We start from the raw sequence: 212,478 nt of genomic DNA on the forward strand, positions 1-212,478 counted from the left end.
CTGCTCTCCCCGCCTCCTGCAGAACTCCAGTCCCCGCCTGCATCCCTTCCCTCCCTGCTGATTGGAGGGAAGGGACGGGGGCAGGGACCGGAGCTATGCAGGAGGCGGGGGAGCAGCTGAGACTGACACTACAGATGTAAACACAGCCTCACAGCATGGCTGTGATTTATGAGGGATTGCAGAGTGCAGGGGGACCTTAGGGGGGTTTGGGATAGCAACAGAGGCTGGGCTGTATAGGCAGATCCAGCCTCTGTATGCAGATAACATTCTTTAAACACACCTCTGGTTCTCTTTAAGAGTTCTAACTTGTAATACTGGATGCCTATCTATGTGTACAGACCACTCTGCTTCAACACGCCTGAGCATTTGTTACATAACAATTCATACAACACAACAAGACCTGCCAAGGACATGCACAGTGTGAGAGGTGTGAGCAGAGAAGGGGAACAGTTTGTTATTGATTACCACTATTCAAAGCATCTTTACAAGTGATCATTACTAGCATAGCACCATTGAAAAGCTAATACTGTGGTTGATGGAGGGCCCCTAGTGGGCCCCTCTGGTCCAAGGGCCCTGGATCGGCTGCAACCTCTGCATCCCCTATTGCTACGCCCCTGCTCAATGGAACCTTGCTCTTTAATACGAAAACGATTAGTCCTGGAAACAGGAAATTGGGGGTGGCAATAAAAGCAAGTAGATTCTAAAGGTGATCATACATCAGGCGACTTGGCGGCCAATTGACCATCTGATTCGATTAATATAATTTAATCAGATGAAAATTGATGTTTCCAAGTGCTGGCCTGACCGACAATGCAACGAATTTCGGTCCCGAAATTGGTCACAAAGTCAATCGCGCATGCTGTAAGATGTTGGGCCGACTTGCTCGATTGGGTGCACGGCGGTAATGGCGTGCAATTTTGGAATGATCCTACGATGAAACCCCTGGTGCTGTCCCTCTCTATAGTTAAATTGTGCCCCCCGGTGCCCAGTGCAAGTAATACTGTACGCTTGTCCTCTGCTGCTTCCGGGATTCCTCTGTTCTGCATACACATGCCCCCTTACTAGGCAACCACGTGGGGTGTGCATGTATTGAGAATGTCAGAAGCAGTGGAGGACAAGTAGAGGCCGTGGACAGGTAATGTATCCCTTGCACTGGGCACAGGGGGACATTGAACATTTGGGGACAGTGTCAGGGCGGCGAGGCAGCGGATGCAGCGTCACAAGGCCGATTCCAGATTGATTTCATGCTGAAATCAATCAGGAATCATCCTGTGGTGTATAGGCAGCTGACAGATCTCTCTCTAATCAGATTCCATTAAGAGAGAGATTTTGTCTCTTGGTCGAATGCCCATTTTTGCTAGATGTATGGCTACCTTAACTCTTTCTCACTCTACATATTTTATTTGTAACTGTCTTTGTTACTCTAAGGGTCCATTTCCACTAGAAGCGGTGCGATGCAGCTACGTAGCCGCATCGCGCCGCGGGTGTCCTGAACCCAATGCATGGCAATGGAACAATTTCCATTGCGTACATTGCATGCAGAGCGGTGCGGAGTGATCAGAGAATGTGCAGAATGCTGCAGATTCTCGCATGTCCGGATCCGCCCGAAGTCCCCTCCATACACATCTGCATCGGGAGATGCGGAAGTGACGCGGACGCCAGCGTAAGTGATGCGATGCGGCTAAGTAGCTGCACTCGCATTACTTGTTAGTGGAAATGGGCCCTCTAGACAGGAAATGATGGAAATTGACAAATGACAAGAAAAAAAGGACAGGAATAAAATTCTGAAGGAAGTTTTAAACCCGTTATTAAATTATCCAAAACAGATAAAATAAAACAAAAAATCTCAAAAAGGTCATTAAAAAAAGGCTAAAATAAATTCTTAGCTTAAGGGGAAACTTCGCTAGTGTCCTTAAGCAGTGTGGGTAGAGGTGAGGGCAGGTAGGCATGCCATGCATGACTGCTGCCGCTGGATATGGGAGCTTCAAAATATGTTATCCTGGCTGTTACACCCACCCCTGAGGTGCTCCTGGTTTGCAGACTCTGGTACACACTTCTTTCAAAGTCTATAATGTTCCAATTACATAAGATTTGTTTGTAAAATATTCCCCTCACTTCCCCAGAATCTTTCCGTTGTTCCTTCTTTGAGAAAAATCAAGCAGGTCTAAACCAGTGGAAGCAGGAATCAACATGAATTGATTTCTTACAGTGTAGGAAACTGAAGACAGATTTGTAGTAAGGAAAGCGAAACTTCACCTGAGGTAAAACAGAAACTGAGCGTTGGTGGATGCGGGCTTCAGTAGTGGTGGTTAACTCACCTTGATTGATGCCTCTTGTGCCAGTGCTTCATGCCCCTCAACATCGTCCCGATACTTCCTGTTTTCTAGCCCGAAGCAGGAAGTATCAGTAGTGGAAGAAGAAAGTATCAGGAAAAAGTAGAAGAGCATGGAGTGCTGGCCCTAGAGGAGGCAACCAAGGTGAGTTAATGCCCACTGTTGTGGCCTGCCTCATCTAATGCTCAGTTTCAATCACTTTCACCTCAGGCGAAACCTAGTTTGGCTTTTCCCTGCTCATCTTTAATTTGTGCCATGATAAAATCTCAGAAGCACTTACCTACATTCTCCTGAACCACGGCTGGCCTGTAAACATCAACTGGTAACCTATCCTTACAACTTTGGCAGATTGCACCACTGTGTCCTCCTCCTCTTAGCGTAGAGGAAACTGATAGCTGCCAGAGTTATCTGAGCCGAAAAGTCCATCAGGCTGAGAGGATAGAAGACACAGTGTTGCCGGTGATTTAGTTCAATTGGCCTTTCCCATTGAAAAAGTGATGGAAAGTTGCCGAGGCAAAGAGAGGGATATTAGACAAACCACATTGCCTCATGTGATTGAGACATTAATTATAATTGTATAGTCAATTCATGAAGAAACAAATTACTTTTTATGTGTTAAATGTTGCTTAATTTCAGTTGAAGCGGAGAAGTAACCGCAAATCATGGGACTTTTATAGGAACCCCAAAAATAGTCATGACTAACCCATTTTGCCTCAGAGTCTGGTCCGTGCTGTCAGTGTGTCCCCAGGCTGTCAGGAGATATATGGGTTCTCCAGGCAAGCACGCATTTCCACATTAAGAGTTGTATGCAATGTGCATGTGCCTCCGTTTTCCACGGTCATAAATATGATTGTAACTGTGCTTGCGATAGGTTACACCCTCCTTGCAAATCTATGTAAGGCTTCCTCAGACTACAGGACAGTGCGGTATCCTCTGCAGCTTGGTGAGAGTCCTTACCAGTCTTGAGCTAGAGCCACTTATCGTTTGTCTTCCTGTTATGACCCGGCTAGTCTTTAGCCTTGTTTCTGAACTCCCAACCTTAACTTGTGTACCCAATTACAATCCTTGCAGACTGTCATAGATCTTATTCACCATCTCTGTTGCCTGCCACCAGTCCTGACCCTTGCCAGTCAGAAACAGTCCTGACTGTGCTCCCATCAGACATCGGCCCGTATGCCAGCCAGTCACGACCTTTGGAATTCTGTGTTTCTGTCTACTGTTGGGCCATCCCAGGGGCTGTGATTTGGTGACTATCAGGCAGCAAAGTAGTTCCTCACACTCTAAGGGTGGTGACCCATCACGTTCTTCACACTCAAAGGGTGGTGGCCCATCATCCTTTGCATGGTCTTCTGGTGCTTAACACAATCAAAAACCCCTATCCTTTGGCGATCAAGGCAGCCTGGGGGACAATCTGCCAGGAATCATATAATTATGACCACCGTGACCCCACCTTCCCCTCCATAACAGTGCCACCACTGTGACTTCCTCCACCCAAAATAAGTGTGGACATAGTAACACCTGCTGCATTGAAAGGAGGAAGTGTAAGGCCTACATACAGTAGCTGCATGCCTCTCTGAAGCTGTGAGAGTGCTCTGCCAGTAGCAACCGTATACCTCTGAGTTCAAGGATGCTGTGGGTACAAGCACCAGCTCAATCACCATGTTTTTCAACTCCTGGATCCAGCAGCAATCATCTGAGATGTATGACACACATTCTGCACCAATCTCCGCTGACACTGCTGAATGGTATTGGGTGGAGTTCTCTTTTTACCTCATGATTTTACAGTAAACCTTGAGTGAGGAAACTCACTACAGAATAGTTACCTATGTAGAGGGAAAGCACTGGATTCCATAGAGCCTTCTTGGTCCTCTCTCCTTGACCTCAAACCACCACTGTCTTCGGATGAATTTACACACCTTTGGGAGTCTTTGGCAGGCTTTAGACAGGTGCATTCGTGAGCCTGGACTAGTGGGTGTGCAGTAAGAATCCGCTTATCTTCGGAAATACTTGGGGATGCAAGTAGCCCCAGAGGCTGCCCGAGGAGGGCCAATGACAGGGTATATCGGTGGAACGAGGGCACAAAGAGTGGACTGGTAGCGTACTATAGGATCCAGAGCCTTCCCACTACATAGGAGTTTATTTTTATTTTTTTGTGTGTTGCTTCAGGTTTACTTTCAATAATACGTACAAAGCTCAGTTTGGTCCATGCAACATGCATCCTCTATACCAGTGGTCCTCAAACTAAGCCCTGCGGGCCGAATGCGGCCCGCCGAGGCTTTTTCACTGGCCCCCCAAACACTGGGGGTAATCAATACCCAGATTCAATGTAATGTTTTTCAACATCATTTTATGTGTGTTCCAGCCCCCCAGCAGTCTGAAGTATGTTGACCGAAAAAGTTTGGGGACCTCTGCTCTACACAGACATAAGGAAGCTACATTGTATGTAAACTCACTGAGGCACTTACTGTTCACGGAGAATGGCTTTCAGTAGTAGCACATGCTTTTCCCCTCGCTAGGCCTATACAAATACAACTATATCTCCAACATCCAGTCGCCATCATCGCTAGGTTGAACCAACGTCCTGAAACTACGGTCTGCCCCTGAGATAGAAAGAAGAGCTTGTTACTTCAGCTGCAGCTGGAGGTCTAGTGAGGAGGCGTCACTAGTTCCTGAAGAACTAACAAGCTGCATTCTCATAACTTCAAATTCACCTTCCGCTTTCCAAATGGTCATCACTTTCGGATTCATTTAAAGAGAACCAGAGACGTTGGGAAAAAGATTTTATACATACCTGGGGCTTCCTCCAGCCCCATAAGCCTGGATCGCTCCCACGCCGCCGTCCTCTGCTGCCTCTATCCGCCGGTACCGGGTCACGTACTTTCGGCCAGTCTAGCCAGTCGACGCAAGCACAGTGCGTCACTGCCGGCAGACGCGGCCAATTTTCCGCATGCACAGGGGCTCCCTCCATATCTTTACGCATGCGTCTCCATACTACGCAGGTATGGAGGGAGCCCCTTTGCATGCAGAAAATTGGCCGCGTCCGCCAGAAGTGACAGGACCCCGGTAGCGGCGATAGAGGCAGCGGAGGACGGCGGCGTGGGAGCGATCCAGGCTTATGGGGCTGGAGGAAGCCCCAGGTATGTATAACATCTTTTACTATTTTTTCATTAGCTTCATCTCTGGTTCCCTTTAAAGTGTCCCCAAGGTGTATGAATACAAAAAAGCTAGATACTTACCTAGGTAGTAGGAAGCCTCTGGATAGTCCAGAGGCTTCTTGCGTCCTCCTCACTCCTACCGTTGCCACGCGTGCACCATTAGAACATAAAAAAAGAGTTTGTCGGACATGTTATTGTGACACGGTCTCTACATGCACAAGTGCATAGTTTATAGTAAGAGATACAGTGTAGTAGCCAGATGTGCAGAGTCGTAGCTAGGGTTTTCAGCAATCGGGGACAAAGACCGTTTTTGTGCCCCCCCTTCTGGACAAAATGGGCAAGGACACATATCAGAATATGGTCATGGGTGGAGTCAAAAGATATTTAGATAGCTATATGTGCCCCCTTAAGCCATTCAGATAGCCAGATGTGCCCCCTTTAGTTAGCCAGATGTGCCCCCCTTTACCCTGTTTAGATAGCCAGATGTGCACCCTTTAGATAGCCTAATTCTGCTGCTGTTAACGCTTCTGCAGAGGCAGGGAGAAAAGCAGGGGCGCTTCGGGCAGCCAGCAAGCCACCTCTCATGTACGTGGGGGTGCAATGGCCGTGCTGAGTGCCCTCACAGTGCTGCGCCCGGGGACATATGTTCCTCCTTGCCCACCCATAGCTACGCCTCTGCAGATGTGCTCCTCCTTTCCTTTAGCCCCAGTATAGTAGTCAGATGGGCTCAACCCTTCCTCCCACCTCAGTATGGTAGTTAGATGAGCCCTGCTCTCTTACAGGAGTTGCAGTGGTACAGAGCGGTCATATGGCACCTCCAGCTCCTGAAACCTTTAAGAAGTGAGTGTTTGTGGGCTGCCTCCAATCTTCTCCGCTGTGCTCTATTCAGGAGGGCAACATCAGGGAGGACAAGTGAGCCCTTTCAGAAGCATGGACCCGGTCAAGGTGGCAACCGCTGCCCTTATGCCACTGCGGACAAGAACTTCCAGAGGGTCCCAGGCAGTGGCAATGGTCTGAAGAAGGGCGTTTGAAACTTCTGGATGAGCCAAGCTTACTTCTCCTTAGGTAAAGACTAACCAGCAAGCTCATGGTGACCCAGAACTCATTGGAGTGTGGACATCTCAAGCTCACTCCAACCTGAATTATTGCAAATTCTTTCTGTTTCAAGGAAGCAAACTTTTGTTTTTCTTAACATCTTAGTAAGAGGGCTTTTAGGACTATTGTAGTCCCTTACACACTCCAATGAGTTCTGGGTCACCATGAGCTTGCTGGTTAGTCTGTGCCTCTCGGTGTTAGAAGCCCTACTGCATAGAGCCAAATTAATCCATGCCATGCACTGATGAGGATCAAACAATCCGAAACAGTCTGTATGCATGTTGGATTATTATGGCTCTGTACAAATTAACAAGCTGACACATCATTGCATTCCAGCGGTTCTGGAGGTGTGTTTAGCTTCACAATGGTTAATTTGCATATATTCAGCAGTGTTGCACTGGGAGACATCTCAAGCTCACTCCAACCTGAATTATCGCAAATTCTTTCTGTTTCAAGAAAGCAAACTTTTGTTCTCCTTAGGTAAGTATCTAGTTTTTTTTTTATTCATATGCCTTGGGTTCTCTTTAAAGCACATCTTTCTGTAATACGAAGTCTTTCAGATAAATCACCAAATACAAAAAATACCAGAAAAACATTCTTTAAAGTTCTGTGCAAAGAAGATCAAATGGTACAGCCACTTCCTGTTCACATTAGTTCTGAGTTCTGACCTCTTCTCAAATGATGGGATAAAGATCTCCCATCTACGGACAAGGATTTGATAAGACAAGACTTCTCTTTGACTAGAATTACTTCAGACGACAAGGTGAGTTCGTTGTGCAGAGAAACAGAGAGAATTCACGGGACTTCACAAGCTGCTGTGCATAGTGCTAACATCACGAGCAAGATGGTGGCTTCCATGTAGGCAAGGAAAACAGGAAGCAGAAATCACCTGTGAGAAAGAAGTGATAGTTCATAAATACTGTAGTAAACAAATCTGGTAGTTCAAAATAGCAGTTTAGTGTAAATTTGCTTTAAAGGGAACCTGAACCGAGTAAAATTATTTAAAATAAACACGTGATGTACCTGCAAATAAATATTACTTACTTTCCTTGCAGTCAGTTCCTCTCAGAGCTCACCATTTTTCTTCTAACAATGCTTCCTTCCAGTTCTGACAAAATTTTGTCAGAACTGAGTCATATAATTTGATGTTAGTTATATATCAGTTGCTGTCAGTTATAACTGAAAGGACAACTGATGTGCAAGGTAATGTCCATATTTCCCTAAGGCTCAAGTGGGCGATATTACAGTTGAACAGTGTGCTGACCAGGAAGCTGTTAGGAGGTAATGGGCATTTTCAAAATGGAGGACGGAGAATTCCATTGATCACAGCAGACAAATGGGACGCAGGAGAGAAAAGAGTTTGAAGAGTAGACTACACGGGAGGTAAGTATGACTTGTGTATGTTTATTTTAACTTTTAATTTTCAGTTCAGGTTTGCTTTAAAGCCCAAATTTAGGAAAAGCTGTAAACATGCCATCTGTATATTAAGGCAAATAAAGCTGGACTCTGAGCAGGGGCTTAACTACAAATCATGCCCCCACCCACCAAAACTTTGGTGGGGCCCCCTTAAAGCATATCCGAGGGGACATGTGACATGATGAGATAGACATGTGTATGTACAGTGCCTAGCACACAAATAACTAGGCTGTGTTACTGTGTTCCTTTTTTTCTTTCTCTGTCTGAAAGAGTTAAACATCAGATATGCAAGTGGCAGTTCCTGTCTGAGTCAGGACTGGGTCAGACTACAGTGTGACCCTCACTGATAAGAAATTACAACTATAAAACACTTTCCTAGCAGAAAATGGCTTCTGAGAGCTGAAAAGAGATAAAAAGGGTCAATAGTTCGTAGATTTTAGCTCTGGCATTCTTCAGTGAATGCGTCATTAAGCAAAAACAATAAAACAGTAAAAACTTAAAAAGTAGATTTAAAGCGGAACTGTAAATTTGTTTACACCAAACAGTTTCACTTACCTGGGGCTTCCCCAAGCCCCCAGCAGCCGTCCTGTGCCCTCGCCGGTCCTGCCCGAGCTCCCATTCCCCCGCGGGAGCTACTTTCATTACCGCCGACTTGCAACTGCGCCTGCTCGCCCCGGGCAATGCGACGCTTTCTACGCGTTCCCGCCCACTATAGCTGCGAAGAAAGCGTCGCATTGCCTGGGGCGCACAGGCTCAGTTGCCGTCGACTTGTAAGTCGGCGGTAATGAAAGTTGCTCGCACAGGAGAACTGAGGCTCGGGCAGGACCGGCGAGGGCACAGGACGGCTGCTGGGGGCATGGGGAAGCCCAAGGTAAGTGAAACTGTTTGGTTTAAACAAATTTACAGTTCCGCTTTAAATACAGTGGCATGCGAAAGTTTGGGCAACCTTGTCATGATTTTCCTGTATAAATCATTGGTTGTTACGATAAAAAATGTCAGTTAAATATATCATATAGGAGACACACACAGTGATATTTGAGAAGTGAAATTAAGTTTATTGGGTTTACAGAAAGTGTGCAATAATTGTTTCAACAAAATTAGGCAGGTGCATACATTTGGGCACCACAAAAAAGAAATGAAATCAATATTTAAAGGGACTCCGAGCAGTGCAGAAACTATGGAAAGATGCATATCATTTTAAAGCTCTCTTTCTCCTCTTTCCAATGATATATAAACCGCTGCCCTACGCCTTTTAGTTTTCGCTATTTTTGCAATTGAAATTGCTGCGGCCGCGATTTCAATCACGAAAATAGAGAAAACTTAAAGACGTAGGGCGATGATTTAGGTGTCGCCAGAAAGAGGAGAAAGAGAGCTTTAAAATGATATCCATCTTTCCATAGTTACATTGTATTACACAGGGCGACTTTTTCCTAAAGTCAAGAAGTTTTAAATCAGGATGATACCATTTATTGGCTAACTACAAATGAATAAGAATAAACAAGCTTTCGGCCTTGCAGCCTTCGTCAGGCTTATATCCTGTTAGTTTGCAAGCTGGTGGTACAGACAGCTTATATACATGCAACATCAAAAGGGAAAACAGATATTTTTTTCAAGCATAAATACATCATTAAGATGCCTTAATACAAACAGACCATCTAAATGGGGTAAGATAAGGATCCTTGTTTACTTTATTGCTCACAGACCTGGTATTAGGATTGACCCAGAGGTATCGTAAATTCTTAGTTCACAAGTTCAGCTAGGGTGGCTGAGACAGTTCATATATCATCAATCTCATACCAATATAGAAAGTTGTTGTCCTTATTCAGACCCTTCTGCACAGCTTTGAAACAATTTATAAATTTTGTTTCTGCTATTAATCGGTCATTTGACGTTTTGAAGCCGCCCTTCAGGGCAGTGACACGAAGATTATCCATGCTGTGTCCGTTGGACCGAAAGTGTGTAGCAACTGGGAGTCCAGATTTGGTATCATTAATAGTGTGCCTGTGTCCATTCATACGTTTGCGCAGAGTTTGTCCAGTTTCTCCCACGTACATAACATTGGGGCATTTAGCACACATGATCAGATATACCAGATTGGTGGACCCACAAGAAAATTTACCTTGTATTCTGTACTCCTGTTGTGAACCTGGTATCGTTACCCTGTCAGTGGAGTAAATGTGTCTGCAGGTCCCACATATTTTTTGTCGGCAGGGTGATGTTCCGTTTTGTTGAGGCCTATTCAAAGAGCTCCTGACAATCATCTGTTTTAGATTGTGTGGTTGCCGATATGACAAGAGTGGAGGTTTAGGGAATATCGTTCTCAGTCTGTGATCCTTGTGTAAAATGGGATGAAGTTCCTTAGCAATCCTCCTTAAGATTTCCAGGTGTGGGTTGTAGGTGACAACCAAAGGGACACGTTCCTCTTTCTAGTTTTGCTTATATTTCAGGAGTTCAGTCCTGGGGATGTTGCTGGCTTTCCTGATTTGGGCCTCAGCCATGGGAGGACTGTAACCTTGTTTAATGAAAGTGTTCTTAAGGTGATCCAGGTGCTTGTCTCTGTCCATCCTGTCAGAACAAATCCGGTTGTACCTTATAGCTTGGCTGTAAATTATAGAGTTCTTAATGTGCTTGGGATGAAAACTGTCATATCTTAGGTATGTGGGACGGTCTGTAGGTTTGCGATACACAGAGGTTTGTATGTTGTTACCCCTGATGTATATGGTGGTGTCCAGAAAGTTAATCTCTGTGTGAGAGTAGGTAAGTTTCAATTTGATTGTAGGATGGAAGGCATTGAAGTTCCTGTGGAACTGGAGAAGATCATCCTCACTTGCGGACCAGATGATTAAAATATCATCAATGAAGCGGAAGTAGGCCAAGGGTTTTATGCCACATGCATTGAGGTATTCCTCTTCGATTTTGGCCATGAATAGATTTGCATACTGTGGAGCGAATCGCGAACCCATTTCCTAAAGTCAGCAGCTCCATTCTGCTGAATGGAGCTGCTGACACTGGGGAAAGTGTCGTCCTGTGTAATACAAGTAACTATGGAAAGATGGATATCATTTTAAAGCTCTCTTTCTCCTCTTTCTGGCGACACCTAAATTGTAGTCCTACGCCTTTTAGTTTTCTCTATTTTCGCGATTGAAATCGCGGCCGTGGCAATTTCAATCGCGAAAACAGCGAAAACTAATAGGCGCAGGGCGGCTGTTTATATATCATTGGAAAGAGAAGAAAGAGAGCTTTAAAATGATATGCATCTTTCCATAGTTTCTGCACTGCTCGGAGTCCCTTTAATAGATCCTCCTTTTTCAGAAATGATAGTATCTAAACGCTTCCTGTAGGTTCCAATGAGAGTCTGGATTCTGGTTGAAGGTATTTTGGACCATTCCTCTTACTCTAGTTCATTCAGGTTTGATGGCTTCCGAGCATGGACAGCTCTCTTTAACTCACACCACAGATTTTCAATTATATTCAGGTCTGGGCAGGGCTGCCATCAGAAATTTTGGGGCCCCTCACACATCATCAGGCCTGGGTCCCCCCTCCCTGGGCCCACCCACTAGTTGCTGTGCCTGCCCACTAGCCAACCCACCCCCCGTGTCCATGCACTGCTGCAAATAATGTGCATAGCTCAGACACTGAAGAAAGCGGCATGCAAAGTGTGATGCGGCAAAAAGTGGGAGTGGCCATGGCATGTTGTTGGTGGAGCCAAATACTAGCAAAATACAGGTAGTTCCCGGTTAATAAACGAGATAGGGACTTGTAGGTCCGTTCTTATCCTTTATCCGTTCTCTTTTGTCCCCCTCTTTTCTTCCTGTGCCTGTTTTGTCCCCCTCGGTCTCACCTCAGTTTGTGCCTCTTTTGTGTCCCTCTGTGTGACCTCATGTTCCCGTCTCATCTCTTTTCTCCCTGTGCCTCTTTTGTCCACCTCTGTTCCCCCTGTGCCTCTTTTATCCCCCTGTGTTACCTCGTGTCCCCTTCTGTCTCAGCTTGTCCCCCTGCCCTAGCCAGGTATAGGTACCCCCAGTATAGGTATCCAGGCATAGGTGCCCCCAGTATAGGTATCCAGGCATAGGTGCCCCCAGTATAGGTAGTCAGGTATAGGTTCCCCCAGTATAAGTAGCCAGCTATAGGTGGTGCCCCAGTATAGGTAATCTCTTGTAGATGCCCCCAGTATAGGTAGCCTGGTATAGCTAGTGCCCCAGTATAGACCAGCATGATACAGGTGCCCCAATATAGGTATTCAACTATAGGTGGTACCCAGATATAGGTAGCCTGATGTAATTGCCCCCAGTATAGCTAGCCTGGTATGGATGGTGCACCAGTATAGGTTAGCCAGTTACAGGTGCCCCCAGTATAGGTAGCAAGCTATATGCGCCCCAGTATAAGTAGCCAAGTATAGGTGGTGCCCCAGTATAGGTAGCCAGGTACAGGTGGTGCCCTCAGTAAAGGTAGCCAAGTATAGGTGGTGCCCCAGTATAGGTAGCTAGGTATAGGTGGTGCTCCAGTATAGGTAGCTAGGTATAGGTGGTTCCAGCCCCAGTATAGGTAGCCAGGTATAGGTGGTGGCCCAGTATAGGTAGCCTGTAGCCCAGGCATGGGCAAACTTGGCCCTTGGCTGTTAAGGAACTACAAGTCTCACAATGCTTTTGCCTTTATGAGTCATGACTGTGGCTGTAAGACTCCTGCAATGCATTGTGGGACTTGTAGTTCCTTAACAGCTGGAGGGCCAAGTTTGCCCATGCCTGCTGTAGCCAGATATAGGTGGTGCCACAGTATAGAAAGTCCGCTGTTGCAGGCTTACTCGTCTCTCAGTGCTGGAACATGGTGTGCTGGTTAGTGAGCCACAGGCCCGCAGCCAGCACATGTGGTCCTTCCAGCGCTTTGGGGGCCCAGGGCCCCCAGAAGCCCTGGGCCCCTCACTGCAGTGTCAGTTGTACCCCCCTGATGGCTGCCCTGGGTCTGGGGACTGGGATGGCCATTCCAGAATGTTGTACTTGTTCCTCTGCATGAATTCCTTAGTGGATTTTGAGCAGTGTTTAGGGTCATTGTCTTGTTGAAAGATCCAGCCCTGGTGTAGCATCAGCTTTGTCACGGATTCCTGGACATTAATCTCCAGAATCTGCTGACACTGAGTGGAATCCATGCGTCCCTCAACTTTGACAAGATTCCCAGTCCCTGCACTGGCCACACAGCCCGACAGCATGATGGAACCACCACCATATTTTACTGTAGGTAGCAGGTGTTTTTCTTGGAATCCTGTGTTCTTTTTCCTCCATGCATAATGTCCCTTGTTATGCCCAAATAACTCAATTTTAGTTTCATCAGTCCACATCATCTTATTCCAAAATGAAGCTGGCTTGTCCAAATGTGGTTTAGCATACCTCAAGCGGCTCTGTTTGTGCTGTGGGCTTCCTCTGCATCAGTCTCGCATACAAGATGCACAGTGATTCCATCTGCAGCAAGATGATGTTGTAAGTCTTTGGTGCTGATCTGTGGGTTGACTATGACTGTTCACACCATTCATCGCTTCTGTTTATCTTTTCTGCCACTTCGAGCCTTAACTTGAACTGAGCCTGTGGTCTTCCATTTCCTCAATATGTTCCTAACTGTGGTAACGGAAAGCCGAAATCTCTGAGACAGCTTTCTGTATCCTTCCCCTAAACCATGATGGTGAACAATCTTTGTCTTCAGGTCATTTGAGAGTTGTTTTGAGACCCCCATGTTGCTACTCTTCAGAGAAAATTAAAAGAGGATTCACATGTGTATGTAGGTCAGGGGTCACTGAGCTTACCAAGCCAATTTGAGTTCCAATAATTAGTTCTAAAGGTTTTAGAATCAATAAAATGACAACAGTGCCCACATTTATGCATTTGCCTAATTTTATTTAAACAACTATTGTGCACTTTCTGTAAATCCAATAAACTTCATTTCACTTCTCAAATATCACTGTGTGTATCTCCTATATGATATATTTAATAGACATTTTTTTATCGTAACAACCAACGATTTATACAGGAATCAAGACGATTAACAAGGTTACCCAAACTTTTGCATCCCACTGTATAAAATAAAACTGTGGAATATCTCAAAAAGTGACCAAAAAAAGAGTTGCAATATGATATAGTTAAAGCAAACCTGGACTAAAAATAAACTTATGAGATTTGTATCTATCCGTCTACTCCTAAATAGGGCTTTTTTTTAGAATGCTACAGTTTTATTTTGTATTTAAAAGCTTAAAGAGACACTGAAGCGAAAAAAAAAAGATGATATTATGATTTGTATGTGTAGCACAGCTAAGAAATAAAACATTAAGATCAGATACATCAGTGTAAAGCTGGCCATACACTGGCCCGATTTACCGCCGTTTCGACAGCAGATTCGATCACTGGGATCAAATCTGCTGCCAATCGTTCGCGCTACACGCCAAATTTCGATTCATTTCGTCCGATCCCGTCGATCGCGCCGTGCGGAAAATTACCGTCGATCGCCCGCGGGTAAAGAGCGCATCGCTAGCGGCGTTCGAGTGCCCGACGACCGACGCAATAGAGCCCGCATACATTACCTGCTCCGCCGGCGCGACTGCCCCCGCTCGTCTCCGCTCTTCTCCGCTCTGGTCTCCGGCATGCCTTCACTTATTCCTGCCCGGCAGGAAGTTTAAACAGTAGAGGGCACTCTACTGTTTAAACTTCCTGCCGGGCAGGAAGAAGTGAAGCATGCTGGAGCCGGAGACCAGAGTGGAGAAGAGCGGAGAGAGACCCGGGAGTCGCGCCGGCGGAGCAGGTAATGTATGCGGGCATGCGGGCGGGGGGAGCGGCGGCATCACCACCACCACCACAACAGATTGTGATCTGTTTCAGGCTGAAATCGGTTTACAATCTGTTTGCAGTAAAGGTAGCCATACGATCCCTCTCTGATCAGATTCGATCAGATAGGGATCTGTCTGTTGGTCGAATCTGATGGCAAATCGACCAGTGTATGGCCACCTTAATTGTTTCCAGTACCGGAAGAGTTGAGAAACTCCAGTTGTTATCTCTATGCAAACAAGCCATTAAGCTCTCCGACTAAGTGGAGAGGGCTGTTATCTGACTTTTATTATCTCAACTGTTCCTGGACTACTTACTTTTTCTCTGCTAGAGGAGAGGTCATTACTTCACAGACTGCTCTGAAAGACTCATTTTGAATGCTGAGTGTTGTGTAATCTGCACATATTATAGAATGATGCAATGTTAGAAAAAACACTATATACCTGAACATAAAAGTATGAGAATATTTTCTTTGCTGCTAATCTTCTAGTAATTATTTATAGTACACAACCAATTCACTATATCATATATTTTTTTCCGCTTCAGTGTCTCTTTAAAAAGTAGGTTTAATGTTTTTATTGTCTCAGCTGAATGACAGTCTTTTGGGGAGCTACAATCTATGAGCTATTGATCTTTTTATCTATCCCCTGCACTCAGAAGCTGTTCTCTGCCAGGCAAGCTTTATGGCTAGGAATTTATATGTGAATTAGCTATAGTCAGACTAGGTCAGAGAAGTGAGAAACTCATTTGCATGCCTGAATTCTTAACCCTCACAGTGAGTAAAATTTTTAAAAAAGGAACACGGCATAGTTCTATTCAGGAATGGCACTGTACATACACGTTTATATCATCATGTCACATGTCAGTTGAGGTACCATTTAAAGTGTACCAGAGATGATGTAATAAACCGCTTTTATACTTACCTGAGGCTTCCTCAAGCCCCATGCTGGGGGCTCCCATCACCGTTCTCCTGGGCCGATCTGTTCCTCCGCTGTGTCCCCCGGTATATAGCTCAGTCGCAGCCAATTATAGTTCACCACGCATGTGCAGCCTGGCCCCCCGTGCCCCTGTCACGCCCATGTGGCTCGGGCTGTTAGCATCTGCGGTAAACCATGCCTGCCCGTGATTGAGCTAAATACCGAGAGGCACAGCGGAGTAACGAAGGAGCCCTGGACAACGGTGGTGGAGCCCCTGGCCTGCACAGGGCTGGAGGAAGTCCCAGGTAAGTATACAAGCTGCTTATTTCACCATCTCTGCTTTCCTGTAAGTTTTGTCCCGTCTCCCAAGAAAATGTTCCATTAGTTTGCCTGAGCACGTTCCACACAGACATAAAAGTACAGATTTCCATATGTCACATTCCTTTACACGGTTCACATATACACACTGTCTGACTCTCTGTAACAGGCACGCCAACGCACAATTCATCTTTAAAAACAACTGGACAAATCCAGGAATACGGCCAACAATATCCCTTCAGATGTGTCTGCATAAAATGAAAACAGGAGACTCTGCTTTCAATTACAGGTCTTCATCTTACATTAGGTTGCAAGACTGTCTAACACAAAAACTACCTCTGATAACATGCACTGGCATACACTGACTGATACGTTGCACCAACTGCCACTTGTTACTAAGGACCCACTGCCATTTTGCAATTGCACACACAGATACTTGGCACTCAGAATTACTTGCCACCCAATGCAGATTAGCACCACTTCAGTCAGTGTTTGCTCATTGTTAAGTCTTTCCTATCCCAGATTTAAATTTGTTACTGCTTTACTGCTGGCAAGGTGCATTACTGAGGAATGTTAATTTATTGTGTGTTCTGAAGTCAGTAGAAACAACACCTGGTCTCCCAGAATGCTCTGGGAGGACAATTCTGCATAACTAAATAGCCGATTCTAAGCATACTGGGACGGAGGGGTTACATACCAATATCCAGAAATATTAGGCTTTAAGAAGTGCTTCTGATGCTGAAATCAGGTAATTAACTTAAAAATCGGTATCCTGAAAAATGTACAACATTCTACTATACGTCACTACAGTGACTCTTTAAGAGTATTCTGAAAAATCATCTCTTCAAACAAGTATATAATTTATACTAACAACTATCTGTATATATATTCACATACTACACCTACCTCCCCTTACATCAGCTGTCAATCAACCTGCTTGGCCCCCTCTCCTCTTATAGCCATAGAGTTGTCCCCATAAGTTCTACCTGCTCATGCAATGCATTGTTTAAAGGGAACCTTAAAGAGGAACTCCAGTGAAAATAATGTAGTAAAAAAAGTGCTTCATTTTTTACCATAATTATGTATAAATGATTTAGTCAGTGTTTGCTCATTGTAAAATCTTTCCTCTCCCCGATTTACATTCTGACATTTATTACATGGTGACATTTTTACTGTGGGCAGGTTATGTAGCTGCTCCTAGCTGTTTTGGCTGTTAGAGACAGCTGTAAACAGCTAATTCCTGTCTGTGAACATTGTTACATTGTGGCAGTTTGCCCAGAGTACCGCGGTACTCAGAGCCTCTTGTGGGAGGGGTTTCAGCACACAATCAGTCATACAGCGCCCCCTGATGGTCTGTTTGTGAAAAGCATTATATTTCTCATGTAAAAGGGGGTATCAGCTACTGATTGTGATAAAGTTCAATTCTAGGTTGGAGTTTCTCTTTAACTGAGAAGGATATGGATTCCTTTTAAAATAATACCAGTTGCCCGACTCTCCTGCTGATCCTGTGTCTCTAATGCTTGTAGCCACAGCCCCTCAACAAACATGCAGATCAGGTGCTCTGACTGAAGTCAGACTGGATTAGCTGCATGCTTGTTTCAGGTGTGTGATTCAGCCTCTACTGCAGCCAAAGAGATCAGCATGACTGCCAGGCAACTGGTATTGTTTGAAAGGAAACATCCATATGCCTCTCAGTTAAGGTTCCCTTTAAGTACACCTGAACTGAATGAGATATGGTGGCTGCCCTATTTATTTCCTTGTAAACAGTATGGCCAAGGGCCCACTACGTGCAGTTTCCCGATTTTGGAAACCACTCACTGCCAGGAAACAGAGGCAGAAAGCCCCGCCTCTTTCACACCTTACGTCAAACCCCAATTTTACATGCCATGCAACCCCTATCCTGGTGTCTAATGGTTCCCCTCCCTCTCTAATAAAGCTTCCCTGGTGTGTAGTGATTTCCCCAATCCCTGATAAAGCCTCTCTGATGGTCTAGTAGTCCCTCCCCTTCCTCCCCTTCCAATAAGGCTTCCCTGGTGGTCTAGGGGATCCCCACCCCCCACCCCCATAAAGATTTCTGGTGTCTAGGGCTTTCTCCCCTCCCTCTCTCCCTCCCCAATAAAGCTTCCCTGGTTTGTAGTTTTTTCCCCTCTCCCCAATAGAGCTGCACTGGTGTCTAGTGGTTTCCCCCTCCTTCCCCCCAATAAAGCTTCCCTGTGGTCTAGTCTAGTGGTGCCCCTTTCCCCGGTGGTGTGATTGGTTACACTTTATACCTTGCTATTAGCCGATACGTACAAGGCATCCATAGCTCAGTAGGAGAGCGCAGGTCACTGTGTGACAGTCGAGCTGGTCTGTGTTTTGTTCGTTGGTTTGGATACAGAGGAGACCTGGATGTTGTCTCTGCCTGTCCAGATCACCGACACCGCCGGGTTCTCCCCGGAAGTCTCCGACTGCGAGAAATGGATCCGCCACCCGCAGCAGCACTTCAGCTGCTTCACCTTCTGCCGGAAAGTCTTGCTGAACGCGTAGTAGATGAGCGGGTTGAAAGCGGTTGAGGACTTGGCAAAGAGGCAGGGAAGCAGAGAGACAAATGGAGGTATGCTTGCACTGGACTGGAACATGGACCAGAAGCTGACAATCGCATACGGGGTCCAGGCAAGCAGGAAACCACAGCTCACCAGTATGGCCATCTGTCAACAAAAGAGAGGAAAGCTATGAAGAGTTCATGCTGATAAAATACAAATAAGTAATACGAACAAAGGATAAGTCTAGTCCTACTCATAACTAGTGATGAGCGGAAATTTTGTGTTTTTGTAAAATTTCGCGTTTTGTAAATGTCGTAATTACAACACTAAATTGTAATTCCGAATTATCAGACCATTTGTAATTCATAATTTTGTAATTCGTAATTGTCTGCTAAATCGTAATTTCCTGTTTATTTTCATGTTACTCGTAATTTCGTAGTTTCTTGTAGAAAATTACACGAAATGACGCGTAGAACAAAATCGTAACTTCGTGATTTACATGAAGATTCGTCCCAGAAAATACTCGTAATTCCAGAAATTTGATCATCACTACTCATTACTTGTCTGAAGGCCCTTTGAAATAGCCATTGGAAACAGCAAGTCAAATACTGCTCCAATGTCCTGAATAGCAAATGCGCACGTTACCCCAGTGTAACGATCGGTGTCAGCACACAGAGAGAATCTGATTATTGGCGATCTGCAGTATCGCCAAGAATACAGATATATAACCGATTATTGGCGATCTGCAGAATCACCGATAATACGGATATATCGCTAACCTCTGGACACCCAGCAAAGGGAACACAATAAATACAGTAATATCACAAAAGTGTGAAAATATCCACCACACAGCAATTCCTCAGAGGTGTGGTTACCTCTGAATGGGAACCCCATGAGTGAGATCCTCTAGCCAGGCTGAGTGAGGAATCTCGACCCCTAGCAGTAATCGCCTGCTTGGGGGAGGCGTCTCGGAGAGGCAAGCCCAGTGGCGTCCCTACCATGGGGCGGCCAGGAGCGCTCCGCTCCGGGTGTCAGCTCCAGGGGGGGTGTCATCAAGGCCTCCCCAGAAGCCTTGATGACACAGGAGGGGAAGCAGCGCTGAAGGAGGGGTGGCAGCGTCGGCGGGGAGGGGGGAAATACCCCCCCACATCTCCCTCACCTGGGTCCCCTCCTTCTGCGCTTCCCCTCCACGGGCGCTGGCAACGGGCACTGACAGGGCGGCTGATAGCCGCCCTCAGTTTACCCGAGCAGGGCTATGGGAAGATGGCCGCTGAAGCCCGCACTGGAGACAAAATAGACGGCAAGATGGCCGCCGACGCCATCTTGCCGTCTATTTTTGTCTCCAGTGCGGGCTTCGGTGGCCATCTTCCCGTAGCCCTGCACTGATGACGCAGCAGGAGACGGCGCGGGACATTCAAGAGGAGCTGCGGAGGCTGCCTGGGATTCGGAAGAGAGGTTTCATCTGCAGGTAAGTGAATGGGGCTTTTTTCTTTTACAGGTGCACCGGCCCGGCCACCCACCGCTGCTTCCCACCACCTACCCACCGCTGCTGCCCACTACCTACCCACCACTGCTGCCCACCTACCCACCAGGCTACCCACCGCTGCTGCCCACCTACCCACCGCTGCTGCCCACCTACCCACCACTGCTGCCCACCTACCCACCAGGCTACCCACCGCTGCTGCTCACCTACCCACCGCTGCTGCCCACCTACCCACCACTGCTGCCCACCTACCCACCAGGCTACCCACCGCTGCTGCCCACCTGCCCACCACTGCTAGCAGGCTACCCACCACTGCTGCCCACCTACCCACCACTGCTGCCCACCTACCCACCAGGCTACCCACCGCTGCTGCCCACCTACCCACCACTGCTGCCCACCTACCCACCACTGCTGCCCACCTACCCAGCAGGCTACCCACCACTGCTGCCCACCTACCCACCACTGCTGCCCACCTACCCACCAGGCTACCCACCACTGCTGCCCACCTACCCACCACTGCTGCCCACCTACCCACCAGGCTACCCACCTACCCACCAGGCTACCCACCACTGCTGCCCACCTACCCACCGCTGCTGCCCACCTACCCACCGCTGCAGCCCACCTACCCACCACTGCTGCCCTCCTACCCACCAGGCTACCCAGTAGGCTGCCCATCTACCCACCAGGCTACCCACCACTGCTGCCCACCTACCCACCACTGCTGCCCACCTACCCACCACTGCTGCCCACCTACCCACCACTGCTGCCCACCTACCCACCAGGCTACCCAGCAAGCTGCCCACCTACCCACCAGGCTACCCAGCAGGCTGCCCACCTACCCACCACTGCTGCCCACCTACCCACCACTGCTACCCAGCAGGCTGCCCACCTACCCACCAGGCTACCCAGCAGGCTGCCCACCTACCCACCACTGCTGCCCACCTACCCACCACTGCTACCCAGCAGGCTGCCCACCTACCCACCACTGCTACCCAGCAGGCTGCCCACCTACCCACCACTGCTGCCCCCTACCCACCAGGCTACCCACCATGCTACCCACCTACCCACCACTGCTGCCCACCTACCCACCAGGCTACTCAGCAGGCTGCCCACCTACCCACCACTGCTGCCCCCCTACCCACCACTGCTACCCAGCAGGCTGCCCACCTACCCACTAGGCAATCAGGCTGCTCACCCTTAACCACCTACCCACCAGGCTATCAGCTTGCCAGTTGCCAACACTCAAATCTGCTACCGATATTGTGTATTTTGTGGTCAGATCTGCTACCGACATTGTGTATTTTGTGGTCAGATTAACTGCCGACATTGTGTATTTTGTGGTCAGTTTAACTACCGTCATTGTGTATTTTGTGGTCAGTTTAACTACCGTCATTGTGTATTTTGTGGTCAGTTTAACTACCGTCATTGTGTATTTTGTGGTCAGTTTAACTACCGTCGTGTATTTTGTGGTCAGTTTAACTACCGTCATTGTGTATTTTGTGGTCAGTTTAACTACCGATATTGTGTATTTTGTGGTGAAATCTGGTGCTGACATTGTGTATGTTCTGGTCAAATCTACCGCAAGATTGAATGATTTTTTTCTGGTCAAATCTGCCGACATGATTGAATGTATTTTCTTGTGAAATCTGCTCACATAACGTGTAATGTCTGGTGAAATGTTCTCGCATTACGTGTATTTTATGTTGAAAGCTTCTGACATTTTGTGTATTTTCTGGAGAAAAGCTGCGCAATGATGTGAATTTTCTGGAGAAAGGTTGACTAAAACTTGGGTGCACTTTTAAATTAGCTCCGCCCCATCCGGTCATAGCCACGCCCATTTTTTCGCCGCGGCGCGCTTCACGCGCCGCAGGTGGTGGACCGTGGGTGGGGGGGTGTCTTTCAATACCTAGCACCGGGTGTCAAATGCCCTAGGTACGCCACTGGGCAAGCCTCAAAGATAACCCTCCAGTGGGAGACGTTCCACTGAAGGGAGAAAGGTCAGACAGGCAAGGGTTCGGCAACAGAGATGACGGCAACAGTACAGGAGCGGAAGGCAGAAGAGTAATCGTTAATCAGGCAGAGGTCGGCAACAAGAATCAGATAGGCAGAGGTACAATAGCGTAGAGAGAGAGAGTAAAGGATAGCCGGAGTCAAAACACAGATACAATATCAAATACAATCCTAACTAAGGTGTGAAATCCTTAGTATCAACACCAGGGTACTGATCTAAGGTCTGAGCGCTAACACGAGTGTATTCACGACAGCAGACAACTTGCTACTGACAGGCAAGTTGTATTTGTAGCTAGAGAGCTACTCAGCGCCGCCCCCAGAGCCCAACCAATCAGGGACTCTCCTGATGCCAGCTGACAGGAGAATCAGCTGACCCTCCTACGTAGGAGGTAAGAGTCCTGTCTCCTTGCGCGCGTGTGTGTGACCCTCTGCCTCAGAACATCCGAGAGGCCAGGCCCCGAGTCCACGCGCGCCCGCGTCCCAAACCCTGCTGGCCGCACTGTGGGACCCGCCGCCGTGTCGCTAGTGGCGGCGGCGCCCGCCCTGCTCTGTGTCGGCGGTTCCGTGAGCTGAACGGAAACCGCCAGCTGGGATGCGGAGGCCGCCGCCACGCTGCCCTGCGCGGCGGCGGCTCCGCTATTATTTACACCCGGTAACAAGTGTGATGCTAATAGTGTAACAGATGCTGCTCCACTAGCATCAGTACTGGTAAAATTGCCACGTGCCGTCCCTGCATGGCAAATTTTCCAAACGCAGTGCAGCATCAGAGTGTTTGCTTAATCCTATTAACCTCAATGCATTTGACAAAATAATGTTTTTTCTTATGCCCATATAGTTTCACAAATATTTTAATCTGTGCGAAAATTACATACAGTGGCTTGCAAAATTATTTGTCCCCCTCGAAGTTTTCCACATTTTGTCACATTACTGCCACAAACATGAATCAATGTTACTGGAATTCCACGTGAAAGACCAATACAAAGTGGTGTACATGTGAGAAGTGGAACGAAAATCATACATGATTCCAAACATTTTTTACAAATAAATAACTGCAAAGTGGGATGTGCGTAATTATTCGGCCCCTTGAGTCAATACTTTGTAGAACCACCTTTTGCTGCAATTACAGCTGCCAGTCTTTTAGGGAATGTCTCTACCAGCTTTGCACATCTAGAGACTGAAATCCTTGCCTTTTCTTCTTTGCAAAACAGCTCCAGCTCAGTCAGATTAGATGGACAGCGTTTGTGAACAGGAGTTTTCAGATCTTGCCACAGATTCTCGATTGGATTTAGATCTGGACTTTAACTGGGCCATTCTAACACATGGATATGTTTTGTTTTAAACCATTCCATTGTTGCCCTGGATTTATGTTTAGGGTCGTTGTCTTGCTGGAAGGTGAACCTCCGCCCCAGTCTCAAGTCTTTTGCAGACTCCAAGAGGTTTTCTTCCAAGATTGCCCTGTATATGGCTCCATCCATCTTCCTATCAACTCTGACCAGCTCCCCTGTCCCTGCTGAAGAGAAGCACCCCAGAGCATGATGCTGCCACCACCATATTTGACAGTGGGGATGGTGTGTTCAGAGAGATGTGCAGTGTTCGTTTTTCGTCACACATACCGTTTTGCATTTTGGCCAAAACGTTCCATTTTGGTCTTATCTGACCAGAGCACCTTCTTCCACATGTTTGCTGTGTCCCCCACATGGCTTGTGGCCAACTGCAAACGGGACTTCTTATGCTCTTCTGTTAACAATGGCTTTCTTCTTGCCACTCTTCCATAAAGCCAACTTTGTGCAGTGCACGACTAATAGTTGTCCTATGGACAGATTCCCCCACCTGAGCTGTAGATCTCTGTAGCTCATCCAGAGTCACCATGGGCCTCTTGACTGCATTTCTGATCAGCGCTCTCCTTGTTCGGCCTGTAAGTTTAGGTGGATGGCCTTGTCTTGGTAGGTTTACAGTTGTGCCATACTCCTTCCATTTCTGAATGATCGCTTGAACAGTGTTCCGTGGGATTTTCAAGGCTTTGGAAATCTTTTTGTAGCCTAAGCCTGCTTTAAATTTCTCAATAACTTTATCCCTGACCTTTCTGGTGTGTTCTTTGGACTTCATGGTGTTGTTGCTCCCTATATTCTCTTAGACAATCTCTGAGGCCGTCACAGAGCAGCTGTATTTGTACTGACATTAGATTACACACAGGTGCACTCTATTTAGTCCTTAGCACTCATCAGGCAATGTCTATGGGCAACTGACTGCACTCAGGCCAAAAGGGGCTGAATAATTAAGCACACCCCGCTTTGCAGTTATTTATTTGTAAAAAATGTTTGGAATCATGTATGATTTTCGTTCCACTTCTCACATGTACACCACTTTGTATTGGTCTTTCATATGGAATTCCAATAACATTGATTCATGTTTGTGGCAGTTATGTGACAAAATGTGGAAAATTTCAAGGGGGCCGAATACTTTTGCAACCCACTGTATATATAAAAAAGAAAGATAACTGGAAATTCAATCAGATTTCCACTGTATTTTCACAAACATTATGGTGACAGTGATAATAGACTCAGTAGACACGTGGCACCCTGACTACAAACAGACTAGCAAAATCAAGATTACTAATGAGATCCTAATTATGATCAAAATTGTAAAAATTGCACGAAAATTCAGAAATGCAAAATGACCCATTACGATCCACACTAATCCCTATTTTGTGGACATCCTGTAAACTCCTCTCTGAGCTCTTCCACTGGAATTAAGTACAAGTGCCTGGTGGATATAGCCGTGGGTAATAAAAAGGGCAATTAAGGCTAGGCTTGTTTGGTCTTGCTTTATAAATGGTGTGAGTGGGTTGTGTGATTGATGCGTGATAATCGATCCTCGTTAAAGAGGAACTCCAGTGAAAATAATGTAATAAAAAAAGTGCTTCATTTTTACAATAATGATGTATAAATGATTTAGTCAGCGTTTGCCCATTGTAAAATCTTTTAAATCCCTGATTTACATTCTGACATTTATTACATCATTACATGGTGACATTTTTACTGTTGGCAGGTGATGTAGCTGCTGCATGCTTTTTTGGCAGTTGAAAGCAGCTGTAAACAGCTATTTCCCACAATGCAGCAAGGTTCACAGACAGGAAACTGCCAGGAGTACCACGGTCCTCAGAGTTTCTTGTCGGAGGGGTTTCACCACAATATCAGTCATACAGCGCCCCCTGATGGTCTGTTTGTGAAAAGGAATAGATTTCTCATGTAAAAGGGGGTATCAGCTACTGATTGGGATAAAGTTCAATTCTTGGTCGGAGTTTCTCTTTAACCTCCTGAGCGTTCTGGACGAGCTGAGCTCGTCCAGAGACGCCGGAGGGTACCGCTCAGGCCCTGCTGGGCCGATTTTTACGAAATAAAAAGGAGCACACGCAGCCGGCACTTTGCCAGCCGTGTGTGCTACCTGATCGCCGTGCAGCGGCGAAAGAGCGTCCCCCCAGCCGCCCGAGCCCAGCACAGCTGGACCAAACAGTTCCGGCCAGCGCTAAGGGCTGGATCGGAGGCGGCTGACATCAGGACGTCGGCTGGCGTCTATGACGTCACTCCGCTCGTCGCCATGGCGACGAGGAAAGCAAAACAAATTACGGCGATCAGAAGTACGGATTAGGAGCGCCCTCTAGTGGGCTTTCATGCAGCCAACTTTCAGTTGGCTGCATGAAATAGTTTTTTTTTAATTAAAAAATAACCGTCCGGTCGTCAGCCTGGCGATCTTAATAGAACGCCAGGCAGGTTAAGGACCGTACACACATGCAACTTTTCCGCCCATGTGAATGCGAAACAAATGACTAGATGAGTGACTAATAACAGGCGCTTTGCTCGATCCAACAGGCGGTTTGACTCACTCGACTGTTGGGCTTATACTGTGCAGTGTCTACAAGTTGTTTGATCGACTTGCACTTATTTCGAATGCGGCCATATCATGCAGTCCATTGTTCTCCTGCCAGCACAGTATGCAATTAAGTTGATTGCTCAGTTGGTTGATGTGTGGAAAAGTCGTGCAATCGCTTGGTCACGCGGTCGATCATGTCGTCAGGTCGATCATACGGAAAAGTTGCTCGAGTGTACGAACCTTAGAGATTTGGAGCCTGAGGCCCTCTCTTAGTAACTAATGAGAAGGGAGGGGACAGTGGCATAGCTAGATATTGTGGAGCCCCAAAGCAAAACTTTCACAGGGCCCTCAGATCTAGGCACTCTTGAGCAATGCTACCTGCGCCTATCCTATGGATATGAGTTAATTGTACAATTTACATTCTCATGCAATCTAGTAAAGTCCATGGGCACTGAGACTAGTGATGAGCACCATTTTCGCATAATTGTAATTTCACATTAAATTATGATGCAAAATCATAATGTGAAATTTCAGGGAAAACTTAATTTCATATGTAAATATAATCAGGAACTGTAATTTCGCAATTTCACGTAATTTTTGAGTAATTTTGTGCCTACTTAAAGTGTAACTGTCGGGCATAAAATCAATTCATTATTTTTATCTGGTAAACAAGTAATACGGGTGCTAACCAGGCAATCCAAAAGGTTAAAATCTCTATTACTTTTCTTGTTTATAAATGATCATTCCCCAGTTTACCTGACTCTTATTTGGTACGTTGCCACAAAAAGGAAGTTGCATGGCATGCTGGGTTGTCTTTTTTTGCTTCTTTATTCCCCCCCAGACTTAACTAATGTAGAGAAGCAAAAAAGGACAACCCAGCATGCCCTGCAACTTCCTTTGTGCGGCAACGTACCGAATAAGAGTCAGGTAAACTGGGGAATGATCATTTATAAACAAGAAAAGTAATAGAGATTTTAACGTTTGGATTGCCTGATTAGCATCCGTATTACTTGTTTACCAGATAAAAATAAAGAATTGATTTTTGATTTTATGCCCGACAGTTACACTTTAAGGGGAAACTTCTATGATTAATAGCAAAGCCCTCATACATGCTATAGTCACCAAAATTGCTGGGTTATTTTTCAAAAAAGATCTTGTAGTTTTTGAGAAACTAGATTTTAAAAATGCAAAGGAAAAATGTTTTTTTCGGAGATTAATTTTTTTTCCTTTGCATTTTTAACCTCTTCAGGACCGTATGCTTACCCCCCCCCCCTCCCCCCAGTGACCAGGCTATTTTTTACAATTTAGGCCACTGCAGCTTTAAGGCCTTGCTGCAGGGCCGTACAACTCAGCACAGAAGTGATTTCCCCCCCCCCTTTTCTGCCCACCAACAGAGCTTACTGTTGGTGGGCTCTGATCCCTCCTGCCTTGTTTATTTATTGTTTTATTTGTGTGTTTTTTTTAATAAATATTACCGTAATTCTATTTTTTAAACCCCTCCCTTACCCCGCCAGCCAATCACAGCTATCAGCTCTCATTGACTTTAGCCTATGAGAGCCGATCGCTGTCTGAGTGTCCCAGAAGGACAGCCGAATGTCACAGCTGTCCCCAGTACAGCGCTGCCTTAGATCGCAGCGCTGTACACTGTAAATAGATGGCGGTTTTGCCATCTAACAGTCTGCTAGTGGCGATCGCCGCTGGGAGACTGATGATGGAGTTTCTTCACGCACGCAATCTCCTGCAAAACCCCGCCCCAGGATTTGAAGCCAATTGGTATTAGGCAATCCTGGGGCTGCCGCCGTGTTCACGCCAATTGGTGTTACGTGGTTGGGAGGGGGTTAAATCAATTTTCTCAAAAAAAAAAACCCTGTATTTTTTTGGGGGGGGGATGAGGTGATGGTAGCATGTGCGGGAGCTTAGTTATTAACAGCTACAGTCGGCAGGAAATTACGCGAAAATTATGTGAAATTATGAATAGATTATGGGAAATCATTGTCAAAATTGTAATTTCGTATGGCCGTTAGTGCAAACGTTTTTGAGAATTTTTGCGTAATTGTAATTAGCAGATTGCAATCATCACTAACTAAGACAACATCAGAGGGTAAATGAACACAGGTTAATAGCAAATACATCAATTACCATTAGGCCCCCTCTGCTCCAGGGCCGCATAGCAGCTGCTATGGCTGCTTTGGCTATTGCTCCGCCCCTGGGAGGTAGTGTTGACAGTATCTTTGTAGAATGAGGGGAAGTGGAGGGTGTGTGGGTTACGTTAAAATACTGCTGTGGTTATTTTAGTGGCTTCCTGGAACTGTAATGGATTAGTTGTAATTATTGTTCTAAGCATTTAATTGGTAAAGACATTTGCTTCAATTCATCAAGCATTAATGCATTTGGTAATGCTGAAAACAGCTGATTTTTTGGAGCATTTTGTAAAATGTCAATTCATCAAGGCTAGAGATGGCCCGAACCTCCAATTTTCGGTTCGGCAAACGTTCGATTCACGCAAACTTTCGCGAACCGCAGTAGACTTCAATGGGGAGGCGAACTTTGAAAACTAGAAACATTTATGCTGGCCACAAAAGTGATGGAAAAGATGTTTCAAGGGGTCTAACACCTGGAGGGGGCATGGCGGAGTGGGATAGACGCCAATAGTCCCGGGGAAAAATCCGGATTGGACGCAAAGCAGCGTTTTAGGGGCAGAAATCACATTGCATGCCAAATTGCAGGCCTTCTCCGCGATCGCGAACCCCTTGCTGTGACATCCACCCACGGATGGGAGCCACGGATGCATGTCATTTTTTGGGCAGCATTATCATGCTGTGGTACCACCATTATGTGCACCATTATGTGCTGCCGCTTTAGTCCTTATCCTGCTGCCGCCGATGTTCTATTTCACTACTAAAGTCTGCGTTCCCACCGACAGGGGCCATGGACAACTCTGCTGCCATGTCATTGCTATAGCTGCAAGGGAAAAAAAACACATTTACAAAAACCTCTCTGGGTGTTTTTGTGGCGTCAGCCACTCATCCTCCTCCAGATGTACCATCACCGCCAGGTGCCATTGGGACTCATCTTCACTAGTGTTGGGCGAACATCTAGATGTTCGGGTTCGGGCTGAACAGGCCGAACATGGCCGCGATGTTCGGGTGTTCGAGCCGAACTCCGAACATAATGGAAGTCAATGGGGACCCGAACTTTCATGTTTTGTAAAGCCTCCTTACATGCTACATACCCCAAATTTACAGGGTATGTGCACCTTGGGAGTGGGTACAAGAGGAAAAAAATTTAGCAAAAAGAGGTTATAGTTTTTGAGAAAATCGATTTTAAAGATTCAAAGGGAAAACTGTCTTTTAAATGCGGGAAATGTCTGTTTTGTTTGCACAGGTAACATGCTTTTTGTCGGCATGCAGTCATAAATGTAATACAGATAAGAGGTTCCAGGAAAAGGGACCGGTAACGCTAACCCAGCAGCAGCACACGTGATGGAACAGGAGGAGGGCGGCGCAGGAGGAGAAGGCCACGCTTTGAGACACAACAACCCAGGCCTTGCATGAGGACAAGAAGCGTGCGGATAGCAATTTGCATCTTGTCGCCATGCAGTCATAAATGTAATACAGATGAGAGGTTCAATAAACAATAAACAGTAATTGGTGTTGTCCAGAATGCGCACAATGCGTGGGTCGCGTTCAATGCAGTCCTAGGCCGAAGAGGTCATAGCCTAGGGTCACAAAAACCTGTTTATTTGGGCAATTTCAATGGTGGCGAGTCTGACGTACATAAATCGCAGCAATGGCCGTTAGCAACGTCTGAATCTCACGAAATGTCTCATGCAGGTAGAAGACATATTGTTAGACTTGGGCTCCAAAGATGGGTTCCCTACATCTCTGCAAACCAGAGTTACAGGGCTCCAAATTTGGTAAAATCCCCCATAGGTTTTCATTGGGCCTCCTATTTACAGTTCCAAAATCTCACATCTTTTCAAAGGGCAATTGCTCAGCAGTGGCAAATTTTCTAGCATTGTAGGGACCCTTAGGGGGAACATGACTGGTGAGTTTCGGGCCCCTAGGCCAAAGAGGTCATAGCCTAGGGTCACAAAAACCTGTTTATTTGGGCAATTTCAATGGTAGTTATGCTGACGTACATAAATCTCAGCCATGGCCGTTAGCAACGTCTGAATTTCACGAAATGTCTCATGCAGGTAGAAGATATATTGTTAGACTTGGATTCCAAAGATGGGGTCCCTACATCTCTGCAAACCAGAGTTACAGGGGTCCAAAATTGGTAAAATTCCCCATAGGCTTTCATTGCCTCCCTATTTCACTTTCCAAAATCTCACATCTTTTCAAAGGGCAATTGCTCAGCAGTGGCAAATTTTCTAGCATTGTAGGGACCCTTAGGGAGAACATGACTGGTGAGTTTCGGGCCCCTAGGCCAAAGAGGTCATAGCCTAGGGTCACAAAAACCTGTTTATTTGGACAATTTCAATGGTGGCGAGCAGGGGCGTAGCAATAGGGGGTGCAAAGGTAGCGACCGCATCGGGGCCTTTGGGCCAGAGGGGCCCCGAAGGGCCCTCCCTCAACTACCGTATTAGCTCTCTATTGGTCCTGTGCTCATAATAATCACTTCTGTAGATACTTTGAATAGTGGTAATCATTAACAAGCTGTTCCCCATCCCCTTCTTGCATCTCTGACACTGTATTTGCCATTGACAGGTTTTGGTGCGCCGTATCAATTGTCATGTATAGAGTGCTTGGGGGGCCCCATTGTAAAACTTGCATCGGGGCCCACAGCTCCTTAGCTACGCCACTGGTGGCGAGTCTGACGTACATAAATCGCAGCAATGGCCGTTAGCAACGTCTGAATCTCACGAAATGTCTCATGCAGGTAGAAGACATATTGTTAGACTTGGATTCCAAAGATGGGGTCTCTACATCTCTGCAAACCAGAGTTACAGGGCTCCAAAATTGGTAAAATCCCCCCTAGGCTTTCATTGGGCCTACTATTTACCGTTCCAAAATCTCACACCATTTCAAAGGGCAATGGCTGATGTCACAACTCTTTCCTAGTCGGTATTAAAACCGAGGGGGGGCGATCAGAGCTCACTCTGCTTCTGACTTTCCCACTAGATCTAAAGGCTGACTAGAACCTCTAAGTATGTTCTTCCTTTCTGTAATCTGATATAATGTATACTGTACATAGGTAGTTTAGTGGAACGTAGGTTAGGAAGAAGGTACCTGATTGACTTCAGCAGGAAGTCTAATCAAGAGCTTGTAACGCAACATGAAGATTGGCATGGCTAGGATATGATGAATGTATCTATCTGTATTTCTGTTTCCTGAATAAACTACGTAACCATTGAAGAAGCCTGAGAAAAGTCTATCTCCTGCTTGCTGTGTGGAGAGTAAAGTGATCTCACAGTCTGTGAGACGTAACTGTAAGAAGGTAATGGTGTCGAAGCAAGGTGATATAGAACTAATGGTCTCTAGACCAATCTTATTCAAACATTAGGGCTGTGTGGATGTTTCATAAGGATGCTGTGTAATCGGCTTTGACGATTGTCGGCTCGCATTTTAAGGATCGCTTTAAGGATCTTACTAATTGAATTTACCAGAATTCACCAGCAATCCAGCAGCATTAAGCAGTCAGTAAGGTATTTGCATTATTTACAACTTTAAACACTGCCAAACATCTCGGCCTACACAAACCATCTCTCCCTACTCTCAAACTCCATGACTCCTCCACCTTTCTGCACACCTCTTCCTCCACTATCTACATATCACAATATGCTCTTCCTCCACCTGCTCCTTCACCACCTAGTCCTCAATAAGGTCACCTTATGTAACTCTACCCTCCCATTTTACCCTCCAACCCCACGCAACTCCCATACCACTCCATCACTGACTCCATGCACACCCCACTCTAAACATGTCTCCACCCCCCTCACAGTTCCTTCCCGCACCCACACTCACTCCCTCTCCTCCCTCATTCCCATCCAGACCTCTCACAAGCACACCACCCCTCTCTCCTGCGCCCTCTGGAATGCTAGATCAGTCCGCAACAAACTCACTGAAATCCATGACCTTTTCCTCTCCAACTCCCTCACCCTCCTTGCCCTCACAGAGACATGGCTCACCCCCTCTGACTCTGCTGCAGCAACGGCCCTCTCCTATGGGGGACTTCACCTCAGTCACACCCCCAGACCAGAAAACAGGTCTGGGGGAGGGGTGGGTCTGCTCCTCTCCCCGTCCTGCACTTTCCGTGTCCTCACGCCACCCCCTTCTTTAAACTTTACATCCTTTGAGACACATGTTATCCGCCTCTACCATCCCCTTCCAGCAGTCATCGCAGTCCTTTACCGCCCCCCATCCACCTCCATTAAACAATTCCTGGACAACCTGGCCTCTTGGCTCCCACACATCCTCTCCTCTGACCTCCCCACAACCATACTTGGGGACTTCAACATACCCATGGACAGTCCTTACTCCCCTGAAGCCTCTCAACTGCTCTCCCTCACTACTTCCCTTGGCCTCTCCCAACACACCAATTCCCCCACCCACCGCGCTGGCCACACTCTCGACCTGATTCTCTCAAAATCCGCCACCCTCCCCAACCTGGACATCACACCCTTCCCCCTCTCCGACCATCACCTTCTCACTTTCTCCATCTCCCCATCATCCTCCCCCAACCCTCCTCCACCCTCAGGTCGTTGGCAGAGAGCTTTGCATAACCTAGACCCAACTGCACTAGCCAACCCCCTCCACTCCCTCTCATCCACCCTCCCTAACGTTACCTGCCCAAACCAAGCTGTGGCCAAATACAACCAGGCCCTTTCAGCAGCCCTAGACATTGCTGCACCCCCCACATTCCGCCCCAGCTGTCCCATCAACCCCCAGCCCTGGCACAATGCACACACTCGCAACCTCCAAAAACAGACACGCACCTACGAACGCAAATGGAGGAAATCCCGCAGCAACTCCGACTTCTTGGCGTACAAGGCCAACCTGCAGCTGTTCTATACCGCATTAACTGATGCTAAACAAAAATACTTTGCTGCCTTGATCGGATCCCAAGCCTCCAACCCTCGGCGCCTCTTCGCCACCTTCAACTCCCTCCTTAACCCCACCACTCCTCCCCCCACCTCCGCCCTCTCAGCCACTGATCTGTCCACCCACTTTACCGACAAAATAGCCAGCATCCGACGGGAAATCTCATGCCTCCACTCCACCACCTCTTCCTCCCCCACCAATACCTATTCCCCACCCCACCCTCCACTCACTGCCTTTACTCCTATCACAGAGGACCAAGTCAGCCGTCTCCTAGCCACTTCTCCTGCCACCTCCAGCCCCCTAGACCCTGTGCCATCCAAATGCCTCCGTCCTCACTTCCCTGTTCTGGCTCCTGTCCTCACCTCTCTGTTTAACCTCTCCCTCTCCACGGCCACCTTCCCCTCTGACTTCAAACAGGCCACTGTACTTCCCCTACTTAAAAAACCCTCACTAGACCCCTCACTTCCATCCAGCTACCGTCCTATCTCCTTACTCCCTTTTGCATCTAAACTCCTAGAGCGTTTAGTCCACCAACGCATGACCCATTACCTTGACTCCAACTCCCTATTTGATTCCCTACAATCAGGATTTCGGCCAGGTCACTCCACCGAGACTGCCCTCACCAAGGTCGTCAATGACCTCACGCTTGCCAAGGCCGAAGGAAAATACACTATCCTTCTCCTCCTAGACCTCTCATCAGCATTCGACACTGTTGATCACTCCCTGCTACTCCAGTCACTGCAATCTGTGGGTATCCAAGACCGTGCCCTAGCATGGTTTTCCTCCTACCTCTCAAATCGCTCCTTCAAGACCTCCTTCAATGGTTCCTCCTCAACCTCCTTCCCACTTTCAGTTGGGGTCCCCCAAGGCTCTGTTCTTGGTCCCCTGCTGTTCTCCATTTACACCGCCTCCATAGGAAAACTCATCTCCTCTCTGGGTTTCAACTATCACCTATATGCAGATGACACCCAGATTTACCTCCATACCACTGACCTCTCCACCACCACCATGGAGAAGGTATCCTCTGGTCTCTCAGCTATTTCATCGTGGATGTCTGCCAGGTTCCTAAAATTAAACCTGGATAAGACTGAGCTCCTAATCTTCCCGCCCCGTGCAGCTTCACCCCCCACTGACCTCTATGTCACTGTCAATGGCACAATCATTCATCCAACCACACAAGCCCGCTGCCTGGGTGTCACCCTAGACTCGGCCCTCTCCTTCACCTCCCACATCCAAACCGTAGCTAGAGCCTGCTATTTCCACTTACGCAACATCTCCAAGATCCGGCCTTTCCTGACCCCAGACACTTCCAAACTCCTTGTCCATGCCCTCATCATCTCCCGCCTGGACTACTGCAACTCCCTCTTGTCAGGCCTTCCTCAAAACCGCATCGCCCCCCTAAAATCCATCATGAACGCAGCAGCCAGACTCATCTACTCCTCCCACCGCTCTGTCTCCACAACTCCCCTACGCAAATCCCTTCATTGGCTTCCAATTCACTTCAGAATCAACTTCAAGATCCTATGTTTGGCATACAAATCCTTACACAAGTCCTGCCCAACCTACATCTCTGACCTGGTCAGCAGATATACACCTGGCCGCCCACTTCGCTCCTCCAATGACCTCCTCTTAACCACCCCACGCATCTCGCACTCCCATGCCAGACTGCAGGACTTCACTAGAGCTGCCCCTATCCTGTGGAACTCTCTCCCGCTGCCCATCAGGCTCGCTCCCACCTTCAACACCTTCAAAAAAGCACTCAAAACTCACTTCTTCAAGGAGGCCTACATCAACTCGACACTACCCTAATCCTTTCTGCCAATAACTTCTTGATGCACCCCCTCCTTTTGTGTCACCAGCCCCTCCCTCTAGATTGTAAGCCTTTGGCAGGGCCCTCTTCCCTTGTGTATCATACTTGACTGTGTGCACTTTACCCAGAATTTGGAACTGGTAATTTTTTACCACTACCATTCCAGTTTATGATCTGGCATTGTACTATTATCTGCATTGTGTTGTGTATCTTATTGCTATTACCTGTATTGTTGTATCTATGGTCCGTTACCTGTATTGTTCTGTCAACCCGGTTATCATTGTCTGTAACCCTTTTTATTGTACAGCGCTGCGTAATATGTTGGCGCTATATAAATCTAATAAATAATAATAATAATAATAATAATAGAACAGGTTCTAACAATAACCATAAGTAAAGCTGTGATGATCCGCTCAGCTGGCTGCACAGGCAGATAGCTGTTTGTCCATTCCTCTAGTCTGTGGGCTGCAGGTCTCTGGAACAGAGACCTGTCTTTCCATTGCAAGTTTCTGGTCTGTTCTCTTGCTTGGGAATTTGCATACATTCGTTATGCAAATCCCCTACCTGCCTTCTTTGATGACTGGCACTATAAGAGCTTTATGTTTCCCAGAAGGCTTTGCTGGTCATTTCCCTTCCATGGTCTGTTCCTGATGGACACTGCTGGAGTGTCAGCCATTGCTATCTAGTATAGTTAATTCCTGGGGGTTGCTTTAGGCTCCCCTTCTAGCCCAGTCAGGTTGTATTATCTGTTTGTTTGTTCTGTTGCCATTGTCCTGTCCCAACGGTGGTCGACAGGAAATGGTTCTGATCTCTGTTCTTGGAGTATAGCTGGTGCAGCGGTTGCTACCAGCTATCTCTTCTGGTCTGTCTCCTGGAATCGCGCTAGCCACTTTTCGCTAGCGCTGGGGATCCTTCTGTTCTGTCTCCTGCGATCGCGCTAGCTACTTTTCGCTAGTGCTGTGGATCCTATCTCTCGCTTGTCCCTGTTTTCGTGTGTCTGTCTTGTCTGCTACGCTTGCTGGAGGCTCGGTGAGGTAACCGTTAAGCAAGCGCTCGCGTCCTCTGTTTCATGTTTGTCTGTTAATGGTTAGTTAGGCGTGCTTGTCTCTATTGTGCTTATCACGTGGAGACCGCGCATAACCGCGCGCACTGTTGCGAATGAGTGCGGTGTTCGCGGTTAGCTAGCGTTTGTTATTTTCCGTATCTCCTTATTGTATTATTTGCTGTGCCTTTGCTACCCTCGTGCCCTGTTTTGCTCAGTCTTGTGTCTCTGTCGGCAATCGCCATTCTTGCGATTGCATTCCCACTTCGTTTCCGCCGTTGTGTGTTCACCGTCGCTGGGTGGTGACTAGTTTGGTGGACACACATTGGTTCTGTCCCTTTGCTCTGTTTCTTGTGGGCTATCCAGCCCTGCCTGATCGTACCTTGTCCTGGATCTGTACAATTCCCGTCTGGCATCTGTGGCTGTGCAGCGACTGTGTTCGCCTGCACTCCACAGCGCCATCTGCCGGAGGGAATTGCCCTCTGCGGGTGCATAGCACCTATCCTGGGTGTCCTCAAATATACGCTTGTGGAGGAAATCCGCCGCGTCAGCGCACGTCTGGTGCGCTGACCGCGAATACGATTCCACAATCGTTACAAAAGTACATTTATTACTCATTAGATCATTTATTACTTCCATTACTTCTGTTTTTGGCAAATCCATAAAAGAACAATCGTCATGTCGTGCCGACATTTGTACACTAGAGATGACCCGAACGGTTGGTCGGCGAACGATTCCAGGCGAACTTTGGGTGTTCGCGTTCGCATGCCATGCCCCCTGAGGAAACGAGCAGGAAGCTCGTGAAACATGTCGGGGCTGTAGGTGGCATCACCGTGTGTTTGCCCCACACCTTTGCTGCACGGACTGCCTGGACTCCCTCTACACGCCTCTACACGCCTGAGACATCCATCTTTGAGGGCCCTGCACAACAGGACTGCTTCATTGTCTGGGAGACGCTTGCGAACTTTCAAATCAACACAAGCATACAATAACTGTCTCTGGAGAGCCATACCTAAGGTACTCCTTGCTGAAAGACTGTCAGCTGCGGCTGGGGGCGTTAATGCTTGCACTGGAAGTATATAGCTATTGCTTGTTTATATACTGGCAGCGGTCTTTATGGGACATGTGATGCCTTGCTTTTGCTTGCTGTTTACATGGAGCTGTCTACTGTACACTGACCGTTTGGGAGGACAACTATGTTTTGCATGTGCTGCAACCAACTAACCCCAAACTTCCATCTCCAATGCTATGACTAACGCTGCTTTGCCACTAATCTGTGATGGTATTGTGCTTTTACATCTGCACGTGTAGCAAGAGCCGGTCGGAGTGGGCTTGTTGTTTCTCCCAACTTTCAAAAGAGTTTGGCACTTTAATTTTCAATTGGACTATGTGACATCAAATGATTTCTAGCGGGGAGTACAACATCCGACTAGATGATGTCAAGTGCTCTCTAGGTAGCAACATATGAAATACAATTCTAGATCCAATTTTTGGATATATTCAACAGTGCACTTTATCCAACGGGTTGCATGGTGTGTATGATTGGATGGATGTAGGGAGCTCCCGGGTAGTAATATAAGGCAGCAGAGTAATGTGTTCTGGGCAATTTTAAGTATTCTGTATATATAACTTTTTGCAATTCATTAAAGTATTTTTGATAAATCTATTTCTAGTGTATAGTTTTGGTGTGTATCGCCTGCCCTACGTTTCCTTCCTATTGAATTTCTTTTATTCGCGTTCGCATGCGATTGCGAACTTTCCCGGAAGTTCGATTCGACCCATAATGCTCCATTAGGGTCAACTTTGACACTCTACATCATAGTCAGCAGGCACATTGTAGCCAATCAGGCTACACTCACTCCTGGAGCCACTCCCCCCCCCCTTATATTAGGCAGGGAGCGCCGGCCATTATACTCACTCCTGTGCCTGCTATAGTGAGAGAAGGGCAAGCTGCTGCAGACTGTTTCTTCTAGGGAAAGATTAGTTAGGCTCTTGGCTTGTTAGCTTGCTCCTGACTGATTGCTTATTGCTAAAATAGCACCCAGCAACAGCTCTTTTGAGAGTTAATCTTGTTCTTATGATCTATTTTTTTTTTTTGTGTGTCCCACTGATCTAACTGACACTTGTGTTGCATAGACAGCTTTTGTAATTCATACTGTGTGTGTGCCACTGGCAGGCCCAGCACATTCAGTGACTACCTGTGTGTGTGACAGGGAGCTGCACATTGTAATACCCATTACTGCATATACCAAGCGGTTGTGTTGAGTGAACCCACCTCCTCACTGCATATACCTATCTTTTTTGTGTTGAGTGATCCCACCTCATCACTGCATATACCTAGCTGTTGTGCTGAGTGAACCCACCTCATCACTGCATATACCTACCTTTTGTGTTGAGTGAACCCACCTCATCACTGCATATACCTACCTGTTGTGTTCAGTATACCCATCTCATCATTGCATATACCTACCTGTTGTGTTCAGTGAACCCACCTCATCACTGCATATACCTAGCTGTGGTGTTCAGTGAACCCACCTCATCACTGCATATACCTAGCTGTGGTGTTCAGTGAACCCACCTCATCACTGCATATACTTACCTAGCTGTTGTGTTCAGTGAACTAACATCATCACTGCATATACCTACCTTTTGTGTTGAGTGAACCCACCTCATCACTACATATACCTAGCTTTTGTGTTAAGTGAACCCACCTCATCATAGCATATACCTAGCCTGTTGTGTTCAGTGAACCCACCTCATCACTGCATATACTTACCTACGTTTTGTGTTCAGTGAACCCACCTCATCACTACATATACCTAGCTGTTTTGTTGAGTGAACCCACCTCATCACTGCATATACCTAGCTTTTGTGTTAAGTGAACCCACCTCATCACTGCATATACTTACCTACCTTTTGTGTTTAGTGAACCCACCTCATCACTACATATACCTAGCTGTTGTGGCAAGAGGTGTCATCATTGTCCGCCATAACAGATTCTCGTTAAAGGATTTAAAGTTAATTCATTTCAAATACAGCAGGGCCTCGAAAGTCCTCCTCCTGTATTGTTATTTTTGGTCACTACCTCGGGACGTGCATGCTATGCCTGCTGCCTTCCTTGGATGTGTGTGGTGGTAGCCATTTCTTAGGCTCCAACTCCGGACCGAAATAGAACCAGGATTCCCCGGCCATTACCTGTGGTCACTCACAATGGCAGACTTGCCCTCCATAAAAGATTCTCGCCTCCTTGAGGAGGAGACCAACCTGGTGAATCAAAGTGAAGGCACCATCAGACTTGCCCTCCATAACAGATTATCGTTAAAGTATTTAAAGTTGATTCATTTCACATACACAGCAGGGCCTCGAAAGTCCTCCTCCTGTATTGTTATTTTTGGTCACTACCTCGGGACGTGCATGCCTGCCTGCTGCCTTCCTTGGATGTGTGGTGGTAGCCGTTTATTAGGCTCCAACTCCGGACCGGAATAGAACCAGGATTCCCCGGCCATTACCCGTGGTCACAATGGCAGACTTGCCCTCCATAATAGATTCTCGTTGCAGGTACTGAACCGCAAGCAGAAAACGTAATGTAAAAAAAATAGAAGGCCGCATTAGCAGCATAGGGGGAGATATTGTGGCTGGGAACACAAAGAATCACTCGCGTTCCCAGCCTGAAGGCCAGTGAAGGCAAAACCGGAAATAGCCGCTGCCGGGGACAGGGGGATCGGAGTGACTCTACGTGGGCACCGATCAGCTGCAGGGGGCTGAGGGAAGCCCCAGGTGAGTAAAACTCTTTTTTTTTTAGGCTTAAGGTTGACTTTAACAATGGTAGAGAAAGAACCATGCAAAGTTGATAAGGCAGTCAGGCATTACCTAACCTGACATCATTGAGTGAGGAAGAGCAATCTCGCCATGGTGCGCAGTAGTCCAGCACGGCCGTCACTACACAAACAGCTGTTTGCGGTGCGTTACACAGTAAGTTTGGTGAGTCAGTGTGAAGCAGTACACTAATTACACTACCTGATTGATGTATACACATGCAAGATGTTTTAAAGCACTTTTGCCCTGCAATTTAGCATTCAATGCTAAATTGAATCTTCTGCCCTTAAAACACTGCTTTGCGTCAAATCCAGATTTTTCCCTGGGACTTTTGGCATGTATCCCACTCCACCATGCCCCCCTCCAGGTGTTAGACCCCTTGAAACATCTTTTCCATCACTTTTCTGGCCAGCATAAGTGTTTCTAGTTTGCCAAGTTCGCCTCCCCATTGAAGTCTATTGCGGTTCGCGAAAGTTCGCGCAAACTGAACCTTTTGCGTACGTTTGCGAACCAAAATCAGAGGTTCGGGCCATCTCTATTGTACACGTGCAATTCTAGGAACAGTCATCACCAGAGTTGATCCATCAAGGCTGACCTCTTGCTTTGCAAGACCTTTGTCTGTAGTCGTTTAGTTTACACATTGTTGATACCTTTTTGATGACCTCCATCAGTATGGCTGTTTCTAAAGATTTGTATCTCATGTATAAACAGCTTTAGGTTAAAAGCAATTTGTGCTTTGTTATACGTCTGACTATTATCTAACCTTTGTAAAGCATTTACTGTCTTTTATCCATCTTCCTTGTTCTTTGCAATCTACGATCTTAAACATTTCTGAATGCTTTAGTAACGGAAAGACTTTGTGAATGAAGCACAATGTTGCCTATTCATAGTTACTGCACAATCAGATGACCTTAAGATACAATTATGGTTGGTATGGCAGATCCATGAATAGCTTAATCGAGAAGCTCTTCATACATGACATCCTTTTACAAGAAAAAAGCAAATTCACATCAGAAGATGGCCTTGCCGTGAAACTCTGACAGACAGCGCTGAGGTGCTAAATTGTATTTCTGATTGACCACAGGGAATGCTATTGAATTTAGTAGGATAAAATTGTTGGCCTTGTTGTTATGAAAAAACACAAGAGCAGATGCTTCAAAGTATGGGGCTGTGTGACTTACAATTTTACCGCTGTTACAACAATCATGTGAAGGTCCCCAATCAAGAGCTGGATAGCCATAACAGGATGTTTTAAAGCCCATTGATTTGGGTATGTCTGTATGAGCATTCCTGAGACGATATACCGCCATGCATCTGAAGGTTATTTTCTCCTATACTAGAGCAGTTTTCATGTTTTAATTTAAAGTGAACCTCCGGACTAAAAATCTACTCAGCAGCACTGAAAAGGCTTGGTGTTTCTTTAACCTGCTGAGCGGTCTGGACGAGCTCAGCTCGTCCAACACCGCCAGAGGCTGCAGCTCAGGCCCTGCTGGGCCGATTTGCACCAAATAAAAAGCAGCACACGCAGCCGGCACTTTGCCAGCCGCGTGTGCTGCCTGATCGCCGCTGCAGCGCGGCGATCCGCCGCGTGCAGCGGCGAAAGAGGGTCCCCCCAGCCGCCCGAGCCCAGCGTAGCCGGAACAAACAGTTCCGGCCAGCGCTAAGGGCTGGATCGGAGGCGGCTGACGTCAAGACGTCGGCTGACGTCAATGACGTCACTCCGCTCGTCGCCATGGCGACGAGGGAAGCGAAACACGGAGGGCCGCTCATTGCGGCCTTCCGTGTTATCTCTTGCCGCCGGAGGCGATCGGAAGATCGCCTCCGGAGCGCCCTCTAGTGGGCTTTCATGCAGCCAACTTTCAGTTGGCTGCATGAAATAGTTTTTTTTTTATCTAAAAAAAACCCTCCCGCAGCCACCCTGGCGATTTAATCAGAACGCCAGGGTGGTTAACAGTTTCACAGCATCAAAACTTTGTTTTTCTTACTAAAGTATCATTTTTAGCTTCATTTTTATCTAAGCTCCACCCATCAAAGTAAAAAATCCCGGGCTTTTTTTCCCTGATGCTGTGCAGAGCATGATGGGATTTCCTATGTTGTTATTCACGTTGCCTGGCAACTGGGAGAGGTGCTCAGGACACAAAACAGTTGGAACTGTGTCTCATGCTCCCTGTCACCTCCTTTCAACCAAAAAGATGGCTGCCATCATGAAATCAAACCTTTGCCTGTTCTTTTAAAACAGGGTGGGTAAGAGATTATATCACCTATCTATTTTAATTAACATAACTAATGTAAATTAATGACAGTATGTTTTGTTTAGGCTGGAGTTCCTCTTTAAGCTATATGCACTAGATTAAACTTGGCCGGGCTGGCCAATAAATACCACCTCAGGCAAGTATCAAGTGAGTATCTAGTTTATGTACAGCATCCACCCAATGTCACCAAAAGATCTAGCATTTTGGATTTTTAATGATCCGTGATGCCTAAGAGACCCTCAAACGCATTGTTCTCCCCACTCACCCCACTTACCGGAAGCCGCATCATCATGTGTCAAACATCTTCCACAGAAGAGATGGCCTCCTGGCCAACCACACAAGAGATGGTTTCCTGGCTGGCCACACAAGAAATAGCTTCCTAGATGACCACACAAGAGATGGCTTCCTGGTCGATCACACAAGAGATTGCTTCCTGGCCAACCACACAAGATATTGCTTCCTGGCCAACCACACAAGAGATAGATTCCTGGTTGACCACAGAAGAGATTGCTTCCTGGCCAACCACATACGAGATTGCTTCCTGGCCAACTACACAAGAGATGGCTTCCTGGCCAACCACACAAGAGATTGCTTCCTGGCCAACCACACGAGAGATAGATTCCTGGCTGATGACATAAGAGATTGCTTCTTGGCCAACCACACGAGAGATGGCTTCTTGGTTGACCACACAAGAGATGGATTCCTGGCCAACCACACAAGAGATGGATTCCTGGCCGATCACACAAGAGATGGATTCTTGGCCAACCACACAAGAGATGTATTTCTGGCCAACTATACTAGAGATGGATTTCTGGCCAATCACACATTAGATGGATTTCGACCACTCAAGAGATGGCTTCCTAACTAAACACAAGAGATGGACTCCTAGACAACCACACAAGAGATGTATTCTTGGCCAACTACACAAGAAGTGGATTGATGACTTGTAGTTCAGGGCTGAAAGCAGAAATCCAGAAATCAAGATGGTTGCTGAAACTTTGTTGAACAGGTCAGGTCTCTTATAGGGCCATAATGCCAGCAGCAGCAGTAAAAAAATGGTAGTGCTATTTGTATATGCAGTTGCAGTGGTAGCAGTGTGATAAGGGGGCCCTAGGTTTCCCACACACAATGGATGAAACTCAGTGGAAAGTGTGACAATTCATCAAAACCTTTGACTTATTTTTGGATACAATGAATAGTTTATCTTTGTGGATCTATTCAACTGATTTTTATTTATGTTAGAAAGTGTGTATAAGTATCGTTAGCTGACTAATGACCATTGACATGAGTGCGCACGCACGACTTTACTGCATACACTTTGAAGGAACATCTCCAGTCTGTTTCTCCACAGTCTGAGCAGTGTTGAGAGTGACTGTGTCATTTTAGTGTTTATGGAATCATTGCACATAACACTTCTTACCTCAAAACGGGAATTTCAGACCTACAGTACATGGTTTAAACAATGATGGTCCATTCCAGTGACCAGAGAGACACTTTGAAATAAACCAGTCATAAAAGAAAGCATACTTTGCATTGCACCACTGACTTGTTTCTTAAAGCAACAGGGACAGCCATACTATCCCAGAAAAACAAAACAAATGCAAATATATAAGTAGATAAGTACTACTTACATTAGAAATGTATTGTACTGTCCAAGTTTTAATTGTAATTAATTTTATATAGTAAATAAAGAGAACACTTTTTCAGGCAGTTTCCATCTTTAATAGATGTCCTCGTGATTTTATATGCATGTTACATTTTTTGCTTGTGAGTAGTGCTACATTGTAATATTTTATAATAAATGTTTTTTATGCTATGGGAGTTTCGCTTAGTTTATAGTGCCATAAAAGGCTGTGTATGGGAAAACAGAAGATCCCTCTTACAGGACTGTGCATACAAGCGCTGAGGGCTGTCTGTGAGACTGGGCAGCGTGTGTTGAATGGAGGTGAGCACGGTCCCTGGAGGTGAGGGGGTGCACCAGTGTAGGGTGACCCTCCAAGTCAGTGGTCCTCAAACTAAGGCCGAATGTGGCCCCCTGAGGCTTTTTTTACCGGCCGCCCAAAATACAAAATGTATTACTTATAGATGTGGTCAGCTACATCTTTAAATATTGTTGGTCAGCAAATAGAATAGCAGTGCTGGTACCACCCATCCACATGGAAGCCAGAAAGCAGCAATTTGCTGGTTTCCAATCAAATTTCACATCAGGTGACACTGCTGTCCAATAGGACTGCAGGTTGTCACCTGGGTATGCTTCACTGTCTGGCCCGCAAAGACTTCTACTTCATGTTATGTATATTCCGTTCCCCCCCCCCCCCCCTCCCCGTCTGAAGTATGTTCACCCGGCCCTCGTCCCAAAATGTTTGGGGACCCGCGCTCTAAGTGCACGGTGTGGTTTATGTACCACCAGGTGAAGGTGGATATCTTATAAGCTTACAGTCTGCGCTATGAAATTGATATTTTTTTTACATGCAAATGAGGCTAATTTAAGAGAAAATTCCGGAAGTGAAGTGCCAGTTATTGAGATCATATGCTGTTGGGGCTGTCTGTGGGTCTGGGCAACTACCATAGAAGGGGAGATCGGTATTATATGGTGTGGTGTTTCCAGATATGGTAGTGATGGTCCACGCAATGAAGTCTTTCAGCTTCTTTTGAGGTGGACTGAGTTGGAAGAAACGACTGCAAACGTTTTATCCAATGCGACACTGTGGACAATTTTACACATAGAGGACTATAATGCAGCTCATGGTTTTTCTGAGTATTCAGTTTCCATCTTTACTACCTCTGACTGAAGCCAATCCTGATTTAATTTCCTCCCTTACTCGTTTTTTCATATCTAGCTTACTTTATAAACACATGTGAGCACAGCATAGATCGTATTTCAACAGCTTCTGCAGAGGGGTAGGTGTATTTCCCTTCTCAGCCTCATGTCACACTGAACTGCCCTCAGCCAATCAGTGAGGAGCAGGAATGTGGGAGGGGTGGATAACAAGCTTCCCTCTACTCAGCAATGTACCAAATATAGCCAGGCTGACTAAGATAAGATTTATTACAGCAGAAACATTTATGATTATATTGGAATGCTTTCAATGCAGTGTCAGGTTGTAGACTGCATTATAAACACAGAGAAGTGGGTACCGTAAATGGAATTTGATTTTATGGCTGTCGATCCCACTTCAAAATACCAGTTGCCCGGCTGGAAAGGTGATCTTAGTATCTACTGGATGGAATGGCAGCAGTGGAAGCATCTTCACTAATTTAATGGCGGGTTTCTATTAAATGAATCAGCACATGCCTTACAAGGTTTAGCCATGGCGATAGACACCATCGTGCCTCTGGCCTCATATTAGCAAGCTTGTAAAAGCCTTTCAGGTCCGATTAAGCGATTTGACACATTTCACGCTTAATCAGTATTACGTTCGATAGACTTCAACGCTTGTTACATTTGCTGTTCTTTCGTTGGGTTAAGGCCGACCCCAGCCAGTCAATTAGTGTCTGACACCTCATAAGTCCTTATTGATGTTCATTATCCCCATCCTCATTTCATCCAGATCGCTGAGCCATGAAATGACTCCCTGCCGTCTCATTTACATACAGACTATTATTACGCTTCAGTATTACCGGCATCCGTGATCTCAGACAATAAAGAAGTAGAATACAAAATATCAGTTCCTAATTTAGACATTGTTAAAGATCAGGTTCAGACAGAGGCGGGACAAGGTTCTCCAGCACACAAGGCTGAGACACCAAAGTTCCCACCGAAGCTGTCACACACTGATTGCTATAAGGCTAAAGGCTGCCATACACTGGTCGATTGCTACCAGATCAACTAACAGATAGATCTCTCTCTGATCGAATCTGATCAGAGAGGGATCTATTGGCTGCCTATACTGCACACAGATTTTGAATCGATTTCAGCATGAAATCGATTCACAACCCGTGGAACTGCCACTGCCTCGCCGCCCCCTGCCAGCAGCAATACATCACCTGTCCGCTGGCGCAAGTCCCTGGGTCCCTGCAGTCTTTCACTTTTTTCACCGTCCTCCTCCATCTTCACTTCCTGTCCCCTGTGACAAGGAAGTTCATTCAGTAGAGCGCCCTCTACTGTTTGAAATTCACCTTCTTACAGGACAGGAAGTGAAAATGGAGGAGATGCCGGAAGAAGTGAGAGACTGCGGGGACCCGGGGACTTGCGCCGGCGGACAGGTGATGTATTGCTGCATCAGTCGCCGCCATATCGAACGCCGCGCTCCTGATCTGCCTGCAATCGAGCTAAATTTTCCGCCTGGACAGATCGACTGAATCAATCGATTTCGGGTGGAAATCGGTCAACATTTGCGTAATGATTTCACAGCAGATTCAATCACAGTGATCGAATCTGCTGTATTTCGATCAGGAAATCGTTTAAGTGTATGCACCTTAAGAGGTGCACCAAGGCCCCCAACACCTTAATCTCTAGTTATCTGGCTTGCAGTCACTGCCATGTATCCAGGGGCGTAACTAAGCCCCACCGGGCCCCCCTGCAAAATTTCAGAGCGGTTTTTGGGTGCTGGAGGGGTGGCAGCATGAGGGGAAAGCCTTGCCCACAGTCGGCGGGGAGAGGGGAAGTTCACCCCTCTCCCTCACCTCGGGGCTCTCCCCTCTGCGCTCCCCTCCAGCTAGTGAACCTGTGTGGGCAGCGAGCAGCAGCGGCGGCAGGATACATACCTTCTTCCTTGCGTTCCATCGCCGCCTTCTCGCTCTAGCGGCTGACGTCACTTCCGGAAGCGGAAGTGACGTCAGCCGCTAGAGCGAGAAGGCGCATGCGCAGGCGCTGCAGGGCCTATTGTTACGCCCCTGCATGTATCCCCTTGTCTTATTTCTCTCTGCTTCAAACACAATAGGAGAATGCTAGCTGAGTGAGTTGTGCGTCCCTCCTACACTGCACCCTGAGGCTGGAGCCTCTCTTGCCTCTACCTCGGCCCGGCCCTGGGTTCAGACATGGCTTTTTTTCATAACGCAAGATGTAGAACAATATTTTAATTCATTATGCAAAAAAGTTTGTTTCATAATACAATAGAACCTGCGCCTTGTAATATGCCTTGCCTTGCTACGGTACGCCTTGTACTATACATATTATGCCAACGCTAATGCTACCGCTTCCCACCCCGCCGTCAGATCTACTCTGACATGGGACAGGCAGTGGCGTCACTACAAATCATAGGGACCCCCTGCAAACCTTTTATGGGGCCTCCCGATGTTCACATCCTTTCCCTTGATGGCCCTCACAGCCTGGGGCCCATCTTGCAAAAGCCATAAAACAAGTGTGGACATCATAATCCTCACACCCATAATGAGTGTAACCACAAAAACACCTGATCTGAAGGATGGATCCCTGTATAGGAGCTATATATACAGTGTTGGACTGAGAGGAGGAAATCCACCTGCTGGCCAAGCAGCAGTAACCCTGCGTTATCACTCCAAGTAGATGCCTGCAGCAAGTCTTCACTGTGAGCAGCAACACCTGATTACTGCTGCTTGGCCAGCAAGTGGATTTCCTAAGCTTTTCCAGCTCCCAGTCCGACACTGGCTATATAGTAGTAGTGGGGGCTCCCTTACAGCTCTGGGCCCCCCAGCAGGCGACTAATGCAGGAGACTAATGTTGCTTGGGAATTTTTGCATGAAAAAATGTTGATTTCAAGAAACATTCTTGCTCACAAACTTGGTCATTGAGTAATTGTGTGTTAATATTATACATTCAAAATATTATATTATACATGCAAAATTCACCTATTAATTTTCAAGGGGAATATTTAATTTTTGCCATTCTTGCACTGTTAATGGCACAAGCCTCAAACCTTTTATAGTTGGTCATTGGGTGACTGGGGTTCAAATTCAGAAAGGGGGTGGAGCCACAGAAAATCAGATTTGTTTAATTTCAATGCAAATTATTGATGCCAAAGACCGCAAAGCTCACAAACTAGGTCATTGAGCAATTGTGTGTTAGGGTGAAGAAAAGTGGGCGGAGTGAACACCAGCCAAATACATACCCAGGCCATCAGATAGTATTATATATATATATATATATATATATATATATATATATATATATATATATATATATATATATATATATATATATATATATATATATACATATATATATATATATATATATTCACAGTGGCTTGCAAAAGTATTCGGCCCCCTTGAAGTTTTCCACATATTGTCACATTACTGCCACAAACATGAATCAATTTTATTAGAATTCCACGTGAAAGACCAACACAAAGTGATGTACACGTGAGAAGTGGAACAAAAATCACACATGATTCCAAACATTTTTTACAAATAAATAACTGCAAAGTGGGGTGTGCGTAATTATTCGGCCCCCTGAGTCAATACTTTGTAGAATCACCTTTTGCTGCAATTACAGCTGCCAGTCTTTTAGGGTATGTCTCTACCAGCTCTGCACATCTAGAGACTGAAATCCTTTCCAATTCCTCTTTGCAAAACAGCTCCAGCTCAGTCAGATTAGATTGGCAGAGTTTGTGAACAGCAGTTTTCAGATCTTGCCACAGATTCTCGATTGGATTTAGATCTGGACTTTGACTGGGCCATTCTAACACACAGATATGTTTTGTTTTAAACCATTCCATTGTTGCCCTGGCTTTATGTTTAGGGTCATTGTCCTGCTGGAAGGTGAACCTCCGCCCCATTCTCAAGTCTTTTGCAGTCTCCAAGAGGTTTTCTTCCAAGTTTGCCCTGTATTTGGCTCCATCCATCTTCCCATCAACTCTGACCAGCTTCCCAGTCCCTGCTGAAGAGATGCACCCCCCAAGCATGATGCTGCCCAGGGGCGTAGCAATAGGGGTTGCAGAGGTAGCGACCGCGTCAGGGCCCTTGGACCAAAGGGGCCCCGAAGGGCCCTTCCTCAACTACAGTATTAGCTCTCTATTGGCCCTGTGCTGGTTATAATCACTTCTATAGATGCTTTGAATAGTAACAAACTGTTCCCCATCCCCTTCTTGTACCTCTGACACTGTAGTTGCCATTGGCAGGTTTTGGTGCGCCGTATCACTTGTTATGTATAGCGTGCTTGTGGGGGCCCCAATGTAAAACTTGCATTGGGGCCCACAGCTCCTTAGCTACGCCACTGATGCTGCCACCACCATATTTGACAGTGGGGATGGTGTGTTCAGAGTGATCTGCAGTGTTAGTTTTTCGCCACACATACCGTTTTGCATTTTGGCCAAAAAGTTCCATTTTGGTCTCATCTGACCAGAGCACCTTCTTCCACATGTTTGCTGTGTCCCCCACATGGCTTGTGGCAAACTGCAAACGGGACTTCTTATGCTTTTCTGTTAACAATGGCTTTCTTCTTGCCACTCTTCCATAAAGGCTAATTTTGTGCAGTGCATGACTAATAGTTGTCCTATGGACAGATTCCCCCTCCTGAGCTGTAGATCTCTGCAGCTCGTCCAGAGTCACTATGGGCCTCTTGACTGCATTTCTGATCAGCGCTCTCCTTGTTTGGCCTATGAGTTTAGGTGGACGGCCTTGTCTTGGTAGGTTTACAGTTGTGCCATACTCCTTCCATTTCTGAATGATCGCTTGAACAGTGCTCCGTGGAATGTTCAAGGCTTTGGAAATCTTTTTGTAGCCTAAGCTTGCTTTAAATTTCTCAATAACTTTATCCCTGACCTGTCTGGTGTGTTCTTTGGACTTTATGGTGTTGTTGCTCCCAATATTCTCTTAGACAACCTCTGAGGCCGTCACAGAGCAGCTGTATTTGTACTGACATTAGATTACACACAGGTGCACTCTACTTAGTCATTAGCACTCATCAGGCAATGTCTATGGACAACTGACTGCACTCAGACCAAAGGGGGCTGAATAATAACGCACACCCCATTTTGCAGTTATTGATTTGTAAAACACGTTTGGAATCATGTATGTATTTCGTTCCACTTCTCACGTGTACACCACTTTGTATTGGTCTTACACGTGGAATTCCAATACAATTGATTCATGTTTATGGCAGTAATGTGAGAAAATGTGGAAAACTTCAAGGGGGCCGAATACTTTTGCAAGCCACTGTATATATATAGTAGTAAAAAGGTTGGTCAGCACACCAGCTTCTTCAATAAGCGAAATTTAATCAATCACATGTCAACACTCAGGTTAACAATTGTTTCGGGGCCACAAAGGGTCCCCTTCATCAGAACAGTGCAGACAAACAATTGTTAACCTGAGTGTTGACATGTGATTGATTAAATTTCGCTTATTGAAGAAGCTGGTGTGCTGACCAACCTTTTTACTACTGTGATACTACCCTGGATGTTGCTTAGCATCCTAGGTCATGCACCCGAAGTTACCACTGGGACAAGTGTGCCTCTCCGCATCCCCTTTACCTAACTGTATATATATATATATATATATATATATATATATATATATACATATATATATATATATATTTTTTTTTTTTTTTTCTTTCATCTTTTATTTATATTTATTCTGTTATTTACCTAATAAATATATATATATATATATATATATATATATATATATATATATATATATATATATATATATATATATATTATATTGCTGCTATAGTGCCCCTTTGAAGCCATTTTAAGAACTAGTTTTTACCTGTTATTTAGCTTAAAGGGAACCTGAACTGAGTAAAGTTATTTAAAATAAACACATGATGTAGCTGCAAATGAATATAACATACTTACCTGTCAGTTCCTCTCAAAAGCTCATCATTTTCTTCTTACAGTGATACCTTCCAGTTCCCAACTGAAATATACCAGTTGCTGTCAGTTATATCAGCTGCTGTCAGTTACAACTGAAAGTGTAGGGAAATGTCAATGTTTCCTTATGGCTCAAGTGGTTCATATTCCAGTTTAGTAGTGTGCTGACCAGGAAGCTGTTATGGGGTAATGGCCATTTTCAAAATGGAGGATGGAGAATTCCATTGATCACAGTGGACAAAGAGGAAGCAGGAGAGGAGAAAAAGATCCATGAGAAGGCTACACAGGAGGTAACTATGACGTGTGTATGTTTATTTTGACTTTTAATTTTCAGTTCATGTTATCTTTAAAGATGATGGTCAGTGCTAAAATGCTGCATTCCCACGGCAGAACGAGGGTTTTATAACCCCCAAAGCCCCAGGGCAAAAACCGGAGAGCGCTTCCTGGTAGAGGCAGAGCTTAGAGCTGTAGCTCTGCCTCTACTCGCGTCAATCTCCACTGATCACCGCCTCTCCCCGCCCCTCTCAGTTTTCATCCACTTAGAGTGGCAGGGAGAGGCGGAGATCCGCGGGCAGATTGACGCGAATGGAGGCAGAGCTACAGCACTAAGCTCTGCCTCCCTGGGCAGCAAAATCCACAACTTTGAAGCTCGTGGATTTTTGCCCTAGGATTTGGGGGTTATAAAACCCTCGTTCTGCCGCGTAAATGTGGCGTTTTAGCACTGACTATCATCCTAAATAACAGCTAAAAGCTAGTTTTTAAAATGGCTTCAGAGTCTCTTTAGGAATGTAAATCAGGGTGAAGAAATATCTGACTAGATAATATATAAATCAATATTGTATAAATAATAAGCACTTTAATTAAGTTATAGTCTGTAAAGTTCCTCTTAAAGTAGCTCCGTGAAAGAGACTTACCAGGGTGAGCTTCCTCTCCACTTTGGCAGCGTTGGGGATCTTGTCATAGTTCTGGATCTCCTGATAAGCCTTGTGGAGTCTCCAGGCTATCCTGCTGTAACAGGTGATGATGGTTGTGGCTGGGACGAGTGTGCACAGGACAAACATACTGATGATGAACGAGGATCCACTGGAGGAATTCTGGAACTCCGCCCAGGCGATGGTGCAAGAAATCCCGAATGGTTCCGGCCCATAGTGACCCCAACCAATCAATGGGAAAATTGCCCACATCAGGGAGTACAGCCATATGCCTGTTATCAGGATGTACACCAGCTTCTTCTTTATGGTGTTGCCTGGAAGAGAAGACTGAAAATTGTCAATTTAATTGGAACGTTTGTACTAAATAAAGCCAATGGCTAGGTTCACAGTGGGATGTTGCGTTGCATTACCCATGACAGCGGTGATGTAATGCAACAAATCGGGACAGCCGTGCCATACATTATTCAAGCTATGTGTGGGGTGCAGTGAAGCATTCAGTCAATGAAGAGTATGCTTCACTACATACAGTATGTTCTCACACTGCCACCCGTTATACTGCTCTGTGAACGTCGCATAGGCAGGGCATTGAAGTGTGATAAGCTGCGTTACAAAGTGACCATAACACCGCACTGCTATGCGCCACTGTAAATGGCGCCTGAATGTGGCCACATACAAACCAATAAAAAGATTACATTTTACTGCAATTACATAAAAACAATCAGTTGTACAGAAAAATCGAAAACCTAATTAATTCCAAACAAGAAATCTGATTGAATTTCCTGTTATCTTTCTTTTTTATATATATATAGAACTTGATCGGGAGTGGTGGAAATTTCTATACAGTCTTTCAGAGGATTGAATGGTGTAGCAAAGAGTGCCAATTTCTTGATTTATAGACCCGAGGCAATTTTTTCCAGGGTTTTTAATTATTTTATTTACTGTAATTGGGGGGAAAATTTTAACACGTGTGTGATACATTGGAAAGATTTTTAAAAACTTACATTCGTGCTTCTTAAATTGAGAACAGAGTAACCAAGCAGCTCAGGGTGACCCAAACCACTAGGAATGTATAAGGGGATAAAAGGGACCAAAAAGCCCTCCTACTAAAAAGCAATGCTTGGTGAAATTTGCCTTCTTAAAACAGAAGGAAATTTGCAATAATTCAGCTATAAGTGAACATTTGTGGTTACCCACAATTTACCACTACTGAATATGCAAATCCAGGTCCAAGCCCTATCCCATACAGCCATGTCAATCGCTGTCATGTACTGATGAGGGCCAAAAGTCCGAAATAGGCTGTCTACATGTGGGGTTGGTGTGGCTGTGTAATATTTAAAGCTATAGGCTTGCTATACACCAGCGGTTCTGGATGCTTGCCTTGTTTACAAGGGCAAAAAGGGATCATTTGCATATTCAGTAGTGGTGCATTGTGGGTAACCACAAATGTTCAATTATAGCTGAATTATTGCAAATTTTCTTCTGTTTTAAGGAGGCAAATTTCACCAAGCATTGCTAATTAGTAGGAGGGGTTTTTGGTCTCTTTTATCCCCCTATACATTCCTAGTGGTTTGGGTCACCCTGAGCTGCTTGGTTACTCTGTTGTACTGGTCCAAGCCCTATCTCATACAGCCATATCATCCCCTATCATGTATTGAGGAGGGTCAAAAGCCTGAAATAGGCTGTTTACATGTGGAGTTGGTGTGGCTGTGTAATATTTAAAGCTATAGGCTTGCTATACACCAGCAGTTCTGGATGCTTGCCTTGCTTACAAGGGTGAAAAGGGATAATTTGCATATTCAGTAGTGGAGCATTGCGGGTAACCACAAATGACATTAATAGCTGAATTATTGCAAATTTCCTTCTGTTTTAAGAAGGAAAATTTCAGCAAGCTTGAATTGAGAAGAAATATTTAAAAAATTGTATCGTGTGTGGCAAGCACAACTTTTTGATCTGATGAAACCGATCCAATTTCAGTTTAGTTGATTAAAAGTTTTGGATAAAGTTGTTGAGGTACCAAGATTGCAAACATTTTGTAAAAAGAAATAAAAAAATTGTACATGGTATTTCAAAAAAGTTGCTTGGATTGAAAAACTCAATAATTCATTTTTGATTTTTTTTTTATATCAATACCTTAATTGAATATGAATTTTTTTTAATGTAACAACTCTTTACATCTATCAATATCTCATGCCATCATCATATTACCACATTGCTATGTAAAACTTCATATATATTGTTTTTACATTACTTACCATTTTCTTTTCATCTTCTTCTTTTAGTATATAAATATAATGTATAGTATCTTTAGACACACACTCTTTCTTAAGACACTACTTTTTGTTGTTACAAACACTAACCAAAGTTTGGTATGTACTGAATGGTTCCATACAATATTATTCAGGCCGAATACTATTAGAAAATTTACCGCCCACTATGCAAAAAGTTGTTCTGAATTTTCCAACAAGTCCAATAAAAAAAAAATCGAAAAAAAATGAAATTCAATCAGACTTCTTGGTCAAATAAAAAATAATAATAAAAAAAAGCCTCTTTTGATTTTGCTGTATGTTTTAATCACATTGGTAAAAACCAAATAGAAAAATTGTAATGTGGGCCACATTAAGTATCTAATAGATTTTGCACAGACCAGGATTATACACAAGGCATCCTAGGCAGGTACCTGGGGCCTAGTGGGTGTCAAACGGCCCAGCAGCCAACTGCATTGACCTTTCTGCCATGTCAGCTTCCAGAATAGGGAACCAAACCTATTCACTTGCCTCAGGTCCCTTTTTATCATAATCCTTAACTGATTTTGAGTGAGTGCCAGGTCTTCTTTATCAACATGTTATTATCACAATGTTGACTGCATATATTGCCATGTTGTAAATATGCATACTTACGGTTACTGGTAGTCGTGCTGGTCACCAGATATCGGATCACTGCCATTGTTGTCAAGGTCATCATACTTGCTACTCCAAAGAAGAATCCCATCAGGGCATAATACAAGCAAGTAGGTTCCCCACCAATCCAGGCATGGTTCCAGGCAGAAGCAATAGCCAGGGGGTACATGGTGACTGCCATCCCCAAGTCCGTTACGGCTAAATTTACTGACAAGAGGTCAGGAGGCTTTAGATGGGAAGAACATTTCACCGCTGTTGCAAGCACGGCCAGATTCCCCACCATGCTCAGAATGGCTGTAGAGAGAGAACTTCCAGTTAGAAGGTGGTTTAGGAATTGCAATACACAATGAAAGGTTCAACTTCTACAACACTTTGGAAGTATCTACAACTAAGGCACAGTTTATTACTTGAAGGCAATCTATAACATTAAAATGTTTGGAGCTTGAGGATGGGTTGGCTCCTATCCCATACAGGGCTATCATTGGAGGCTGATTGCAAACTTTTCACCAATCTCCAAAAAACTGGGGTAGAAGCCAATCAAAATCTTTGTTACAGTTAGCTGTAATATGAAAGGTTAATCTGTGAAAGCACTCGACGTTTGGTCTAAGTGGCTACCTGTTTTCACCAGAGCATCCCACAAGGAATGATGGGCTGCTATCCTAGTGCGCAGTGGACTACTTTGCTGCCTGATAGTCACCAAGACACAACTCCACGATTGTCCCACCAGTGAGAAGAGAGAGCAGTAAATGATGTGATGCAAAGGTGTGTTCAGAGTACAGGCAGAGGTCAAGACAGGTGGTGATCAACATCAACAGGTCATAAGCCACAGTTGAGGGAAGGCAGGGTTCAAGCATAGTCAAGTCACAAGCTGGGGCTGGTGGATATCAGGCAAAAGGTCAATGGAAACTCAAAAAGATCAGACAAGCTAAAGACACTAGAATAACAGATTAGGCTAACCAAAGCTGACAGGTCAATCAGCACTGATTGCTGAGTGATGGAGGCTTTCATGGGCAAGGACAGAATGGTTTCAGTGCTGGCCAGGAATTGATAAACCTCGCCATCAGAGGGAGTGAATTGGGGAAGTCTGGTAGCTTGTGCCACCTCCCTGACTGCCTATTGTGGGTGATGATGAAATAGAGGTAGGAGTCTGGCCAATGGAATTGCATTACAATCTCAGCTAGAAATGAGACTAGAGGAGCAAGCCGAGGGCATCACTATGGTAGAGCAGCATCCGCAACTGCAGTGGGGCCCTGAGCAGTGAGGGGCACCAACTACTTACCCTCTCTTTGATACGGGGGTCCATTCACCAGATCAGGTGTTGTTGTGGCCACACTTGTTAGGTGAGGGAATCATGATGACCACACTTGTTATAGGAGCCCTGGCAGATGGGTTACCAAGAGGACAAGGTGGGCCGAACAAAGTTTTGCTAGGGGTGCTCTATGATTTTTAGTTACACCCCCTGGAGCCGGCAGACATATCATTTCAATATACTTATTGCAAAAATGCACATAAGCAATACACAAAACATTGTGTTTTACTTATTAACCCTTTCCAATCCTTTCTTCCTGATCCCCAACACCACCCCCACCCGCTAACACTTACGTTCTTCTGGTGTGTCGGGAGGGACATGGGTGATTGCGGAAAAGGATTGATGGCAGAGATACAGAGGATTCCTACCTCCTCGCACTACAGAGCGAGAAGGTGACCCAGAGTCAGTGGTGGTGGGCAGGGCCATTGCTGTAGCTCCACCTCCTGATACGAGCACCAGCTTAATTTCATTATGTGGTGCTCCATGCTGTTGGAGGAGATCAAAGTGTTGGACTTCAACTGACACTTTGATCCATATAGGAGGATCAGATCCATTAGCAGCGCCCCTATGATCAGACCAAATGCAGCGGAGCAAAGGGGGAGATGGCCAGCAGCAATCACTTTGATCTTTGATCACTGTGCCAGATTTAAACAGCATCATCTAGCAGCAGCCTCTTTTTCCTAAGTCGGATGGGTTCCATCACTGGCTCTGTAGAGGAAAAAGCCAGTGTTGGACATAGTCCAACATAGGGTTGAGAAGGGTTAAAACATATCAACATACAGTACTTTGCAATAAAAAACACAGGAGACGAAACTACGGCTTTCAATAAATCCAGTCCAGTTTATTGAATCTCAGAGGCACTCCACAGCTTACCATTATTCTCTAACCATTGCAGATCAGGGCCATTCTGCATAGCCAGCCATGGAATCCATACATTTAATAGCTCCAGATTCTAAACAGATGAGGTGTCACATATGCAGTGAAAATGTTTATCTCCCGGAGGCACCCGCAAGCACGCTTGTGCAAGATGTCAGAGAATTGTTTCGAACTGGTGAAGGCTTTGCTGATATTTTTTAGCTATTCTTCTCAAGGCCCTAGCTATTCTCCTTCATAGCATGTATTCATTGCTTTTACCCTATGTGTCATTGTCTGCATTCCAACATGTGGCCTTCGCTACCACCATCTCAGCTATCACAGTTCACCTACATTGCCTTGTGATGTTTAACCACTTCCCTACCACAGGTTTTTTCGGCTTTAAAACCACAGCAATTTTTACATCACGCTTTTCCCATTCATTCGCCAATAACTTTATCACTATTTATCACACCAAAATAATCTTTTTTTTTTCACCACAAATTAGGCTTTCTTTGGGTGGTACGCTTTGCTAAGCATTATTTTTTACAGGGGCATAGGTATTCGTAGCAGAAATGCGCACGTAATTAAAGCAGAGAAAGATGAAGCCTTTGTGTACCTGTGCTTATTTCCACTGCTGCAAAACATCTCTAGCTTATGTTACATGACGGGTGTATTTACACAATAATATGTTTAATCAACCCCATGTTTTCCCTGATCCACGTCTGGTTCTACCTAAAATGAAGTCCTGGAAAGAAATTAGCATGGGTGCCACCTGACCTACACAGAATAAGGTTCCGAGCACCTCCCATGACACATTAAAGTGAACCAAGCACCATTTTTAGCACCCAGGGCATCTCAATAGCACATGAAAAATGCATTCTAACAATATGTCTCATTAATTACCTCCCTAGCGGTAAGCCCGACCTCAGGATTCCTCAGGCCCTGCTGGGCCGATTTGCATAATTTGTTTTTTTGTACACGTAGCTAGCACTTTCCCTTGATGGAGGAAATAAAAGAAATAATTTTTTATGAATGGGAGAAGACTGTCAAAAAACCTCCCATAAAAAACAAACTTCAGAAGCTGTATCCCTTGTCTGAAGAAGATGAAGCTCTCCTTTCAGTTTCCCCAGTTGTGGATGCCTCTTTAATGAGAGTTGTACGGAATGTCCCTTTACCTCTTGAAGATTCAGTTGCCTTCAAAGACGTCATGGATAGGCAGATTGATAAAGATATAAAAAGAGCTTATTTGTCAGTAGGTGAAGCCGCCAGAGCAGAGGTTACTCTAACCTCATTAGCCAAAGCAATTAAAGTATGGATAGAATGTATTCAGAGGGATACTGATGCTTCATCTTGTTCAGAGCAAGTTCAGATTGCTTTGGATGGTATAAGACTTGCAGCTGATTTTTTAGGTTCAGCCAGTGTGGACATTATTAGATCTACTAGTAGAGCAATGTTATACTCAGTAATGGCTAAAAGAGCTCTGTGGCTCAAACCATGGGCCGCGGACTCTTCGTCCAAGCAAACATGGACCAAAAGTCCTTTCGACGGAAAAAATCTTTTTGGGTCCAAGATGGATAGTGCCATCACTAGAGTTACGGGAGGTAAATCTGGGCTCCTCCCTCAAGATCGAAGATTCTTTAAACAAAGATTTCCCCAAACTAGAAGGCAGGCAGGAGGTAGCATATATTATGAAGTAAAATCTTATATGCCTGGAAAGGCTTTCAGACGTAATTGGAAGATACCACAATCTTCTTTTCAAAAGTCGAACAGAGTTAGACCCTCTACCTCTATTCCAGAACCCACAAAACCTTTTTGAAGGATTGCTCGTCCAGACATTTCCAGTGGGCTCAAGACTCTATCACTTCAAGGAAGTTTGGGCGGGAAATATTTCAGACCAATGGGTAAAAAACACAATTTCTATGGGCCACAAGTGGCACTTCAGGCGAAGACCCCCAGATCGTTTTGTACAAACAAGAATTCCAAAAGAAAAAATCAAGTTGCAAGCAATGCTCGATTACGTGTCCAATCTGTTAAAACAAGGAGCAGTTGTACAGGTTCCTCTCTCCCAGCAGGATTCAGGTTTTTACTCTTCAATCTTTTTAGTAAAAAAGAAGACTGGAGATCTGAGACCTGTCCTAGACCTAAAAAGTCTGAACAAATTTATTTTTCTTCCCAAATTCAAAATGGAGACTCTTCAGTCCATTCTCCTAGCCGTTCAACCAGGAGATTGGATGTGTTCAGTGGACCTCAAGGACGCGTACTTCCATGTACCCGTGCATCCAGCGTTCCACAAATACTTACGGTTTGTGCTAGGAAATCTTCACCTTCAGTTCGTATGTCTCCCGTTCGGACTCTCCATGAGTCCCAGAACGTTTTCGAAGGTTCTCCTCGCAATTGTCGCTTTTGTACAGGTACAAAGGGTATGCGTCCTTCACTATCTGGACGATATGATCCTCTTAGCTTCCTCAGAAGAACTTCTTGTAAAACACACAAATCTTCTCATAAGTACTCTTCAAACCTTTGGCTGGATTATAAACTTCCAAAAAAGCCAGTTGTCTCCGACTCGTCAGATGATATTTCTGGGGGCATCTCTAGACACAGTCAGGGATACAGTATCACTTCCCCAAGAAAAAATTTTAGCTCTGCAAAGAAAAGTAAAGAGTATTCAGGAGGCAACATCAGTATCAGCAAGAGTCTGTATGCAGACACTAGGTCTAATGTCCTCAACATTTGCAATGGTAAAATGGGCTCACTGAAACATTCGCCCGTTTCAGATATCATTTCTAGGTCAGTGGGACAAAAAGAATTTAAATCAAATAATCCTCCTGTCGCAGTTTGTAAAAATATCCATGAATTGGTGGCTGTCGAGGGAAAACCTTTTGAATTGTCATTCCATTCAACAACCAGTGTGCAGAGGCGTAGCTAGGGCTTTCAGCGCCCAGGGACAAAGACTATTAATGCGCCCCCTGCGCGCGCCGCACCAAAAAAGGGGCGTGACTATATAATAAATGTGGGTGTGGTTATGGGTGGAGCCAAATGTACAGGAAGTTAGCAGGCTCACACTCACCCACCCTCCCTCAGTATGTACCTTCCAGCATGTTCCAAGACAAATTCAGCAATCATGAGCCCCCCCCATCAAGACAAATTCAGCAATCATGAGGCCCCCAACATGACCAACTCAGCAATCATGAGGCCCCCAACAAGACAAATTTAGCAATCATGAGGCCCCCAACAACACAAATTCAGCAATCATGAGGCCCCCAACAAGACAAATTCAGCGATCTTGAGGCCCCCAACAAATCATGAGGCCCCCAACAAGACAAATTCAGCGATCTTGAGGCCCCCAACAAGACAAATTCAGCGATCTTGAGGCCCCCAACAAATCATGAGGGCCCCAACAAGACAAATTCAGCAGTCATGAGGCACATAAATAGACAGCATTTCACATAAATAGGCAGAATGCCCCCTTAATATGGTAGACACCTCTCACCTGGCAGCAGTTCCCCAAAATACACTCAATCCAACAGCAGTGGTTCCCCAAAAATAGGTAGCCCCAGGTCTATAGGTGTCCCCAGAATAGGTGGCCAGCAGTATAGATGTCCCCAGAATAGGTGGCCAGCGGTATAGATGTCCCCAGAACAGGTAGCCAGGGGTAGAGATGTCCACAGAACAGGTAGCCAGGGGTATATGTGACCAGTATATGTAGCCAGGTGTATATGTGTCCAGTATATGTAGGCAGGGGGTATATGTCCCCAGTATATGTCCCCAGTATATGTAGGCAGGGGGTATATGTCCCCAGTATATGTAGGCAGGGGGTATATGTCCCCAGTATATGTAGGCAGGGGGTATATGTCCCCAGTATATGTAGCCAGGGGGGTATATGCGCCCAGTATATGTAGCCAGGGGGTATATGCGCCCAGTATATGTAGGCAGGGGGTATATGTCCCCAGTATATGTAGGCAGGGGGTATATGTCCCCAGTATATGTAGCCAGGGGGGTATATGCGCCCAGTATATGTAGCCAGGGGGTATATGCGCCCAGTATATGTAGGCAGGGGGTATATGTCCCCAGTATATGTAGGCAGGGGGTATATGTCCCCAGTATATGTAGCCAGGGGGTATATGCGCCCAGTATATGTAGCCAGGGGGTATATGCGCCCAGTATATGTAGGCAGGGGGTATATGTCCCCAGTATATGTAGGCAGGGGGTATATGTCCCCAGTATATGTAGGCAGGGGATATATGTCCCCAGTATATGTAGGCAGGGGGTATATGTCCCCAGTATATGTAGGCAGGGGGTATATGTCACCAGTATATGTAGGCAGGGGGTATATGTCCCCAGTATATGTATGTTTTTTGGGAGGGGAGCAGCACATAGAAGAGGGAGAGCTGTGAGCAGCGGTGGAGAAGGGGGGCCATCTCCCCCCTCCTTCTCTCACCTTAGGTGCTCTCCCTCCCTCGCTGTCCCCTCCACAACTAATGTCCGTCCGGGTGGCTGGCAGCGGCGAGCAGGACTTACCTGCGTCTCGTTGCAGCGCCGGATGGATCTGCCACTACTCTCTGGTCTAGTCCAGACCAGAGCAGCGGCTGCAGGACCCGAAGTTCCGGCGCTGGAGCGAGACGGAGGTAAGTCCCGCCCGCCGCTGCCAGCCACCCGGACATTAGGTATGGAGGGGACAGCGAGGGAGGGAGAGCACCTAAGGTGAGAGAAGGAGGGGGGAGATGGCCCCCCTTCTCCACCGCTGCTCACAGCTCTCGCTCTTCTATGCGCTGCTCCCCTCCCAAAAAAACAAAACAAAACTCTGCAGCTCAGCTGGGCGCCCTCGGGGGGACCCGGCGCCCCGGGGCACCTGTCCTACCCTGACCCCCCCTAGCTCCGCGTCTGCCAGTGTGGGAGATAATAACAACGGATGCCAGCATGACCGGATGGGGAGCGACGTATCAGCAGTTTTTCGCTCAGGGAGTTTGGGATTTCCCCATTCAGGGAGTGGTCTCAAACATTCTTGAGCTAAAAGCTGTCCACCTTGCTTTGTGTTATTTTCTTCCTCAACTAAAGGAAAAGTCAGTACTGTGCAGAGTGGACAACGTTTCAACAGTCTCGTACATCAAAAAGCAGGGAGGTACTCACAGCAGAACCCTATTGAATGTACTCTGTCCAATAATGCTTTTGGCTCAACGATACCTACAGAACTTATCAGCAGTCTATATTCCAGGAAACCAGAATCTCCAGGCAGACTACTTATCGAGAAATCAGATAGACAACAACGAATGGACACTCCATCCAAAAGCATTCAGTGTGATAGTGAGGACTTGGAGTGTTCCAGAGGTAGATCTGTTTGCCTCAGCAATCAATCACAAGCTACCCCTATACTTCTCAAGGTACAAGGATCACAAAGCAGTGGCAGTAGATGCCCTGATACAGCCATGGAACTACTCAATAGCGTATGCTTATCCTCCGGTCCCGCTGATTGCCAGATTCCTGCTCAAGTTGAGAACCCAGAAAATAATAGTTCTTGCAGTACTTCCCCACTTGCCAAAGAGGCCATGGTTTGCTCTTCTGTTACAGTTAAGCACTCAAGATCCTGTTCATCTGCCAAAGTTGCCAGATCTTCTATCTCAAGGGGGCATATCTCAACCAAATCCAATGCGTTTGAACCTGATGGCGTGGCGTTTGAAAGGTCTAGGCTTCTAGCCACTGGTTGTTCTACAGATGTAGTAGAGACTTTGCTTAAATCCAATAAACCTACCACTATGGCGTCATATAACAGAGTTTGGGAAGCATTTAAAACGTTTGTGGATCACTCAGGTTTCTCGATCATGAACTTCTCTGTATGTCACCTATTATCGTTCCTGCAAAAAGGCCTTGTGTTAGGCCTAGCCTATTCGATTTTAAAGAGACATGTATCAGCCATCTCTTCAGTTTCTGGTGTTCAATGGGCACTTGATCCTTTAATAAAACAATTCTTCAGAGCTACATTAAAGTTACTCCCTCCTATTAAGCCTCGTTTTCCTAAGTGGGACCTTCCTATTGTACTGGACTATATAGAAAAACATCTTGATTCTAATTCCAAGCAACTAAGCGTCTTCGACATAACCCTAAAGACGTTTTTTCTTGTAGCAGTTATGTCAGGGAGAAGAGTATCCGAAATCCATGCACTAAGTTTTTCAACTATACTGAAGGCTCCTACACCTCACTACACTATACCTGGCTAACTATACTGAAGGCACGTATACCTAGGTACCTAAATGTTGGTAGATCTCCTGGGCTCTGCAAATTTTAAAGTAGCTTGCGAGCCGAAAAAGTGTGGGCACCCCTGCAATAGAATAACAGATCAGGCTAACCAAAGCTGACAGGTCAATCAGCACTGATTGCTGAGTGATAGAGGCTTTCATGGGCAAGGACAGAATGGCTTCAGTGCTGGCCAGGAATTGATAATCCTCACCATCAGAGGGAGTGAGTGGGGGAAGTCTGGTAGCTTGTGCCACCTTCCTGACTGCCTATTGTGGGTGATGATGAAATAGAGGTAGGAGTCTGGCCAATGGAATTGCATTACAATCTCAGCTAGAAATTAGACTGTGATTGGTTGCTAGGGCTTCTGCTGGGAGCCCTCTGATTGGCTCCAGGACGTCATCACCTTAGTTACAGGATCCGGATATCCGCGGATATCCGGGTTATGCGGCCAAATATCCACAGATAGCTATTCGGATTTGGGCCCAGATATCCAGAATCCGAATCCGGTCGGATAGCTAAAAAAGTTCAGATATCCGGGTTACCCAGATATCCGGAATCCGGATGAGTAGCCCTGTGGTAGGAGCAGCATCCACAACTGCAGTGGGGCCCTGAGCAGTGAGGGGCACCAACTACTTACCCTCTCTTTGATACGGGGGTCCATTCTCAAGATCAGATGTTGTTGTGGCCACACTTGTTAGGTAAGGGGATCATGATGACCACACTTGTTATAGGAGCCCTGGCAGATGGGTTGCCAAGAGGACAAGGTGGGCCGAACAAAGTTTTGCTAGGGGTGCTCCATGATTTTTAGTTACACCCCCTGGGGCCGGCAGACATATCATTTCAATATACTTATTGCAAAAATGCACATAAGCAATACACAAAACATTGTGTTTTACTTATTAACCCTTTCCAATCCTTTCTTCCTGATCCCCAACACCACCCCCACCTGCTAACACTTACGTTCTGCTGGTGTGTCGGGAGGGACATGGGTGATTGCGGAAAAGGATTGACGGCAGAGATACAGAGGATTCCTACCTCCTCGCACTACAGAGCGAGAAGGTGACCCAGAGTCAGTGGTGGTGGGCAGGGCCATCGCTGTAGCTCCTCCCCCTGATACGAGCACCAGCTTAATTTCATTATGTGGTGCTCCATGCTGTTGGAGGATATCAAAGTGTTGCACTTCAACTGACACTTTGATCCATATAGCAGGATCAGATCCATTAGCAGCGCCCCTATGATCAGACCAAATGCAGTGGAGCAAAGAGGGAGATGACCGGGGTAGCAGCGGGGGAGATGGCCAGCGGCAATCACTTTTGATCTTTGATCACTATTCCAGATTTAAACAGCATCATCTAGCAACAGCCTCTTTTTCCTAAGTCGGATGATTTCCATCACTGGCTCTGTAGAGGAAAAAGCCAGTGTTGAACGTAGTCCAACATAGGGTTGAGAAGCATTAAAACATATCAACATAATTTGCAATTAAAAATGCAAGACTGAACTATGGCTTTCAATAAATCCAGTCCAGTTTATTGAATCTTCAAGAAGGCCCTCAAAACTCACCTTTTCACTCTGGCCTACTACCCCTCACAAGTGCTCTAAACCCACAGCTGAACTCTGGTCCCCTACCTCTCGTGTCCTTACCTCTCCCTTGAGATTGTAAGCCTTTGGGCAGGGTCCTCCTCTTTTTGTGTCCTACCTGATCATGCGCCTCCATTACTGTGAACCCATTCTATGCATCTGTGTGAACCTAACTTGCCTAATCTCCATGCTCCCCTCCAGTGGCTGACTAAGCATTACCTTCTGCTCATACTGTGCTGCGTGATCTGGTTTTTCTTGTATTCCTGTATAGTCATATTGCTGTATGTCACCCCTAAATATTGTCTGTAACCTAAACTAATGTCCAGCGCTGCGTAATATGTTGGCGCTTCATAAATACAATAAATAATAAATTGAATCTCAGAGGCTCTCCACAGCTTACCATTATTCTCTAACCATTGCAGATCAGGACCATTCTGCATAGCCAGCCATGGAATCCATACATTTAATAGCTCCAGATTCTAAACAGACGAGGTGGCACATATGCAGTGAAAATGTTTATCTCCCGGAGGCACCCGCAAGCACGCTTGTGCGAGATGTCAGAGAATTGTTTCGAACTGGTGAAGGCTTTGCTGATATTTTTTAGCTATTCTTCTCAAGGCCCTAGCTATTCTCCTTCATAGCATGTATTCATTGCTTTTACCCTATGTGTCATTGTCTGCATTCCAACATGTGGCCTTCGCTACCACCATCTCAGCTATCACAGTTCACCTACATTGCCTTGTGATGTTTAACCACTTCCCTACCACAGGTTTTTTCGGCTTTAAAACCACAGCAATTTTTACATCACGCTTTTCCCATTCATTCGCCAATAACTTTATCACTATTTATCACACCAAAATGATCTATTTTTTTTTCACCACAAATTAGGCTTTCTTTGGGTGGTACGCTTTGCTAGCTAAGTATTATTTTTTACAGGGGCAATAGGGATTCGTAGCAGAAATGCGCACGTAATTAAAGCAGAGAAAGATGAAGCCTTTGTGTACCTGTCCTTATTTCCACTGCTGCAAAACATCTCTAGCTTATGTTACATGACGGGTGTATTTACACTATAATATGTTTAATCAACCCCATGTTTCCCCTGATCCACGGCTGGTTCTACCTAAAATGAAGTCCTGGAAAGAAATTAGCATGGGTGCCACCTGACCTACACAGAATAAGATTCCGAGCACCTCCCATGCCACATTAAAGTGAACCAAGCACCATTTTTAGCACCCAGGGCATCTCAATAGCACATGAAAAATGCATTCCAACAATATGTCTCATTATTAACCTCCCTGGCGATAAGCCCGACCTCAGGATTCCTCAGGCCCTGCTGGGCCGATTTGCATAATTTGTTTTTTTGTACACGCAGCTAGCACTTTCCCTTGATGGAGGAAATAAAAGAAATAATTTTTTATGAATGGGAGAAGACTGTCAAAAAACCTCCCATAAAAAACAAACTTCAGAAGCTGTATCCCTTGTCTGAAGAAGATGAAGCTCTCCTTTCAGTTTCCCCAGTTGTGGATGCCTCTTTAATGAGAGTTGTACGGAATGTCCCTTTACCTCTTGAAGATTCAGTTGCCTTCAAAGACGTCATGGATAGGCTGATTGATCAAGATATGAAAAGAGCTTATTTGTCGTCAGGTGAAGCCGCCAGAGCAGCGGTTACTCTAACCTCATTAGCCAAAGCAATTAAAGTATGGATAGAATGTATTCAGAGGGATACTGATGCTTCATCTTGTTCAGAGCAAGTTCAGATTGCTTTGGATGGTATAAGACTTGCAGCTGATTTTTTAGGTTCAGCCAGTGTGGACATTATTAGATCTACTAGTAGAGCAATGTTATACTCAGTAATGGCTAAAAGAGCTTTGGCTCAAAACATGGGCCACGGACCCTACATCCAAGCAAACATGGACCAAAATTCCTTTCGACGGAAAAAATCTTTTTGGGTCCAAGATGGATAGTGCCATCACTAGAGTTATGGGAGGTAAATCTGGGCTCCTCCCTCAAGATCGAAGATTCTTTAAACAAAGATTTCCCCAAACTAGAAGGCAGGCAGGAGGTAGAAGATTTAATGAAGTAAAATCTTATATATATAGCCTGGAAAGGCTTTCAGACGTAATTGGAAGAGACCACAATCTTCTTTTCAAAAGTCAAACAGAGTTAGACCCTCTACCTCTATTCCAGGGGATCAGTGAATAATGGCGCACAGCGCCTATGCATAAAAATGGCGCCGCATTCAAAAAATACGCTTATCGCTATTTATCGTTAGTACTGCATAATAATGGCGCACAGGGAAAAAAGAAGAAAAACGGCACACACTAACGTTATTTATCAATAGTGGCACACACTAACGTTATTCATCAATAGTGGCACACACTAACGTTGTTTATCAATAGCGCCCTACATAAGCCAAACTGCAGACGTTATTTAACTGCAAAACGGTGAATGGATTTAATGTAACACTGTCAAGGTTAGGGTTAGGCACCACTGGGGTGGTCTTAGGGTTAGTCACCACCAGGGGGGTCTTAGGGTTAGGCACCACCAGGGGGGTCTTAGGGTTAGGCACCACCAAGGGAGTGGTTAGGGTTAGGCACCACCAGGGGGGTCTTAGGGTTAGGGATAGGTACAGGGAGGGTTCTGTGTGAGAGTAGGGTTAGGTATAGTTACAGTACAATATACACCACCAGGGGGGTGGTTAGTGTTAGGCACCACCAGGGGGGTGGTTAGGGTTAGGCACCACCAGAGGGGTGGTTATGGGTTAGGGATAGGTACAGAGAGGGTTCTGTGTATTAACGCTAAATAACGATAAGGCTTTAACGCTAAATAACAATAAGGCTTTAACGTTAAATAGCGATAAGCGGCAAATGGATTAGCGGCAACACTGTGCGCCATTATTCACAGGCGCCATTTTCAGATGGACGCCTATTCCAGAACCCACAAAACCTTTTTGAAGGATTGCTCATCCAGACATTTCCAGTGGACTCAAGACTCTATCACTTCAAGGAAGTTTGGGCGGGAAATATTTCAGACCAATGGGTAAAAAACACAATTTCTATGGGCCACAAGTGGCACTTCAGGCGAAGACCTCCAGATCGTTTTGTAAAAACAAGAATTCCAAAAGAAAAAATCAAGTTGCAAGCAATGCTCGATTACGTGTCCAATCTGTTAAAACAAGGAACAGTTGTACAGGTTCCTCTCTCCCAGCAGGATTCAGGTTTTTACTCTTCAATCTTTTTAGTAAAAAAGAAGACTGGAGATCTGAGACCTGTCCTAGACCTAAAAAGTCTGAACAAATTTATTTTTCTTCCCAAATTCAAAATGGAGACTCTTCAGTCCATTCTCCTAGCCATTCAACCAGGAGATTGGATGTGTTCAGTGGACCTCAAGGACGCGTACTTCCATGTACCCATGCATCCGACGTTCCACAAATACTTACGGTTTGTGCTAGGAAATCTTCACCTTCAGTTCGTATGTCTCCCGTTCGGACTCTCCATGAGTCCCAGAACGTTTTCAAAGGTTCTCCTCGTGGTTGTCGCTTTTGTACAGGTACAAGGGGTCCGCGTCCTTCACTATCTGCACGATATGATCCTCTTAGCTTCCTCAGAAGAACTTCTTGTAAAACACACAAATCTTCTCATAAGTACTCTTCAAACCTTTGGCTGGATTATAAACTTCCAAAAAAGCCAGTTGTCTCCGACTCGTCAGATGATATTTCTGGGAGCATCTCTAGACACAGTCAGGGATACAGTATCACTTCCCCAAGAAAAAATGTTAGCTCTGCAAAGAAAAGTAAAGAGTGTTCAGGAGGCAACATCAGTATCAGCAAGAGTCTGTATGCAGACACTAGGTCTAATGTCCTCAACATTTGCAATGGTAAAATGGGCTCACTGGAACATTCGCCCGTTTCAGATATCATTTCTAGGTCAGTGGGACAAAAAGAATTTAAATTAAATAATCCTCCTGTCGCAGTTTGTAAAAACATCCATGAATTGGTGGCTGTGGAGGGAAAACCTTTTGAATTGTCATTCCATTCAACAACCAGTGTGGGAGATAATAACAACGGATGCCAGCATGACCGGATGGGGAGCGACGTAACAGCAGTTTTTTGCTCAGGGAGTTTGGGATTTCCCCGTTTAGGGAGTGGTCTCAAACATTCTTGAGCTAAAAGCTGTCCACCTTGCTTTGTGTCATTTTCTTCCTCAACTAAAGGGAAAGTCAGTACTGTGCAGAGTGGACAACGTTTCAACAGTCTCGTACATCAAAAAGCAGGGAGGTACTCACAGCAGAACCCTATTGAATGTACTCTGTCCAATAATGCTTTTGGCTCAACGATACCTACAGAACTTATCGGCAGTCTATATTCCAGGAAAACAGAATCTCCAGGCAGACTACTTATCGAGAAATCAGATAGACAACAACGCATGGACACTCCATCCAAAAGCACTCAGTGTGATAGTGAGGACTTGGAGTGTTCCAGAGGTAGATCTGTTTGCCTCAGCAATCAATTGCAAGCTACCCCTATACTTCTCAAGGTACAAGGATCACAAAGCAGTGGCAGTAGATGCCCCGATACAGCCATGGAACTACTCAATGCTTATCCTCTGGTCCCGCTGATTGCCAGATTCCTGCTCAAGTTGAAAACCCAGAAAATAATAGTTCTTGCAGTACTTCCCTACTGGCCAAAGAGGCCATGGTTTCCTCTTCTGTTACAGTTAAGCACTCAAGATCCTGTTCATCTGCCAAAGTTGCCAGATCTTCTATCTCAAGGGGGCATATCTCATCCAAATCCAAAGCGTTTGAACCTGATGGCGTGGCATTTGAAAGGTCTAGGCTTCTAGCCACGGGTTGTTCTACAGATGTAGTAGAGACTTTGCTTAAATCCAAGAAACCTACCACTATGGCGTCATATAACAGAGTTTGGGAAGCATTTAAAACTTTTGCGGATCACTCAGGTTTCTCGATCATGAACTTCTCTGTATGTCACCTATTATCGTTCCTGAAAAAAGGCCTTGTGTTAAGCCTAGCCTATTCGACTTTAAAGAGACATGTATCAGCCATCTCTTCAGTTTCTGGTGTTCAATGGGCACTTGATCCTTTAATAAAACAATTCTTCAGAGCTACAATAAAGTTACGCCCTCCTATTAAGCCTCGTTTTCCTAAGTGGGACCTTCCTATTGTACTGGACTATATAGAAAAACATCTTGATTCTAATTCCAAGCAACTAAGCGTCTTCGACATAACCCTAAAGACGTTTTTTCTTGTCGCAGTTACGTCAGGGAGAAGAGTATCCGAAATCCATGCACTAAGTTTTAAAGAACTTTATATAACTTTTTTTGAGGATAGACTTGTTTTGTATCCGGTACAGTCCTTTTTACCAAAGGTCACTACGGAGTTTCACTTAAATCAGGAGTGGTCTCTTCCTACCTTCAAGAATAAAGATAATCCAGAATCTGCACATACTTTGGATCTTCCCTCTACTGTAAAACTATACCTACAGGTTACAGAATCATTTAGACAAACAGACAGTTTGTTCGTTATTCCGGCAGGATATCGCCGTGGAAAGCAAGCATCTACTAGAACAATTGCTAGATGGATTGTGATGTTGATTAAAAAAGCGTATAAAGCTAAAGGCTTTGAACCACCTCAGGACATTCTAGCCCACTCAACGAGGAGTATGTCCTCATCTTGGGCTTCCTTTGGAAAGGTGTCATTACTTAATGTGTGCAAAGCAGCCAATTGGGCTTCAGGGCATACCTTTCTTAGACATTACCAAGTAGACCCGGCAATATTATCATCTGTACAATTTGGGAAAACAGTAGTTTCCTCATGCACTACTTTTGCCGTTTAATTTGTTTTTGTATGCCTGTTTTTCGTTATTAAATTGTTTTTCTTGTATTCCCACCCGTTTGTCAATTGGCTAGTTATTGCCCATTAGTATGCTGACATGGAGTCACCAGGGAACTTGGAAAATTGTATACTTACCTTCGGTAATTTTCCTTTCCTGGTGTACTCCATGTCAGCATACGGCCCACCCCATGCTGTCGGCTCGTCCTAGTTACATAGAATGCTGTCACAGTATGGGGTTGGTCTATTTAAAACATCTAGGGACGTCCTATTGGGGGCACTGGGAGGCGGGATTGCCCCATTAGTATGCTGACATGGAGTACACCAGGAAAGGAAAATTACCGAAGGTAAGTATACAATTTTCCAAGGTCTGGTCACAGAGAAGAGGTGCCAGCGAGGATGTAGACAGAAGGACAAAGAGGTAGCTGAACAGGTGAGATCACTCCACTGTGAGTATTATGCAGGGACCCCAGTGTACCACTAACAATTGGCAGGAGACCTGTGGGAGGCCCTGGATAATTGCTTAGTTGTCCCCTATGGAAGGGACAGTCCTGCCCTGATCAATAAAGAGGCAAGAGTCTAGTATGTATGTATGGTTAGAATGGCGGAAGCCTGCTTGATTTGGGTTGCCTAAGGCATCTCCTTGGGTCACAAGTGTAACGCGAGGTGGTATCTGATATACTTATTTTTTTATAGATTTATATAAGTCTTGGGAACTATGTCTTATTGGCAATGTGGACTGTCACATTGGAACCAATGTATGATCCACTGTGTCCGTCCACTTCCGTTTTGGTATCCGTTGGTGTGTATCAAACACCAAGAGATACCATAGTGGACATGTCCATTTTGCGGTTAGGGATGATCGGAAATGCCAATTTCCGATTCCGCGGTAAATCCGCATTCCACCATTGCCAATTACCGCTACTGCTACCGATTCAGCTTTCCGCTACCAATTTCCACATTCCGATGCGGATTTTCGCCGGAAATTGCGGAAATTCCCCCCGACTCTAACATTGATTTTCTCAAAAACTATAAGGTCTTTTTTAAAACTGTTTTTTTTTTTTTTGCATCTTGTTCACAAGATTATGTTTAATACACCCTGAGCATTTGGTGTTTCTAGGACTTACAGGGGCAGAATGAATACGGCAATCGGAGAATGTGGAAATTTCTGCCTAAATCCCCATTCTCTGATTGGGTTATTCATTCTGAGTCTTCTGATTGGCTTAAAATTACTGCATATCGGATAATGATACGATCGGATACAGATGTTCTGCATTTTACATTACAGTAAAAATCCACCAACTTTAGTGGTTAATAGCAAAGCCCCCATAAGTCCTAGAAACACCAAATTTTCAGGGTTTATTAAACTGAATCGTGTGAACAAGATGCAAAAAGTTTTAAAAAAGACCTTATAGTTTTTGAGAAAATCGATGTTGAAGTCGGCAGAAATTTCCACGATTTGCGGCGGAAATCTGCGTAAATCCGCCTACCGCACTTGTATTACCGATTTCCGCATTCCAATGTGGAAATGCAATTTCCGATCGGAATTTCGGAAAATGCATATCCGCAGAATCCGAATGAGCATCCCTATTTGTGGTATCCATAGTAGTTGCAGCTATACAGTAAAACCTTGGATTGAGAGTAACTTGGTTTGAGAGCCCTTTACAATACAAGCAAAAATGTTTGTGAAATTTTGACTTGATATACAAGCAACGTCTTGATATGCAAGCAAAAAAAGTATACATGCTTCTCCCTTTGGCGCTGCAGGATTGTACGTAATTGTGCTTAATCTGAGTGTAGAGACTGTGCAAAGTCACATTTTCATGAAATCCTCAAAAATAACTGTCATTGGATGAGTTCCTTGTTAAAGTGAACCTAAAGCCGGTAAAAAAAAATGAGATTAACTCACCTGGGGCCTCCCTCAGCCCCCTGCAGCCGATCGGTGCCCTCGCAGCGGCCGCAATAGCAGCATAGGGGGCGATATACAGGCTGGGAACGCGAACAATCACTCGCGTTCCCATGCCTGTCGGCCGGTGACGGCCAAACCGGAAGTGCTTGCCGACGGGTCCTGGGACATCGGAGCGGAGCTGCGAGGGCACCGATCGGCTGCAGGGGGCTGAGGGAGGACCCAGGTGAGTTAATCTCATTTTTTTTACCGGCTTTAGGTTCACTTTAAAGCCACAAAAAAAAATGGTTGGGGCGAGTCAACAGATGGTAATGATGCTGTTATTGTGAAAGTCTTGTTTACATTTTTATTTTATATTATTTTACTATAACTGTTTTTGGATTGTGAAACAAATCAACTGGGTTTCTATTAATTCTTATTGGGAAATTTGCTTTTGATAGAAGAGTGCTTTGGATTACAGGCATATTTTCGGAACAAATTATGCTTGCAAACCAAGACTCCACTGTAGTTAACACAGGAATCATCAATATGTCTATCTATCCATTTGTCTCCTTAGAGAAAAAATGGTCCAATTTTGGCTTTAGTGTGAACCCTTCCTGAAGCGGTATATAAACACTAAGGCCCCGTTCACACTGCAGTCGTTTCCAGCCGCGTTTTTGAAACGCGTGCAGGTGGCCGACACGCACGACATCAGACATTGCATAGAGTGCAATGTCTGATGTTCACACTGCATGCGTTCCGGACCTGTGCGGTCCGGGAACGCATGCTGCACGCATTGTTTGTCAAAACACGTGGCTGTCCCATTCACTTTTCAGTGATGGGATCAGCCACGCAACGCACACAAACGCGGATGGCTTGCGTTCGTACGCGTTGCGTTCCGCACGCATAGCCATCCGCGTTTGTGATGTGAACGGGGCCTACGGCTTTGCTCACATTGCGTTCTGTCCACGTTGCCTGGTTTTTGAAGCTTTGTTTTTTTTTTTCGATTTCTCTGGATTGGACGGTTTTCTTGAGCTCTTTTCTAAGCGCTTTTGCAGAGCAATTGCGTTTTTTCACTTCCTGATATCAGTCAGGAAGTGAACTCTTTGATTCGGAAAAGAATAAATAAAATGTATTTATTATTAAAAACGCGAACGCAATCGCTGCACAAAGCGATTTTGTGAGCATTTTGCATTTTTCTACATCTTCCAAAGAGGCGGAATCGCTTCAAAAATGGCCCTAGCACCATTTATCTGAGCGGATGGGAAACGAACCGCTCAAATGTGAACTCTCTCATAGGGAACCATGGCACAAGCGCTTTTATGGCGATTTTGAAAATCGCCAGCGCTTAAAAATTGTCAAAAACACCCCTTGTGTCAACGAGCCCTTTATGACTGTATATGGTTACTTTGATTGAACATTCTGAATGTTTACAGGTGGATGCTTATGTTGGTGGACCCCACTTCTCTGATAGACCAAGCCTTCAAATTCCTTTGGCCAGTAAAAGTAGGGTATAGAGTCTTGTCACTAATATGTCCATTGTAGTCAAGAGCCAATTTTTGGGGAGAAGTGAATTAACTTATCTGTATGCAGAGCTGTATTAAGCCCATACATGGCCCAAGGCACAGCAGTAAATTTGGGCTCCCTCACCAGCCTACAAACGTATAATCGGGCAGGGTCCTTTATACAGTGAAGGGCCAAAACACAATCCTTTTTATCGGGCAGTCCACCTTGCCCACTTAGACATATGTTGCGTTAGAAAAGGACTAATGTTGAAAAAACTATGATGCAATCTTGTTTTACAAAAATGTTTTTGAAAACTTTATTGACACATATTGCAGAAAAAAATCTTAAAAACGGTTCTTCTAATTAATAAAGTCCGTCTTCATACATTGTATTGCCGCTAGCGTTGGTTGTTGGGCATTCGAACGCCGCTATCGACGCACTCCCGACCTGCCAGTGATCGAGTGAAATTTTCCGCGTGGACAGATCGACAAAATCGATCGATTTCGGACAGAGATCGGTCAATCGGTCAGTGTTTGCGCATCAATTTCACAGCAGATTCAATCACAGTGTTCAAATCTGCTGTGTATCGGCGGGAAATCGAGTAAGTGTATGGGCACCTTAAGGCTTTCATCTGCAGACTGCGCTACCGTTATCAGACAGCTATGTGGTCCACAGATACCAAAATCAAGAAGCTAAATCCCCTAGATAGCTGAATTTAATTGAATAACTAGAATTTACCACTATGTCCCCCAGAAACATAAATTGAGTAACCATGCCCCCTAGGTACAAGAATTAAGCAGTTACATGCCTCCTTATAAAAGAATGAGGTAGCCAAGTGTCTCCAGATTAAATAATTAAACTGCCAAGTGCCTCCAGATTAAATAACTAAGGAGCCAAGTGCCTCCAGATAAAATAATTAACCACTTGAGGCCCTTTTTCATTATATTGACCACTGTAGCTTTAAGGCCTTGCTGCAGGGCCTTACAACTCAGCACACAAGTGATCCCCCCCCCCTTTTCTCCCCACCAACAGAGCTCTCTGTTGGTGGGGTCTGATTCCCCCCCCCCCCCCCAATGTTTGTTTGTTTTATTAAATATTTATTTGATTATTTTTAACATTTATTTCCAGTACAGCGCTGCTGCAGATCGCAGCGCTGTACAAAGTAATTAGACGGCGATTTCGCCGTCTAACAGTCTCCCGAGCGGCGATTGCCGCTGGGAGACTGAAGGCGGAGCGGAGCTCCGCCTTCCAAGCAGGAGATGCGTGTGCAGCCTGCGCGCGATCTCCGGCTAGCCCCATAGACGGCTGTTAACGCCAATCGGCGTGCAGCGGTCCTGGGGCTGCCGCACTGCTCACACCCATAGGCGTGGAGCAGTCGGGCAGGGATGCTCAAATTCGGCTTCGGGAGATATCCGGATTTTTGCTATCCGGATATCTCCCAGTAATGCTGTGCGGGCTGGGCGGGGGGGTCAAGCTTACCTCTCTGACGTCTTCTTCGCTCGTCCCTCGGCGCCTCCCACGATGCGCTCCAAGCGGCGGTCACCTGATTACAAACACTTCCTCCTTCCGGGTTGAAGGAGGAAGTGTTTGTAATCACGTGACGCGCATGGAGCACATCGTGGGAGGCGCCGAGGGACGAGCGAAGAAGACGTCAGAGAGGTAAGCTTGACCCCCCCGCCCAGCCCGCACAGCATTACTGGGAGATATCCGGATAGCAAAAATCCGGATATCTCCCGAAGCCGAATTTGAGCATCCCTGCAGTCGGCAAGTAGTTAAGAAGCCAAGTGGTTCTAGATAAGAGAATTACCGGTAAGTAACCAAGTTCCTCCAGATAAATTAATTGGAACTAAGTGCCTCCAAGTAAAAGAATTAAAAATCCAAATGTCACCAGATAAAATAAGCAAGTAGCTAAATGTCTCCATATAAAAGAATTACTGTAAGTAACCAAATGCCTCCAGATAAAATAATTACGTAGGTAAGTATCTCCAGATAAAATACAGTAATTAAGTAGCCAAATGCCTCTAGCACAGCACTGTAGCTCAGCTTGTCTGCTATAGATGCAGACAGACAGTGAGGAGGCAGGAATGGGTTGGTGGGGGGCAAGGAGACTAGTCACTTTCAATAGACAAGTATTAGATCCCTAGCTATGAATTTTCTACAACCTTCTCGCTTACTCGTCTTCATTTGAGGAGACCTTTACATAATTGAGAGCTGGGTAGGGGGGGGGGGGGGGGGGTCTGTAGCGCAGCCAATTCTCACTGCACAGGAGCTCCAAAGGTATGATATATTTGAAAGCTATATTTTGCTGCAGGCATGGCGGTGGTTAACCTCCATAGGAGTGAATGGAAATGCCTGCCATTGCCAGTAAAACCACCAGGAGCCAGTCAATGCCTCTCATCAGCTATCAACACGTGTAAACTCAGCCAGCACCCATAAGGCATCAGTTAACACACCAGTCTGTGCCAAGCAGCTCCTGTTGAGGTGCCAGTCAGTGTCTGCCCCAAGCACACCTTCATGTATTTACATAGTTTTTCCTATTGCTGCTGGTTGTTCATTATCATTGATAGTATTGTGTATTTTTATATTGCTTTTATAATAATAATCTGAATATTTGTTTAGAGCTTTTCTCCTGTCTGACTCAAAGCGCTCACTGGGACACGCTCAAGAGGCCACCCTGCAATGTTAGGGAGTCTTGCCCGGGGACTCCTTACTGAATAGGTACTGACCCTATAGCCAGGATCCAAACCCTGGTCTCCCATGTCAAAGGCAGAGCCCTTCTCCATAGTCATCTCTCTAACTGTCCCTCAGAGGAGCTCAAATTCAAAGCCCTTCCACAGGCAGTCGTGGTTATGTGTGTAGTCTAAAGCTGGGTACACACAGTACAATTTTCCGTCAGATTGGAAAAATATGCCAGGAGCGGTATCCCCGAGCTGAACTCGTTGTAGCCGCCAGGAGGTTACTGCAGAGCAACGGGCGTTTTAACTCACCTCCTGGGGGGATTCTGACGTCAGCCGCCATTCTACTTCCTCTCCTCCGAGGCTCTGCTTCCCCCTGGGGAGACCGTCGTCTGTCATCATGGCGACAGCCAACAATCTCACTATAGGGTTACAGTGCCACCCGGAGGACAGAGGGAAAACTGCAGCGCTGGATCCCAAGGAGGGGAGCAGGGGCGTAACTAGGCCCCACCGGGCCCCCCTGCAGAATTTCAGAGTAGGCCCCCCCTCCCGGGGGGCCCACTCATGGCCGTTTTGTGGGGGCTGGAGGGGTGGCAGCATGAAGGAAAAGCCCTGGCCACAGTCGGTGGGGAGAGGGGAAGTTCCCCCCCCCCCTCTCCCTCACCTCGGGGCTCTCCCCTCTGCACCCCCCTCCAACTAGTTACAGTGTGGGTGGCGGGCAGATTCATACCTTCTTCCGTGCGTTCCACCGCATACTTCTCGCTCTAGCGGCTGATGTCACTTCCGGAAGTAACGTCAGCCGCTAGAGCCAGGAGTATGCGGTGGAACGCACGGAAGAAGGTATGTATCTGCCCGCCGCTGCCCGCTGCCCACACTGTAACTAGCTGGAGGGAAGCGCAGAGGGGAGAGCCCCGAGGTGAGGGAGAGGGGAGGGAACTTCCCCTCTCCCCGCCGACTGTGGCCAAAGCTTTCCCCTCATGCTGCCACCCCTCCAGCCCCCACAAAATGGCCACAAGCTGGCCCCAGGGAGGGCTCGGGCCCCCCCCCTCGCGGGAGCAGGGGCTGCAGGGCCTATTGTTACGCCAGTGGAGGGGAGTGATTGCTGAGCTGCTGCAGATGTCCCTGGCAGCATGATTTTTTCCAGGTTTTAGGATCTAAAAGCATGCAAACAAATTGCACCGCTTTTAGACCCTAAAATCCGGAAAGAATCATAACGCCAAGGGGGTTAAAGAGAGCCCGAGGTGGGCTCATATAATTAAAAAAAAAACCTATGCTACCTGATCCAGGGGGTTGGGCAGATCAGGCAGCCGCTCTCCTGCCGCTCTCCACCGCTCCTGAGGCCTTCTCACTTTTGTGACCTCTGGGTCATGACGCTGGAAGGAGAGCGATCTCTCTCTTCCCCAGCGTTCAGGGAGGTGGGGGAGCGGCAAGGGGCGTGGCCAGGGAGAGAGAGCTGCCCAATGACAGCTATGGAAAGCCTGCAGGAACGCCCCTAGTGGGCATTTGAGCAGGGAATCCCTCTCCTCCCATTACCCTCCGAGATAGCGTCAAATATTTTTGCTAATTTCAGGGGGCTGTAGCGCGGGGGAAGGGGGGGGGGGGGTTGGGGAGGGGGGGGGGGGGAGACGACACAGAGGCATGTCATGAGGCAGAGAACATGCTTCTGTCTCCCATCTGCGCCCCCCTTCCCCTCCCGCACTGCACTGTACTCATTCAGTTCTAATTAGGTAAACTCTGTACATAAGCTACATTATACATCTCCTGTGCATACGTTTCCCTAATTGATAGGAGATACCAAGAAGAAGAGACATGACTCACTTCAGAATATGATAAGAGGCTGTGATTTAATCATACTCACATTAAAGATTTCCGAAGTGGATTGTGTGTGCCGCAGCTTTTCTCGCTATTTATTTGTAATTAGGCCCATTTTATATTTTATAGACTAATTATCTAAAGCTTTAATGGGAATAATGACCCTTTACCGTTTACATACATCTCTCTAGATTCTTAACCTGCCTGGCGTTCTATTAAGATCGCCAGGGAGGCTGCGGGAGGGTTTTTTTTTAATAAAAAAAAACTTTCATGCAGCCAACTGAAAGTTGGCTGCATGAAAGCCCACTAGAGGGCGCTCCGGAGGCGTTCTTCCGATCGCCTCCGGCGGCCAGAAGTAACACGGAAGGCCGCAATGAGCGGCCTTCCGTGTTTCGCTTACCTCGTCGCCATGGCGACGAGCGGAGTGACGTCATGGACGTCAGCCGACGTCCTGACGTCAGCCGCCTCCGATCCAGCCCTTAGCGCTGGCCGGAACTTTTTGTTCTGGCTACGCTGGGCTCAGGCGGCTGGGGAGACCCTCTTTCGCCGCTGCACACGGCGGATCGCCGTGCTGCAGCGGCGATCAGGCAGCACACGCAGCTGGCAAAGTGCCGGCTGCGTGTGCTGCTTTTTATTTGAGCCAAATCGGCCCAGCAGGGCCTGAGCGGCAGGCTCCGGTGGTACTGGACGAGCTCAGCTCGTCCAGACCGCTCAGCAGGTTGATAGAAATACTAAATGGGGAAGGCGTGGCCCACTTCAGAACCACTTCTGCCAATCATAACAAACCTTCCAATTAAAGAGGAACTTTGAAGTGGACCTGAACTCTTGCACAGGACAGAAGGAAAACAGAGAGAAATGCACCCTGTATGTATTTAGAGAGTTGAGCCTGTCTAAGTTTGCCTCACCACTGTAATTTGATCTCTCAGCTGTGTCATCTGGCTGCCTCTGCAGGGCAGCTAATATGTAAACACAGGATGTTAACCCCATGTCTGCCTCCACGAAAGTCACACTGCAAATTTATTGCAGGATTTGTATCAGCTGTAACAAAGAAATGTTTTTTTTTTTCTTTAAAGGTTATTATGCTGTTGCTCATCTTTTAGAGCAGAGAGGAAGTTCTAAGTTCTCTTTAACCCAGGATTGAACGTCACCCCAAACAGTAGCTGATACCTCCTTTCCCACAAGAAATCTTTACCTTTTCTTGAATAGATCATCAGGGGGGGTCTGTGTAGCTGATATTGTGCTGAAACCCCTCCCACAGTGTGATGTCATGACCACGGTCCTGACAGCTTGCTGTCTGTGTAACCTCATTACATTGTGGGAAATAAAGGCCTTTTCCAGATGCCAAGCCAGTAATATCTCTAATAAATAAAACGATATTCTCCCTTAGAGAAGGTTGTGAATAGTGAGGAACATTTGGGGGGTGACAGGCATTATATACCCTTAGGGGCTGCTCCTTAGCCCCCCTGTATGTATGCACTCACTTATCTTCTCCAGCCAGACCCTCAGGTGCAGAGCCGGATCATCCACAAGGCAAACCTAGGCAGATGCCTGGGGCCTGGAGAAGGTCTAGGAGCCCAGTAGTTGCTAGGTAGAGATGTAGCAAACATAGAATTTCTGTTCGCAAACGGCGAATGTGAATTTCCTCAAAATGTGCAAACCGGCTCTTCGCAGCAGGCTCCATAGACTTATTTGGCAGGCGAACGGCCACCGACTTTCAAGGTTAATAGCAACGCCCCCTTATATGCTAGAAACACCAAATTTGCAGGGTATGTGAACAGGGACAGTGAGTACATTTTCAAAAAGCCCTTATAGTTTTTGAGAAAATCGATTTTAAAAAGTTTCATAGGAAAAAAGTATACATAAATGACAGATAATGAAGCAAACCTAACGGTAGTGTAAATTTACGTATATCAAAAGAAAGAGCAATGAATTTCATGACGTACGGACCCCCTGGAAACCCTCCGGAGCCGCAACACATTCGTCAGGGATCGCTATGCAGCCGCAATATGGCTGTATGGCTGTATGGTGTAGGGTGTAGCTGTGCTGCACATTTCCCAGCCGCCACAATGCATGCCAGGAGATGTATTCCTTGTGAGTACCTGGCCTAGAAAAATGACACTTGCAGCTAGTGCCATCCACACAGCCACTTTCTGCCATGCAGTTCGTTGTAAAAGGGGAACTGAAGAGAGAGGTATATGGAGGCTGTCATGTTGATTTCCTTTTAATCAATACCAGTTGCCTGGCAGCCCTGCTGATCTATTTCTCTGCAGTAGTATCTGATTAAAACCAGAAACAAGCATGCAGCTAGTCTTGTCAGATCTGACTTTAAAGTCTGAACCACTGAAACACCTGATCTGCTGCATGCTTGTTCAGGGGCTATGGCTAATAGTATTAGAGGCAGAGGATCAGCAGGGCTGCCAGGCAACTGGTATTGTCTAAAAGGAAATAAACATGATAGCCTCCATATACCTCTCTCTTCAGTTCCCCTTTAAAGACCAAACTTGGGCAGGTTTGTGGAGCTACATGCACCACACATGCAACGCACCGATTGTCAGAAACGGACAAGCTGTGTTATAGAATGCGGTTCCTTTATGGCAATAAAGAGCATATCTATGGTGATATCATAACATACAGCTGCCACAGGGCCCAGCAGTGGAAAGGACCCTGTACACTTACGTACTAACGCTAGATTATCCATTCAGTAGTATCAGAGGTGATCATTCTGGACCACAGTTTTAGGCTGCTTACACACTAAGACGTTACAGGTGCACGTTAGTGCAGCCTGTAACGCTCCCCCAACGCACAGCAATGTAACACAAGTGGGCTGTTCACACAGCCCACGTTGCGTTACATGTAACGCTGCACGTTCTTCAGAAAGTGCAGCATGCTACGGCGTTAGAGCGGCTTAAGCCGTGTTAGACTGTTTGCACATGCTCAGTCATGTTGGGGAGGAGCGGAGAGCGGCCAGGCACATGGCTAATTAATATTCACTGCACGTTGTGACGTGCAGTGTTTACTTCCTGGTGCGGCCGCTCTGTGCGGCGATTGGCTGGCGGGACCACGTGATGCCGCATGCGTCCAAGAGTACGCATCATGGCATCACGGACGCCAGAGTGAGCTGCACAACGCGGCTCACTCTGACGTCCACATCGAAGAGCATCAGGCCTTGCGTTAGGTGCACGTTATGCGACCTTAACGTAGCACCTAACGCAACGTCTTGGTGTGCAAGTAGCCTTAAGAGGGATTGCTGAGCAGCCCGGTCTGCAGTCTGGAGAGAACAGTGTTGCCAACTCATCCCTTTAATTACTGACACATATGAATTATACAGGTTTTGTGGCTAGGTAGATGCAGTTAAGGTACTGAGTAAGTGCAAATAGCCCCAGAACCTGTATAACTTAGATTTGTCAGTAATTAAAGGGATGAGTTGGCAACACTGGGAGAGAAGAGCAGGGGCAAGCCCAGGATTTTCAAGGGGGAGGGGGGGGGATTCCTGAAAGGTCTCCCTTTGCCACACGCAATACAGTATAATATTATGGTAGGACATTATACTGGGTACACATACTGCAATTTCCCATCCGACGGACTGACACAGGATCAATCAGGAGCGGTTTGGATACAGATAATAATGAGGACAGCCAATATTGGTAATGAAGGGGAAAGTGAAGCATTCACACAGCAGGGCACAGGGCTGTGCTCATACCCGACGTTGTGCTCTATTAAGTTCCCCACTGCTGCTCTGTGCTCTGTACATACACTGCTGTGCCGGGCTCTGCACACACATTGCTTCTCTGTGCTCTGTACACACGCTGCTGCTCCGTGCTCTGTACACACGCTGCTGCTCCATGCTCTGTACACACGCTTCTGTTCCATGTTCTGTACACACACTGCTGCTCCATGCTTTGTACACGCTGCTGCTCCATGCTCTGTACACACACTGCTGCTCCATGCTCTGTACAAACGCTGCTGCTCCATGCTGTGTACACACACGGCTGCTCCATGCTCTGTACACACGCTGCTGCTCCATGCTCTGTACACACGCTCCTGCTCCATGCTTTGTACACACACTGCTGCTCCATGCTCTGTACACATGCTGCTGCTCCATGCTCTGTACACATGCTGCTGCTCCATGCTCTGTACACACGCTGCTGCTCCATGCTCTGTACACACACGGCTGCTCCATGCTCTGTACACATGCTGCTGCTCCATGCTCTGTACACACACGGCTGCTCCATGCTCTGTACACATGCTGCTGCTCCATGCTCTGTACACACGCTCCTGCTCCGGGGGAGCAGACAAGGAGAATTCAAAACTAACAGTCAGATTATTTGTCATTTATCAAGTACACACTGTGAGCAAACTTTTCCAGTCACCAGCGAATGGCACAGCGATACAGCACTGTTAACCTATCAGGGTGTTCTCACTGCAGCACTTCGATTTTGACAAAATCCGTGGACCATTTTAAGAGCGATTTTTCACACTAGCTAACGTGTAAACGAAGCTGATTTCGTGCACGCGTTATGAATTACGGCATGCTGTTGGGAAGTTGTGGTTCGACACATATCTAACTCACCTCACGGGAAAAGGCTAGCGCCAGACGATCAAAAGCTCCCAGATGCGTTACAATGTAATGCTCTGGAACGCTTTGTCTAATGTGAAAGGTAACATGAAGTCCATAGAATTTCACATTACCTTCCTAACTGCATCCTAGGAGCAATCGGTCAAAACGGATGGAACAGGTCCTCGTGTGAAAGAGTCCTCAAGGATACCAGAGCCTAATACACGTAGAGAAACGAGGGGCGCAGGCATATACTATCACCTCTCCTGATGCCCACTGCTCCCCCCGCTTTCCTCTCTGCCCCCGCATCCTACCTAAATACCCCTCCGGCAGCCTCTTTCGGGTCGCCGGAGTCAGGCACCACTGCGCAGCCACAGGCCGGGCTGCACGTATCCTAGAGCGCACCCCCGTGGCCAGGAGCACACTGTGCATGCGTATGACGTAATGCGCGTGACGTCATAACATCATACACATGCGCAAAGAGCTCCCGGCCACGGGTGCGCGCTGTAGGACGAGTGCATCCCAGCCAGCGCATGCACAGTAGTGCCTGACTCTGGTGACCCAAAAGAGGCTGCCAGAGGGGCAATTCGGTAGGATGCAGGGGCAGAGAGGAGAACGTTTCTCTAGGTTTATTCGCCTCTGGTATCCTTTAAGGGAATGTGCAAAAATGCACATTCCTTTGAAAATCATTTTGAAAATTACTTTGCAAAATCGCAGTTGCTAAGTTCTTAGCAATCAGTTGCGTTCTGTGGTGTGAACTAGGCCGAACAGTTGAAATGTTGCCAGTTTTTGCGTGAGACGATTGTGAAAGATCTTTTGTATTGAAATGTCTAGCAGCTATACATACATCTATCCAGGCAATGTGCCATATGGCAGATTACACTACATGGAATTATTGTACATGCAAGCCACGCCTTCTGTTAAAATATTAAAAAAATGTTCTTTTTCATTGTTAGACTAGAATGACGAACGTTACAGCGTTGGATTTGAAGATGCCAGGGGTGCAAAATAACTCTGTCCTTGTTCTGTGGCTATGTCTTTGGATGTCAGGGCACAGTGGCCAGTATTGTACAAGCAGCTCTTTCTGTTGCTGTCAGTTGAGACAGAAACTGGATTTAAAGAACCACTATCTCGTAAATCATAAAATTTAAAATACATGTAAACACATACAGGCAAGAAGTATGTTTCTTCCAGTGTAAAATGAGCCATAAATGACTTTGTTGCTGTCACTTACAGTAGCTAGTAGTAGAAATCTGACGGATCCGACAGGTTTTGGACTAGCCCATCTCCTCATGGGGGATTCTCATGGTTTTGTTTCGTTTCATAAGCACTTAAAGAGGAACTCCAGTGAAAAGAACGTTATAAAAAAAGTGCTTCGTTTTTACAATAATTATGTATAAATGATTTAGTTAGTGTTTTCTCATTGTAAAATCTTTCTTCTCACAGATTTACATTCTGACATTTATCACATGGTGACATTTTTACTGTGGGCAGGTTATGTAGCTGCTGCTAGCTGTTTTGGCTGTTAGAGACAGCTGTAAACAGCTAATTCCTGTCTGTGAGCCTTGTTACATTGTAACAATCTGCCAAAAGTACCGCGGTACTCAGAGCTTCTTGTGGGAGGGGTTTCAGCACAAAATCAGTCATACAGCGCCCCCTGATGGTCTGTTTGTGAAAAGCAATATATTTCTCATGTAAAAGAGGGTATCAGCTACTGATTGGGATAAAGTTCAATTCTTGGTTGGAGTTTCTCTTTAAGCACTAAGTGAATGGCAGTTGATCTGTCCAACTGCCAAAAAAAAGTGTGCCGCGAGCAGGGAGGCTGGACAGCATCTTTGTATAAATCTTTTTCAGGGAGTGTCTGTATAAAGAATAAAAGCCTTGCTGAGAATTCCCCATGAAGAGATGGACTAGTTCAAAACCTGTCGGTTCTGTCAGATTTCTACTCCCTACTGTAAGTTACAGCAACATAGGAGAAAAGTCATTTATGGCTCATTTTACTTTGGAACAAACATACTTCTTATTTGTATGTGTTGATATGTAATTTAAATTTTACGATTTTTACCATAAAGGTCCTTTAAAGAAAACCTGTACTATCCCCCCAAAAAGTAGTTTCACTAAGGCCTCGTTCACACCAGGGCTGTTTCTGTGCGCTTTTTTTTTTTTTGCCCTGTGCGTTCTGCAAGGTATTGGTTTTCCAATGTAATTAAATGTGCCTGGTTCACATCTATGCGCTGCGCTGAGCTGCATTACAAAAACGTAGTGTTGCATGCATTTCTGTGCATTGAGCTGTAAAGCACACATCAATGCATCATTTACATATGAAAGCAAAGCTTTATTGACAACTGCTACAATAAGCAAAACATGCTTATAAAAGCACACTGCAACGCACTGAAACGAGCACTAAAGCATGCAAAGCGCATGCATTTTAAATCATGCGCTTTTACGCGTTTTTCAAAACACCCAATGTGAACCAGGGCTACCTGGGGCTTCTCCCAGCCCCCTGCAGGTGTCCTGTCCCATGCTGCTACTCAAAGATCCTCCGGTCCCCTGCCGCAGCTCACTTTCGTTACCGCAGACTTGTACGTTTATGGCCACTGCGCCTGCACGGCCCTGACAGTGTGCATCGGCTGGATCATCCTGCGCAGGCACAGTATCAGAAAACCGAGGGCTATGGGGGGAACGCGAACGAGGACGCTCACAGCCAGGGCTGTGCAGACGCAGTTGCTATCAACTTGCAGGGGATCGGAGGATCGTTCACAGACGGCGACGGCACAGGGAGGCTATAGGGGGCTGGCAGAAGCCCCAGGTAAGAAACTCTTTTTTGGGGGGGACATTACAGGTTTCCTTTAAAGTAAAACTGAAGTTAAAAAAAAGACGGATACTCACCAAGAAACGGATTAAGGTGAAATGAGGCCCTAGGCAAGGCAACAGTTCTGGCTCACAGGTTTTGAACATGGTCTTTTTGGTTGTCTGGGATGCGGCAGAAACTCAGTGTAGACAGTAGGCGGGCCTTGTGACATCCACAGGTCCCTCCCTAGTAGGCACTGGCCTAGGTTGTCTTGTGGATGACCCAGCTCTGTACTCACCTATGGAGAGAGAAGGCTCTGGATCCTAAAGAGCCTTACCATTCCTCACTCTGTCCCGATTCCAGTGCTGTCACCCCTGTCTTCCCAGTCCAGACCTCCCTTGGGCAACAGCCACCCAAGGCCAGGGCCTTTGTGGCCATTATAAAAGTCTAGCCCTGTACGTTGGTCCATCTTAACTTCAGAATGAAAGTCAAAACTTCATAGAACGCGAATCAATCCAGAAGTGAATAGTGTTGTTTCACTGAGAACGACAGTCCAACTTCAGCCTGACGTACACTTCCAAGGAGAGCAGCAGATATTGGCTAACTATTATGTTATAACCATTTAAAGTGGGCCTGCACAGGACAGAAGGAAAAAAACAGAGAGCAATGCACCCTGTATGTATTTAGATAGTTTAGCCTGTCTAATCCCCCCTCATTTGTGACTTATCACAAGTGTCATTTGATCTCTCAGCTGTGTCAGCTCAGGAACCTCCTCTGCCATGGCAGAGCAGCTAATTTGTAAACACGGGGTGTTAACAATATGGCTGCTTCCATGAAAGCAGGAAGTAGACACACTGTAGATTTATTGCAGGATTTGTAACAAAGCTGTAACAATGAATGTTTTTCTTTAAAGGTTATTATGCTGTTGGGTATCCTTTAGAGCAGGGGTGCCCAATAGGTCGATCACAATCTACCGGTAGATCGCGATCTGCCGGTAGATCACGACCGCCTATTTGGTAGATCGCGGCCGCGTCATGTAAAATTTTGCGGCCGGTAGCTGTCAGAATCTGCTGCCAGCCGCTGGCCAATCGGAACAGGCGGAGAGGAGAGGGGCAGTACAGCGGGAGAGGAGAACGCCGCCGCGACGTCATAGCTGGGGGCTGCGCTGGGCACAATGCGTCAATGCACGCTGCCCGGCACCCCCTTCGCTCGCCAGACTCCGGAGTCTTCATTAGAGTGCCCATCTGCACTTGCAGCGCGGCTGAAGGAGGGGAGACCAGGAGGAGCCCCAGACACCGCCGCTGGAACTGGAGGGAGGAAAGTTACACCTAACTACACTATACCTGGCTAACTATACTGAAGGCCCCTACACCTAGGTATCTGTACTGAAAGCACCTATACCTAACTATACAATACCTGGCTACCTATACTAAAGACATGTATACCTGCTACCTAAATGTTGGTAGATCTCCTGGACTCAGCAAATTCTAAAGTAGCTCGCGCGCCGGTAAATTGTGGGCACCCCTGTTTTAGAGCATAGAGAAAGTTCTGAGTTGAGGTCCCCTTTAATTTTTTTTTTTTTTTTTTACAAAGCAAGAAGAATGACTTTGAATAGAGTAAAAACACAGCCAAAGCCTTAATCATACAAACATGTGAAGATCCCTCCTGTATAGGAGCACAACAGACAGAAAGGATGAATTCCTCTGACAGAACTTCCCCATCTTCTTCACTTCATTCTTTTTCAATCGCTGCCAAGCATCCCACACAGCCAAATATAAAACCCACGGGGAAGGAACAACAGGCCTAAATATTCTGCCATGTTACAGCCAAATAAGGACCCAGAGATACTGAGGACATATTTCTCCCTCCCCATCTGCAATCTGTCTGTGGTACCAAAGCCCCGAAACGCAGGAACTGCAACGTAAACAGGACAACACCAAACAATGCAGAGCAGTGCAATATCCTCTGCCTGTAATGCTGGGTACACACCATTATTATTATTATTATTATTGATTTATAAAGCGCCAACATATTCCGTGGCGCTGTACAAAGTAAGAAACAAACATGGGGTACATAATAATGCAGACAATGCTATACACCAATATACAAGATACATAATTAGTGACAAAATACAAAGAATGATACAAAATACAAATTATAGAATTGGTAATGACAGTGATAAAATTAACATGATGAATAAAATGTATAATGGTTACCAAGACACAAAAGGGGGAGAGAGCCCTGCCCTTGCGAGCTTACAATCTAACAATTTTCTGTTAGATTTACCTGCTCAGATCGATTATTTCCAAAATCGGTAAATCTAACAGAAAACTCTAATAGGTAAACCGAACAGAAAATTGTATGGTGTGTACCTAGCATAATACTTTTATGCTAGGTACACACTATGAGATTTTCTGGTCGATTTACTGTCAGATCGATTCTTTCCACCATGTCCGATCGATTTCCGAGCATTTTCCGATTGATTTCCTTTCAGTTTAATAGGAAATCGATCGAAAAATGCTCGGAAATCCATCGGAAAGCAAATCGGACATGTTGTAAATAATCGATCTGACAGATCTCATAGTATGTACCCAACATTAGCCATAGCCCCTGAACAAGCATGCAGGAGATCTGGTGTTTCTGACATTATTGTCAGATCTGACAGGATTAGCTGCATGCTTGTTTCTGGTGTTTCTGGTGTCTGGTTCAGACACTACTGCAGCCAACTGATCAGCAGGGCTGCCAGGCAACTGGTATTGTTTAAAAGGAAATAAATATGGCAGCCTCCATATCAATCTCACCTTGGGTTCACTTTAAAGGATACCAGGGCGAAAGTCTCTGGTTAAAAGTGAAGTTGGACTGGGTAGAGGGGCATAATCAAATACTCACCGCACCTCCCGTTCCCCTCCATCCCCGCCGCTCTTCTCCAGTCAGTCCCGTTTTCCCGGGCGACTCCAAACCCGGACATACTGTGGGCAGCATGCACGCGCGGCGAGTCACATGGTCTGGCGTCTTGTCTCCTCCGGCTATCCCTGCCACTCTGAGCCGCTAACTGGGCAGCGGCGGTACGGCAGCAGCCGATCGTGTACAGCAAGAGCTTCTATCATCTGGCTCCTGAGTGTAACCTATTTAGACCACCTCATTGTGGATGAAAGACGTTACCTATGTGATGGACTGTGCCGGCCCGAAGTAACTCCACTGCCAATAGGAGACAAGTAGACACTGACAGCCAAATGCAGTGAGAGCTATCCTTACTTTACTCTTATAGAATCATAAAATGCAGCCTGCTATCTGGTGCCTGGCTCTTCCACTGACCACATATGTTATTGCTTAGTTGTTATTGCCTGATGAAGCGGGATCAAACCTGCGAAACGCGTTGCATATTTGGAGTACATATATAAAATATTATGACTGTCTTTACTACAGTCGTTGTGTGTCTACTTGGAGGAGGTAAGTCCACCACTACTTCCTCTATTTACCAAGAATTTGGTTTTTAAGCTCATTTGGCCTCCTTTTATCCTCTTGGCGCCTCTGTTCTCCTGCATAATATTGAGTCCACCCTGGGTGGAGGGTTGAACCCCCTTTTTCTCATCTACAGAGAGCGACTTCTTATTCCTGAGTGGGGTCAGGAAAATCTCCCCACCTGCCTTTACAGTGGTTGCCTAATGGTAACCCTGGTTTGTGAGTATTAATATTTACTCTATCTAGTAACGATTTACCAGTACATATTACACTATTGGGGCTCTTGGTGTTCCTTGTTTTTATTTGCTATCTGGAACTGATCAATTATCCCTTATAGTGATAATCCATGGATTGAAGGGACACAGTTTACCAGTAAGCAACATAATGTACAATGATGATGAGATTTTTTCTTAAAGAAAACCTGAACTGAAAATTAAAAGTCAAAATAAACACACACACACGTCATACTAACCTCCCAGGGGCTTGATTTACAAAACGGTGCTAACTTTAGCACTGACCCTTAGCACGTCTAAACTCAGTTGAAATGTGAGAAGTAGTGATCATGCGCAAAGTACCGCGCGAAGTGCCCATTAAAGCCTATGGGACTTAGCGCCGCATAGAACTTTGCGCGCGTAAAACTTTGCGCACAAAACTTTGCGCGCGATCTGATTGAGAAATCTGGTGCTGACCTACTTAGCACCCTGGTTAGCACGCCTTAAGACTTTAGACGTGCTAAGTAGGTTAGCACCTCTTAGTAAATCAAGCCCCATGTAGTCTACTCCTCAATCTCCTTCTCCTTTCTTGCGTCCTGTTTGTCCACTGTAATCAAGGGAATTCTCCATCCTCCATTTTGAAATTGGCCATTACCTTATAACCGCTTTCTGCTCAGCACACTGTTAATCTGTAACATTGCCCACTTGAGCCATAGGGATACATGGCACATCAGTTGTCCTCTCAGCCATATAACTGACAGCAACTGATATATAACTGACAGCAACTGATATATTTCAGTTCTGACAAAATGTTGTCAGAACTGGAAAGGATCGCTGTCAGAAGAAAATGGTGAGCTTCTGAGAGGAACTGATGGCAAGGTAACTATGTAATGTTCATTTGAAGTTACCTCATGTGTTTATTTTAAATAATTTTTCTCAGTTCAGGTTCCCTTTAAAGGGGCCCCACCGTTTTTTATTGGCAATAGCATGGCACCAGTGTGACTGCGTATGTTGTATGAGGATGTAATTGACCTCTTCAAATACATGTTTTGAGTCCTGCCAAAAATTAGCAGCTGGCTTTCGATAGCTACAATATCCGCTTTGCATAAGCAATTTTAATATTTGAATTGTCTGTGATTTCTCATTATCAATTAGTATTATGAAATTTTGTGTCCTTTTGTATATCAATAAAAGCTATTTATCTTTTGTACACCGAGGTGGCTGATGACCCATGTACTGTATATTGGTCCTTTTTTGATTTCCGTTCTGCTCCCCTGTGGCTGTGTAGTGATGTCACAGGACAGGAGTGCGCTCGCTCTTGCGTCCCTGCGTGAGCACCGATTGGATACGCTTCTGTCCTGTGACATCACTTGGCGTGGCGTGACATTTCATTCATCTGATCGGATTGGTAAGGAGATTTTCGTCCTTTAGCGGTCCCAAACAATCATTTCCAATCATTCATACGAGTAATCGTTCATAACAGATTGTTTGCTGGCTTGTCTTGTTAGGTCCACTGACTTCCCAGATCCTCTTCAGATATATTTTAACTAGTCCATAACTTCTTGTTATTCAGATTCAGGCCTCAGAGACCTCTGCTACATCCTGTGCAGGAGGAGTGGTCTTTTCCAATATTCCAATACTAGCTGGACGCCCGGCGTTGCCCGGGTATGTATTAGGCTGGTGTTGGCCCCACCCCCTTTTCCTAACCCTAACTAACAATTACTTAATTACTTAATGACCAAGTTTGTGAGCTTTGCGGTCTTCATCAATAATTTGCATTGAAATAAAATAAATCTGATTGGCTGTGGCTCCACCCCTTGTCTGAATTTGAACCCAAATCACCCAATGGTGTACCAGGTACAGGTGATCAATAGGTGGATTTTGATTGGCTTTTGTAGGCTCTACCCACTTTTCTGAATATTAATACCAGTCACCCAGTGACCAACTGTGCAAAGTTTGAGAACCCTACCATTAACAGTGTAAGAAAGGCTGCAGTTTACATTTTCCCAATGAAATTTGTATTTTTCTTCACCCACTGATTTCCTGACATTGTTCGGGTATGTATTTGGCTGGTGTTGGGTCCGCCTACTTTTTCTAACCCCAACACACAATTACTCAATGACCAAGTTTGTGAGCTTTGCGGTCTTTGGCATCAATAATTTGCATTGAGATTAAACAAATCTGATTGGCTGTTTGTGGCTCCACCCCTTTGTCTAAATTTGAACCCCAGTGACGCAATGACCAACTGTACCAGGTTTAAAGCTTGTGCCATTAACAGTGCAAGAATGGCAGCAATACATATTCCCCTTAAAAATCAATAGGTGAATTGTGATTGGCTTTTGTAGGCTCCACCCACTTTCTGAATATTAATCTCAGTCACCCAGTGACCAACTGTGCAAAGTTTGAGAATCCTACCATTAACAGTGTAAGAATGGCTGCAGTTTACATTTTCTCAGTGAAATGTGTATTCGTCTCCGCCCACTGATGACCCGGTATTGCCCGATTATGTATTTAGCTGGTGTTGGCTGCGCCCACTTTTCCTAACCTTAACACACAATTACTCAATGACCAAGTTTGTGAGCTTTGCGGTTTTTGGCATCCATAACCTGCATTAAAATGAAAAAATAAGATTGTCTGTTTGTGGCTCCACACCCTTTTATCAATTTAAATCCTAGTCGCCCAATGATCAACTGTACCAGGTTTGAGGCTTGTGCCATTGCAAGAATGGCAGCAATGAAATATTCCCCTGAAAAATAAATAGGTAATTTTTGATTGGCTTTCATAGGCTCCACCCACTTTTCTAAATATTAATCCTAGTCACCCAGTAACCAACTGTGCAAAGTTTGAGAACCCTACAATTAATAGTGTAAGAATTACTGCAGTTTACATTTTCCCAGTAAAATTTGTATTTGTCTCCGCCCAGTTATAACCCCGCATTGCCCGCTTATGTATTTGGCTGGTGTTGGCTGTGCCCACTTTTCTAACCCTCACAGACAATTAATTAATTACTCAATTACCAAGTTTCTGAGCTTTGCTGTGTTTGGCATCAGTAATTTGCGTTGGAATGAAACAAATCTAATTGGCTGTTTGTGGCTCCACCCCTCTTTCTCAAATTGAACCCGTCACCCAATGATCAACTGTACCAGGTTTGAGGCTTGTGCCATTAACAGTGCAAGAATGGCAGCAATGTAAATATTCCCCTTGAAAATCAATAGGTGAATTATGATTGGCTTTTGTAGGCTCCTCCCACCGTTCTGAATATTAATACCAGTCACCCAACGGCCAACTGTGCAAAGTTTGAGAACCCTACCATTAACAGTGTAAGAATGGCTGCAGTTTACATTTTCTCAGTGAAATTTGTATTTGTCTCCGCCCCCTTTTTGGTTATGGGAATAAAAAGTATCCTATATTTTATTCCAGGTAATGTACTATGTGTGTGCCAAATTTCAATCAAATCCGTTCAGCCATTTTTGCGTGATCGAGTAACAAACATCCAAACATCCGAACTTTCCCATTTATTATATTACTAGCAAGGATTATTTGTAGTGAAAATAACATCATTAAAGGGGAACTGAAGTGAGAGTTATATGGTGGCTGCCATATTTATCTCCTTTTAAATACCAATTGCCTGGCTGTCCTGCTGATGTATTTGGCTACAATAGTGTCTGGACCACACCAGAAACAAGCATGCAGCTGATCTTGTCAGATCTGACAATAATGTCAGAAACACCTGATCTGCTGCATGCTTGTTCAGGGGCTCTGGCTACAAGTGTTAGAGGCAGAGGATCAGAAGTATAGCCAGGCAACTGGTATTGCTTAAAAGTAAATAAATATGGCAGCATCCCTATCCCTCTCACTTCAGTTGCCCTTTAATAAAATTGCTTATTTTTTTTCAATATTCATTTAGGGCTGGTGCACACCGAGCGGCTTTTTGGGCGTTTTCAGATCCGCTTGCGGCTGCGGATCTGCTTGGTCAATGTATCTCAATGGGGTGGTGCACACCAGAGCGGCAGGCGTTTTGCAGAAACGAAAAATGCCTGGGTGAGGCATTTTTTGGATTTCGGATGCGTTTCTGCCTCAATGTTAAGTATAGGAAAAACGCAAACCGCTCTGAAAAACGGCACTTCAGAGCGGTTTTGCAGGCGTTTTTGTTTCAGAAGCTGTTCAGTAACAGCTTTACTGTAACAATATATGAAATCTACTATACTGAAAACCGCAGCAGCAATCCGCAAAACGCTAGCAAAACGCCTCATAAAAATAAAAAAAAGCGTTTAAAAATCTGCTAGCATTTTGCGGATCTGCTAGCGGGTTTTGGTGTGCACCAGCCCTTATAGATGATTTAGTCAGTTTTGGCCATTTGTGAAATCTTTCCTCTCCCATTCTGAAATGTACATTCTGAAATTGATCACAGGTGACATCTTTAGCCCTGCCAGGCGCAGCTCTGTGGAATGTTCATTACCAAGAGTTCTATGCACAGAGGGAGACACTGCTTGCTTGGCAGTTTCGGAAGCCGTTATTTCCCACAATGCAATGAGGTTCACATACAGCAAACGGTCAGGACCATGGTCATGACATCACACTGTGGGAGGGGTTTTACCACAATATTAGCCACACAGACACCTACCTCAGGCAAGGTGAAACATTTGCATAAGGAGGCAGAGATTACAGGGGCAGCATTTTTGTACTGTGTTTACACTAACAGCATGCAGCCAGAGTAGTAAGAGAACGAGACTCACAGCTAACCAGTGTGCTATTGTGTTGAGCTGCAGCTTATCATGTGAGAACATTAAATGAAGCAAAGCAAATTGTCGGGTGCTGTGCGGTCACTCCAAATCCGGCGGGGGTGGGGGGTGCATCCTCACAAGTTTGCCCCAGGCAGTAAAAAGTCTAGAACCGGCACTGAAGAGGAGAGTGAAGACCTGTCCTGCCGCCTGAAGCAGCTCCTCTGCATTTAAATCTGCATTTGCTCACAGGAGTGGACCCCCTTGGCTTGCCAGTCCCTCCCCCCCACACACACACACACACACAATTGCGGGGTCACAGGGGTTATGGTTACGCACCCCTGTTATTTAGGTGCAACATAACCCAACTGAGGATCAGCATGAGTGTGTATATCGTCATTGTGTGTATCTACTGGAGTCATGACAAAGTTACTGGCAATTATGTTTATTGTTGCCGGCAGCAATTATGGGAATTGTAATTCAAATATAATGAACTGCTGCAAGCTAGTGACAGTTACAAAATATACGAGGGCCACCCACTAGGAGGCAAAGACGTCACACAGCACGCTGCAGCCCTAAGCCTTATATCTGGTACATTGTTTAAAAAGTAAGACATCCCTGACTGACGCACAAGAAGGCATTTCCTTTACGTAATAAACCCAACTGTATAGTATTTTTTTTTTTTTAGTTTAGTTGGACTTTAAAGCGGATCCGAGATGAAAAACTAACTATAACATATATAAACTATCTAAAGTTTAGATAGTTTACACAGCAAATCTAGCTGCAAACAGCTGTAATAGAATATGATTATTTTTTCCTGTGATACAATGACAGCAGCCATGTTGTTTGTAAACATTACACAGAAGCAGGCTTATCTGCATCTTGAGCAAAAAAACCTAACCCCCCCCCCCCCTCCTCCCTCCTCCCCTCTGCCTCTGAAATCTCTGGCTAGTAATACCTCCCCCTCCTCCTGCCCAGACTGAGCTCCCATGAGCCCTTGGCCCTTGCTACTGTCTGAAAGTGCCAAGGCACTCTGAAAACCTTTGGGCGTGGCTTGCCTTGTTTAGATTATAGGGAATTAGAGTATTAAAATAAAAACAAAAAAGCATTTGGCTTGAGGAATGCCCTATAAACAATAGGAAAGGAACACAATTATGCAATGGGTAAAAGTTCATCTCGGATCCACTTTAAAGGGAAGGTCCAAGCAAAATAAAAAATGAGTTTCACTTACCTGGGGCTTCTACCAGCCCCATGCAGCCATCCTGTGCCCACGTAGTCACTCACTGCTGCTCCAGTCCCTTGCTGGCAGCTTGCCGACCTCAGAGGTCGGCGGGCCGCATTGCGTACATTTTTACGCATTCCCACTCGTGCAGGAACATTAACACATACATTTTTACGCCTTACTGGTTCAATGCGTAAAAATTTACGCATTGAACCAGTAATGCGTAAAAATTTATGTGTTAATGTTCCTGCACTAGCGGGAATGCGTAAAAATGTACGCAATGCGGCCCGCCGACCTCTGAGGTCGGCAAGCTGCTAGCGGGGGACTGGAACAGCAGTGAGTGACTACGAGGGCACAGGATAGCTGCATGGGGCTGGTAGAAGCCCCAGGTAAGTGAAACTAATTTTTTTATTTTGCGTGAACCTTCCCTTTAGGCTGCTTACACACAGGGACGTTACAGGCGCACGTTAGTGCGCCTGTAACGCTCCCCCAACGCACAGCAATGTAACACAAGTGGGCTGTTCACACAGCCCACGTTACGTTACATGTAACGCTGCACGTTGTCCGGAAGGTGCAGCATGCTACGGCGTTAGAGCGGCTATAGCCGCGTTAGACGGCCAATCAGCGCCACTCTGGGAGACCTTATAGGGATAGAGCCGCCTAACGCGGCTCACTCTACCGTCCTCTCTTGCAGCACCATACGTTGTGTTAGGTGCACGTTATGCGACTTTAACGTGGCACCTAACGCAACGTCTTGGTGTGCAAGTAGCCTTAAAGCAAACCTACAGAGAGGGATGGCTCTGGGTCCCATCAAGCCTGGCCAGTCCTCTCTTTGTGCAGAGCTCCCAATTGTCCCTCTTTCGGAACCAAACCCCCCAGTCCCTCTTTTATTATTATTATTATTATTATTTGAATTATTCTTTTCTTATTTATATAGCACCAACATCTTCCGTAGTGCTGTACATAGTACAAAGCGAATATTGGGAACAAATATACACTGCTGCCAATAATTATTCATACCCCTGGCAAATTTTGACTTAAAGTTACTTTTATTCAAGCAGCAAGTAATATTTTGACGGGATATGACATAGGTGTCTCCCAAAAGATAATAAGACAATGTACAAGAGGCATTATTGTGGGGGGAGGGGGCGGGGAACATTACTCAGCTTTTTTTTTTTTAACACAATTTTTATTATTGCCAAAATGGCATACACAAAATACATAACAATTTAAAAGTATAAAGAGACCAGTCATCGGATAACAATGCTGAAATAAAGGTGCCCATAGACCTAACGATTATGGGCAGATTCGACAAACAGACAAATTTATCTCTAATCGAATCTGATTGGAGATAAATTCGTCTTTTTTTTGATTCTGCCCATATACTACAGGCCGATTCCTGTCTGATTTCAGTAAGAAGTCTTCAGGGAATCAGCACCGCCGCTGCCCCCAATGTATAAATCTTCCCCCCAGTATGTACATTTATACATTACCTGTCCTGTAGCAGTATTTGCATGGTGTCCGTAACCTCCGGGCAGCTCTCCGTACACGCTGCTGGCGAATAGCGTCTGATGTCAGACAATATAAAACGGCTCCCGTACCGCCGCACACCCAACCAACCAACTTCAGCCCGACATCTTGCGGCATGCGCGATCCACCATGCGACCAATTTTCATCCCGAAATTGGTCGCATTGTCGATCGGGCATGCACTTGGCAGCACCAATTTTATCAGCCAATTCGATAATCGAATTGGATGGTCAATTGGCTGCCAAGTCACCTGATGTATGGCCACCTTAAGAGCGGATAAACATCGACAAACAGAGTATAGATAACAGGCTTTATATCAAACATACATGGATGAATCAAAATCAGCAGACACAAACCAGTCAATTGGTGCCTTAAAGAGGAACTCCAGTGAAAATAATGTAATAAAAAAAAGTGCTTTATTTTTACAATAATTATGTATAAATGATTTAGTCAGTGTTTGCCCATGTAAAATATTTTAAATCCCTGATTTATATTCTGACATTTAATACATGGTGACATTTTTACTGCTGGCAAGTTATGTAGCTGCTGCATGATGTTTTGGCATATATATATGTGTGTGTGTGTGTTCTCCATATGCCCCCTTTGTGTTCTCCATATGTCCCTCTTTATGTCCCCCTTTGTGTCCTCCATAGTCCCCCTCTGTGTCCTTTTGATTACCCCCCTTTGTGCCTCCCTGATGTCCCCCTTATGTCTTATGTCCTACTGCATGAATGTAATTAGTGGCAGTGGCAGCTGCTGTCACTCACCTCATCACTGGATCTCGCAGTGATGAGCTTCTGGCCTCCTCCTGTCGTCGGTGTTGTCTTCCATGTGTCCGGTGTCCTGCATGGATTCCCCCTCTGTGAAGATAACAAGCAGCGGCAGCCCTGGGCAGCACATACCTCATCCTTGGAGCCCGCGCGGTCAGCCGCTTCCCTCTCTCACTCCTTCACTCTAGTGCCGGTCACGTCTGTAATGACGCATACAGACACGACCTGGAAGTGCTGACGTTAGAGTGAAGGAGTGTGAGAGAGAGGCTGACAAACGCGGCCTCCAAGGATGAGGTATGTGATGCCCGGGGCTGCCGCTGCTTCTTATATACACAGAGGGAGAATCCATCAGGACACCGGACACGCGGAAGACAACACCGACAACAGAAGGAGGCCAGAAGCTCATCACCGCGGCTCCAGCGATGAGGTGATTGACCTCGGCTGCCTCTGCCGCTAATTACATTCATGCTGGAAAAGTTCAGGAGGACACTGGGGAATACAGGGAGTCCCCGACATCGTGGCAAGTCGACGGTTCATATCGGCGGGCGATCGTTAAGTCGGGGACTCCCTTCCTTTGGACTATAAGACGCAGGGACTTTTTCTTCCTACTTTTGGGGGAGAAAAAGTGCGTCTTATAGTCGGAAAAATACGGTATATAGAATATTACTAAGAAAGAACAGGCATAAACATGGTCAGGTCGGTTCACATTGTAAGTTTGTAACATTATCTCAAAATATATAAAGCAGCAAGAAAAGTACAGGCCCTTAAACAAACAAGTAGTGATGGGCAGAAAGGCTAAGGGTTGAAAGAAACTATATTATCCGTACAATGCCTCCCAGGGTCCCCAAATGTTGTCATATATGGCTTCTGTATTCCTTAAAGTAGTTGTAAGTTTTTCCATTAGCTGTGACCATTTGATCTTCACCTTGACATCAGAAATGTTTGGAGATGCCACCTTCTTCCAACTGAAGCAATCTTGAGCTGTGCCGATGTAAATAGGCGATTAATCAGTATGTTATCAAATTTACAAGCAGAAGGGACCAGCTTTCCCAACAGCATAAATACTGGATAAAGAGGAACAGATGTGTTCAAGTTCCAGTGGCTCCAGTGGCTAATGTTTTCAAGTTCCAGTGGCTACAGTGCAAAGTATTATTAAAAAATACAAGATGTTTCCGTAATGTGGAAAATTTCAGAGGACGTGGTCGGAAGCCAAAAGTGACACCTGTTCTGGCCACTGGCCAGGAGGATAGTGAGAGAGGTGAAAAAGAATCCTAGGATCACCACCAAGGCCATCCTGGTGAATGTGGTCTCTGCTGGTGGCAACTTCTCAAGGCAGACAATTCAATAGACGCAGCACACTGCTGGGTTCCACGGATGCAGACCAAGGAGGACGCCACTTCACCAGATAAGGCACACAAAAGCCTTTGCAAATGCTCATCTGGACAAAGAAGAAGACTTCTGGTCTTCTGTGTTGTGGTCAGATGAAACAAAAATTGAATTGTTTGGTCGCAATGATGTTTCCTTCATTTGGTGTAAAAAAGGAGAAGCCTTCAAACCAAAGAACACCATCCCCACTGTCAAATATGGTGGTGGGAACCTAATGCTTTGGGGGTGTTTTTCAGCCAAAGGACCAGGGAACCTAATCAGTAAATGTAACCATGAAAAAAGAGCGATACATGAGGATTGTCAATGACAACATCAGACAGTCTGCAGAGAAACTTGGCCTTGAGCACCAGTGGACATTTCAGCATGACAATGACCCAAAACACACAGCAAAAGTGGGGCAGAAATTGTTAGCAGACAACACCATTAACGATTTGGAGTCGCCCAGCCAGTCCTGACTTGAATCCAATTGAGAATCTGTGGAGGGAGCTAGAGATCAAGGTGATGGCAAGAAGACCCTCCAACCTGAAAGATTTTAAGCTCAATACCTGTGGAGAGATGCAAAAAGCTGGTCTGCAGATATAGGAAGTGTTTGATTGCTGTAATAGCCAATAAAGGCTTTTCTATTGATTATTGAGAAGGGTATGAATAATTTTAGACTAGACGCTTTTTGCTCAAATGTAAATAAAAATGTTTTTTTCCACAATAATTCCTGTAGAGAGTGTATACCCAGCTATGCAGAGGAGACCAGCGGCAAGTGAGCGGCGATTGGAAAGGAAAGGAGCTGAGTTGCTCAGTACGAGGCTTCCCTGCGCTTACTCTGCAGTGCAGGGGGAAGAACATAGGGTGGCCCCGGGGAGAGGAAGGGAGAAGTCAGGCCGCCCTCCCCGCAGCTGAGTTTCAGTGTGGCTGCGGCTCCCCCCTCCATCGCCTATGAGGGGACACCTATACCTAGCTAACATATACTGGCTGCACCTATATCTAGCTACCTACACTGAAGGCATCTATACCTAGCTACCTATACTGAGGGCACATATACTGAAGGCACCTATACCTAGCTAACATATACTGGCTGCACCTATATCTAGCTACCTACACTGAAGGCATCTATACCTAGCTACCTATACTGAGGACACATATACTGAAGGCACCTATACCTAGCTAACATATACTGGCTGCACCTATACTAGCTGCCTACACTGAAGGCATCTATACCTAGCTACCTATACTGTAGGCACGTTTACTGAAGGCACCTATACCTAGCTAACCTATACTGGCTCTACCTATACCTAGCTAACCTATACTGGCTGCCCCTATACCTAGCTACCTATACTGAAGGCACCTATACCTAGCTAACCTATACTGGGAGCACCTACAGCTGGCTACCTATACTGGGGCACTTATGCCTGACTATCCTATACTGGGGGCACCTATAGCTACCTACCTATACTGAGGGACACCTACAGCTGGCTACCTATACTGGGGACACCTATGCCTGGCTACCTAGACTGGGGATACCCATACCGGACTACCTATATTGGGGTCATAGTATGAGTATGCGAGTCCACGAGAGGAAGAGGAGGCAGTTTTTACACCCTCCCTGGGTGCAATTTAGCCTAGAAACTGCTTTTGAAGATGGGTGCATCTGTGCACATACCCATAATGCGCATGCGCAAGATTGTACACGTGTGTGCGCTGTACGGATCTGGAGAGGCTACACTACCACAAAGAGACAGACCCTGAGCCTGTACCGTCTGAGTGACCACAGCCTGGTGATAGAGACAGGGTGGCACAGGCAGACATGGAAGACCCGGGAGGAGAGACTGTGCAGACAATGTGACCAGGGGGTCTTGGAGCAGGAGGCCCACTCCCTGCTACACTGCAGCAAATATGCACCTGTGAGGACTGTCCACTTCCAGAGACTCTCCGACCACATCCAGGATTTCACCTCCACAGATGAGGAGAGGAAGCTCTACATTCTACTGGGGGAAGAAGAAACAATCGTGCAAATAGCTGCCCGATATGTCACGGCCTGCCACCAACTGAGAGGGACATGATACCACATGGACTGTATACCCCGAATACCCCCCTATGGACTGTATAACCCATATATCCCAATCCCCTATACCCTTCCCTTATTGCCACAACCCACTCCCCATGTTAATGCTTTGTTTTGCTTTGGCAATGCTAAATGTATTTGGTCCTGCCAATAAAGCTTTTTGGATTTGGATCTGCTCTTCTTCTAAAGTACCCAATGACACAGGTGCTTCTGAAAGAGGGCTGAAGACGTATCCTTAAAGGACTAGACACAGAGGTGGATTAAGATGTAATGGGGCCCTAGGCAAGGTAGTAGATTTGGGGTTCCTTTGCGGTCATTTTGGTAAGCTGAAGTGGAGAGAGGTCAGAGAAGGCGGCAGGTGGGCCCTTGACATCTTCTAGGCTCCAAACACCTGCTTAGGTTGCCTAGTGGATAATCCTGCTGTGACTAGGAGAGAGGACCTGGAAGGCTCTATGGGCAATCCAGAGCCTTCCCTCTTCTATGGTAAGTACCTGACTTTTTTTAAAAGCTCGCTTTCGATTCACCTTAAAATTATAATTAGTGAAATTAAACCCCTTACAATCCTCCAGATCAGGCTGCCTCCTTCCAGCCTTTGCCTATCAGTGACATCTCAGTGCCCGACAGAGAACAATATAGAAATGAAACTACGAATAACACTAATCTCTTGATTATAACACACTTTTTTTTGTTTTTCTTTATATTCAGCAATCAGTGAGGCAGCTTAACCTCTACACAGTTTTACTCTTCATTGTAAAGGTGTCCATTAACAGTACAATTTTTAACTACTTGCGCGCCCAACGACAGTATATCTATGCCTTGACAGACTTCATCTCAGCACCCGGGGCATAGATATACGCATCTCCACCATGACCGACACTATCCGCGCTCCCGCTCGCTCATACGCGTGCGGGATCGCGTGTACTCGCCACCGCCCATCAGCCGGGAGATCAATGAATGGGAACTTTAATACATAAATCTGAGTCCCCATTGCAAAGACTGCTGGATTCAATGTGAAGCCGTGTCATTGTGAAAAAAAAAAAAGGTACAAGTCCACGCTCCACACTTTACTTCCTTACATAGTATGCTTAAAGGACGCTTAGAAAAGAAATCACCATCTTGTGGCCAAATAGTAAAATTACACCTACATACATTTTTTTTTAATGAAAATACCTACACATAATTTTTTGAATTAACTCCTAACCGCCCACACCCTCCCAACGATACCCAAATAAAAGTTTTGCATTAAAAAATGTTTAAAAATTACTTAAAAGAAAAAAATACATAAATCGTTACCTTAGGGATTGAACTTTTTTAATATTATGTCAAGAGGGTATATTGTGATAGGGACATAATTTAAATGGTGTAATAACTGGGCAAATGGACAAATAGAATACGTAGGTTTTAATTATGATATCATGTATTATTTAAAACTATAATGGCTGAAATCTGAGAAATAAGGAATTTTTTCCATTTTTTTCATATTAGAATTAGTATTAGAAAGTCTAATTGGTGGCAAAAAAAACAAGATATAGATCATTTAGTTGTGATAAGTAGTGATAAAGTTATAGGCAAATGAATGAAAGAAGCGCTAAAAATTGTTCTGGCGCTCAAGGGGAAAAACCCCTTAGTCAGTGGTAAAGTGGTCAATGAACGATCGAATTTTAAGATCGTATTGCATAGAAACAGAAGAAGCTAGTGGGCGCAATAGATTTTTTGATTGTTTCCTTCAAGGAAACCTAAAGGTGACCACTAATGATACAATTTGCTGAACGATTGATTACGAACGATTCTTCGTATGAACGATTGGAAATAATGGTTTGTAACCACTAATGGAAAAAAAATCTAACCAGTCAGATCAGATTAACTGCATCAGCCCACGGGTAATTTTCACCTTATGGATGAGAGGAATTTTCCCATTTCATTGCTCCTCCTTTTCAGTCCCCAATAACTTTATCACTACTTATCACAAAGAAATTATCTAAACCTTGTTTTTTCCGCCACCAATTAAGCTTTCTTTGGGTGATACATTATGTTAAGAATTATTTTATTCTAAATGCATTTTAACGGGAATAATTAAGCCAAAAATGGAAAAATTCATTATTTCTCAGTTTTCGACCATTATAGTTTTAAAAATACCACATGCTACCATAATTAAAATCCACACATTTTATTTGCCCATTTGTCCCGGTTATTGCAATGTTAAAATTATATCCCTAGTATAATGTATGGTGACAATATTTTGTTTGGAAATAAAGGTACATTTTTTCAGTTTTACATACATTGCTAAGTTTTAGCCCATAAATTTATAATAATATGCCCTCTTGTCATGCAAATTATTTTTTTTTATTCCCTAAAGTCAGTAGATGTAATTTTACTATTTGGCCACAAGATGTCCCCGCTGAACAAAATTCTATGTAGCGTAAAAGTGATCGCAGCAGCGGAAAAAAGTAGTTAAAATCTGACAGAACCGACAGGTTTTGGACTATTCCATCTCCTCATGGGAGATTCTCAGGGTTTTCAGAAGCATTCCCTGAATGGCAGTTGACAAAGGGAGTAGGGAGCCTGGCTGGTATCTTGCTGTTTTGGCAGTTAATCTGCCATTCAGGAAATGCTTCTGTAAACAAAGAAAACTGAGAGCCCCCCATAAGGAGATGGACTAGTCCAAAACCTGCTGGTCCTGTCAGATTTTACAGCAAACCTGAAGTGAAAAAAACCTATGAGATAATGATATGTATGTGTATTACGGATAAGGAATAGGACATTAGTAGCAAAGAAAAGTCTCATATTATAACATTGCATCAGACTGTGACAGCTGCAGTTTTAAAAACCACACTCTGTATTTTCAGCTATAAAACAAAGCAAAGCTAATGAACCTTTGAATGTTCCTACAGTAAAAATTTATCTAAACCTGTCCCTCACTGTTTTTTTGTTTCTGTTTCTCACTGTTTCTTTGATGTATAAGTGCTTCAGAAAACAGGAGTGTATCCCCATGTTGGGTTGAAGAGCTCAGAGAGGCTCTTTTGCATAGATAACAGCTGAAGTTTCTTAACTCTTCCTGTACTGGAAAACAACATGAGACACTTTTCTTTGCTCCTAAAGTTCTATTTCTTAGCTGTACTACACATACAATTCATTATCATAAGTTTATTTTTGCTTTAGGTTTGCTATAACTGCTTACTCTTTTTGCTGGAGTGGTCCTTTAACAACTGCAGTTACGACACACAGAGAGGTTTGTAGCTGGCTGTAATACAAATCTATGCAGACACATGTTGCTGCCAATGTGACATCGTTAGTAACACCAGTAGATAATATTAGCAGCAGCTGGAGATTACTGCTGATATGTGTCTCTCTACATGACATACTGTCTTTGCACTGACAGCACATCATGCACAGTCCAACCCTCCCCAGACAATTTCATTGCATAGTGCGCAGGAATTTGTCAGTGATCTAAAGATAGACATGGGGACTTCTTTTTCCTCTATTTAAAATGCATTTAATAGTTTTATGCTGGCTTCACACTGTGACTGGATGATGCCATTGTACATTGTGTGCAGGACGCTGCCAGCAACAGGAGCGTGATCGAGAACGCACATGGCCAGGGCCGCGCAGGCGCAGTAGCCATTGACTGGCTCAGTAACCAGAAACGAAACTGGCTCGGCGCGGGCACAGGACGGCTGCAGGCGACTAGTAGAAGACCCAGGTAAGTTAAACTGGATTTTTTTTCTTTTAGCTTAACCACTTAAAGTGGATCCAACATAAACTTTTACTCATTGCATAATTGTGTTCCTTTCATATAGTTTATAGGGCATTCCTCAAGCCAAATACTTTTTTTGTTTTGTTTTATTACTCTAATTCTCTATAAACTGAACAAGCCTCATCCAAAGATATTTGTGTGCCTTGGCACTGTAGCAAGGGCTTATGGGAGCTTAGTCTGGGCAGGAGGAGGAGGAGGAATTTACTAGCCATTGATTTCAGAGGCAGAGGGGAGGAGGGAGAAGAGGGGACTGAATTTACACTCAGGCAAGCTGATAGCATCTCCAGCCCTTAGCCTGTGACAATGTGACAAACAGAACATGACTGCCCTCATTGTATCACAGGAATAAATCATCATAAACTTTTGAAGTTGTTTGCAGCTAGATTTGCTGTGTAAATTATCTAAACTTTAGATAAGTTTTATATAGACAAGTTACTTGTTATAGTTAGTTTTTCATCTCTGATCCGCTTTAAGGACCGCGGTTTTAAACCCCCCTAGTGACCAGGCTATTTTTTACAAAATAGGCCACTGAAGCTTTAAGGGCTTGCTGCAGGGCTGTACAACTCAGCACACAAGTGACCCCCCCCCCCTTTTCTGCCCACCAACAGAGCTTTTGTTAGTGGGCTCTGATCACTGCTGTGTTGTTTGTCTTTTAATAAATATTTATTTTTTTTATAACAAATAATAGTATTTTCTCTTTATTTTTGTATTTCCCCACCCTCCCTCCTCCCACCTGCCGTAGATCGCAGTGCTGTACAGAGTAAATAGACGCTGTACAGAGTAAATAGACGGCGTTATCGGCGTCTAACAGTCTCCTAACGGCGATCGCCCCTGGGAGACTGACGACAGAGCGACATGAGGCGGTCTTCAAGTAGTTAAGTCCACTTTTGTCTAGTTATGATCGTAATGGATAATTACGATTTCATGAAATTTGGCAAAAAAAACGTAAATACGATCGTAACGGAAAAATCAAAATCTCAAGAAAAAATATGCAAAATTTATTGTAATTACGACCGTACACAAATTTTCCGTAATTAGGACAAATTTCCATGTAGAACACAAAATGACAATTTTGTGTTATCCCGTAATTTCCGTAATTTTGTGTAATTACGATTACAGTTTTATATAATTTTTGTAAGTCCCATAAATAACGGAATTATGCATGAAACATGAAATTACGATTTAGGCGGGTTTCACAGTGGGATGTTAAAGTCCCACGTTACAGCAGCCAGTAACGCAGCCTAACTCACAGCACTGTAAAATCAATGTGCTGTTCACAGTGCACACGTTGGGTTACATTGTAACGCAGCACATTTAAACAAAGTGCTGCATGCTGTACCTTATACTGGGCTAAGCCATGTTTGACTGCTTGCACATGCTCAGTAATGTTGGAGGAAGAGGTCTCCCCTCCTCCTCCATGGCCAGCCACATGACTAATTACTATTTACTGCACTGCAGAGACTCGTGGTAGGACTGTAGTGTTGTCCGGATCACGAAAAAATCGTTCATTTGATCCGGATCTTTTTTGTGAGTCGAACCATCCAGATCATCACAATGAAAGATTCGGTTCACAGTGGATGTCTGTCTGGAAGAAACAGGAACATACAGAATGTACAGTGCAGGGAAAGTCCTGTCCTGCTAATCATTTCACCCAGTCTGCTTCCCTAGTAATATGATTCAAATGATTCGGTTCAAAGATCCGGATCTTTTCAATGATCCGATTCAAATGATCCGAATCCTTAAAAAGATCTGGACTTCCCATCACTATCCTGGAGCGGCTGCTTTGAGAGCTGCATAACGCAGCTCAATCTGACGTCCAACTTCAACACCACCAGGTGTTGCGTTAGGGGCACGTTATGCGACCATAACGTCCCCTAAAACGCAACGTCTTGGTGGGAAATTAGCCTTAACACCAAATTTCCACACAAAATTCTGAATTCTGAAATTCTGGATTACGTTTTTCTGATAATTACGAATTACAATTTTGTGTCATAATTGCAAAACCGCAACATTTCTGCTCATCCCTGGTTCTAGCTACCATTTGCAAGGAATTCAAAGTTGTAAATTTCACTGTAAAGTTGACCTGGGCTTTAAGCCCCACCTACACGATACAATTCTTTATACGATTCGATTACGATTCTATTTACGATCCGATTAAATCCAACATGTCCGATCGGGATTCGATTTGATTCAATTCGATTTGCCATTGTTTTGCAATGGCAAATCGTATAGAATCGAATCCCGATCGGACATGTTGGATTTAATCGGATCGTAAATAGAATCGTAATCGAATCGTATAAAGAATCGTATCGTGTAGATTGGGCTTAAAAAGAGCAAAAAATTGTTAGGAAAATAAATTGCAAAAGACTATTATTACATTGACAGCAGCAAGGAAAGTTCATGTATGCTCAGGACCCCCAGGCATCACACCAGTCGGTGCAGGATCAGGCAAGCCAAGCCATAACGAAATTCAAAAAATCCACAGACATGCAATAAAATCACAGGATCAACTAGATCTAGAACTAGAACTAGATTTTTTGAATAAACATATCAGCCTTTTACCTCAACCTGGTCTGGACTGCGGATCTTTCTGTGCATATCTATTATTACATTGAGCTGTTCTGGAAATAATAGATAGGAAGCAGCTATAATCATTGTGATTGGCTGCTGGACTTTAAATTGATCTACCTAATGCGTCAGGATGTCACACAGTTCAAAGTTGTGGTGGATAGCTCTAACAAAGAAACATCAAAGATACCCAAAACTCCCAGAGTGCAGCAGAGCAAAGAGCAATCATGCTAGGTTGTACATTGTGAGATAACAGCTCCCGATCCACTGTCATTATCCACCACAAAGATCAATGGAAGGTAACGGCTGATTTGTGCTGGTGCATGTGCTTTGAACATTGAACTTGACCTTATTAAACAATGATCCAAAAATAGGTGTAAGACAGCAAGATATTAAGCAAGTTTTATCACATATATGCAGTTAGTATGGTGGTGTAGTGGTTAGCATGGGTTGAATCCCAGGCAGGGCACTATCTTCACAGAGTTTGCTTGTTCTCCCCCTGTCTGCGTGGACTTCTGGATAAGTAACCCCCTGTTTACCGTGCTCACACCTGCATTAATTAAGCCTTTCAAATTCAAATGGATTTCTACTCAGAAGCCCATCACCGATCACCTGTGCTGTTTGGCAGGGATATTGTGGGGAAACGCGGAAAAGCCGCCGCAAACGCTCAGAGTGAGGCGGCTGTTTCAGCGTCCAACATGGCGGCACAACGCAAAGAAACCGCCGCATGCCACATGGGCAGAGCGGTGGAGTCCGCGTTGGATGCGGCAGATTGCGCGCATGACAATGTTAATAACAGTGTGGTTGGACGCGGGGAGGCCGCCCGATGCTTGGAGAGCAGCGCGGCGGCTCCCGCGCCCGAGTCAGCAGATACATTGCAAAACATTTCTGATGTGGCTGGGACTGATAGTCCACACAGGTTCAGAAGGACGCGCGCGCGCGCTGAGAGGCAGAGCTTATATGACAGCCAGAGGAGAGTCAGCTGACCAAGCTGGTCAGCTGACATTTTCACCAGTTCTCATTGGTCCAGCACTTAGGGGTGGCGCTGGAGAGCGCTATGGTATATATACTGGGTGCTGGTCATTCTCTGGTTGTCTGCCGTTGCGATCACTACGTGGTAGCACTCAGACCTTGTCTGTATCTGTGTTCTAGCATAGTTTCCAAAGGTGTTGATGATCAAGGAACTCAAACCTTAGCATTAGGAATATTGAACTGTATTATTTGTTATGACCTTCTGCCTGCCTGACTATTCCTCTGAACTCTGATTCTGTACCTTGCTATTCTGATACTCCATTGCCAAACCCTGCCTGTTTATTGGATTCCCTATCTGTCTCCTGAATCTGTACCTTATCTGTCTGTGTGTTAACGACCTGGCCTGCCCGACCTCGAGAACTGACCTTACTGTTAGAGGCAGTTCCCAGACCTGTTAGTGACACCCTCACTCTGGTGTCACTCACGCTCTGTCCTTCCTACTCTCAGCCTAGCTCCTCCCCCGGGAGAGTCTAGGCCATCAGAAGGAACATACTGCTGTACCGTACGCAAAGTATCTGTTGCATCTAACACTCACTTGTTATCAGGTGTCCAGAGGTTAGTAGATATATCTGATTATCGGTGATACTGCAGATCACCAATAATCGGGTATATTCTGTATTCTCGGTGATACTGCAGTTCACCGGTAATCAGACCCTCTCTGTGTTACACCGATCGTTACAGAACGGCAGACCAAAAAATGCAAATGGACGCACACACTGACCGTCTGGGCGCACTTGCCACTTCAGTGGAAAACATCAACCAAGTGCTGGGTAGTCACAAGACTATGATTGAAGCCTTGTCTGGTTCTTTACAAACCCTCCAGACAGCAGTGGATGAGGTGCGACCCCCTCCTAGCTCTGACATACGTTTGCCTGTACCTGAGAAATTTTCTGGTCACAGATCTGACTTCCGAAATTTTAGAAGTAGAGTGTTATCTTACTTTGAGTTGAGACCCCGATCTTCTGGAACCGTGGCCCAAAGGGTCACATTTATTAAGACTTTGTTATCAGGCGATTCTCAGACGTGGGCGTACAGTTTGCCCCCCCGGAGACTTAGCTCTCTCATCAGTGGATGAATTTTTTAAAGCCATGGCAGTAATTTACGACGACCCAGACCTTGCTGCGACTTCTGAGCGGAAGCTCAAGCTTTTGCGCCAAGGCAAGGGTCCGGTCGAGGATTACGCAGCCGAATTTAGGAGGTGGTCAGTTTCAGCCAGGTGGGACACCTATGCCCTCTTAGATTGTTTCTTATCAGGGTTGTCAGATGAGGTCTCAGATCTCATGTTAAGTCTGCCTGAACCTAAAACAGTCGATGAGGCCATTTCATCGGCCATTTGAGTCGACCGCAGGCTGCGCTATCAGACACAGACCCGGGGTAGTAGTCATGTAAGAATGGTGTCCTACGTTGCGCCTCCTTTAACTCCACCTCCTCCTGTCTCGCCTCCACCCGAACCAATTCAGATTGGTCGTTCAAAACTATCCCAAGTGGAGCGAAGACGTAGGATGTCTGAGCGGCTGTGTCTTTACTGCACAGAGGGGGGTCATAGAGTACGTAATTGTCCTAACAAGTCGGGAAACGCTACTGCCTTTTACCCCTAGAAGATAAACGGTTACTTCTTCCTTGTACTGTTACGTGGGAAGATAAGACTGAGGTTTCTGAGGCTTTTGTTGATTCAGGCTGTGCAGCTAATTTTATGGATTTTGAATTTGCCAAGAAATTGGGTATTCCGCTCACCCCGGTAAAACCACCCATTCAGGTTACGGCAGTAGATGATTCCCCCCTGCAAAGTAATCATCCGCTGTCCCAGACACCAGAGGTGGAAGTCACTATAGGGGTACTACATAAGGAGAAACTGCAGTTTTTTGTGTTACACATGACCACCTCCACAGTCATTGTTGGCATGCCATGGTTGCACCTTCACTCTCCACCGATCAATTGGGCTACTGGTCAGCTAACTAGCTGGTCAACTCATTGTTTTCAGCAGTGTTTAGGGAGGGTGACACTGGGCCAGACCAGGATTCATTTGGAGGGTGTGCCAGGAAAATATTCAGAGTATTCCGATGTGTTCTGTCCCAAGGCTGCTGATAAATTACCTCCACATCGCCCATTTGATTGCCCCATCGATCTCCGATCGGGTTGTTTGCCCCCTAGGGGTCATCTTTACAATTTGTCTGGACCAGAGAAAGTGGCCATGCAGGAGTACATTCGTGAAAATTTATCCAAGGGGTTCAGTCGCCCTTCCCGGTAGCCCGCTGGCGCAGGGTTCTTTTTTGTTAAGAAAAAAGACGGAGGCCTGCGGCCATGTATTGATTACCGGGGCCTGAATAAAATCACAGTGAAGAATCGCTACCCTTTGCCCCTGATAGATGACTTATTTACACAGGTTACCGACGCTAAGATCTTTTCAAAGTTGGATTTACGGGGTGCATACAACCTGGTGCGGATTAGAAAGGGCGATGAATGGAAGACGGCCTTTAACACGCCCGACGGGCATTACGAGTACCTGGTGATGCCCTTCGGGCTGTGTAACGCCCCGGCCGTCTTCCAGGAACTAATTAATGAGGTATTCAGGGAGGTGTTGGGCAAATTCGTGTTAGTATACCTAGATGATATACTTATTTTCTCAAACAACCTCTCTGAGCACAGGACACACGTCAAGTTTCTATTGGACAAACTAAGGCAAAACATGCTTTACGCTAAATTGGAGAAGTGCATCTTCGAGGTAACATCTGTCACCTTTTTAGGGTACATAATTTCCACCTCAGGCCTGTCTATGGATCCTGCCAAGGTCTCTGCTGTGTTGGAATGGCCTCAACCAGTGGGGTTAAAATCTCTTCAGAGATTTTTAGGCTTTGCCAATTACTATAGAAGGTTCATAAAGGGGTACTCCACTGTCATTGCACCCCTCACCAGTCTCACTAAGAAAGGGGCAGATACTACCCACTGGTCTCCAGAGGCTCTGCATGCATTCTCCACTCTGAAAGATTTGTTTTGCTCTGCACCCATCCTAAGACACGTTGACACCTCCTATCCCTTTATTGTTGAGGTGGACGCCTCGGAGGTCGGGGTAGGGGCTGTGCTGTCCCAGCGGTCAGGGTTGCAGGGTAGATTGCACCCATGTGCCTATTTTTGTCGTAGGTTCTCTCCGGCAGAAAGAAACTACGATATAGGCAACAGGGAGCTCCTGGACATCAAATTGGCCTTTGAAGAATGGCGTCATTGGTTGGAAGGAGCAGAACATACGATTACAGTTTACACTGATCACAAAAATTTGGAATACATCGAGGGAGCTAAGAGATTAAGCCCCCGTCAGGCTCGATGGTCTTTATTCTTCTCGAGGTTCAGATTTGTAATTACGTACACTCCAGGTAGCAAAAACATTAAGGCAGATGCCCTGTCCAGATGTTTTGAGCCGGAGACAGCACAGCCCTCTGCCCCAGAGACCATTGTCCCACAGAAACTGGTACTAGCAACAACTGAGACTTGGGAAGATTGGATAGAGACTTTAGGTCCCTTTCAGCAGGACGTCCCGGAGGGGAAGCCCAAAGGGGTTATGTTTATACCACTGCCATTCCGTCTTCAGATTTTACAGATGTTCCACTCACACAAAAATGCGGGACACCCTGGGGCTTCCAGAACACAGGATCAGGTTGTCAGGTGCGCTTGGTGGCCTTCTCTGGCAACAGATTGCAAGGAGTATGTTAGAGAGTGTGCGGTGTGTGCGAAGAGTAAGCCCTCCCGGCTGGCACCTGTGGGAACGTTGCAGCCCTTGCCCACCCCGAGTGAACCGTGGACCCACTTGTCCATGGATTTTGTGGGTGAGCTTCCCAGGTCTGAGGGCATGTCGGTCATTTTGGTGGTTTTTGACCGCTTTAGTAAAATGGCCCATTTTGTGCCCTTGAAAGGACTCCCCTCGGCCCAGGAGTTGGCCAATTTGTTCATCAGCCACGTTTTCCGATTGCATGGCATTCCGTAAAACATAGTATCAGATCGGGGAGTCAAATTTGTTTCAAGATTTTTGAGGGCATTTTGTCACCAAATGAGCATGGAACTGTCATTTTCGTCGGGCTACCACCCACAGACCAATGGTCAGACTGAAAGAATCAATCAGTCATTGGAACAGTTTTTGAGGTGTTACGTTGCAGAAGCGCAAAATGATTGGGTCAAATTCCTGCCCTTTGCAGAATTTGCGCACAATAATTTGAAAAGTTCTTCCTCGGGATTCTGTCCATTTCAGATAGTGACTGGGAAGTTGCCTAAATCCTCCCCATTGCCAGTTGCCTCCACTCCGTTTCCAGCTCTGGAGGCCTGGCAAAGGTCATTTAAAGACATGTGGTGGATCGTGAAAAATAATTTGGAGAAGGCGTTTCAAAGTCAAAAAGGTCAAGCTGACAAGAGACGTTCCTTAGAGTGGAGGTTTCAACCAGGAGACTTAGTCTGGGTGTCCACACGTCACTTGACCTTGAAACAGCCCTCAGCCAAGTTGGGGCCCAGGTATGTGGGTCCGTTTCCAGTAACTAGAAAGATCAACGATGTTACTTATGCCATTGATCTTCCTGCCAGCATGCGTGGCGTAAGATCCTTTCATGTATCCCTGCTTAAGCCAGCAGTCCATGTGGGTCCCACTCCTCCTCCTCCTGTGATGGTAGATGACCAACCTGAGTACGAAGTAGAGAAGATTTTAGACTCACGCATAGTACAGAACTCAGTACAATACCTGGTTCATTGGAAGGGGTATGGTATTGAGGAGAGATCAGGGGTACCTGAATGTCGCATGCATGCTGACAAATTGAGAAGGGAGTTCCACGCGTTGCATCCTGAGAAGCCTGGTAGGAGCTGTCCGGAGTCCACTCCTCAGAGGGGGGGTACTGTGAGGAAACGCGGAAAAGCCGCCGCAAACGCTCAGAGTGAGGCGGCTGTTTCCGCGTCCAACGTGGCGGCACAACGCGAAGAAACCGCCGCATGCCACATGGGCAGAGCGGTGGAGTCCGCGTTGGATACGGCAGATTGCGCGCATGACAATGTTAATAACAGTGTGGTTGGACGCGGGGAGGCCGCCGCTTGCTTGGAGAGCAGCGCGGCGGCTCCCGTGCCCGAGTCAGCAGATACATTGCAAAACATGTCTGGTGTGGCTGGGACTGATAGTCCACACAGGTTCAGAAGGACGCGCGTGTGCGCTGAGAGGCAGAGCTTATATGACAGCCAGAGGAGAGTCAGCTGACCAAGCTGGTCAGCTGACATTTTCACCAGTTCTCATTGGTCCAGCACTTAGGGGTGGCGCTGGAGAGCGCTATGGTATATATACTGGGTGCTGGTCATTCTCTGGTTGTCTGCCGTTGCGATCACTACGTGGTAGCACTCAGACCTTGTCTGTATCTGTGTTCTAGCATAGTTTCCAAAGGTGTTGATGATCAAGGAACTCACACCTTAGCATTAGGAATATTGAACTGTATTATTTGTTATGACCTTCTGCCTGCCTGACTATTCCTCTGAACTCTGATTCTGTACCTTGCTATTCTGATACTCCGTTGCCAAACCCTGCCTGTTTATTGGATTCCGTATCTGTCTCCTGAATCTGTACCTTATCTGTCTGTGTGTTAACGACCTGGCCTGCCCGACCTCGAGAACTGACCTTACTGTTAGAGGTAGTTCCCAGACCTGTTAGTGACACCCTCTCTCTGGTGTCACTCTGCTCTGTCCTTCCTACTCTCAGCCTAGCTCCTCCCCTGGGAGAGTCTAGGCCATCAGAAGGAACATACTCCTGTACCGTACGCAAAGTATCTGTTGCATCTAACACTCACTTGTTATTAGGCGTCCAGAGGTTAGTAGATATATCTGATTATCGGTGATACTGCAGATCACCAATAATCGGGTATATTCTGTATTCTCGGTGATACTGCAGTTCACTGGTAATCAGACCCTCTCTGTGTTACACCGATCCTTACAGATATGCTATTAAAAGAAGCCACTGAAATCTGAAAAGAGGAAAGGGTCATGGGGAAGACAACAGGGTGGGAGGGGGAGCTGGGAAAAGAGATAAGATTACTTGCAATCAAGCTAATCTAAATTGACTGGAGCTTGCTTCTCTGCTCACTACAGAAGTCGGCTGTCAGCACCTGTATCACTGGCTTCTGCAACAGCAGACTGCCCTGCATTATTGATTAATTACTCTGATCAGGATAAATAATCAATAGTCCAGGGCATTCTGGTATTACAGCAGCGCTATGGCAACCCGATAAGCAATTGCAAGTTGGGGAAAAGGCTCCTGATGAGACATTTATGTTGAAACTAGTAGGGCGGGACTTATGTGGATTAAGATGTTGAGACTGCATTAAGATTATAGGAGGAATCATGGTAAATCGGCCAGGCGACCAACATTAAGGGGGAGAGCCCTGCAAACTCTATACTTGATGATCAAGATCTTAATATGTGAGTGGCCATTTTTAACTTGTAATAAAATCGTGAATGGTTTTACGCTATGGAGTGATGCGTTTTTGATCTTTGAGGTCAGTGGCGTAGCTAAGGAGCTATGGGCCCCAGTGCAAGGTTTACATTGGGCTCCCCCAAGCGCTCTGTACATAACAATTGATACAGCGCACCAAAACCTGCCAAGGACAACCTCAGTGTCAGAGGTGCAAGAAGGGGATGGGGAACAGCTTGGTAATGATTACTACTAATAAAAGCATCTATAGAAGTGATTATTACCAGCATAGGACCAATAGAGAGCTAATACTGTGGATGAGGGTGGGCCCCTCTGGCCCAAGGACCCCGGTGCGGTCGCTACCTCTGCACCCCCTATTGCTACGCCACTGTTTGAGGTGTATTGTGCTGTACCAAGTTTGTTTCATCGAGAGATCGTGATAGGTGGAGGGTGGCCTCTAATGACCCTGCAGGCTTGCATTGACCCATTCTCATAGAGGGTCTCCTTCTAGGGGTTTGGTGACGATGCACACTTGAATGAGGAATCCCAAGGGTGTCATGATTTAACTCAAGACATGATGAAAACTGAAGTTTAACCACTTGCCGACCGCGCACTCATACCGCGCGTCGGCAAAGTGGCAGCTGCAGGACCAGCGACGCAGTTCTGCGTCGCCGGCTGCAGGCTAATTAATCAGGAAGCAGCCACTCGCGCGAGCGGCTGCTTCCTGTCAATTCACGGCGGGGGGCTCCGTGATTAGCCTGCGGGCCGCCGATCACGGCTCGCAGGCTAAATGTAAACACAAGCGGAAATAATCCACTTTGTTTACATTCGTACAACGCTGCTAACAGTAGCAGCGTTGTACTAGATCAGCGATCCCCGGCCAATCAGCGGCCGGGGATCGCTGTCACATGACAGGCAGGAGCCTGTTAGAGGCTGCACAGGACAGATCCATTCCTGTGCACCCTCGGATCTCCGGGGAAGGGAGGGAGGAGAGGGAGGGGGGGAATTTCGCCACGGAGGGAGGCTTTGAGGTGCCCCCCCGCAACACCCAGGCAGGCAGGAGCGATCAGACCCCCCCAGCACATCATCCCCCTAGTGGGGAAAAAAGGGGGCGATCTGGTCGCTCTGCCTGCACCCTGATCTGTGCTGGGGGCTGCACAGCCCACCCAGCACAGATCAGCTAAAACAGCGCTGGTCCTTATGGGGGGGTAAAGGGTGGGTCCTCAAGTGGTTAAAGAGAACCCGAGGTGTGTTTGTCAAATCATATTAGGGCACAGAGGCATGTTTTGTGTACAGTGGCTCTGCTGTCCCCCATTAAAAAAACTAGGCTAGTGACACGCAGATTGTCGCTAGCCTGCTAATAACCTCTGCCTGTCATTCATCGCCGCCCCCCGCCTGTGTCCCTTCTCTCCCCGCCTCTGTAAACTTCCTTCAATCGGAAGAGGAGGCGGGGAGGGAAGGGACACATGCGGGGGATCCGCGTTATACAGGAGGCGGGGGAGGCAATGAATGACAGGCAGAGGTAAGTAGCAGGCTAGCTACAATCTGCGTGTCACTAGCCTAGCTCTTTCTTTAAGGGGGGGACAGCAGAGCCGGGGGGGGGGGGGGGGCTGGAGGCACAATAGGACACTGAGGCTGGTCACTGTACACAAAACATGCCTTTGTGTCCAAATAAGATTTGACAAACATGCCTCGGATTCTCTTTCAAGAGAATGGGTAATGATTCCCTAAAAGAAAAGCCAGATACTTACCTAAGGAGAGGGAAGACTCAGAGTCCTAATGAACCTCCCCTCTCCTCTCCTGGTGCCCGTTGCAGCGTCGGCTCCCCCGTAGCAGTATTTTACTAAATTGGTCAAATACTGCTACTTCCACCGCCGAAGGGAGGCTTCGGCAGTCTTCGGGAATCCGAGTGCTCCCGAAGACGGGCCGCTCCAAACTGCGCAGCGCGAGCGCCCTCTATCGCGTCGTCGCGACTCGGCTCCCGAAGTCCCCGCGGTGGGGGATTTAAACGGGGGAGCTGCCGCTGCGATGAGGGCACCGGAAGAGGAGGCTCATTAGGGTACAGAGCCTTCTCTCTCCTTAGGTAAGTAGCTGGCTTTTTTTTCAGTAATCGGGAAACATTGGCTTTAAAGAGAACCTGTACTGAGTAAAAATATTTAAAATAAACACACGAGGTAAGTTCAAATGAACATTACATAGTTACCTTGCCATAAGTTCCTCTCAGAAGCTCACCATTTACTTCTGGCAATAATCCCTTCCAGTTCTGACAACATTTTGTCAGATCTGAAATATATCAGTTGCTGTCAGTTATATATCAGTTGCTGTCAGTTATCGCTGAGAGGAAAACTGATGTACCAGGTAATGTCCATGTTTCCCTATGGCTGAAGTGGGCGATGTTACAGTTTAACTGTGTGCTGACCAGAAAGCTGTTATGGGTAATGGCCATTTTCAAAATGGAGGACGGAAAATTCCCTTGATCACAGTGAACAAACAGGACACGGGACAGGAGAAAGACACTGAGGAGTAGACTACATGGAAGGTAAGTATGACTTATTTTGACTTTTAATTTTCAGTTCAGGTTTTCTTTAAGTCTATCATGGCTGTTTGTCTCTGGGAGACATAGTTTCAGCTGACACTGTAATCACTTCCCCACTGCATGATCATGTGATTAAAGGGGGGTGTATTTCCGACTAACTGGGAGTAATAGGGCTTGTTTACACTATGGGGCTTGATTCACTAATACGTGATAACTCAAATATCACACCTTATCAAAGATCACACCTTATGAAAAGATACCACACCTTATCAAAGTCAACACGCCTTATCAGAGTAGCATAGCCTGCTAATTGGCAATGGCACTCGTCCTGCCCTGAGCCCCGGCGGGTTTGTAGAGCTCGCTTTGCTACTCTGATAAGGCGTGTTAACTTTGATAAGGTGTGATATATTTGATAAGGTGTGATATCTTTTCATAAGGCGTGATATCTTTGATAAGGTGTTATCACGGTTTAGTGAATCAAGCCCTATGAGCGTTTGCAGATTTTTTTTTTAAGCGCTGGCGATTTTGAAAATCGCCCTAAAAGCGCTTGTGCAGTGATTTCCTATGAGAGTGTTCACGTTTTTGAAAGCATGCCGTTCTCAAAAGCGCTGCCGGTACCATTTTCTGAGCACTTTGGCTCAATGGAAGGTATAGGGAAATCTATAAAATCTCTTTGTATAGCGATTTACCGAGCACTTTTAAGAATAAATACATTGTATCTATTCTTTTCCAGGTCAGAAAGTTCACTGACTGACGTCAGGAAGTGAAAATCGCAAGCATTCATCAAAAGCGCTTAGAAAAGCGCTTTCACAAAATCGCTCAACACTGAGAAAACACTGGGAATCGCTTGAAAAAATTGTGCACAAAATCACTCAGCGTTTGCAATCGCGATGGCGATTTATAATGTGAACAGAGACTAAGCAGGCGCAAGCAGTAAGCTTATGCCTGTGCAGTAGTGCGGACCCAATGGGCTCAGCTATCTGGGTTGCTCGTAAACTACGCCAGTGCAAATCTACGCGGCATATTTCGCAACTACGCATTGTAGTTCATAGACGAAATTTAAAAACATTGCGTACGTATGGCCGCGTAGTCGTAGTACAGCTATCCGAAGGTTCGCCAGCTACGCATAGTTGACGTATGTATTGCGAAGTCAAACATACTGCGTGCGATATCTATGTCTATGCAGATCATTGCGCATGCGCAGAAACATTATTGCCCTTCTATACGTATACAATTCCGCATTGGAAGGTGGAACGTACGCATATATTAGTTCACCCATGAGCATATTTAGCAGATTATTGCGGAAATTTTTCCACATAAGGGCATAAGCGTCCGCATAAACTACGCTTCGCACTACGAGAAGTTTCCGTATTTTAATGCGTAGTCGACGAAATGCAAACGTAGCGAAGTTTCGGATTTAGAAACCGTAGTTTGCGAAGCGTAAAACTACGCGTAGTTCCAGCGTAGCGAAGTTGGCTGACTACGACCATCCCTGTCAGCTATTTCTGCCTGAGCTCAATCGGAAAGCCGATACTGCGCCTGCACACGATCACGTAAATATTGCAGCCGTAATTGCGCCTGCGCCACAGCCGACATCCTTGTCGGCTGTATTTTCAGGGGAGACATCGCTGGATCCATGAGGCTTAGGAGGATGGGGAAAGCATTATTAGGATCCAGAGGCTTCCCCCTCCCAAGATAAGTACCCCCCAGGGGCAGGTGTTTTTTTGTTACAGATTCCCTTTCAAAGGAAATGAATAAATAAGTCAGCCTCCATATTCCTCTCACTTCAGCTGTGCTTTAAAGAGAACCTGTACTGAGTAAAAATATTTAAAATAAACACATGAGAAAACTTCAAATGAACATTACATAGTTACCTTGCCATCAGTTCCTCTCAGAAGCTCACCATTTTCTTCTGACAATAATCCCTTCCAGTTCTGACAATATTTTGTCAGATCTGAAATAGATCAGTTGCTGTCAGTAAAATATCAGTTGCTGTCAGTTATAGCTGAGAGGAAAACTGATGTACCAGGTAATGTCCATGTTTCCCTATGTCTCAAGTGGGCGATGTTACAGTTTAACTGTGTGCTGACCAGAAAGCTGCTAAGGGTAATGGCCATTTTCAAAATGGAGGACGGAAAATTCCCGTGATCACAGTGAACAAACAGGACGCGGGACAGTAGAAAGACACTGAGGAGTAGACTACATGGAAGGTAAGTATGACTTGTGTATGCTTATTTTGGCTTTTAATTTTCAGTACAGGTTTTCTTTAAGGCTTCTTTCCCACCAGGACGTTGCGTTTTAGGGGTCGCATAACGTGCCCCTAACACAACGCCTGGTGGTGCTGGAGGAGGACGCTACCAAGAGCTGCGTTATGCAGCTCTTGGTGCGCCTTTTTTGTGCTGTGCGATGCGGAGAGAGACCACGTGATCCGCATCACGTGGTCCCGCCAGCCAATCGCCGCACAGAGCGGCCGCTCCAGGAAGTAAACACTGCACGTCACAGTGCAGTGAATATTAATTAGCCATGTGGCTGGCCGCGGAGGAGGAGGGGTGACCTCCTCCTCCAACATTACTAAGCATGTGCAAGCAGTCTAACGCGGCTTAGCCCAGTATAACGCACAGCATGCAGCACTTTCTACGTGCTGTGTTACACTGTAACGCAACGTGGGCACTGTGAACAGCCCATTGATTTTTCATTGCTGTGCGGTGGGCTGCATTACAGGCTGCACTAACGTGCGCCTGTAACGTCTCACCGTGAAAGCAGCCTAAATCTAGGTTTACACTGACCATGCATAAAAAAGAAATCATTAACTGATCAGTTGTTCTGTGCTTTCTCTTTCAGTTGCTGTGCATGTTTGTGCACTTTTGCATGTATTGGTTCCACAATCCACAAAATCAGAAAATGTATACAGCAGTGGCGTGCATGAAAAAAAGGGCGCAGTGAAAAAAAGGAAACGAAATGGTGCAGGTGGATAACGAAATCTGATAACGATAAACGTTGTTGTCAAACTTGGTTAACGATAAATACCATTGTAATTACAGACGGGAAATAATAATGAAAAGATATTAACGTTAAAAATCGTTACGTAATTCAACAATACAGCTTAACTCAACCCTACCCTCACACAGAACCCTCCCCTGGCGGTGCCTAAAACTAACCACTTCCCTGGAGGCGCCTAACCCTAATTACCCCCTGGTGGTGCCTAACCCTAATTACCACGCCCCGGTGGGTGCCTAACCCCCCCGGTGGTGCCTAAAACTAACCGCCACCCAGGTGGTGCCTAACCCTAACCACTCCCCCTGGTGTTGCCTAATCCTAACCACTCCCTCTGCAGAAACACCCTTTTACACATAGAAACGATAATATCTTTGATAACGTAAAATCAAAACGAAATAATATGACCAAAACTAAAACATTGCACGCTTCTAAAACGATAACTACTTCAAAAACTATAATGTTCTAATGTTGTTAACGATATTTTTCACAGCGCCCTTTTTTCTGCTTTTTTCCCCATATTAATGATAATTGCATTAAAGTCTATGGCATTGGCGGCGCCCTTTTCGTTCTACCCAGCAGTGTGTTGAAAAAAATCTTTCAGTTAAAATTAAAAGATTTGAACTGAACCACAGGGAAACATGGAAAATTCCTTCACTTGTACTGCTCATCAGTTGTGATACAGCTTTCTGCAACGCATCAAGTCTAATCAGAGACACTGACTACAGGGGAGCAACCGTAGGGGGAGCCCAGAGCTATGAGGGGACCCCAACTACTAACCTTCCCTTCCTCCGATAAAGGGGTTCACCCTTCAGATCAGGTGTTTCGTGACTTGTTATAAGTGTGAAGATTATAATGTCCACACATGATTTATGACCCTTGCATGATGGGCCTCCAGGCTGTAAGGGTCACTAAGAAAAGGGGGCAAGGGAAAGGGTGTGAAAACTGGTGGGCCTGTCAAAGTTTTCCTGGGGGGGGGGGGAGTGCAATGATTAGTAGTTAGGCACAGGGTCTGTCGGCACAGAGATCGGGGGCCCTGGGGCAATTGCCCCCTTTGCCTCTATGGCAGCGCCGGCCTTGGTCGTAGCTCCCAGCCAGAAATGGCTTAAGATGTAATGGTCCCCTAGGCAAAGCAGTAGATTTTGGACATCCTTGTGGTCTTTTTGGTAAGCTGAAGTGGAGAGAGGTCAGAGGAGATAGCAGGTGGGCCCCTTGAGACCCACTAGGCCCCAAGCATCTACCTATGTTGCCTGGTGGATGATCCTGCTCTGCTTCCAGCTGTCCCTCTTTCAGAGGGACAGTTCCTCTTTGGGAACCCTGTCCCTCTGTCCCTCTTTCTGCCCCATTTGTCCCTCTTTCAGGACTCATGTACAGATTTGTGTTATTATATGTATTTTGTCTACTGAAAAATGTGTTTAAATGACTCTAAACTTTATTCCCAATCCTTTAAATTGATGTATTTCTTATTTTCATGAGTTATTATAAAGGAAAATGAATTAGGATAGAAAAGACCAGTGTGGTCTGTGCTGGAATTATAAAACAAAATATTTTTCTCATGAAATCTTTATGGCAGTGATGCAGGTGCGTAGCTAGAAATCCTGGGGCCCCATAGCAAAATTTTGATTGGGGCCCCCTTCAAAAAAAGAAAATAAATATTAAGCTCTTTTGTGCCCCCTCTCCTTGCACCAGTTTAAGGTAGCCATTAACAATGCAATTTTCTAGGCGATAGTCTGATTTGATCTTAATAGGGATCGAAAACGACCATTCAGGACCACTAATGGAAGGAAAGCTGCTATTCAATTTGACAAGATTGATGAAGTTGATCTGAAAAACGTATTGTTTCCATTAATCTGATCAAATTGAATAGCAGCTTGCCTTTTCCATTAGTGGTTTCGAATGATCATTTTTGATCAATATTGTCTGGAGAATTGTGTCGTTAAGGGCCACAGATAAGGTTATCAGACATAAAAAAAGTGTTTAAGGGAGATTAAAAGCTAGGCCTTTTGGCAATTTAGGGTGAGGCTAGTAATTTGAGAATAGGGTTATGGGGGAAGGGATAACATTAAAGAGAGTCTGAAGTGAAATAATTTTTTTTAAATCAATTACATTTCAGGTTAAGGTTACTGATTAAAATATTATGGTGATTAAATAGACTGAGGATGGTCAGTGACACAATTATGTACTGTGTAAAGTGCTGCAGAAGATGTCAGTGCTATATAAATACATAATATTCATATGGTAGGATGTTAGACTAGGACTATGTTAGGATTAGATTGTGAGCTCCTCTGAGGACAGTCAGTGACATGACTATATACTCTGTAAGGCCCGGTTCACATTAGCGTTCGCTGTCCGTATTCGCCGTGTCGGATCTGGACCGTATATTGTACAAACGGAACAGACGTTCCACATAGCAATGCAAAGTCTATGCGGCCGTTCACACGCGTCCGTTCCATACGGAACGGAGCCGGATCAGATCCGGACTCTGGACACTTTTCCAACATGCTCTATTTTTGGGTCCGGATCATCCGGCCCACGCACCCGGAACCGGAGCCTGACTGTACCATCCGGCAATAGAAACCAATGGGAAACGGAAAGCACAGAACACACTGGCTATAAAAACTGGACGTTCTACCCCACTTCCTATGCGTTCTCTAGCGGCCATTTTGGATGGGGACACATGGGCACAGCATTTCTGGAGTGGAGCAGCAGTGACTTTGTGCTGGAGCTGTTGGCAGTATGTCGAACGTGGAGGGGACGCCCTACACAGCGGAGGACCTGATTCTACAGGTGCAGCTTCTGCTGACCTCCCAGACCCCAGGAATTTATAGAGTGTTATCTCTTAAAAAAAACGGATCCGGATCGCAGCCGTATTCATACCTGATGATACGTATGCAAACGGACAGGATCGGATCCGGATCGGAACTGTACGGTTGTCCGGGCATCCGGTCCGTTTTTTTCAAAAACACAAGTGTGAACAGGGCCTAAAGTGCTGCAGGAGATGCCACTGCTATATAAATACATAATAATCATATGGTAGGACATCAGAGTATGGCTGTGGTAGGAGTAGATTGTGAGCTCCTCTGAGGACAGTCAGTGACATGACTATGTACTCTGTAAAGTGCTGCAGGAGATGCCACTGCTATATAAATACATAATAATAATATGGGAGGACAATAGACTATGACTATCAGGGCCGGATTACCGACCAGGCAACAAAAGCAGTCGCTTGGGGCCCCATTCAGAGTCAAAGGGGCCCCATTAGCACATAAACCAGCCCTTGCCATCCTGTCAGCGGTGGCTGGATGGTATAATGGTTAAAGAGACTCTGAGCAGTGCAGTAACTATGGAAAGATGCATATCATTTTAAAGCTGTCTTTCTCCTCTTTCCAATGATATATAAACAGCTGCTCTATGCCTTTTAGTTTTCGATATTTTCGCGATTGAAATCGCGGCCACAGGACGACTTTTCTCCAAAGTCAGCGGTGGCTGGATGGTATAATGGTTAAAGGGACTCTGAGCAGTGCAGTAACTATGGGAAGATTCATATCATTTTAAAGCTCTCTTTATCCTCTTTCCAATGATATATAAACAGCTGCTCTATGCCTTTTAGTTTTCAATATTTTCGCGATTGAAATCGCGGCCACTGGACGACTTTTCTCCAAAGTCAGCGGTGGCTGGATGGTATAATGGTTAAAGGGACTCTGAGCAGTGCAGTAACTATAGAAAGATGCATATCATTTTAAAGCTCTTTTTCTCCTCTTTCCAATGATATATAAACGGCTGCTCTATGCCTTTTGCTTTTTGATACTTTCACGATCGAAATCACGGCCACTGGACGACTTTTCTCCAAAGTTGGCAGCTCGATTTAGCACAATGCAAGGAAATATAAGGAACCCAGGGGGATATAATTACAAACATCATGCTGGTAGGTGTGAGGATGTAATGAATTAGTTGTGGGTATGCTTAAAGGCATATCCACAGGCACTGCTTGAAGTCCCTTTAAGGGCTCTGCCGCTGACACAGGAGACCAGGGTTCGAATCTCAGCTCTGCCTGTTCAGTAAGCCAGCACCTATTCAGTAGGAGACCGTAGGCAAGTCTCTCTAACACTGCTACTGCCTATAGGGCGCGTCCTAGTGGCTGCAGCTCTGGCGCTTTGAGTCCACCAGGAGAAAAGCGCGATATAAATGTTATTTGTCTTGTCTTGTCAAATGATGCCGTGCGCTGCTGATTGTCTTCAGAGCCATGCTCTCCTCCTAGGTCCCCCTCCTGCTACTGTGCGCTCTGCCGCTGCCCACTCCACCCTCCCTTCCCACAGAGAACCACAGCTGCAGCAAGAATGATAGCAGCAGATGGCAAACGCTCACTCACCTATCCATGATCCAAGCAATAGAGATCCCGTCATCTGAAACCCATCTGTCTCTTCTACAGTGCAGCCGCTCGCTCTGAACTTCCTGATTCTCAGATCAGACATGAAGTAGGAAGTAGTAATAGTAGTAGTAACAGAGCGGCAGCACTCTAGAGGAGACAGATGGGCTCCGGATGACGGGACCTCTATTGCTTGGATCGCAATAGGTGAATGTGATTCATCTGGTGCTGTCATTCTCCCCCACTGCGGCTGCCTTCTCTGCTGGACTATCGTATTCACTGGGATGGAGGCTGCATGGTGGCTGTCTATTTTTGGAGGAAATTGGTTGTTTGTTGGTGGGAGTGGTTATGTAATTCTGTCTGGGGAACGGCTTCCGGTTTGGCGGTGTCCAGAGCTTTCTGCTATTGCCAGGCTGGAGATGCAGGGGGAAAGTGCTGCTGCTGTGATATCTGGCACCCTCTTCACAGGGGTGCCCCAGCCCCTGAGTGCAAATGTCCCAGCCATTCATCTCTCACTCTGCATTTTGCCGCTGCTATTCCCTGCATTGTGCACCCACAGAGGAAAGCATGCTGTAGCCCATAGCAACCAGTAGCTCGGCTGCCCGGTGTGTGCGACATATTGCTGTGCAGCTGCATCTTCTGATTCTATTACGACATGATGGGGGGGCCCAAATCAGTTACTTTGCTTAGGGCCCCATTTAGCCTTAATCCGGCTCTGATGACTATGGTGGGGATTCAATTGTGATCTCCTTTGAGGACAGTTAGTGACATGACTATGTACTCTGCAGAGTGCTATATAATAATAATAATACAATTGGAGGACACTACTCGACTATGACAGGATTAGCACTCCTTTGAAGAGTTAGTCAGTACTTATATACAGAGTAAAGTGCTATGGAAAACACAAACACACACAGTACAGCAAGCTCTGTCTGGTGAACCACTATGCTCAGAACACCAAAACTAGAATAACAAAGACCAGTGAGGGAATGAAAGGATAATGGCTGTGGGAGGGAGGGGAAGAAGAGGAAAGTTGCCTGTCCTGATTAACAAAACAAGATAGTAGTAGCAACAGGGCTGCATGAAGATATAAAATGGCCAGCTGGTCACTCTCTCCACAGCAGCTTTGCAACAGGAAGCGTGCTACAAGTGAGTAAAATGTCTGTAAGCTGCACACATTTCAATCTCACTCCCTTACCCACATTGCCTCCTCCACCTAGGTTACTTGACTACCCTCTTCCTCCTTCAGCTCAAATCTCCCAGTCTGCTGGCTCAGCCCCGCCCCTCAGAGTGAGAGTGTAGAGGAAAGGAGGGGCGCTCTTCCTATTGTGCACACAAGCAGGAGAGACTGGAGGACAGCGCTGCATCACACAGCTGATCTGCTGCCATGTGCGACATGCGCCCCAGCTCTCCTGTCTACAGGTGCCGGTGTGTGGAAATCCGGCTGTGGTCACATAGCCCAACGTTGGGTCACATGAGGAGGGGGCGGTGTTGTCATAGAAACATGACGCATGGCGGCGATAGATCCCGGGAGAACAGCCCAGGGAGGTTAGTTCCCTGTCCACACGGCACATTCCTTGCACCACAGGGTCCCGCAGTGGGGCCCCAGCATCATAAAACCCACACATAAAAGCCCCCTGGGCCCCCCTCGGCTACTGGCGCTACGGGCCCCATAGCAGCTGCTCTGGTTGCTATGGTGATCCCTACGCTAGTGCAGTGATGGCCAACCTTGGCACTCCTGCTGTGACAAAACTACAAATCCCATCATGCCTCTGCCTCCCCAAGTTATGCTTAGAGCTGTCAGAGTATTGCAATGCCTCATGCCTCCACCACAGCTGGAGTGCCAATGTGTGACTAGGGGTGTGTCAGGGGCATGATTAGAGGCGTGGCAGCAGTGTGGCTTAAAGGGACACCCGAGGTAAAAATAAACTAATGAAATAAACTATTTTATCTATCTTCCTTCTCCTAAAAATGACTTTTAAAGATATTCCACAGTTTTATTTTATGTTTAACTATATGCGTACCTCCCAACTTTTTGAGATAAGAAAGAGGGACACTTAAAGGATACCCGAGGTGACATGTGACATGATGAGATAGACATGTGTATGTACAGTGCCTAGCACACAAATAACTAGGCTGTGTTCCTTTTTTTCTTTCTCTGCCTGAAAGAGTTAAATATCAGGTATGTAAGTGGCTGACTTAGTCCTGACTCAGACAGGAAGTGACTACAGTGTGACTCTCACTGATAAGAAATTCCAACTATAAAACACTTTCCTACCAGAAAATAGATTCGGAGAGAAGGAAAGAGATAAAAAGGTTCAATAGTTCATAGATTTTAGCTCTGGCATACTTCAATAAATGTGTAATTGAGCAAAAACAATAAAACAGTTAACACTTAAAAAGTAGAACTAGTGTTCCAAAAGGACATGAGGCAGTATATAGACAGCACTCGCTGACGCTCTCATGTCTTGTCTTTTAAGAATGCGCTGCTGCGCGCATTTTTTCCACAACACAGCGCTGACCCGTTCAAAGTTATTGAATGGGATTGGCGCTGCAGCAGAGAGCAACACAGGTGTAAAACACGTGGTCGGCTGCATAATGTCCAGAAGTCCTAGCGTTGCGCTCATACTGTGCGCGTTGCTGCATGTGACCGCAATACCCATCCGATTGTAGAGGCACGTTCACACCTCTGTGCTGTACAGGACCAGGTTATCCAAATGCACATTCTACAGACAGTGTATTTCTGGACAACATGTACATAAACAAGCACGTTACCATAGCAATGTTCATGGAAAATAACGTGCTTGTTATTTTGCGTAGAGTAAGTGCTACGTTATAATCCCATTGTAGCGCAGGTCATATACAACGTGCTTAGCCTAAAGTTATGTGTGTAATCCCAGCTCAGACAGAATATGAACAATACCATTTTGAAAAAGAAAAAAAAAATTCCCTATAAAGTGGCTGGATGGTGTAATGGTGTAATGGTTAAGGGCTCTGCCTCTGATGCAGGCGACCAGGGTTTGAATCTGGGCTCTGCCTGTTCAGTAAGCCAGCACCTATTCAGTAGGAGATCTTTGGCAAGTCTCCCTAACACTGCTACTGCCTATAGAGCGCGTCCTAGTGGCTGCTGCTCTGGCGCTTTGAGTCCGCCAGGAGAAAAGCGCAATATAAATGTTATTTGTCTTGTCTTATAAAGTGGACCAGAACCTGTATTATTTGGAGTGTTTAGCCTGTCTAATTACCCCTTATATGTTAATATTCATGAGTGTAATATACTTTGTCTTAGGGCCAGTGCACACCTAAAAGCGCTGGCGTAATCGCAAACGCTGAGTGCTTTTTGAAGTGATTTTTCAGAGCAATTCTAGGCATGTGCCTAATGATTTTCTAATCATGCCTAGCGATTTTTGGACATTTTTGTCATTATTGTCAGATCTGACAAGACTAGCTGCATGCTTGTTTCTGGTGTTGCTCAGACACTTCTGCAGCCAAATAGATCAGCAGGATTGCCAGGTAACTGGTATATTGTTTAAAAGGAAATAAATATGGCAGCTTCCATATCCCTCTCACCTCAAGTTTACTTTAAGGCTTGGTGCACACATAGCAGAAACGCAAGCGTTGCGTTAAACACTGTGTTTTATGCAGTAATGTTAGTCAATGGGACGCAGAAAAAACGCAGAGACCTGCGATTTACAGTATGCGTTCTGAAAAATGCTGGTTTTGTTGCACAATATGCAAGAACTTCCCCCCCCCCCCCCAAAAAAAAATCCTTTTTTGCTGTATTTTCACTTCCTTTTGTCTTCCGAATGATTTGCATAAATGGAAATATAAAAACGCATGGAAAACGCATACAAAATGCATATGCGTTTTGTGTATGCGAACTGCCAACGCATTAAAACGCACATAAAAAAACGCATCGCAAAGTCACCAAAAACGGAGCAAAAACACTAAATAAAAGCACACAACATTAACATAAAACGCAGCCTTTCACGCTATGTCATATGAGAACCCAACCTAAAGGCTACACACAGTATATATATATATATATATATATATATATATATATATATATATATATATATATATATATATATATATTTTGTTTACGTCTTGCCACATCTGTTTCCTTCAATGAAAGCCCATTGCATTGCTGTCCGATGGCACAATTCACTCTGTACGAGATGTGAGTGCTGGTGTGCTTTTGCATTTGTTCATCGTAGTGAAAACAGATACAAAAACAAATACAAAAACAGAAAAGCAGATTACGTTTGCAAATGCCTTTCTTTTTTTTTTTTTTGCACTAGTTTTTGCAGTATAAATGAAGTCTTATATAAGCACACTAAAAGTGTCCATCAATGATATCATCTTGATTGTACAATCTTAAGGTGCCCATTAACAGTACAATGTTTTCCTCAGATGCAATCATTCGATCAGATTTGCTGCATTGTAAGTAATTGGAACATAATGATCGACTGTTTCCACAAACAGATCAATCAGGGTACTTTTTTTCCTCAGGATAGGATCGTAAAATCCAACATTCCAATCGACAAAATTCTGTATTCCAATCGACCATAGAATTGTTTTACGATGATTTTATTCACATACTGAATGGATACTTTAAAGGGGAACTGAAGTAAGAGGTATACGGAGGCTGCCATATTTATTTCCTTTTAATCAATACCAGTTGCCTGGCAGCCCTGCTGGTCTATTTCTCTGCAGTAGTATCTGAATAACACCAGAAACAAGCATGCAGCTAAAGACGTCAGATCTGACTTTAAAGTCCGAAACACCTGATCTGCTGCATGCTTGTTCAGGGGCTATGGCTAATAGTATTAGAGGCAGAGGATCAGCAGGGCTGCCAGGCAACTGGTATTGATTAAAAGGAAATAAATTTGGTAGCCTCCGTATACCTCTTACTTCAGTTCCCCTTTAAAGGACCTCTGTCGCGAAAATCTTAAATTTTAAAATACATGTAAACATATACAAATAAGAAGTAGGTTACTTCCAGAGTAAAATAAGCCATAAATCCTATGTTGCTGTCACTTACAGTAGGTAGTAGAAATCTGGCATTACCGACAGATTTTGGACTAGCCCATCTTCTCATAGGGGGGTTCTCAGGTTTTTTTTTATTTTTAAAAGCACTTAGTGAATGGCAGTTGTTCTGTCCAAATGCCAAAAAAGTGTTATCCTGTCTTTATCCTACCCAATAAAGTACAAGTGTCCCTGTGTCCCATGTCTGTGCGTCAGTGCTTTTGCGCTACTGCGCATGTCCTGCACTGACACAGCTGTTGGGAGAGGACTCAGGGGCTGGGAGGCGGGCCAGCCGGCCGAGCGGGAGGGGCGTTTGTGTGCGCGTGGCAGGCGCGTGCGAGGCAGTTGGGTGCGCGTGTTTGCGGTAACAGACCTAGAGCCCGTTTTTAAATGGGCTTAGGTCACTAGTATAGAATAAAGGACATGCTGAGAATCCCCCATGAAAAGATGGACTAACCCAAAACCTGTTGGTAATGTCAGATTTCTACTACTTACTGTGACAGCAACATAGGAGAAAAGTCATTTATGGCTCTTTATACTCGAGAGAAGTGCGAGAAATGCACTTCTTATTTGTATGATTTTCAGTTCCTCTTTAAAGTGCCCATTAAAGGGAGACTGAAAGGACCACTATCACGAAAAATTGTAAAATTTAAAATATATGTAAACACATATAAATATGAAGTATGTTTCTTTTAGATTAAAATGAGTCATAAATGACTTTTCTCCTATGTTGCTGTCACTTAGGGCTAGTCCACACTAGGTCCGGAAACGTATCCGCGGCTGCGTTTTTCAGCCCTGATGAAAAACGGAGTCCCGGATACTAATGTTAAAAATAGCAGCCGTCCTCACCCAAGAAAAAAACTGATCCGTCTGCGTTTGTAGGGACCCGTTCTCAAAACCTGAACGGAAGGTCCGGATCTTCTGCATTTTCACGCAACGGATCAGGACCCTGATACACGCAGGGGTAGTGAAAAGCAATGAGAAAACGCAACTCCATCTCCACAGGCAAAATAGCACCAAAAACGGATGAAAAAACGGATAGCCTGAACTTTATTATTGGCCCAAAAAATCCTCCCACTATCTTCCTAATGACAGAGACGTTTTCTATCCATGTTTTGGGGTAAAAAAGTGAACTGAAACTGATGCAAAACTGATGCACTTTTTATGAAAACGGATCAGTTTGCAGTCCGGTGGTACTTCCCCTGATCCCGGACTGCAGTGCCCGTCCTGCAACCGTGCCTAGGGTGGGCCTAGCCTTACAGTAGATGGAAATCTGACAGATCTGACAGGTTTTGAAGTAGCCCATCTCTCCATAGGGAATTCTCAGCATGGTCTTTATTCTTCATAAAGACACTTCTTGAAAAAAAATTTATACAAAGATGCTGGCCAGCCTCCCTGCTCGCTGCACACTTTTTTGGCAGTTGGACGAAGCAAATGCCTTTCATTAAGTGCTTTTGAAATTAAAGAAAACCCTGAGAATCCCCCATGAACAGATGGGTTAGTCCAAAACCTGTCGGTAATGTCATATTTCTACTGCCTACTGTAAGTGACAGCAACATAGGACAAAAGTAATTTATGGCTCATTTTACTCTGGAAGAAATATACTTCTTATTTGTGTATGTTTACATGTATTTTAAATTTTACAATCTTCGCGATAGTTTTCTGTACAATTCGATCATAAAAAGTGTGTTGAAAGATCGCATCTGATGAAAAAAATTGTACCGTTAATGGCCACCTTAAGGCTCAACACACACCATACAATCTTGGTTGTTCAATCTTACCACTTTCATGTAGTAGAAGAGCTTATCCAATCAATCATTCAAGGTATTTTCAATCTGTTGGCCCTTATACTACATAGATTTGGTAAATCTGTGCAACCAAGATTGTATGGTGTGTGTTGAGCTTTAGGTAAATAGAAGCAGTAAGGTTTTACAATCAAGATTGTATCATTAGTGGGCATCTTAAAGCGGAACTGAAATAATAAAAAAAAATAAAGTGTTTCACTTACCTGGGGCTTCTGCCAGCCGCTTGCAGCCTTCCTGTCCCGCTCCAGTCCTCCACGATTCTCCGCTCTCCCGCCGCCAGCCGCTCTCGGTACAAGTCGACAGCAACTGCACCTGCGCACACTGAACCACACATATATTTCTAGCGTCCTGCGCTATTAGCGCCAGACGCTATTGTGGAGACAGATACGCGTGTGGGGGATGCAGGCGCAGTTGGCGAGTTCACCGAACTGAAAGTAACTGGTGGCGGGAGATCGGAGAATCATGGAGGACTGGCGTAGGGCAGGAAGGCTGCACAGGGCTGGCAGAAGCCCCAGGTAAGTGAAACTCTTACCTATAAGTAGTGAGCCACTTACCTATTACTAACAAAAAGACCCCCGCTCCATAGTCCACCATTGGATGTAAAGTTGAAGCAAATCTCCCTTCCATCTTCCAGGCTTCGGGGTTAAGCCATTTGCCATAGATGTGTATTCATAGTGTGGTCAGGCTGCAGAGTATTCCGTATACAGATGGCAGGATAGGAGGGATAGCAGAGACTCGCTGCCAGAGCTGCCTGCAGGAATAGCGGAGTCCTTCAGACTGAGAGAGAACGATGTTGTGTGGCGTGCTGCTGCTGAAGAGGAGGAGGCTGACAGAAGAGCATCTCTGTAACCAATGTGTACTCCACAGCAAGGGTTACCTCTGACTACTCACAGTGTCAGCACAGACAACCCACCCACTCCACACCACTAAATGAGGTGCCCTGTGTCACTGCACACATGTCAGTCACTTCCCTGCTCTGCAGAAGCAGGCTGTCACAGTGGAAGTGCATTATCAGCACATATGACATGTCTGGTAACATTGGATGCCTATATAGATTTGGGCTATGTTCACTGTGGCACGATATAAATGACCACTCCAGGGTAAAAAGTAAGCAGTTAAAATCTGGCAGAACCGACAGGTTTTGGGCTAGTCCATCTCCTCATGGGGGATTTTAAGGGGTTTCTTTGTTTTCAAGAGCGTTACTTGAACGGCAGTTTAACCTCCTTGGCGGTAACCCCGTGTGTGACACGGGGTAAGCCGCCGGAGGGTGCCGCTAAGGCCCTGGTGGGCCGATTTACATAATTTTTTTTGCTGGACGCAGCTAGCACTTTACTAGCTGCGCCAGCACACCGATCACCGCTATCTGTTGCGGCGCACGGCCCCCCCAGACCCCGTGCGCTGCCTGGCCAATCAGTGCCAGGCAGCGCCGAGGGGTGGATCGGGACTCCCAATGACGTCACGACGTCGCTGACGTCATCCCGCCCCGTCGCCATGGCGACGGGGGAAGCCCCCCAGGAAATCCCGTTCTTTGAACGGGATTTCCTGATCGGAGATCGCCAAAGGCGATCAAAGCGGGCGGGGGGATGCCGCTGAGCAGCGGCTATCATGTAGCGAGCCCTGGGCTCGCTACATGATTTAAAAAAAAAAAAAAAAAACTGCTGTGCTGCCTCCTGGCGGAATGTTTCATACCGCCAGGAGGGTTAACTGCCAAGATAGTAAGATACCAGCCAGCCTCCCTGCTCACTTGCACACTATTGTGGCAATTAGACTTAGCAACTTTCATTGAGAAAATGCTTTGAAAGCAAAGAAAACCCCGAACCCCCCATGAGGAGACTGACTAGTTCAAAACCTGTGGGTTCTGTCAGATTTTAAATGGGGAACTGAATTTAGAGGAATATGGAAGCTTCCATATTTATTTCCTTTTATCCAATACCAGTTGCCTGGCAGCCCTGTTGGTCTATTTGGCTACAGTAGTGTCTGAGTAACACCAGAAACAAGCATGCAGCTGATGTTGTCAGATCTGACAATAATGCCAGAAACACCTGATCTGCTGCATGCTTGTTCAGGGACTGTGGCTAAAAGTATTAGAGGCAGAGGATCAGCAGGGCTGCCAGGCAACTGGTATTGCTTAAAAGGAAATAAACATGGCAGCCTCCACATACCTCTCACTTCATTTGTCCTTTAACTGCTTACATTTTTTTTTGCTGGAGTAGTCCCTTAAAGTGATCCCAAGGTGAGAGTGATATGGAGGCTGCCATATTTGTTTCCTTTAAAACAATACCAGTTGCCTGGCAGCCCTGCTGATCTCCTAGGCTGCAGCAGTGTCTGAATCACACCAGAAACAAGCATGCAGCCTATCTTGTCAGTTTTGACAATATTGTCAGAAACGTCTGATCTGCTGCATGCTTGTTCAGGGTCTATGTCTGAAACTATTAGAGGCAGAGGATCAGCAAAACAACCAAGCAACTGGCATTGCTTAAAGAGGAACTGTCGCAAATATCTTTAAAACACATACAAATAAGAAGTACATGTCTCCCAGAGTAAAATGAGCCATAAATTATTTTTCTCCTATGTTGCTGTCACTCACAGTAGGTAGTAGAAATCTGACATTACCAACAGGTTTTGGGCTACTCCATCTCTCTATAGGGGATTCTCAGCATGATCTTTATTCTTTATAAAGACACTCCCTTAAAAAGTTTTATACAAAGATGCTGGCCAGCCTCCCTGCTCGCTGCACACTGTTTCCTAAGTGCTTTTAAAAATAAAGAAAACCCTGAGAACCCCCATGAGAAGATGGGCTAGTCCAAAATCTGACAGATTTCTACTTCTTATTGTAAGTGATAGGAACATAGGAGAAAAGTAATTTATGGCTCATTTTACTCTGGGAGAAATGTACTTCTTATTTGCATATGTTTTAAATTTTAAAATTTCCACGACAGTTCCTCTTTAAAAGGACAAAAAAATATGGCAGCCTCCATATCGCTCTCACCTCGGGTTTACTTTAACCTCCTTAGCGGTAACCCCGTGCTACACACGGGGTAGCCGCCGCGGAGGATCACAAGGCCCTGGACTTAAAAAAACAAAGAAACTGGTGCATTACGCTTTAGCTAGCGGTTCGCTAGCTAAGCGTATGCACAAAGTTGCTCCGGTCCCCCGCGATCGCCCGCAGTTACTTCCGGAATACGTACCCCCCAGCGTTCCCACGCAGGCACAGCCGCCCAATCGGCTCCAGGCATCGCGATGGCGGCGATCGGGATTGCGGCTGACGTCATGACGCCGATTACGCTCCGGCGGAAGCCGATCGGGAAACTGCGCTCTTCGTGGGATCGTGGTGAGGTACGTATAGCCGGCGGCGATCGGCGGGCATGGGGGGGACCGGAGCAACCGAAAGCATACGCTTAGCTAGCGAAATGCTAGGTAAAGCGTCAAAAAAAAAATTGGGGGTCAAAAAACCTCCCGGCGGACGCAGGGTCAGAAACTGCGTACCGCCAAGGGGGTTAAAGGTCGCTTTTGGAATGCGGCTTGCCACCACCATCTATAGCAGCGTTCACAGTGCGACGGGTGCATTGCGGTGTAACGCCGTGTGGCATGGTAACGCACTGCATACAGTCACGGCAAAACATGTGCATTAACAGTACATGTAAAGCCTACTTTTCATTGGCTGTATGCTTCACTGTACCTGATGCAACATGTGGCTAATTGGCGGCGCTGCTTTCCCCATCTGTTGCCTTGTTCTCCTGCTGTTACTGTTACTAGGAACGCAACGGCCACTGTAAATGTAGCCATAGGCCCGTTCACACATGACAGAATACATGCCCATTTTCCATTCTTGCAAATTCGTGTTCGTCGCACATCTAATGCAAGTTGATGGTATCGCATTTGACATGCTTTGTTGTACACCACCCAACTTTTTGAGATAAGAAAGAGGGACACTTAAAGAGACTCTGTAACAAAAAAAAAAGTTCCCCTGGGGGTACTCACCTCGGTAGGGGGAAGCCTCTGGATCTCAATGAGGCTTCCTCATCCTTGTAGCTGCAGGCAGTCCAGCACTGGCTCCCCTGAAGCTTCCCGGAATCCTGGCTCGACAAGCCTGACAAGGCTTGCTATATTTACCTTCCCTGGCTCCAGCGGGGGCGCTGTTGCGGCTCTCAGCACGGAGATAGCCGATCTCTGTCGGGTCCACTCTACTATGCAGCACAGGAGACTTGCGCCTGCACAGTAGAGCGGACTGACAGCGATCGGCTATTTCCGTCTATCTCCGAGCAGAGAGCCGATACTGCGCCTGCGCTGGAGCCAGGAAGGTAAATATTTACATCCCCGCTGTTCGGAGGGCCAGAGCGAGACCACCGTGGGAACGAGGAGGACGGGGGAAGCCACGATTGGAAGCTTCCCCCACCCGAAGTGAGTACCCCCCAGGAGAGCTTCTTTTGGTTACAGGTTTTCTTTAAGCCACGCTCTGCCATCACCTTAATCACGCCCCCGAAAGGTACACCCCTAGTCATGCATAGTTGCATACATAGATTCCATAACAAAAAAATGTTGTTTTGTAATTCAAACCACACTTGTCCTTTCCATCCTGGTTCATTTTCCTACATATTAACTTTTGAAAAATAAGAAATATTTCAGTTTAAGTTTTAGAAACTGTTCCAGCGCAGACTAACGCACAGCAATACAAAGTCTGTGCGACATTCACAGTGCACACGTTGCGTTATACAATATTTATAAAGTGCTGCATGCTGTGCACTATACGCGTTATTAGCTTCGTTGGACTGTTTGCACATGCTCAGTAATGTTTTTGTTTTGTTTTTTTAAATGTGACACATGCGCCGTTTTTGTTCTATCAGTATGCGACGAAAACGGCGCATCAAGAGACGCATAATGCATTTCAAAATAACGTCCAACTTAAAAACCAACATGCGTTGCGTTAGGGGCACGTTGTGCGACTTTAACGTCGTATCAAACGCAACGTCCCACTGTGAAAGAGGCCTAAAGGATGGGAATAAAGTTTAGTGTCAATTAACACATTTTTCAGTAGAAAAATACAAATATTCACATAGATCTGTGGCTCAGTCCTGAGGCCTTGTTCACATTGCGCTCCGTTCGCGTGTCCGTCAGCGTTGGTTTTTTTTTGAGGCGTCTTTTTTTTTTCCAATTCCCGGGGCTTGGGTGGGTGATTTGTTTTTGTGCTTAGCAGTTTTCTAAGCGTTTTTTCTGAGCGGTTTTGTAATTCACTCCCTGACGCAAGTCAGGAAGTGAACCCTTTGACCAGGAAAATAATAAATACAATGTATTTATTCTTAAAGGGAACCAGAGACGAAGCCCCCTCATGTATTTTACCATATATATCAGTAAGAACATTAGAGAAAACACTTACCATGCTCTCTGTTTCACCCTCACTGCTAAAAGTGTCTGTTATTAGCAGTCACAAGAATCCCAGACTGAGCAATTAAATCTGGCTTTGCTGGGAATGATTATTGCTGAGTCATTATAGCAAAGCCACAAGGGGGCAGGCTTGGGCTTGAAATAACACCACAGAAGACAGACTTAGCTATAATCTTTCTGTAGCAAAGCTAGACGGAGCAGCCTGACTTCTCAGTCGGGGGTTCTTATCAGAGGTGATTACAGTCAGATTACACAGAGAACAATGAAACAAAGGGCAGATTAGGTGTTTACAGTCATGTTCCCACTGATTTATAAGGTAAAATACAAGAGGGTGCTTCATCTCTGGTTCTCTTTAACAACCCGAGCGCAATCGCCTTCATGTGCGTTTTTGTACGTGTTTGCCAATTTACCTATACCTTCCATTGAGGCGGAATCGCCCCGAAAATGGAACACCCACTGCTTTCCTAGCCGCACCGCGCACGACCCCCGCTGATGTGAACCTTCTCATAGACATTCATTGGCAACGCGGTAGGGGGCGTTTTGAAAACCGCAGGCGGGCGGAAAAAAGCCGAAAACCCCTGCAGAGTGAAGAAGCCCTGAAAGAGGGACAAATGAGGAGGAAAGAGGGACAGAGGGATTGAGTCCCCAAAGAGGGACTGTCCCCTCCGAAAGAGGGGCAGTTGGGAGCTATGCTTGTTGCGCAAATTTTCTGCAAGACTAAACAGCTGATCTGATATGTATGTTTTTTTTTTTCCTGCATGAGACATGCAAACCACTAGCGGTTTTTTAAAAACCGCTAGCCATTTAATCCTATGGCAGTGTTTTCACTGCCACGATTGCGGCGTTATGCGGTTAGCATTAACTACAAATGCGTTACATGAGGCGTTTTCCCAGCTATTCCCGAGCGATCGTGATTAGCATGTATAGAACCGCTAATCGCGATCGCTCCCAAAACGCTACAGTGTCCAGTGATTTTTCCGCGTTATAGCGGTAATCGCTAGCGTTTTGCAATTTTAGATGTGAACGGAGCCTTATTGTCAGATCTGACAAAATTAGCTGCATGCCTGTTTCTGGTGTGATTCAGACACTACTGCAGCCAAATAGCTCAGCAGGGCTAGATCCAGGTGATTATTCTATTATTCTATTATGTAGTATGCACATCTATGATGTACATGCACATATTATGTTGATATACAATGGTCTGATATATGCATGCACTATGGGCTATGGACCTGATACTCCCATTAAGGAGTGAGTCTCCCTAGTGACACAATGCTAGGGATGGGACAAATCCACAATTTCTTCGAATCCGAATCCGGATCCGAACCTAAAAGGTTCTCGAATATCTCGAACCTTTCGAAACCCGAATCTAACGAATCCTGCACATAAGAATTGTGCGATCCGTGGTATAGTTGCCCGCAGTATAGGTAACCCAGGCATAGGTAGCGAGGTAAAGGTGCCTTCAGTATAGCTAGCTAGGTATGGGTGCCTTCAATATTGGTAGCTTTCAGTATAGGTAGCAAGGTATAGGGGCCTGCAGTATAGGTAGAAAGGTATATGGGCCTTCAGTATAGGTAGCAGGGTATATGGGCCTTCAGTATAGGTAGCAGGGTATATGGGCCTTCAGTATAGGTAGCAGGGTATATGGGCCTTCAGTATAGGTAGCAGGGTATATGGGCCTTCAGTATAGGTAGCAGGGTATATGGGCCTTCAGTATAGGTAGCAGGGTATATGGGCCTTCAGTATAGGTAGCAGGGTATATGGGCCTTCAGTATAGATAGCAGGGTATATAGAGGCCTTAAGTATAGGTAGGTATGTAGGTAGGTATAGGGGCCTTTAGGTAGGTAAAGGGACCTTCAGTATAGGTAGCATGGTATATGGGCCTTCAGTATAGGTAGCAGGGTATATGTGCCTTCAGTATAGGTAACAGGGTATATAGAGGCCTTAAGTATAGGTAGGTATGTATGTAGGTATAGGGGCCTTTAGGAAGGTAAAGGGACCTTCAGTATAGGTAGCAGGGTATAGGGCCTTAAGTATAGGTAGGTATGTAGGTAGGTATAGGGGCCTTTAGGTAGGTAGGTAGGTATAGGGGCCTTTAGGTAGGTACTGTAGGTAGGTAGATACGTATAGGGGGCCTTTAGGTAGGTATAGTGGCCTGAAGGTAGGTAGGTATAGTGTCCTGTAGGTAGGTAGGTAGTTAAAGGGACCTTCAGTATAGGTAGCAGGGTATAGGGCCTTAAGTATAGGTAGGTATGTAGGTAGGTAGGTATAGGGGCCTTTAGGTAGGTAGGTATAGGGGCCTTTAGGCAGGTAGGCACGTATAGGGGGCCTTTAGGTAGGTAGGTAGGTATAGAGGCCTTTAGGTAGGTAGGTAGGTACGTATAGGGGGCCTTTAGGTAGGTATAGGGGCCTGTAGGTAGGTAGGTACGTATAGGGGGCCTTTAGGTAGGTATAGGGGCCTGTAGGTAGGTAGGTATAGTGGCCTGTAGGTAGGTAGGTAGGTAAGTATAGTGGCCGGTAGGTAGGTAGGTAGGGAGGTAGGTAGGTAGGGAGGTAGGCAGGTAGGCGTGCCCCCCCCCCCCCCCCCCGTGCCTCCTCCGCTCACCCCCACGCCCTCTTCCGTCCCCCGTGCCTCCTCCGCTCACCCCTGCATAAGTATCAACTCACCTGTCCAGTGGAGTGCAGAGCGGCAGACCTCGTCGTTACTTCTCGGTTCCCTAGTGGCCGGACCGGCTTTTACTGATGACGTTATTGTAAAAGCCGTCACTAGAGGGAACCAGGAAGACAGCGAGAGGTCTGGCGCTCTGCGCTCCACTGGACAGGTGAGTTGATACAAAGTATGCTGGCGGGCGGAGGAGGCGCGGGGGGGGGGGGGGGGGGGGTGTCAGAGGAGGACGAGTGCGAGCGGCAGATGCGCGTCGATGCAGCGTCGGGATTCGGCGGATTCGTAAAGTGGAAAATGGCGTCGGGATTCGAATCCACGAATCTCGAATATTTCCCAATATTCGAGGGATTTGTGGATTCGCCGGATTCGTCGTCCCATCCCTACACAATGCACTTGGTTGTGGCATACAATACATGGTGTTATATATGTCTGATAAGGGACACTTCAGGATTTATGACTTGATGTATGGTGCTGGGACTTGTATATGTAATGTATTTTTCTTTAACACAGTGATGCAGTATGCACTTTTCTGTGGCTGTATACTATTGAGTTCACACACAGGTGATTATGTGATATTACAGTTTAGCCTCCATATTGGTACTTATAGCAATTATGATCCCTGCAGATTTCGGTCCTAAGCAACAGGAGGGTCCACTTGTGGTAAGATAAGGTTCCCCCTTTTTTTGTTCCTGTATCCTGCGATGCGCATGCACCTTGAGTGGTATGTAATATAAAGGCTTTCCATTGTGTGTGTTTTTAACAGATGTACATGTGTACTGTATGCCTCTGAGGAAGCGATCCTTGATCGTGAAACACGTGTCAGGCAGTCGTTTTATTTGTGATTTGGAAATCTGAAAACTGTGTTTATCCATGTGTCCGCAACTGTGAAGACGTTGATAAGAAGAATAAAGAGACTATAATTGTTCATTTAAAGCCCCATATTTATTTGTGTGTAAAGTTGGAGCTCAGCAGGGCTGCCAGGCAACTGGCATTGTTTAACTACTTAAAGACCGCCTCACGCCAATGGGCGTGAACACGGCGGCAGCCCCAGGACCACCTAACGCCAATTGGCGTCAAGTCCTGGGGCTGCAGTTTCACAGGGAACGGCTGCGCACATGCGCGATCGTTCCCTGCCCGTTCACGGAGCTCCGCTCCGTGATTAGCCTGCTAGCCGCCGATCACGGCTAGAAGGCTGCTTGTAAACGAAAGGGGAAAGAAATCCCCTTTGTTTACATTGGTACATCGCTGCGGTCCGCGGCAGCGCTGTACAAGATCGGCGATCCCCGGCCTCTGATTGGCCCAGGGATCGCCGTCCTCTCATAGGCTGATGCCTATAAGAGGCGGAACAGGGCGGATCGCCGTCCTGTTCCAATTCCAGTGAACGGAGGGGAGGAGGGAAGGGGAGGGAGGAGGAGGGAGGGAGAGAGAGCCTCATAGAGGCTAAAAAAAAACAACAACAAACTGCTGCAGCGATCGGACCCCTCCGGCGGCATGTCCCCTTAGGGACAAAAAAAGGAGGGGAGGGCGTTTGCTGGGATCCTTTGCTGGGCTGTGTAGGAGGTTGAAAAGCCTGCACAGCCCAGTGCTGCAAAAAATAGCCTGGTCTTTGGGGGGAAGGGGGGTAGCACTGTGGGCGTCAAGTGGTTGAAAGGTTATAAATATGGCAGCCTCCATATCCCTCTCACCTCAGGTTCACTTTAAATCCCCTCACAGGTTTTTTTGCACTAGTCTTAGGCCCGGTTCACATTGGCAGTACCGGAATGGATACTAATGGATGTCAGAACAGATCTTAACCTATGGATCTGTTTACATTGCTCAGTTAGAATGGATCCGTTTGGCACATTCGGCTGAACGGACTGCAAGTTAGGGAAGGCTGCGATTTATTCCGGAGCATTGGACATTGACCGATAACGGAACAGATCAAAAACTGATGCCAAATAAAAACTGATCTTTTTTAAGGATCAGTTTTTACGTGAATCGGTTTTTGATCCGTCCAGTGTGAACTGGGCCTTACTCCCTCTCTCAGTAGCCTCAGGGCCGGTTCTAGCACCAGTGGAGCCCGGGGGCAAAAGTAACTTGGGCGCCCTCCTGAGCTCTCCCCGACCACTTCCATCACTACGCAGCCATAGGTAGTTCCCCCCAGAATAGCCAGATCTGCCCCCAGGGTTAGGTAGCCCCCACGGTATAGATAGCCAGATGTACTCCGAAGGATTAGGTATCCCCCCCCCCAGTATAGATAGTCAGATGTGTCCCCCACGATTAGATACCCCCATAGGCAAACGCAGGGGGGGATTACAGCTGCCCAGAATCCCCCCTCAGACCAGGGCCAGTGCAGTGTCTGGGGATAGGCACAAGTTGAGACACCAGAATATCTGCAGGTATGGGTGCAGGGCCCGCGGTCGCAGGGGTCGCCGTGGCGACCGGGCCCGCCTCCTAAAGAGGCAAGGCAGGGGCCCGGGGGCCTGGACCCCCCAGGTGTTGAAATCTGGCTCCCGGAGGCAGAGCAGGATCTGCAGCGGAGCAACCAGTTTCTCCCGGAGGCAGAGCAGGGCTACGGCAAGATGGCTGCCGAAGCCCTGCGCTAGAGACTATTTGTGTCTCCAGTACAGGGCTTCGGGCGCCATCTTGCCGTAGCCCTGCACTCTGCCTGTCAGCGAGGGAGAAACTGGCTGCTCCGCTGCAGGATCATCGCTGGAGGAGCTGCAGGAGGGAGGCTGGCTGCACGTCGGGGAGCTCACGTCAGAGGCTGGCCAGGTAAGTGAATTTTTTTTATTTGTACAGGTTTAATTTCTGGTGACTGCCCCCACATAACGATTATTTTCTGGTGACTGCCCCCACATAACGATTATTTTCTGGTGACTGCCCCCACATAACGATTATTTTCTGGTGACTGCCCCCACATAACGATTATTTTCTGGTGACTGCCCCCACATAACGATTATTTTCTGCTGACTGCCCCCACATAACGATTATTTTCTGGTGACTGCGCCCACATAACGATTATTTTCTGGTGACTGCCCCCACATAACGATTATTTTCTGGTGACTGCCCCCACATAACGATTATTTTCTGGTGACTGCCCCCACATAAAGATTATTTTCTGGTGACTGCTACCCACATAACGATTATTTTCTGGTGACTGCCCCCACATAACGATTATTTTCTGGTGACTGTCCCCACATAACGATTATTTTCTGGTGACTGCCCCCACATAACGATTATTTTCTGGTGACTGCCCCCACATAACGATTATTTTCTGGTGACTGCCCCACATAACGATTATTTTCTGGTGACTGCCCCCACATAACGATTATTTTCTGGTGACTGCCCCCACGTAACGATTATTTTCTGGTGACTGCCCCCACATAACGATTATTTTCTGGTGACTGTCCCCACATAACGATTATTTTCTGGTGACTGCTCCCACATAACGATTATTTTCTGGTGACTGCCCCCACATAATGATTATTTTCTGGTGAATGCCCCCACATTGCATTTATTTTCTGGTGAATGCCCCCACATTGCGTGTATTTTCTGGTGAATGCCCCCACATTGCGTTTATTTTCTGGTGAATGCCCCCACATTGCGTTTATTTTCTGGTGAATTCCCCCACATTGCAATATTATTTTCTGGTGAATTCCCCCACATTGCGTTTATTTTCTGGTGAATGCTCCCACATTGCGTTTATTTTCTGGTGAATGCTGCGCACATAACTATTATTTTCTGGTGAATGCTGCGCACATAACAATTTTCTGGTAAATGCTGCGCACATAATAATTATTATAGGGTGAATGCTGCGCATATAACGATTATTTTCCTTCAGACTGGCATCTTGCTACTAATTGCCCTATTTCCTCTGGGTGCTGCGTATGCTTGCAAATTGAACGTGTCAGCCATGCTGCTGGAAAGCGGAATTGATATAGCCATGCCATGCACAGCTATGGGGATTTGGATATGTGTGTGCTTCGGGTGTTGCGAGGGGGGGGGGCTGTTGTTGCCGGGAGGGGGGGGCACATCCAGATTCCGCATCGGGGCCTAGAGGTTTCTAGCTATGCCACTGTCTGCAGGTATCCTGCACCTCGCAGCACTGCCCCCTTTCTTTCCATGCTACAGTTGACTTTGGATGAAGCAGCAGGGTTTGTACAGAGCATGGAGCAGCAGTGTGTGTACAGAGCATGGAGCAGCTCTGGGGAACTTAACAGAGTCAGGTATGAGCATAGCCCTGTGCCTGCTGTGTGAATGTTTCACTTTCCCCTTCATTACCAATTTCGGCTGTCCTCATTATTATCTGTATCCAAACGTCTCCTGATCTATCCCGTTGTTGATCGGGAGCAGATCGGACATTTAGGAAATAATTGTCAGATCCAGTTAGTCGGACGGGAACTTGCATTATGTGTACCCAGCATGATGTCCTACCATATTATACTGTATTGTGTGTGGCTGAGAGAGGCCTTTCAGGAATCCTCCCTTGAAAATCCTGGGTTTGCCCCTGACCCCCCAGTATAGATAGCAAGGTGTGCCCCCCAGGATTAGGTAGGTCCCCTCCCCTTAAGTATCAAGTGGCAGCTGTACCCCCCAGTATTAGGTAGTCCCCCTCCCCTCAAGTATCAAGTGGCAGCTGTACCCCCCAGCAGAGCCGGGACAAGGTCCTCCAGCACCCAAGGCTAAGACACCAAAGTGCGCCCCTCTATCCCTCCCACCCCAGCCGTCACTCACTGAATGCTATTAGACTATGAGGCACCCCAGGGCCCCCTATCCCCTCAACAGCTTAAAGGGAACCTAAACTGAGAAGGATATGGATTTTTCCTTTTAAAATAATACCAGTTGCCTGACTCTCCTGCTAATCCTGTGTCTCTAATACTTTCAGCCACAGCCCCTGAACAGGCATGCAGATCAGGTGCTCTGACTGAAGTCAGACTGGATTAGATGCATGCTTGTTTCAGGGTGTGATTCAGCCACTATTGCAGCCACAGAGATCAGCTGGGCTGCCAGGCAACTGGTATTGTTTAACAGGAAACATCCATATCACTCTCAGTTAAGGTTCCCTTTAATCTCTAGTTTTCTGGCTTGTAGTCACTGCCATGTATCCCCTTTTCTTATTTCTCTCTGCTTCAAACACAATAGGGGAATTATAGCTGAGTGAGTTGTGCGCCCCCTCCTACACTGCGCCCTGAGGCTGGAGCCTCTCTTGCCTCTGCCTCGGCCCGGCCCTGCCCCCCAGTATTAGGTAGTCCCCCTAGTATAGTAGCCAGATGTCCAGCGTTTTAGGTAGCCTCCCTCCCCCCCCCCACCCCCCATATGCAGAGCAGAAGCGAGCGAAAGTGACAGCAAAACTCACCTCACAGCAAGTCTTCTCCATCACTCAGTTCCATATCTCCTCGCGTACTCCTCTAGTGGTGCAGTAATGAGAGGCGCCACTAGGGGGCAGCAGAGAGGAAAAATGGATCTGTGCTATGAGGAGAAGACTTGCCGAAGTTCCCAATGGCGCAGTCACATGAGTTTTACTGTCGCTTCCGTTCGCATAACTCTGCATGCGGGCAGATGAGGGGGCTGCACTCGGGGGTTCTAATCTTTCCCCTGCCTGCCACTGCTTCCCCCGACGGCGGTGGTACGTCAGCTGGCTGGATTAATTCAATTTTCAACTATCCGAAGATGGGACAGGCTTGGGGGGGGCCTTGGCTCTGGGGCCCAGGGGCAATTGCCCCCTAGCCTTAATAGTAGCGCCAGCCCTGAGTAACCTCTCAGTAGCCCAGAGCAACTCCTAAAAATACCTTCATTTTGTTGTGACCAATATTATGGCAAATCTGAATAATGAGCTGTAATGGCTCAATAAACCAGAACTTTACGTCACACAGATATGGATGCTGTGCACACTTCAGACTTAACCCTTTCCAATCCTATGTCAAACTTTATCCAACATTGGCTTTTACTGTTGGAAGTATCAACAGTATTATTACTCAGGATACGTCCATAGAAAAAATCCACTTACCAGGGGCTTCCTCCAGTTCCTGGCAGCTGTCCTGCGCCCTCTCCATAGGTCCGGTGGCTCCCGGTCCCCTCCGGTGTTGTTGCCGACCTCACCAGACTGGCTTTCCGGGTCGGCTTCTTGGTAGTAGCGCTGACATCATCAGGACTGTACTCAGGGGCGTTTCTAGGTTCCTGGGAGATCCAGGGCACCCCTGGGCAACAAGAGGGAACGAGTGTGTGGCAAAAATGGGCGTGGCCATGCCGTGTAAAGTGGGTGTGGCCATAGGTGCGAGCAAATGTACTTGCTGGGCTGGGCAATTTGCTTGGGGCATTTTGAGGAGCTTTGCTGGGCTGAGGGCTTTACTAGGCTTTGCTTGGCTGTATGCTTTGAGGGGCTGGGACCAGGAGGCTTTGCTAGGCTGGGGGGTTTACTTTGCTGAGGGCTCTGGTTTGCTGGGCTGGGGCCCTGGGGCTTTGCTTGGCTGTAAATAGGTAGCTTCCCCCTGCATAGGTTAGATAGGCAGCTTCCCCCAGTATAGTTTATATAGGCAGCTTCCCCCAGTGTAGGTTAGATAGGCAGCTTCCCGCAGTATAGGTTATATAGGTAGGTTCCTCCAGCGTAGGTTAGATAGGTAGGTTCCCCCAGTATAGGTTAGATAGGTAGGTTCCCCCAGCGTAGGTTAGATAGGTAGGTTCCCCCAGTATAGGTTAGATAGGTGGGTTGCCCCAGCGTAGGTTAGATAGGTAGGTTCCCCCAGTATAGGTTAGATAGGTAGGTTCCCCCAGCGTAGGTTAGATAGGTAGGTTCCCCCAGTAAAGGTTATATAGGTAGCTTCCCCCAGTAAAGGTTATATAGGTAGCTTCCCCCAGTGTAGATTAGATGGGTAGGTTCCCCCAGTATAGGTTATATAGGTAGCTTCCCCCAGTATAGATTAGATAGGTAGGTTCCCTCAGTATAGGTTAGATAGGTAGGTTCCCCCAGTATAGATTAGATAGGTAGGTTCCCCCAGTATGGATTAGATAGGCAGCGCCCCCCAGTATAGATTAGATAGGTAGGTTCCTCCAGTATAGGTTATATAGGTAGCTTCCCCCAGCGTAGATTAGATAGGTAGGTTCCCCTAGTATAGATTAGATAGGTAGGTTCCCCCAGCGTAGATTAGATAGGTAGATTCCCCCAGTATAGATTAGATAGGTAGGTTCCCCCAGTATAGATTAGATAGGTAGGTTCCCCTAGTATAGATTAGATAGGTAGATTCCCCCAGTATAGATTAGATAGGTAGGTTCCCCCAGTATAGATTAGATAGGTAGGTTCCCCCAGTATAGGTTAGATAGGTAGGTTCCCCCAGCGTAGATTAGATAGGTAGATTCCCCCAGTATAGATTAGATAGGTAGGTTCCCCCAGTATAGATTAGATAGGTAGGTTCCCCCAGTATAGGTTAGATAGGTAGGTTCCCCCAGCGTAGATTAGATAGGTAGATTCCCCCAGTATAGATTAGATAGGTAGGTTCCCCCAGTATAGATTAGATAGGTAGGTTCCTCCAGTATAGGTTATATAGGTAGGTTCCCCCAGCGTAGATTAGATAGGTAGGTTCCCCCAGTATAGATTAGATAGGTAGGTTCCCCCAGCATATATTAGGTGCCCTTCCCCCCCCCGCCGCTCCGCCCAGTGCCCCCTCCTGCCAGTCAGTAGATCCGGGGCACCCTGGCAACAGGTTCCCGGCCGATGCCCCTGACTGTACTGTATAACTCACCAAAATATGTCAGAATAAAAGCCTGGTAGACATATGCATATAAATAAAAGACTAGAACACAAATTTGTTGAATTAATTACATTTATGAATAATCTTAAATTGTAAAACTGTACATATAAGGCAGGCAGAGAGTAGTCAAAATCCAGGCAGATGTCAGTAGCAGTAAGGCAGAAGCACTTAGTCTAGAAGCAGTTGGAAACCAAATGGCTATATTGTTAACCACCTCTACTGTCAAATTAGGTTATCTGCCATGGCAGTCAGGTGACACAGGGGAGAGATCAAATTACAACTTGTGATTAGAAACAAATGAGGAGAAATTAGATACGCTAAACTCTCTATATACATGCAGGCTACATTTCTCTAAGTTTACCCTCTGTCCTGTCCAGATGGGGGATCAGACAGGCTTAACTAATATATATATATATTAGTATATATATAATATATATATATATTATATATATATAAGACAAATAACGCTCATATCATGCTTGTCTCCTGGTGGACTCAAAGCGCCAGAGCTGCAGCCACTAGGACATACTCTTTAGACAGTAGCAGTGTTAGGGACTCTTGCCCAAGGACTCCTTACTGAATAGGTGCTCGCTTACTAAACAGAAAGAGACAAGATTCAAGCCCAGGTCTCCTACGTCAGAGGCAGAGCCCTTAACCAGTACACTATCCAGCCTCACAAGTAGTAGTTAAATTTACAAATAGTATGTATCAAAATAATACAGGATCTTCTCAAAAAATTTGCATACTGTGATAAAGTTCATTATTTTCTGTAATGTACTGATAAACATTAGACTTTCATATATTTTAGATTCAAATACACCCAACACTCTGGATGAGCTTAAGGCCGCTATCGAAGCATCCTGGGCCTCCATAACACCTGAGCAGTGCCACAGGCTAATTGCCTCTATGCCACGCCGCATTGAAGCAGTCATTTCTGCAAAAGGATTCCCGACCAAGTATTGAGTGCATAACTGAAGATAATTATTTGAAGGTTGACTTTTTTTGTTTTAAAAACACTTTTCTTTTATTGGTCGGATGAAATATGCTAATTTTTTGAGATAGGAAATTTGGGGTTTTCATGAGCTGTATGCCAAAATCATCAATATTAAAACAATAAAAGGCTTGAACTACTTCAGTTGTGTGTATTTGAATCTAAAATATATGAAAGTCTAATGTTTATCAGTACATTACAGAAAATAATGAACTTTATCACAATATGCAATTTTTTTGAGAAGATCATATATATACACCCCCCCCCCCCCCCCTCCTCATCAAAAAAATGTAAAAGCAGTAGGATTCCGCTTTACAAGTTCACGGGCGTTTGTAATTACCGTGCCAACGATATGTGGATCACCAGACAGCCTCACCCCTTGCATACTGAACATGGAAATCAATTGTCACACTCCTCAGAGTCAAATGATGCCTTTTACTGCCATTATAAACACCATGGGACTCTGTGCAGACGGTGCCCCCAGGTTAAGCCCTTCATCTGCCTCTTATTGGTGTTCTGCAGCTTAAGTTTTCAGCATACAGTATATATGTCCCTCTGAGGGTATTTCTATTGGGCTCAGGGCATTCTTGAATAGGTCATAGTCAAATCATTAGAAGCTTTGAGATTAAAAAATGGGAAATCAATATAAATACACCTCAGTGAGTACGCTTAGACTGCCGCTGATATCTAAAGGTGTTCAGTGTTTTCACATCCTACCACCATGTGTAAACGCATTTTAGCACAAAGCTACATCCGCCTACAGTGGATGTCTATAGGCATTTTTGTGTCCCCGTATTCCTTTGGACATGGACATCTAAAGGTATATTTAGTACAAAGTTTTGGCTTAGTGCCATTTTTCTAATTTATTGAAATATGCAAATAATTCTAAGATTCTATTCAGCTTGAAAATGGACCAATCGTATGCTTTCACTGCAAAATCTGATGAGACCATTTTGCAATAGATTTCCATAATAATGAGCGTAATTCTCAATCACTTTAACCCTCTGGGCGATACAATTATATCGCCCAGGAGGGGGCGCAGCACTATTTTTTAAAAATTTTTATTTTTTAAATCATGTAGCGAGCCCTGGGCTCGCTACATGATAGCCGCAGCGCAGCGGCATCCCCCCACCCACTACGATTGCCTTCGGCGATCAGAGTAAACAGGAAATCCTGTTCAGAACGGGATTTCCTGCTGGGCTTCCCCGGTCGCCATGGCGACGGGGCGGGATGACATCACCGATGTCATGGACGTTGTGACGTCAGAGGGATTTCCGATCCCTCCCTCAGCGCTGCCTGGCACTGATTGGCCAGGCTGCGCAAGGGGTCGGGGAGGGGGGGGCTGCGCGGCACGGCGGGTAGCGGCGGATCGGCGGCGATCAGAAATTACACGCAGCTAGCAAAGTGCTAGCTGCGTGTAACAAAAAAAAATATTATGCAAATCGGCCCACCAGGGCCTGAGAACTCCTCCTGTGCGACGTACCCCGACCTCAGCTCGGGATTATCGCTCAGGAGGTTAAATGTATTTGCATCTCTCCATGACATCCCTCCTGACTAATGTAGACTTTGGTACATGTAGATTTTTGCAAATACAGTTCAAACATAGATGATACTAACTTTTGGCATTTAAAATAGCTGGCAGTCTATGGCTTAAAGAGAATCTGTACTCTAATATTCTTACACTAAAAAGCATACCATTCTATTCCTTATTTTCTCCTGTGCCCCTCTGTGCTGTTTCTGCCACTCTCTGCTGCAATCCTGGCTTGTAATTGCCAGTTTTAGGCAGTGTTTAAAAACAAACTAACCAGCTTGTGATAGGCTCACATAAGCAGAGTGTGTGAGTCATACAGAGCCTGCAGGGGGCCTGCAGAGGGTGTGTATCGCTTCTATCCAATCGCAAGCAGCCCTGCACATTCCACACATTCAAGCCTTAGCCCAACAGACACGACAGAGGAAAGGAGATAAGATTTATTACAGAGACAGTGCAATTAGGAAAGGCTGCAGTAAGCCAGAGCACATTAGAACAGGCATAGGAACTTATAGGATAGAAGAACTAAGGCTGAAAAATTTGTTACAGAGTCTCTTTAAAGGAAACATCAGCCAAAATAAGCTTCCCCCCCTGATCTACTTACCCGGGCTTCCTCCAGCCCCTTGCCGCCGATACGTCCAGCGCCACAGCTCTGCTCCCAGCCGCAAGCCCGGGGTCCCTGGCAGATTTATGTAGGTAAGCTCTCATTCATGAACTTATTTGACATTAGCTAATCAAGGCAATTATGCACAGTCAAAAACACTCTCTGCAACTGTCAACAAAGATCTAGGAAAACGTGCGTTTGGAGTAGGTCTCTAAAGAGGAACTTAAAGAGAATCTGTATTGTTAAAATCGCACAAAAGTAAACATACCAGTGCGTTAGGGGACATCTCCTATTACCCTCTGTCACAATTTCGCCGCTCCTCGCCGCATTAAATGTGGTTAAAAACAGTTTTATAAAGTTTGTTTATAAACAAACAAAATCGTCACCAAAACAGGAAGTAGGTTGATGTACAGTATGTCCACACATAGAAAATACATCCATACACAATCAGGCTGTATACACCCTTCCTTTTGAATCTCAAGAGATCATTTGTGTGTTTCTTTCCCCCTGCAGTTCTCATGCACTGAAGTTTCAGGCTGCTCTTTTCTTCCTGCAAACAGCTTTGCCCTTGTCTGTAATTCCTCAGTATGTGAAAGCCCAGCCAGCTCAGAGGACGATTTATCCAGCTTGTAAAAGATTAGAGAGAAGAGAGAAGCTGCCCTAATCTAAATAATACACAGGCAGTGTGCATAGAGGGGCCTGGAAGGGGGAGTTCATAGCAGAACCACAACACTGAAGAACTTGGCAGCCTTCCAGACACAGGCCGACAAGTCTGACAGGGGAAAGATACATTGATTTATTACAGAGACTGTGATAGTAGAAAGTGCTGCAGTAAGCCAGAACACATTAGAATAGCTTTTGGAACTTGTAGGATGATACAAAACAGGATGCAATTTTTGTTACGGAGTCTCTTTAAGCCAGGGAGAAAAAAACTGTTTTACTCACATGGGACTTCTACCAGCCCCCTGCAGCCATCCTGTGCCCTCGCAGCCACTGACGGATCCTCTTGACCTCCGCCACCAGCTAGCTACGTTTCTCCGACAAGCTCAACAGGCCTGGCCACGCATTGCCTTATTCACGTTCCTATCCGCAATAGTGCCCTGCCCCTGCGCAGGATGTTATTGCAGATAGGAACGCAAAGAAAGAGACGCATGGCCAGGCCTGCGCAGTAAGCCTGTCGACGAAAACGAAACTAGCTGAGGGCGGGGGACAGTAAGATCCGTGAGTGACTGCGAGGGCACAGGGAGGCTGCAGGGGGCTGGTAGAAGCCCAAGGCAAGTAAAACTGATTTTTTTTTCCCCTCCATAGCTTAAAGAGAAACCGTAACCAAGAATTGAACTTCATCCCAATCCGTAGCTGATACCCCCTTTCCCATGAGAAATCTTTTCCTTTTCACAAACAAATCATCAGGGGGCACTGTATGTCTGATATTGTGGTGAAACCCCTCCAACACAAAGATGTCAGCGCCTCACAGCTCTGAGGTTCTGACATCACACTGTGGGAGCACTGTTGCATTGTGGGAAATAACAGCTGTTTCCAAATGACAATAATGCAAGCAGCATCTCCTCCCAGTGACATCACCCGCCAGCAGTAAAAATGTCACCATGTGATACATGTCAGAAGGGGAGAGGAAAGATTTAACACTGAGCAAACACTAACTAAATTATTTATACATAATTATTGTAAAAATTAAGCACTTTTTTTATTACATTATTTTCACTGGAGATCCTCTTTTAGGGCTTGATTCACAAAAAAGTGCTAACTGTTAGCACGGCCGTTTTCGCGCGAATTTTCGCATTGTGCGCGATTGCGAATTTTTGCGCGAAACGATAACGGTTTTGCGCGCAAACGCGAATTTTACCGCGAAATCGATAATTTGATAATTCGCGTTTGCGCGCGAAAACGTTGTCGTTTCGCGCGAAAATTCGCGATCGCGCGCAATGCGAAAATTCGCGCGAAAACGGCCGTGCTAACAGTTAGCACTCTTTTGTGAATCAAGCCCTAAGTATCCCTTTAGAAATGAGTTCTTGTTGAGCAGGGATGCTCCAATCCGAACTTTGGATGAATCCAGATAGTTGCTATCCGGATTTCATCCTGTTAATTGCACTCACCTGTGCAATCACCTGTGCAATCATTCTCTGACGTCTTCTTAGGTCCGTCCCTCGGCGCCTCCCACGATGCGGTCCACGCGCGTCACGTGAGTACAAACACTTCCTCCTTCAACCCGGAAGGAGGAAGTGTTTGTAATCACGTGACCAAGTGGTACAAGAGCAACTATTTATTGAATATGGCCCAAAATATTTTAAAGGACCGCTGTTCTCCACCGCAACTATAACTATTATACATGGTCTGTGAACGATTGTTGCTAGCTAATAGCAACAATCATTCAATAAAATTAGGAAAAAAAAAGTTTGAAAACTTAAAGAACAGCTGAAGCAAGGGGTATATGGAGGCTGCCATATGTCTTTCCTTTTAAGCAATACCAGTTCCCTGGCCATTCTGCTGATCCTCTGCCTCTAATACTTTTAGCCATAGAACCTGAACAATTTTCGCAGGCAATTAAACGTTTTGCGTGCAAACGCGAATTTTCGCGGGTAACCGATAATGATTTTGCGTGAAATTTCGCGTTTGAGTGCGAAACCGTTTAATTGCGCGCGAAAATTCATGATCGGGCGCAGACGCGAAAGTTCGCGCGAAAACGCCCGTGCTAACAGTTAGCACTCTTTTGTGAATCAAGCCACAGGTGTTTCTGACATTATTGTCAGATCTGATATAATTAGCTGCATGCATGTTTCTGGTGTGATTCAGACACGACTGCAGCCAAATAGACCAGCAGCGCTACCAGGCAACTGGTATTGTTTAAAAGCAAATAAATATAGCAGCCTCCATATCCATCCCACTACAGTTGTCTTTAAAAAAAATAAAATTAAAGTGACATGGTTCCAATAAAATAAAAAGTGTGTTGTTGTTTTTTTTTAAATCCCTAGTTAATTTTTAACCCCAGCCTAGCCAACTAACCCATTACTAACCCCTGCAATACCTATACCTGTTCATAAACTACGAATGACTGCCGCCTGTAGCGATCGGATGCAATCTCTAGGGCGAGAGTTTGGGGCCCCAATGCTCTACAAATGTAATGCTCTGCCGTTGCCTAGCAATGCATCTGTACAGCACTATGGCCCTGAACTATCGCCCTAGCGAATGCATCCGATTGCCACAAACGCACTGGCTGGGGATAACGGTCTGCCACATGATCAACGAGTAATATAATTATATTTTATGTATTTTATAACTGTGGGACGGGTCATGTGAAAATTAGGAAGGGTGAAAAATGAAAAAATTGGTATTTTCTGCATTTACTGTATGCCTAATTTTTCTCCATAAAATCACAAGGAAAGCCTAGATTGTACTGAAAGAAAAGCAAGATATGTATCACTAAGATCAGATGTTTATGTGGCTACACATGTTATGGGTGTGAAGAGCCTGATGGCCACACCTTTTTTTATGACCCCTATATGATGGGCTGTGACGGTCACCAAGTGGAGCAAGGGTAAGGTTGTGAACATTAAGGAGCCCAGTCAAAGTTTTCGGGGGGGGGGGGTCTATGGCTAAAAGTATTAGAGGCAGGGGATCAGCAGGAAAGCCGGGCAACTGGTATTACTTAGCCACTTAAGCGTTTTGGATGTAGCTGCTACATCCAAAATGCTTCCCCTGCTGCCGCTTGTCCCAGCACGCGATCGGTGCGCTCCCACGTGCACTCGCGCCGCCGCCCGTTAGCCCAGAGATCAATGAATGGGATGTTCCCATTCATTGATCTAAGTCCCTGTATGAAAGACCGACGCCATCTACGAGATGGCTTTGTCTTTCACAAAGCCCATGCTCTCACATCCACACATTAATTCCGTATTGCGTAGTAATACTACACATACAGAAGTGAGCTGCAAGGACATCTTGTGGCCAAATAGTAAAATTACATCTGGAAATAAAAATTTCCAGTAAATGACGTTTTTACTTTTCAAATTGACCCCTTACCTCCCACACTCACCAATAGTTACACACAAAAAAATTCTTAATATTCCTGTTAAAATAATGGATGTATAATAAAATAATTCTTGGCAAAATGTACCACCCAAAGAAAGCCTAAATGGTGGTGGAAAAAAACAAGATATAGATCATTTCATGATGATAAGTAGTGATAAAGTTATTGGCCAATGAATGGAAGGTGAATGTTGCTCGGATGCATGAGGTGAAATAACACTGAAGGTTGAAGTGGTTAAAGAGACTCTGAAGTCTCCCTAAAATGAGGTTTTATATTGTAAAAACCTCATAACCATAATTGTCCGACCTAAAACGCTGCTTCCCCGCGGCTGAAAACCCCCTCGATCACCCCAAACTCACAGTGGTGTACGGCGGCTCCTTCCGCATAGAGGCAGCGCAGCTCTGCCTCTATTCGCGTCAATCAGCATGGCTCGCCGCCTCTCCCCGCCCCTCTCAGTCTTCCTTCACTGAGAGGGGCGGGGGAGAGGCGGAGATACGCGCTGATTGACGCGCATAGAGGCGGCAGCAAAATACACAACCAAGAAAGTCGTGGATTTTGCCTGCGGTGTACTCCGTGAGTTTGGGGTGATCGAAGGGGTTCTCAACCGTGGGGATGCGGCGTTTTAAGAGGGACTATAATGGTAATGAGGTTTTTAAAATAAAAACCTCATATTAGTGGGACTTCAGAGTCTCTTTAAAAGGAAATAAATATGGCAGCCTCCATATACCTTTGACTTCAGTTTCCCTTTAAAGGGATACATTTTGAAGACCAAATACTTGCTCATTTGGAGCTGAAAACTTGGGATACCTTCTGCTCTGTTCCTATGCTCTGTTATGTCAATACAGTATTCAACTCTGCTTTCTGTTTTGTAAATAGTATATTAATTTTATCTAGGCTATAGCAAACAATGATGCAACTTATGCTTGTTAATGGTGCTGATGAAGTTTAGTAGTTACAGCTGGGAAATACCGCTAAGTGCTGGTGATGTTTGCAGAAAGAGAAAACTGTTTTTGGAAAACAATATTGTTCACCTCTATCTCAAGGCCCATAGACACGTCGGATTTTTGCGAACGACCCGTCTTTTGAACGTTCCGTCGTTCGCACGTCAAATCCGGCGTGTGTACAGACTATCGTTCGGGTGATAAGACTGGTTTTCAGCGATCCGCCCGGCGGATCGACCCCCGCCGCGTCCCCGCGCGCGCGCGTGGATCGATTCCCGCTCGTCCCCGCCGGCGCTTCTTATCACCCGCTCGATTCGCCGCTATTGTCCGCCTGCGGGGATTGAGCGCGGAATCGATCCCCACGGTCAGGGCCGGAGCTACCATAGGAAAAAATAGGCAATTGCTCCAGGGCCCCAGAGCCTGTAGGGGCCCCCAAGTTGTCCCTCCCCATCTTAGCTGTTGCTCCCCAGGGACTCTGCAGAGTCTGTTAAGTTGGGAGGTGATTGGGGGAGGGTCAGCAGCCAGCTCAGGGGCATAGGAGGGACATTTGGCTGCAACAAAGGGCCTCTAATGACTATTTTTGGTTGGGGGGTGTCTGTTTTGGGGCCCCAGGCTAATTTTGCCCTAGGGCCCCATTGTTACTTGAACCGGCCCTGCCCACGGTGATCGGACATGTCGGATATTATCAATCGAGCCATCAGGCTCGATTGATAATCCTCCCCTCGACGCCGTGTATGCCCAGCATTAGATTCTTGAGCCTTGCATCCACTAGATACTCTTGACTGACCTGAGGAGGTGAAGTTTGATCCACGAAACATGTTGCTCTGAGTTGCCCTTTTCTTATAAACCTCTGACTCCTCTGGCTACCTTTACAGAGTGGCACAACTGGCAACTCTCTTTGGGGGTACCTCTCGTTATCTAATACTGGGGGCCAGAGCCAGGACAAGGTCCTCCAGCACCCAAGGCTGAGACACCAAAGTGTGCCCCTCCATCCCTGCCACCCCAGCCGTCACACACTGATTGCTATTGGACTAAGAGGTGTCCCATACACCATAATCTCTAGTTATCTGGCTTGCACACACTGCCATGTATCCCCTTTTCTTATTTCTCTTTGCTTCAAACACAGTAGGGGAATGATAGCTGAGTGAGTTTTGTGCCCACTCCTACTCTGCCCCCCGAGGCTGGAGCCTCTCCCGCCCATGCCTCGGCCCGGCCCTGCTGGGGGCTAACTCTGGTTACCTATACTGGGGGCTACCTAATTCTACCTAATACCGGGGAGCACTTCTGGCTACCGCATCACAACAGTATGCCTAATTCTGTGGGATGGGAGGGAGGGGGAGCTATGTATCCTAGAAACTGCTCTGGATTGTGTTAAGAGAATAGAAACACTACACTGTTGTGAAATCGAAAAAGCGTTTGTGTTTGGGGATTTTCTTTGTAAAACAGCCCTTAGGGAATCATGGACAATAGGCAAACGCAGGGGAAGGGGGGGGGGGGGGGGGGATTACAGATGCCCCGAATCCCCCCTCAGACCAGGGCCAGTGCAGTGTCTGGGGACAGGCACAAGTTGAGACACCAAAATATCTGCAGGCACATTGCAGCTCACAGCACTGCCCCCTTTTTTTTCCCTGCTTCAGTTTGGATGGAGTAGCAGGGTGTGTACATAGCATGGAGCAGCTCTGGGGAACTTAAGGTATGAGCAGAGCACAGCCCTGTGCCTGCTGTGTGAATGCTTCACTTTTCGCCTGAATTACCAATGTCGGCTGTCCTCATTATTATCTGTATTCAAACTGCTCCTGATCGATCCCGTTATCGGTCGGACAGCAAATCACATTGTGTACCCAGCATGATGTCCTACCATATTATTATACTGCATTGTGCGTGGCTGAGGGAGACCTTTCAGGAATCCTCCCAGAGTCCCCCCCCCCCCCCTGAAAATCCTGGGTTTGCCCCTGATGGAAGACATATTTGATCACTTACAAAATATGATTGATGATTCCTTAAGCACCAGCAGAAGGGAGAAGTGTCACTGTCAGCAGTTGAATAACAGAGGACATTTGTCAGAGAGAACCTTAGACGAGATTGTGAAAGACTGATATGATCCGAAGAGTAGCTGCCATTTGCCAGCTGCCTATGGCTATATTGGAGATATTCAATTCCTTTTATGAGATTCTAACCCTAAAACTGTAAATTGCATGGGAGTATCAGGCCAATGATGAATGGTTAAGCTGTGAATCGGGCAGCCAATCGCAGGATTTTTCTTCCTTTAAAGGCATGACCATTGGTTTGGAAATGTTATAGAAGCCTGAATAGTATCAATATGGCTGTTATCCCAAACAGCCAACCCCAATTCCATCACCATTGGCAGGGCCGGCGCTACCATATGGACAACTTGAGCAACTGCCGGGGCCCCCAAGTCACCCTCTAACTTAATTGTGCTCCCCGGGGCACCTGCAGAGTCTTCAGCAGAATAGTGTCTCACGTGTCCCGGTGGACGCAGTCCTCCATCAGTCCATGGCTCTGTGCACTCCTGTCTTCATCCTCACAGGGGCGCCTCTCCTTTGTGACCCGGTGAATAATAACATGCGTTGGGTCATGGATCGGAGACGCCTCTGTGAAGATGGCAGTGCATGGAGCAACAGACCAATGGAGGAGCGTGCTGGCCCATGGCAGATAAGACGCTACTCTGCCGAAGACTAAGCAGGTGCCCTGGGGAGCCCAGTTACTTTGGTGTGACCCTAATTAGTTACACTGGGGGGTCCCTAATGCTGCTTTTTGTTTAGGTGAGTGGATGGTCTGTTTGCGCTGGGGGGGGGGCTATTGTTGCTAGAATCAGCCCTTACCTTTGGATTTGCCCATTTTGCTCTGTTCCATCCATCAGCTTCTGACCCGAATAGAGGCAAAAATAACCAATGCTGCAAACCATCAGTACTATATTATCCCCAGTTGACCTGAATGGCAGATACATTTTGAAATTCCAAAGCTTGAATGCTTTCTCCTGTTCATTTGAACTGCTCTTGCATCCAGTAGAGCCACAGACAGGCAACACTAATCAATAGGTCAGTCTCAGCATTCTTAGATTTCGCCAGGAGGGCGAGATCAGCCATGCATTATAACTACTTCATTGATCACTGGGCAACATAGATCTGGTTTAGCAAATTTATTTTTTAAGTACACATAAGGTCAGCCTGAGTTACAAACATGCTTAAAGTGAACCTCCGGACTAAAAATCGACTCAGCAGCACTGAATAGGCCTGGTGTTTCTTTAACAGTTTCACAGCATCAGAACTTTGTTTCTCTTATACAAGCCTCATTTTTAGCTGCACAGAAGAAAACTGCCTGGGCATTTTTCCCCTGGAGCTGTGCAAAGCATGATGGGATTTCTGATGTTGTTGTTCTCTTTCTGCTGTTTTGGTGCAATTTATTTATTTTTTTTAATTTGGAATTTGACATTTGAAGCCTAGCGTGTGCAGCTGGGAGGCGTAATCAGGACACAGGACAGTTGGAACTGTGTCTCATGCTCCTTGTCACCTCCTTTCAACCAAAAAGATGGCTGCCCCCATGACAAAGATGGCAGCCCCCATGAATCACAAACATTTGCCTGTTCTTTTAAAACACGGTGGGTAAAAGATTATATTACCTATCTATTCTAATTAAGAATAACTAATGTAACTTGATGACAGTATGTTTGTTTAGGCGGCAGTTCCCCTTTAATTAGTTAAACATATCCATGATATTTTCTTTTCAGATCGTAGGTTTTATTTTATTTTTTCAATCTCTGAGAATGGGAACTTAGTCCCTCGTATTTAGCTTGCTACAGTGTGCAAGAATAAACTTGCAATATTTTTCTGTGCTTCACACACATCTGCTAGGCAATTGACACAAATGAATACCAATTCCAATGGAGGAGCTCTGTACCATAGACAATCCTTCTGCAGCCAGTCACGCTAAGTATTCACACGTTCAAGACCTGCCCTCTGCTTCCACCCCAGTGAGCACTTTTCGCTGTAAACTACACCTGAAATAAATATAAAAACAATATAGTGCAGACAGTTTGAAACTACAGTATTTTTGAACCGTAAGATGCACTTTTTCTCCCCCAAAAGTAAGGAGAAAACGTCAATGCATCTTATGGTCCGGATCCTTGTATCCATTGCCATATTTACTGTATTTCCTTTTAAACAACGCACATTGTTTGGCTCTCCTGCTGATCAAGTTGGGTGCTATCTAGTCCTCGCAACCTTAGGTTATCAACAGAGGAGCCCCACAAGGCTGTGTCCTGTCACCGAACCTGTTCTCCCTTTGTACGAATAACTGCAGATTCACGTCAAACTGTCAAATTTGCTGATGATACCACCATAGTTGGCCTCATTACCAAAAATGACAAGTAGGCTTACCGTCAGAAAGTTGACAGAATATGCCACTGGTGTAGTGAGAACAGGCTGCCAAACAACACTGCCAAAACTGTTGAGATGATCATTGACTTTAGGAAGCACGCTGCCACCCCACCTCCAATCTACGTTGATGGCGCTTAAAGAGACTCTGTAACAAAATGTTCATCCTTATTTCTTCTATCCTATAAGTTCCTATACCTGTTCTAATGTGCTCTGTCTAACTGCAGCCTTTCCTAGTTGCACAGTGGCTGTGTTATCTTTGTAATATGACCTAATCTCTCTCCTCTGTCGGCTCTGTCGGGCTGAGGCAGTCAGGCTGGAATGTGCTGTGCTGCTTGTGATTGGATAGAAGCTATACACACCCTCTCCAGGCCCCATGCACACTCTGTATGACTCGCACCCTGAGCTACTCTCAGCCTATCACTTGCTATGTCTTTTGTTTGTAAACACTGCCTAAAACTGGCAATTACAAGCCAGGATTGCATCAGGGGAGTGGCAGAAACAGCACAGAGGGGCCCGGGAGAACATAATGAATAGAATGGTATGCTTTTTATTGTAAGAATTTTAGAGTACAGATTCTCTTTAAGTTGAAAGAGTTCTCTGGGTCCACCTTCTGGGAATCTCAAACAAACTGAGCTGAAAAGCCAACACTTCCCCCAACCAGAGGAAAGCCCAGCAGAGACTATTCTTCCTGCGAGTTGCTTGCGCAGTTGAGCGGACCCGATTGGGCTTGTATATTTCCGCCAGAGCCCATTGGAGAGCCACTACTGAGCCTGCGCTGGAGCCAGGAAGGTAAATATTTACATCAGCGCTGTTCGAGGGCTGTTCAAAATTAAAATCGAAGGCTGGAACAGAAGTCCCAGGGGTGGAATGAGGGGATTCAGAGAGGGACGAAAGGATCTAAGGGAGCCAGAGTTTTCTCTTAAAGAGGAACTGTAAGCTGAAAATAATTTATTGCCAGCAGGTAGCCTATACCCAATTTATAGATGAAAACCCAGTATTTTCTGCTAGAAATCCAGCATTTTGCTGGAATTACACCTTTAAGTAGGAAGCCACGCCCCCTCATGAGGCTGCTCCGCGGCTGTATATTCATTAAAGAGAATCTGTATTGTTAAAATCGCACAAAAGTAAACATACCAGTGCGTTAGGGGACATCTCCTATTACTCTCTGTCACAATTTCGCCGCTCCTCACCGCATTAAAAGTGGTTAAAAACAGTTTTAAAAAGTTTGTTTATAAACAAACAAAATGGCCACCAAAACAGGAAGTAGGTTGATGTACGGTATGTCCACACATAGAAAATACATTCATACACAAGCAGGCTGTATACACCCTTCCTTTTGAATCTCAAGAGATCATTTATGTGTTTCTTTCCCCCTGCAGCTATCTTCCACTGAAGTGTCAGGCTGTTTCTTCCTGCAGAGTGCAGACAGCTCTGCCTGTATGTAATTCCTCAGTATGTGAAAGCCCAGCCAGCTCAGAGGAGGATTTATCCATCTTGTAAAAGATAAGAGAGAAGAGAGAAGCTGCCCTAATCTAAATAATACACAGGCAGTGTGCAGAGAGAGGCCTGGAGGGGGGAGATGCATCACAGAACCACAACACTGAAGAACTTGGCAGCCTTCCAGACACAGGCTGACAAGTCTGACAAGAGAGAGATAAGTTGATTTATTACAGAGATGGTGATAGTAGAACGTGCTGCAGTAAGCCAGAACACATTAGAATAGCTTTTGGAACTTGTAGGATGATAAAAAACAGGATGCAATTTTTGTTACGGAGTCTCTTTAAGCTTGTGCGCACTGCCTTCTGGGTAGTGACATCATGGGTTGCTAAGGGGGAAAAAACACAGCAGTCCTCTGTTAAGCTTGGGGGTGTAATCTCCACAGTCAGCATACAACACATAAGCTGACGTGAAGGAGGTACACACACCAGCACAAGGGATCAGGATATCCCCAGTTTAGTGGAGGAGAGGACTGACTCCAATAGGAGATTGTGGTGCACAGAGCCGGTGCAGATCTGAACAGCCACAAACACTTTCGTAATAACGTCTCAGCGCAAAGTGGCGCTGAGCGCATAAACCAGGACTGAGGAGATCAGGACAGGTAGACAGAATGAACGCTTGCTAGCTAGCGATTACTTAGCGACAGCAAGCGTCCAAGACCAGACAGACTGGAATGAGGCAGCCAATGCGTTGCGGCGATGGCGTGCCTCACAAAGACAGGACAGGAGAGACAGGAATAGCAGGATCGAGATAGATGAACGTAACACAGATAAATATACAATAAGTATGTTTTCCTAGCGTATTACAATTACAGCTATCAATGAAACTATTCGTAACGTCTGACTAACATATGTATATATTGGCAATGAACCGATATATGACATAAGCAGGAACTCTGACTAAGACTGAAGTAATACAGGGAACAGGACTCAGAAGGATTCGCTATCTCTTCGCAGAGATGAACGCAATCCACAAACTGGACCAGGAACAGGATTCAGAAGGATTCGTTATCTCTTCGCAGAGATGAACGCAATCCACAAACAGGACCAGGAACAGGATAACTAGCTCAGCACGGGTGTTCACGATACGCGCAAACTACCAAAACGTGCTGGAAAACTGACTAACTGAACACAGGAAATAAACAGTTCGTGTACGTATATATCAGCGACACTGATATATTAACGTAACACGAATACAAGGAAAATAACAAAATGCGCAAGTATGCGTATATATTGGCGATGAACCAATATATGACACAAGACAAGCAAGTAACAACTTCTAGAACAAGAGCAGAACTAGGAGGACTCGCTGACCCCTTCGCAGGAGTCAGCGCAGTCCACACGGACCAGGAACGAGGTGGGGCACGAGCAGAGTAACAGATAGAGTCTGAAACTATGATAGCCCATGAGGCATTGCAGGAAGCAGTTCTTTATACTGAGGTCATCCAATGGGAGCAGACCTGCAGATTCCCACACAAGTGAATGGTAATTAATCACAGGCTGATAGCAGGAAAAGGCAGACAATGATATGCAGCCTGCAGGAAAGGGACCGCCCCTCCACTGCAGCAGACAATGTTTGTTTACACAAAAGCATATTAAACTGTCATAAACTTCAGAGCGACTGCAGATGGAATCAGCAACTAGTTTAAGTGCAAACCAAACTATGCAAGCAAATGCATGTAATGACATTAGAACTGCTTGGTTTGCAATACCAGTGCAGTCAGCAGTAAACGCTGCAGAAGCGATCATAACAGTACCCCCTCCCTTAAACGCGGCCTCTGGACGCCTATGAAAACTGACATATTTCTCCTGAACCACCCAAACCAAAAAATCAGAAGTGGGAAATCCAGCAAACTGATCTGACTGAAAATTCATGAAGGTCGGATCCGTCCGACAAAACCAAATTCCCGAATCAGTCTCACCAAAACTAGACCAATTGGAACCAGAACCTACCGAACCATGCCCGTCAGCACCACAAGCCTCAGTGTGATACCCATCAGAACCACGACTTCCAGAGAAAAGCCCCCAGAAACTCTCTGAGCGATACCCATCGCCTTCCCGGGACTGTCCAAAAACGCCAAAGCCTTTGCAATGCCCACCGGAACTGTCCCCACCAACACAAAACCCACCGTTGAACCAGTCCAAGGTACCAGGACAAGTTTCCTCAGAGATCTCCCAGAACACTTGGAAGCTCCAAAGAGATCCCCACAGGTCAGAACGCCCCTTAGGCTCACATGGAGAACCATCAAGAACCCCTATGGAACCCAGGGCAACTCTAGAGTCAGGGTCACAAGGACAAACATCAAGATCAGGGTTTTTAGGGACCAGAACCATCTCCGGGCATGCAGGCCAACCGGCAACATCAGAACATGTCTCCACTAGGGAAGCGTGTGAGCACGCCAACACAGACACACTTGGGCACTCTGGCATACGAAGCACATCTGGGCACACCGGCACAAGAGAGACTTCTGGGCATGTCAAGGAACTGCAAACCTCAAAGTCAGTCAAGGTAGGACCGAAACCAGGACTGGGCAAAAAAAAATCATCATGACTAGACTTCACAGTTACTGGATTCTCACTAAAAAATGCAGGATCAGACTAAAGCTACGTACAGACATGCGATAACGATCGTTCGTAAGCAACGACGAACGATCAATTAAGGAGAGAAATGAAAAGGTCGTTAGTAAAGAGGTGTTGAAAGTGGGAAACGATCAGATCGTTTCCGAACGAACGATGCGGAAGTGACGAAGGTATGATACAGCGCATCTAGTATGCTAAACGTTATTCAGATCAATGAACCCGGAACGAACGTCATTGTTAATGGCCAGTAGGAAAGAGGAAGTTGCGTACATATATATATATATATATATATATATATATATATATATATATATATATATATATATATATATATATATATATATATATATATATATATATATATACACACACAGGGAGAGAGAGATATAGATAGATATATCTCTATCTATGTCAACATATATCTATATATCTCTATACATCTATCTACATCTATATATATATATATATATATATATATATCTATATACATCTCTCTGTCTCTCTCTCTCTGTCTGCGCATGTACGGTACTTAACGAACGATCGTTTTTGTAACGATCAGCATACACACGTACTTTTGCTAACGATCGTCGTTACAAAAAATCCGCCAGGACGGATTTCCAGTTTGCAACGACTTCAGTCGCTGATCGTTACCCTTAACGATCGTTAGCGGTTATTTTGTAACGATCGTCGTTATAAACGATCGTTAGTCGTTCGTTACCAACGACTTTAGTCGCATGTCTGTATGCCCCTTTAGATGTCTCTGATTCCAGCAAAGTTATTAACAAATCATGTTCAGGGGCATTTACAAGACAGGACAAATCTTCTGATGTATGCACCGAACTAGACAGGGTTCCCATAACTTCTTCTGGACTAGACAGAGACTCATCAAATACACTGGATTGGAGCTCATGAAGGGCTGCAAAACAAGTCAATATTGCAGCAATCCCCACTGAACTAGGCAAAACTGAGTAACTCACTGGACAGGAAGGGGGCTCTGGAACTTCTGCCACACCGGCCAGAGAACCAGAATTTTCCAGGATACAGGGCTGGGTTTCAGAAACACTCATTAACCCGGACTGAAATTCTGAGATTTCTATTATTTTTTCCAGCGAGTCAGAATTATCCATGTTACAGGGCAAGACTTTTGAAACATTCAGAGGACAGGGCTGGAGTTCCTCGGCTGTTACAACACTGGAGAGGGACTCAACAACATTGGTTAAATCAGACTGTGTACAGGGCAAGGTATCAACACACTTGCTGACGAGGACAATATTTCAATGGCTTCTGCTTCGCTGGGCAGAAATTCATCAAGTTTTATTAGAGCAGACTGTAATTCCAAAACAGCTGCTAGACAAGTGAATATTACTGCAACACCAACTGAGGTAAGCAGTGCTTCAGCCTCCTCTGCTAAAGGGTTTAAAGTATCCAAAGTACTGGGTGAAGCATAAGACTCTGCGACCACAGCTTCACTGGACAGGATCACTGAACAGTCCATATTGCAGGGCAAAACCATGGAAGCACCTGCTGGACAGCATAATGATTCTGTGACCTGAGTTTCATTGGAGAGATCTACTGCACAATTCATGGTACAGGGCAAATTTATTGGAAAATTTTCTGAACAAGGTAATAATTCTGCGATTTTAGGTTCACATAGCAGATGCTCTGAGCTATTCACGAAACTAGAGCGAGGTGTAGAAACAGGAAGATCAAGACACAATGTTTGCGCATCTGAATCACCATTCATTTGTAAAATTGGAAAATTCAGATGCTGGGGTTCTGAGTTTACTAGACAGGATTGCTGGAACTCGGAAACTGATGTAGTGCATCTATTGGCATCTGCTGGATCAGACAGGAGTTGAACTTTATTAACACAGGTAATTTCTGCAGAAGTGTTTGCAGAGACAGGCAAGATTTTTCTGGTGTCTGTTTCACTAAACAAAGAGTCATGAGTACTGGCTAGGCTGGACTCGAAAGTCAGCAGAACCTCTGGGTCCTCTGCTGAGAAATTTGTGCAGGGCAAGATTAAGGAAGTATTAGTAATTTCTGTCTTACTGGGAAGTAACACTGAGTTATCCATGGTACAGGGTGGAATTACAGGAACTTCAATTTCACACAAAAGGAGCTCAGAATCACTCGCTGAATCAGCCAAAGGTGCTGAAGCAGGCGAGTCCTCAGGAACTGAGGAAGTGGAACAATCTCCACTTGACAGTGTGTCTTCCCTGGTATCAACTGATTGAATTGCATAAAAATCGTCCAGAATCATTCTCCACACATCGATCAATGGAGCCACAAAGTCATACCCACACACACCAGTTTTTATTAGGTTATAAGCAGACTTAATGCATGCATTCAATACTAATTCACTTTTTGCACTGTAAAACTGACAAAATGAACTTGCATCTTTCTTCCATTCATAGACCAGAGCTTCCATCTCTCCTTTCTCAAATGGAGGATCCCATGCATATTTAACAGCTGAGCATTCCGGCTGATCATAGTTTGCAAATGTGTTAGTGGCAGAAACATACATTGGGTTATTTAGCAGGTGATTGGCCGATTTCTTATTCCTAAGGATCTCCAATACCTGTAGCAAGTATTGAACTGTAGTGTATGCAAATTTCCCTTGCTGCACGAATAAATTGATCTGTTCAATACTCTGTAATATATCTTCATAATCATATTCAGATAATTCATTTAAACAAGAACCTTTATTTTCCCTGGCTAGCAATGAAAGTTCATTAGTAGTTTCATAGGTCCATTTGACTCCCCTGAATGGTGACTGAATTTCATTATCTGCTAATGGTGGAGTCTCGTTACAGATCTGATGCGCAGTCGCCAAGGGCAACGACTCCGCTGATTGTAACGCTTTTCTTTTGGAGCGTTTACGTTTGGCTTTAGACCCTGCTGCCTTAGCAGAAGAAAAGTTATCAGAACAATTATCTGCTTGCTGATTATTTTTGTAGGCAGTAGAAGGAGCAGCTGATTGACAAGCTGCCAGGAGCTTATCAAAAGGGCTAGGCAAATCGGTTTTGCGCAGCCAGTTATGGATCACAAACGCTAGAAATTCCAGTGGTCTTTCTTTTAAATTGGTATGATCCAAGACATCGTAGGCCCACTGAAACAATCTTCCCTTAAATAAAACATAAACTAGCTGGGGGGCCCACGTTGAAACAGGAGTAGCCTGGAGCTCAGGATTGGCCAGGAACCTGGCACATTCAGAAAAAAACTCATTTTCTGTTTCAGAATTGAGCTTCTCAAATTTCTTAAAGGAACAGGAACCATAACAAACAGTGTCATTTTTGCTGGGAACCCCCCCCACAATGGGGATTGGTAATGGGGCTATCATAATGTTAAGCTTGGGGGTGTAATCTCCACAGTCAGCATACAACACATAAGCTGACGTGAAGGAGGTACACACACCAGCACAAGGGATCAGGATATCCCCAGTTTAGTGGAGGAGAGGACTGACTCCAATAGGAGATTGTGGTGCACAGAGCCGGTGCAGATCTGAACAGCCACAAACACTTTCGTAATAACGTCTCAGCGCAAAGTGGCGCTGAGCGCATAAACCAGGACTGAGGAGATCAGGACAGGTAGACAGAATGAACGCTTGCTAGCTAGCGATTACTTAGCGACAGCAAGCGTCCAAGACCAGACAGACTGGAATGAGGCAGCCAATGCGTTGCGGCGATGGCGTGCCTCACAAAGACAGGACAGGAGAGACAGGAATAGCAGGATCGAGATAGATGAACGTAACACAGATAAATATACAATAAGTATGTTTTCCTAGCGTATTACAATTACAGCTATCAATGAAACTATTCGTAACGTCTGACTAACATATGTATATATTGGCAATGAACCGATATATGACATAAGCAGGAACTCTGACTAAGACTGAAGTAATACAGGGAACAGGACTCAGAAGGATTCGCTATCTCTTCGCAGAGATGAACGCAATCCACAAACTGGACCAGGAACAGGATTCAGAAGGATTCGTTATCTCTTCGCAGAGATGAACGCAATCCACAAACAGGACCAGGAACAGGATAACTAGCTCAGCACGGGTGTTCACGATACGCGCAAACTACCAAAACGTGCTGGAAAACTGACTAACTGAACACAGGAAATAAACAGTTCGTGTACGTATATATCAGCGACACTGATATATTAACGTAACACGAATACAAGGAAAATAACAAAATGCGCAAGTATGCGTATATATTGGCGATGAACCAATATATGACACAAGACAAGCAAGTAACAACTTCTAGAACAAGAGCAGAACTAGGAGGACTCGCTGACCCCTTCGCAGGAGTCAGCGCAGTCCACACGGACCAGGAACGAGGTGGGGCACGAGCAGAGTAACAGATAGAGTCTGAAACTATGATAGCCCATGAGGCATTGCAGGAAGCAGTTCTTTATACTGAGGTCATCCAATGGGAGCAGACCTGCAGATTCCCACACAAGTGAATGGTAATTAATCACAGGCTGATAGCAGGAAAAGGCAGACAATGATATGCAGCCTGCAGGAAAGGGACCGCCCCTCCACTGCAGCAGACAATGTTTGTTTACACAAAAGCATATTAAACTGTCATAAACTTCAGAGCGACTGCAGATGGAATCAGCAACTAGTTTAAGTGCAAACCAAACTATGCAAGCAAATGCATGTAATGACATTAGAACTGCTTGGTTTGCAATACCAGTGCAGTCAGCAGTAAACGCTGCAGAAGCGATCATAACATCCTCACTGTCATCAAGGTGGGACATGTGCACGAGGCAGAAGAAGTTTATCTTGCAGCCTCCGATGGGATGATTGATCATCCCTCTCTGCCCTGTGAAGCTGCCGCTGCCACTATCAGGTCAGAGACATGTGTTTAACTCTCCTCATCCCAGCTGGAATCCCTCTTGTCAGCTCTTCCTACAGCCTCCGATGATCTTCTAACTCTGCCTGCATGTCGGGTGAATGCACATGACATGCAGGCAGAGCTATAAGATCATCGGAGGCTGCAAGATAAACTTCTTCTGCCTCGTGCACATGTCCCACCTTGATGACAGTGAGGACTGCTGTTTTTTTTCCCCCTTAGCAACCCATGATGTCACTACCCAGAAGGCAGTGCGCACAAGCTTAATGAATATACAGCCGCGGAGCAGCCTCATGAGGGGGCGTGGCTTCCTACTTAAAGGTGTAATTCCAGCAAAATGCTGGATTTCTAGCAGAAAATACTGGGTTTTCATCTATAAATTGGGTATAGGCTACCTGCTGGCAATAAATTATTTTCAGCTTACAGTTCCTCTTTAAGTGAGTTTCTAACTTTTTTTTTTACAGTTGTCCTTTAATATTCAAAATTATCACAATAAAGCTATGTGCGGGTGTTTTGGCAGGATAGATGATTAATATTTGGCAGACTTGAATGGGGCCCAAGTATTTTCTATAGTTCAGCATACCCTCCTTCCTAAGCAGGTAAGATACTAGAGGTTTGTGTACTCACTCAGTCGTTAGCTATAACCCTGGGGTATCCATCAGTAGCCTAGATCACCTGGCAGAGCTTCCTCCTTGGTAGGGTTACCAGGTGAGAAGCTCTGCGAGGTTCTCCACGCTACTGATGGATACCTACAGGATAATCTGAGATGGAGAGGTGACTACATTAACACTCCTGCCCCCACACTTAAAAAACAAATCTGTTCGAATTCTTTGACTCCAGTAACTTATGTTTTCCCTCCACAGTCCTTACTCACAAACTCAGAGGAGCAGCTGGCAGTTGACTAGGACAGTACACTTCATTGTCTCTGTTGGCAAAGGGGGGGGGGGGGGAGTTGAAACTGTGCAATATCTTTCTAGAGTCTCAAGAACTCTATGTAATGTTGAGCGCAGAATGATCAGAGCAGGCCTCGGTAGGACACAGACATTCCCATTTTACAAAGCTGAAAGGCAATCACTGAACTATGCATGACAATGTCCATCTATCTACTGCTAGCCTATTGCTAGAAGACATGAGACATGGCGAAGATACCTTAGGATGCAAAAGTTTAGGCAACCTTGTTAATCGTCATGATTTTTCTGTATAAATCGTTGGTTGTTACGATAAAAAATGTCAGTTTAATATGTCATATAGGTCCCCTTGGTGGTCCCTGGGCAGTTTTCTGAGGGGCCGAGTGTATATACTACACTCACAATCGGAGGAAAAAAGGCAGGAGGGGGACTGCCGCCGCCACTAACCACGACCCCCAAATCCCCGCCCCCCTCCCCCGGGCCCCAGAGAAAAGTTTGGTCGGTATAGGGGGCCCCGGGCTCAAAAAGGTTGGGGACCCCTGATATAGGAGACACACACAGTGATATTTGAGAAGTGAAATGAAGTTTATTAGATTTACAGAAAGTGCACAATAATTGTTTAAACAAAATTAGGCAGGTGCACCACAAAAAAGAAATTAAATCAATATTTAGTAGATCTTCCTTTTGCAACAGAAATTACAGCCTCTAAATGCTTTCTTTAGGTTCCAATGAGAGTCTGGATTCTGGTTGAAGGTATTTTGGACCAGTCCTCTTTCCAAAACATCTCTAATTCATTCAGGTTTGATGGCTTCCGAGCATGGACAGCTCTCTAACTCACACCACAGATTTTCAATTATAATCAGGTCTGTAAACTGAGATGGCCACTTCAGAAGGTTGTACTTGTTCCTCTGCATGAATGCCTTAGTGGATTTTGAGCAGTGTTTAGGGTTGTCGTCTTGTTGAAAGATCCTGCCCCGGCGCAATTTCAGCTTTGCCACTGATTCCTGGACATTGTTCTCCAGAATCTGCTGATACTGAGTGGAATCCATGCATCCCTCAACTTTGACAAAATTCTCAGTCCCTGCACTGGCCACACAGCCCCACAGCATGATGGAACCACCACCTTATTTTACTGTAGGTAGCAGGTGTTTTTCTTGGAATGCTGTGTTGTTTTTCCTCCATGCCCAAATAACTCGATTTTAGTTTCATCAGTCCACAGCATCGTATTCCAAAATTAAGCTGGCTTGTCCAATTGTGCTTTAGCATACCTCAAGCGGCTTTGTTTCTGCTGTGGGCGGAGAAAAGTCTTCCTCTGCATCACTCTCACATACAGCATCCCCTTGTGTAAAGTGTGCCGAATGGTTAAACGATGCACAGTGACTCCATCTACAGCAAGATGACGTTGTAGGTCTTTGGTGCTGGTCTGTGCGTTGACTCTGACTGTTCTCACCATTCATCGCTTCAGTCTATCCAAGATTTTTCTTGGTCTGCCACTTTGAGCCTTAACTTGAACTGAGCCTGTGGTCTTCCATTTCCTCAATATGTTCCTAACTGTGGAAACAGACAGCTGAAATCTCTGAGACAGCTTTCTGTATCCTTCCCCTAAACCATGATGGTGAACAATCTTTGTCTTCAGGTCATTTGAGAGTTGTTTTGAGATCCCCAAGTTGCTACTCTTCAGAGAAAATTAAAAGAGGAGGGAAACTTACAATTGACCCCCCTTAAATACTCTTTCTCATAATTGGATTCACCTGTGTATGTAGGTCAGGGGTCACTGAGCTTACCAAGCCAATTTGAGTTCCAATAATTAGTTCTAAAGGTTTTGGAATCGATAAAATTACAACAGTGCCCAAATGTATGCACCTGCCTAATTTTATTTAAACAATTATTGCACAATTTTTGTAAATCCAATAAACTTAATTTCACTCCACAAATATCACTGTGCGTGTCTCCTACATGATATATTCAACTGACATTTTTTATCGTAACAACCAACGATTTATTCAGGAAAATCATGACGATTAACAAGGTTGCCCATACTTTCTCATTCCACTCTATATTGAAATGTCTTATAAATGCAGATTGGCCTAGTGATAATAAAGAATTATCTCTTGTTTGGTGCAACCCCCAAAAGTGGAATTCTGACCTTTTGTATGGACAGATCCATATAAAATTTCCGGGCCAGACTTTGCACTAGGCACACTAGGCATGAGCCTAAAAGCACTCATGTGCTGAGAGATGGCTGTCTAGGGGCCCTGAACCCATGCTCATCATCCTGGAGCCCCGCTGAGCACTGCCCCCAGAGCAAAGAAATCTGGATGGGTGAGCAGATTGGGGGTGTCTCATCCAGCCAATCCATCTAACTCTCTATGCTTTAGGGATGGTCACATCAGCATGTATCGAGATAGTAAGCACGGGCATGCCGGACAGGAGAAGGGATGGGGAGAGGTGATGGCTGGGCTGGTCAGGGAACAAGGGCATCCAGCACACCTGCGATGGACGGTTGGGCAGGCAAACCCACATTCATGTCAGGATTTGTGGGTTCGACAGAGACTATGGAACTTCTCTGCCTGATAAATCCTGGCCTGCACTGACTGATAGACAATGAGATATGCTAATGGCAATGGAAAGAAAATGGACATGTATGCTACGACTTCCTTGAAAAGAAGCCTCCAGTCTCAACAAGAGCTGCTGGGCTGAAAATGACTGTTGTCACATGGTCCACCAGTGGAAGAAAAGACCTCTTTATAAAGTTCTTTCTTTTCTGGGGCAAACATAATTTAGCACAGCAGCTCAGATGATTCCAGTGCCGTTGTGTCTCCTAGTAGACAAGATAACAAGCAATTTGGTAAAATTTTCACACTTAAAGCTGATCCAATGCATGACATGTCTTCACAGTCACAGGACTAATTCATTATGGACTTTAGCATTGTGGACTCTATTTGTAATTGTCAATATGCCATAGGATCTGGAGGATTGTGAACAGATCAGTGTAAAAATTACATACAACGTAACCTCAGGCGTATTTTCTGCTATCAGACCTGAAGGGTATGACTTGATTTGTCATTCCTGGTTGAGCCTGATGTTCTGGATGGTCTTCTTTTCATGAAAGCCATTACAAATGTATGGCTGTGTGCATGCATATGCATTTTCAACACAGGGCCTCTTTAAATTGACCATTTCACTTTTATCCACATAGCGAAGTAACGTTTTCTTAACCCTACCTTTGGCATTCAATTTAGAAAACATTTTTTTTACATTTCTGGTATATTCCATCTGCAGACATAAGGTATGGTGATCAGGACAAGGTTCATAGCAAAATCTCAAAACTGTAATGCGATATTTCAGGCAAATTCATAATTAATTTAATGTATAACTGAATTAAGATTGGTAATTTTGCAATTATGTGTAATTACAAAAAAAAAATGCAAAATTTGATTCTTTGGAAACGTGTCAAAAATGTTTTCAAAAAGACCTTGTAGTTTCTGAGAAAATGGATTTAAAAAATTCAATGAAATAATTATTTTTTTCAATACTTAAAACGTAATATCTACCAGGGTGGCATAGTGGTTTAGCTCTCTCACCTTGCAGTGTTAGGTCTCTGGTTCGAATCCCAGCCAGGGCACTATCTGCACGGAATTTGTATGCATCCCCCCCCCCCCCTTCCCCATGTTTCGTTGATTTTCGCCAGCCACTCCGTTTTCCTCCCACATCACAAAAACATACAGATAAGTTAATTGTCTTCCACCTAAAATTGGCCCTAGGCTTCAGAGGACACATGACTATGGTAGGGATTAGAGGCCTAACGATGTCGCCACGCCACCTGTGATAAATTTCAGAATGTAAATCAGGGAGAGGAAAACTTTTACAATGGGCAAACACTGACTTAATCATTTATAAATACATTTGTAAAATATAAACCATTTTATTAATTATTTTGTTTTCACTACAGTTCCTCTTTAAAGGGAACCTTAACTCAAAAAATAAAGAGTTTCACTTACCTGGGGCATCTGCCAGCCCCCTGCAGCCATCCTGTGCCCTCGCAGTCACTCATGGCTCCTCTGGTCCCCCGCTGCCAGCTAGGTTCATTTTTGCCAACTCGGAGTCAGCGGGCCGCCACACGTACCTTTGCATGCGTTACCGCTAATGCAGGAGGCTATCGTGGACGTGAACACGTATCTTTATATGCATTGCAAGTAGCTGGTGGCAGGTGCCATCAGTGGCTGCGAGGGCACGGGATGGCTGCAGGGGGCTGGTCGAAGCCCCAGGTAAGTGAAACTCATTTTTATTTAAATAATACCAAGTTCTGTATATACATTTTAAGAAAACTATTTCCGCAAAAATTTTGAAGCCATTTACGGGAAAAAATCATTTATGACTGCCGCTTTTGTAATTTCACATAAAACGTGAAATTTACTAATGGACTACACAAATTCATTTGAATATCAAAATCGTAGTGACGTGTAATCTTAATTGAGTAATTTTGCATACGTGAAATAAACTTATTATGATCATCACTCAGGCCTGGAACTCACTACAGATCGCAAATCGCTTAAGTAGCGTTTTGTAAGCGGTTTCATGAGTGTTTTCTGGCAATTTTGGTAGCGATTTTAAAAAGTGTAAGCTTTGTGCCAGCGATTCTGATAGCGATTTACGATTAGCAATTTTAATTCTGATTGGTCTTTTCAAATTATTAATTTTTTTTTACAGTTTGCAGTAATTTAAAATTGCACACAAATCGCTATGTGTAGCGATTCATGAGCGATTTGCCAGCGCTTCAATACTTTACACGCAAATTCTCCTAAAATGCTGCATGTCCTGCGATTGTGATTTAAAATGCTCTCTAAATGCTCAAAAAAGTGCTCTAGTGGTTTCCAGGCCTGATAGTAACTATCGCTTACCTGTGTGTGGGGTGGTTTGAGGTATTGGCTGTGAACAGCCGTAGATATACACACACCAGGAAAAAGTATTTTTATAGAGCACAATCCTATATAATAAAATCCCTGTCCTCTTGTCTGTGCATCCGTTGTGCCTGGCGCGCATCCGTGGCATGCGGGCGCACTTCGGAAAGAGGAGAGGGACAAGCGCACCCAGGCTGGGGGTCTAGGCTGCGGCCTAGCACTCATTTTCCAACCAACATGTCTTTTTCCTAGTCAAAGATGTTTTCATAACATTTTGTATTTATTCTTCATATTTTGCTAAAATCCACTCTTATGATGGGAGAGAATAATCTTTGCATAAAAAAGAATAGATAAGAGAAAATGTATAATGTTCTTGCGTTGCCTGATGTACGTTTCATCGCCATCAGCCCATCAGAGGCCAAATTCTAAGATATTTTCAGAGACACTTGTAGATTATACTTGGATGCTTCTAAATTAGGATTAATGATTACAACGGTGTCGTATTTAGGGAATTTGACACCCGGTGATGATTATTTACAGACACACCCCAAAAACAACCAATTTTTTTGATGGGAGGCTTGATAGGTTAAGGTGCCGAATGTGTCACTACAAATTTTGGGGGCTATTTGGGGAAAAGCAGTCATCAGGATGTGGACGGAGCTAACCCTTATGAAACTCTGTACTCTATACAGTGCTGCAGAAGATGTCAGTGCCACTATCTTCTGCAACAGCAAACTGCCCTGCATTATTGATTAACCTATTTTGGTTTCTGGACGTAGAAACTACGTCCAGAAACCATGTGCGCTACCGCGCGCCCCCGCGGCCGATCGCGCGCGTGCACGCGCACTCCCGGCCGCGGATTCGGTAGTCAGGGAATCAATGTATCGTACTATGAAGTCCGATCACTGATTCCTCTCCCCCGCTGAAAAAGCGACAGCTTCTCTCGGAAGCTGCGCCTTTTCTGGCCATTCACTTCCTGATGCGCCACTCTAAGCGTATGTTACGCTTAGAGTGACGTCATGTAAACATGTAAAATACTACACCTGAAAATAGAAATGAATTAAAATCAACACACATTTACATTATAAATCTATTGTTTACCCCCCACCCTCCCAAAACTACCCAAATAAAATGTTTACTATAAATAAAAAAAAACATTACAATAAAAAAAAAACCATGTAAATATTTACCTAAGGGTCTAAACTTTTTAAATATCAATGTAAAGATGAAATATTTCTATATTTTTTTTATTTTAAACTTGTTAATAGTGATGGATGCAAAATGGAAAAAATGCACCTTTATTTCCAAATAAAATATTGTCGCCATACATTGTGATAGGGACATAATTTTAACGGTGTAATAACCGGGACATATGGGCATATACAATACGTGAGTTTTAATTATGGAGGCATGTATTATTTTAAAACTATAATGGCTGAAAACTGAGAAATAATGAATTTTTCCATTTTTTTCTTATTCTTCCTGTTAAAATGCATTCACTTCCTGATGCGCCACTCTAAGCGTATGTTACGCTTAGAGTGACGTCATGTAAACAAACTCATGGCCGCCATCTTGTGGCCAAAAAGTAATACTACACCTGAAAATAGAAATGAATTAAAATCAACACACATTTACATTATAAATCTATTGTTTACCCCCCACCCTCCCAAAACTACCCAAATAAAATGTTTACTATAAATAAAAAAAAACATTACAATAAAAAAAAAACCATGTAAATATTTACCTAAGGGTCTAAACTTTTTAAATATCAATGTAAAGATGAAATATTTCTATATTTTTTTTATTTTAAACTTGTTAATAGTGATGGATGCAAAATGGAAAAAATGCACCTTTATTTCCAAATAAAATATTGTCGCCATACATTGTGATAGGGACATAATTTTAACGGTGTAATAACCGGGACATATGGGCATATACAATACGTGAGTTTTAATTATGGAGGCATGTATTATTTTAAAACTATAATGGCTGAAAACTGAGAAATAATGAATTTTTCCATTTTTTTCTTATTCTTCCTGTTAAAATGCGTTTACAGTAAAGTGGCTCTTAGCAAAATGTACCCCCCAAAGAAAGCCTAATTGGTGGCGGAAAAAACAAGATATAGATCAGTTCATTGTGATAAGTAGTGATAAAGTTATAGGCTAATGAATGGGAGGTGAACATTTCTCTCGTGAAAACCACGGAACCTGAATGGGTTAATGATTCTGATCAGGGTAAATAATCAATAGTCCAGGGGACTCTGGTATTACAGCAGCCAGTGCACATGGCTACTAATGACAGGCAACTTCTGAAGCACTAAACACATCCTGCCACCTCTCCCTGCTAATGCCCCAGCTGCAGCACAGCAATCATTCTTTCCACTCACCCTGCTGCTCTGCACAGTCACTCACTGCAGGCTGTGTGTAGAGAAAGAGGAGACACATTGCACACGGGACAGGAAGGGGGAGGAATGCTACATCTAGCGCAGGTAGTAGTACAGTCCCCTACACTGCCTGCTGCTATTTTCCCGAATGTTGCCTAAACTACAGAAAAAGACCCCAGGTGGAAAAACACAGTGAGGCTTTGTTCCCATTGCGTTCCGCTCACGTTTCCGTCCACGTTGGGCGTTTTTTGACATTTTTTTAAATTTAAATTTCTGTGCGTTGGACAATTTTGTTAAAGAGACACTGAAGCAAAAAAAAATTATGATATTATGATTTGTATGTGTAGTACAGCTAAGAAATAAAACATTAAGATCAGATACATCAGTCTAATTGTTTCCAGTACAGGAAGAGTTAAGAAACTCCAGTTGTTATTTCTATACAAAAAAGCCATTAAACTCTAAGACTTTCAAAGTCGTGGAGAGGGCTGTTTTCTGACTTTTATTATCTCAACTGTAATTCAACTATTTACTTTTTCTCTTCCAGAGGAGAGATCATTACTTCACAGACTGCTCTGAAAGAATCATTTTGAATGCTGAGTGTTGTGTAATCTGCACATATTAGAGAATGATGCAATGTTAGAAAAAACACTATATACCTGAAAATAAAAATATGAGAATATTTTCTTTGCTGCTAATCTTCTAGTAATTATTCATAGTACACAACCAATTCATTATATCATTTTTTTTCGCTTCAGTGTCTCTTTAAGTGCTTTTCAAGTCGCTTTTGCAGAGCAATTGCGTTTTTTCAATTCCTGACGTCAGTCATAAAGTGAACTCTTTGATCCAAAAAAGAATAAATACAATGTATTTATTCTTAAAAAACGGTCATGCAATCGCTGCTCAAAACGATTTTGTGAGCATTTGCGTTTTCCTATACCTTCCATTGAGGTGGAATCGCCTTTAAAAATTGCCCCTGCACCGCTTTTCTGAGCAGATCGGAAACAAACCACTCAGATGTGAACTGTCTCATCAGGGGCGTACCTAGAAATCCCCGGGCCCCCTGCAAAAAAAAAAAATCCAGCCCCCCCCCAGGTCCCGCTCAGGGACTTTTGGTGGCAGCGAGCAGCAGCAGCGATGGCGGCAGGATTAATACATTACCTCCTTCTCGCTGGAGGACTTCCGTTCTCTAAGAGCAACTTCCTGTTTACACAGGAAGTTGCAAGAACCTCTTAGAGAACGGAAGTCCTCCAGCGAGAAGGAGGTAATGTATTCATCCTGCCACCACCGCTAATGCTGCCAGGAACACCACCAATGATTGCAGGAGGGGGAGCGCTGAGAGGGGAGCCCGAGGTGAGGGGGGGGGAATTTCCCCCCTCCCCACCAATCTGCCACACTCTCCTCTTATGCTGCGACCCCTCCTGCCCCCAAAAGCCCCTGAGCGGGCCCTAGGGGGCCCCAGGCCCCCCCACGACGGCAGGGGTCGCATCCCCTATTGTTACGCCGGTGTGTCTCATAGAGAATCATGGCACAAGCACTTTCAGGCTCCCTGCACACTGCAAATCCGTTTTTGCGTTTCCGATTCTGATTGGCAATTCCGATTTTCCCTGAATGCTATCAACAGAAAATCGCAGAAAAAATTCAGCATGCAGTAACAATGAAAAATTGGAATCGCATGTAAAAAGCGATTAAAAATCAGATTCGGAATCGCATGCAGTGTGCAGGGAGCCTCAGGGTGATTTTGAAAATTGCCAGCGCACAAAATGTCAAAAACGCCCCTATTGTGAACGAGCTCTGACTGAGCACCACAGTGGCACCACCAGCCATGGCTACACCCGCTGCTGTGTGAGCAACTGCAGCCCTATGGTAGGTAGGTACACCACTGGGAAGCAGGAAATTTGGGCGCATGAGACAGGTGGACAAAAAGGGCGCCGCCATTCACTCCCATAATAAATATCGTTTAATCGGCGCCCAACAGGAAAAAAAGGGCGCCGGAGAAAAATAACGTTTTAAAAGCGGCGCCCGGAGACTTTTAATGTTTTATAACTGTTTCTCATGATTACACGTTATTTAATGATTTATAATTTTCTAAACATTATTTTTAAACGAAAAACAGTACAATATTTTTAAAAACATTATTTATAAACGAAAAATTGTAAATTTTTTTCTTTACCTCATTATTTTTAAACGAAAAACCGCACAATATTTTTTAAAACGTTATTAATGCTTATCACAGGGGGTCTTAGGTTTAGGCACCAACAGGGGGGTCTTAGGTTTAGGCACCACCAGGGGGGTCTTAGGTTTAGGCACCAACAGGGGGGTCTTAGGTTAAGTCTCCACCAGGGGGGTCTTAGGTTTAGGCACCAACAGGGGGGGTCTTAGGTTTAGGCACCAACAGGGGGGTCTTAGGTTTAGGCACCAACAGGGGGGTCTAGGGGTTAGGGGTAGGTACAGGGAGGGTTACTTAGTATTTTTTTAAAAAAAACGTTATACGTTTCACTTTTTAAACGGAAGATTAACGTTTTTATAATTGTCGATTTCATACACATTATTTAATGATTTATAACTTTATAAAACATTATTTTTAAACGAAATATAGCACAATTTATTTTTTAAACGTTATTCATGCTTATCGTTTAAAACCGTGCGCCCTTTTTTCACGGCGCCCTTTTTTAACGTACGCCACCACTGGATTACAGCCAATGTTCATCCCTTTGAAATCAATATTTTAGATTTACACTCATTCACTGTGAATTTTTTTTTATTTTTTTACAAAAACATATTTTAACCTAACAGATAAAAACAGCTGTTTAGATTGTGGACGTGAATGCTGTACACCATGACTGAAGAACAGCCCGCCTGTCCACTTAAAAAGAATGATGGGGAAGCGTACTCAATGTACTAAAACGCTAATTTTAATTAGTAGTTTTAAAGATAAGCATTTCCCAATGAAATTGATTGAGGCAGCTCACCGTAGAGCACTGCACCTGACATGATGGGTTAAGAAGGGTGACCGTGTAGCACAAGGCATCAAATTGAGCCTCATCAGTATTTAATTGCTTCAGTAGAGAAATAAGAACTATTTTAAATAAACAATGGCCTACTTTAAAGCAGTAAGGACAGGCTGCCATACTATGCCAGGAAATAAAAACACATCTATAAATAAATAACTACTTGTTCTATTCACATAACTGATGTAATGTACTGTCCACGTTTTGATTTCAGTGCATAAGCGTAACGATAGACCCTGCAAGGGATGCAGCTGCAGGGGGCCCAGAAGCCAAAGGGGCCCTGTCCTGAGACAATAACAACTAAGGGCAAGGAGAGAAAAAACTTTATGCTCTACGCACAATTGTTCTAATGACTTCATCTGCTCAGCCACTGATAAGGAATCATACAAAGTTTTGTAGACAAAGATTTGTAGACAGTCCCTATTCAGTTTTCTGCAGGGTCTTGTGTACAGTGCTGCTCTACCTCCTGCCTCTCTACCCCTCCCCAAGAGCTGTGTACTGAAGTGATGCTGGAGGAGTCTGGGCACTTACAGAAAAAGCTTTCTATTCTCTGCACAATTGTTCTAATGACTGTGTGGGGAGGAGGGGGCCCCATCCAAATTTTCGCAAGGGGGCCCAGTGATTTTTAGTTATGCCCCTGTTTCGGTGAATTTTATTTAGTAAATAAAGATAATTCTGTTCCTGGCATTTGCCATCTTGATTCCCTCTGACTGAAGCCAATCCTGATTTCATTTCCTTCCTTACTTTTTTCTCCTGGGAACTGCACTGTCATAGCTAGCTTGCTTTGTAATCATGTGAGCAAAGCAAGTATAGATTTTAGCAGCTTCACCCTTAAAGAGAGACTGTGACCAAAAATTGAACTTCATCCCTATCAGTAGCTGATATCCCTTTTCCCATGAGAAATCTATTCCTTTTCACAAACGGATCATCAGGGGGCTCTGTATGGCTGACATTGAGATGAAACCCCTCCCACAGTGTGATGTCAGGACCATGGTCCTGGCAGTTTCCTGTCTGTGAACCTTGTTGTATTGTGGGAAATAGCTGTTTACAGCTGTTTCCAACTGCCAAGAAAGCAACTAGCAGCTACTTCCAGTGACATCACCTGCCAGCAGTAAAAGTGTCACCATGTGATAAATGTCAGAATGTAAATCAGGGAGAGGAGAGATTTTACAATGGGCAAACACTGACTAAATCATTTATACATCATTATTGTAAAAAGGAAGCACTTTTTTTTAAATTACATTATTTTTACTGGATATCCTCTATAACTTCCCTCAGCCAATCAGTGAGGGGCTGTAATGTGGGAGGGGAGATGACAAGCTTCCCTCTCTCACTGTCTTCGGCGATGGCGAGAATAGAGCCAGATAGACAGAGATAAGATGTATTACTACACAAACATTTCTGAATAGATTGGAGAGCTTGCACTGCAGGGTGGGGTTCCAGGCTGCATAATGTACACAAAGCAGTGGATAAATAGAACTTGATTTTGTGGCTGACAATCCCTCTTTAATGAATGATCCTGTTTAGAAAAAGAGATTATATCATTTTGGCCACCGATCATTTTGGCACAGGGTGAGCTGGATGACGGTCACGCTGCTACCTTACAGATTCTGGGTGGCGTTGATTACTGTACCCCCTCCGAGTCATAGCAGTTCGGAAGGAGAAGCAATTCGGGGTCCACCGATCGCCAGCACCTGAATTGAACTGCTGCTTGGCCTTAGACATAATAACATGATGTCAATGGTGGACTCCCAGGTCAGGCACAGCGGACGTTAGAGCGCCCACCAAAATGACCTGCTTCTGGCCGAGGCACACATAGCAGAAACGCTAGCGTAGCAGGAGACGCTGCGTGTTATGCAGCAATATTAGTCTATGGGACGCAGTAGAAGCTGCGTTGCACTGCGTGTTTACAGTATGCGTTTCACAAACGCTGGTAGTGTTGCATAATATGCAGGATGGCTGCCAAAACGCACAAGTCTATGGCAATGCATATGTATTGCGTTTTTCATGCGTTTTTAATAAAAAATTCAAGATCTCTGATTTGTTTCCGCTTCCTGTTGTCTTCCTAGTGATTTGCATTAGTAAAAAAAAACACTTACAAAACGCTTATGCGTTTTACATTATCGAACCGCAAACGCGTGCAAAGCTCATGAAAAACGCATCTGCGTAAAAAAAAGACAGAAAACGCACAAAACAAACCCGCAAACGCACCAAAAACGTGGTAAAACCGCAATAGGAAATCCCAAGCGCTCGCCTATAAAAAGGCTACTTTTTAACGCTATGTCATATGTCAGAGTTTTCTGCCTTTTGCGTTTCTGCGTTTTTCTGTGCATTTTCCGATTTTGGTTATGCATTTTTGTTTGCGCCTGCATTTTTTCATGCATTTTTTGTGCATTTGCATTTTCCGTTTTTTAATTCTTTTCCGTTTTCAATGGAGAAAAATACAGTATCATATTTATTTTATTAAAATGCATGCAAAATGCATGCAAAACGCATGCGTTTTTTCCCCCTATAGGCAAGGTTGCGTTTCACATACAGTAAGCAAAAATAAGCAGCAAGTGTTGTGTTTTAAAAATAGACATTGGAAAATGCAGAGATACAGTGGGATGCGAAAGTTTGGGCAACCTTGTTAATCGTCATGATTTTCCTGTATAAATCGTTGGTTGTTACGTTAAAAAATGTCAGTTAAACATATGATATAGGAGACAAACACAGTGATATTTGAGAATTAAAATCAAGTTTATTGGATTTACAGAAAGTGTGCAATAATTGTTTAAACGAAATTAGGCAGATGCATAAATTTGGGCACTACAAAAAAGAAATGAAATCAATATTTAGTAGATCCTCCTTTTGTAGAAATTACAGCCTCTAAACACTTCCTGTAGGTTTCAATGAGAGTCTGGATTGTGTTTGAAGGTATTTTGGACCATTCCTCTTTACAAAACATCTCTAGTTCATTCAGGTTTGAAGGCTTCTGAGCATGGACAGCTCTCTTTAACTCACACCACAGATTTTCAATTATATTCAGGTCTGGGGACTGAGATGGCAATTCCAGAATGTTGTACTTGTTCCTCTGCATGAATGCCTTAGTGGATTTTGAGCAGTGGTTAGGGTCGTTGTCTTGCTGAAAGATCCAGCCCTGGCGCAGCTTCAGCTTTGTCACTGATTCCTGGACATTAGTCTCCAGAATCTGCTGAGTGGAATCCATCGGTCTCTCAACTCTGACAAGATTCCCAGTCCCTGTACTGGCCCCACAGCCCCAGAGCACGATGGAACCACCACCATATTTTACTGTAGGTAGCAGCTGTTTTTCTTGGAATGCTGTTATTTTTCCTCCATGCATAACGCCCCTTGCTGTGCCCAAATAACTCAATTTTAGTTTCATCAGTCCAAGGCACTTTATTCCGCAATGAAGCTGGCTTGTCCACATGCACTTTAGCATACCTCAAGCAGCTGTTTCGCTTCCTCTCTCGCATCACTCTTGTATACAGCATCTCCTTGTGTAAAGTGTGCCGAATGGTTGAACGATGCACAGTGACTCCATCTGCAGCAAGATGATGTTGTAGGTCTTTGGTGCTGGTCTGTGGGTTGACTCTGACTGTTCTCACCATTCATCGCTTCTATTTATCCGAGATTTTTCTTGGTCTGCCTCTTCTAGCCTTAACTTGAACGGAGTCTGTGGTATTCTATTTCCTCGATATGTTCCTAACTGTGGAAACAGACAGCTGAAATCTTTGAGACAGCTTTCTGTATCCTTCCCCTAAGCTATGATGGTGAACAATTTTTGACTTCAGGTCAATTGAGAGTTGTTTTGAGACCTCCATGTTGCTACTCTTCAGAGAAAATTAGAAGAGGAGGGAAACTTACAATTGACCCCCTTAAATACTCTTTCTCATAATTGCATTCACCTGTGTATGTAGGTCAGGGGTCACTGAGCTTACCAAACCAATTTGAGTTCCAATAATTAGTTCTAACGGTTTTTAAATCAATAAAATGACAACAGTGCCCAAAAATAATGTAATAAAAAAAAGTGCTTCATGTTTATAATAATTATGTATAAATGATTTAGTCAGCGTTTGCCTATTGTAAAATCTTTTAAATCCCCGATTTACATTCTGACATTTACCACATGGTGACATTTTTACTGCTGGCAGGTGATGTAGCTGCTGCTTGCTTTTTTTAGCAGTTGGAGACAGCAGTTATTTCCCACAATGCAACGAGGTTCACAGACAGGAAACTGCCAGGATCATGGTCCTCACAGTTTCTTGTGGGAGGGGTTTCACCACAATATCAGCCATACAGAGCCCCATGATCATCCATTTGTGAAAAGGAATAGATTTCTCATGTAAAAGGGGGTATACTATCAGCTACTGATTGGGATGAAGTTCAATTCTTGACCACAGATTCTCTTTAAAAACATGGAAAAAATAACACCCGCATAGAGATCTGCAGCAGCCCCTGCACAGACTTGCCTCCCTGGGATCCAGCACTGCGATTCTCCTTCCGTCCTACGGATGGCACTGTACCCCTATAGTGAGATCGCAGTCTGTCATCATGACAACAAATGGCAATTTCACCCGAAGGATCCAGAGCCTCCGAGGACCGGAAGAAGAATGGCGGCCAGTGTCTGGATCCCAGGGGAGGTGAGTAGAAAAGCATGCTGCACCACAGGCTCTGCACCAACCTCCTGGCGGCTGCCCCGAGTCGGGAGTCAGGATTACTGCCCCTGACTTGTTTTTTTCCACCCGAGCCTGACTCAGGGTTACTGTCAGGAATGTTTATCATTTTGCTTATGCTAGTGATTGCATTGCTTATACTGTACGTTGCCGTGCCAATGCATTTTCCAATATGTTGGAATAAGTAAGGAGACAATTCATAACTGTCTCATTAATCAACCAGGTTCATTATTTGGGGAGATCTAACATATAGGGCATTATGCCCTATTCTGGTGATAAGGAACTCGCTTGCATGTGAGCTTCTTATCATCTGACATCGCTCAGACGTTACTGGCCAATTCCATTGTCAGCTTCACCTGAGCGATGGCTGAAGGAGAAGAGCCTTGCTTAGGTGAATTAGTGATTCGCTTTAGCAGTGCTCCTACTTGCCAGGCGATATTGGAGGGAGGTTTTGTACTGTGGAGCTGTCTTTCAGCACCACTACCTGGCTCCAATATTAACCTCCTGGGCGATAATCCCGAGGTATGTCGTGCAGGAGGATTTTTCAGGCCCTGGTGGGCCGATTTGCCTAATTTTATTTTTTGTTACACGCAGCTAGCACTTTGCTAGCTGCCTGTAACTTCCGATCGCCGCTGCTCAACGCCGATCCGCTGCTACCCGCCGTGCCGCGCAGCCCCCCCAGACCCCTTGCGCAGCCTGGCCAATCAGTGCCAGGCAGCGCTGAGGGGTGGATCGGGACTCCCTCTAACGTCACGACGTCCATGACGTCGGTGACGTCATCCCGCCCCGTCGCCATGGCGACCGGGGAAGCCCAGCTGGAAATCCCGTTCTGAACGGGATTTCCTGCTTACTCTGATCGCCAAAGGCGATCGGAGTGGGTGGGGGGATGCCGCTGCGCAGCGGCTATCATGTAGCGAGCCCAGGGCTTGCTACATGATTTAAAAATTAAAAAATTAAAAAAAAAGTGCTGCGCCCCCTCTTGGGCAAAGTAATTGTATCGCCCAGAGGGTTAAAGGAATACCGAGGTGACATGATGAGATAGACATGGGTATGTACAGTGCCAAGCACACAAATAGCTATGCTGTGTTCCTTTTTTTCTTTCTCTCCCTGTTAGAGTTAAATATCAGGTATTTAAGTGGCTGACTCAGTCCTGACTTAGACAGGAAGTGACTACAGTGTGACCCTCACTGATAAGAAATTCCAACTAGAAAATGGCTTCTGAGAGCAGGAAAGAGATAAAAAGGATCAATAGTTCATAGATTTTAGTTCTGGCATACTTCAACGAATGTGTCATTGAGCAAAAATAATAAAACAGTTAAAACTTAAAAAGTACATTTAAACATAAAATAAAACTGGAATATCTTCAAAAGTAATTTTTAGAAGAAGGAATATAGATACAATTGTTTATTTCATTCGTTTATTTTCACTTCAGATGTCCTTTAAAAGGAAATAAGTATGGCAGCCTCCATATACCTCTCACTACAGTTCTCCTTTAACTACTGGAAGTGCGATCTTCGAGGATCCTCTCAAGCTCTAACAGGGGTGGGAATTCCTCCGCAAGCTTTATCGATGGCTGCAGTTTGATGCAACTTCAAAATTGTGAGTGACATTCCTTACGCAAATTATATCTATCCCGGTGTATAGACATATAACGCTATTGGCTCCTGGTGTTTCTTCTGTTTCGTGTTTTCCCGGGCTACGGTTCGCCCTGGTCCATCCCTCGCCGGCAGAGGTGTCACTAGGATTGGTGTCACCCGATGCGGAAACTCATGTTGTCACCCCCTCCTATCCCATGAACCTCCAACCTCACTATGTAGTAACATTGCTTGTTATAGGGGGGACGTTAAAATGATCACCATGTAGCCCTGGTGGCCTCTGAACTCTGTTATAAGCTCAACAAGGAGCAGCCAGAAGGGAGAAGAGCGGGAGGGAGAAGTACATCAGACAGTAGCCTGGTCTATATTTACATAGCCTGCTCCACTCTCCCTTAGCCTGGAGCTTGGTGTCACCCCCTCTGCTGGTGACACCTGGTGCGGTCCGCTCCTTCCGCACCCCCCTAGTGACGCTAATTCGCCGGTACCATTACAACATAATTGTTAGCAATGCTGTTAGCTTCTTATACTGCTACTTCATAAATCTACTCTTTCCTCAAATACTCTGCACATATATTGGCGTCAATTCACCAGAGAGGATTTACTAAGAGAAAAAAGGTAGGTAGTTTATCTCATGAGGTATTTTAACACTCTGGAGTCAATTCACCAGTGTGAGAGGACAGAGAGAAAAGTGTTGGATAGCAGGGGATAATGGAGAGATATGCATGAGGAAAGTGTGAGAAAGCAGAGAGTTAGGTCATCGGTATTAATGATTTACATGGGATACTTTACCTCTCTGTAAGCTTGAAAGTGAAGCATTGTGGGTAGGAGGCGGAGTTTTACCACTACCTGACCAGAGTATTCCCGTCTTTTACTGCCGGATCATATCATAAATCATATCACAAGTAAGTCTGAACTTCTTCACCACCTCTGTCTCAGTAAAATTATCAAGAACTGTTCTCTCACGAAAAATACGAGGGGCGATTAAACAGACCCTCCTCCTGCGCCTTCGTCTCCTCATAATAGTAGCAAGCTCTAAGGCCTAGTGCACACCAGAGCAGTTCGGCTGCGTTTTGCGATCCGGTTGCGGCTGCGGATACGCTTGGGTAATGTATTTCAATGGGCTGGTGCACACCAGAGCGGGAGGCGTTTTGCAGAAACGCATACTCCCGGGCTGCTGCAGATTTTGGATTGCGGAGGCGTTTCTGCCTCAATGTTAAGTATAGATAAAACGCAAACCGCTCTGAAAAACGGCACTTCAGAGCGGTTTGCCAGGCGGTTTTTGTTACAGTAGCTGTTCAGTAACAGCTTTACTGTAACAATACATGAAATCTACTACACCAAAAACGCTTCACAAAACCGCAAAATGCTAGCTGAAACGCTACAGAAAAATAAGAAAAAGCGTTTCAAAATCTGCTAGCATTTTGCGGATCTGCTAGCGGTTTTTGGTGTGCACCAGGCCTAACAGAGTAAGCTCAAAAGGCTCCATCTTCCACAGCAGCAGCTGCTGTGTGAAAACCACGATATCTCCAGGTTCATTCAGGGGATAAAGAGATGAAAAAATAACGAATGGCCACACCCCCTTTCTTCCCTGATGAATTGTGATTTGGAGAAAAACTAACTACTAACTATCACTTATTTATCTCATACTTATCTCACATTTATCTCTTGCATTTCTCTCTGTCGATATTTTCCCCTATACTTCTGGAGAATTGCTATTTGGAGATATCACAGGAGGTAAATTACCTCCCAAGAGATAAATAGGTTGGTAACCTCTGGTGAATTGACGCCATTATCTCTCATTAGTGATTTCCTATGGGATCCATCACATATATCAGCATTAAGTAACATACCCAGGACTAATTACAATTACATTTTAATTAAATAGAGATTCTTTATTGCCAGACCAGTGAAAATAATGTTTTCTTAATGCTACCTGCAGTATTTCATTTAGAAATCGATTTTTTATAAAATTCCTGGATACATTCCATCGGCAGACATGGGGTATGGTGTTACCTGCAAATTCTAATTATGTTCTGTAATTTCACTATTAATTATGAGAAAATGTGAAATTTGATTCTTTGGGAATTAAAAAAAAAAAAAAAAAAAAAGACCTTGTAGTTTCTGAGAAAATTTTTAAAAATTCAAAGAAAAAAAATCGTAAAATTACATTTCACACCCGTACACTTTACTATATACTATGTTCTGAGTTCTGCATATACATGTGATACATTTTAAAGAGACTCTGTAACAATTTTTTCAGCCTTAGTTCTTCTATCCTATAAGTTCCTATGCCTGTTCTAATGTGCTGGGGCTTACTGCAGCCTTTCCTAATTACACTGTCTCTGTAATAAATCAATGTATCTTTCCCCTGTCGTGTCTGTCGGGCTAAGGCTTTGAATGTGTGGAATGTGCAGGGCTGCTTGTCATTGGATAGAAGCGATACACACCCTCTGCAGGCCCCCTGCACACTCTGAATGACTCACACACTCTGTATATGTGAGCCTATTGGGAGCTGGTTAGTTTGTTTGTAAACACTGCCTAAAACTGTTAATTACAAGCCAGGATTGCAGCAGAGAGTGGCAGAAACAGCACAGAGGGGCACAGGAGAAAATAAGGAATAGAATGGTATGCTTTTTAGTGTAAGAATATTAGAGTACAGATTCTCTTTAAGAAAACAGTTTGAGCACATTTTTTTTACAATTTATGCGAAAAAACATTTACAACCGTCGCAAATGGATAACACAAAATCAATTACATTTCAAAATCGTAATAACGTGTCATCATGAATGCTAAATTTTACTAGAAATTTTTTGTAAGTGAAATGAACACATTGTGGTTATCACTAATGGTAAGTTTCTCTCACCTGTGTGTGGGGTGGTTTGAGGTACTGGCTGTGTACACGCCTTTGAGAAAGCCGGAAGTGGCCGGCGAAACATGTTAGGGCGTCTGGCGTGACTCAGGCCATTGCACATGCCACCCTGCCGGGCCCATGCAAGGCCGCTCTCTGCCACCCACCTATGATTACTGTGAACCACCCCAGGGTTCTGTCATCTCCAGCTTCGGCTGCCGCAAGCACTGACAGTGGACTATATGTGGAAATCCGCAGTATCTTCATTGAACCAGCTGGGACTGTTCTTTTGATTCCTCCCCTAGCCGTGAGCTCCGGCGGTGGGTTGAGGGACTTCGAGCACAAGTATTGTTCTGGAACACCGTCGCCCGGAGTGGGTATAGTATACGGATATACACTTTGTCAATACACTTGTGAACTGTGAACTGTCCAGGTGTGTGAATTACATGCCTATCTGCTGTTACAGTCTGCCTTGCTTGCTTGCTCAATATCTTCATGTACCTCTGGATTTGAATTCCTTGCTCAAGTCATTTATTGGATCCTTTGCTTGCAACTAACACTCTGCATCTATTGCTACTACGCTGCTGCTGCAATCTGCTTTTGCTGATCATCTTTGAGCAGGATACTACCCATCAGACCTTTTGATCTGATTAATTACGATTTTTCTTATGGGATCCCTAACCACATAAAAAGCAGCACACGCAGCCGGCACTTTGCCAGCCGCGTGTGCTGCCTGATCGCCGCCGCTCTGCGGCGATCCGCCGCGAGCAGCGGCGAAAGAGGGTCCCCCAAGCCGCCCGAGCCCTGCGCAGCCGGACCAATCAGTTCCGGCCAGCGCTAAGGGCTGGATCGGAGGCGGCTGACGTCAGGACGTCGGCTGACGTCCATGACGTCACTCCGTTCGTCGCCATGGCGACGAGGAAAGCCAAACAAGGAAGGCTGCTCATTGCAGCCTTCCTTGTTACTTATGCTTGCCGGAGGCGATCAGAAGAACGCCTCCGGAGCGCCCTCTAGTGGGCTTTCATGCAGCCAACTTTCAGTTGGCTGCATGAAATAGATTTTTTTTTATTAAAAAAAAACCCTCCTGCAGCCTCCCTGGCGATCTCAATAGAACGCCGGGGAGGTTAATAAAGATTTTTGTACTTTTATAATCTATGTGTTTATAGTGAACTTATTGCACATGCCTCCCAACCCCCCATTTCCCTTGATCTTTACACTACTGGCTGTGTACAGCTATAGATATATACACACACCAGGAAAGGGTATTTTTATAGAGCAAAATCAAAAACATTTTTTCATAAAGTGTAATATTTATTCTACATATTTTTCTGATGTCCACTCTTGTGATGAGAGAGAACAATATGTATAAAAAGAAAAAAAAAAGATAAGACTAAATTTATAATGTTCCAGCACTGCCTGACGCACGTTTCATGACCATCAGCCCATCTATGGCCGAATTCTAAAATATTCTCAGAAACGCTTGCAGATAACACTTGGGTGCTGCTAAAATTAGGACTGGTGATTACAGCCATTGTTAATCCCTTTGAAATCAATGTTTTAGATCAGATTTTTTTTTGATTTTTTTACAAAAACATATTTTAACCAACAGATACAAACAGCTACTTATGCTGTAAACCATGACTGAAGAAAAGTCCACATGTCCACTTTAAAATAATTATAGGGAATTGTCCCACGGAGAAAGATCAATCTTACATTTAATTAGTAGGTAGATAAGCATTTCCCAATGAAATTGATTGAAGCAGATGACCGTAGAGCACTGAGTGTGACATAATTGGCTTAAAAAGGGTGACCGTGTAGCACATGGTGTCAAATTAAGCTTCATCACTATTTTTGATAGCCACCGTAGATAAATAAGAACTATTTAAATATTTGCAGATTTTTATCAATTGTCCTGTTTAGAAAAATATACCCCTTGACGGTTTATTACTTAAATTAAAATTAATGAGATCGAAACTGCTGCAATCCACCATTGCACTGCTTTTTATATATAGATTTCCCCTCTATATTTTAAAATCCATTATCTCAAAAACCATAAGGTCTTTTCAAAAACATTTTGACATGTTCTCTGGGTTAAGCTACCTTCATTGTAACAATAATGGTCGGGTTACCGGCAACTACACCAAAGGATCTGATTGATGACTACGGCTTTAGAGGATAGTCCGGGATTGATCATTCATAGCGCATAGTGTGGGCTATTGTAGGCTGGTAAGCCTTCAGTTCACTTGTTGATGGTGATTGATCATTGAAGTTTTGATGACACCAGGGTGCCTTACTACTGTTTGCTGAACTGAAAAGCGCTGATTGATTGTTTGCTATGTTCTTTGGGTTAGCCTTGATGCAGAGACCAAATTTAGTGTTGGATTTGGTGGAAAAAGCCGAACCCGATTGGGTTTATGCTGACTGTGCAGACGCAGACAGCACGTGCATGTAAAGTAGTGCAGACTTTAGCAGCACAGCACTGCTACCTTGCTTCGATGTTAAACTGTCGTATCTCTGCTCACTTCTGCCACAGTGTTTGGTACACCAACACTGTCCCGACATCCACTGCTACAGTGCCAAGCAAACCGACAGTCTTCCATCTTCTACTGCATCTCCTCATCCATTCCCGGATCCTTCAAATCAGGACAGATACCAGAGAGGTTTAAAGAGACTCTGTAACAAAATTTTCAGCCTTAGTTCTTCTATCCTATAAGTTCCTATGCCTGTTCTAATGTGGTCTGTCTTACTGCAGCCTTTCCTAGTTGCACAGTGGCTGTATTATCTCTGTTATATAATCTAATCTTCTTTCCTCTGACGGCTTTATCGGGCTCAGGCACTCAGGCTGGAATGTGCTGCTCTGCCTGTGATAGGATAGAAGCTATACACACCCTCTCCAGGCCCCCTGCATGTTCTGTATGAATCACAGACTTAGCTCCTCTCAGCCTATCACATGCCATGTCTTTTGTTTGTAAACACTGCCTAAAACTGGCAATTACAAGCCAGGATTGCAGCAGGGAGTGGCAGAAACAGCACAGAGGGGCCCAGGAAAACATAATGAATAGAATGGTATGCTTTTTATTCTAAGAATTTTAGAGTACAGATTCACTTGAAGAGAACCTGAGGCGGATTTGCTAAATCTTGACAAGCCTCTATGTCCTTATGGTGCCGCCGCCAGTCCCCCCGGGCTCTGCTCTCCCCCCTGAAAAATAGCGGCAAGCTAGCGACAATCTGCTTGTCGCTAACGTGCTGTTTACCTGGCATGTGTCAATCACCCTGCGCTTCCCCCGCCTCCTCCATTGCACGGCTCACGCCTCTGTCCCATCGCTCCCTGCCTCTGTAAGCTTCCTCCAATCGAAAGCTAAGCTGCGACCCAGGAAGTACTAATAACTCTGGATGGTATTTGTGTCCCTTCAAGTTTGAGTTTTCTCTTTAAGGTAGATTTGCAAAGTGTTTTAACATTTTACAATTGTTTTATGTTTTGATATATATACAGTATGGATACATTTTTAGCATGGAGTTGATTGGTTATTTTTATATTATTCTTTTTTACTGTTGGTTGATCTTTCATGCAACTCCTTAAAACTATTTACATATATTTCATTTGTACTTAAATGATGTATTGATACCATAGTGCTAATAATTGTGCTATTACCTGAGGAGGAGGTGTGGGCGATTTTCCACAGGAAACGCATTGCAGCGACTTAAGCATTGATTAAACAGGCCTTTTACTTAACCAGCAATAGCTTCCATTCGTAAGGGTAAAAGCCTCAGTGAAGACAGAAAGGTAACATTTGTTGTGCGCTCCAAGAAGTCCACTATTAGTTGATATTTTTAGATCTGTACCTAGAAATGTGCTTTACATGAAATTCCACTTTTCTGGGAAAAAGAAAATGCTATAAATATGTATCATTGTTACACAAGACTTTTGGCAACTTAATGTTAGGTAAAATTATTTTTCTGTTTCCAGGTAGCAATAACCACTTATGAATTTTTACAAAGGGCGGTAAGTTTAATCAGTTCACCCCCAAGGGTTTTTACCCTAACGGACCAGAGCAATTTTCACCTGTCAGTGCTCCTCCCTTTTATTCCCTAATAACTTTATTACTACTTATCACAAGAAAACGATCTATACCTCGTTTTTTTCACCACCAATTAGGCTTTTTGTGGGTAGTAGATTTTGCTAAGAATTTTTTTCATTCTAAATGCGTTTTAATGGGAAAAATACAACAATAATGGAAAAAAATCATTATTTCTCAGTTTTAAGCCATTATAACTTTAAATTTAAACATTCTCCTGTGGATAAAACCAGCACATTTTATTTGCCTAGTTGTCCCAATTATTAAACCGTTTAAATTATGTCCCTATCACAATGTATGGCGACAATATATTATTTTGAAATATAGGTGTTATTTTTCTGATTTTTTTTTTGTTCTGACCATAATTAGAAGCCCCCATGTAATAAATTAAAATTAATTTTCCCTCATAAAATATAGATTTAAAAGGCAACTATTTATTTATTTATTTGAAGCTGATTTTTTTTTTTACAAGTGTTTTTTTTTTTTGGGGGGGGGGGGGGGTGGAAGTGTAATTTATTAATTGTATTAATATTGTGTATGGTACATATTATGTGTCTGTGTGTGCAATATACTTTTTGGCCACAAGATGGCGCTAGTGAACACTCTCCCGATATAGGAAGTGATCACTTTTTTTTTTTTACACTTTGTTAACTCTGACAGTTTCCTGTTTTATGAATGGACGCGGCCGCAGTTCGCGGTCGCGTCCATTCACTCCAGGCAGTGCGATTGGGTAGAGGACCCTCGGTCCTCTTCCCCAATCACTTAGCACGGGAACCCGGCGGAATCGGCGGCGGTAGTGGCGCGTACACGTGCAGAGCGGCGGCGGGAACGTGTGACGTATTAAAACGTCATGTTGCCGTTAATAGGCTAAAGCATGACGTTTAAATACGTATGATTGTCATTAATTGGTTAAAGAGGAACGTTAAGAGACACTGAAGAGGGAAAAAAAAAATTATGATATAGTGATTTGTATGTGTAGTACAGCTAAAGGTGGCCATACACTGGTCGATTTGCCATTAGATCGACCAACAGATAAATCCCTCTCTGGCTGTCTTTACTGCAAACAGATTGTGAATCGATTTCAGCATGAAACCGATCACAATCTGTGGAGCTGCCACTGCCACCGCCCCCCACCAGCTATACATTACCTGCTCCGGCCTGCGCGAGTCCCCGCAGCTCCTTCTCCACTGGGTTCCGGGTTCCGGACCGGCTGGCTTCTCTTCTTTCTGTCCGGGGAAGTTTAAACAGTAGACGGTGCTCTACTGTTTAAACTTCCTGTTGGGACAGGAAGTAAGTGAATCCAGCCGAAACCCGGAACCCAGCGGAGAAGGAGCAGCGGTGACAGCGGGGACTTGCTCCAGCGGAGCAGGTAATGTATTGCCGCTAGCGTCGGTCATCAGGCATTCGAACGGCGCTATCGACGCACTCCCGACCCGCCGGCGATCGAGCTAAATCTTCTGCACGGACCGATCGACGGGAATGATTGATTTCGGATGGAAATCGATCGTTCTGTCACCGTTTGCGCAATGATTTCACAGCGATTTTCACAGCGGACCCCTTTAGAAATAAAGCATTAGGAGCAGAGACATGAGTCTAATATTGTTTCCAGTACAGGAAAAGTTAAGAAACTCCAGTTATCATCTATGCAAAAGAGCCATTGAGCTCCACGACTTTCAAAGTCGCAGAGAGCTCTGTCTTCTGAAGCTTATTATCCCAAGTCTCAGTCACTGTATTGTTTTCTTTCCTGCAGAGGACAATTCAAAAGTTCACTAGCCTGCTCTGTAAAATCATTTACAATGCTGAGTAGTGTGTAAACTGCAAATATTAGAGAATGATGCAATTAAAAAAAAACTATATAACTGAAAATAAAAATATGAGAATATTTTATTTGCTACTAATTTTCTAGTAATTATCCGTACTACACAACCAATTCATTATATCATAATTTTTTGGGGCTTCAGTGTCTCTTTAAATGCAAAACTGAACTTCGTCCCAATCAGTAGCTAATTACTAACCAATACACCCTTTTCCCACGAGAAATCTTTACCTTTTCTTGAATAGATCATCACGGGAGTCTATGTGGCTGATATTAAGGTAAAACCCCTCCCACTGTGCAATGTCATGACCATGGTCCAGACAGTTTCCTGCCTGTGGAACTCGGTGCATTGTGGGAGATAATGCCTGTTGCCAATTGCCAAGAAGCAGTACCTCCTTCTGTGCATATATTTATATAAAAATAAAAATAGCCTACTACATTGTTAGTGGGTGTGTTTATAGATAAGGGCAGTTTGTGCTGTCCCTTTTTTTCATGCTTGCCAGCAGTAAAGATGCTGACCTGCAGGCTCCTAGAGCATCAAACAACACAAAGAAATTACTTGGCGAGTATCAGTCATTTCATGATCTATCTTCCATTTTTTAACTTCTCACTTTGCACTATACTGTATTTTGGCAATGCTCCTCTTTAAAGAGAGTCTGAAGCGAGAATAAATCTCGCTTCAGACCTCATAGATAGCAGGGGCATGTGTGCCCCTGCTAAAACGCTGCTATCCCGTGGCTTAACGAGGGTCCCTTCACCTCCAAATCCCCCTCCGTGCAGCGGGGGAGCGCTTCCTGGTTGTGGCAGGGCTAACCGCCGCAGCCCAGCCCCACGCGCGTCTGTCAGCGTGTATCTCCGCCTCTCCCCCGCCCCTCTCAGTCTTCCTTCACTGAGAGGGGCGGGGGAGAGGCGGCGATGAGCCGCTGATAGACGCGACTGGAGGCAGGGCTGCAGCCGTTAGCCCTGCCTCCAGGAGCGACCAAGTCTGCAACCAAGTGTTGCAGTGGGGGGTTTGGGGGTGAAGGGACCCCCGTTTAGCGGCGCAATAGCGGCGGTTTAGCAGGGGCACACATGCCCCTGCTAACTATGAGCTCAGAAGCGAAATTTATTCTCGCTTCAGAGTCTCTTTAAATTGCATGCAATGCAAGCATGGCTGACAGAAGTATATCTACAAATCATGACACCACCCCCAATTTTCTTACCCCATTTCTTATTAATCCCCTGGGCTGGCCTCCACGAGCGCATATGCAAGGGGGCATATCACGTATGACCACCATGAATCCCTGAATCTATAGTAAGTGTGGCCACAACAAAATCTGCCATGGAGGGGGAGCAGCCCTGGCTGGGCCCTCTGTGGCTGCAACGTCTGCCCCGTTCCCCATAGTTAAAGGGTCTTGTAACATACAAAAATAAAAAATTGCCAAAAAATAGTTAGTGCCCTGTGCCCAAAAATATGTGTAAACCCCTTTTTTCTAAAATGGCTCCTAATATGTCCTCCAATTTTGTTTTCTTTTCACCTGGTCTTGGTGCCGTTTCCTGAGGGCCTGTTTCCACTACACGCAGATTCTGCATGCAGAAAACTGACTCCAATGAATGCCTATGGGACTGTTTCCACTGAACGCGATTTTTCTGATGCAGATTTCCCATAGGCATTCATTGGAGTCAGTTTTCTGCATGCAGAATCAGCGTGTAGTGGAAACAGGCCCTCAGGCTTGGTTCACACATAAATCTGCACATTTCCGGTCCAGTCCAGTCCAGCCCTGTCAGTTTTACATCAGTTTTATATCAGTTTTACCTGATCAGACTGGAAATGTACAACTTTCTGTGTTGGGAAATCCATGGAAGTAACAATAATGCCTGCAGCCCATGCACCCGCATGGGCCCCCCCCCCCCCCTTCCAGCGACCCGCTCAGGGCCTTTTTGGGGGCTGGAAGGGTCGCTGCATGTGGGAAAAGCTATGGCCACACTCGGCGGGGAGGAGGGACGCCCCCCCCCCCCTCCCTCACCTCAGGCTCTCCCCTCTGCGCTCCCCTCCAGCTTCAATAACCATATGTGTGCAGCGGCAGACAAACATAGCTTCCGTGCGCTCCAGCATGGATGCTTCTCTCTCTAGCCTCTGACGCGCATCAGTCACTAGAGAGAGATGCATCTGCACTGGAGTGCACAGAAGGTATGTAGCTGCCGCTGCACACATATGTGCGGGTCCAAAGGGGGGGGGGGGGGGGCCGTTCAAAATTTCTGCAGGGGGGCCCGGTGGGTCTCAGTTACGCCCCTGGTTCTATCCATAGAAAACGGATACAAAACTGACAGGTCAGGTCTGGACTGGAAATGTACAGATTTATGTGTGAACACAGCCATAGAAACGCATACAAAACTGATGCCAACTGTCAAAGACTTGCAGGGCAGGACTGGACATCTTTTTATGTGTGATCCAAGAATAGTGCAGGAACTGTGCAGTGCCAGCAGGGTTGTGAGATATTTTTTTTTAACAGTAACAAGCTTATCTCAGCATCAAAATGTTGGACAGCTTCCTATATCAGATAAGATAAAGACTTCAATTACCAGGAGGTGATTGAATCCCCCCTTCCTTTTGAAGTGTTTAGGGTTGGTTCACATTGGGGCAATTCAGCGATCAGCAAAGCGCTGCTACAATGACTGAGGTTGACTGTATAGGAATCCTAAAGGATGAGGGTGGGAACTCAATGGTGGATGACAAAGGTAAGGCAGAGTTATTAAATGCTTTCTTTGCTTCTGTCTTCACAAAGGAAACAACACTGTTGCAAATTACAGAGGCAGAAGAGTCTCAATCTTCTAACTGTAATATTAAATACTTAACGCAGGAAGAAGTAAAGGCAAGACTAAATAAATTAAAAATAGACAAGGCACCTGGCCCGGATGGCATGCATCCTCGGGTCCTAAGAGAATTAAGTTCAGTTATAGCTAAGCCCCTTTATCTTATCTTTTGTGACTCTCTTGCAACTGGCAGAGTCCCAGTGGATTGGCGTACAGCCCACGTTTTCCCATTATTTAAGAAGGGCAAAAAATCTGATCCAGGAAATTATAGACCTGTAAGCTTAACATCAGTTGTATGCAAACTATTTGAGGGGTTACTAAGAGATACTATACATGACTTCATAGTAGAAAATAATCTTATTTCTCAGCATCAACATGGGTTTACTAAAGACAGGTCCTGTTTGACTAACATGCTCAGCTTTTATGAGGTAGTGAATGCTAATATGGATATTGGGAATGCTGTAGATGTGATATACTTGGACTTTGCAAAGGCCTTCGACACTGTTCCCCACAGAAGTCTGGTGCAAAAGTTGAGGATGCAAGGACTGGGGAAGAGTTTGTGTGCATGGATAGGGAACTGGCTAATGGACAGAAAACAAAGAGTTGTGGTCAATGGATCGTACTCAAAATGGGAGACTGTTAGCAGTGGGGTCCCACAGGGGTCTGTACTGGGTCCGGTGCTCTTCAATTTATTTATTAATGACCTAGTAGATGCAGTAGTGAGCAATGTTGCTATTTTTGCAGATGATACAAAATTGTGCAGAATCATCAACTCTCAGGAAGATAGTGTCATATTGCAACAGGATCTGCATAGGATGGCTATATGGGCACATACATGGCAGATGAAGTTCAATGTTGACAAATGTAAAGTCATGCATTTTGGTCGTACCAATGGTCTAGCACCATACAAAATAAATGGGATACAGTTGGGGACATCAAACTTGGAGAAGGACTTAGGAGTACTCATCGACAACAAGTTAAATAATCGTACTCAATGCCAAGCCGCTGCAGCTAAAGCGAACAAAATTTTGGGATGCATTAAAAAGGAAATAAAAACTCGAGATGCTAGCATAATATTGCCCCTGTTTAACTCTCTAGTAAGGCCACATCTGGAATATGGAATTCAGTTCTGGGCACCACATTACAAAAAAGATATTGCAGTTTTAGAGCAGGTGCAGAGACGAGCTACAAAATTGATACGTGGGATGGAAGGTCTCGCTTACCAAGAAAGGTTAGATAAACTGGGTTTATTTAGTCTAGAGAAAAGACGCCTTAGAGGAGATCTAATTAACATGTATAAATACATTAGAGGGCAATATAATAGCTTGGCGGATGAACTTTTTGTCCCTAGGCCTTCTCAAAGGACTAGAGGACATGATCTGCGCATGGAGGAAAAACGTTTTAGCCATTTATTTAGGAAAGGGTCCTTTACAGTAAGAGTAATTATGATGTGGAATGCATTGCCACAGGAAGTCGTTATGGCAAACTCTATACCTGCATTTAAAGAGACACTGAAGCGAAAAAAAAATATGATATAGTGAATTGGTTGTGTACTATGAATAATTACTAGAAGATTAGCAGCAAATAAAATATTCTCATCCTTTAATTTTAGGTATATAGTGTTTTCTCTAACATTGCATTATTCTATAATATGTGCAGATTACACAACACTCAGCATTCAAAATGAGTCTTTCAGAGCAGTCTGTGAAGTAATGAAGTCTCCTCTAGCAGAGGAAAAGTAAACAGTACAATAACACTTGAGATAATAAAAGTCAGATAACAGCCCTCTCCATGACTAAACTTGGTCAGAGAGTTAATAGCTTTTTTGCATAGAGATAACAACTGGAGTTTCTTAACTCTTCCTGTACTGGAAACAATTAGACTGATGTATCTGATCTTAATGTTTTATTTCTTAGCTGTACTACACATACAAATCATAATATCATAATTTTTTTTTCGCTTCAGTGTCTCTTTAAAGGGGGCTTAGATGCTTTCCTTGCGTTGAAAGACATCCATGGCTACAATTACTAGGTTATGCCTAATGATGTTGATCCAGGGATTTTATCTGATTGCCATCTGGAGTCAGGAAGGAATTTTTCCCTTTTGGGGCTAATTGGACCATGCCTTGTGGGGGTTTTTTCGCCTTCCTCTGGATCAACAGGGGTATGTGGGGGACGGGCTGGAATTGTTCTTTGTACTGGTTGAACTCGATGGCCGTATGTCTTTTTTCAACCAAAATAACTATGTAACTATGTAATGTATCCCTATGGATACATTCACACTGCAGCGGTTTGCGATTTCGATCAATCGCAAACGAGCTGCATGCAGAGATGTGAAAGGCGACTGCTCTGAGACCCTCATTCTATTGAACAGGAATCACATGCGCAAATCACTCTGAATCGCGAGATTTTGCCCACAAATCGTGATCGCGAAGCCGAAAACGCGATTGCAGGCAAAGTGTTAAGTGTGAACCTTCTTACACAGATGATGCTTGCTTGTGGGTAGGACAGTAAACTGTGCCAATAGGAAGGGGCAGGGGGGAATGAACGCAGTATTGAAAAAAGAAAAGGGCAGAAGTGATGTCACTTTTGCCATCACAGAGAAACAGTAAAGATGAAAACCAGCAGAAACATTACTTATTAGATCACATTTCTCCTAAATCTTAGCGTGAACACTAAAAACAACAGGGTAGGTAAGCTAAATAAATGTTTTCTTATTGGATGATTTTTTTTTTTATTCAGTTAACATTGAGCTCCATCCCACTTTAAAGGGAACCTGAGACGAAGGGGACTAAAAGTTTTATACATACCTGGTGCTTCCTCCACTCCCTCCACACAGATCGCTCCCACGCCAGTATCTAAATCCTCCTAGATGGTTCAGTATCAGCCCCGTTCACCCCGGCCAGTCGGGCATTCTGCACATGCGCAGCCTGGCCACGCACGCCCATTGCGCTCCCGTCCCGTCGCTCTCCCAACTGGCCACAACTGACAGACCATCTAGGACAGGTGTCCCCATACTTTTTTGGTCAAGGGCGGGGTCACCATACTTCAGACTGCTGGGGGGCCGGAGAATACATGAAATGATGTAGAAAAACATAACATTGAGCTTAGGTATTGTAGACAGCGCCTATTAACATGGGCAGCCCTCATTTCTCCCATTTAAGCAGAGCACAGGTTATGCCCCCAACTCGTCAAGTACAGATATTATGCATATTATCAACACTGCATGTGCAGATAGTATGCACTCCACCACAGCATGTGCAGGTAGTGTGCCCTCCAACACAGCATGTGCAGATAGTATGCACTCCACCACAGCATGTGCAGGTAGTGTGCCCTCCAACACAGCATGGGCAGATAGTATGCACTCCACCACAGCATGTGCAGGTAGTGTGCCCTCCAACACAGCATGGGCAGATAGTATGCCCCCAACACAATGCTGATATCGTGACCCTAACATAGCAAGTCATATGTGAGCCATAATGTCACCCAATGGCCTGCAAAACTCTGCAGCACAACCCAGAAGCCAATAAACGACTGCTTTCTGGCTTCCATGTGGAAGGTTGGTGCCAGAACTGTTATTCTATATGGGGTCCACCAATATTTAAAGATGCAGCAGACCGCATCTATAAGTAATACATTTTGTGTGTGTGTGTGTGGGGGGGGGGGGGGCGGTAAGAAAGCCTCAGGGGGCCACATTCAGCCCACGGGCCTTAGTTTGAGGACCACTGATCTAGGGGGATTTAGACGCCGGTGTGGGATCGATGTGTAGAGAGCTAGAGGAAGCCCCAGGTATGTATAACATTTTTAGTCCCCTTCATCTTAGTTATACTTTAAGCCTCTAATAAGTAATTATTTATTTCTTCCGCAGCTGGATAAATCCAGTGATCGGCACCAAACTTTCACACCTCCCTCTGCCACTATCTGCCTGGAACACTTTGAAATATCTGTATTTTGTATTCATAACAAAAAGGCATGAGTGAATGGTTGCATTGTACAGAGGTGAAGGGATATTTGCCATCCATTCTTGTACTGTATCGAGATGAAATGCAGGGATTGTTTCTCAACAACCTGCATGAAAATATTAATTTTGGAATGTGAAAAACTAGTCTCAGTAGCTAGTCAGAGTCAGGCTTTGAGTTTTTACACAGTGTGACACTATTCACAGCAATGTACAGTATATACCACCAAGCGTCGTTCCTCTGTTCTCCCTTCCCTTTATTTATTGTCATCTAAATGTTTTACCTACTGAGTATATTCATTTCCAGTTTCTACAAGATACCCGCCAGCTAGACTAACGAGTGTATTATGGTAGCAAACTACTAATCACAAAACAGGACTCTACAGCTAGACTGAACCTCGGGACTAGCTTGTGGTTCTGGATTTTCATTGCTATTCTATAGTATATACCGTAGTGCTGGTATATCTTGTTTTTATTATTTGGATCAAGGGTGGTATTTTTTTCATAGAGTGTTCATTCTTACCTATCAATTCCAAGCTGATGTCTACCTGAGGAAGGGAACAGTAGTTTCACGAAATAGGATGAGAAGATTGATGTTAGGTTGTTACACCTATTTCCTGGATTGAGAGGGTATTTGTCCTGAATTATGTACAGCAAAGTTCCCAGTATCCGGCACAGACAGGGATTGCCTGATGCCAGATGCATGTGCTTGCTGGCAGAGCTGGGACAAGGTCCTCCAGCACCCAAGGCTGAGACACCAAAGTGCACCCTACCCCCTGCAGTCACACACTGATTGGTATTAGACTAAGAGGCGCCCCAGGGCCCCCAACACTCCACCTTAATCTCTAGTTATCTGGCTTGCAGTCACTGCCATGTATCCCCCTTTTCTTATTTCTCTCTGCTATAAACTCCATAGAGGAATGATAGCGGAGTGAGTTGTGCGCCCCTCCTACACTGTGCCCTGAGGCTGGAGCCTCTCTAGCCTCAGCCTTGGCCCTGCTTGCTGGTTGCCTGAACCAACGTTAACAGCACCCCCTCCCTCCCCCCCCCCCCATCCCTTATCAGCAGGAGAGATGTACAGCAAAGTCCCCTTATCCAGAACTCAACCAATAGGAAATCCCAACTAAACGGCATGCCTGAGGGCTGAGGGATAACAGGGTTGAGCTTTTGGGGGTTTGGGGGGTTTTGAGAGCAGGAACAACTCACCGATCATTCAGGCGTCTGCAGCTCCCAGCAGCTTTCAGATCCAGGTTTTGAGGTGTTTTTTTTAAACACAGCTTGTCACCATTCAGAGTAATAATGTATAATGTTTACCACCAAGCGCTCCTCTGTTCTATCTTCCAGCTATCGCCATTGGAAATATCTTACCCGCTGAGTAAATTCACTGAACGCGTTCTGCTTTTGTTCGAGAAACAGACGTGACCTCTGACCTATTCGCTAACAAATGGCGATACTTCCAGAAGGGAGAGCGCTAGGCTGTATTGACTGAATAGATAAATAATGTAGCTTATAATTATACAAGTGAAAGCTTCTTTGCAGTGCATAAGTGTGCTGTCTTATACAATCACACCTGGAAGTTGTATCCCCTCCCCATATAAGTTTTCCTTGTAGTCTATTGTTTCCCCGGCATAAACATGAGTGCGTGTGTGACATGACATACAGTGACCAGATTTTTCTGGGTTCAACCTGGGATAGGGGGGGGGGGGAGTTTGCGTGCCCCAAAAATGGGCATGGCCATGACATTGTATGGGCGGAGCTAATGTAACAGCGAGGCATAAGAAAGCAGTGTTTCCGCCATGATGTGGTGAAACGAGGATTCGCATCATGGGTGTGCAGAAACTGTGTGATGCTATTTAATACTATACCGTAACCCCAAAGCAGCAAACATAGCCAACTATGACCATTAAATAATAAATGCAGCAACAGTTACCCCAGACACCAGAAAATAAACACAATGTGGGCAGCATTTCTACAGAAAATAAAGGCAATGTGGGCAACATTTCAGCAGAAAATAAACACAATGTGGGCAACATTTCAGCAGAACATAAACACAATGTGGGCAACATTTCAGCAGAACATAAACACAATGTGGGCAACATTTCAGCAGAAAATAACCGCAATGTGTGCAGCATTTCAGCAGAAAATAAACGCAATGTGGGCAACATTTTAGCAGGAAATAATAGTACAGTGGGCACTGGGCAGCATTTCACCTGCAAAAAAAAAGAATTAACTCACCTGACAAAAGTCCCCTCACCCGGCCGGCCTCTGGTGCGCAGCTCCCCTGACAATCTTGCTCCTGCATATCTCCCACACTGAATGGAATAGCAGGGCTACGGGAAGATGGCGCCCGAAGCCCTGTACTGGAGACACAAATAGTCTCCAGTACAGGGCTTCAGACCCCATCTTCCCGTATCTCTGCCTGCCGAAAGACTATGCAAGCTGGAGTGGGGCTGCGGGTTATGACCACATGGCGCTTCTGCTCCAAATGCAATCGGACGGTGGCCAGAGTCCCGAGGCCGGGACGTCCTGTGGCTAAAAGCGGGATGTTTCCCAGGATATAACACAGCCTGGGACAGGGGACCCCGAATCTGGGACATGTCCCGGCTAAACCGGGACATCTGGTCACCATACATCACATCACGCACACACTCACGTTACTCCGGCAACCCACACGGGGGCGCGTATGGTGCTTGTATGCAGATTGCGGACAGAGCCCGGAGCCAGCGGCAGACACAGACGGAAACAGTAAAAAAGGGCGCATATGGCTAATGGACAAAAAGGGTGTGGCCATAGACTGCAATGCAAAATATCGGCTATTGGGCACCCGACAGGAAATTTGGGTGCCCGAGAAATAACGCTTGCAAGAAGTTATGCTCGAATGTACCCAAATTCGATTCGAGTACATTCGAATTCGGGTCCAGGTCAAATTTGGATTCGGCCGTGATCACGACCATAGAATTTGATTCGAATTTGAGTCATGATAGGTAATTGAATTCAGGTAATAGTCGTGATCATGAATTCGGATGGCCTTAAAGCAAAAAAAAATTTTTTAAAGGGAAATCACAATTAAATAGGTGTAATTAAAAAAAAATTTGATGGAAAACTTTTTTCTGCATTTCTTGTTTATTTTTCTTCACCGTCTTCACCTAGCACCTTCACCAAGCGGTGGTACCACGGCTGTAAATAAACACCAACAGCAGGAGGTTCCAGACAGCAGTCGTGAAGACCACATTGTGTCCAATACACAATTGGGACAGCACAGTTTTCAACCGAGACACCTCAGAAATATATATTTTTTTACCACAAAATGTAGCTATTGTAGTGGCGAAATAGCTAGTGGCACATGGCGGCAGTGCATAATTCTGTGGACCCTGGCAGTGGGAACACAGACAGCAGGAGGTTAAATACAGCAGCAGGAGGAGGAGGAGTGGCGTGTGGCAGCAGGCAATGTAACGGGTCATGGCACCTAGCATTGGTACCATGGCTGTAAATAAACACCAACAACAAGGGGTTCCGGACAGCAGTCGTGAAGCCCACATTGTGTTCAATACACAACTGGGACAGCACAGTTTTCAACCCAGACACCTGAGAATTTTGTTTTACAACAAAATGTAGCTATTTTAGTGGCGTAATAGCGAGTGGCGCATGGCAGCAGCGCATAATTCTGTGGACCCTGGCGGTGGTAACACAGACAGGAGGAGGTTAAATATAGAGATGTAGAGAACGGTTCGCCGGCGAACGGTTCCAGGCGAACTTTGGGGGTTCGCGTTCACCTGCGCCAGGCGAACTTTTGCGGAAGTTCGATTCGCCCCATAATGCACTATAAGGGTCAACTTTGACCCTCTGCATCACAGTCAACAGGCACATTGTAGCCATTCAGGCTACACTAAGCCCTGGAGCCCCACCCCCCCTTATATAAGGCAGCCTGCGGCGGCCATTAGCCTCACTCGTGTGCCTGCTAGAGACAGACTAGGGACAGCTGCTGCAGACTTGTTCTTCTAGGGACAGATTAGTTAGGTTCTTGGCTGCTTAGCTTGCTCCTGGCTGATTGTTATTGCTTTTATAGCACCCCTCAATAGCTCTTTTCAGAGCTCATCCTGTACTTTTTTTTTTTTCTGTGTGTCAAACTGACACTTTTGTTGCATGCACAGCCTTGCTAATTGATAGTGTGTGTGCCATTGCCAGCAGCCCAGCACATTCAGTGACTACCTGTGTGTGTGACAGGGAGCTGCACATTGTACTGCCCAGTACTGCATATACCCAGTACCTGTTGTGTTTACTTAACCCACCTCATCACTGCATATACCTAGCGTTGTGTTGAGTGAACCCAGCTCACTGCATCTAACTACCTGTTGTGTTCAGTGAACCCAGCTCACTGCATCTAACTACCTGTTGTGTTCAGTGAACCCAGCTCACTGCATCTAAGTACCTTTACTGTTCAGTGAACCCAGCTCACTGCATCTTACTACCTGTTGTATTCAGTGAACCCAGCTCACTGCATCTAAGTACCTTTATTGTTCAGTGAACCCAGCTCACTGCATCTTGATACCTGTTGTGTTCAGTGAACCCAGCTCACTGCATCTAAGTACCTTTATTGTTCAGTGAACCCAGCTCACTGCATCTTACTACCTGTTGTATTCAGTGAACCCACCTCACTGCATCTAAGTACCTTTACTGTTCAGTGAACCCAGCTCACTGCATCTTACTACCTGTTGTATTCAGTGAACCCACCTCACTGCATCTAAGTACCTTTACTGTTCAGTGAACCCAGCTCACTGCATCTAAGTACCTTTACTGTTGTCATCAATGCACACAGTGGAGAACAGCCAGACTGGGGATTTCAACTTGCCCTTCAAGCTTGAGGGCTGGGGAGGTTTTTTGCCTTTGAAGGGCTGTGACTTTTTCCCTTTGCTTGGAGGAGCTTTGGTGTGGGTGGTGGTAGCGGCTGAAGCAGCAGGCTGTGGCTCCTGCCTTCCACGCCCTGTGCTGGCCGCCATACTGCTGCCGCGCCTCTGTGCCAGAGACGCCTCCTCCTCCGATGATGAGCTGCCTTCACCCAACTGTGGTGGTGGCACATAGGGACGGTCCCCCACCTCATCATCATCCTCATCCCCAAACATCTCCTCTGAGCCCTCAACCAACTCCTCTGCCCCAACATCCCCTACATCAGGCCCATCCTCCTCCTCATGAAATTTTGGTTGTTGTGCACCAACAACAAACTCCTCCACCTCATACTCCTCCTCCTCCTTCTTGCATGCCCCCATCATCTCCTCCTCAAACTGTTCCACAACATCCCTCAAAACGCTTGCGGTCCCTGGGGTGAAGAGCGAGCTCAGTGAGGGCATGCTGGTCGCTGGGGTCGACGTGATCTCAAGCGGTGGTGGAGGCCTGCTGCGGACCAGAGTGCTGGTGGTGGCACTGGTGGCACTGGTCTCGCTGGTGCTGGAGGTCTGGCTTAAAACAGTGGCTTGCTGCTCCGCCATCATTTCCACGACAGCCTGCACCTGACTCTCCGCAATGGGCCGGGGGCGATGACCCGTCTCAAACATGGAAGATGGGCACAACACGCTGCTGCTGCACCTCTGCTCCCTCCTCCACAACTCTGCGGTCAGTGGCTGGCGGCGGACCAGTCACAGACCTGCTGGTGCTGCCAGTGGCTGCGGCAATGGCGCTGCCTCTCCTGGTGGTGCCTCGCCCTCTACCTCTGCCAGTCCTTGTTTAATAATATACAAACACAATAAGAAAAACAAAAAGAACATATAAAGGGCAGGAAAGCAGGGCCGGCCTTTGACCTGAGCGACCTGTGCGATCGCTCAGGGCGCCGGCTTCCAGGGGGCGCTCCTGCCGCCTGGCCGCATGTAGCTGGCTGTGTCCGTCTCGCTCCGCCCCCCCCCCCCGTGCGGCCACCGTGATGGAGGGGGGAGCCGCGGGGAGAGCAGCCCGTCCTCTCCCTCCCTCCTCTCCGGGCGCTCTCCGTGCTCCCCCCTGCAGAGTGCAGACTGCAGCCAGCAGTGAGAACAACTCACCTCCCTGGTTCCGATCGCCGGCGCCTCTCACTTGCCGCTGGTCTCCTCTTGTACATTGTCACTGATGCACAATAAACTTCCTGCTTAACAGGAAGTTTACTGTGTATCAGTGTCAATGTACAAGAGGAGACCAGCGGCAAGTGATACACCGTGAGAGGCGCCGGCGATCGGAACCAGGGAGGTGAGTTGTTCTCTCTGCAGTCTGCAGCAGCATCGGAGGGGGGAGCACGGAGGGTGGCCCGGAGAGGAAGGGAGGGAGAGGTCGGGCTGCCCTCCCCGCGGCTCCCCCTCCAGTATGAGGGGAGGGGAGCACCTACCTACCTACCTAATCTATACTGGGGGCACCTACCTATCTAGCCTGTACTGGGGGGGCAGCTACCTATCTAATCTATACTGGGGGGCAGGCAGCTACCTATCTAATCTATACTGGGGGCACCTACCTATCTAACCTATACTGGGGGGGGGCAGCTACCTATCTAATCTATACTGGGGGCACCTACCTATCTAACCTATACGGGGGGGGGGGGGCAGCTACCTATCTAATCTATACTGGGGGCACCTACCTATCTAACCTATACTGGGGGGGGGGGCAGCTACCTATCTAATCTATACTGGGGGCACCTACCTATCTAACCTATACTGGGGGCACCTACCTATCTAACCTATACTGGAGGGGCAGCTACCTATCTAACTTATACTGGGGGCAGCTACCTATCTAACCTATACTGGGGGCACCTACCTATCTAATCTATACTGGGGGCAGCTACCTATCTAACCTATGCTGGGGGCAGCTACCTATCTAACCTATGCTGGGGGCAGCTACTTATCTAATCTATACTGGGGGCAGCTACCTATCTAACCTATACTGGGGGCAGCTACCTATCTAACCTATACTGGGGGCAGCTACCTATCTATACTATACTGAGGGAACCTACCTATCTAACCTATACTGGGGGGGCAGCTACCTATCTAACCTATACTGGGGGGGGGGGGGGCAGCTACCTATCTAATCTATACTGGGGGGGGGGCAGCTACCTATCTAATCTATACTGGGGCAGCAGCTACCTATCTAATCTATACTGGGGGCAGCAGCTACCTATCTAATCTATACTGGGGGCAGCAGCTACCTATCTAATCTATACTGGGGGCAGCAGCTACCTATCTAAGCTATACTGGGGGCAGCTACCTATCTAACCTATACTGGGGGGGGCAGCTACCTATCTAATCTATACTGGGGGCAGCTACCTATCTAACCTTTACTGTAGGCAGATCCCCCCTTTAGTGTATATAGGCTTAGGCTACTAGTCTTACAGTCGCAGATCCCCTTTTAGTGTATTTAGGCAGCAGGGGGGGGCACCAAAATCTGGTTCTGCTCAGGGCGCTGTGAAACCTAAGGCCGGCTGTGCAGGAAAGGATGTAAACTTTAATAAAGAGTCTGGGTTGGTGGTGACTGGTGGTGAGTGACAAAAAAAAAAATAGTAGTAGTACTAATAGTAGTGTAGTCTACAGTAGTCGATAACTAACTCGTGTGACAGACAGTGACAAATAAAAGTCTGTCACATACGGATGCAATCAATAGGGTCGGGCAGAAGACAGTCACAGATCACAACAGATGCTGGCCTGGCCTAGTGGCCACTGGCCTGTGAAGTGCCTGTGAAGTAACTATTACACAGTAGTAGTGAGGCCTGCAGCACTAAATAAACTCACAGACTATAGCAGTACAAATTAAGTAAACTAGTACGTAGGTAACAACTAACTATAACCCCTACTAGTAGTGTAGTAGTCGATAACTAACTCGTGTGACAGTCAGACAGTGACAAATAAAAGTCTGTCACACACGGATGCAATCAATAGGGACAGGCAGATGACAGTCACAGATCACAACAGATGCTGGCCTAGTGGCCTGTAAAGTAACTATTACACAGTAGTGAAGCCTGCGGCACTAAATAAACTCACAGACTATAGCAGTACAAATTAAGTAAACTAGTACGTAGGTAACAACTACCTGTAACTATAATCCCTAGTAGTAGTGTAGTACTAGACAATAACTAACTCGAGTGACAGTCAGACAGTGACAATAAAAGTCTGTCACACACGCACGCAATCAATAGGGTCGGGCAGATGACAGTCACAGATCACAACAGATGGTGGCCTTTACAGTAACTAACACAGTACTGAAGCTAATAAACTTACAGACTAAAGGTGGCCACACACCATACAATTTTTTAAATATCTGCTCAATTTAAGAATTGCAATCAATTTTTCTGACTGATTGTAACATTTCAAAAATATGACCAATGTACCACACACCTACGTAAAATGTTTCCCCAATTATGATAAAAATGATTGGAAACTCTGACAAAATTGCTAGGGTGTGTATATTAATAAATTGACAATCCAACACACACCATACAATCTTGAGAAAGATTGAAGAAAAATATCTGGCATTCCGGATCGATTAAAATCGAAGAAAACAGGAAATCCGATCGGATTTTTCAGTCGAATTAAAAAAAAAGCTTTTGATTTTTTTCGGGAGAAACGGTCGTTTTTATCAAATTACTGTAAAATCAGATCATTTTATTGTATCGTGTGTGGCCACCTTAACAGTACAAATTCACTAAACTAGTACTAGTACACAACTAACTATAATCCCTAACCTACCTAAGCTAGTAGTAGGCTAAGGCTACCTAGGCTAGCAGGCCTAGCCTGCACACAGACCTAACACTAGCCTAGCACAGTATACAGTATATACACTTCACTAACTATAACAATCAAATCACTATCTATAAAACAATATAATATATGTATAGAGAATGTGTTCAGGAGGTAAAATGCTGTGTTTACAAGGTGAAAGGCACTTGCTAAGACACACAGCAGCACTGGAGACACTCTCAGTACCGCAGAGTCACAAGCAAGGATGCGCTCCCTAAGATGGCTACCGCCTTATATAGAGGAGGAGAGGGCCAGGCTCCCCTCCTCTGATTGGTTGCTAGGGCCTCTGCTGGGGGCCTTCTGATTGGCCCAATGACGTCATCCCCTGGATACCGAAGCCGAATTCGTGATCACGCGTTAACACCCGTGATCACGGCCGAATTCGAAAGTGACTATTCGGGTACATTCGAAATCGGGAGGAGTATCGCTCTTCGAATTCGAATTCAAGTTCTGCAATCATGAAAATCTACCCGCGATCACGGGTAAATTAGAATTCGCGATCTCTGGCGAGCAACCCTGGTTGCAGGGATCGTGTTAACAAAAGTTTTTGTTTACAGAATAAGGTTTATTACAAATATCGTTTACAAATTCGTTTTGGCTTTGTGTTATACTTATTTTTTCGTTTTTAAATTTCGCTTATAGGAGGCTTTACTTATTTTTCGTTTTTAAATTTCGCTTTCAGGACTGTAACAAGTAAATTTTCATTTACACTTATATTATCATTTTAAAATTTGTTTTCAGCATACGTATATGCTTAACCGGTTCAGCACCACAGTGTCGAAAACCGCATGCATCCGAGCAACGTTCACCTCCCATTCATTCGCCAATAACTTTACTGCTACTTATCACAATTAATTGATCTATATCTTGTTTTTTCCGCCACTAATTAGGCTTTCTTTGGGTAGTACATTTTGCTAAGAATTATTTTTTTCTAAATCCATTTTAACAGGAAGATTAAGAAAGAAATGAAAAAAAAATCATTATTTCTCAGTTTTGGCCATTATAGTTTGAAATTAATACACGTAATTAAAACTCATGTATTTTATTTGCCCATCTGTCCTGGTTATTACACTGTTTAAATGATGTCCCTATCACAATTTATGGCGCCGATAATTTATTTAGAAATAAAGTTGCATTTTTTTCAATTTACGTCCATCACTATTTATAAGCTTATAATTTAAAATAATATAATAACATACTCTCTTGACATGCATATTTAAAAGTTCAGACCCTTGGGTAACTATTTATGTTTTTTTTATTGTATTTTTTTTTTTTAATAAAAAATGTATTTGGGTAATTTTTGGTGTGGGAGGGAAACAGCTAATTTTACATGTAAAATAATATACTGTAATTGTTTAAAGGGAAGGTTCAGGGACAGTTAAAAAAAAATAAAAATCCAAATCCACTTACCTGGGGCTTCCACCAGCCCGTGGCAGGCAGGAGGTGCCCTCGGTGCCACTCCGCAGGCTCCCGGTGGTCTCCGGTGGCCGACCTGGCCAGGCCGGCGGCCAGGTCGGGCCTCTCCTGCGCTCCATTGTGCGTTCCACGCCAGTGCGCTGCCATCATCGGACGTCCTCCGGGCTGTACTGCGCAGGCTCAGAACTACTGAGCCTGCGCAGTACAGCCCGGAGGACGTCCGATGACGTCAGTGCGCCGGCGTGGAACGCACGATGGAGCGCAGAAGAGACCCGACCTGGCCGCCGGCCTGGCCAGGTCGGGTCAGCCACCGGAGACCACTGGGAGCCTGCGGAGCGGCGCCGAGGGCACCTCCTGCCTGCCACGGGCTGGAGGAAGCTCCAGGTAAGTGGATTTGGATTTTTATTTTTTTTTAACTGTCCCTGAACCTTCCCTTTAATAAAAAATATATGTGGGTGCAGTTTACTATTTGGCCACAAGATGGCCACAGTCAAAAAAAGTCCTGGATGCTAACGATCTCGCATCCAGGAACTACAAAGAGGCTGGGAAACTTTTTTTCTGGGCAGAAATACTGCGCTCTCTGAATAGAAAGCGTCGGTATTTCTTCGGGGGACTTAAATCGGTGAATGGGAATTATATTCCCATTCATCGCGCGCACCATGCAGCGGCAGCAGCAGAGCCTACCTGGACGAGTAAGTTCGTCTGGAAAGGCTGAACTGGTTAAATATCGTTTTCAACATTATTTTATTAGAAATAATGCGTAGATTATAGTTTTCAGATTTATTAAT

The 212,478-nt window shown here is 45.3% G+C and overlaps 1 protein-coding gene and 1 long non-coding RNA gene across 8 annotated transcripts in view; one reads left to right on the forward strand and one right to left on the reverse strand.

Annotated features, from left to right (window-relative positions):
* Positions 1–5,491: 5,491 nt before the first annotated feature.
* On the reverse strand, positions 5,492–132,163 carry LOC137571268 (opsin-5-like). 3 transcript variants are annotated; one of them, XR_011031315.1, is made up of 5 exons: positions 131,918–132,163; positions 54,459–54,752; positions 51,544–51,875; positions 18,308–18,724; positions 5,492–7,472 (listed from the first exon to the last, which is right to left on the reverse strand). XR_011031315.1 is itself a non-coding variant. In XM_068280153.1 (5 exons), the coding sequence occupies exons 1-4, from the start codon at positions 131,988–131,990 to the stop codon at positions 18,362–18,364; spliced, it is 1,062 nt and encodes a 353-aa protein (XP_068136254.1). In that variant the 5' UTR covers positions 131,991–132,163; the 3' UTR covers positions 5,492–7,472; positions 18,330–18,361. The 3 variants fall into 3 exon arrangements, 2 of the variants coding, with proteins under 2 accessions (XP_068136254.1, XP_068136255.1); XM_068280153.1 differs by having other exon boundaries at positions 18,330–18,724; XM_068280154.1 differs by lacking the exon at positions 131,918–132,163 and adding an exon at positions 97,415–97,522 and having other exon boundaries at positions 18,330–18,724.
* A 53,724-nt stretch (positions 132,164–185,887) lies between these two features.
* Positions 185,888–212,478, forward strand: part of LOC137571269 (uncharacterized) — a 72,408-nt gene continuing 45,817 nt past the window's right edge. For all 5 annotated transcript variants that reach the window (XR_011031318.1, XR_011031320.1, XR_011031316.1 and 2 more), the window contains exon 1: positions 185,888–186,050. This is a non-coding gene — a long non-coding RNA (uncharacterized lncRNA). The remainder of the gene's footprint in view (positions 186,051–212,478) is intronic.

The sequence above is a fragment of the Hyperolius riggenbachi genome, chromosome 4 (genome assembly GCF_040937935.1).
Source record: "Hyperolius riggenbachi isolate aHypRig1 chromosome 4, aHypRig1.pri, whole genome shotgun sequence".
In the NCBI taxonomy this organism is placed as follows: domain Eukaryota; kingdom Metazoa; phylum Chordata; class Amphibia; order Anura; family Hyperoliidae; genus Hyperolius; species Hyperolius riggenbachi.

Bases quoted from the DNA above. Each gene is read 5' to 3' on its own strand.
- LOC137571268 (XM_068280153.1), bottom strand. From the start codon at position 131,990: ATGGAAGGGAGATTTGCTTCAACTTTACATCCAATGGTGGACTATGGA. The intron at 51,876-54,458 runs GTAAGTATGCAT...CTTCTCTTCCAG, and splicing joins CAGCACGACTACCAGTAACC to GCAACACCATAAAGAAGAAG. The intron at 18,725-51,543 runs GTAAGTCTCTTT...TTTTGTTGACAG, and splicing joins TGGAGAGGAAGCTCACCCTG to ATGGCCATACTGGTGAGCTG.